This window comes from Lepidochelys kempii, chromosome 3, assembly GCF_965140265.1.
Source record: "Lepidochelys kempii isolate rLepKem1 chromosome 3, rLepKem1.hap2, whole genome shotgun sequence".
NCBI classification, from domain to species: Eukaryota; Metazoa; Chordata; order Testudines; family Cheloniidae; genus Lepidochelys; species Lepidochelys kempii.
Genome location: NC_133258.1, coordinates 200,064,168 through 200,342,392, shown reverse-complemented (window position 1 = coordinate 200,342,392; position 278,225 = coordinate 200,064,168). Strand labels below are relative to the sequence as shown.

Sequence of the window (278,225 nt, the reverse complement as noted above, 5' to 3'; positions counted from 1 at the left end):
TAGCTTCACTGAAGTCAATGGAATGTTATTGATTGATACCAGCTGAGGGTCAGGCCTCATGTTATTAATATGGCTGTATTCATAGAACCCTAGTAACTGTAACATTTGTATAGCCTGGTAGGAATGCCTTTAACAAAGGACTAAATATAGCTAAATATTTACTGACAATGAATATGGTTAAAAATAGGTTTGGCATATTTTTTCCAGGTATTTTTCTTACGGGGAGTCCAATTATTGTTAGCTCTACATGAGTGAACAATTCATTCACATGCCTAAATGGATCTCTGTCAAAACATATAAGAAAGCAAATGCCAGGCTGTGTGTGTTCTTGCAGTTGTTTATTTTTAGTATCTGTTGTTATTCCGTTTGTGCAAATAATTTCCCCCCACTTTCTGTCGATAAAGGGTAAACTTCTGGCAAATATTATTATTATTATGGATCAGACTATGCTAACATTAAAGAGCTATGTCAGACTCAGGGAAATATGCAAAACTATGGGTTTAGATTTCCAAGAATTGGTGTCTAAATTTAGAGTCCTAAATCCACATTTACATGATTTATACCCCATGAAGATCTTGCCCCGCATTCTGATGTTATTAGCACCCTCCTAAATAAGTGACCAAATTGTCAAAACATAAAACCATCACGGATAACGTTTGCAATTGACACAAAAATTGGCGGCGTGGTAAATAATGAAGAGGACAGGTCACTCATGCAGAGCGAACTGGATTGCTTGGTAAGCTGGGTGCAAGCAAACAATATACGTTTTAACATGGGCAAAGGAACAAAGAATTTAAGCCTTACTTACATGCTGAGAGGGGCTCTATCTTGGAAAGCAGTGACTCTGAAGAGTTCATGATGGATAAAAAGCTGAACGCGAGCTCCCGGTGCAACACTTTGGCCAAAAGGACTTACTGCGATCCTTGGATGCATAAACAAAGGAATCTCAAATAGAAGTAGAGAGGTCATTTTACCTCTGTATTTGGCACTGGTGCAACCACTGCTGGAATAGTGTGTCTAGTTCTGGTGCCCACAATTCAAGAAGGATGATAATAAACTGGAAGAGTTAGGAGACGAGCCACCCGAGTGATTAAAGGATTGGAAAACATGCCTCATAGTGGTAGGCTCAAGGAGCTCAATCTATTTATCTTAACAAAGAGATGGGTAAGGGATGACTTGCTCACAGTCTGTACGTACCTACATGGGGAACAAATATTTAACAATGGGCACTTCAGCCTAGCAAACAAAAGTATAGCAAGATGCAACGGCTGGGGGTTGAGTTTTCAACCTGTTTTCATTTGTGGATCCCTAAAATTTTTCATATAGAAGTGCAGACCCCTTTGGAAATCTTAGACATAGTCTGTGGACCCCCCAAAGGTGGGCAGACTACAGGTTGAAAACCACTGATCTAAACAAAATCAGACTGGAAATAAGGTGTAAATATTTAACAGTGAGAAGAATAATAACTTACCAAAATAATGGATTCTCCATTACAGGCAATTTTAAAATCAAGATTGACTGTTTTTTCTAAAAGATCTGCTGTAGTTCAAACAGGAATTATTTTGGAGACATTCACTGGCCTGTGTTATGAAGGAGGCCAGACCAGATGATCACAGTGCTTCCTTCTGGCCTTGGAATCTCGACACACATGTAAATGCTGAGACGCACGCTCCAGTCACGAATCCCTAAAGGCAAATCTTCACGCAGAGCCTGAGTCCTGCCTCAGCTGAAACTAACCCCTGGTGAGGAGGTCAGTACAAGGCCCTACAGAGGGACATATGGGGGGGAATGTTAGCTGAGTAAACAGCCAGGCAGCGTTTTCTGCACACCACCCTCATGTTGTAGAAATGTTCTCTGTACCGGCACCACGTAGAAAGTTACCCTTTGGGGAAAGGATCTTTTGGTGATCAGCAAGTAGGCCGGGGTTAATGGAATATAGCTTACATTTTACAGCTGACGCACACATTCACTGACAGTTTGTATACAGCCTATAGGGCCAAATCCTGATAATGATGCGGTTCTGACGTGGAGTTGGTATGGAGCCGACCAGAGCTTTGGTGGGTTCCAGAGATGACTGGGGTGTCCAGCCTCCTCATCTGAAATCTTGACCCAAAACTCAGATCTAACCAAACATTCGTTGAGCTCTGTAAAAGCACGGCTGACGAGTTCCTCTAAAATGATGAGTCATTTGTAACCCGCATATTCCAGGTCCCTCTCTGTATTGAACCCTGGAGGATATGAGCTGTGACAGCTCCCAGTTACAGAGACCTGGCTTGTTAGCTCAAGCAGCTTGTGCTTTTAGCTCTGGAGATCATTGATTTGGTCCCCAGTGTGTTGGCCAAGATGGAGGCGGTCACACATCCTGGCCACTTCCTACTCTCCGGTGGAAACAGAAATACCAAATGACCATAACAGAGGCTATTCTTGGGGGATCTCTGACCAGGGGGAAATTGAGGACTATGAAAGGTGCTAGGGCAGGGATTCTCTGACATTTTCATAGCATAGGCCACATGTTATTTTGTGGACACCACCCCTTATATGACAGCCTCCCTTGAAAAGTGCAAATTCTCCTGGATACTTAAAAGGATCAGCCCAAAGCAACAGAAGGAACTGGCTATATGGATATACCTAACGCTTCACCTGCATGTTGAATATATTTTTTTAATGGACAAATTGTCCACTGACTCATAACTGTGAGCAACAGGACTATCCCCAGTGAACTTCACACTGACATACATGACGATGGTTACTTTCAACCGCTATAGCAAGACATTATTTTAGTGCTTGATTGCCAGTGCAGTTTCAGCTACATCATTGACCATGATCACTTATGACCTAACCCAGTAAACATTTATACATGCTTAATTACAAACATCATAGATTCCAAGGCCAGAAAGGACCATTGCAATCATCTAGTCTGACCTTGTGTATACCACAGGCCATAGAACTTCCCCCCAAAATAATTCCTAGAGCAGATCGTTAGAAAACCAGCCAACTAAGCATGTGAGCTGTTCCACTGACACCCATGGCATGTGAGTAAAGTAAATCATGTTAGAAAGTGTTTTCAAGCCTCAGGGCCTATCACTTTCTACAGTATTACCTCCACCGCAACTATGTTAAAAGACCATTTAGGTTGCAAAGTTAAATGCTCAAAAGTCAGGAAATGCCACAAGTGAGGTAGCCCTTGAAAAAATAATATATGATCATGTCCAAAGACTATCATGATGCACCCTCGTGAGCAGACCAAATTAAGGTTGCATGGGCAACTTTCATCTTCGCATTTTCTAACTTCTGAGTACTTGACTTTGCAACTTTAACATTCTTCTAACATAGCTTACTTTGGATGTAATTACCTAATCTTTAAAAAAAAAAAAAAGGGAAAAAAACAAAAATTCCATCATGTGGCACCTCTACACGAGTTATCCGCAGGGTTTAGAGCTTTAGCTTCACAGCACAGACCTCTGCCACTTGAACAGAGTAAATAGTAGCAGCAGTAGGCTATCATCTTCCAGGGGGACCCATCTCTAGAGGGGAGATGGGGGACACATTTTTGGGGGCGGGCTTTGCGGCTATTTGCAGATAGCAGAGGAAAGTAGAGACTTGGAACGCCCGGGTTCGATTCCAGAATCTGTAGGAGAGTGTTCTGTGATGAGTAAAACAGCACATTTTCATCCTTTGAAAGGGCTGAACTGTCTTTGCTGAAACTTGCAACTAAATATATACATTCAGTCTGAGGCAGACACCCAGCATTGGTACTTTTCGCCCAAACGGTTAAAGTTTGGCAAAATTGTAAGCAACTAAAATTGAAGTCTTATAAGTGTCAGGCATCCGTATCTGCAGGTACCTCTCCCACCTATAATACAATTATTTTTCATCTAAGACCCGATCCAAAATCTCCTGGAGTCAATGGAAAGGTTCCTATTAACTTGAGTGTGTTTTGGATTAAGCCCTGATAGCACAAAATTGTAGTTTGCCTTTGACTAAGATTTCTGGGTGTAGATAACAGCAACATGCAAACGTGAACAAAACATTTCTTTTAAAAACAAACCTACCTACTTGGATTTGCTGCATTGACACGAAGAAGATCCTGTTTCTGGCCATATTTCATGAAGTATTTTTGATGCTTGGTAGAAAACCATGAAAGGCTAGATGATCCTTCAGACAGCATATTCAGTCTATATAGACTATAAAAGCATGTGCAGAAAAGTTAATTTGTATGACATTAGCAATTGTGCATGTAATTCAGCCTTAAACCCTTATTTTAAATCACATTTGAAGGCTCTACTGTATATTCCTGTGTCCTAGATAAAATTTGAATATCAGGAAATAAACCAGAAACGTAATATTTAATGAATTGCTGCTCTTCTCAGACTGTACTTACAGCCTGCCCACAGAAGTCAAGCCGCATTTGCTGACCCTTGCCAAGCTTGGAGGTGAAAATATCCCTGTCTCTAAAATAAAATGTAATTAGACGAAAATAAAATCGCAGTAGTTGAGGCTAGTGGTTAGTCAGAGGGCTGGAAAGAAAAAAGGAGGATGGGGTAGAACAAGATGTAGAGGATACGAAAATTAACAGAAAATTAACATACTCTCAGCTTGAACTGAAAAGCACAATGACTTCAGTATGTCTGAGGTCACAGAAAGAGCTGATCCCAGAGCCTCATGACAGGGTTCTTCTGTGAGGTGACCTGATTCGAAGAGATCTCAGGTGAAAGGTCACTAAAGGCTGGAATCTGCAAACCCTTACTTACATGTAGGATTAGATGTGTGAGTAAGGATTTAGCAGATCAAGCCCTAAGATACTGTGGAGTTGGAGACCTGTATGCCATATATGGTGAAATATTACTAAACCAATACAAAGAGGCTGTTATGTTTAGATACATCTCGTATTGTCATGGTTGGAAAAAATTCCCACTAAATCAGCCAAACTGTGGTCATGACCAGCAAAGGGTCTCTACAGAAATATCACATCTTGGTGATCCTTTTTAAAATGTTTGGCATTGATTATATGTGAGAAATTGGGCAGCAGTACACTCTAGAGGCTGAAGAGCTGGAAACTGGGGAAGCCATAGAGAAGCCAATTATAATAGTCAAGGAGATGAAGGCATAATCTACTAATGCTGCACAATGGTGTACTGCCACAAATGACAACCACAATACACAAGACTAGTTAGACTGTAAGCTCTAACTACATTTCTACAGCTCCTAACAGAATGGGGACCCAAGCTCAGTGGAAGCCTCTAAGCGCTGTTAACAAAACGAATTAAGAAGTCTGGTTTCCTTTAAGGAAAACAGTCATTTGCTTCATTGCCTTATATCTCTTCCTGCTTTTGTTCTCTACACTACCATTGGTTTACGTTCATTCTAGTGGCCTAAACAAGAGAGCACATTATTAATCACTTGCCACTTAAGGGCCCAACCCTGCAAAGTGCTGAGCTCGTCCTGGGAGACAATGGGTGTTCTTGACCACCACTGAAATTTTGAGAAGTCCTTTTGGATCTTGCACGATCACATTCTAAATGTACTCAGCTAATGCTCAGTGCAAATACTCTCAATTAAGACAAACCACCAAGCCTCGCAGGACGGGAGGGGATTAATGAATACCATTTCAGACTGATTTCTCTAGGTTAAGAAATATAGAAAGACTTCTGAATACATGTTAAGGGAAAGCCACAGATAAGGGCTACTGGGCTAGAGATGTTATGGTTTACCTGCCATCATGACAAGGTACTTTGAGCAGAACATTTATTCTGCATTATTCTTAGGGCTTTTTCTACTCTGTTCTTTTGAGTTAACATGACAAATTAGCCAATTTCAATAAATAAAAGTCAGAACTGAGCTGCTCAATTCCCTTCTCACTTATATGAGGACGAATTTGGTCCCAATGCTCTGAAGTCAATGACGTTACACTGATATAAAGCCGTCAGTAAGAGGAGACACAGGCCCACAGGGTATGTCTACACGGCATTTGGAAATGAACCTCCCGGCCCAGATCGACAGACTTGGGCCAGCAGGGTTCATGCTAGCACTTTAAAAATAGCCGCATCCACAGCCCTGTGAAGTTGCAGCTTGGGTGGGAGCTGGGGTTCTGAAGCAGTGGGAGAGGTGTGCCACTCTAAAAGACACACTATCTCCTTCATGTGGAACCTCCATTGATATTAATAGCCTCATTAATACTCCCTTGGCTAAAAACGAATCTCATATACCATATGGGGGTGGGAATCACTATATAGTCAGCTGATTATGTCAAAGTACTTGCACATCATAACATGGACCTTGTAAGTTGGAAGCATTAAAAATTGCAGGGATACATATGAGCCACTTAAAAACAGATAAAAGAATCACATGGCATGATGTACACAGATACTGTTGACTCAGAGTGTCGGCAAATCTTACAAATATGGGAAAGGTTAATACCGGAAGCGAAGAGAAAAGTCAAAGGAAGAGAAAGATTTCTGTCTAAACAAACTCCCACTGTTCCCTTGTAAAGAACGAGGTGAGCAAACTTTGGTCTGATTTGTAAGGTAATTTGTCTCATTATATATTATGTCTCAGCCAAAGCAAGCCAGTGAGGTGCCTATGAACCATCCATGTATGAAACATTTTAGGACCAATATTATATTGGCAATTCCAAACCCATAAGTTTTGGGGTGAGGTATGATCTCAGTTTTGGCTTCTCTCTTGTGGAATGAGCTGCAGCCCTGCACAAGGTCTTGCCTGACACTTCTTTGCAGTGTGTTAAAAGAGGAGACCTCTTTCAAAGGCTCTCTGATTAACCATCCAAATCTGTTCTATTTCTGCTAAGGACTACATGGAAGGGAAGCTGCTTCTGCTGCTTCAGGGAAATAATAAAACCAAATTTTAGTGACAATTGATCATTTTCTTGCATTCTGCTTGCATATCATACAAGTAATGTCTTTTGGTTTGCTTAGATGTCTCAATAACGTGTATTGTGTGCAGAGCTGGTCAAAAAATTCCATTGAAACTGTTTTTCAGTGGGAAAATTAGGGTTTTGAGTAAATAAAATTCTTCATCAGCAATGTCTGCTTTCCATGGAAAAGTTTTTATCGAAAAAACAAAGACCCAAAACATTTTGATTTAGAAATGTCACCACACCACCTCATGAAGTCGCAGTTTGATTGCCTCATGCCCCTATTCTCTTTTATGGGGCTGAGCTCCCCGCTGGACTTTATCATCTATGAAGGACCATGCCATGGGACTCGTAGGGGGCACCACCCACGTCACAAAGAGGGAAGACTGTGCATCATGGGAGATGAATGACTAGGAAGTCTGGCGGCGTATCATGGAGAATGGGGGCCTGAGGCACCCAAACGACAACCCCCAGGAAGCACCATGGTGGCATTGACGAATCAAACAACTTGGGGTTTGGTCCAACTATTACAGGTTTCAAGGGAACTGTTTTGATTTTCAACAAGAACATTTAGCTTTTCCATTTTTTGCTGCAGTCAAAATTTTCCTTAGAAAACTTCAATAAAAACTTTTTTTCCCCATTTTCTTCAAAATTTTCTGTTGGGAAAAAACCCCCATTTCCCAACCAGCTCGAGCTGTGTCAAGTAACCGCGTAATAGCTGTGAAGATGCATACTGCACTGTATAACAGGATTGTATTTTTGCAAAAAACAGTGCCTTTGGTGGAGGGCATATTTTACTTTGCAGCTCTAAAAGCAGCAAGAATATGCAGCTGAGGCAAACGACAGCTGTTTAAATCATTCCTCGGTGAAATGATTCTCCCATAGGGAGAAGTCTCAGTGGTGTATTTTTACATGTTGAAATGCCTTGGCTGTTCTTCTGACCAGCTGAGTGTGTGATAGACTGAGACGATGAAGCTAGACTTCCACCACTCCTTTAAGTAAAGAAGGAAGATATAAGGCTAAATTTGACACCGGGGCTGCATGGGTGTTACTGAAAGGTGTATTTAATCCACGTGCTCTCTTTTACTGCTAAATTGCAACCAGGGCACTAGACACATTGCAGATATATGCAGTACAGTATGGTCTATGGCAACATTAAAAAAACCTCTCAGAACTAATCAGTATTAAAATAGATCTTTGCCTACAGGGACGTATGGCTCTGCTGTGACTTTAAGCTACAGGCCTGTGCTGGAAGTTGTGGGAGATCCCTGAGGCACTAGACCTGATTCTAATTTTACCTCCACCAGCTTTACATTGAAATCATTCCTGATTTACACCAGTGGACGAGGAATCAGAATCAGGCCCAGTGTGCGAGACGCACGGCTCTGCTCTCTACCGACGTGAATCCAGAACAACGCCAGTAACTTCAGCAAGGTAACGCCACATTGATACTGGCACAACAGTGTGTGGACTGTGGCTCACTGTGCCCCCAGGTCTGGGGAGCATATGGGGCATGCCAGCCTCGGCCCCCACCCACTTCCCATCCCTTTTGGCCCGGATAGCAGCATTAGCAGCCAGATTTTCAGTTACTCCATTTCAGCACTTGGGGTAGGGACAGTGGCAAGGACACAAATATAACTTGTGCTCCCTGCATTCTGGGGCCCTGCCGAGCCCTGTATGGCTCTCAGTGTAAAATGGAGCAGTGTTAGAGCAGATAAGATATAAAAGCCACAGACTGAAGTCCTGTGGTTTCTGTGAGAGCAAAGCTATCTTCTTCATGAGCGTTAGACAGAGATACAGCCGGCAGTAGTTGGCTCTGGCTGACTTTCTGTCAGATCCTGTGAGGAGCAGAGGTTCAGATGTTCACTGCCATTCAAGTAAGCCTCCAAAAAGCCAGCAAAAAGTCGGCTCTGACCTCAGACACCAGGGGGAAGCATTTCTAGACCGCAGAGGATAGAGGTGGATCTCCCCACCTCCCCCTCCATACCTGATTCTGATTCCTCGTCCACTGGTGTAAATCAGAGGTGGATCTCCCCTCCTCACAGGTACCATGCGCCTGAAGCAGCACCCATTAAAGCCAACGGCAGCTGTATCACTGATTGCAATAAGTGTAACATTAGAGCCTGTATCAAGGGCCCTGTCTCTGAATTCAGGGACACATCCCATACTGGGGTTCGCCCACCCCCAAAAGGCACTCCTGGTTTGTCCTGACATGTGTAAATTCTATGGCATAATGTAGCATGACCGCCGAACAATCCCAGACAGTATGATCATTCGCCGCGACACAGCCTCTGTGGGAAGCAGGCAGTTGAGAAACTGAGCACAGTGACACACGAGCCCGACCATCCCCTCAACAGTCAGACTCCACCCTGACCCGAAGACACCGCTTTCCTCAGGGACGAGAGGAGGTTCGCTCTCTCTGCCCGTGTTGCCCTGACCTCTTTTTAATCACAGGCTGAAAATGCATTGAGTTCTGCATGCTGCCTGGGTGAGGTGGGCCACACTCCAGCAAGACCTGATCTGAAAATACCAACGTAAGGTTTTGTTAATGCAGCTCTTCAAAGAAGTGCTAGATTCGAAGGGATTAGCAGCCAACATCACAGCGCGGCACAGAATGAATAATGTAAAGCCATTTTTGTTGTGCTGTATCTGTTCTGTAACTGCAGACCTGGCTGGGAATAAAACAGGAGCTGATACAGTGTCATCAGCGTGAGCTTTGTCTGGGGAGACCAGAAAACATTGGAAATGTCAGCACCTCTCTGTATTTATTTTAGAAAACACTTTGTTACTCTATGGGCCAGATCCTCCTCTCATTTACATCAGTGTAAACCAGCAGCAACTCCACTCAAGTCATTGGAGTTACAGGAGTGTGAAACTGATAGGAGAGAAAAAAGCAGCCCTGTATTTTCCTATTGATCACAGCAGTGAAATTGATCAGCGTGGATAATGGACTCTAACAAGGAAGAGATGAGAGGTTCGTTCCGCATTTGGTCATTAAAGGTCCCACTGCACTTGAGTCAAGAGTAGGGTTGCAACTGCAGTGCCTTGGATAAATTCCAAGGTGGCTTATTACCCTCTGACTGTATTTCCCTGTGGTTGCAGTGAGACGAAATGGTTCCCTTTTTCTTCTAAAATCTGTTCAGTCATGTTGCTCATTCTGAATGGCCACTCTGTTTCACCCCAATGGCTGCTGCATTTTTCTGTATATGATCCCTCTATTTTCAGTTTGAGAACCGTCTGATGGAAAGACGCTATTTTGTAACAAAATATTTAATATTACTAATCTTTGCTCAAATAAACTGCATTGAAAATACACGGGGCCAAATTCTCTGCTGGTGTAAACTGCTGTCTGTGGCTCCACACCAGAATGGCTGTTTGCCCCCTTGCCTTCCGCTATGCCTGCCGCAGCTTCTTTTGATTTTTACACGGCACTGCTGCGTGTCCCTATCACAGCCTCTCTCCTCCATGCCCTGAGCAAGTTCCTGCAGCTGGAGCAGAGCTGTGTCTGCAGAGCCTCCTCTCCCCACAGACCCACCACCTCCTGTGTACTCCAGGCAGGAGCGTGGAGCCAGCATGCTCAGCTGGGACAATGCGATGTGAGCCGTCCACACTGAGCAAACAAGAAGAGCAAATTCAAAACTTCTTGGGGCTTTAAAAGGGGAGAGACGCACGACTGTGTACCGGGCTGCAGGGCAGCGGAGTTCAAAACAGTGAGCAGAGCGGTCACGGTGGGCATTGTGGGACACCTCCTGGAGGCCACTGAAGGGGGCATAAGCAACGCAGCAGTGTCCATGCTGACACCACGTCGCTCTAACTACATTGCCCTAAGCGCTACGCCTCTCGTCGAGGTGGTTTTATTACGTCGGCGTAGCTGGAGAATTAAACTGGTGGGAGGCGCATTGCAGCGTGTTACGCTTCCTTAGGTCGAGTTAAATGTGTAGTGTAGTCAAGCCCTAACTTGGCCTTGCAGAGAGCGGGGGCAAAGGCATGGCTCAGAGGTACGAGAGGCATGAGGGGTAGGAGATTCCAACCGTGGGGGTCCGCAGAGGCCGTTCACGACAAAGGGAGAGGAGGGAACCTGATAATTTTTTCTCCCATTTAAACAAAAATAACCAAAGTGTACAGACGAACTTTAGGCACCCACCTTTGGAAAATTGTCCTAGAGTAGTTCAAATGAACTCCGCCGCCAATCACAGCTGGCCAGCAACAAGAACAAATGTAAGGATTAATGGGTGGGGAGGAAGGGTTAATGATCCTGATTGCTTTCATGTGTGAAATGAACATATGTGAGCTTGATTTAGTTTGAGGAGCAGTTTACATCTCCTTGAGTTTTCACTCATGAAAGTGCTGATATCTTGAGAAGATGACCCCCCCAGAGCCATAGTATTAGATGTCTCCTATTGTTGGCAAAATGTCACCCCAGCCTGTGTTAATTGATGGTTTTAAAAAAAAGGAGAAATGAGGAATAATTTGAAGTAATTTTATCTGGTGAGTCCCTCTCGGCAAAGGGGCCAGATGCCCAACTTCTGTTTGTCAGTGTATCTCCACTGAAGTCAATGAAAGATAATGTGGCCTAGTGGCCTCCTTCGGGGAAGGAATTTTCCCTTCCCTTCCTGTGGAATGAACTCCCTCAGTGCAAGGCAAACTTCTCTGACCTGCCTTCTCTCACATAAACACAAAGCAGAGTGTACATTAAAAGAAACCTGAACCCTCTGAGGCACACTCAACTCTCCCCTGGGGAGAAGGGGAGAACAAACCATGCATGACAGAGGTAAGTCACATGGCTTAATATGCTACTAGAAGGCACCCAGATACTATGGGGATGAGGGATGGTGTACAAGCTTGGATGGACATGGCAGCGCATTGGCCTGGAACTCGAGACCTGAGTATTATTCCCAGATCTGCCCCTGTCCTGCTGGGTGATCTTTGACCCATCATTTCACAGCTCCATGCCTCAGTTTCCCCTGCTGTAAAGCCCTTTGAGATCTATGAATGAAAAATGCTACATATGAGCTAGGCATTACTATTACTGAAACTACACCATGTTATGCAAGCTAAGGCTCTGGCTCAGCAGTATATTGTTATGTTTTGGAGTCTTGGCAAATTTGAGCCAAGCATCACTACCCAGGTGCGTCAGTCCTGTCAGAGACTTACGGCCTGATCTGGCAAGGTGCCCATTACTAATATCTACTATCAAGAGGCCCCAAGCTGAATTCAGGACCCCATTGTGCAAGGCTCTGTACAGACTCATAGTAGGAGAGATTCCTTGCTCTAAAGAGTTACAATATAAGTAGACAAGCCAGACAAAGAAAGCGAAGGGAAATAGAAGCAAAGAGAGTGATGTGGCTGGCAATAGTCACACCGCAGATAAGTGACAGAGCTAAGAATAGCCATTGGGCCACACAGCCTGTGAAGCCGTAACACTTAAAATCAATAGGAGCAAGAACGCTTAGCAGTTTTCAGGACAAAGTCCCCATTTGTGCTTGTATATGTGACAACAGGTTTCTTGAATTCCTAGTCTAGGCTTTTTTTACTTTGAAAACTCCGGGTTGTGTCTTTGTGGGATTTCTTTTTTTAAATTGTATCTGTACATTTTCAAAAGAAAGTATTTTAATTTCCATGCCAGCATGCTCTCTGTAGAATTGGACAGGAGACAGAGCCTCTCATTGTAGCTGCTTGATTAAGAATGTTTAAAAAATAAACATATTTGTTTGAAGCAGCCTAGAGAGCCGCTCTCAGTAACTTTGCAGCGAACAAATCCAATGGTATGCCAACAGCCCAGAAGTTTGCACTGCAGCATTCCATATATTGCAGCATTCTGAGCTGGCTGTGAGCGTTGTGCTTGTGGGTAATTTTCATTAGAATTCAGCACGCTGCACTGCAGGCAGGGAAACCTGCCAAGTATTTTATTTTTCAGAAGGAACCACGTGACCCATTTATGCCTTCAGCACCCGCAACTTCTCGCTTAAAAATCAATGCAGATTCCAGGACCTGTTCTACGTTTTGCTCTGCTTTCTCCCCAAGAAATCTACATCGGATGAATGACAAGGGTAAGCGGGGGGGGGGGGGGGAGACTGACAGAGGGAAAGCATTGAGCTCTGGCTGTTTTCGCTCCTCAGTTTTTGTCACCTCATCTCCAGAAGAAAAGCCACAGGCCTGACCACCTAGTAATTGAAGGGGTGGGATATTATCTGATGAGACCCCTACATAAGTGGAGGTCTTGTTTGCTCTGCACCAATGTTACAAATCCAGTGGATGTTTTTATAAAGGAAGAACTCTCCCCTGTCCTCATTTCCTGCTAGCCATGTATTTGCTATGTGTGAGTCAATTGGGCTAGTCCTCTTCAGAAAAGTGAATTCTCATGGCACTGTATTTATACACAGCTAGTGTGAAGGCGTGTCCTACTCCTATAAGGGTCAGCCAGGAGCTCATAATCAGAACCCTTTGAGTATAATCAAGGAAACTCCCTGCTCCACCCTAAGACTGGCCTATGGAAACAGGGAGACAAAGTGGCTGAGGTAATATACTTTATTGGACTGACTGCTGTTGGTGAAAACGCTTCATAGAGCTCTTCTTCAGGACTGGGAACAGGAACAGCATGAGAGCTGGGACTCAGAGCTAGCTTGCTGTGGTGGGAAATCTCTTCCCCCAGGTTCCTGAAGAATCAGAACAGACTCAGAGACTTTGTTTGAACAGTTTGTAAACCAGGGGCTTGTGGGAAGGGCTTCTGGAGCTGTTAATATAAATATTCCTTCTGGGATACCTTATTAAAGGGGCCATACTTATTTCTGATTAGGCTTTTGTTGCTCCCTTGGCCCAGATCCCTTTATAGGAGATGTCTAATGCCTGAACTTGAGAACAGCAAGGTGAGGCTCATCTGCGGTGCCAAACCTAGTCACAAGGGGGTGCTCTGAGAGTCTGCCCAGCCCCTATACAACTGTGCAGTAGGGGGAGTGACAAAGCAGCCTCCCATAAGCCTTGCACAGCTCATGTCAAGTCCAGGTAGAATTGCAATCCCTGTACTCAAGCAAACACAGAAATGACTCCCTAATTACTCTGGGGGGAAGACATGGGTGCTCCAAACAGATGCTGGAAGCATGGTGCAAAGGTGGAACTCTGGTGGCCAGCCATGCTTGGAGGGAGTCTTTTTCCCAGTATGAAGAGATGCTGCAGTGTGTATCTGCTCCCTCTGTATATTAGGAACTCCAGGAGGCATTTGCTGCCTCTTTGGGGCAGAATGCTACTATGTGCCCACCGAGGAACCATGGCTCCATCGTGCCCCCATATGCGGCTATGGCATAAACACTACAATCTAGTCCATAGTCTGCAAAGCCCCTATGGCCAGCCCAAGCATTCAAAAAACATGACTCAAGCTCCCAAAATCATGAGATTATTTAAAAAATAATTTAGGATTATTTTTATTTGCCTTCATGTCTTCAAGCTTTTCTCTATGAGCATGATGGCTAGGAATTTCATTTTGTTTAAATGAAAGCTGAGACTCCCATGTGGCCATAGGACTCCAGGAGCTGGGGATTTAAGAAAAAATGCCAAATGTCATGAGATTTGCAGTGAGTTAGCAATCTGTTTCTTTCAAGATAAAACACTTTCACTGCTCATAAAGTATTACTAAGTTGAAGTGTCTCTATTTAATTATTTAAGGCTGCTGCCTGGCAGCTTACTGGTATGAGTAATAATACGGCTGGGTGGAGATTGTAAATCCAGTTACTGTTAGGACATTCAGAGCATCTGTAGAGGTATTTTCTCTCAATGTCAAATCTAAAGGAATACAATATTAGTTATAAGGAAAACTTAAAGCTGGATCAAGTGTGCTCACTAGAAGCCTGATCCTGAACCCAGTCATTGCAATGGGAGAGCTCCCACTGGCATCGATAGAGCAGCATCACGTAATGTAACATAGCCTCAGGCACACAGTAATATGCTAGATAAGAACTACGTGCTTACATAGGGTGAGCTGGCTCTGTAAAGGGCCAAGGCCCTACATTTGGCCTGAGCCTGAATCAGGTGACTTCAGGGTCATGTGACAGCAACCCAGAAGCAATGCCTACAATAAGAGGGGGCAGCCTTTCTCAGTGGGGGAGAGAGACCGTGGAAGGATCTGGGGAAGCTGTTTCTGCAGAGCAGAAGGACAGGTGCCTGGGTCTTCTGGAACAGGGATTCGCAACCTTTTTCTTTCTGAGCCCCCTCCTTCCCCCCCCACAAACATGCTATAAAAATTCCCCAACCCACCTGTGCCACGACATGTTTTTCTGCATATCCAGTAGATTAAAAACCAGGGCTGGCATGAGGGGGTAGCAAGCAGGGCAATTTCCCTGGGCCCCACGCAGCTAAGTTGCTCAGGCTTTCGCTTGAGCCCCAGGTGGCGGGGCTTGGGCTTGGGCTTTCTGCCCTGGGCTCTGGCAAGTCTAACGCCAACCCCGGTCTCTGGTTTATTTGGGCGGACCTCCTGAAACCTGCTTGTGGCCCCTCAGAGGATTGCAGAAACCTGGTTGAGAACTGCTGTTCTAGAGCTGCGTTTCTCAATCTTTTTGATACCAGGGACCAGCTTGCTGCCTTCCTGAATTGTGTCAGGGAGATCTCATGGACTGGTCATTGAGAAACACTGCTCTAGAAGAGGTGAGGGGACAACACTGCACCATGGGGTGGAAAGCCCAAAGCCCCGAAGGGATGGGCTAATGATGGGAACCCTGCTGCCCAGGAGAGCAACTGTTTGTGCCCAGGAGGGAGAACTGGGCTGTTTGTTTGGCATGTCCTACTTTCCCAGCCAATCAAAAGCAACCTTCCTCTAGCATTGATTACAACAGAGAAATTTGCCATGTTAACCACTGTTTGGTCTCTCTAGTGCTCAGTAAGACACCTAATGCCCAACAATGCACAGATCTTGGAACCGCTGTTTGTATTAGCCTTGCTTCAGTCCCCCCTAAGAAGGACTGGCATAACAGTGCAAACAGTCCTTCCACCGCTATTCCACAACTTACTGGTCACTGTTCAGGTGGCATCTTCTGCTTTCTTCTGTAGAGGGGTCCCGGTTGCCAGAAGCCACTTAAGGGTACAAATGGTGCTGTGCAAGGCAGGAAACTCATCTGTGTGCTATTTTGTTCCCCAGCAATCAATTCTTTCAGGAGCAATCTACTCCCTCTGTTGCTATCACATCTCGGAGGAAGCCAGGAGGGTGCTGCCAGCTGATCATAAGCTAATGTGTGGGCGCTGGTGCCTATCTTGAGGTTAGGAGGAAAGCCAGATTGAGCTGACCGGGGTTGCTCAGAATACTTGGATCTATGATGGGGTATCTGATCTAGCTGGAATGGACATCACTTCAAGGAGCAAGCAGAGCCATGGAAAGAGGCAGGGACTTAGGGGCCAGTACAAGGTCTGGGATAATAATAGTAGGCCAGCTGCAGAGATGAAAACTTGTCTGCTCTTTGAAGAGCTGGACTGATGGTTCCCAATTAGCCCTCTTATGCGGTGAGATTTGCTATTGGACAGGCTCCGAGCACAGCTGTGATGATGGATGAAGAGGACACTGGCTTCATGACTTTGGTGGACTTGAGTGACAAGGAGCTGGACTGGAAAGTTACTGAAGGTTTAGTTTCAGAGTAACAGCCGTGTTAGTCTGTATTCGCAAAAAGAAAAGGAGTACTTGTGGCACTTTAGAGACTAACCAATTTAATCCGATGAAGTGAGCTGTAGCTTACGAAAGTTTATGCTCAAATAAATTGGTTAGTCTCTAAGGTGCCACAAGTACTCCTTTTCTTTTTGTGAAGGTTTAGTGAGCTCTCAAACTTCCTTGGGAGGCCCAGAGTGCAGATGCAATATTTGAACCAGCTCAGAAGATAATAAATTGGCAGACGAGGAACCTCCTATGTTGGCTGTATAATTATCTTCAGAGGAGGGTGGAATTACACACCTTTCCTCAGCTTCTCCAGTCCCACTTCTCCTCATCTCCACAGTATGCATCCTCCCCTCTGCAGTCAGCTACAGGGGACACTGGCTGGTTAGAGTGAAAGCACCCAGCTCAGCATGTGCGGGGATTGGCTAAGCCAAACCACATGGCTGGACTTAATGGTGCACAACCAGAGGAAGGCAGTGGTAGAAGCCCCAAAGAAACAGCGTTATGTTGGGTGTGAAAAAGGAGGCCTATGGCATGACATTCAGCAGCAGGGCCAAAGCACTTACAGGGTAATGCTTTGGTGTTTCGGCTGACAGATGCAGGGTATGGAAGCACTGTGCTGCTCTTACAGGCAGAATGAAGTATGTTTGCAAACCTTTCTCATGAAAGCTTGAAATAGTCATTGGCATATCTGGATGTACAGTGAACCCAGATCCTGGAAACTAGTAAAGGAATCTTGCAGCAATACTAAGGAATCTTAGCCACTGTTCTGCCCCAGTTGCTTGGAGTAATATCTACAAAGCTTTTTATGAAGCCAGTGCTATAGCCTTGTAATCTAATTCAAGAAGTGATCTACATTTGCCTGTGCCACGCCCCCCCCCATCTTTCCCCCCCACACAGAAGTTTGAGGTGTTGGTGGATCTCCTCTGCTAGGCTGTTCCTGCCTTCCCAAAGGTGGGAAAAGCTTGGAACTTACCCAGGAGTTGCTCCAACGCACAGACCCATTCAGCGCCTATTATTAGCATAGACAGAACACCACTGTCATTGCAGAAAACAGCCAGTGGGGACATAGCATAAATCCAGGAGGACTAAAAGGAAATATTTCCATGAGTTGCAAACAATTTGATGGCCCCTCCAGTCCTGGTTCTGCAGTCCTGGATTAAGGTACCTCACTCCCTCTGATTTTTACATGCAGGGCAGGGCCATCTGTTCAGGCTGTTCCCGAGGGTTGTCAGCCAGCCCCAAGTTCATACTCTTGGTTGCTATGACCCTGTGTGGCCCCTTCTACAGTGGCATCCCGACCCTCCAATCAGAGGACAGCTGGATACAGGAAGTAGCCAGCCAATCAGCACTCTGGGGTAGTAGACAGACCATGATCCCCTGGCAACCAGGACTCCCAGGACAGGGCCAGCCTTCACTGCACGGCTGCTCTGTGATGGGTGGGCTCCATGCTCTCGCAGCCTCGCCACTCATGGAGTCGGTCCTCCAGTACCATGTATGTGAACAGCTGTGAGCAAATTCATCATTCTGGCCCTCCTAGCTTCTCCAGCTGCATTTCTTTCCCACTGTGTTTTTGAGCTTCCTGTTTGACTCCAGAAACTAAACTTTTCCGTCCAGTTGTACTGACCCCCTACAAATTCCACCTCTGCTCCTCTCTGCTTCATTGCTCCCAAACCAACTATAATTTCCAAGCGGAGTGGGGTGGGGTGGGGGGGAACCCTTCAGTCCCTCTTTGAGAAATAGAGTGGAACCTGGAGAAATACAGTGAAGCTGCTAGGTTGGGGCATGCTGCATTAGGGAGCCCTATCAAAAGGGCAATATGTGAACTTCCAAAGAATAAATCCAGGGAGGTGTCCAACTGTGAGGCTTAAGGAGGGAGTCTGCTATCAGGGCCTGTCCCAGGTTCAGAGGGTAGTGGGGTGAAAGGAGAGTTCTGAAGGGGTCTTGGAGGAGGCCAACCAGCAGGCAGATGGCCTTGGGATTAGATGGGAGCAGAGGAGCCAAGTAGAGGCAAGACTCCAGGGTGGTAACTCTTGAACGTTGGGGTCCTGCAGAAGAACAGAGAGATGGGGAAAACCCAGGCTAGTCTAAAAAGTCAAGCCTGGAGAGATGGCAGAAGTTGCTATTGCTGTAGCTTGTGTTTTGCTTCTGAGTCTGGTTCAAAGTTTTCAGGGAGAAGCCCTGGAATTATTTCTATTCCACTTTTCTGTCATGAGTAGATGAGGCCTAAAGGGGCAGAAGACATTGTGATGTTATACCCCATATTCTTCATAGAAATATGGTTATGATATGAATTTGGCATGACTAAGATATGTTTTATGCAAGAGGGGTCATGTGAGGTATCATTGAAAAGGTTATGATCTATTGAATGTGTTTATTCAATTTGTATGCATGTATCATTTTTGTATCTGAAGCTAGGAATATTGACCATGTATTTGTATTTCAAATGTGCTACTTTGGGTGACACCCACAACTAGCCCTTCAGGTACAACAATGAAAAAGCCAGACAAGGCTGATGGCCCATCAGCAGAGACAAAAGTGGACTGTGAAAGAGCTTAGTCTTCCTGTGGATGCTTCAGACAGCCTGCGAGTAATGGCTGCCACAGCTCTGCAGAGACATGTGACTGAGTCACTCTTGGAATGCCAGTGTTTTTCCACTGGAAGACAAAGGGTTTCTACAATACACAAAAGCTATATAAGGCAGGGGAATGACATCATCGAGGTTCTCCTCTGCCTCCCCACCCAAAGAGACACTGGGAAACACCTGGAAACAAGAACTGAACGGGGCGGAGAAGAGTTGAGCCCAGGCTGGATGGGTGTCTAACCTGTGAGTAATAATACCTGAAGTTTCAAGCTGCAGACCAGTGCAATCTTTGCAATCCATCTGAAACAACATTTAGGGTGAGAAATTACTATTTGTAGCCAATTTCCTGAGTGAATCAAGCTTAGTTTGTGTGTTTTATTTGCTTAGTAATCTGCTTTGTTCTGCTTGCTATCCCGTATAATCACTTAAAATCTGCCTTTTGTAGTTAATAAATTTGTTTTGTTTATGATTAAACCCAGTTTGTGCAATTTCTAACTGGGGGGTAAGAAGTTGTGCATATCTCTTTCCACACTGAGGGAGTGGGCTAGTTTTTATGAGCTTGTGCTGTGCAGATTTTTCTATACAGCACAAGATAATATACCTTTGGGTCTGCACTCCAAGGGAGGTGGGCACCTGAGTGCTGGGGCAAGTCCCTTAAACTGAGTCTTCCCAGAGCTGATCTCAGTGTCTGTGTCTTTCTGCAGCTGGGTGTGGCCCTGCCTATGTGCATGCTAGAGGAGGCTTAAGAGCCCAGCTAAGCAAGACAGGTTAAAGGGGGCCCAGGATGGCAGAACAGGCAGGCGCAGTGGTATCTCATTACATCAGGTGGCACCTTGAAGGGGGGCAACCCATCACAGACATCACTGATGACAAGCAGCGTGGGTTGATTTTAATCAAGGCTATTTAAATCACCAAGTAGAAAGCCTTGATTAACAATAATTTATTTTAAGCAACTTTACCATTTGTGTTTATTACCTTCTAAAGAAAGGTACATTCTCTCACGGATTGATATACCTATTAAAACACGTTGATTTACAACTAAATAGAGCCTTTATGCTAGATTGGTACATCCTTTTGGTACGTGGGAGGGTACACTATAACCATATTCATTTATTTAAGCAATTATATAGCTTACTATTTTCAGTAGTATTTTAGAAAATGCTGAAGGACATATTGCTTAGTTAGCAGATGATTAACTTTTTGTTCCTGTTGTGTGTCAAGGTGCATTAGGATGGTAACTGAAATTTAATTAAACACACCACAGCATATAAAATTTGTTTTTATTAAACTAAACAAGCCCTTAATACAATACATGACCTATTGTGCCATGTTTACAAAGCTTGACCACAAAAGTTAAATGTTTTTTCTTTGATTCCCTTTAACTCAGTTTTTAATAGTGACTCATAGATTCAGCATATTTGTAATTTATATTTTTAGAAGATTATAATTTTTGGCCTTAATTTATTTTTTATTAAAATCAAATTTGCTTTTAAATAGGCTCATTTAAAAAAAGTTAAATAATAATAATAATAAAAAACAAGATTAATAAAAACTCATCAATTTTTATTCCCCCAGATGGCTAGTGTTGTGAGGGACACTGTCTGTGTGGAACAGTGATACCCTGAAAGGGAGAGATTTTTAAAGTGACCTTGCCAGAGGGTTGAGTCACAAGAAGAGAGACCACCGCAGGGACTGGTGCAGCTGTTGGAAGAGGGTTGCAGGATCAGGATGATGAAAGAGCTGCTATCCCCAGCCAGGAGGGGGTGCTCTAACAATGAGTCCATTGTGTAGATGCAGATAATATTAAAGTAAAGGAGTATACAGCCACAAAAGTTCTCAGACTCTTTCAAATGGGGGGGATAAGTTGTGGATTATTTGATGGGTTTGAGGGAATTTATTTTTTCCAGGATGTGCTCTAGTAACTGCAAAATACAAATACCTGTTGTATGCTACATATCACTCCAGAAATCGATGAAGTTCTGTTCCAATTATTATATTGGTCTTCAAAGGGGAGATGATCCAAGAAGCTGTATTAATCTTCTATGGGTGATGACAATGGTGCATTTCTGGTTGACTCAGATGCCAATAATAAATTAAGGATACAAGCCAGATGCTTCCTGATATGACAAACCACATCTGTTTGATAAGTTGGCTCTTCGGGGTGAATTCCTGCTTCCCTGCAGAATATAGGAAGGAACCAGATGGGTTAACAAGAAGAAGGGTGTCTAGGATTCTCTTCCCTGCAAGGTCAGTACATCGGTGAAGAATGATGGCTCCCCATAGGTGATTCCACAATATGTATTTGAGAGTAAAGTAGCTGGGGCATTTTCAGGCCTGGTACAGTATGTGGCTGCCTTGTTAAGGTGAGCAAGTATAAGGTTTTAATCTTACCTAGATTAATAGTAGCTCTGGGAATCAGTCATAGCCAGATAAGAAGAGTCTGATGATCTGGGTATAAGGTGCTTTATTTGCTGCATGGGAAAATATTGCCATCAATTAGATAAGTTTTATATCTATAATGGGCAACATGTAGACCTAGTGAGATCGTACCTGAAATGCACAAGCTGTGGGCCAGCTCAGCTGACGAAAAAGGCTATATGAAAATCCAAGTAATCCCTTACATGATGTCCCAAGCTCTCCCTCCGTCACCTTGTGTGGGTTCTTTATAACTATAAATACTTGTCCCAGGGAGAAGGTGAGTGAGTGGAAGAGTAGTCCACTGACAAAGGCACTAGCCTAAGACTTGGGAAACTCTGGTCTCTGTTCTCTGCCACAGACTTCCTGTGTGACCTTGGGCAGTCATAGTCTCTCTCTGTGCTTCTAGTCCCCCTTTTATCAATGGGGAATAATAGTACTTCCCTGCCTAACAGGGGGGTGAGGATAAATATATATCCTATTATATATTGGAGATTGTGAGGCACTCAGATACTATGGTAATGGGGGACAGATAATACCATAGATACAGGTATTGCTATGATTATTATAAAATGTTTTATGCAGCCCTACTTCACACTGGGTACATCCTGAGTGTGCTTTGGACCAACCATTATTTAAGGCCAAACTTCTCTATCTAGGTACTTATACAATCCTCTTCACCATCATACTTCAACACCCCACAATCTGGGAACAGTGGTGTACTCTGAGATAAACTGATGACCCAATCTGGTCAGTGCAAAACCCCTGCTTTGGATGCTCAGGGGCGGAGGATGGGAGAGGTGGGTACCTGATGGTCCCCCACTTCTCCCCTGTCTGTTGCTGCCAGAAGCGAGAGAGGAGGCTATAGTGAGCTGTGGCAGAGTTCTGCCTTTCTTTGCTCTGTTTGGCTGCTCCATGCAGAAATCTTCTGACCCAGGCTGAGCAGATCGAAAGCCAGAACACAGAGTGTGGTTTTTGTCTCCTTGTACGAGGCTTTTGCAATCCTAACACACACCATCATGAAAGCATCCTGGTGTGTGTTTGAAAGGATAGTCACATCTCTGGAGCTGAGGGTACTTGGCATCTTACAGGAGCTAGAAACCTTTAATGTTATTATCTTTGGACTATACACTTGAACACCAGTTCCCCACATGGTTATAGATTCGATTTAGCTAAGTGCAAAGGTGTCTGGTGTAAACGTGATCAGAAAATAAATCCCCCATGTTCATTTAAAATGAGTCCTTATTCTACAAACCATAAAGATCCCCCAGATATAAATGAAAAACTTCAGCTTTCTTAAGGGAAGGACGACGCCCTTGCAGTTATGACACTGCATGGGACTCAAGCAACCAGGGTTCAACTCCCAACTCTGCTTCAGGCTTACTATGTGACATAGGGTACTTTAACCCTTGTGACCTCTCTTCCCAATCCTCTACCTGTATGTCCTGTCCATTTAGCTTGTAAGGACTTTTGGGCAGGGATTGCCTCCACTGTGTATGTACAGCACCTAACACAATGGGGAAATGATGTTGAGGGGGGCCTCTCAGCCCTACAGTAATGCAAATAATTCTCTCAGTGCGTTTTTGAGGGGATGTGAGATCGCATCAGAAAACACTGTCAAGATCAGCTCCCTGGGCCTATTAAAAACAAGTTTAATTTAATAATGTGGGAGCCTGCTGTTAGCAGCTGCAGTTACATTATGTATGGATGCTTGTGATACGATCACACTGCCTAGGACCTTCATTAGCAATTCTTCCATCTGACACTACACTTTGCAGTGGAGCTTTTGAAGCAGGATGCTGCTGCTTCGCACATTTACAGCAGCTTCATGCAGCTGCCTATTCGCAGAGACGTGACTGTTCAGGCATCAGCAATCTAAAAGGTCTCTGCTATTTGGATCATTACAGAGCAGTGAGTCACATACGCAGCCCTCTGTAGTGGGTTTCCTGTGAACATTCATTCCCAAGGCGACTTCACAACCTCCCTGCATCTGCCATTCTGTATTCAAATTCTGATAACTGGTAGAGACTGTTGGCTATCAAATATAAAGGGGCATAACCTGGATAATGGTGGGGGGCTCCTTATAGAACTAGGGGTCTATTTAAAAAAGTGCTTTATGGTTCTCTCTCCCTGCTACCATCTGAAAAGCCCCAGTTTGATTTCTAGGCTCAGTCTCCTGCTCAGCCCTTAAGGCAAAGGAGAGCTCATCTGATTCCAAGCTCCAGTGACCCCATGGCCAATCTAGTGGGTGAAAGTCTCTCTGGGGAGTAGAATGTATAGGGGATGACCCAAGGCCTGGAGCGAAGGAAGTCACAATTTATATCTTGATTTGCCTTACAAGTTGTCCCTCTCATCATGGCTGTTTGAATGCTAGTGTGATCCAGAGTGGGTGCAATTGAGCTTAAGCACTGGATTCTTTCATCTGCACTGAATCATTTAATCACCCACTTTGCACATTCCACTTCCATTTTCTAGTGTGAGGGTAAAAGAGGGGCAAGATATAAATGGGTGTGGTCTGAAGAGCCATGAGTTGTGTGTGACTGTAAGTAAGAAAACTAGACGCTTCTCTCATTGGCCTTATTTGGCAGGAGTAACTCACTAGCCACACAGTAGGACCAGGAGCCCTTGAATTCAGTGTCCCATTCATAAATATGTACATCCTGCTCTGCCTAGAACACAGTCCTTCTGCTCTGTGCAGGATCAAGCATCCCCCCAGAGTCACCCTTGGTCCTTCTACGCAGTCGTGATGAACCTAGTGGCACCTTTTGGGTCCCTGTTTCCCAAATGATGGATGTAACATGCCTTGCACGAAAAATGTGTACCCGCTCTGTCACTTTGTCTCCTAAGGATGGGTGACTTTAGAGGAGCTGAGGTATTACTGTCACCATTCAGAAAATTGAAACCATTCCTCATACTGTGGGAATGGCAAGCTGGAGCGGAGGTCTTTTCTCGCTTTGCATGCAACACATGATTGCATTTGAAGCAACCCCCAAACCTGAGGGTCTGATCGCATACTCCCCCAGAACCCCACTGAAGTCAATGGGGCTGTGCTCAGGCCCAGGGGTTTGCCCAAGTTCATCATATTGCAGAATTGGGGCCTGAAACAGCATGGCTTGGGTTAGAGTCAACAGACCTGGATGTAGTTGGCTGGGATGAGCTCGGATGTTTGAATGTGATGGCACAATGTATATCAGTGGGGCTCAAACTTTTGTACTGGTGACCCCTTTCACATAGCAAGCCTCTGAGTGTGACCCCCCCTCCTGCTGATAAATTAAAAACACTTTTTTATATATTTAAACACCATTATAAATGCTGGAGGCAAAGCAGGGTTTGGGGTGGAGGCTGACAGCTTGTGACCCCCCATGTAATAACCTCGTGACCCCCTGTGGGGTCCTGACCCCCAGTTTGAGAACCCCTGATATATGTACCAGGCGAAAAGCAAACTAATGCACATCTGCCGTTGTGTTCCTAAGCCACCACCAATTAACAATGTGACCGGTATCTTATACCAGCAGCATAGCAATCATAGATGCTACGGCTGAGATACATGCTCGCAACAAACCAGAAACTGTTAATACCTGCCAAGATTTGGCTGAAGACTTCATTATGAAGCTACAGGGAAAATGCTGGATGTGTGACGAAGTCCACCTTGCATTTGGCATCTATGCAGAGAAAGCAATGAAAAATACTACCAGGAAGACGAGACTCCATGGTATTACACCTGTCCAATACAAAATAAAAAAAGCTCTGTCTTCATCCAGTTCTTCTGCTTCAACCAGCCAAAAGTTTGTATATACTAGTGGGGGGAGGGGGAGAAGGCATTTCCAAAGTGTACAGCCCCCTCAAAAATAATTCCTAGCCTTTATCCATAAGGACTTATTACATCCTGCCTCACGGACACTGTCTTTCTTCTCCTCTCCCCATTCCTATTTACTCAGATACTCTAGTAATGATGACTGTATATCTCTCAATCTGTAGTGTAGTGATCTTACCACCACCTGCGTAAGGTAGGGAAGTACTGTTATCCCTATTTCACAGATGGGTAATTGCAGAACAGAGATGAAGTGACTTGTCCAAAGTCACTCAGGAAGCCTGCTACAGAGCAATGAATTGAATGTCAGGCTAATGCCCTGGCTGCTGGACTATTCTTGTCCAGCCAGCTAGCACTGATCTCTCAATATTTTCATAAATTCTGCTGCTCTTGGTGCAAGATCCTTCTCCTCTGCAGCATTCCTGCAGCATTCGAAGCAGCATTTCTGAATCTCTCTGCTATGCATTCCAAAGTTGAAATCTTATCTGTCTTTGCTTGCCTACCTCTAACCAATTTTTTGTAATATTGTAAGAAAAACAGACAAAGGACAAATTGTGGCATTTAGCTAATGGCTAGAGTAAGGCTGCAGAGCTTCGCCAGCGTATGGGGAGTTCATGGAAGCGCACGTTCTCTCAAGGGCCCAGTGTATAGGGGACCATGAAAGTTGCACTCTTCATTTATCATATGGTTCAGCCTGCTTATTCCCAGGCTGTGGGTGTATGTTTTCCAGTGGGGGAAGAGGTAGCTCTGTACTCACTACAATTTTGTGAGCCATGGGACTGCAAACGCTCTCCATTTAAAACACAGCTGCAAAAATTATTTTCCTAGATCCTCATTTTGATCATATCCCTCCTCTCTTTTTATCCTCCACTGTATCGCAAACAGACCACTTGCCTTCACTTTCATCACCTATCCCCACCTTATCGATCATCACTTATATACTATCATGATGTCAGTGCCGGACTCCACTCTGCCAGTGATACCAGTCTTTGTCGCCCACTTGTCACACTTTCAAACAAGCACCTTAGTGCTTTCTCCCATGCTGCCCCTCATGCATGGGCAGATCTCCCCATAAACTTCCATAAAGCCACCTCAGCACCATGCCTAACCTTTTCGGTGCCTAGGAAATCACTGGTATTCACAAAGCCTGAGTTAGGGGCGTAGATTCCTATACAACAAGAGATAGGAACTTCAGAACAGGATTCACAAAACCCAGCATACTCAGGGGCTCCTTGCCTAAACTAGCCAATGGAAGATTCCAAGATGAGAGACGTGTGCTAAACCCCGCCCCCTCTCAGAGATATGTGCCTAAACTGGGCTACTTGGGATTTTTGGTTCCCTCTCTTGGCATTAGGCACTAATGCTATTTTAGCAAGGATGTTGGGGTGGGGAGGAGGCCCTCCCTTGTAACTTTTAGCTCAGTGTTAGGGTACTCATCTGGGATGTGAGAGACCCCTGGTTCAAGTCCGCCACCTCTACCTGAAGGGAGAAGGAATTTGAATCTGCTGTGTCTCAGGTCAGTGCTCATGCTTGTCTGCTCTCTCTGGCCCAATGCTGAAGCTCCCACTGTGGATAAATACAAAATCTTTTGGATTTGGCCCATGCAATTTAAGGCCTGAAGGGACCATTGTGGTCATCTAGTCTGACCTCGAGCATACCACAACCCATAGAATTTCACCCAGTGATCCCAGCATCTAACGTGTATCTCTGGTTCAACAAAACCATCTCATCTAGAAAGACTTCCAGTCTTCATCGGAAGATTTCAAGTGATAGTGGATTCTCCATGTCCCTAGATAAATTTGTCACAGATAGGATCATCGGTCATACTCAGACAATACGGAACTGCTTAAAACTACTACTTCTAACTCAGCTCATCAGGTGAGAAATTTTCTCTTTTGTGCTAAAAGAAAGAGTTACTCACCTTGTGAGGTAACTGTGAACCTTTGAGATGTGTCCCCCTATGGGTGCTCCAATGTAGTGTATCCACATCCCTGTGCCTCCGATCGGAAATTTTAGGTAGCATTGTCAATTCAGCCTGCACTCTCCCTGTCTCATGCCTGCCCTCAAGGATATCTAGCACTGCATGGGTGGACTGCCCTCAATTCCTTTTTTACCGCAGAGCCCCTTATTAAGAACTCTGAAGTAGAGGGGAGGAGAGTGGGTCGTGGAGCACCCATAAGGACACACATCTCGAAGAACCACCGTTACTGTGCAAGGTGAGTAACCCTTTCTTCTTCTTCGAGTATTGTCCCTATGAGTGCTCCACAGTCAGTGATTCTACAGTACTTACCCCCGAGGCTTTGGAGTTGAGTCTAATATTGATGGTGATATGGCAGAGCCAAACATGGCATCAGATGCAGAGTCATCTATCTGGAAAGTCTTTGTTTTGAGACTGAGGTTTCTTGAGACCTTGCTGCAATCAAAAGGAATAGTTTAGGAGATTTCCTGAAGCTTTTTGTTCTATCCAAATAGAATGCCAAAGCTCTTTTGACATCAAGTGTATGTAATATTGCTTCTCTCTTGTCATGGTGAGGCTTTGGGGGAAAGATTGGAGGGTATAGGATACTGGCAGGAGTTACTTTGTGTGTGGTCTCAGTGTGACCTTATCCCTAAAAAGAAAATTGTGAAGAGTGGGATGGCTACTAAGAAGGCTGTTTTCATGGACAGATGTGTAAGCAAGCATGTGGACATGGGTTCAAAATGAGGCTTTTTAAGGCATTTGAGGGCCAGGGTAAGGTCCCATGTTGGTATAGGACATCTGATTTGTGGGAAGAGGTTGCCCATACCCTTGAAGAATCTTTTTGTTGTAGGACGAGTGAAAACAGAGTAGCTATCTATCTTATGATGAAAGGTGGTTATGGCTTTACTGAATTTGGAGATAATCCTAATCTGTAGAATGGATGTGGGGGTAACATGTTTTGAGTCTCACCAGATTTGGAATCTTTTCCATTTCTGCATATATATGTGACGAGTTGTTGTTTTTCTTCTGTGTAATAGCACTTCTTTCACATCCTCTGAACAGGACATCTCTGCTTTTGAACCATCGAGGAGCCATGCCTTGAGTCAAAGAACCTGTAAATTGGGATGGTGGGTCTGTCCAGCATTCTGAGAGAGATGGTGAGGAAGGGACTGCAGAGTGATTGGCGGGCATATCGCTAACGTGTTTGTCTTGGCCACGTGGGAGCTAAGCGAATAACTTTTGTTCTTTTTTTTCTTTTTCTTGAGCAGGACCTTCAATATGAGAGGAAATGGAGGAAAGACATAAAGGAGACCTGTGTTCCAGTGACAGAGGAAGGCATCTCCTGGCAAATGATGCCCAGGTCAGGCTCTGAAGCAGTACTGGGAGCATTTCTTGTTTTTGGTTGTGGTAAATAAGTCAATTTTTGGGACTCGCCAATGTTGAAATATGTTGTGAAGAACAACCATTTCCCATTCCTGTTCCTGTGAAAATGTCCTGCCGAGGGTGTCCGCTGTGGTATTCTGCACACTGTGCTTTGTTTGAATTGTTTGCTGTAGGTTACCTAACAGGTTTATCGGTCTTCAATTTAAAGCCATAAGAATAATGCAGAATCCCAAAGCACACAATGTCTGACCGTGTCAGTTATTTCATGGATACCAACCCCCTTGCCTTTTTGTAGGAGGGGCGAATGTTACCCTGTTATGTCACCTGTTACTATTTCAAAAAAGGAATGCCTCCTGTTCCATCCCCTGCCAGCCACCCCTTCCCACCCGCCACAAATGGAGGAAGTCCAGAAACAGAAAATTTTTCCGGAATACAAACTAATGAAAAATTGAACACCTTACCCATCCTCCCCAATGCTTTATGTGTTTCTCAACAAAGAGTATATTAATGGAGATAATTTTTTTAAAATAAATTTTATCTCGAGGATGAGCAAACATACTCCCCACTACACTACTGTATCTACCGGAAGACTGGAGTGACATCTGCTGTTTACCATGCAGATCTAGGAACACTTTTTATTTTTCACTTAGCAGCCATTTTGATTGAACAGATTTTTATGGAACTGTAATTTTTTAACTCTTTTTAATCTGGACTCAGATGTTGCTGGTCCTCCTCCCAGAGTACTGGTGTGTGTGTGTTCTGTTTTTTTAAATAACAATGTGAAGCATTTGTTGAAAGACTTGGTTTCGCTCTTGATTACAAAAATGTGTGTATGGTTTTCGTAATGGAATTGTTGAATAGGCTAAAGGATCTCGGTGCTGAGAGGACCAGTTTGCAGTCTATGTTTCACTGAGGAAAATGTAGAGTACATTTTCTGCCATCAAGCTTTAGGCTTGAACAAATTCTTTTGGGAAGATAAAGCGTGTGATCCTCAGAGCATGTCCACATTTATTCTTTTTAAATGTCTGTATTGGTCTGGGGTTTGAACAGCCCACTCGTTGGCATTTACTGTTCTTGGTGCTGGAAAATTTTTTAATAGGCTTACAAGTCATAGGATTCTAAAGTTATTAATTTTGTAAAGATAAAGGTTATAGGAACATCCTGTATTTCTTCCTCTGTCCTTCTTCCTCATCCTCTGTCCTCCATCTGTCTGTTACAGTATTCACTGCTATCAAGCACAAACAAACAGAGGCAAATCCACCCCCTGCCTCTATGCTGGCAAAGGGTCCCCAGGCAGTGGAACCTCTTACTGTACTTGACTGTAAGGGTGCAGGGCAGCATGTATTGTGGTAATCCCATTCAGGGATTAGCACACATTGTGCTAGGCACTCTACCCCAAAGAGTTTACAACCTTAAATATATGGTGAGAGACAACAAACAGGGAGATCGTGCTTACTGTCCTAAGCAGTGATGACAGCACACCAACTGCTGTTTCTTAAATATTTATATGATTTATTATTATGATTGTACCCATAGGTTCCAATCAGGTTGGGAGCACCATTGTGTTGGTTCCTGGATGCATGCAAAACAAGACCATCTCTGACCATCTAAATCCACAGAGGAAGGTCAGGGGATGGGGATATACCATAAGAGCAAATGAATCTGATGAAAAATTGTCCCAGCTTTGTTAGTTACCTGCATTGTAGGTTTTTGTTTTGGAGGGGGTTGGGGTGGAGGGGGGCAGGGTGGAGGGAGATAATAAAGGTGGTGAGGGAAGAACAGTCACAGCTTGTCACCTGCTTAGTCATGATCATCAGGTTAGATTTTTGTAGGCATTGTGGCAGAGTCTTAAGGAGAGGCTTAAGGAAGTGGCTGTTCAGATTTTATCTTCTTTTACCAGGGAGTTCCCCCATTCCTACCTTTAGTATCTTTGCTTCTTCCTCTACAGAAGAGTAAACGGCCGCTCAGGAAGAGTTAGACTGTCACAGCTGATGCCCATCATTGACTCCCATGGACAGACGCTGAAAATGCATGAAATGTTCTTTTCATTGCCAAACAATACAATAAACACTTCCGTTCCACATTAAACTGTTCAGAGCCAACAATCATGCACTGATTTGTGAGAAATGCCAATGCTAAATTAGAAATAGAGGGACAATAACGCACAATGAAATTAAAGCAGCCATCAAAGGCCTCAAATAGGGGCACGCTCTTGGGGCTGAAAGAACTCATGGGGAGGATGGGTGGAGAGAGAGGAAAGGCTGGATTTTACAGAGGGTAGCTAAGAAAATGCAGCACGATTTAGAAAGAGCACTCCAGACTACTTATCACTAGGATCACTCTATGCAAGGCTATGGATTTAATCACGTATGGCGTGTTTTTGTTTTTAGCTCGTGGGTATGAGATTAAGACCAGTGTGTCACTGCCTATAAGGTTATTTTCTGGTACTGAAAAGCTCCTATTTGCTGATGAGAAAACAGAAATAATTTGTGTAAGTGGTGGTTAAAGTCGTGAAATTAGTAAATATATTTTAGAATTCAGCTGCTATTACAGACTTGGTCTCAGTAGTAAAATGGAAATGAAATTTGTGTTTTTCTTTCAGGTGCTTCCTGTGACATTGTCTGACTTTTATAGGTGGATATTGATTTTTCTGAGATTGAAAAACAACAGTGCAGTTGCACTTGATGTAGCACTGTTTGCAATGTGGCAGAGGCTAAACTCTGCCCTTCAGCACAGCAAATTAAGGACACAAGCAATCCTTTAAAGTTGAATTTGGGACTTTTCTGGTTCGCACACATTCCCCTGTGTTTGTAATACACTTAGTCCTGGTCATTTTAGCTCTATACCTAAACAAGCAGGAAAATGTTCAAACTGCTTCTTAGCTGAAAAACAAGAACAAAGCAAAGCAAAACCTTCTGAGTAACTATTGGCCTACTGACATAATTAGGCCAGATTCCCAGCTGGTATAAACCAACATAGCTGAATTGACTTCAAGGAACTATGCCAGTTTACACCAGCTAAGGATTTGGCCCATAACATATTTATGCAGAGCATTGACTCGCTGAAAGTGACGTGCAGTGCAGTCAGGATCAATGATATTTCCCATTCCACTTACGTTTTTAAAGCAAAGTCCAATCATGAATCCACAGGGCAGTTAGGATGCACTTTTCTAGATGTGCACTGAGCATCTAATGCACTGAAGTAAATGTTAATAGTGCCGATCTGGACAAAGTGTTCACTAATGGACTGTTGCTGCAGTTTCAACAGGGCAAACCGAAAATATGAATATTTAGTAAAATACAAAACCATTGGCTTCAAAGATCAAGTATACCTGCTGAAAGACTAGTAAATTTAAAGAACAATGACAACTTCACCTTCATGTTTTATCCGTAGGGCCCTACCAAAATTCATTTTGGCTAATGTCATGGTCATAGGATTTTAAAAATTGTGAATTTAATGATTTCAGCTCTTTAAATCTGAAATTTCAGTGTTGTAATAGGGGTCCTGACCCAAAAGGGAGTTGGGGGGAGGGGTGTCGGGGTACTGCTACATTTACTTCTGCGCTGCTGCTGGCAGGGTGCTGCCTTCAGAGCTGGACACCTGGCCAACAGCGGCTGCTCTCCGGCTGCCCATCTCTGAAGTCTGTGCAGAAGTAAGGGTGGCAATACCTCAGCCCCCTAAAATAATCTTGTGACCCCCCCTTCAACTCCCTTTTGGGTCAGGACCCCCAATTTGAGAAACACTGCTCTCCCCCATGAAATCTGTATAGTATAGGGTAAAAGCACACACAAGACCAGATTTCATGGTCCATGACGCATTTTTCATGGCCATGAATTTGGTAGGGCCCTATCTATCTGACTAGAAAACAGTTTCTACTATCAGATTAGTTCAATCTGAGCCTACCTTAAAAATATAAATTCTGTCAAAATCCCATAAGCCAAATGACCATTTTACTTCAAAAATCCCAATGGGCAATTTTTGTTGCTGTGGGCCTAAAATGACAGCAAGTTCTTAACACTTAATGTAGTGCTTTTCATCCACAGAGATCAGTGTTGCTTAAAGAAGAATATCATTGGTCCAATTTTACAGATGGACAATCTGAGGGGCAGAGAGACAAAATGACTTGCTGGAGATCACACAGCAGCTCAGTGGCAGAACCAGGAAGAGAGATAAGGTAGCCTGAGTCCCAGTCCAAAGCTAAAAGAAACAATTACTTGCTGTAACTGTGGTTCTTTGAGATGCAGGTGTATATTCCAACTTAAGTGTGTGCACATCCAGTGTGCCGGAGCCAGAGATTTTGCCAAGCAGTAACCGTAGAGAGGTACTGCTCATGCCTCGTGGCTATGGTCCTTCCCTTGGCTGTATGAATCGGTTCCACCCTGACCCCTTTCAGTGCCTTCACCCCAAATGCCCATGACAGGCGACTCCTATACAGAGGGGATAAAGGGTGGGTCATGGAATATACGTCTACATCACATCTCGAAGACCTACAGTTACAGTAAATAACCATTTCTTCTTCGGGTAGATGAGATGTGTATTCCACTTAGGTCACTCACAAGCAGTACGCCAGGATCAAACTAGGGATTGCAACACCACCCTTCTGAAGCCTGTGTCTCAAAGATATGGTAATAGCATAATGACCCATAAATGGATGGATGGATGGCCACATGGCCGCCCTGGAAATGTCACTGAGGAACACTATCGACATCGCTTGTGCTTCTGTCGAATGAGCTCGTATCTACTGAAGAGAGTTCACAGAAGCTATCACCATATGTTATCTTGATACAGGATATTATCCAGCTAGAGATAGTCTGTGTAGAAACTGCTTGCCCCTTCCTGCGGTCCGCATATGACATGAAGAGGTGAGGCGAAGCATGAAACAGTTCAGTCCTATCCATATAAAAGGTTAGCCATCGCCTGACATCCGAAGTATGGAGGCACTGTTCCTCTGGGATGAATGTAACTTAGGAAAAAACACGGGTAAATACACTGCCTGGTTCAAATGAAACTGAAACCACTTTAGACAAAAATTTTAGGTGCGGTGATTAAGGTATCTTGTCTTTGGAGAACTGTGTGTAAGGACACTCAGCCATCAGGGCTTGCAACTTACACACCCTCATTGCAAATGTAATGGCTATCAGGAATGCAGGTTTCTGAGACAAGAGGAGCAGTGGATAGGATGCAAGGGGCTAGGACGGAGGGCCCATTAGAGCCCCAGTACTGTGTTTAGGTCCCACATGGGGACTGGCTCTCAGACCGCAGAATGTAAACAGAAGTCCTCTTGGAAATCTCATCACCATGGTATTGGAAAAAAAATGATTTTTCCTTGAACAGGGAGGTGAAAAGTTGATGCACTCTCAAGTGAGCGTGAGGCCTGATTTCTGAAAATGTCCTGGATAGACGTCCCCATGGGGGAGCATGGGGTGTGGTGTTGAGAAGCAGCATGTTTAATCAGAGGGGCTATCGATGGTGCAGCCCTGGAAAAGTCTTAGGCCAGCAGTGAGGTCGGGACTGAAAGGCAAAGGAGGTCTGTGGTTGCCTGGCATGCCAACCCTGTAGAAACAGTCAGTACTGGCATTGCCCTCATCAGTCCCAGACTCAATGGACACCCAGAGGCCAGAACCGGCATTGATGGTACAGGGTTTTTGCTCTCCCTACTTGGTACTGGGGAAGGGGCAGAAGTACCCACGCTATCCCATGTTCCAGCACTGGCTCTGTGCCAGTCCACACTTTTTCTGGGAGAGGCAGAGAGTCACCCCGAGACTTGGAGCAGTCTCGATTGGTCTTCTGAGACCTTTCCCTTGGTGCCGGGAAAGAACAGGAGGCTGCAGCCCTCTCAGAGCCCGAGGGCCATCTTCAGCCTGATCCAGTACTGAGGCCTTCACGGCCTGTTCAAGCAGGTGCTGCCTGAGGCAAAGGTCCCCAGCTACCTGAGTCCTTTTCTTGAATTTCTGAAGATCGAACAATGCGCCACCTGATCTAGCCAAGGGAGGAGGCACAGCCACAGGCATGAGTACTGCTCCTCTTCAGGTACTGCTAGGCAAAATCTCCTGCTCCAGCCTGCTGGGCGTGCACACACCTAAGTGGAATACACGCCTGCCTCTACTGGAAGCAGAATGGTTATTAGTGGTGGGTCTACTGAAAATAGAAATATAATAATAGAAATGCTGAAGGACCCTGTGCTGCTCCATTGTCGGGACTTATTCAAGAATCCTTTGAACTCGGTCTGAAGTCTTATGTCTCGTCTACATTTAAAGCTTAGGCTGACACAGTTATGGCTTGCAGGGGTCTGAAAAAATCTACACTGACCTTACCACTGGTGTAGATACACAGGTAGGTCAACGGAAGAATGCTTCTGTCAACCTAGCTGCTGTCACTTAGGTGGAGTTCCTATAGCAATGAAAAAGCCTTAAGCTGCAGTCCTGCTCTGAAGAGTGACTGAGAAAATAACACCTTACTCAACAGACTTGCTGCTTGTGTATATTCAGAGCCAGAGCTGCTGACATGAGGGATAAAAATAAGCTTGTGCAGCTTTTTATTCCTGTTAGCCCTGCAGCACCAACACAGCTGCAAAGGAGAGCTGGATTTTATTCCTTCGTATGTGCCATCAACAGGATTGTTTACTAAGCTTCAATTAAATTCCCTGAGCAAATCTACTGAAGGCAATAGAGGATCGCTGTGGGCATGGCTTGAAGACAATGGGGTTGCACAGGTGTCACTAATTTGGCCTCCAGAAGCTTTATAATAGATGATGAAGTGCAAGAAGGAAAAAAACCTCTGACCAAATGATTCTTAAGTATTTATCCAGTGTAGAACAGTCACTGGATCAGAGAAAGGACTCTGTAGTCTAGTGGTTAAGCATCCAGCTGCAAAACCTCTCTTCAAATCCCCCCCACCTGGGGTATCCCACGTCCAAGATGACTGCTCTAGTTATTGGGCTAAAAGTTAAAGGTGGGCACCACCTTCTTTCCCCCCCCCTCTGTTTTGTGTTGAGTGATGCAGGCACTTAACTCACTCCTGCAAGAACAACTTAAGTCCCTAATTGGCATGACTACAGGCAGCAGGTTCCCATTTGTGGATTGCTGAACAGAGATAGGGGCTCCCCTGCAGCCCAGATTTAGGTGCCTAACTCTGTGAGGCCATAGCAAACACTTGTCATCTGCACCTCCCATTGACTATCTTAGGCAGCACCTGGACTGGCATGCTGGCTTCTGTGGATTGCATTCTAAGGTGCCTCTCTTTCCCCATTCATTGGCTAGGAAGCCTGGGTGCCTAACTCAGGCATTGTGGATTGCATTGTTGTTCCCATGACTTTTTCTAGGCACCTAAAAATTAGGCATTGTGAGAGTGTTGCAAGTGAAGAGCCTAAGGTTACACAAGAACTCTGGGGCAGAATAGGGAATTGACCAGGCCCCAGACTAGTGCCCTAACCACTGGCCATCCTTCTCAATCAAGCACTGGCATATTAACCTGTGGTGTCATTAACAGATTACTATTCATACATGAAATAGACTTTTAAAATGCTTGTAGCTAGATCAAATCAAAGTCAGTTTGCACCAGGTCACGAGAAAGTACCTCCAATCTCATTATCTTCCAACACCAAAAACGTTCTCTTGCCTCTTGCTGAGACACTGGAGATGTTCCTAGAAAATCTTTAGCAATCATATCTCTCGATTTTTTTTGCAAAAAAAATCGAGAGATATGATTGCGTGTCTAGATGCAATTGAATTACATCTGATCTCTATATATCAGATGTAATTCAATTGTTTTACAGTGCCTTTAAGTAGATTTTTTTTAGCAAAATAAACAAAGACACAAGCAACAGTTTCTACTTTACTGAAAATTAAAGCAACTGTCATTTTAACAGTACAGGCAGTCCTCGACTTTATGACATTCGATGTATGAGGAACGGCACTTACGATGTTTCTGAATTGACACCCTGATTTGACTTACAATCTTTGTTTCGACTTTACGATGCTCGGTCCTGCAATGGAGTGGATTGCGGTTCCGACATTTTGACTTATGGCGCAATTTTCAGGAACCAATTGTGTCGTAAGCCCGAGGACTGCCTGTATTCATTACATTTCCAATTCTTGCATTGGATGGTAAGCTGCTACTAAAAATACATATAGTATTCATGGTACTAGATGTTACACATTCTTCATTAACTGAAGTATTACCAGCAGTCTTTCTATGTCTTAAGATACACTCCATCATTTGGCTTAATTATTCCTGATGTTTTCATAGCTTGCCTCATATAGTGTAGGATCAAGAGCTGAAAATCTTGGTACAAAAATAACTTAACACAGCCTGTCTCTTAACCCAAACAGCTTATGCTTTACACATTTTCAATTGATGTTTTATAATAGTGTAATAATTACTTCAAGTTAAATGTAAGACACTTTAATAGGTTTCTCTATGCATCATTCCTTGTTTATGAAAAGAATAACTAGATTACTTATGCTCAGAGTGAATAAAAATTGTGTGCTGGTAAAATTTTTTTTTTTTTTTCAAAACTGAGTTACACAAAGTAGATTGTCAGCATTTTTATCCAATATACATGTATATTCATTTGAAATACAAAATGAAAAGACCAGAAGACAGACATTAGGCAGATTTGGCCACATGAGTAATTCAGAGCTAATTTATGCCAAAACCAGCTTGTCCCATGTGACCAGAAAACTGCGGGGGGGGGGGGGAGGAAGAGGGGAGAGAAAATGAATCTTGAGCAAGAACTGTAACTCCCTGTTTGATCTTGGCCGCAAGCTATAAACGAGCAAAGAAAAAGAGGTTTCTATCATTCAGGCTTAAGTTCAAAACAAGGCAGCATAGTTTAAAGCTTTATTTAATCTAAAGATGGCATGTGCAGTCAAGGAATGAATTGAATAGTAAGTGGGACACTTATCTGCATCTTTGCTTAAGATGGTGTTAGAAACTTTATTATTTATAAACTGTCTTGTTTTCTGCAGAACAGTCAGGTGCAACCATACAAAAGACCTCCTATTTCCTAAGTTAGTCTGTGATTCCTTTTCAAGTCTTCCCTTAATAAGTCCAGGTTGGTTTTTTAAGCATTTGCTATATGAACTAGTTCTATGCATTGAAAATTCGCTTGCAGCAATTTAAAGTCAGATAGCGTGGACAGTATATGGCAAAAAGATCTTCTGAACAAAATATGAAAGTAAGAAGTGGGTCAACAAGTCTTTTTTTTAAGTCTGAAGTTAAAAATGAGTAATTCAGTAGTTTATTTGACTGTGTAAAGCATATAGTGAAGGTGCAGAAATTCTATTTGATATGTATGCTCCTTGTTGAATAACTCAATTTAATTTCCCCTACTAATCTGAAGGGAGCTATCAAACATTCTACCTTTACATGGTACATGGGGGTACATCAGACAATATCATTTAACTTCAGTTTTTACATATATTTAAAGGCACCTTCAAGCTTACTGGAAGGACATGACTTTACTCTTCCTATTTTGCAATGTAATTTTTTCACCTACAAAAGATTTGGGTAAGGTACATGAGACCTGCCTTCTATAGTGGGCTCTGCAACAGGCTTCATAAGTCACTTGGGCAAGTCACAGTCTTTCTATGCCTCAGTCTTTTTCTATAATATGAGGATTACATTTCCGCCTCACTGGAGTACTGCGAGGATAAACTCACTGTTTCTAAAGGATTTTGAAAAGTTTGGCTAGAAGGCACACAATGGATACACACTCTAAGGTGCCACAAGGACTCCTCGTTGTTTTTGCTAATACAGACTAACACAGCTACCCCTCTGAAACCTGACAAGCAAAATAGTAGTCTTTCTTTCAAATGAACTTTTTTTTAAAAAAATTATGTATTTCCATGAGAACAAAATGGCAGCAGAGCAGCCTTATTGAACCTATACAGCAAAATAGCTTGATTCAAGGTTGTGAGAACTGAATGAGGTCGTTTGAGTGCCTGGATTAGGCCCATAAAGAGTTGGCTTCCTTTGTCTCCATGTTACTTTCAGTTTTGAGGAATGATGTTAAAATTGCAGTTGCTAGGAAAGTTTTGTGCTGGTTGTAACAACACGGTATATAGCAGCACTTTAAAAAAATAAAGAGGGTGGGTCGGTGTTGGAAGGCAGTTGGAAGGTAGTGTCAGCATGAGATATTCTAGAAAAATAGATTCTGGGTGTGATGGGTTCCCCCTGGGGTGCCAACTGGAACGGGGGTACTACTGAGCCACACTGACCGACCAGCCTGGGCTCCCTTCACACTGCCAAGCCCTCTCCCAGACGTAATCAGCTCTGCATGGGGAGGCTACAGTGAAGGAACTGCCCAGCTACTCAAGTGCACACCCCCCTCTGGAGTATAAACCCAAAATTATACCGTCTTGCACTGCACAGAGATTTGTACAGCGTAAGCTCATGAAATTTTCCCCCTCCCTCAATGTGGTGAGGGATATGCAATAGCTTTCTGCCCCAAGTTATGATTCTCAAACACTGGTTTCAGACAAAGCAAAAACCAGTTTATTAACCACAACAGATAGATTTTAAGTGATTATAAGGAATAGCAAACAGATCAAAGCAGATTACCTAGCAAACAAACAAAACACGCAAACAAAGCTTAATATACAAAAGAGATTGGATATGAGTAGCAAATTCTCACCCTAAATGATGATTCAAGCAGCCTGCAGAGATTCTTAAGGGGCCATCTGCATTTGCTTACAGCTTAAAAACCCCAGGTATTCCTTTCACAGGCTAAAAATCCCTTTAGCCTGGGTCCAGCACTTCCCCCCAGTTCAGTCCTTGTTCGTCAGGTGTTTTCAAGAGTCTCTTTAGGGCAGGGAGTCAGTGAAGAATCATGATGATGTCACTCCCCTTCCTTAAATAGCTTTTGTATATGGCGGGAACCCTTTGTCTCAAAACTTGATTCCTACGCCAGTCAGTGGAAAAACACTGGTATTCCAAGATGGAATGGAACACCAGGTGAACTGGTTACATGTCCCTGTAGTGCCACAGCAGCCATTGCTCAGAGGCCATTTGTAGCATCCTCAGGAAGACCCCCAGGGGGGAAATAAGCTCCTTCTAAGACTTATTGTTTTCTCCCTAATGGTTCATTAACTTGAATGGGCCCTTCCCAGCCAGCCATCTAGACTGACAGCCTTTTGCCTAGTGAGCGTTTCCCAGGTGTAAACACATTTGTGATACAGATACATTGTCAATATTCCTAACTTCAGATACAAAATGACACATGCATACAAACAGGATAATCATACTCATAAATCATAACCTTTCCAATGATAGCTCACATGATCCATCTTACATAAAATACATCAGAAGTATGCCATAATTTAAATTTTTTAGAGTGTTTAGCAGGATCATTTGGCTCCAGGCTGCTTCCAGAGGGAATCTCTTTTGCAAGGGACAGGTAAATGTTTTTTTTTTAGATATTTCAGAATTCCTTAAACAGAACAAGGCCAATTTCTCCACATGAATAAAGCAAAGTTATTTTATGGTACTGTATTAACTTCTTGTACAGATCTCCTCCTCCCTAACAAAGGATAGCCTTCACAGAAGTAACTGCAGAAGGGGGAGGAATTAAAAAATTAAAAACCACACAGGATTATGTTTCTCTAGTTCAGCCATCCTGGGTGAGAGGGGGTTTGGGATGCTGTAGAGGTGTGAACAGTGGTCTGTAGAGATAGAATATCAGGGAGAATTAATCCCTAATACTGTAGATCTCCAAACGCAACTTTTGTGTTTTGCTAGTACTTCCCTCCCCATTGGCTGACCAACTTCTGAGCCATGCTCCCATTGCCTCTTCACTGTAGCTGCATATTCTGACATCTCCTGTGGAGCAACATTACCATGAAGTTGGGGTTTAATCTCAGAGTGAAGGATTAGAAGAAACTCAGTGGGGGGAGTGGAGGGGGGGAGGAGAGATCCTTAGGTATTGCAAACTGTCATAGCTTTCTGGAGTTCTGACTGTTTACATCAGCTGAGGATCTGCCCCATGATGTGGAACTGCTATTACCCATTTCCATGTGTACCTGCTAATTTCTATGCACCTTTCTACCTTCCATCCATATAAACAGAGATAAATATGTACCTCAGTCTTTAAATTAGTTCAATGAACAAATGAACTGGAATTTGCTGGTCCAGGATCACCATGTTCCCAGATTATACTAGAATGCTACTTTAACCAACAAGACTTTTTCTAGAAAGTATTGAATGGACAAGATTTCTCATCTAAAACTCCAGAACAGTCATCTGTTTTTGAAGATAATAAAACTACTAAAAGAGTCCTGAAAACAAGTTATGGTGAAAGTCAGAAACTCCAAAATCATGTTTATGATGACAAAAGAAATATTTATGAAAATAAATGAGAAGATGGCATATGATTAAAGAACATATTGAAAGAGCTGCACTAAATCCTAACCGCGTGAATCCCATTATTATTAAGAGCTGCACAGCTAAAACCTTCAACAACTTTGAAAGTTTACTGATGGGGTAGAACAAATAAATACAATAATCAGGGTTCCAAGTATTAACTTTTACATAGGAAATCAAAATGATACAATGGATTGTTATATTGGTGACCTACCTGTCTATATATCATATATAGCACACTTAATAAACAGAAGCAAAGTACAGTATTTTTTATTCCATATTCATAACATTTTTCTATAACAGATATTGCTCACTGCACCAAACCAATTGTACAACATAGGTGTAATAGAGTTTTTCACTGGATTATAATAATGACTCTGCTAGGTAACAAGTACGAAGGCAAACTTTTGTTCATTATCTAACGGAAAGAAAATAATAGACACTTACTATCACAGAACAATCAAACTTTGTGCCACTAATTGTGGTTGAAAATATCTGGCATCTATGCAATCCCAGCACATGTGCCTAAAAGTACCAACTCCTGAGTTAGTCAGCTGTGATGTTTTAATATTTTCTCTTTTGTATAATCTTTTATGTATTATATAAATCTATTGGTGTTTTTTTGCAGGGGGCAAAAGATGAGCAGGGTGGTCAAACAGGTGGAGGCAGAGTAAGGAAGGGCAGATAGGCAAAATCAGGGATAGAGGATAGGAGCTGGGGTTAAAAAAGGAATAGAGGCACTGCTAGAGAGTGATGGAAGGGGACTACTGCAGATTATAGAGAGGTAGAGAATATAAAATGGAGTGAGCAATCTGCAGTGTTTGCAGAAATAGGATGTAGGTGACAGAAGGGCTCCTCCCCCTCTCCCCACAAGCTGAACAGCACATCTCAGCACCCACTTCTCAGGTCCAGCAGGGAGGGTAAGGAGGGGGGTGGGGGAGACATGGGGTAGTCAGGGCTATAAACTCCACTGAAAACTATATTTTTGTTAGTTCTCAGTAGAGTGTGTAGCCTGCTCAGTAAAAAGAAAATGAAGCAGGGGTCCCATACAACATTCCCTCTACATTTGTTACAGAAATTGAAATATACGGAGTGAATGAGGTGGGAAGAAAAGGGATAGCCTCATGATCAAGGCAGTTGAAAGCTGCCCTTGGGCACTGGATTCTATCCCTGCCTCAGCCACAAGAGTTTCTACATGATGTTGGGCAAATCACTTAAAGCAAGCTTTTCAAAGATGGTCACAAACTGTGTATTTTCTTGGTGCTTAATTTGAGACCCTGTAGTCTGATTTGCAAAAACACTCTCAGCTGCAAGTGAAGTTAATGGAAGCTGTGCTTTTAACATATAAAGTGCTACACAATGCTAAGTATTTTGAAAAATCAGGTCTTAAGCAGCTCAAATTGGACAACCAAAATTATTGCAAACCTTTTACCTTAATCTTCCTGTGCCTGGGTTCCTACTCTATAAAATGGGGATACTAGCTCCTCATCTCACAAGAGTATTACGAGAATAATTTAATGTTTGTGAAGCATGCAGATACTACAGAGAAGAGAGCCATACAAAAGCTCATGAAGAAACTAATAATTCTGTCTTCAGAGCATGGTTTGAATAGCATGAAGTAAATAAGACATGGAGTCACATGAGGATATAACAAAATATTAAATAGCTGCTCACTCAGTCAGCACTGGTCATTCGGTGGACTGAATGAGTCAGGGGTCTTGTGGAAAAAGTACAATGTGATTAGATAATTAAAGACTGAATCATACCACATACACACAAGGAGGCTGTATTAAGGTTGCACAGGCAACCTTAATGCTGGCACTTCCTAAATTTTGAATGCTTCACTTTGCAACCTTCATCTTCCCTTAATGTAGTTTTTTGTGTGTGTAATAACACATATTTGCATATATAGTTTGAATGTATAGAATACAGTATAGTCTGAATTCTCAATCATGTGTTGCTAAAATTTGGCTATGTCTGAGTGCACACTAGACTATTAATGTTTAGTTTTTCTAACAAAATGGTAAATATAATTGCAAATGTTTATAACTGGAGTAGGAATCAAACAAGTAGCTTAATGAGCAACTATGCTTGACATTAAAATTCTGTTTATAGACTCTGATCCTGCATAGTAGTCTCTTAATATATTATTTATGCTGCTTTGGAACCTTTTCAAATAAATATGAAGTTCAAAACAATGCAGATGAAAACTAAACTAATTTTGATCTTCAACTATATATGACAAATCCAAAATCAGATTGGCTGTCTCCACTGCCACTTGCAGACCACTACATTTTGCAGTAAAACAGTCCAGTACAAGATCGTCAGTGGAGTTTATAGAAGGCTCATTAGAGCAGATTTGTGGAGTAAAAGGGATACATTGGCTTCGTAAAACTGTCCAGTTGAGATTCTGCTGGTTATTGTAAATCCCACAACCACACTTCAAAACTAAATCTGACCAGTTACAGTCAGAGGGAAAACCTGATTGAACAGACCAAAAATGTCCATAAACCATGTCAGTAAGAATTTCACCATCATCGTGCTCCAGGCAGCAAGCTACACACTCCAGCGAGTGGCAAAAGGCATCAGCAACCAACTGGTATTGTGTCCGAGAACAATCTATGGCTTTCAAAACACTAGTAGGAAGGGTAAAACTCTAAAAAGATAAAATAATACAAATAATTAGACAACTGTAAATATGTGTACTTTGCACAAACAGGAAAACAAACTAGTAAACAGCTTATTTATTACTGAGCACACACAAAATAGTCTCCTACCAAACTACGGGATAATAGCTTTGCTGTTTTTAATAAAAGCAATTTTCCCTCTCTTGGTATTAACACCTCCTCATCAATTATTGGGAGTGGACGACATCCACCCTGACCCGAAATTGGTCTTCAACATTGGTTCTCCGCTTGTAAGGTAACTCCCTTCTCTTCATGTGCCAATATATATTTATGCCTGTATTTGTAATTTTCACTCAATGCATCTGAAGAAGTGGGTTTTTTATCCATGAAAGCTTATGCCCAAATAAATTTGTTAGTCTTTAAGGTGCCACCGGACTCCTCGTTGTTTTTGTTTTTAACAAGCAGTCCAAGTTAACATTTTTAACTGAGGAAAAAATTGTTAATGTGATGGCACAATTCAAATATAAAAGGTTTCCCACAAGTAAAATCAAAGCCAAAAAAGTCTTATCCTTATTAGCATTCAAGACAAAATAATTCTGTACACTCTTGTTTTCAATTAAATATTATAGGAATAAAATGAATGAACTTTTGCTACGGTAAATGGAAATCTGAAGACCTGTTAAAGAATAAAAATACAGTATTTCTTACGTAATAAGTCCTGAGGCAGTATTTATCAGCACATTAAAATCTCATACGATTTCATTTTATATTAGTCATTCTTTGGAAAATAAAATGCAACACTCAATGTCAACTGAATCTGCTAAAGACAAGTGAGATGCTTCAACTCTGTTCGTAATCCCATATAAACTAAATTCCTTGTCATCTTAAGTGAATTAAGCAGTTTTAAATATCCTCTCAAGGCCTTACATACCTTGTGTCTTATGTATGAGGCCAAATGAGTTTCTGTGCAGCCACCTCCTAACAGTGCCAATGGTTGCTTGATTGTTAGTTGTAAGACATGTTCTGCAGTTTGACATGCAAGCTGAAGAGCAAGAAAAAATTGTCATTGCATATATCACTAAAGCAGGAAAAAAATCTTGTTTTAAAAAGGTTTAAAAATTTTGTTTTTTAGGATATACTTTTAAAGTGCAGTTCTTCTCTAAGACATGTAAATGTACAGATGGCACTTGCTTACTCACAGATCTGCTCTGCGTGATTTCAGTATCATAGCTGCTTACATAGTGAACAAACAAGCTTTTGGTATTCACGCTGCTTAACATTGCAGATCACAGCCAAGAGTGCTGCATTCTGTTCCTCATTTTGCATAATCAAAATTACAGTACTTACTAAGTTTCAATCAGTTACAAACATGGAGCCCCATGTCAGCATAGAACCACACTTTAACTATCTAAATTACTCAAGTGTGAGTGTTTCCAAGTGAAGTGTCAGCAGTGACCCTGAAGCTTTCCTCACACAACGGAGAAAAAGTGAAATAACATCCTCCATTTCTTTCCAAAGTGGTGGCCTCTGAAAAGGGGAAGAAATAACTATGTGCAAAATGGTGTGGAAAAAATTCTTTGTTTCTGCTGTATTCATTGAGATGGGCTGGTGATCAAGGAAAAGTCTTCTGGTTATAGTGACTGAAACTGTTAATAAACCTTTCGTCACACAATGCTCTCCCAACCTTCTCCCTTCAGAAGAATATACATTTTTATTAGATATTTTGAAAAACTTTGCCTACCTTCAGCTCATCCCATGCCATTTCATTTCTGTTACAGAGTATCAAGCTGCAGACAAGTGTGTCATTGGGAATTAGATGCAAGAAATGTTTTGAAACAAAACTCTCAGTGCTCAAGTCCTTCAGACTGCCATAACAAGCAGGAGATACAGAATGTAGGGCAGCAATGGGCTGTGAACCTGTACAATTAAGAAAAAGCAAAGAACAGCATCTATTATCTTATCAGAATAGCTGTCTACTGTGTATTGTAGAACATGGACTGAAAGGTTGTTTTGCTTATATTTTAAAGTTACAAATGCTTTTCAAGACATATTCATGTAAATTTTCAAACAATGATGGAAGTCATGCAGACACAAACCAGTACAGTGATTTGAAAATATAGGTTCTGGTACTAGTTAATTATAAAAGTAGGAATTTTATTATTTAGATTAGGCAATTTAAAAAGGCTGCATCTGTAAGCAATGTTTACCATGGGACTCTAGCCTGGAGTGCTGTAAGCAGCATCCATGCGTCAGCTTTAGAGCTGGCCAGAAAAAGTTCTCATTAATGTTTGAAAAATCTGGTTTCTAACCAGCTGTGGCCATATTCTGCTAGTCTCACTGGTGACATGTCTTGCTCAGATTGGAAAGGTAGATTGAAAAGACTGGAGAAAAAGAATTTCTGCTGCACAGAATGGCAAGCAAAGAGATTTAAAATTATAACACTGAACTTCTTAGTTTTCAAGCTTTTAATTAAAACTTTATAAATATTGTATTTAAGGAGAAAAAATAATTACCCTTAACTTGACTTTACCAAAGTTGCCTGGGAATATAATTTTCTGAACCTTCACTTCCCACCTTTTTTTTTTCTTCTTCTTCCCCAAATAGAAATAATTTTAAATCTGTTTTCTCATTAAAGGTTTCATCTTTATGATAGTCATATATTTCATTCTCTTAAAAGATCCAGTGACTTGCCCTCTTGAGGGTTTTGTATGTTGGTAAGTTAAAGCAAAATAGCTGAACCAATTTCAATGAAAGACTCGAGAATTGCCAAGATGCAATCTGGCTGCAGCAGAGATTAAAAGAAAACAGGAACTCAAGTTACAACATATGAACATGAACTAAGACTTCAGCTGGGCTAGTAGTTTAAAATGTGTTGGACCTATTAAATAGGTATAAACTTTTTTGTAAAACAAATGACATTTGATTTAAAATAATGAAAGCATTACTGTAAGCATTTTCCCATTGTAACTTTGTACCTCCTGCCTCACCATTACCAGATTATGGCTTTTCATAACAGTATCCCTATTTATTTCTTTATGAACAGTGGCACACAAATAGTGGACCCAAATTGGACCTAGCCTAAAGTTGTTATAAGTTAGTGAAGGAAGCTTCTAAACTGATGCCGATACTTGAGATGAGTGTATTACAAGTACCTAGATGTTTAAACTGATGGGGAAAGCCACCATGTTGTATAACATCAAAAACATCTGTTCAGTAGCACCAGGTAACCACTATGCTTGGTATGCAAACTTTTGGCATTTTGATTAACTAAAAACAGAGGGGGAAATGTTTGATGGTTACAAAAAATGTGAAGATTTTATTTTCAATCTTGACAGTGTAGTAGTGGAGTGTATTTGGCAATGCTATTTTTATATTAATTAAAGTCTTTATCTCCTGAGACTGTTCTATTTTTAGCCAGGAAAACAGCTACTGGTTCATAAAGGTAAAGGAACACCAGAAATCTTAAAAGTTAATGAGAAATAAGAGCACAGCTCTTACAGTATCTAGCAACACAGAAAGAATTTGGTTTCTGTCTGTAACTTTTCCCAATCGTTCAGGACTAAAGTACTTTGAAAGTTAACTAATCCTGAAAAAGTCTGAATTGTTTCAAAGCTTTTCTAAGGATGGCAAGTCCTGACATATTAGACCCTAATCATATAATTCTTATGTTTCTCTTTCCCCACCCTTGAACACACAGACTCCAATTCTACTCACAACTCTGACATTATAGCAGCTGAATTTAATGTTTTACCATCTGAAGCTAGGTCCTACATTTTCAAATAGTACTGTATAAATGTACAGCAGTGTTTTCTACCTATAACTGTTGTCACAGCTATCATGACACTAAAATTTTTGAACCTGAAGTGGAGAGGAAAGGAAAATAGTAATTGGAATGTCATTTTGTGATTTGAAATCAACACCACAAATGACTAGGAGCAATTTCTATACATATATTTAGAAAGATGAGATTCTTCTTACTTTTCACTAGCAAATCTCACCATTTTTAGTCTTGGTATTTCACAAAACATACTTAACTATTGTAACCATCTAGCCGTGCTTTTTTAGTACTGGTTCAGGAATGATAGCACATCTTGGCTCATGAGCAGTACAACTTTTATTTCCTTGATAACAACATTACTTGCCAGTGGAATTTTTTTTTAAAGGGTCTCTATTTTACAGTATATGAGCTATACATCGAGTGTTTATACCAAATAATTAAATCTTCCATTATTGTTTAATGTTATATAAAACACAGGGTTTAGACCTTGATTCTATCTGCTCTAGGTAACAGAGTGGGTAATTGTCTTGTAAATATCATTTATTGTGCTTCTGTAGACACATGCAGTAATGACTTTTACGAAACAACTTATAGGATATGGCCACATATGTGAAGGCAGGATCAAGCTCTCTTTGCCAAAGAGTTTGAAATAAAGATGTATATCATGAGATTCTAGTTTGTTGGATTTCAAACAGTACACTATTCAATCTTAGCAAATTGATGATACATAAGATACATCCATCTCAGATACAGGAAAGATGGATTACCATCTTACTTTATGACATTTCTATGTTTCCTTTGAGACCAATGTTATGGATGCCATGTACAAAGTTCATTTATTACCTGTCATTTGACTCAGGGGCTCCATCATAGATACTCCAATTCTGTCTATAGTGATGACATGGTGCTCTTTCAGGTATTGTTTCAAAGATGGGTGGATAACTTTCTGGCACACTACAAGGCCTACTCGGTCATTAACCAACTGCTTTCCTAAATTAAGCAACTGATCCAATACTGCTACTTCTAGAGAAATTCCATGATGGACAATTACAGTTCCTTCTCCAATATTGGAAAGGTCTCCTGACAAAGAGATACAGAAGAGTGCCATCTTGATAGTGCTTGAAGAAACTCTTTTGACAGGAAACGTTCTTGCCAATTGAAATTCTGGTACTTCTATTAGTAGTCCAGGTAATACAGTAGAATCCATAACTCTTTTTTCCTTCACAGGAACAATTACACACTTTCCTAAAACAACATTAGTTTCAATGGTATGCGGAATTGTAACCAAAAAAGCCTTTAAAACCAATGTGCTGAGGTGATTGGCTTCTGTTTTGTTAAGCATGCAGGCAGGTTTGCTTGCTAATATGCTACGTACCAAAGAAAGAAGAGTCTTAATACTGTCAAAATCCACCGATATTCGGCAACCACAGGCCTCAGACTTGAGATAGTCAGTACATAAGCTCAAAAGATGTCTACTTATTTTAGTGACAGTACAGGGCGCAAAGTTTATTCTTTGAAAATTTTCAACCAAGCTACAGCAAAGAATGGCTGTAAATAAGCCACAGTCGCTGAAGCGTGATATATGATTCTGTACAGAGGCTGTCAGAACCTTTAATACTGGATGGGTGATAGAAAGGCCACCAAGCAAGGCAGAAGATTGTGAAGTTGTGCGAACATAGCCTCCCATACCATTGTGGAGCTGTTTGAGTCTACCAGTAGGGCCATAGCAAGACTTTACTATTCCACTTAACACAGACAGAGAGAAACTAACTCTCTCTTTAGTTAGAGGTTCATTAGTACACAATGAAGGCTTTTTAGCTTCAATGCGAGACATCCTCAAGAAAAGATTTTCATTCTGACCAACAAAATTTCAAGTTTATTCCATTTTCCTTGAATCCATAAATTATGGATGTTTTAATCTACAGAAGTATATTTTTACTCTTTGTAACCAAGCACATTATAAAAGAGAAACCTTGCATACAGAATGACAACTATGTCCATGTAGCTGTTCATAGTTTAATATTTAACAAATTATACAACTATAAGTGATAAGTTAATATGTGATGATTGCAGAAAATTACTTCATTCTCCAAGATCCTTTTGTTTAATTTCCAAGGCTGATTTAGCAGAGTTCTTTGCAGCTCTTTGTATAAAATAGGTACCAAGATGAACACCCAGAAATGAAAGCCCTGCCACAAGCAGCCAGTTCTTTTTAATCCAGCTAGTTTTTCTCATTTTTTCTTTTGATGGTAAGATTGCAGATGCAAACTTTCAAGGTTAATTATACCTACAATAAAGAAATAACAGGATATTAGTATAACCTTTTATACAATATATTGTATAGTGACTACAACTGTCTCTTATGAGAAATCAGATTGTATCTATGTTAATAATCAATAACTGAGCAAATCAGCATTGATTTAAGGCAAGACCACTAATTTGGCACCTTTATTCTTCCCCAAACACAGTGTGCATGCATGCACACGCAAACACTTAACTGTACTACGTTTTAATAGGGCTGTCAACATCTGCTGGGTCATCATCCAAGACTGCTATAACATGAAATATATGGCACAATGCGGGTAAAACAGAGCAGGGGACACACAATTCTCCTCCAATTTAATTAATACATTATTTTTGTAATAAGTGTCATCAACATGGAAGCATGTCCTCTGCAATGGTGGCCGAAGCATGAAGGGGCATATGAATATTTAGCATATCTGGCATGTAAATACCTTGCAATGCCAGATCTCACTTTCTGGTGACACTGTAAATACAAAGACGGCAGCATTATCTCCTGTAAATGTAAACAAACTTGTTTGTCTTAGAGATTGGCTGAACAAGAAGTAGGACTGAGTGGACTTGTAGGCTCTGAAGTTTTACATTGTTTTGTTTTTGAGTGCAGTTATGTAACAAAAAAAATCTACCTTTGTAAGGTGCACTTTCACGACAAAGAGACTGCTCTACAGTACTTGTACGAGGTGAATTAAAAATATTATTTTTTGTTTATGATGTTTACAGTGCAAATATTTATAATAATAATATACACTTTGATTTCAGTTACAACACAGAACACAATATATATGAAAATGCAGAAAAACATCCAAAATATTTAATAAATTTCAACTGGTATTCTATTGTTTAACTGTGCAATTAAAACGGCGATTAATTTTTTTGAGTTAATCGCATGAGTTAATGTCAATTAATCGAAAGCCCTACTTTTTAACTGAGATGAGAAAACCTGCTACAGTTAAATATAGTGCAGGAAGGCACTGCTCAAACACTTATGCATTTCTGCCAGTTAACCTCTTCAATGATGACTTGTAATATCCATCCCATTTTACCCCAGTCTTCAAAGAGCAGGCCCTTACCAACTGTAACAGATTGTGCTAAAATATGAGTCTATATTGATTTTGATAACCTCATTTTACTTTAGATCTATACAGGTAAGAAGCTAGTACATTAATACCAACCTCCCTAAATGTGCAATCACTTCAAAACAAAATGTTTTCTTGTGTTCAGAAGTCTAGGAACTCATTCCCTTTTTTATGGGGGTCGGGGGCATAGAATGGCCCTTTAACTTGTAGCCTGTGACACCTTGACATGTTTAAATTTACACACTTTTCTCCGCTCACTTCTAAATACTTCAAAATTTAAAGGTGTTATTTTTAAATTTAAAATTAATATTCTTTGAGCTATTGTAATCATCCACCATTTTATCACTCAGTGGCTTACACTTCCGAAACCTTGTTCAAGACATGTTTAAATCCTTAAATCACATCAAACTGGTGGAAAACAAAATACCAAGCTAGTAATAAAAATAATTCAGACTAAAATTATGTAATTAAATTGTTGCACAAGATGTTAAATATAAGGATTTTAAATATACTGTGCTGTGAATTGAGATTAAGTGATACATTCATTTGAAAACATTTAATTATCCCTAAGCTAACAACACTGATAATGTTATTTCTTTAATAGTATATCTCACTTATTCCTACTTAGTAAGAATTTAAATACTATTCTGGAGTGGGAAAGGACTGATTCTCTGAGTGGGGAATCCTGGCCTCATTGTAGTCAATCGGAGTTTTACGATTAACTTCATTTAAACCAGAATTTTACCCTATGTATCTAGGTTTATAGTTAGTGACTTACATAGTTTTTCAAAAACAATGAAGTGCTTTAGTTATGTGCCAAAAGTCCTTAAAAACAATAGTATCTATACCTACCTATGCATTTATATAACATAACTATATTATCTAGACATCTCCTGCACAAGTTTTTCTAAACATATTTGTTTGGTTTTCATTTTCCTCCAAAGTACTAATGGCTAGCTCTATTCTACTGTAACTTGCAGAACACATTATTTTATGAAGCTACAACTGTCACTGAGCCATGTTTGTTGGTAGAGTTGACCCTCTTGGACTTGCACACGTTTATTAGATGGACTTTAAAAGCCTTTTAAAGATAATAATAAAATAACTTGAAGCCATATAATAAAAGTCACTTAGCTGAACACTTATAGGCTAATTCCATAGTCTAGCAGGATTTACCTGCAGTTTTGAAAACACAGACTGATGGATTTTCGAGTGTAATAGCAGAATGGGAGCTATACACAAGGAAAAGAGTAATTTATGTACTGAATTGCCTTCTAACTCCTGCTATGTGGTGTATTCAGTACTTAACGGTAGGGTTAACTCACTTTCTGAAATATTAAACAGAAAGAAAAGGCTAGAAGGTAATCTATAACAAGATTATAATTGTTAGAAATTTGATTATCATATGAATTATATACTACATTAAATATTTCAGTCTGGCTAGGTAGGGAACTTACCTTTTATATATAGTACTACTGTTATTTTCCTTTTTTTTGACTTTCATGTTGCATCACATATGTCACAATGCCAGGTTCTGGTGCATAGTCCTCTCTTTTTGTTTGGAAAATAGAATTGGACTTGATGTTAAACCACCCCCAGTGTATCAGCCCAAGGCTAGCTCCCATAACAATCAAAACTTTGTAGTTCTTCCAGATGGTTTTAAGGCCCATACTGGCATCTACCTATGTAAAGACAGTTGATCATTTTATTTTAAACATGTTCCAATAAATATTTCTCCCCAACCACTACAATAGCACAGTACAGCCAAACCTGAATGTTAACATTTTTAATTATATTGCAGCATGCCAAATGATTAAGAACAAAAAGTGACAGAAGGAAGCCTTGCTTAGTGAACTTTAAAATTGTCTTTAAAAATAACCTCAGTTCAGATACCTAAAAAGAAATGCTAATTGCTGTACTCGTTTCCCATGCAGTTATAAGCTATACTGGATAATTACTTCCATTTTGTTGGGGTTGTGCTGCTTTAACTATACCAATTTTGTGTGTAAAACTTTTTTCTTTTTCAAAGACGACTGAAAGGGTATACAACAGTATAAGATCTGCAAGGATTATAAGACTTTGCACTTATCATTCATAAATCTCAAAGCGCTTTTCAAAGGTTTTACAAAGGAAGAAACTGAGGCACATCAGCCCCAATTCTGCAAACACATACACACCCATGTGAGTGTTGCAAGATCATGGTAACAGATACTAAAGGTATGTCTACACTATAAAAAAAACAAAACAAAACAAAAATCTCAAACCCAACAGCATTCACTCTCAGAGGCTGGGTCAACTGACTTGGGCTCATGCTATGTGGGTACAAAATAGTTGTGTACACATTCCCGCTTGGGCTCTGAAACCTGGTGAAGGGGATGGGTCTCAGGGCCTCGGTGGGAATGTCTACATAGCTATTTTTACCTCCATAGTGTGAACCCAAATCACTTGATTCACACTCCAGGACTGGCTGCTATGGGTTTTGGGTTTTCTTTGCAGTGAAGACACATCCTAAGTGACTTCCCGCAAGTGTCACTGCACCTCAGTGGCAGTTGGAAATAAAATCCAGGTCTCCCGAACCCAGATTTTAAGCTCTTAGTCGGGGTCTCATTATTTTTCAGTAATAAGCTTCTTGTGCTACATTTACTTCTGGGGGAATTCTGCACCACTGCAGACACACAGAATTCATGTGTCACGCAGAATTTTTTCCCCGCAAAAAATACATTCTGTCAGAAAGGTGCTGAAGTTACTCCTTTCACGCATCAGGGGCCGCTGTTGCACCAGAACAGAGCAGCCACTCCCAGCACAAGTAGCCCCAGCTGAGGACAGGAAAGAGAAAGAGGCTGCATTCCTCACAGCGCCCTGCCTATGGGGCCAGGTCAGGAGGCATGGGATATGGGGGACGGGCACATGGGGCTGCTGTGGGGTCACAGACTGGGGTTCAAAAGGTCTGGGGGGGACTGATTGGGGCAGGGGCTGAATGGGAGTGGGGGTGCAAGGACACAGAGGAAGGAAGGTGCAGGGGCACATGGGGAGGGTGTGGCTGAGTGAGGGTGCAAGGACTCATAGGGATGGGGGAAGGGTTGCAGGGCCACAGGGGAACAAGGGCAGATATGCCAGACTGAATGAGAGCACGCTAGGGTGTGCATGGTGGAGGCTCCCTAGCAATCCCTTCTCACCCCCAAAAAGCCTGTTTCATACTTCTCCCACCCACACCCAACAACTCTCCAAGTTCATACCAGGCTCCTTCCCAGCAATTACTCCCCTCTCCCCCAGCTCCTCGGTTACTCCTAACTCCCCCAAACCTTTGCACTGCTTCTGAGGGGTGTGGGAAATAAGTTTCTGTATTGTAGTTTAAATGAATTATTACTCAGAGTTCAGTATTAATATGTCTAGTAAGGAATTTATTCATCAAAAAACATTTCCTGAATCTTTTTTGTTGTCTTTATTGTTACAGATATAGTTGCCAAGAGGTATTTTGAAATAAATTACCAAAATAATTGAAACTGGCATGATTATATTGTTATTTTGACAAATAAAATATGCAGAATTTTAAAATATTGTGCACAGAATTTTTAATTTTTTTGGCACAGAATTCCCCCAGGAATATATATTGTACAAGATAATGGATTATTATTAGACAGGAACCTGAAAACAAAAATTATAGGGGCTCTGGTGTTTTTACTTTTTAACCCACTTTTCTGGGTGTGTTTTTTTTTGGGGGGGGGTTGAGTGGAGGGTAGAAAGAAAGTAGGGGGAGAGGTAAGCAGCAACTCTTCTGGAGTAGAAAGAGGTTTGATGGGTTGTTGTAAAATAAGCCTGACCCCTAGAACTAGTCAGATCTTTCCCCCACAATGTCCTAATATTTTCAAATACCTTGAAACACTCCAAGGCCAGATCTGCATTTGAAAAGGTCTGCTGGAATTGCTGCAAACCCTCCTTGGGTAGATGCAGGAAAGAAGTACTTTGCCAATACAGTTTATACAATTTGGCAAGCTATACAGACCTAAGGCACTTTTATGCTGCTATAACTGCATCTACTGCAGGACTTTTGCAACTACAGAAATGTCACACACACTAAAATACACCCCTAATCAACATTGCTATATAGGCAAAAGTTTTATAGTGTAGAGCTGTTCTAAGACACAGATTGCATTATGACGGGCTCTGAGAATTGCTCAGGTATATAGTTAGTCTTCCTAACACTATACGTATGTCTATGTGGTAGAAGGATCTGGTGCTGATAAACACCTCCTCTGTAAAACACTTTGAAATCTATACACGACAAGCACCACATGAGAGCTAAACATTACCATCACCATGACTAGAACTGATTAAAAATAATCCAACAATTTCTCAATTCCCCCTCCTCCATAACATTTCAAAACATGATAAAAATCAGCCAGGTCTACTAATGTGGGAAATGCTGCTGTAAACTCAAAAAGACAGGGAGTGGAAGGAAGGGCAGTGTTTCTAAATCTGTGCAGTTTAGCAACCCTTCTTGACTGTGTGTTTTGGCAGCTTGCCACAGACTACTTGACACTAGTGGGCATATGAGTGGTGGCGTGCATGCAAGATTTTCTTTGCTTTAGATTGTAATAAAACTTTCTGTGCCTAGTGACCCGATTGCCTTTTTTTGAATCCCAAGGGAGGTTACAATCTAGTGGTTTGCAAAAGGCATTGGACTGGGATTCAGGAGACCTGGGTTGGATTTTGGCCTCAGGCACACGGGTCCTCTGTAACCCACTGTCTAGGGACTGCAGCTCAGGTGTGGGAAAGGAAACAAAAAAAAAACCCTGATAGGATATTGAACATACTGCAGTAATAGAGGCCATACAGTCCTACAGGTGGGTGGCTCCTAGGACTGGGACATCACTGGGGCTCTGAGGGGGCTCCAGGTTTTCTCTCATTCCCAAGTGCTTGCCTGGCTGGCTCTTGCTGACCGGCTCAGGATCAACTATGAGGGTCAGAAAGGAATCCCCGCCCCCCCCCCAGGTCAGATTGGCAGGGACCTTGGGGCTTTTCTGCCTTTCTCTGCAGCACATGTAGGTCACTTGCCAGTATCATCTGTGCACGTGACTGAATCAGTTCCCTGCCATGGGGGCGGGGGTGTTGGGACACTGGTGAGCCCTGTCCCTCCTATTCTCTGCCCATGGCCCCTAATGGCCTAGTCCCGTGTCAGGTTCAGCGGGCGGCCCGTGACACACGGGGGGGTCAGAGCAGAGGCGCTGGTGACCCCCCCCCCCGCTTGGGGCCCGCTCCCATTGACTTCACAGGGGCAGGATGTGACCCCAGAGAACAATCACTGCCCGCCCCCTACGAACAAATCAAGGCGGGGGGCCGGGGCGAGGAAGAGAACCAGCCGCCCCGCTGTAACCCTCAGCCGGGTTCCCTCTACCCACTCCCAGGAGGCATCAGCCCCACTCGGCCCCCCCGCCCCGCATCCTCCTCACCTCCACTCGCACACCACCCGCCAACTCCCCCTCACGGGGCGACCAACCGGCAGCAGCCAACGCCTGCCGCGCGCGCGCGCGAGAAACACAGGGTCACGGACCGTCCGAGAAGCCGGTGCAGGCCCTGTGCTAGGGAGAGGTGGTAGCCTGGCCAAACGCCTGTCTGACCACCCGGAGCCACTCTCCTCCCGGAAATAGCCTAACGGGCATTTCAAAATTATTCCTACTCAGGAAAATGCCCGGACAACGGGAACTGTTTAAAACATGTCGTCAGATCCCTCAGGCATCTGCATAGGCACCTATGTAATCCAAACCCTAACGGTCGGAAAAAGGCCAATTACATACGCTTTTTGTAATTCGTTTCTCCCGTGAGGGGGAATAATCGTCCCAAAGCCTCCCCATCCCTTTCCAATCGATTTAATTGGGTTAATTCGAATCTCCTCGCTTCCGTTGGACGTCCCCGGGGCATGTGACACCGGAGGGACACTCCGGGAAATACCCGGATGTCTGTGCGCCGTTGCCATTCCAAGTGTAATAAAGGCATGGGGTTCTTTGGTCACCATTTTGGATTGAGGCCAGGAGACGCCATATTGGATTGGGGCAGAGAGGCTCCATCGAGCGGCCATTTTGGATAGGGGCAGAGAAGCCGGTGGAGGCGACCGAGAGCGACACGCGCGGTGTGGGGTGGGGCTGGAGCGTGAGTATCTCCCCCCCCTTCCCCCGGAACCCGTTTAGCTCGGGCGGGTATGGCCCTGTTTCTATGGCAATATAATCTACTCCCCCAATAAACACCCCTCCCCCGCGCACCGCCAGGGGCCCCAGCCCCCGATGACCCCCCCCACGCCTCTAGCTCTCGTCCATTCTGCGCACCCAGCCGTTGCCACTGCTTGGCTCAGTCCTGCCGCCTGCAGTGAATGGCCAATCCCTCACCTCTGGGCGCCGAGCCCTTTGCATTCACCCCCCCTCCCCCGTGCTGTCTGTCCCCTTGGCATTCACCCTGCAAACTGCCCCCACTGCTAGGGCTGCTTGCCTCCGTCGCATCCACCCCCCAAACCTGTCTCTGCTCCCTTTGCATTCACCCCCAAACCAGCCCACTGCTAGTGTTGCCTGTCCCCTTTGTATTCCCCCACCCGCAAGCTTCCCTGCCTCCTTTGCATTCAGCCCCAAACCAGCCCACTGCTAGTGTTGCCTGTCCCCTTTGTATTCCCCCACCCGCAAACTTCCCTGCCTCCTTTGCATTCACCCCCAAACCAGCCCACTGCTAGTGTTGCCTGTTTCCTTTGTATTCCCCCACCCGCAAACTTCCCTGCCTCCTTTGCATTCACCCCCAAACCAGCCCACTGCTAGTGTTGCCTGTTTCCTTTGTATTCCCCCACCCGCAAACTTCCCAGCTCCCTTTGCATTCACCCCCAAACCAGCCCACTGCTAGTGTTGCCTGTCCCCTTTGTATTCCCCCACCCGCAAACTTCCCTGCTCCCTTTGCATTCAGCCCCAAACCAGCCCACTGCTAGTGTTGCCTGTCCCCTTTGTATTCCCCCACCCGCAAGCTTCCCTGCCTCCTTTGCATTCACCCCCAAACCAGCCCACTGCTAGTGTTGCCTATCCCCTTTGTATTCCCCCACCCGCAAACTTCCCTGCCTCCTTTGCATTCACCCCCAAACCAACCCACTGCTAGTGTTGCCTGTCCCCTTTGTATTCCCCCACCCGCAAGCTTCCCTGCCTCCTTTGCATTCACCCCCAAACCAGCCCACTGCTAGTGTTGCCTGTCCCCTTTGTATTCCCCCACCCGCAAACTTCCCTGCTCCCTTTGCATTCAGCCCCAAACCAGCCCACTGCTAGTGTTGCCTGTCCCCTTTGTATTCCCCCACCCGCAAGCTTCCCTGCCTCCTTTGCATTCACCCCCAAACCAGCCCACTGCTAGTGTTGCCTGTCCCCTTTGTATTCCCCCACCCGCAAACTTCCCTGCTCCCTTTGCATTCAGCCCCAAACCAGCCCACTGCTAGTGTTGCCTGTCCCCTTTGTATTCCCCCACCCGCAAACTTCCCTGCTCCCTTTGCATTCAGCCCCAAACCAGCCCACTGCTAGTGTTGCCTGTCCCCTTTGTATTCCCCCACCCGCAAACTTCCCTGCTCCCTTTGCATTCAGCCCCAAACCAGCCCACTGCTAGTGTTGCCTGTCCCCTTTGTATTCCCCCACCCGCAAGCTTCCCTGCCTCCTTTGCATTCACCCCCAAACCAACCCACTGCTATTGTTGCCTGTCCCCTTTGTATTCCCCCACCCGCAAACTTCCCTGCTCCCTTTGCATTCAGCCCCAAACCAGCCCACTGCTAGTGTTGCCTGTCCCCTTTGTATTCCCCCACCCGCAAGCTTCCCTGCTCCCTTTGCATTCAGCCCCAAACCAGCCCACTGCTAGTGTTGCCTGTCCCCTTTGTATTCCCCCACCCGCAAACTTCCCTGCCTCCTTTGCATTCACCCCCAAACCAACCCACTGCTAGTGTTGCCTGTCCCCTTTGTATTCCCCCACCCGCAAGCTTCCCTGCCTCCTTTGCATTCACCCCCAAACCAGCCCACTGCTAGTGTTGCCTGTCCCCTTTGTATTCCCCCACCCGCAAACTTCCCTGCTCCCTTTGCATTCAGCCCCAAACCAGCCCACTGCTAGTGTTGCCTGTCCCCTTTGTATTCCCCCACCCGCAAGCTTCCCTGCCTCCTTTGCATTCACCCCCAAACCAGCCCACTGCTAGTGTTGCCTGTCCCCTTTGTATTCCCCCACCCGCAAACTTCCCTGCTCCCTTTGCATTCAGCCCCAAACCAGCCCACTGCTAGTGTTGCCTGTCCCCTTTGTATTCCCCCACCCGCAAACTTCCCTGCTCCCTTTGCATTCACCCCCAAACCAGCCCACTGCTAGTGTTGCCTGTCCCCTTTGTATTCCCCCACCCGCAAACTTCCCTGCTCCCTTTGCATTCAGCCCCAAACCAGCCCACTGCTAGTGTTGCCTGTCCCCTTTGTATTCCCCCACCCGCAAGCTTCCCTGCCTCCTTTGCATTCACCCCCAAACCAGCCCACTGCTAGTGTTGCCTATTTCCTTTGTATTCCCCCACCCGCAAGCTTCCCTGCCTCCTTTGCATTCACCCCCAAACCAGCCCACTGCTAGTGTTGCCTGTCCCCTTTGTATTCCCCCACCCGCAAGCTTCCCTGCCTCCTTTGCATTCACCCCCAAACCAGCCCACTGCTAGTGTTGCCTGTCCCCTTTGTATTCCCCCACCCGCAAACTTCCCTGCTCCCTTTGCATTCACCCCCAAACCAACCCACTGCTAGTGTTGCCTGTCCCCTTTGTATTCCCCCACCCGCAAACTTCCCTGCTCCCTTTGCATTCAGCCCCAAACCAGCCCACTGCTAGTGTTGCCTGTCCCCTTTGTATTCCCCCACCCGCAAGCTTCCCTGCTCCCTTTGCATTCAGCCCCAAACCAGCCCACTGCTAGTGTTGCCTGTCCCCTTTGTATTCCCCCACCCGCAAACTTCCCTGCCTCCTTTGCATTCACCCCCAAACCAACCCACTGCTAGTGTTGCCTGTCCCCTTTGTATTCCCCCACCCGCAAACTTCCCTGCCTCCTTTGCATTCACCCCCAAACCAGCCCACTGCTAGTGTTGCCTGTCCCCTTTGTATTCCCCCACCCGCAAGCTTCCCTGCCTCCTTTGCATTCACCCCCAAACCAGCCCACTGCTAGTGTTGCCTGTCCCCTTTGTATTCCCCCACCCGCAAACTTCCCTGCTCCCTTTGCATTCACCCCCAAACCAGCCCACTGCTAGTGTTGCCTGTCCCCTTTGTATTCCCCCACCCGCAAGCTTCCCTGCCTCCTTTGCATTCACCCCCAAACCAACCCACTGCTAGTGTTGCCTGTCCCCTTTGTATTCCCCCACCCGCAAGCTTCCCTGCCTCCTTTGCATTCACCCCCAAACCAGCCCACTGCTAGTGTTGCCTGTCCCCTTTGTATTCCCCCACCCGCAAACTTCCCTGCTCCCTTTGCATTCAGCCCCAAACCAGCCCACTGCTAGTGTTGCCTGTCCCCTTTGTATTCCCCCACCCGCAAGCTTCCCTGCTCCCTTTGCATTCACCCCCAAACCAGCCCACTGCTAGTGTTGCCTGTCCCCTTTGTATTCCCCCACCCGCAAGCTTCCCTGCCTCCTTTGCATTCACCCCCAAACCAACCCACTGCTAGTGTTGCCTGTCCCCTTTGTATTCCCCCACCCGCAAGCTTCCCTGCTCCCTTTGCATTCACCCCCAAACCAGCCCACTGCTAGTGTTGCCTGTCCCCTTTGTATTCCCCCACCCGCAAACTTCCCTGCTCCCTTTGCATTCAGCCCCAAACCAGCCCACTGCTAGTGTAGCCTGTCCCCTTTGTATTCCCCCACCCGCAAACTTCCCTGCTCCCTTTGCATTCAGCCCCAAACCAGCCCACTGCTAGTGTTGCCTATCCCCTTTGTATTCCCCCACCCGCAAGCTTCCCTGCTCCCTTTGCATTCACCCCCAAACCAACCCACTGCTAGTGTTGCCTATTTCCTATGTATTCCCCCACCCGCAAGCTTCCCTGCTCCCTTTGCATTCACCCCCAAACCAGCCCACTGCTAGTGTTGCCTGTCCCCTTTGTATTCCCCCACCCGCAAGCTTCCCTGCCTCCTTTGCATTCACCCCCAAACCAACCCACTGCTAGTGTTGCCTGTCCCCTTTGTATTCCCCCACCCGCAAGCTTCCCTGCCTCCTTTGCATTCACCCCCAAACCAGCCCACTGCTAGTGTTGCCTGTCCCCTTTGTATTCCCCCACCCGCAAACTTCCCTGCTCCCTTTGCATTCAGCCCCAAACCAGCCCACTGCTAGTGTTGCCTGTCCCCTTTGTATTCCCCCACCCGCAAGCTTCCCTGCTCCCTTTGCATTCACCCCCAAACCAGCCCACTGCTAGTGTTGCCTATCCCCTTTGTATTCCCCCACCCTCAAGCTTCCCTGCTCCCTTTGCATTCACCCCCAAACCAGCCCACTGCTAGTGTTGCCTGTCCCCTTTGTATTCCCCCACCCGCAAGCTTCCCTGCCTCCTTTGCATTCACCCCCAAACCAGCCCACTGCTAGTGTTGCCTGTCCCCTTTGTATTCCCCCACCCGTAAGCTTCCCTGCTCCCTTTGCATTCACCCCCAAACCAACCCACCCCCAGTGCTGTCTGAATTACAATGATCAGACGCATAGATGAACACGATTTGTTGGGGGAAGAGTCAACATGGCTTTTGTAAAGAGGGCCTTCCCAATCTATCAGAATTCTGTGAGGGGGATTAACAAAGGTGGACAAGGGGGATCTAGTGGATATTATGTACTTGGACTTTCAGAAAGCCTTTGACAAGCAGGGCAGGCTCTAGGTTTTTTGCCGCCCCAAGCTCCAAGAGTGCAACTGCCCAAGGAAAAAAAAGGATGGCTGGAATGCTGCCCCTGGAATTGTGCCGCCCCGAGCACATGCTTGCTTTGCTGATGCCTTGAGCGAGTCCTGTTAACAAGGTCCCTCACCAAAGGTTTGGATGCAAAGCAAACAGTCATGGGCTAAGAGGGGGGCCTTCTCATGGATTGGTAACTGGTTAAAAGACAGGCAACAAAGGGTACGAGTAAATAGTCGGTTTTCACAGTGCAGAGAGAGGTAAATAGCAAGGTCCCCCAGGGATCTGTGCTGGGGCCAGTGCTGTTCAACATATTCATAAATGATCAGGAAAAAGTGGTAAACACTAAGGTGGCAAGATTTCCAGACAATATCAGGATAGTTAAGTCCAAAGCAGACTGTGAGGAGTTACAAAGGGGTCTCACAAAACTGGGAGACTAGGCAACAAAATGGCAGATAATTCAATGTTGATAAATGCAAAGTAATGCACATTGGAAAACATAATCCTAACTGTCCATACAAAATGATGGGTTCTGAATTAGCTGGTTTCAGAGTAGCAGCCGTGTTAGTCTGTATCCGCAAAAAGAAGTCCGATGAAGTGAGCTGTAGCTCACGAAAGCTTATGCTCAAATAAATTTGTTAATCTCTAAGGTGCCACAAGTCCTCCTTTTCTTTTTTTCTAAATTAGCTGTTAGCACTCAAGAAAGAGACCTTGCAGTCATTGTGGATAGTTCTGTGGAAACATCCGCTCAATGTGCAGTGGGAAAAAGCTAACAATGTTAGGAACCATTAGGAAAGGGATAGATAATAAGACAGTAAATATCACAGTGCCACTTTATAAATCCATGGCTTGCCCTCAGATGGAGTACTGCGTTCAGTTCTGGTTGTCCCATCTCAAAAAAGATATATTAAAATTGGAAAAGGTACCGAGAAGGGCAATAAAAATGATTAAGGGTATGGAACAGCTTCCATGAATCAAGATTAAAAACACTAGGACTTTTCAGCTTGGAAAAGAGATGATGGGGAGGCAGGAGGGTTATAAAGGGCTGTAAAATCATGAATGGTGTGAAGAACGTGAATAAGGAAGTCTTGTTCCTTCATATAACACAAGAACCAGGGGTCAGCCAATTAAATTAATAGTAGAAGGTTTAAAACAAAAGGAAGTACTTCTTCTCACAGTGCATAGACAACCTGTGGAACTCATTACCAGGGGATGTTGAGAAGGCCAAAACTATTAACTGGGTTCAAAAAAGAATTAGATAAATTCTTGGAGAATAGGTCCATCAATGGCTATAAGCTAAGATTTCGGGGATGCAACCCCATGGTCTGGGTGCCCCTAGCTTCAGATTGCCAGAAGTTTGGACTGAACAACAGGGAGTGGATCACTAGATAATTGCCTATTCTGTTCATTTCTTCATAAGCACCTGGTATTGGTGACTGTCTGAAGACAGGATACTGGTGACCGAGTATGGCCATTCTTATGTTCTTATGCCTGTGCCCTTTGCATTCACCCCCTCCATCATCCCTTCCGCCTTTGCATTCACCTTCCCTCCCCCAACTTCTCCACCCTCCTAGTGTCTGCCCCCTTTTCATTCATTCCAAATCTCCATGCCCCCTTTGCATTCACCCCCAAACTGCCCCGTGCCTAGTGCTGCCTCCCCCTTTTCCTTCATCCCAAATCTCCACATCCCTTTTGTATTCACCCCATCAACTGCCCCACCCCCAGTGCTGTCTGTTCCCTTTGCATTCACTCTCCCAAACCGCCCCACCCCCAGTGCTACCTGCCTGCCACCATTGCATTCACCCCAAACCAGTCCTCATTGCTGGTGCTCACCATGCTCTTTGCATTCACTCCCCAAACCTCACCACTCCCAGTGCTGCCAGCCGCCCCTTTGCATTCACTCCAAAATTTGCCACCCCTCGTGCTGCCTTGCCCACTTCGCATTTTCCCCAACTCTCACCACCCCCGCTGCTGCCTGCCCCATTGGCATTTACCCTCCAAACTGCGTTGTTCCCACTTTACACAGTTAACATTTAATAACACATCAAAATATAAGTTTAACTGACACCCACACTATAACATGTTTACTCTAGGTTCTTTTTCAGACCAGTAATTCCCAGCAGTTGTAACTCCATTAGTAGTAGCTGTAATATGGACAAGACTTTAGCATTTTTATCACTGTGTTTAATCCTGGTCAGAGTGGATTGGAAGCTATGGTTTTGAAAAATCCAGAGCCTGGGTAGATGACAAGAAGGTGAGCCCTTCTAAAATGAGTCTACGCTAGTGTCCACAGGCAGAGCTGAACAGTCAACAGTGTGAAAAAAGTAACTTGCAAAAAAAGCAAACATCATTCTGGGATGTATTAGTTGGAGTGTTGTAAGCAAGACATGAGAAGTAATTCTTCCTCTCTACTCCACACTGATTAGGCCTCAGTTGGAGTATTGTGTCCAGTCTGGGTGCCACATTTCAGGAAAGGTGTGGACAAATTGGAGAAAGTCCAGAGAAAAGCAAGAAAAATGATTAAAGGTCTAGAAAACATGACCTATGAGGGAAGATTGAAAAAATTGGGTTTGTTTAGTCTGAAGAAGAGAAGATTGAGAGAGGACATACAGTTTTCAAATACATAAAAGGTTGTTACAAGGAGGAGGGAGAAAAATTATTCTCCTTAACCTCTTAGAATAGGACAAGAAGCAATGGGCTTAAATTGCAGCAAGGGCGGTATAGGTGGGACATTAGGAAAGACTTCCTAACTGTCAGGGTAGTTAAGCACTGGAATAAATTGCCTAGGGAGGTTGTGGAATCTCCATCATTGGAGATTTGTAAGAGCAGGTTAGGCAAACATCTGTTAGGAATGGTCTAGATAATACTTAGTCATGCCATGGGTGCAGGGGACAGGACTAGATGACTTCTCGAGGTCACTTCCAGTCCTATGATTCTATGAATCTGGGAATAATTGGTTTACAAGGTCCTAGATTGGACAAGCTAGAAGCATCTGATATGACCTATCAGAGCTAAATACTTTATTGAATACAAACGTTTTCAGGAGTAGTAAACTTTTCCAAGGCACTGCTGGACCAGTGATTTAAAAAAGAGAATTTCAATGCCTGTATTACACTGAGGGCCTGATTCAAAGCCACTGAAGTCAATGGGAGCCTTCACTGATTTCATTGGGCTTTGATCAAGCTCTAGGTCAGTGGTTCTCAAACTAGGGCCGCTGCTTGTTCAGGAAAAGCCCCTGGTGGGCTGGGACAGTTTATTTAACTGCCACGACCGCAGGTTCGGCCGATCGCGGCTCCCACTGGTCGCAGTTCGCTGCTCCAGGCCAATGGGGGCTGCAGGAAGGGCGGCCAGCACATCCCTCGGCCCGTGCCACTTCCCGCGGCCCCCATTGGCCTGAAGCAGCAAACTGCGGCCAGTGAGAGCCTCGATCGCCCGAACCTGCGGCTGTGGCAGTTAAATAAACCGGCCCGGCCCACCAGGGGCTTTCCCTCTACAAGCAGCAGCCCTAGTTTGAGAAACACTGCTCTAGGTCATCTGATGCAGATAGGTGCCTACTGGGATTTTCAGAAGTGCCTAGGTGCCTAATTCCCTTGGGATGAAGATCTTTAGGCACCTAAATACCTTTGAGAATCTGGCCCCATGGTCCTCTTCCATATTACATCCTTGTAGTGTGAATACATAGATGACAAATTTAATTTCAAGTACTGTGTGGCTAATTTGCTCCTTATATATTTTTCTGCATTCCACATGTTCATCTAACTTTGATTCTTCTTTTGGAACAGTGTTTGACAGCTTGTCTGTAACAGGTGGGTGGGCTATTGAGATTAACTCAATTATTAATCTTGGTGGATTTTGCCCTAACTGTACCTCTCTCAGGCCATGTCTACACTACGAAAGTACTCTGACTTTACAGAAGTTGATTTTTGGGAACAGACTGTATACAGTTGAGTGCATGCGCCCACACTAAGCACATTAAATCGGCGGTGTGCGTTCACAGTACCATGGCAAGTGTCGACATTCCAACACAGCGGTGCACTGTGGGTAGCTATCCCACAGTTTCTGCAGTCCCCGCTGCCCATTGGAATTCTGGGCTGAGCTCCCAGTGTCTGATGGGGCCAAAAATTTGTCGCAGGTGGTTATGGGTAAATGTCATCAGTCAACCCTCCCTCCCTCTGTGAAAGCAACAGCAGACAATCATTTCACGCCCTTTTCCCTGGATTGCCCGAGCAGACGCCATAGCACGGCAAGCATGGAGCCCGTTCAGCTCACCGCAGCAGTTATGACCATTGTAAACACCTCGCGCATTATTGTGCAGTTTATGCAGACTCAGCACCTGAAAAACCAGGCGAGGAGGCGACGGCAGTGTGGTGATGAGGATATGAACACAGATTTCTCTAAAACCATAGTCCCCAGCAATTTGGAGATCATGGTGTTACTGGGGCAGGCTCATGCCATGGAACGCCAATTCTGGGCCCGGGAAACAAGCACAGAGTGGTGGGACTGCATAGTGTTGCAGGTTTGTGTCAGGTGCTGTCAATTGATTTTGATGCCCAAGTCTTTCTATTTACAGTTTCTAAAGCTCTTATCCAGTTAACCTCCAGGTAAAGAGTTTTAGTGGTAAAGAACCTGTCTCACTGTATGTTTCAGATGGACTTTTTTGCTAGAATTGGATAAATATTTCCAAAAAGTTCTTCAAATATCCACTTGAATGAAAACCTCATGTTTGTTTCACTGGTATTCCTGTTCCTCTTTATTTACAAGTCTGGTATTTACAATAATGTTTGCAAAAAGGAAAAGCATGGCAAATGTTTGAATTAATACATATTTGTATGCAAATACCAATGCATGTATGTACACATGAGTACTTGCACTGATTGTGTCCACTCTGTAGGTTTGGGAGTCAAACAGCCAAGTAACATAGACAATAGTATGTGAATTTAGTGACCAGACTCATGACACAAATATATTAATTGTAAATATATGAAGCAAAGTTGTAGTTTGTGCAAGTAATCCTTTTACACAGATTTGTAAAAAAAGAAGTATGTGTGGATAATTAATGAACAAATAAGCTATCATTTGTTTTACAGTACAAAGGCTCCAAATGACACTGGGGCAACATTGTGCTAAGCACTTTACATATACATAGTAAGAGGCAGTCCCTATTGTGAAGATCTTATAATCTAAAAAGACAGACAGATGGCAGGAGGAGAAACAGAGGTCTGAAGTGACATGCCCATGGTCACACAGTAGGGCATTGGCATAATGGAATCCAGGTCTCCTGATTCCCTGTCTAAGGCCCTATTTGCTGGACCACATTAGCTTAAAATAGCCAGATTGTTTGCTGGAAATAGACCAGCTCTCCTTTTCACTCTGCATGTCATCATGTGTGAAGGAGGCTCTTCTGCTCCTGAAACTTTCTTTGCTTCTAACAGTTCTGTTTCAGTTGAGTTGGAGGCCTAACTATGTCACCCTCAGTAGTTATACAAAACTGATCCCTTTTCTTTTTTTTAAAATGTACTTCTATAAATAAAAGTGGGCTTTTTTGTGAGGGAGCGAGGGATTGGTTTTCTAATCACCTGAATAATATCTACAGGCTTTTATTTATGCACATAGATGAGTTTATGGTCTAGACATGTTAGGGTGACCAGACAGCCAGCGTGAAAAATCGGGACAGTGTGGGGGGTAATTGGAGCCTATATAAAACAAAGCCCTGAATATCAGGACTGTCCCTATAAAATCGGGACATCTGGTCACCCTAAGACAGGCTGGTGGCATGTCATGTACACTCTTTCCCGGAAGCACACTTTTCACTCTAAAGGGTACCAGTTGTACTAGATCCCACCCTCTTGTGTTTTATTTAGCCTGGGAACTCCCAAAGCTATGTGTCTTAAGTATTGCTGGCCCCTTTCCGCCTATACTGGGTGGAACAATTCACCACTGCTGGGTAAGGTAGCTCAGCATCCTCTCATATTTCAGTTGTTGATTCCTTTTTTGCCCTGACAGATGAGTGGCTGTTTCTGACTGCTCATGCAGAAGTAATATTTTTAATCTTTTAGCTGATTTATTTTTTTCTAAGTTCTCCTTCGGAGTCATTTATGTTAGTTCTGTCTTCAAACTCTCTTCTATCTGTCTGAGCAGGAAGAGAGTGGGATTTTGTACAAATTAGGGCATCCTTGAACCTCAACGCACGTGATTGTAAATTAATTTGCTGGATGTCTTATGAATTTTCTCGCATTTCTTTTTCAATCCACTGATGTATTTTGCATGCTATGAGAGAATTTGTCTCTGTGGTAATGTTCTGTGTGAAACGCTGTGAGACTAATGCGGCTTTCTGACACCAGAATATTTTTGGATGATAGAAGGCACACCTCCAATCTTTTTGTAGCAGGGCCTGATAGCTGCAGCCTCTATGCACCTGACCTCTCATGCAAGCATCACCACCAAGATGCAGCCTGGGGGAGTCAGATAAGAGTCTGCCTCTCTCTGATTCTTGGGATGTCTGTAATGCAATGAGCGTTTGATGGAAAGATGCTCTGCCATATTTTGTAGTAGTTCCCACCTCTTCCTAGGCAGCTGTACATTAGGAAGTAATATTGAAGCATCAGCTCTCCAAATACAGAGCTGCTCCTCCAGTTCACCCAACTGTAGCACCATGGGTGGTCTTTTAAGCCTCAGTGCTTTTGAGAGTAGAGGCGCTTAGAAGCACCATATTTGCTGAGCAGCATTGAACACACTTCTTGGCATGCCTATGTTCCCAGCCTTATGCTTTGTGTGTCCAGGGGTACTGGTCACCCAAAGTAATCCACAGGTTTGCTAAGTAATCCACATAGCTAAGAGGACTCTTGATGGTGCCTTTCAGAGTAGCGGAAGTGACCCTATAAGCCCATGTTCCCCTATGCTGCATGGGGATTTTAGTGATTAAGCAATCTTTAGTCATGATTCAAGCTGTTTGGATAACCCCTGCTGTGACAGTCTATCTTGTGACGTTGAACTCTTACCTATTGTTCCCCCCCTACTGTCGTTCCTATTTTATTTTTTAATTGGTGGATCATTAAACAAGCTCTTGCTGATGACCCTTTATTAGAGAATGTTTACATGTCTCAGACTCAGACTCACAAGAGCCTTATGGTGAAAAACAAAGATCTAAAATAATATAATGTATGCCCAGGGTTATATTGGCCATGGTTTGTGGGATGCTGAAAGTGTCCTGGCCTTTCTGTTACTTGGCCTGTATTTTTTGCTGGTCTGAAGAGCTTTTTAAAGTACGGTGTCCTGTGAGTCCCAGAGATATACACTAACAGTATGCAAAATTTGAAAGCTGGGTTTCTGACTTGTTTCTCATGTCAGTGCCTTTTTCCTTCACCTTCAATTCTGACCTAGATTAGCAGCTGCTGTTTCAAGAACTGTTAGTCAGAACCACATTTTATATCATTTAAATAGTTGTCAGTAAAGGCTCAGTGGTTTCTAAATCTGGCTCTGGATACCACCAAAAAGACAGCTAGATTCTATTATCCTTACTTATGCCGAGTAGCGCTTTACTTCATGATTGACTCCATTGTAGGGGGGTACTTAGTGGGAGTAACATGCTACTTGCTGGAAGGGTAGCAGAACCTCCTCCCCAGTTCGTGGTGTGGGAAATCTGCTGAACCCCACCAATGATTTGGATAGGATGAACTCTGCCAGAAAAGCAGAAATGTTATGAGAGTGGCGATTTTATGTGAGGATGTGTGTCTACCCACATTATGGAGAAAGCATGACCACTGTGGCCCTTTCTTGTAACACAGCATCATGACCTGCATCTTGCTTTTCTGTCTGTGAATAGATTTTTATTAAAGAATTTTGTCTGCTTGCTCGCTAGTGAAACACCCAGCTATATACAGATAGAATACAGTACAAGAGCCCCATCACTCCAATAGTCCATTCTTCCACTTCTAAGTATAATGCAAGTGTTGGTTTTGTTGGTAGTTACATTTAATTTTCAACAGTTACTTTTAAAGGGGCTCTCAATTTAAATTATCCTTACCTAAGTAAAACAAACAATATTGAAAACCTAATTTACTTTTCACTATTTACGATCCTTTGTTTACTGTTAGAATTTCTTTCAGCTTGAACAATTAAATTCATTTATGGGCCTAATTCTGTTTTCATTGTGCAAGAAAATCACTGATGTGTCAATAAGAAATTTCCTTGGGCAAGAATATTGAATTGTTGACCCAGTCACTTTTGCTTTTGAATATTGTCATTTGCAATTGCAGATGCAGAGGTGCAATGTTTGGGGTGCAAATACTGCGTGCAAGAGTCTGGTTATTTCAAATGGTTGCTATTGGAATTTAGCATCATAATTTAAGTCTTTCTTTTGGCCTTCAGAGTTTGTAAAAGCGTGTGATTTTTGTTCTTGTTACAAAATTTAATTTGAGGGCAAAATTTGAGTTGGCAGTGTCCTTTTAAATCAGAACATTTTAGTATTTTTGACTTCTCAGTATTACCTTTTGGAGCTAATTTTGTAAATTTCAGGATCTGAGACTTACTATGGGCACAGTTAAGGCAAAAGTTACTTTTGTGACCATTGGAACAAGTATAATCAAACCTTCCAGGCCCTGCAACTGCACAGGATCTGAATGAAAAGTTAGGTATTCTTTTATGTCATTGTTGAGGGGCAAAATTTTAGCTTTGATACAAACATCTTCAGGTGTGAATGGCTTCTGAAAGTGAGCAGTGACCATTTTATTTTCAGAGGTCTGAGTCTTCCAGCATACCTTTACCCAGGACACTAGCTAAAGAGACTGTAAAATCTGTTTGACCTGCTGTCAGACCATAGTGCCAAAGAGTTCAAATAAGATAAAGGGAAAATGTGTTCAGCTTCTAACACGGGGGTGAATTCTTCCTAAACTGATAAATAGAGAGACAAGGTGGGTGAGGTAATATCTTCTATTGGACCAGTTTCTGTTGGTGAGAGAGACAAATTTTCCAGCTTATACAGAGTTCTTCAGGTCTGCAAACCAACTCGGAGTATCACAGTGAAATACACCTTGTCTCTCTAATATCCTGTGACTGACACAGCTACAACAACACTGCAAACAACAATAAACTAATGAATGTCTCTCAGCTAGTATATAATTGGACAGAGGTTATAATCCAAATTCATACGGATCTGTGAGCAGGGCCAGAGTCCATGCAGCTGGACAGAACCTCAGCAGGGCTCCCAAATTAAGCAGCAGAACCCATTTTAGGGTTTCAGGTTTATTTACAATTTTTTCTGTAGACCAATCAAAATAATGCTCGCCGGCAATATCTTTGGCCACTTTCCCTAAATCCATTTTAATAGTCTAAAATCTAAACAAAACAATATAGACAAGGCAGCTTTTTTGTCAATTAGAGCTTCCAGTCCTGGCTTTTGGTCAGCAAACACTTGTCAGTTCTTTCCTGAAAAGAACTCTACCCCATTTTAAATTTCTGATCCTAACTAACCTCCTATGCACCTGATTGACTCAAGTGCAGGTACAAAACTAGGATTTATTTCCCAGAATCCCATACCATGGTGTAGTTCTGAAGGGACCCAGTTAGGACATCACTGCAATGGGATGTGTCATCACTACAAGAGACTCCTCGCACATGGAGCACAATAGGAGATATACAAGCTGTCATAGGGTCCCTCTGACTGGCAGGAATGGAGTTATCATCCAGGTAGAGGAGAAAGGGACTTACTGGGCCACGGACTCCTTTTTAATGAAAGGTTGTGAGGGGAGAGAGGAAAAGATATCCAAAACCATCATCTGACCATGACACAGGGTTGAGGAGACAACTCATTAGAGCAGGTGATATCCTCTCTCCTCTTCAGTTTATATTTCTCTTTTTGAAGAAAACTAGTTTGCTGTGCAAAGGAATTTCTCCTGTAGGATGTGTCCTTGGATAGGGCTATGTTTCTGGGATTTTCACTAGAGCACTCAGGAAGTGAGAATTGTGAATCACTGAAGGTCTCCTAAACTGCTTCACCAGGGTTTTCTGTAGAGAGAAAGGCCAACATTTCGATTTTCATAGAACAGGTGGTGGTGATGGATGTAATTTTTAGGGTGTGAGTACTAAAGGAATAAGAATTGCTGGTAGAGAAAAGAAGCTGGTAGGGCAGGCCTAAGGAAAAAGAAAAGGGTCGGGGGGAGGTTGGGTGGGTCTGGGGACGGTCCAGTGGTAGCACTTGCCCAAGATTTGGGAGGCCTGGCTTCCATGTCCTGTTCCACAAGAATTTCCTGTGTGACTATAGACTGGTCTATCTATGCCTCTTTCCCATTTGTAAAATCAGGATGGATAGTATTGCCTTACTCACAGAGGTGTTGTGATGATAAATACATTAAACATAGTGAGATATTATGGTAGCGGGGGCCATAAAAGTACCAAAGGTAGGTAGCTAGATTGATATTGTTAAAGTAGAGTAAGAGTTTTTCCTTTGATTTCAATGGGAGGAGAGTCTACAATATGTAAAGCAACATGAGCGTGGAATAAACCCATAGTGGACCTAAAATTGTTTGTATAAAGATCTGGTATTCTTTTTTTCTAGTGCAGATCTTTATTTGTAACTTCTTTTTGATATTTTAGGGGCTCTGTTTGAACTGATAATCATGGCATCCAGCAAGTTTGTTATTAAGGTAAGCAGAGCTTCAAATCTTTCATAATAACCAATATTACCACGGTAATCTTTAATATATGGCTACACTATATATATCTGTATTTAAGTTAATGATAAAGTATCAGGCCAGCATAGCACATTTTGTCCCTGGGTATTCGCACTTACAAAATGGAGACTATATTCATGACAATAAAAATGCAATTGGTATACCATGTACACCACTGGACCTTGGCAGAGTACCTCTGTTGGAGGTTTTGTCCTTTCAAATGAAATTTAAAAAACTATGCTTGTGTAATTTAAAGCTAGTCACTTTATAGTTCATAGTTAGTGAGTCAGAAAACTGCATGAATTGCAGGTGTAATAGTCTTAACTATCTGGATTAAAAATAGGAATCACTTCTCTCTGACTAATATTGAAAATTAACCAAGTAACTCCCTCATCAGATCATCTAAGACTTTTGTTGTTTTTTTGCAGGTAATCATATTGTTAAACTTTCTTTGTGGTCAGTCACTGCTTCTTGTTTTTTTTTTCCACAATTCCTATTTTTTTCCTCTTCTTCTGTAGCTCTTTCCAGGTGTTAATTGTTTTTATTACCACACTGTAAAATATTAACTGTAAAATAAATCACAAGAGCATATATGTATGCTTTTTTATTTATTTATTTATGTGTTTATTTATATATGTATATATATAGTTTGTTTATATATGGTTTCATTATATAATATCTAAATATTTAAAGATTAGCGCTGTCTTTATTGAGGTACCATGTAAACTAGCATTGTATAGTTCTGCCCACCTGCAAACTATTTCAACTCAAAGTAATGGGTATGTAAAAAAATCACTCGATCTGATTATCTGCTTCTGCTTCCAGACCTTCTTCTCCGTTATCCTAAATGGAGAAATGCAAACAGTAATTTAGACTTTGCCTATAATTTCATGTGATTAGAACAGCGTGTTGATCTTGGGTGGGGTGTTCTCCAAGATTTTTCTTCGTAGGAGAACTTATGTTTGTCCTTTGTGGATAGGTAGCTTTACTTTTTGGAGGGTTGTTAGAAAATATTCATGATCATCCAGATATGGCAGTCATCTAAGCTGCCATATCCTGGTTTCATGGCAAGCTAACCTATTTAACAAAGAGACCAGCTGGTTAGTCCTCCATGGTATGTAGTCAAGGCTGTACCACAAGGGAAAGAGAATCATAAGTCATGCAATGAGCTTTTTAGCATTTTCCTCCTCATATCATCTCTAACTTGACTGTACATACAGTCCCATGTCTTGGTCAAGGACAACTATATATGCCAGAAATTTGCATCTTCTTCTCCATCATTACAAGGGAAGATAGGATTAATATTTCACATTTATAGCACTCTGTGGCTGAGATCCTGAGTATACATCACTGGTACTCTACTGGTAGAAAAATAGCAACAGGAGCCCTACGGGAATCCTGTTATTTGATCGGCTGAGTCCTGGTGTCATCAACATTAGTGCCATTGCCAAGGTAATCGGCTGGGTTGAGTTGGCGTGTTTGTGCTGGATAGAGTCTTGAGATCTTTGGTCTCTAATCAGCAATGCGGTGTGGATTGCCTATCTAGCACAGACACTGCACCTCTATCCAGCCGTTTACTTTGGCAATCACACTATTGTCAATGACATCATGAGAGCTCAGCTGAGCAAACTGATGGTTTCTCATACAGGTGTTTCATATTGCTACTGTATGAGTCAGGTACCAGTCACATCAGCCACAGAATGCTATAGGTTTGGGATACTTACTTCTATTTCTCTTTGTAATGTTGGAGAAGCAAAGGCAAATTTCTGGTGTATACAGAATGCTTAATAGGAATATAAATTAGTTTAATATTTTTTGTGTCCATGAAGTTTTTCCAGGTTGATAGCTGTAGAAGCAATTTCCTATTAATTGAAACCTGAAAGATCACTTTGTCAGGCTTATTTATTTACTGGGCGTAGATTTCCATTTATGGGTTTTTGCTTACCAAAAGATATGTTCTCCAGTGAATATAAATATGATTGCTCCCTCTCTCCTTTATATTCCACTTTCTGGAGAAGGTTTTTCTTCAAAAGGCTCCCCATTAAGGACCAGAAATTGCTTCTGCTCCACTACACGGAGAGGCAATATAAGATAGCATGTTCTTACTCTGTTGAGGCTTGTAATACAATTTAAAGTAATAAATAATAGAAATATTGTGCCACTATTGCAATAAATATTGCATACAATTGAAATATACATATTTGGGCTTGTCTTCCCATGAGTAGTATGTAGAAATGGGAGGAAAACACCTCAACATTATAAGTGGTGGTCAGAATCTGGAATATACAGCTTATTATCCCATCTTTCATTTTTGTCTTAATAGTTTCAAATGTGTTTTAAAAAGAGAAAACACCTACAATATATTCAATAGCTTTACTTTATATGAAGATACATGTATTCTACCAGAGGGCTCTCATAGGATCTTTTAACATCTTTCTGCTGTGTAATGTTAGATTATTTTCAGCAGAGGGAGTAGTTGGTCCACATTTGAAAGAAGAGCATAAGCCTTTTTGTGGGAGATTCTTAAAAGCAAATGAAATGAAGTTAATTGATGCAGTAAAATCGCTTTTATACGTTTATTACAAAAACTACAGTTAAGTCCTAAATGCACATATTTCAGTTGCCAATTGGCTGGAAATCATAGTATATTGTGATATGCGACAGCTAACATTTAATGAATAGTAATTTGAGCAGATATTTTCAGTTTTAAGCAATACTGATACCTCCTTGCTTCATGGTGTGCTATATGGTAGAATCAAAAAAACTAAAAAATGAGGCATATGAACTTAATTAGGATAAAGTCTGTGTGTGTCTATGCTGCTAAAATATATTAGTGCTATTATAAGTAAGCAAATCTTAACCTTAATTGGGCAGGCTTAAAGCAAAATCATGAACTGTATATAGATTTGAGAAAAAATACCACTGGGCTTTTGTTTAAAGTTGATGAAATGTTAAAAAGGAGAATTCTCCTGAAATTATGTAATTTGCATCTACCCATGCCAAACTACTCAACTAAATATAGTAAGCCATGTAGCCATAATATAAATCAACCTCATATACTATTTATAATATGTTGATCTGTTATGCCTTTCAAAAAGAGTACATCTGAGTTGGTAACTCTTAAGCTTTAGTGAAAATATGCTAAAATAATAAATCTCTTCTCTGAGATGTTTTTTTTTCACTTTGGACTTCCTTGCATTTACACACTAAGGGCTCTGTTCTAACTCAGATTTGTGGACCTTTACTGCCACATATCTGAGATTAGAATAATTGCTGTTAAAATGTTCCACTGGTCAGCCAGGACATTTTGGGCTAGATTTTCAGAAGTGGTCAGCTCCCCACATTTCTCATTGTTGTCACTGAGAGCTGTTGAGGGCTAAGGTCTATAGGTTGCAAACTCCTTGAGGCAGGGAACATGTCTTACCTCTGTTTTGTATGGGACCAAACACACAGCCATTGCTTAATAAATAAATGCAGAGAGAACCCTTGGTATCTTTTAGTTTAAATATAACCATCAAACATTGTTAAAAGTTTTCCTGTTGAACATTTTTACACTTCTTAAAGCATTCCATTAAGGGAAATATACTAAAAAGTTTTAATCTTTTTATCAGGGTGGAAAAGGACTGAATAGATATACTGAGAGAAATGTTTTTTTTTTGTCAGACTGTATACTAGTATTGACCTATACCATAATAACAATAGCATGTGATTTTAGAACAAAATTCTGCCCCCAGATATGTGCGAGTTGCCAATGAGATCGGGTTGGGCCTGAGAATACAGAATTGGACACTTTATTTTGGTGTGGATTCATTGTGGTTTCATTTGCAATATTGGGGCAGGGTAACTTACTTTTAGAAAACCATTAATAAAATTAATATTTCCTTTTTATGTGTCTCTCCTCATTTCTTTGCTCTCTGATTGCTTAGCTGCCATAGACCTTTTCCAGGGTATTGACAATAACTTGTGTATTGAGTGATGAGCCTGTGGCTGACTCTTAAAGCTGATTGTCTTGCTTACTTGGATAGCTACTGAAGTTAATGATTTTGTAAGTTTCACTGGCCTGAGGTAGCCGATCAGTACTATCCTTGTAGCGGAAAACAAGGCTTGACCTATCTTTTCCAGTAAATAGTTCGGTTTAAAATATAAAGTATAGTTAGATTTTTAATCTGTTGTTGATAGGATAGTGGCTAGGTCTTTGTTTTAGGACCATGGGGAATGGGCTGTGCATTTTACTACTCTTCTGAGTAGTTAAATCCATATGTATATGAATGTACTGTTTGTAAGGTGTAGGGAGAGCAAGGGTAAAAAATACTTTATGTAAAAGATTGCTATTTTCCAAGATACTGCTTTTATAGAGTAAACAAAAGAGATTTTCATAAAAATCTGTCATGACAGATCAACGGTTTTGTATCGGGTTCTTGCAGCTGAATGTTTTTCCTACATTATATATTGTGCATATCTTTTGACATATCACTTAGCTTGGAAAACCAGCTCTCTAGAGGGATGGCTTACCTTAAATAATTATAGTGAATGTATTTTTCTGCTTCTTCTTAGTATGACTATAAAGGCTATTTTATATGTGAAATCAAATAGGTTATATTAGTAGGGATACTCTGGCAAAACATTTTCAAAAGAATTAAACTATTTTTTAATATTAAAAAACAGTATGTAAGAATTCAATTTAATCTTAAAAGTAAGATGCCAGAGTTCTGTGAATTGTTTTTAGAGGCTGCTGAATGAATTTTCCTGATATAGAAGGAGGCCCGATAATTTAGTATGTTTTTTGACCCACTTACTTTAAGGGCTATACTACCCACTCAAAATGCTGGGTTCCCAGGGATGGAATTCTTTTCATAAGGGCCATGTAAGTACCTAAAGTAAATAGTATTTGAACTGACACAGGGAAGAAAGGTAAGCAGCAGGATACGGACCCTGGACTTCAGGAAAGCAGACTTCGACTCCCTCAGGAAACGGATGGGTAGGATCCCCTGGGGGACTAACATGAAGGGGAAAGGAGTCCAGGAGAGCTGGCTGTATTTCAAGGAATCCTTGTTGAGGTTACAGGGACAAACCATCCCGATGAGTCGAAAGAATAGTAAATATGGCAGGCGACCAGCTTGGCTTAACGGTGAAATCCCAGCGGATCTTAAACATAAAAAAGAAGCTCACAAGAAGTGGAAGGTTGGACATATGACCAGGGAAGAGTATAAAAATATTGCTCGGGCATGTAGGAATGAAATCAGGAGGGCCAAATCGCACCTGGAGCTGCAGCTAGCAAGAGATGTCAAGAGTAACAAGAAGGGTTTCTTCAGGTATGTTGGCAACAAGAAGAAAGCCAAGGAAAGTGTGGGCCCCTTACTGAATGAGGGAGGCAACCTAGTGACAGAGGATGTGGAAAAAGCTAATGTGCTCAATGCTTTTTTTGCCTCTGTCTTCACGAACAAGGTCAGCTCCCAGACTGCTGCGCTGGGCATCACAAAATGGGGAAGAGATGGCCAGCCCTCTGTGGAGATAGAGGTGGTTAGGGACTATTTAGAAAAGCTGGACGTGCACAAGTCCATGGGGCCGGACGAGTTGCATCCGAGAGTGCTGAAGGAATTGGCGGCTGTGATTGCAGAGCCATTGGCCATTATCTTTGAAAACTCGTGGCGAACCGGGGAAGTCCCGGATGACTGGAAAAAGGCTAATGTAGTGCCAATCTTTAAAAAAGGGAAGAAGGAGGATCCTGGGAACTACAGGCCAGTCAGCCTCACCTCAGTCCCTGGAAAAATCATGGAGCAGGTCCTCAAGGAATCAATCCTGAAGCACTTGCATGAGAGGAAAGTGATCAGGAACAGCCAGCATGGATTCACCAAGGGAAGGTCATGCCTGACTAATCTAATCGCCTTTTATGATGAGATTACTGGTTCTGTGGATGAAGGGAAAGCAGTGGATGTATTGTTTCTTGACTTTAGCAAAGCTTTTGACACGGTCTCCCACAGTATTCTTGTCAGCAAGTTAAAGAAGTATGGGCTGGATGAATGCACTATAAGGTGGGTAGAAAGTTGGCTAGATTGTCGGGCTCAACGGGTAGTGATCAATGGCTCCATGTCTAGTTGGCAGCCGGTGTCAAGTGGAGTGCCCCAGGGGTCGGTCCTGGGGCCGGTTTTGTTCAATATCTTCATTAATGATCTGGAGGATGGTGTGGATTGCACTCTCAGCAAATTTGCGGATGATACTAAACTGGGAGGAGTGGTTGATACCCTGGAGGGCAGGGATAGGATACAGAGGGACCTAGACAAATTGGAGGATTGGGCCAAAAGAAATCTGATGAGGTTCAATAAGAATAAGTGCAGGGTCCTGCACTTAGGACGGAAGAACCCAATGCACCGCTACAGACTAGGGACCGAATGGCTACGCAGCAGTTCTGCGGAAAAGGACCTAGGGGTGACAGTGGACGAGAAGCTGGATATGGGTCAGCAGTGTGCCCTTGTTGCCAAGAAGGCCAATGGCATTTTGGGATGTATAAGTAGGGGCATAGCGAGCAGATCGAGGAACGTGATCGTCCCCCTCTATTCGACATTGGTGAGGCCTCATCTGGAGTACTGTGTCCAGTTTTGGGCCCCACACTACAAGAAGGATGTGGATAAATTGGAGAGAGTCCAGCGAAGGGCAACAAAAATGATTAGGGGTCTGGAACACATGACTTATGAGGAGAGGCTGAGGGAACTGGGATTGTTTAGTCTGCAGAAGAGAAGAATGAGAGGGGATTTGATAGCTGCTTTCAACTACTTTAGAGGTGGTTCCAGAGAGGATGGTTCTAGACTGTTCTCAGTGGTAGAAGAGGACAGGACAAGGAGTAATGGTCTCAAGTTGCAGTGGGGGAGGTTTAGGTTGGATATTAGGAAAAACTTCTTCACTAGGAGGGTGGTGAAACACTGGAATGCGTTACCTAGGGAGGTGGTAGAATCTCCTTCCTTAGAAGTTTTTAAGGTCAGGCTTGACAAAGCCCTGGCTGGGATGATTTAATTGGGGATTGGTCCTGCTTTGAGCAGGGGGTTGGACTAGATGACCTCCTTAGGTCCTTTCAAACTCTGATATTCTATGATTCTATGATATGTCTATTTCAACTGCATTATACAAAACAAGTACAATGTACAGCTTTGGGTGGTGGTGGTCTAATAATAATAATGCTAATTAGTATCACAGCAATACTGCCATCAGGATTGAAGCCCCATTTTGCTTGACACTATGTAAACATAGTAAAATGTGTTTTTTTCCTTCATCTGTCACCTGGTTTTTTAGATTTTAAACAGCGTGAAGGGTTGGAGAAATGGAAACAACATAAAAACAAAGTTATCAGGGGTGATGGGCACATTTATTAATTGCTTTTATTGTTTTTTTTTCTTACTGTGCAATTTCTCTTTCATATTTATGGGGGAAGGAGTGGCAGTATATGGAATGGCAAAAGAGGTGAGTAAATAAGGGAATGGGAAAAAGAATAGAAGAAGAACATTAATCAGGAAAGGAGTGAATGGATAGCCTGATCCCAACCCCTCTGAAATCTCTGGGAAGATCTCCTCAGACTTGAAAAAGCTATGGATCAGGCCTGGGGAAAGGAGGGAGGAATGATGGAGATCAATGAGATTAAGGGTGATAACAGAGGAACCTTGAGGGAAAAGGGTAGGAAGAAGCTGGGGTACATGCCAGTAATATGAGAGAACTTTCCTGGCAGTCACTTGATGTGGTACAGAGTAAAGGGCTGCTGGTACAACTCGTTTAGCCTTCTGTTTTCAGTAATTTAAATAATTAAATTTACTTTTATACCTAGAAAGTGAGGTTTCTGAATTATGTTTTCCTCTCCCATCATGTGCTATGTAAATTGATTCTGGTGGGTGAAGATTCAGTATTATCCCTGTTGTCTGAGTGTTCAGTGTGTTGGGACATTATGATAGAAGGAGAGTGAAATGAGGAAGAGATGTGACAAAAGAGTGTATGCAGGATAAACTAAAAGACAAAATTCAGTAGTCCACAATTTCCTTAAAATTGTTCTATTCTTTTAAGCTGTGCGGACAAAAAATAGGTTATTCAATTTCAGTTCTCCAATAAAAAGTGAGTGTCTGATGCATACTACAATATTTACCAGTCAGCTGTGACTCTGCAAATATTCTTTTTGACTGAGCATGCTAACGTTTCCTTAAATAACAGTAGAGCAGAAAAAGTCAACATTGTGTATTTTCTGCATTCATTGTAATCCATGATGTTTGATGATTCTTGACTATTGTGAAAACCCTTCTAACCTGCTGATAAAATGATGACTAATGGCCAGCTGATGAAAATAGATGCATTGCCATGGCTTCAGAAACTTTAGTGTTCATATAAATGTTTCATTTTCCACAGTTGCTCTTACTCGGTCCGGGATGATGCTGCACTTATTCTTTAACAGTTGACAGCTGCTCAATCAAGCCACAACAGTGTGATTGGCAAAAACTATAACTTCCAGTTAAAGTTTTAAAAGTAGTTTAAGGAACTAAAAATGTGAAACTTGAAGAAATCAGATTTGTAGCCTTTTCAGATTAAGTAATACTTTTGAGCTGAGTGATGATAATGAAACATAATGGCTCTTTCTGTGGACCTGACCCAACCCCATTGTAATCAATGAGTTTGGGATCAGGGCCTGTAAGAGTATATTGGCAATAGAATATAGCCTAACTCTAAGGATTTATAAAATTGTTCTGTCACCAGCCTTATTCAGTTTGGCTTGTTAGCCTTAGTTATTTTTGAGGTTTTTTTTATTATTAAGGTAAGTTCAAGGTCTGTCAGTGTTCGCGCTCCCTATCCCTCTCTAGGACAGGTACCTCCAAATCAGTTATAAACAAGATTTAACTTTCATATGGAAACCAAAGGCAGATTCTAGGGGAGGAACTCCAAAGCACTATAATCTTGTTTGTCATCTGATTCACCCACATTTTACCCTGGTGTCACTCTTTTGACTACAGTTACTTCTGACTTGCTGTGAGGCCCACTATGCTTCCAGTAGAAGTTCTTGAAGCAAAGCAAAGTATCACTGCATGGTTCAAAATACATAATATCAAAACTCATATTTTGATGACTGAACTGATACCACTGATATATATATCAGGAATATGAAGATAGAAGGCCAAATGCATTGGATTTGAATGCAGTAAAATTCACATGCAGACTAACCGGTGAGCTTCAGAAGTCTTTTCTTCACAATCCATTTTCTTTAAATTATTTTGTTATTTGTTCTAGGCAGTATCACGTATTTTCCTGTTGCTGAACTTAAAACTTAGATGATAGACTTGAGCTGCTCTTCCTAGCACTGTGCTGCAGTCGCTGGAATTGAGCTGCAACAGGAGTTTAGTAATACTAACTAAAACTGCTGACTGAGGGGTTTTTCATACAAAGTAAAATAGACAAGCTAATTGTGGAATGGAGAGACTGAGGATTTTGGAGGAGAGATGAATTGATCCGCTGTTCCAGGAAGAGGATACTTGATATTCTGTTACTTGAAACACAAGGGGTGATCTGATTAGAACTGAATTTGCATTTCAGATACCAAGGGGAAAAAAAATCTGGTACAAGATAAATTTGTTAGCAGGTTTGTATCATATAGAGAAGACATTACCAAGTACTGACAGCAGCATGGCAATAAATAAATACTGTATGAAAGAAGAAGATTATATTTTTTTGACTTTGAATACATTAGAAGTCATCTCCAGTTTCTCCCATCGCTCTGCGTTCCAGAAAATTGTCCAGCCTGTATTTAAAACCTATGGTAGGAAAGATCCATACAGCTACACTGGGTTTCAGTTCCATTCAATAATAAATTGCAGTGATGGTACCAATAATAATAATAATAAAATATATAAAATTGAAGAAAATTGAAGAACAGAGGACTATGCAATAAAGAAAACACACACAGAATATGAGCTGGTATCCTAACCCAATTAAAAAGCAATTGTTGGTTCCAGACAGTAAATGCTGCTTAAGTGTTTCAGTCTGTGTACTGATGAGCAGTTAGTTCTTCTCACTTGTGAGGGAGAACTGAGGGAAAGACTAGAGATAGTCTGAATGGTAACTGGATGCTGTACAAGAGTATTTTGCACACATGGAGACTCTTTTCTGTCTCAAGTATCACTCTCCTACACAACTGTATCACATGTATTGTGCAATTAGACATTTACCATCAGAATTTTCTTTTGCTGCAATATTCTTTATACTTTGAATGGGAAATACCCTGGGTGGTAACTGTCCATTTTTAATGGTGCCTACTTGTAATGACTGATAAATGTATATGCAGCTGTATCAGCTTGTTACTATTTCCATCTCTGCTTGGTTTTTTTTGAAAGATGTTAGCATAAGGATTGTGCAGTACTCTGATAAACAATGTGCTTGGTTATGAATCTGAAAAATTAACTATATACTGTTTGTCCTTTGATACAGAAATGGAATATTCTAATTGTGTAGCTTAAATTAGGGAGTTTTCAACGATTGTCAAAGTTTGCCTAAGGGATCTAGTAAGTAGGTGCAAGGAGTCTGGTGTATCAGACATTGCTGAAATGAATAAACAGCAGTTTATATGACATACAAATAATTATTGTTCTTCAAGCCTAAACCAGCGTACTCTTCATTTAAACTCAGGGACTTCACAAGGCAATGTCTTTCTTCTCTGTTCCTTGAATGTAACAGTGATTTAATAAAGGACATGGCTATGGATTATTGCTAAGGACATGGCTAAGGACATGGTTATGGATTATTCTGTTTTATATCATCTAGATAAAAACACTGCAAACCGTATAAATGGTGAATGTAAAATATCTGCTGAACTGGAGACTTAGGAAAAGCTAAATTTTAGGCCATTAGTAGGAGGATCTGTTCAGTACCAAAATCCTAGACTTTGGCAGTTAGCAGGGCATGCCATGCATAACTTGCTCTTCTCTATTTTTTTCAGTTCCTAATATTCAAGAGATAAAACTCATTCCAACAGTAGTAAAATAGAATAGAAACTAATCTGCACAACACTACCATACTAACAAGGCAATGTTCATTAACTGAGACCAAGTTTATTGTGAACAGGTGTGTTGTACTCTTATTTATTCATACTGGAGTAGCACCTAGAGGCTCCTGTCAAGAAAACGTTTGCATTATGCTAGTAGCTGTACAGTCACATAGTGACAGGCTGCGTCTCAAAGAGGTTATAGTCTAAACTGAGAAGTGTGGCAACAAATGAGTGTGTCCTACCATAGGAGGACTACAGTGAGAGAAATAAGATCATCCAATTAAATAGGTCACTATTGCACAACGTGTTTCTTTTTAATTTTAAATAAATTGGCTATCTCTGCCAGACATGCATCAAGCCCTTATTGGTTGGCTGTGGCAGGTGTCACAGCAGAGGTTGACCTTGAGGAGAGGGTAGTGAATTTATAGATTTGTGTGGAGCAGGTGTTTCATGAATATGAGATGTTTTCTGTTGCCAGTTCACGAAGTTTAATTGTATCCTTCCCAGAGTTAAATCCATGTGCTTTGGAAAGTTACAGAAGTGAAAAGCTGGTCTTGAAAGACTCCAGAAATTCAAAGGGAAGGTTTCTCTCATCTACTTGTCCCCAATTTCTGGCAGCTGAACAAAATGTTTTGGTTTGGCCTTGAAAATATGTTGATACTATATCTCTCTCAGACAATTAGGACATAGATAAGCATGGCCATTAATTATATTAGGACTGTGATTACAAATCCCTAATCCAAAGAAGTAATTTTACAAATGTTTTGCAATTACCATGGGCATTACAGAATTTACTCTCCTCATTTAGTGTTATTTGCAGAAACTGAATAGTGATACAGACTAGAAAAGGTCTATCTGCAAAGCCCAGTCTATTATAAAACAACGATTCCCCCCTCCCCATACAGCAAAACCGTCACTAATTTGCATGTACTTCAGGGCTTTATGAATTATTCATAAGATTATAAGGTTACAAGGGACCATTGTCATCATCTTCTAGACCACAGGTTTTCAAGCTGTGGTATGTTTATCACTGGTAGTGCATGAGCTTGATGTTCCATCAGTCACTTCCCAGTAATTTTTTATGAAGGTGGTATGTGAACCAGTAACATTTGGGAGCTGCTGCTCTAGACTATGTCCATTAATAGTCGGCATAGCTGACAGCAGAGGATTCTTATTCCTGCTGAAAACCCCAGATTCAGTAACCTTCAGGATATTTCTCTGAACCTGAATATTGCTGCGAATGTTGGAGCACTTCAGCTATAATAAAATACACATATACAATATTGCTAATACAGTGATATTTGGCAGTTGAATGTGTGTGAATGTTCCTTTTTCTATCCTTATTTTAGTGACAGAGACTCACACAGGTGCAACAGTTGGAACAAGTGTTTTAATGAGCTTTCCTTCCAACCCCATTAAGTTTCACCCTGGTCACTATGTTTACCATGAAGTTGGGTCTTGGTCTTGTTCTGGGAGTGGACTGGTGGTAAACTTGATGAAAATAGCAGGAATTCTGCAGTTGAAGGATAGGAACACACACTCTTTAATCAAACATTGTTTTAAAGCCTACTTATTTATCTTGTTGTTATAGCAACAGAACAATATCTCATTTCCAAGCAATGGATAATTCTGTACTACATAACTGCAGGAAGCTTTCCCAGCTGAAAACATGCCATTCCTCATTCCATTTATTGACTAGCTGAGAATTACATTGTGTAAATTTGTCCATGGAACGGGAAATGTTATTACATGTGGCAACATGAATCTAAAAGTAAATGTTTTTTAAGAAACAATGTGCAGAAAACTTAAATTATGAGAGCTGTTGGTTCTGATTGAACCTGGAGAGACTGGGAGTTTAGTAAAATGAAAAATATGAATCGTTTTTATCATTTCTACATATACCTACACTTAGTGGTCAAACAATGGAAAGGTCCCTGGAATAATGTTCCTTGAGTATTGCTGCTCCATGTGTGAGCGGATTAAATCAGATATCTGCAATTCTTCATCACTGGCAATTTTTAATACAAGATTGTATTTTTTAAAAATATGTGATCTGGTTCAAAAGGAATTATTTTAATTCTGTGGCCTGTGGTATTCAGGTGGTCAGAATAGATGATCACACTAGTCCATTCACCATGATCACAGTCTATAAATACCATATTCTGCCTGGACTTGGATAGAAGATCAGTGACTTGAAACTAATGTAAATGATGCTCTGAGATGATCCAGCACCCTGGAGCCCAAGAATCAAATCCCAGTTAATTTGAGAGCAACCTCTAAAGTCATTGTCCAAACTGAGAACTCTGTGCTGCTCTGTAGCGTTGGTCATACTACTGTTACGAACTGAATTGTTTCTTCTGTTCTGTTTGGAGTATCACATTAATTAACTAGAGAGACCTTGGTTGGCAATAATATCATACTCAGGTTAGGTAAATTGACCATCCGTAGTTTAATTGCAAACAGACTTTCATTTAAGATTTACAATTCTTGTTAGTATTTAAAATGGTTGGGGCCAGTGTGCAAGAAACTTTATTTTGTATAATGGTTGCCAAGGTATATTGTGGGTAGTCCATTCCCCTTGTGAAAATCAGACAGGTGGCAACCAGTAGTAGCACAGAATTTTGGTGTCAATTTCTCCCTTTTCCTCAGAGGTCCACTTTGCTTCCTCTTCAAAGAAAGGTCAGAAGGAGAGTGACTCTGATCTTTCTACTTCCAGGATCACTTACTGTTTATTCTGCGAGTGGAGTCCTTTAAGAAAGAGTGATATTGCTTCTTTTCTCCAATACCTATCTTGATTATTTTCCTGATATAGGGAGGACAGTATGTTTGGGGATATGGTCACTTTCTAAAATGCTTATGAGTCACATGATATTTTATAAAGTTTAAATGGCACAGAAGGGATAATCCTGCTGGTGCTCTGCAGTCAGATCAGTGTTGACTGCTCATAAAGAGCTTATGAAGCGTGGGCCTGGAATCTGTGTTTTGTTAGGTTTTTAAGAACAGTGGAAGAATTACTCTGATACAATTGAAAGCCAAAACAGTGTCATGGGGTAGTAAAAGTTTCAAGTATATATCCATAATCTGAAAGAAGAAAATAAAAGGAACTTGAAAATAAAAAAAAATACATTGGAGAGCCAAAATATTAATCTGTTAAAATTTAAAAAACAAACAACACACACACATACGGAGATAGAGTGGGGAAAGTACACAGAAACTTCTGCATCTGTAACCTCTTCCACCCACATTCATGAACTAATCTTATCCCCACACACCTCTCATCTATAACTTTAACAACAGGACCCACATACCATTACTACATGCTGCATACTACCATGCTATAAATTTACTAATGTACATATCACCTCCTACATGTACAATGTATTCTATTCAGGTTCTTATACTGTGCCCATTGCTGTGGAATCTGGGTACCTTCCAGGGGTGCATTAGGGATTCTCAGCCTACCGGGAACAAATAGGTGTCAGGAGGTCATGACACCCATCACCTTCTTTTTTGCTTAGGGGGTGGGGAGTCCCAGCAAGACTGGAGGGAAGTCATGGGGGATCGGTATGGAAAAGGGCAAGGACTTTTGTATTTATTAATCCCCTTCACTGACACAACAGCCACAGCAATATGTACATTTTACAGTTTATAAACACCACAGGCTTTATCCAGCTTCCTCTCATCTTCCCCTTACCGTTCACCAGCCATGTATGCCAGCCATTTCACAACTATGTCAACTGTAACTCTCCACAAAAGCTGGTCTCCCTGTGTTGCAGACCTCTTACATCTTCTGTTCCCACATGGTTTGGCTACTTAATACCTGACTCTGTAAACCATGGGGGGACATTGGGAAAGATGTTCATAGTCTCGAGCTCACTTTTTTTTTTGAAGTTTTGTTGGAGAACCACCAAAGTATATGAGGTTTAAGATGTTCAGAGCCACTGAGGTTCCTAGCCAAACCAACAATATACACAGAATTTAAGTTCTCAGTTATTGTAGATGTGATATTATACTTGTCATCGATGAGACAAAACTTGTAGACAAGTATCTACTTTACATGGAAGAGTGGTAGGAATATGGGATCAAAGTTAAGGAAGTTACAGAACACCTTCATGCTTTCCACACTGCTTCTGTTTTAACTGTATCTAAATTTAAAAGTTCCGGACTTTCTAGTTTTTCTTTTTTTTAAACTTCAGAGGAAAAAATCCTTCAAAGTAACGTAAGTTACTGATATGTTCTAACAGCCTTGACTACCTTGACAAACATTTTTGTGAATGATTTTATTTAAAAAGGTGTTCTGTGTGAATGATTATTTTTAATTTAAAAAGATAGGGGTGTGTGTGTGTGTGTGTGTGTGTGTTTAATGCCCGTTTTGAGGAATTTGTATCTCAACATTTAATATTCAGAGTCTGGCCTTAGTTGTAAGTGTAATAGCTTGTTTCATGCTCTGTATATTCACAGTTATGATACTGAAATGTTAAGACCACACACAGACAGCAAAGTCTCTAGCCACTTAAGCATGTAAATAGTCTGGCTTTTTACAAAGTGGAAAAATATTTCTGGTGCACTATTTTAAAAAGATCAGCATATTAAAGTGCGGTGTGCAACTGTGTCAACATTTTTTTGGCCATAACCATTAATTCTGTAGCCTCTTGATAATATGTAAAATGTGAAACTGGTTTGTTTACTGCTGGGATTGGTGCAGCAATTACTGTCTGCAGTTTCAAATAGATAATAGATCAAAGAATTACTTTGCGCGATCATTCTGCTGTTTAAAACAACTAAGGTTTTGGGTTAGTGTGTGTGTGTGTATGTTTTTTGGGTTTTTTTACAGATTGCTTTGGGCTCTTGGAAGGGACATTGGATCAATGGGTATCATAAATATTTTACTATAAATACATTTTCATTTTAACAGGCAAGGACAGTTTATTTCAAATAAGACTCTGCTCTTGCCTTTTCACACAGGAATTTGAGCTTTCTGATTGGCCACAGACACAGCAACATATATTTCTTTCTTCACAAACCTAGTTTTCTTGAAACCTGACATGACATGAAGTCTTTCAGATTTTTTTTTATTAATGCACTTTCTCAGCATAGTTAGTTACTGCAGTGATAACCAAAATGCAGACGCACATAGATGTACAGTATGGCTTGAGGACACCCTCATCTTCAGTATAAAGGATTGCAGAGATTACAAGTCCCATCATGCAATGCTCTACCTTGATCTGGCTGCTAGGCTGGTAGGATTAAGATGGAGGATTCGTATAAACAGCCCTGATCCTTATGAGCTGAAACTCTATTAAAATAATAATTATTCTTGTATATAGCGCCTTCCATTTGAGCTCCCACAGCACATATGAATATTAATGAATTTAGTTTCACAACGCCTCTATGAGATAGGGAAGTTATTAACAAGGGAGGGTGACTTGGCTCTAAGAGCCCTGACAAGTTGCCAATATGTTCTTCATTTGGGAAAAATTTGAACACCCCTGCATTACTGCAATAAAAGTTCTAACACACAAATATAATGGTTCTTATTCAACTCCTTTTACAGTTTAATATTTTAAAAATATGGTTGGCTATTCTACATCTCCTGTGCTGTATCATAGTAATAATATTGTGAAAGAAAGTTAGAATAGGAGCACTCTGAGCCAGGGACTCTTTGAGTTGTTTGCACACGGTCTAGCACAAAGGGGCAATAATTCCTGAGTTCTTCAGACATTACTGTAGTTAATAATAACGATAATGTTCTAAAAGATAGATGGTCAGTTCAGTCATAGTGCAGAGTATGCTTAGAAAAATAAAATGTAACTAGTGATAGCATCATGATAAAAATGTGAGGTTTCCTTTAAAGTGTTGTTTAAAATAAAAAGTCTGTGTATTCCATGTATGTAAATATCGTCTTTCACCTTCCTTTCACTGCCAAGAAGGGTTATTTAGTCAAGTGTGGGGGATGAGCAACACAAGTGGCTACAGTGGAGAGGATTTTTATTCCAGCAGTAGCTTTAAAGATGGAGCTGGGTAGGAGCAAATGTGCTTTAACTGTACAAATGTGCATGAAGTCACCCTTCTTTCATGAGGATAAATTTGACCTGTTCAAAATATTTAGGCCAGCTCTACAGTACAAACTTACATATATGTATAACTATGTCACTCGGGGGTGTGAAAAATCCACACCCCTAAGCAATGCAGTTATACTGACCTAGCCTCCGATGTAGACAATGCTATGTCAATGGGAGAGGTTCTTCTCTCAACATAGCTCCTGCCTCTCATGGAGGTGGATTCTACAGCTCGTGGACAGGTTTTTAAGTGTAGACTTGCCTTTAATCTGGTGTTGCCAGTTTGGCACCTAGCCACTGTGGTGATTGGCCCAGTGTTAGAATATGTATATCCCACACACATTTATGTGTATGCTGTATCATGGCATTCTGAATATCACACTTTTTTTCTGAAATATAATATGTTTGTATTCCTTAATTACTTCCAAGAAAATCCATTTTGATAATTTAAGATGTATATGTTGATAGTTGTGCATCTTTAGCTAATTGCTGGTCTCATAGACACAGCCCTGCAAATCCATGGATATCCACAGACAATTTTTGCAGCTGGGATGCGGATACAAATTTTGTATCCGCACAAGGCACTAGTGATCTCCCCAAAGAAATCAGGGTGAGGCAGGAATGGATGGGATGGAGGCAAGACAGACGCTCTGGTCCCAACAGCAGAAGTTGTAAGGAGCCCAGGAGGTGGGTAGGATAGGGGTGGAGGAGGTGGGGATGGAGCTCTGACTGCAGGACACACCCAAATGGGGCGGCTGTTACCCGGCCCTCAGGCTCCACTTTGGCTCTCTGAATCATGCAGCAGCAGGCTGTGATATGTGACTGTAGCCCACTGGGCATTCTGGGAATTGTAGTCCCTAGATTGCTTGGACAGAGGAGGTAAACTACAATTCCCAGAAGAGAGCGCTACCATGTGCTCCTGTGTAGGGAGCCAAGTGCCATTTTGAAAGAGGTGTCCATTGTACTTTAAACTAGCGGGTGGCAACGGTGGGCACTGTGAGGAGAGTATTTGTCGCCGTAGTCTGTCCTGGTTCAGTCTGCATGTGCTAGAGCGGCCGCGGCTGTGTAGGGTGTCCGAGCCCCCACTAGGAAGTTGACGCTGCAGGCGAGGGCCCAGGATTGTAGCCTCTCTGCCCGGAGCGGGGAAGGAAGTGTGGCAGGGACGGAGCGGGTGATGGTGCAGGAAGTCTCTGGGGAAAAGTGGGGGGTGACTGGGGGTTGGGGGCTTGACACAGTCCTGTGTCACTGGTGACCTGTGGAGCTGCTAATAGAGCCCTGCAAATTTGTGGATATCCACTTAATATCTGCAGATATTTGCATCCATGGATGCTGATATCCGTGGACCATTTTTGTGGATCTCGGATGCGGATACAAATTTTGTATCTGCACAGGGCTTTACTCATAGATTTTAAAGTCAGAAGGGACTATCCTGATCATCTAGTTTGACCTCCTGCACATTTCAGGCCACAGAACCTACTCCTGTAATAGACCACTAACCTCTGGGTAAGTTACTGAAGTCCTCAAATCATGGGTTAAAGACTTCAAGTTACACAGAATTCACTATTTACACTAGTTTAAACCTGCAAGTGACCCGTGACCCATGCTGCAGAGGAAGGCGAAAAACCCTTAGGATACTTAATTTTTATCATGTACTTATTTTTTGTTAGTATTTAATATCCCTTATTTTCACTTGTCCTTATACTCAGTATTCTGTTGTAACATGGTGAAATTAATCACTACATTATATTTACAATTCTTCTGTCCTGCTCTGCACAGAGGAAAACATTTAGTGGGTGATGGAGAAAGATTATTTTTACCAGCAGCTGGAAATTTATGCAGTGATTAAAGTAATATCCCTGGCATGTATACCTATTTCTGCACTGCACGTGTACATATGTAATAGATCTCATTATTCAGAACCAAGATTCCTTTTCTCAAACCTAAAAAGCTCTCTCTCACTCTCACTCATGCACACTCCTTAAGGATAAAATGTGTCCTTTTTTTACCTTTCATGTATAAGAAGTGGGGTGTAGATGTGGGCATCTGGTAAATTTTGCTTTGGGCCCAGATCTTAAAAAATGCTCAGCACCCAGCTGTCCTCTCCTTTTAGGAGCCTAAAAGGGAAATGAGTTCTCTTGAGAATCTGATACTTACTTTTTTTACCCTGGAAATATCAAGAATATCCAGTCTTGCCTTTCCTGTTTTTGCTAGGGGAATCATTGAAAAACTAGAAAATTGGAAATAGGGGCTTTTGTGATCCTCAATTGGAGGGACAAGTATTGAATGTTTCATAAAGAACTTTTCTCTCATTTTCCCCCTAGACATTTGAGTGCTAACAAAAACAAACACAATCAAAGTTTTAAACAGACTGATCAGACTTCCTCTCTCAATTGTGCAGGTTTCACTTTCTGGTTATTTTTCATGGTTTTATTAGTTCTTCTACCATCCTTAGTATCTGCCTCGCAAAACTGAGTCAACAATATCTGATGTTCCCAACTCTTGTAGTTTCACTAAAACATCAGCTTGTGCAGTCAAGTGATTGTGGGAGCATCTTGGTTGTCATTTAAAAAAAAGTTTCTAGCCCGCATGGTTACAGAGAAAAGCTTGAAAGTATGATCCAAGTGCACCCTGAAGGGCTCAAATGCCAGAAGGCAAATAAAAAGAATCCCAACATTTATTTATTTTTTAAATCTCATGATTTGAGGGTCAGATTCATCATTTTTGAACACTTTGTGTTAGCAATACTGTTCAAATAAAAACAATCAGGAAAAAGAGAACCTATTCCCTTCCCTGCCCCCAACCCTGCAATGTCTCAAGCTTTTTTGATACATATACTAAAAAGGACACAAACACCATTTTTTGCTTTGCAGATAATCTTTAAAAGTAAAGACAGTTTCCTTTGTCTTTGTTTTAAAAATTGAACATGGCTAGTAATAGCTACAATATTGTAGTAAGGGGATCTTTCCCGTTACTCAAAAACAGAATGTTGTCATTAAATAATAAAATGGCAGTACTAATGAAAAACCTGCTGTTAGCCGCATAAACCCCAGGGCACTTGGTCTAAATATCTAATTGAGCTTTTCCTAATTAAAAAAAAGTAGTAATAAATCGGTCACATTTTTCTCTACAAAGTACAAAGAGGAAAGAATATCAGCATTAAAATGAATACACATAAATACACGCAGTGTGGAATACTGTCATTTCGCAGCTTGAAATCATACAAAGGTAAAACAATCATAGTAAGTACAAACAGAAAGAAATATGTTGATTCATGGAAATCCAGCTGTGTAGAATAACCATTGATCTGGAACCCTTCAGGATTCATACAAATTTATAAAGTCTTCCATAGATGCATAACAGTTAATACAAGACTTTAATAGAGCTTTCTCTTTGCACATCAATGTCTTTCTATGTATATGTCTTTTCTTTTGATAGCTAAACACTCAATTTGCCCCTTAAATCTTTTAAACATTTATTTATTTCACTCAGTACAGGTAATTTGCAATTACCATAACTAACATATAACCCACACCCCATCCCATATGACATGCCGGGTATAACCTAAGCAAGGAGAATCTGTGTATATCACCATTCTTATTAAGCAGTATGTGGTCCCAAGTTAATTTCCTGTGGTGGCAAAATTATAAACGTAAATTTATAAATTACAGCATGGAGCAGTAAATGGCTGCTACCCACAGCTTAAAAGCCCTGTACACAACACTGGTTTTCTTTGCCATTGTTTTAGACGTAATCAAAATTCTGAACGTACAACAAAGAAGAGGGGCTTTTTAGAGTAGTAATCAGAAAAGGTGTTTTTTTGTAGCACTGAAATATTTGTTCATAATGAAGGGACGCAGCCAAAACATTATTTCTAAACCTTTTCTTTTCCAGCTACCGGTGATAACATAGTTACCCCTTGAGAAGATGAATACACAATTCACTGTGTAATGTAAGGGCTTGTCAGGCAGGCTGGGTCTACACTTAAAAGTAAGGTTGACATAGCAACGATGGTCAGGGGTGTAAAAAATCCACACTTGTGATTGACATAGTTATGCAAACCTAACCCCCAGCGTAGCCACAGCTATGTTGATGTTCCTACATCAAGAGAAAAACCCCTTCCATCAGTGTAGGCTGCATCTACACTATGGGGTTATGCTGGCATAGCTACGCCAATATAGCTAATCAAAAATTAATTTGAGTTCAGTTAGGGTGTGAATTTAAAGCAGAATAGCTATTCCTGATTAATACCCTGCATAGATGTTCTTATTCTGAATTAGTTTAATTCACTTTGGAAGTTAATTGGGAATAGCTATTCCAGAATAACTCCCACATAGATAAGACCTGACTCCAGTAGAAAGAGGTTGGCCTTACTTACTGTTTATTCATAAAAGAAGTTAATTTTTGGGCATAGCTGACAGTGATGAAGCTATGTCCTGTGCTTCTTTGACCATAGTGCTGTGCTTCCAAATCTTAAAGGAATGTCACTTTTTGTAAAAAGAAAAGGAGTACTTGTGGCACCTTAGAGACTAACCAATTTATTTGAGTATAAGCATCCAATGAAGTGAGCTGTAGCTCACGAAAGCTTATATTCAAATAAATTGGTTAGTCTCTAAGGTGCCACAAGTACTCCTTTTCTTTTTGCGAATACAGACTAACACGGCTGCTACTCTGAAACCTGTCACTTTTTGTAGGCAGGCCTGGTAGCACTGCCTCTTGTTTAGGCTGTCTGACACTTCCCATTATAAGACCCTGTTTTCAGTTGCTTGTAACATTGCCAAACTAACCATTTGGATTGAAATTTTTGCAGTGGATGTCTATCTCAGACCGAACATTTTTTGGAAACCTTCAGCTAAAACGGTTGAGGTCTTTCTGAGAAGTATGTTGTTCCTACAATGAAACCAGCAAAGAGGAAATACTATGTCCCTTTTACAGGTTTCGAACACCTCTGCTCTCACCTGCCCCCAGACTTTTTTGTTGGTGGCAGCAGCTAATGAGCGTGAGAGGCAGGGGCTCCAAGCATAGACATCAAAGGGCAAGGAATCAAAGAGACTGGATTTGTGTGGTCGTAAACCTTATTTGATGTGCAGGCTGCAACTTAGAATTGCTAAGCAGCAAGCTCTCCTATGTCACCTTGACTTCAATCTGTGGGAAACCATCGTGAAGTTTAAAGACAGGCTACCATAGGACTCCAGGCAGGAGTTCACTCTGGTGGTAGAGGAGGGCAAGTTGATGTCAAGGACAGCTCTCCAGGACAGCTTGGATACTGTGAACTCAGCAGCTCAGTCCATGGTGTCTGCCATATCTATGAGGAGATGTTCATGGCTGCAGTCTTCCAATCTCCTTCCTGAAGTACAGCAGACCCTCTAAGATCTGCCCTCCAAGACATGTTACATCCATAGGTGCAAGAACCTGTTGCCCCATGGAATCTCAACCTGGTGCTAACAACATTAATGGGACCACCCTTTGAACCTCTTGCAACTTGCTCCGTCTCTGTGAAAGTGTCATTTCTGATTGCGATAACATCAGCAAGGAGACTGGGTGAATTGAGAGTCTTGGTCTCAGAGCCTCCTTGTATAGTTTTCCATAAGGATAAAGTTTACCTCCACCCTCACACAAAATTCCTGAGAAAGGTGGTTTTCCAATTTCCATGTTAGCCAGGCAAGTCCTGAAGTCTCACATGCAAACAGATGAGCAGAAACTTCATTTGTTGGGTATGAGGGGAGCTTTAGCTTTCTACTTGGACTGTACCAGGTCCTTTAGATCCGCCGTGCAATTATTTGTCGCAATTGCAGACAGACTGAAAGTTAAACTGGTTTCCACTTATAGGATTTCCTCCTGGATTTCCTATTGTATTTGTTTGTGCTACCAATTAGCTAATGTCATGCCACTTCCTAGAGTGTTGGCTCATTCAACTAGAGCTCAAACGGCTTCAGCAGCTTGCCTGCTGCAAATACCCATTCGAGACATTCGCAAAGTGGTGACCTGGTCATCATTTCACACCTTTGCTGCTCATTATGCTATTTCTGATTAGTCCAGGAACAGTGCCAGTTTGCATGGGTTGTTCTACCATCACAGTTCAGGTAGACTCCAAGCCCAAATGCAGGTTAATCTGCTTGTGAATGAACTACAGTGGAATGGACATGTAAAATCACTCAAAGAAAAAAACGGTTACCTGCCTTTTCATAACTGTCGTTCTTCAACATGTGTTGCACATGTCTATTCTATGACCTCCCCTCTTTCTGCTCTCTATTGGAGTCTATCTGGTAAGAAGGAACTGAAGGGGGTCAGGGGCAGTGGCTCTATCCTCTGGTACCAGCAAGCAGTGGTGTGTGATGGCATTGGGTGATTGATTTACCCCAAGGTGTATTGCTGTGGGAAAATGTTCTCTGACAACTGTGCTCGAGGTGCTCACATACCTACAGTGGATTGGACAGATGCAACACATCTCGAAGAACAACAGTTATGGAAAGTTAGATAACTGTTTTTTTCTTTTCTGCTTTATTCAGTCCACAGGATGATGGAACAGCTACTCAATATTTTGTTTTCTCCTCATTGTTCAGTGCGTGGCCCCAGGCTTTATTTACTTCATACTATACGAACTTGCTCGAAAATTTATATTTATTATTCTACCTCTTCTCTTATTCTACCTCTTCTCTGCTTCCTACTGTGGAACATAGTTTAACTTATTTTTTTAAAAAGTGTATTGAGAGCAGAATATTTTCCTGGTTTACTTCCTTTACATCCACTAGGGTGACCAGATGTCCTATTTTTAAAGGGGCAGTCCCATATTTAAGCCCTCCTGCAGGTATCCCGACTTTTTCTTAAACACGGACAAATTGTTCCATATTTTCTGTCTCTCCCTCATCAGTACTGGTGAGTCCTGCTGCTGGCCGGATCCTGGCTCGCCAGGCAACTGGTCACTAGGGGTGAGTGGGTGGGGGTCCAGTGGCCGACGATGGGGGTGGGTATGCGAGGCTGGTGGCCGCTCCCCATGCTGGTCCGTTATCACAGCCCCCTCACCCCTTCCCATTTCCAGCCAGCACTGGCTGCGCGCTGCAAGCTGTGGTGGCTGGTGTGTGCGGGCAGGCGCCAGGCAGCAGTCAGTTACATGTTGCCTCTGCTGCCCACCCATCGGCCCTTTCCGTGCTCCCCTTCTCACTGTCCTCTCCCTGCTTTGCCCCTTCCCCCGCCAGCCACGCTGCTCCTCCATATCCCGCACTGGTGGGGCGCGTCCCACTCACAGCGCTCAGAGAACCATCCCCTGGTCGGAGCGCTCAGCTCATCAACTGCCTGGCCTGCAGGCTCCTTCATTTCTCCACTGCCTCTGGCTGGGCCAGTGCCCCAGGAAAGCCCAAGACCCTCCAGCCCAGGGTGCTGGCCAGGAGGAGCCAAGACCTGCAAAGCACTGGCACGGGGAAGCATCTCTGCCCCTCAGCTAAGCTCTGGAGTGGGGGGGGAGGGCACCGGAATGATTTCCAGCTTCTTCACGCACCAAACCTGCAGGCTCCACAGCAGCCCCCCGGGCAGGGGCTTAGCATCCTCTTTACCCGCCCCACCCCTGTCCTGAGTCCTGCCCCTAGGGAGCGCGGGGCTGCTCTGTCCCCTAGGCAGCCTCCCCTGCTGAGCCACCTCTCTGGTCAGGTTCTCGGAAGCCCCTGCAGTCAGGTTCCCTGGGCCCTGATGCACAATGCATCCTTAGGGGTTAACCCCTTCCTGCCCACGCTGTAGCTGGGGGACAGGAGGCAGCTGGGTTATGTTGGTGGCCAGCAGCAGCCTGGAGGTGTTAGCTACCTTTCAACCCTGTGTGGCCCGGAAGGAACAAGTTGCTTCTAGCCACGGGGGGAGGAGGGAGACAATAAGAGATGAGCTCTGCAAAGACACAGGCCAGGTCATCCCTTCCTCCACTCCTCCTGCCCTGCGGCTGGAAGCAGCTCCTGTCCCTTTCCTCCAGCACAGTGCTGAAAGGCTGCTGCTGACCACATTCTGGTGTGAACCCTGCCTGAAATCTGGGGAGGGGGGGCATGTGACCCTGCATGCCCCTCCCCCCCCATGTGTTTCCTTGGGAAGACACGGTGCCAGGTACCAGGAGAGGCAGGTCCGTCCCAGGGGCCCAACCAGGCATGGGGTGCGGAGAGCACCAGGCAGGGAGGGTCAGGTCGGTTGGTCACCCCACCATGTGAGAAAGGTGTACGAGAATGTGTGTGTGTCACATCTTCCCATGTGTGGAGAGGGGTAAAGGTGTGTATGTCTCCCCTCCTTGTGTGAACCCAAAAACCTTAAAGATCAGAAGGTAAATAAAAAGAATACAGCTATGCCGTATTTCTTTTTAACAGGGGTTCAGTCCACTTGATGTTAATTTGAACATTTGTACTGCACAGTTCTTATTGATTGCCATTGAACTTGCTTGAATATGAGTAATTTTACCAAGTGTCCTGTATTCAGCATAGGGAAATATGGTCACCCTAACTAGGGCTGAAGATTTGGTTTTCTACTTCTGTTGGGCATGTGAGTGTCCTTTACTTATGGACTGACGTGCGCTAAATGCTTCATTTTCAAATACCAGAAAATGTTTATTTTGCGACTTTTGTGATGTGTTCTTAGGTTAGGAGTTATTTCTTTGAAAAAACAAAATCATCTTCACAGCCTAGACTAGAAGTCCAACCATCAAGACTCATCAAATCTCATTTCCCTGAGGTCTGAATTGCCTATGGCAGAGCAAAGAAATTAAGAAATAGTGACACTTTCACTTACTTTATTTTACATTCTAGTCTGATCTGGGTGAAGTTTTGGGGTCTTTTTTATAAATGTGGTGGGTGTTTTGTTTGTTTTAAAGGTTGGTCTACATTGTAATGGACATGGCTTGGTTGACTTAGTCAATATTGAACCATAGAATTGTAGGACTGGAAGGGACCTCGAGAGGTCATCTAGTCCAAGCCCCTGCACTCATGGCAGGACTAAGTATTATCTAGATCTATATATAGTATATTGACTGGAATGCGTTACCTAGGGAGGTGGTGGAATCTCCTTCCTTAGATATTTTTAAGGTCAGGCTTGACAAAGCCCTGGCTGGGATGATTTAGTTGGGGATTGGTCCTGCTTTGAGCAGGGGGTTGGACTAGCTGACCTCCTGAGGTCCCTTCCAACCATGATATTCTATGATTCTATGACATGGTAATGCAGTTTTAAAAATAGGGAGCTCTAAACCCCTTATTTCCTTTCATCCTCAAAGACAGACCTTTTAATTTGTATTGACCACCTTTCCAAGTTATTGAGTGATGAGAGATTTAACTTCTTAAAGAAGTTGATAGGTAATGTGATATGAAGCATATTAGCAGGATAGATAAAACCGAGAAGGGTATCTTTCTTGTTTACAAACATTCCCCGAGCCATCTAGCAGATCATTCAACTGCTCATACTCACTTTTCATGTCTTAAGAAAAGGGAGGTAAATTGCAGAAAATAGGAAGGTACAAGATGAAGGAATATGAATCTCTAAAACTAGTTCCAAGTTGGTTTAATGGTTCCAGTATAAGGAACAAGAGAACCGATATGTAAGACAATTTGTGTGTGGATGCAAGGCAGTTTCTGCTGAAAAAGTAAAGTTTACACTAATGTAACTTTCATATGTAGACAGGGCTACACTATTTCAAGCTATCCGAACTATGGAGAAAGGCAAAGCTATGCAATTTCATTTTCTTTTTCCCAACAGTCCATTGTGGAAGATTTTAGTATACTAAGTGAAAATAAGATTCATATTGCTTTTGAACACTTATCTGCTAGAGCCACTTTGGTCTAGTGTGGATGGACTTCTGAATGAAATTTGCCTGGATAACTTCAGTTAGTGAGATAAATTTGTTTAAATGATTTGCTGTGTATTTTTGCATTGTTATTCAAGGAGAGCATTTTTCTGAACATTCCAGAAATAGTGACCATTGCCAAGCTCAGATTGATCGTGCCTTTAAAGATCTCCAAAATAGCCATTTGGGGCTAGATATCAGCATAATCTAAGGGGATGTAAGACCTGATTCAAAGCCCATTAAAGTCAATCAGGTCCTTTGTCACATGACGCTTGTTACTACTAATGAGAGTCAAATGGCTGTTTCCCTATGCTGTAATGTGCTCTTTGACGTTTATTACATGCAGTAGGTTTTTAGATCTCTCTTGGCATAGCGTCAGGTAGATCATCTAAATTCCTTTTGGCAGTATGACAAGTAAAGGAATGTTTCCTCTTTGTCTGATACATTCCCTCAGCAACATCTTGGTCTATTTCAGTTGGTTATTGGAATATGTAGTTTTGCTATGTATGCTATTTGACAGTGTGTGTGTTGGTGTAGCTATAAATCTGTATCTTTGTATATGTTCTTACACTAAATTACCCTGAGGTATATAAGTATATAGAAGGTGTATATTTGCTAGTGAGAGTCAAACTCACAGTAAGGTATCATTCTAGCTTTTTTCGTAATCTTCCTTAATGTAACACAGAGATTTTGCCTCAGATAAGAGAGAAAATGTTCACACTTTTTCTTCTCTCCACATTTCTGGACACCCTTGTTCATCTCTGCTTTTTATCTCTCCTTCCTTTTAACAGTGTCAGTTAAACCAATGGTGAGAGCAGCCTACCACATAATTCTTTTTCTTCTTTAAAAGTGAGCTGTTGGATGAAGGTACTGCTTTCAGTAGGGTTTTGCCATCAGTTACCCCAGATTTAATTTTTCCTTCTTATTTAAATAATTCTAAAGAGAGATTTTAGACCTTTTTATTTAATTTAAGAAAAACAACCCATACTCTGGGCCTTTTTTAAAAAATGCAGCCGCAAGAATGTTTTATAAAGCTTCAGCTACACCATCACTTGGAGAGTGGGAGGGAATTGAAGAATTTGCTATGAAAGTCAAGTTTTGCAGATCTGAGGAGAAATTTTTATTCAGTTTAAATTGAGGATCTGTCCCATGGTGTCGCTCCCAGGAATTGAAAGCTTGCAGTCATATGAGAGCTGTGGCTTAATTTGTAATACTGATGTGCCATTATATTAAAATTCAGCATATTTGAGGCTCTTCGTTGTTAACATTTTACCAATTATATTCTGCTAAAAAATTCCTGGGTTTTGGAAAAAGCTAGTATTCACTGATTTTTCATCCAAATTTTGTCTTATTTCCGGACCTGGACATTTTTTGGAAGGAAAGCAGATGGAGCTGTGCTAAAGGGCCAGGATCAGGAGGGAGCTCTGGCTAGCAGGGTGGTCAGTACACACTCATCCTGACCCCAGACCTTTGGCATGGCTCTGTTCGTTTCCTCTGCATAGTCGGGGAACAAGATGGGTGGAGAAGACAGGTCCTGGAAGCTGAGACTTGCCCAACTGCTGCAGGGAACACAAAGCTTCCTCAACTGCTGCATGGTCAGTAGCACCCCCGGCACACCATGACTACTGGGCATCTCTCCCTCCCTTTGGCCTACTGCCCTTCATTTTTGGTTTTTACTGATTTTTTTTCCCATTTTAAAATTGTTGATAAAAGCCAGAAAAACAAACAAAAAATACCTGAAAACAAGGTGCATTAGTTATTATATATTAGTTATTTTATACTTTCTACTAAAGTCCTGAGTATTTGCAAAATATTATTTCTAATTCTAATGAAAACATCCTTCCATGGACAGATGGCATTCTAGCTTATCTGCCTGGTTTTTTTTAACTTTGTGGTTTCCAGTAACATGGGTACAGGTGAATATTGTAACAACACAGAAAAGGAACTTTCCGACCTGCAATATGATCTCTTGATTGGAAGAATGCTTCATAGATCCATTTAGCCACTTTACTGCCCACCGAGAGTTTGGTTTAGGGTAAAGTCTTTACACAGCAGGCTGCTATTAAGTTGCATTTTTCTTCTCCTTGATAGGAATTGTTTCCCCAAAAACATGGCCCCCAAAAAAACTTTGCTGAATACCTTACTTTATTAAAATTCCATGCAATATATTTATGTCCTGAAAGGTCATTGCAAAAAATTACTATGTTTGGGTTACATCTGACTTCATATCCATTCTGCTAGTTTGACAAATAAAATTATATTTTTCTAACTTTCAGCTCTACAAACTTAACTTTGGATCTGAACATTAAACTGGCTCCATTCTCTCTTGCATGTCAGCAAGCCCTAAAGATTTTATCCTCCAAAACACCCCCATTGTCTTTAAATGCGTAACTCCACTATCCAAAAAATCTGTTTTAGTTACACTTGTGCAATCCCATTGTCTTCAAATTGCACCCTCAGTTAGAGCTGTGCCGTAGGGGTCTAATGGAAGAATTTGTCTCTGCACTGGAAACTTAGTTAACAGTTTTGTTGATGATGTCAGATTTTTAATATGTGCTAGGTCTCACTTTGACTCACTCATAGCTGAGATGGATCTACAGTGATAACGGTAGTAAAAGCAGTAGAAAACTTACTTTTCATTACAGCAAGCAGCTATAAATATGAACTTCATAAGTTGTTAAATAAGGTGTTATTTTCACAGTCACCTTTTGAGCATAAAGCGGCAGTCTAAAGTATATAGGGGCTTCAGCTGCTAAGCCTCTTCTAGTATATGCCAAACAAATGATCAAACTGATTATATATGCACAAAAGGTGTGTGTTTGGCAGAGGGGGTTCAGATACATGGATTTCTGGGGATTTTTTTTTTCAGATAATTCCAATTAAAGTAATGGGCCCATGTTTTCCTGTGATAATAGACCATACAGAATAGTTGGATCATACAGAATAGTTGTTCTGGCTGGGTCCTTAGATTTTAGTGGGAATGGATGTACAAAGCTGAAAATCAGAAGTTTCATTTTTTCCAGAGCTAATTATTAATGTTTCCATTTTAAATAAAATAAAACAGGAGGAAGAGTCTCGCATGTTAACCTCACAATAGACAGTCTGGTTTGTGTTTCTTTTATGCTTTCACTTCATCTTTAAAATATAACTTCTCCAGATTGTCATTGCACTTTACTGAAAGTGGCCAGTAATTTTATATAAGCATTTAAGTTCACAGCCCTAGTTGGAATTCCTTATTTGGCTGTAGGATTCTTCACAGAGGTTTTTCCCTCTTCTACTGCTATCTTTGAACCATTAAATGAATGCAATTTAAAGGCAAGATTATCTTTAGGTCACAGTGAAATTTAAAACATGAGGGATAGAGTGCATTTAGTGCAGTTGGAATTGGAAATAAACACATAAAGAAATGTATATGGCCATGCTGATAGTTATAAATTAAGTGTCAAGGTCTCAAATCTGGGAAAGCATCATCAGAATTTATAAAGTTCTATTTAAGCAGTCCATTCTCCTCACTTTAAACATCTGTTACTGGTTATTGTTTGAGTGACCACCATGTACATTATACAAAAAGGAACGTGTTTTTTGTAAGATCTCTGCTAATGTGGCAGATAAAATCCCAATGTTTGATAGCAATGCCAAAGGGCAAAGAGGTGCTGAGCAATACTCCTCATCTTTACCATTGCTTTCCTTCCTGGAAAAACAGGCTTTGACAGTGGGAAAACTAAGAAAGTGATAAGGAGAGGTGGAAAGATGCTTGGGAACTGAGACTGATGTAGACCAGAGCTGTATTTCATCAAGCAGGAAGAAAAAGCCTTCTCTTACATGCACCAATGCACCAATAACTATTTGTTCACTGATTAGAAATAAAAATAGAAATTCTAGTTTATATAATCTTGTTGTGGTAATAAATTAAAAGTTAAGAAACAACATTGTTTTTGTTGGCGCATGACACAAACTGGGTCTGGTTTTTGCAGTTCGATTTCCCTGACAACCCATTTTTGACCTGTTTTTTTTTTTAAAATCGAATTTCTTATTGACTATCTTCAAATACTGTGTGTTCTGCTCAGAGTAAATGTTTTTAAACTGATGCACTATAAGGATGAAGAACAATTTCCTGTGGGGATAGAGTCTGAACTGTTGGAAATTGTCCACACCTTTGAGGTATGTCTACACAGCATTTTGGAGTGAGCAGGAGCAAGCCTCAGCTTGGTCTCGGAAGCCCACACCTCTTCCCTACAATGCTATGTACACATACCCTGACTCTTTTCTGACACTGCTGGATTTGTTGTTGTTTTGAAAGTTTTTTGTGGTAGGGTAGAGAGTGACACTTGTTGCATATAAAACACTTAAATGTCTTTCTTTCCCGTTACATATCTGAAGTGTTGAGGATCGATTGCAGAAAATTAGCAGCAATGAGTACACATAGGACTAAGAGTGAATTACTTAAATACTGCTTGCTAGAGATGAATGAAACAATTCAGATGCCCTTTTTTTTTTCTTCCTCTGATCTAGCCTGTCTTCTTGTACAAAGAAGGAAAACTTGCTTCATGCACTGACAGACTCTCTGCATGTTAAGGGCCTGTCCACACTGAAGAAATATTTCAACAGGTTAAGCTAAATCAATCTAAAGCCGTTTACAACCATAAAGTGAAATCCTGCCCTATGGAAGTCACTGGGAGTTTTGGCATTGATTTTAATGGGGCTAAGATTTAATCCATAGAGTAGATCCAGTTTTAGGTGGATTGTCCTGTGTTACTGAACTAGGCTCTTGATTAAACTGATCATATACTTCATGTCTCCTAACGATAAGGTTGAAGGAGTCTTGGCCTAGATAGGCACAAAGAGCTAACTGAATGATGATTTAGAACTGTGAAGAAAATCAGGAAGTGCGAGGAGCCTGAGTAGACATCTGTAATGAAATATGTAGTGACAAACCATCAGATAAAGGACAGAATATGGAAATGATCGTAGAGCAGTTTTTAAACTAAGGGCTGGGAGAAAGCTGACAGATGTGAAGGAGCACGTGGTTCGGACAGAGACATCCCATAGGGGAGGATCTATTAATGGAGATCCTCTATGTCCTAGTAAGGAGGAGAGCATGGAAGATGATAAAATATGGGTAGGATCTGATGAGAAACAGTCAGATGAAAAAGAGTCCCATTCAATTACATCATGTACTGGCAGACAGCTAAAAAGTGACAAGTTTTTAAAGTGCTTATATACAAATACTAGAAGTCTAAATACTAAAATGGGTGAACTAGAGTGCCCAATATTAAATGAGGATATTGATATAATAGGCATAACAGAAACTTGGTGGAATGAGTATAATCAACAGGACGCAGTAATACCAGGGTACAAAATATATTGGAAGAACAGAACAGGTCATGCTTGTGGGAATTGGCACTATATGTGAAAGAAAGCATAGAATCAAATGAAGTAAAAATCTTAAATGAACCAAACTGTACTATAGAATCTCTATGGACAGTAATTCCATGCGCGAATAATAAGAATATAGCAGTAGGGATATATTACTGACCCACCTGACCAGGATGGTGATAGTGACTATGAAACGCTCAGGGAGATTAGAGAGGCTCTGAAAATAAAAAACTCAATAATAATGAGGGATTTCAACTATCCCCATATTGACTGGGTACATGTCACCTCAGGATGGGATGCAGAGATAAAGTTTCTTGACACCTTAAATGACTGCTTCTTGGAGCAGCTAGTCCTGGAACCCATAAGAGGAGAGGCAATTCTTGATTTAGTCCTAAGTGAAGCACAGGATCTGGTCCAAGACATGAATGTAGCTGGACCGCTTGGTAATAGTGACCATAATATAATTAAATTTAACATCCCTGTGGTGGGAAAAATACCACAGCAGCCCAACACTATAGTATTTAATTTCAGAAAGGGGGACTACACAAAAATGAGGAAATTAGTTAAACCGAAATTAAAGGTATAGTGCCAAAAGTGAAATCCCTGCAAACTGCAGGAAAACTTTTTAAGGACACCATAATAGAGACTCAACTTAAATGTATACCCCAAATTGAAAAACATAGAAAGAGAACCAAAAAAAGTGCCATTGTGGCTAAACAACAAAGTAAAAGAAGCAGTGAGAGACAAAAAGGCATCCTTTAAAAAGTGGAAGTTAAATCCTATTGAGGTAAATAGAAAGGAGCATAAACTCTGGCAAATGAAGGGTAAAAATATAATTAGGAAGGCCAAAAAAGAATTTGAAGACCAGCTAGCCAAAGACTCAAAAAGAAATAGCAAAATTTTTTTAAAGTACATCAGAAGCAGGGTAGTCTCTAAACAACCAGTGGGGCCCCTGGACGATCAAGATGCTAAAGGAGCACTCAAGGATGATAAGGCCATTGCGGAGAAACTAAATGAATTCTTTGCATTGGTCTTCATGGCTGAGGATGTGAGGGAGATTTCCCAAACCTGAGCCGTTCTTTTTAGGTGACAAATCTAAGGAACTGTCCCAGATTGAGGTGCCATTAGAGGATGTTTTGAAACAATTGATAAACTAAACAGTAATAAGTCACCAGGACTAGATGGTGTTCACCCAAGAGTTCTGAAGGAACTCAAATGTGAAATTGCAAAACTACTAACTTTAGTTTGTAACCTATCATTTAAATCAGCTTCTGTACAAAATTACTGGAGTGTAGCTTATGTGACGATTTTAAAAAAGGGCTTCAGAGGTGATCCTAGCAATTACAGGCTGGTAAGCCTGACTTCAGTATCGGGCAAACTGGTTGAAACTATAGTAAAGAGCAAAATTGTCAGATACATAGATAAACATAATTTGTTGGGGAAGAATCAGCATGGTTTTTGTAAAAGGAAATCACGCCTCACCAATCCACTAGAATTCTTTGAGGGGGTCAACAAGCATGTGGACAAGGGGGATCCAGTGGATATAGTGTACTAAGTGGCTAAGTCATTATGCAAGGTAGCCTGTTTCCTCTTGTTTTTTCCTACCCCCCCCCCCCCAGATGTTCTGGTTTAACTTGGATTTAAACTTGGAGAGTGGTCAGTTTGGATGAGCTATTACCAGCAGGAGAGTGAGTTTGTGTGTGTATGGGGGTGGGGGGGATGTGAGAAAACCTGGATTTGTGCAGGAAATAGCCCAACTTGATTATCATGCACATTGTGTAAAGAGTTGTCACTTTGGATGGGCTATCACCAGCAGGAGAGTGAATTTGTGTGGGGGGGTGGAGGGTGAGAAAACCTGGATTTGTGCTGGAAATGGCCCACCTGATGATCACTTTAGATAAGCTATTACCAGCAGGACAGTGGGGTGGGAGGAGGTATTGTTTCATATTCTCTGTGTATATATAAAGTCTGCTGCAGTTTCCACAGTATGCATCCGATGAAGCGAGCTGTAGCTCACGAAAGCTCATGCTCAAATAAATTGGTTAGTCTCTAAGGTGCCACAAGTACTCCTTTTCTTATAGTGTACTTAGATTTTCAGAAAGCCATTGACAAGGTCCCTCACCTAAGGCTCTTAAGCAAAATAAGCTGTCATGGGATAAGAGGGAAGGTCCTCTCATGGATTGGTAATTGGTTAAAATATAGGAAACAGAATGGAGAGAGGTAAATAGTGGAGTCCCCCAGGGGTCTGTACTGGGACCAGTCCCTTCAACATATTCATAAATGATCTTGAAAAAGGGTAAACAGTGAGGTGGCAAAACTACTCAAGATAGTTGAGTCCCAAGCAGACTGCGAAGAGCTACAAAAGGATCTCACAAAACTGGGTGACTGGGCAACAAAATGGCAGATGAAATTCAATATTGATGAATGCAAATTAATGCACATTGCAAAACATAATCCCAACTATACATATTAAATGATGGGGTCTAAATTAGTTGTTACCACTCAAGAAAGAGATCTTGGAGTCATTGTGGATAGTTCTCCGAAAACATCCACTCAGTGGCCATCAAAAAAGCTAACAGAATGTTGGGAATCATTAGGAAAGGGATAGTAAATAAGACAGAAAATATATTGCCTCTATATAAATCCATGGTACGTCCACTTTTTGAATACTGTGTGCAGACTGTGGTCACCCCATCTCAAAAAAGATAGATTGGAAAAGGTTCAGAAAAGGGAAACAAAAACGATTAAGGGTATGGAACGGTTTCCATATGAGGAGAGATTAATAAGACTGGGACTTTTCAGCTTGGAAAAGAAACGACTAAGGGGGGATATGATAGAGGTCTATAAAATCATGACTGGCGTGGAGAAAGTAAATAAGGAAGTGTTATTTACTTCTCATAACACAAAAACTAGGGGTCAGCAAATGAAATTAATAGGCAGCAGGTTTAAAACAAACAGAAGGAAGTATTTTTTCACACAACATACAGTCAACCTGAGGAACTCCTTGCCGGAGGATGTTGTGAAAGCCAAGACTATAACAAGATTCAAAAAAGAACTAGATAATTTCATGGAGAATAGGTCCATCAATGGCTATTAGCCAGGATGGGCAGGGATGGTGTCCCCAGCCTCTGTTTTCCAGAAGCTGGGAATGGGCGACAGAGGTTGGATCACTTGATGATTACCTGTTCCGTTCATTCCCTCTGGGGCACCTGGCATTGGCGCTGATGGAAGACAGGATACTGGGCTATATGGACCTTTGGTCTGATCCCGTATGTCCGTTCTTATATTCTTATTATTACAAATTGGATATGATACAAAAAATCTACATATTCTGTCATTTATTGTTATCAGACATGGTGGATCTAACTGATTTAATAAGACTGCACTTCTGTAGCATCCTTCATCTGAGTCTCTTAAAACAGTCAGTAAACACCAATTTTAGCCCCACAACATCCTAGGTAGGGAGGCAAATACATTAACTGAGGTGATGAGAAGGTTTGTCCAAGGTCACACAGAAAATCAGTAGTAGAGCCAAGAATAGAATTCCAGAGACCTGGCTCATTCACTTGCTCTAGTGGATATCACATACTTAGAACCAAAGCCCTCTGATTTCTTAAAAATCTTGCTTGTGAAAAAGTGCTACAGGATAGCAGTCCATGTGAACAAAGCTGGTGGCACTGAATCTTCCTGTTGCAGGTGAGCGGAACAGGTTTCTAAAAGCAGCGGTAGCAATAACAGAGCCAGATGTTTAATGCCAGAGGAATAAAAATCTCGTTCACCAATCTGAGGTCAGTCACATAAATCAAGAGTAAAAATCTAAGTATTCTGGGAAAATCTTTTTTTAAATATTGAAATGAATAAACAACCTGATGCCATGGTCTTGAACCCAAAGAAGACATCACCTGGGATACAGAATTGGGTGACAGGGTAGAGTTTTGTCGTACTGGTAGAAAAGACTTTGTCATGGCACTGGAGGGAAACAGAAGGTGGGGTATCTGAGATATGCAGACTATTCTGGAATGCCGTATTGATGGGATTTTGTAGGAGAGCAAGAAGATGGAAAACTATTAAGGACTGAAGGGTGGGAGGCAGAAATATAGTGAGTGGTGCATAAAAATCGAAGCCTGAATAAAACTAGGAACACACATTCCCGTGCTTTTATTAATTTATTAAAATTACCGTGCATTAAATAACAAATTCATTTGCACCTCTGGATTCAAAGCAGCTGGTCAGATCTAGCAAATACTATTACTCTTGGGTAATATGAATGAAAGAGTCTGTGTAGGCTTCCAAGACGATGTATGAGCATGAAGATCTTACCATGTTGGGGCATGTGTATAGCAAGTACTAGGATACATGCCCAAACTGCCTCAATTTTTCCAAAAGTTAACATAGAAAAGCTGCAGAACTGAAGACACATGCAAATTAACTTTGAAAATAAATTAACTTTTAGATTTTGTGATGTTATTAGCTACAAGAGTAAAATAACAAATTATTTTTTTAAAAAAAATGGTTTTAAAGTATCTATTAGTGTCTTTGAAATAAGTGCAATAACAGCCAAATTTTAGGATATGTGTTTAATATAGAAAATATAATCATAAAACAGATTTTATAGCTCTGCAGATTACTTTCATGTGAATTCAGTTCTGGCCACTTTAAAATTGATGCTGTTTATCATTTTAAATCAATTTAATGTTTTTCAGGCATTTCATGATAGTTTTCTTGATTACTGCCAGTTACCCCAGCCACTTGACTTTTACAAACATAATTGTGGGAAATGTTTTCCAGTTAGTAACTCAATACCCTGGAAAATTAAAAAGTTGTCTTTAAAGCTTTAAACTTTTAAAACAGGTTTGGTAATGTTGTTTTTTTCAAATAATCAGCTGATATTTTAGGTGCTTCTAGGCTACCTTTTAATTTTATTTAGCAAAATCAATTTCCCTTTCCCCTTAAAACCAAATCCTGTTTTTTTAATCTCTAGAATATAGAGGACTTTGCTCATTAACAAATCAATCTCTCAGTTTTCTTTCTTTTCCTATATTTGATTTCTCTGAATTCCTGAGAGCAAGTTTCCTCCATTGTTCTTGACTGAAGGTGAAGATGAACAACAGGAAAGACATGTTCTGTATATGCTTTATACATATTGTATTCTAAAACCAAAACTTGTTATAAAAGCAGGGTTACTTTTTATTAATGGTTTTTCATTTCTTAACTCACTTACATGTGAATAAAGATGCCTGTCATGCTTAACAAGCAATTAAAGAAGTTTGACAGATGCAACTATAGATTAGCCAATGCCAGTGTAAAATACTGTGGGATTTTTCCTTTCCTGTCACCTTAATATTTATTTTCCTATAAAAAAATTAATAACAATACTTAGTACATATGCGGTTTTTCCTCTTCAAATGGCTTTACAGGCTTTATTAACTAAGTAATCCACATAATACCTCTGTGAGGGAGCCTGCTGGGTAAATATTAGCTCTATTTTAGAAACTGAAACCTGGAAAAGTTCAGGTCAGGTTTTGCAAAAATGTTCACTAGATTTTGAGGTGACCCAATTTTTGAGTGCCCAGCTTGAGAAACACAGGGTCTGATTTCTCAGCATGTTGCAACTCCTCTCAAAGTCAGTGGCACCTCTGAATGTTGAACATTGTCGAAAATCAATCCCTAGGTGCTCAGGATAGATGACAAGCATCGGAGGCATGCAAGATTAGTGGCTGCCTTAAAAAGGTGTAACAAAGTGACTTGTCCCAAGCCATAGAATGGGGCTAAGGATATACGTGGGATTAGTACTCAAGAATTCTGGGCTTCCAGTACTGAACTCAGCATATTAGACCAGGAGTCTCTCTCAAAATCATTCTTAATAGCAACATTTGAAGATCTGACTTTCTGCTTTAATGTTTATAATTTTACCATTCTTTTGTTCTTTTTACTTTTCTGTGACCCACAGCACCCCTACCTTCAGACCCTACACATATTGTAATAATCTTTGTACAACATATGCCTTGTGAGGTATCATTTGAAAACTAATAACTCACTGGTCAGTAATATCATGGTGAAATGTGTGTAGCAACATTGTATGTAAAGTTATGACATAAGCTGAAATTATGACTGACGTGTTTACCAGACAAGTCTGGGGAGGGAGTAAACCTGTTTCTCAAAGACAAAGGACAAGCTGATGCCTCTAGCCGGGTGTCATCAAAGCTGATTGGCAATCACTGGTCAAATGGCCATTCTTTGGCAACGAAGGGGGCAAGAACAGATAGATCTGTATTTTAACAAACTACAACATGGAACCTCTATCACCACAAGACTCCATGTCTCTGTACTCACAGGAGGAAGGAAAATGCATTTCAAAGGGTGACGGACCTATAAAAGTGAGGGGCAAAAACACCCCAGGTATTCTGTCTTTCTGTCTATCTATCGATCTATCGATCTATCGCAAGACAAAGGAACTAGCCCTTTGGGAGGGTTGCTGACCGGGGAATTTAGTCAGCCCTGTTGCTGGGAACATGTGGTAGGGATTTTACTGAACCAAGTCTAGCTTGTTAAGTTTTAGTTACTCTTGTAAACATTTCTGGCTTTAATACCTTATACTTGTACTCACTTAAAATCTGTCTCTTAGTAGTTAAATAAACTTGTTTTATTCTTTAATCAAAACTAATCCAATGTTGTGTTTAAAATGAACTGTTTGGGTAACTTCAGTTAAAGTAGCAAACTGTTGTATATTGACTCCTTACAGGGCCAATGGACCTCTAATATCTGAACTGCCCAGGAGAGGGCTGTACTGTGCAGAAATACACGTTTTGGGGAAAATTTGGGACAGAGAGTGTCTTGGGGTCACCCGACAGATAGTAACCAACTCTGCTGGAAGACAGAGTGTGGCTGGTGTGTTCCTGACATGCTCCTGGGATCGTAGTTGCTGGATCAGGACTGTAGCTATATACAGACACTGCACACAGGGTGTGACCTACATGCTGTTAGGCTGATTGTGAACTACCCAAGTCGGGAGTTACAACAGCAAACCATTGTGAGGCACCAAGGTTGCAGGGCAAGTGGTGATGCAACCCCTCTGGATTGCACTCTGGAATATGATAGTTACATAGGTGTTTTTTTTAAACCTCACTGAGGTGCTATTCAGTATCTGTATGAGAGCAATTTGCTCCCAGTATTTCAGCCTTTTTACTCTAGATAATGTTTTCTAAGAGCTGTTAGGGAAGTTAGCATAAAACTCAGTTTTTTTTAAAGTGGGTGATGTCACTTAAACCAAGGGTTGCCAGGAATCTGGTTTTCGACCGGAATGCTTGGTCAAAAAGGGACCCTGGCGGCTCTTGTCAGCAATGCTGACCGGGCTGCTAAAAGTCCAGTCGGTGGTGCAGCGGGGATCAGGCAGGCTCCCTGCCTGCCCTGGCTCTGCGTGGCTCTCAGAAGCGGCCAGCAAGTCCAGCTCCTAGGTGCAGGGGCAGCCATGGGGGCTCCATGTGCTGCCCCTGCCCCGAGTTCCGGTACTGCAGCTCCCATTGCCTGGGAAGTGCGGCCAATGGGAGCTGCGGGGGCGGCGCTGGGGCAGGGCAGAGCCCACTGCCCCCTCCGTATAAGGGCTGCAGGGACATGCTGGTCGCTTCCAGGAGCTGCGAGGAGCCAAGGCAGACTGGGAGCCTGCCTTAAAGCTCCGCTGCACCGCCGACCAGTAACCGCCTAAGGTAAGCACCGCCCGGCTGGAACCCACACCTTGAATCCCCTCCAACACCTCAGCCCCCTGTTGCAGCCTAGAGTCCCCTCCTGTACCCAAACTCCCTCCCACAGCACTCATCCCACACCCCTCCCACATCCTAACCCCCTGCCCCAGCCCTGAGCCCCCTCCCAGAGCTCGCACCCCAACCCCCTGCCTCACCCCTGAGCCCCCTCTCGCACCCAAACTTCCTCCCGGAGCCTGCACCCCCCTCCCACACTCCAACCTCCTGTCTCAGCCCTGAACCCCCTCCTATGCCTGAAACCCCTCATCCCTGGTCTCACCCGAGAGCCCACACCCCGTCCCTCACCCTAACCCCCTACCCCAGCTCAATGAAAGTGAGTGAGGGTGGGGGAGAGCGAGCGACGGACAGAGGGACAATGGAGTGAGTGGGGGAAGGGGCCTCGGAGAAGAGATGGGGCAGGGGTGGGGCCTTGGAGAAGGGGGGACAGGGGCAGGGCGGGGCAAGGGTATTTGGTTTTGTGCAATTAGAAAGTTGGCAACCCTACTTAAACCCAGCCTGAACCCCCTAATCTTAGCCACCATGAGTCAAAGTGGTAAGCTTAGCATTGTAATAAGATTTTTGTCACTGGTTTTACTGTAGTCTTTATGTTTAAGATGTTTTACAGCTAGTTTACCCTGTCACAACCTCTTAAATACTTGAACAGTTCTTAAATATACATTTGCTCACATAATTTGTATATTTCAAAGTGTTAAAGTTTTAGAAAATCAAATTTTTCTCTCAACTAGGTGCTGCTGTTTTCTTTTTCTTTTTCATTCATTCTTCTTTAGCTGTGCACAAATACTGCTTGTCCAGTTTAATCTAATCCATTTTAAAGCAGACTGAAACAATTTTTCTGGAGTCTCTTCTTAAATGTTCTTTCTCATCTGCTAATTCCAGCCTACTTTTCTAGCTACTAACCATGAACTTTTGCTTATCTCTTCATTCTGAAATGATTTCCCTCACCTAAACTTTGATTCTCCTTTCCCAGTAGCAAGTGCTGTTTTAGCACCCTTTGTTCAGCTAAGATTATAGCTCATGCTGCTCCTTCCACTGATTTTTTTGCAGCTAAAAGCCGTCCTTACTCATGTTGAGTAGTACTTTACTTGTTGAGTAATGTACAGTGCTGCTTAATTTAATAATTTTATTTAAAGTGTATCATTTCTGTAATACGCAATTTTTGAAAGAAAACCACATATTTTGTTCTCTCATAATTTTCTGAAAACTTGCCGGGCTGAAAGATAAATTAAAACAAATTAAAACAGTTCTTCCATTATTAAAATGGAAAGTTTTAAAAAAAATCTTTTTGGTGCTTAAAAAACGTAACAACCCAACCCCCCGCAAAAACTAAAGCAAACAAAAAACCCCAGTAGAACCAAAAAACTGTAAACTTGGCATGATCACAGTGTTCGAGGAGGAAAGTTAACTGAGACAAGTATATAAAACAAAACTAGTATTTTTAAAGTTATAAGGGTTTAAAGTTACAAGTCTGTGCATGTGTAATCAATGTATCTTTAATCTGCTAAATTATTTTGGCATAAGGATTTCACATCTGCAGATACTTTATACTGGAACATGGACTGCATGTGGTGTTTCTTTTTTCATAAAGAATTGCCTTCTGCGGTAGGTAACTTCATAAGACAAGGGGAAGGAAGTGTGTTCTAGGGCAGGTGGGGCATTTCTCACGGTCTAGTTGAGGAGTCAAAGTCTTCCTGAACTAGCTGCATGTCTGGGGACATGGAGCAGTTTGTTTCCTGTGATTCTCTCCCTCCCGTTGTACTGGTGGGGCAGAAGAATAATCTAGCCCAATTCCCTGCAGCTGCTGTGAAATGTGTCCAGGACATATGAGCCTGTGTGCATTACTTGTTTCAGAACTCCTTTTCCTCCTCATTTGAGGGACTGGCTCATTACCTTACCTTACTTTTTGCTTTACCTCATCTTCACCTTAAAAGAACTTTGAAAGTGTCTTTCCCATGATGCCAAGATGTGTAAGATCTATATCCTTTTTCATAACATACATCAAAAGAGATGGTAGCTTTCTACCTAATTTTTAAATATCATTTTTATTGCAGTTAAGCAATTTTGTAGTGATTCTAATTTAGTCTGATGTATTGTAGAATATACCTGGTATATCCACATGATTAGTGTGTGTGTGTGTGTGTGTAAAATAAAAAAGGTTGTGTATTATTAGTAGGCAGTTAGTAAAATACCTTGGGTATGCTTTGCCTTTTACCTTTAGTTTCCTAGGAAATGTTCTAGTAAAATATTAATGCATACCCTGGAAGTCTTGGCTTTTTATTTTTAAAATTTGACTAATTAATATTAAAATGCAATTTGGAAAGTGTTTTATGCAAGTCTATAAAAAATATTTCATGACTACAAATATAAGAGAATGGTATTGAAAAGGCTCAAAAGTATCTTTAACTACTATTTATATCTTCATAAAATTATTATTTTACTTTTTTGTTTCTTTGTTTTTGTTTCCTGGCCCCTTTTTTTCCTTTCAGCTACCTTTTCAACAATGTTCTCTGGCCCAGAGACCACTTTTAATGCTAATTTTGTTGTTTAAAAATTGCTAGGGACTTCAATGAACAATTTTATTCTTGGATGTGAAGCCCTGAATCTGACTCCGGTGCTGGGGAGAGAAGGAAATGTAGAGTTGTTCATGTTTAAAAAATAAATAAATTAGGAGGTCAGTTTAGCTTTAATAATAGAAAACTAGTGGGTTTCACACACATCTTTTGAAATGTCAGCTGGGTTCATGGAAGAAGAAGTGAAAATTGTTAAGGCTCTCAGTTCTACATATCTGGGTATAATGACATCCATTACCATACTATCTGAGACCCTCTCAAACACTTAACTAATTTATCCTTGCACAGCCCTTTTTAGTAGGCATTATTGTTTCCTTTGTTTTACAGATGGGGACTGAAGCACAGAGATTAAGTGACTTTCCAAGGTCACACAGGAAGTCTGTGACAGAACAGAGAGTTGAACTCAGCTCTCCTGAGTCCACTCCAGTGCTGTGACCACAAGACCATCCATCCCTCATCAGTTCGGTTTCTTAAGATGAAAAGTTTATTGCAGATGGTCTGGAGTGGATGCAGGAGAAGGGTTGCTTTTGCCTTTGGATGCCTTTTTCATTAAGAAAAGTACTTATGCCCATTACGTTAAGCATTGAGCTTGAGGAACATGGTAAATGAACATATTTAAACTACTGGTAAATAAAAAACCCAAAAAATTGATTTAGTCTTTGTTGTAAATGTATTAATCACCTAGGGTCTACAAGTTGTGATTGAACATATTTCCAAGAAAAATCCTTCCTTTTTTTTTTTTCTAACAGAGTCATATTAGAAATACCTTTTTCTTGTTTCCAGTAAAAGTAAAATAAAATACATGTGGGAATAGTTTTAGGGTGTTTTATTCATGCCTTTACTCGCCCTTTACTTGTCTGTCCATTCTTTTTGTTATTAAGCCCGTTCGTGAGAATAAAAACAAACCATAGTGAATATGAGTTGCTGAAGAGACTATCGTTTCTGCTCATGCCATTTGTGGCCTGTCATCAGTGGCTTCACAGATTGTCAGAAAGTTAACTGTCGCACTTGAGAAGGAAAGGGTTCATGGAGCTTGTGAGCTCAGGATATCTGTCCCTAATCTGACACAAATGTGATCTTGCAGTTTTTGTTTACGTGGATCCATTTTGACACAGGCAGAGACATCATACATCCTTTACAATGATGAAATTGAACTGATATTTGGAGCCTTTGCCCTGAGGAAGAACTTGTGTTTTGCAATTGCTTGTGCTCCTGCCCTGATGTCTTCTTTCCATTTGTAGGCTACAAAACTGCCTCCTACAGAATTGCATTGGTTGGCAACTGAAATAAACTTGTTCTCTCTAGTGCATTTTTTTGCCACTTTTTCAAGAGTATACCTCACAGGGTGGTTCTTGGGAGACCAGTTCTAAACTTTACATATAGTAGGGATTGTAGGAAGAAAATTAAAAAAAAAAAAGTGGAGTGAGGAGCTTTATATAGAAACATTCTTTCATTGTATTGTGTCGTATGAAAATAGTTGATTTTTGAGCCTGTCAAGTTGTGTGGAGCATTTTAATAGCATTAACAGCTGTGTGTGTCAGCACTGAGTTTGAATTTCTCAATGATGAGATTCTGCTGCTCCATCAGACTTGGAACTTCTGGGTTTCCCCATCCTTTCCAAGTATCAGAGGCATGTAAGAAGTTGTTCATTTTCTCTTTCCTGCTCTCCCACAATCCCTAGTGCTCTCTGCTTGTCAGCACCCTCTACAGGTGTGCCTGGTGATCTGCTGCCACAAGTACTCCTCATTCTTTTTGCTGATACAGACTAACACGGCTACCACTCTGAAACCCGCTGCTCTGATGTCACTCCCCAGTTATTTGCTTCAGTGCTCACAGACAGAGATTTTCTCTGCAGTCTGTTCTGAGAATTTGTGTGGCCCTGTTCTTTCCCTCCACCTTAGTTTCTGTCTAGCAAGGAGAAAGTCTTAGGGGGAGCACTTTAAGGAAGGCTTCATACTGCTAAATCCCCAGATGTTAGTCCCTTCCTCCCTTCATCCCATTCGAAGCACCAAGTATTGGACTCTCATCCCTTTTGGAACCTTTGGAGCAAGAGCTGTACACACCACTGCCAAAAAAGCAAATCATTCTCTTCTGAGGATTTCCCTAGACATAACTTGTATTCACCCCAATCCTGTGCTTATGAAGTGGAATTATCTTCCTGCCCTGAGCTCTTTGAATCAGATGATTCAGGTTGCCTGTATCCTACTGAAATTTTGCAAGTTATGGAGCCTACAACTCCCTTTCAAGATAGCCAAATCAGCAATTCAGTCTCCCCCTACCCAGGAGGTGGTGACGGTAACACACATGACTATATGTATCTTCTTCTCCCTTTTGAGCCTCTTGTGACATCACCAGATTCTCTGCCAAGACTCTTCTCTGCAACACATTTTCGCTCCAAGGAACAATTTGGCTCTAGTCTCCAGATCCAGACACTGCTTCCAGAGGCAACATGGTTCAGGCATTCAAGCACCTTTTGAAAGGATAAGGTTCCTTAGTGAGTCCCTTTTAGAGTTGCCAACTTTTTACTTGCACAAAACCGAACACCCTTACCCCGCCCCTCCTCTGAGGCCCTGGCCATGCCGCGTCCCTTCTAAGAGGCCCGGTCCCTCCCCCTCACTCCATCCCCTCCTTCTTCTGTTGCTCACTCTCCCCACCCTCACTCACTCGCTCATTTTCACTGGGCTGGCTCAGGGGGCTGGGGTGTGGGAGATGGTGAGGGCTACGGCTGGGGGTGCTGGTTCCGGGGTGGGGCCAGAAATGAATTCACAGGGTGGGAGGGGGCTCCAGGCTGAGGCAGTGGATTGGGATGGAAGAGGGGGTGATGGCTCCAGCTGGGGGTGCAGGGTCTGGGGTGGAGCCAGAGATGAGGGGTTTGGGGTGCAGGAGGGGGCTCCAGGCTGGGCGGTGGAACCAAGGTGTTCAGGGTGTGGGAGGGGACTCCAGGCCGAGGCAGGGGGTTGGGGTACGAGGGAGTGAGGGCTCTGGCTAGGAATGCATGCTCTGGGGTGGGACTGGGGATGAGGGGTTTGGCTTTCAGGAGGGTGTTCTGGGATTGAGGGATTCGGAGGGCAGAAGGGGGATCAGAGCTGGGTGGGCCAGGGGGTTGGGGCCCTGGAGGGGGCGGTCAGGGATGCAGGCTGCAGGAGACGCTTAGCTCAAGCAGCTCTTGGAAGCTGCAGCATGTCTCCCCTCCGGCTCCTACATGAAGGTGCGCCAGGAGTCTCTGTGCGCTGCCCATCTGCAGGCGCCATCCCTGCAGCTCCAATTGGGAGCTGCAGGGGCAGCGCTTGGGGCAGAGGCAGCGTGCGGAGCCCCCTGGTTGCCCCTTACCGTAGGAGCCAGAGGGGGGACATGCTGGCTGCTTCCCAGGAGGTGCAGAGACTAGCAGAGAGCCTGCCAGTCTTGCTGTGTGGTGCAGCACCGCCAACCAGACAGTCAACAGCCCAGTCAGCGGTGCTTACTGGAGCTGCCAGGATTCCTTTTCGACCGGGTGTTTGAAAACCAGACACCTGGTCACCCTGGTTCCTTTACAAAAAGCCAACAAAACTAAACAAACGAATAAATAAAATCTCGTACATCTTCGGACTTGAATACGATGATAATCATCCATCCATTGCTAAGATGCTCCAGGAAGCTTCAGGGAACTTTGCTGTGACTTCCAGCCCTACCAAAAGTCTCTTTTGATCCATCAGGGCCAGGAAATTCTAACAGCGGCCAGAAAGCTTCCCCAAATGCAGGTTAAAGACAGTGAAGCTCTGCAGGCCCAAATCCTCCTTCCACTGGAGGAAAGCTCAAGAGTTTCTTTTTGGCTTTATTATGCTTTTAGTGCAAACTGAGTTTATACCTTTGTTGCCCTACAGCTGATTATACATTGTGACATACCTAACCACTACCAGCTTTTTGAGCACCTGTGATATCACCAAGAGGTGATCATCAGGATCTAGTTCTTTGCTCCATACTTCTGACATCATCAGAGAGCGGAATAAAACTGTAACTAGCATTGTCTAGCCCTGGGAAATTGTACATTAAAAGGAAGCTGCACCCACTTGCTGAGCACAGCAGTCTGAAAGCTCACATGTTGCGAAGCACTTCTCACCACATCTAAATTGTGAAATGTATTTCAAAATGGTTTTAATTAAAATTCGTAAGTTGATCATGTTTTTGAAGTCCGCAGGCATCTTCTTGAGAAATGAAATCATCTGTGACGACAGCAGTACAAAAAAGCTAATCTGTTTCCATTCTTCTCTGATTTTGTTTTAACCAAAGATTACAGTGAATTAGTTTGCTGATTTTACCCCACAAAAAATTAAAGCTCTAAGGAATTGGCTGCCAGTGAATGACTGGTGGTGATAAAGCACTTTTGGAGTGGCAAAACTGAACATAAAATCACCATTCCTCTCCTCCATTCACAAGATTATTTTCCTTGATGTTGCCTGTCTATTCAGGCTACTCGAAATGATGAATGGGCAAGGACAGGAACTAGAGTGTGTACACCAGAAACAGGTTATGTGCACATTTGAATTGAGAAATAAACCCTACCGGTCTATTTTAATTTGTGTTCTGATTTTTGGAGTGTTGGATTTAATAGTCTTGCTTGTTTGCCAGGCTGTGCAGAGCCGCTCATCTGAGCTTATCCCTGGCCAATGTTTTAGCAGGCTGTAGGCAAGCGGCATTGCTTGACTGACAAATTCAGACCATATCCTGGTGGTTTCTATTCCGATTCTATTAAAAAAACATTTTTATGCCCCCTCAAGAGAATCCATAACATGATCGATGTATTTTTTCAAGCTGCCTGAGCCCAGAAATTTTGTTATGAATTAATTAAATCTGTTGCTGGACTCTGACACACTGGCAATACCCTGAGATAACTTTAAGCCCTTTGTTTAATAATTAAGTGATGAATGTTAATATATAAATAAAATGTTTCAGGCTGGGGAAAGTAAGGTTACATTGAAGTTCCTAAAATTAAGGCATCATAAAAATTGGATTGCTAGCTATTTAGATATAACAAATAATCACTTTTCAGTAAAGTGTCTTTACTAGTAGTTTTGAAATGCCAATTTTAACTGTATTTTTCAATATGGTGTACAGTTTTAAATGTTATCAGAGCTTTAGATTACAGTATTGCCAATCCCAACCCTTGAAAAATCATGGGTCAGGCTCCCCAAAGTTATGAGATTGGCTTAAAAATAATTTTTTAAAAAAATTATGTGTTCTTTTTATTTATCTTTGATTTTTGAGCATTTAGGGTTCACATTTTAAAGCTTTCCTATGCAACCATAAGGGCTATACACTTACTTTTTTCCTGGAAAAAAGCTGAGATTCTCATGAAATCACGTATTTATTTAGGCATAAGTTTTTGTGGGCTAAAACACACTTCATTAGACGCATGGAGTGAAAAATATAGTAAGCAGTATGTATATCACAGCACATGAAAAAACGGGAGTTGCCTTACCAAATGGGGGGTGGGGGGTGGATCAGTGCTAACAAGGCCAATTCAGTTAAGGTGCAAGTGGCCTATTCCCAACAGTTGGCAAGAAGGGGTGAATATCAAGAGAGGGAAAATTACTTTTGTAGTGCTAACGAGGCCAATGCAATCAAGGTGGACTTGCCCATTTTGTGATGTATATACGGCTTACTGTATTTTTCACTCCATGCATCTGATGAAGTGGGTTTTAGCCCATGAAAGCTTATGGCCAAATAAATTTGTTAATCTCTAAGGTGCCACAAGGACTTCTCATTGTTTTTGCTGATACTGACTAACATGGCTATCATTCTGAAACCTGTCATCGTGAAATCACATGACTCCAAGAGGTTGGGCTTTAAAGACCAAATATTGTGAGACTTGTAATGTAAATGTTAGAGTTAGCAACACTGATATTGTGCTGAGCAATGTAAGTCCCAGGGTTTTTTCTTTAATGTCTTGGATTGGAGTTTAGTCTGTACAGAGAGCTGTTTTCTCTACTGCTGCAGTGGCAGCAGCTATGTTGAGATGCCATTCTGACAGATGCCTAGTGTAGATGCAAGGTATAAAGAAGCTTACACAAGGGCCATTCCTTCTATCATAGGGCAGGGTCTAAGTGTTTGAAGAATTAGCATTCGTGAGACCCAGGACGCCCACTGCTCACATAGCATCTTGTATCTTGGTGATCCCTTTCTGCCTTGTGTCCTTTTATGAATTCATTCTAAATGTATGTGGCATCATTTGCCTCTTTATTCAAATGATTCCAGATGTGGCGCTTAGGGGGAGGATTCCCCAAAGCTACTTTTTGGTTGCGGGTTGGAATTCTGTACTTTTTTGAGGGAGGCTTGTCTGTTTCGGCTATATATCTTAGATGTTTGACTACTTTCTTTTTAGTACATGTATGAAATACATTATAAACTTTTGGTCTGTTTTGTGTATTTTGAGATATTTGGCCCTGAGAATATAGTTCATCGCGCTTGATTGAAACAAATATTAAATTTTGTACATAGACTTCACATGTATAGCAATAAGGCACTGAGATGGCTGTATGGGTCAACATATCTTTAATTAAGTTATCAAATTGCTTCTCTGTGATTGGCAAATTGGGCAACCTTCCCAGAAACAAACAAAAAACATTTGAAAAGCAAATATGACCTCAGGCTTATGTCTTGCAGTCCTAAATATTTATATTTTCTATATTCAGTTCAAAATGGCTTAAGGTAACATTTAGCATTTACTAATCATTTTAAAATTAATCATAACTAATACCTTCAGTATGCCAGGCGTTTGAATGTGTGCAGTGTAATGGCTTTATATTACCTATATTATTATGTACTGTCTGTAACTTTGAAGTTTGCCAGTCAAATCAAAAGTTTGCTGGGACTAATGATTTACTTGAGATTTTTAGAGGTACTTTGTCATCAGTTTGAAAACTTGGAGAGGTTTGGTATTGCAGCCATCTGTTAATTCTTGGATCTCTGGAGGAAAGAGAAGGCCGCCTTTTGAAAAATAGATCAAAGCATTCTGTTCTTTCAGTGAGTGATACCTATACGTAACTTAGAAGCTTTGCAAACTGATTACACAATGCCTGTCTCATCTGGCAGAGTTGTGCATTCTACTTACTGGTACAATGTTGATCATACATTATTTTGTAATTGAGGTTAAGCCATTGTTGACTGCTTCTGGTCAGTAATTACTTCTCCAAAAGTATTAATCTGAAATGCGAAGTAACGGGAGAAATGTCTGATTTACTTAATATAGCATTGCAATTGGTAAAAATCACTATAATGAAATCATGGTACATTTTTTTAGATTTCTGCTCAACATATTTAGCACTCTTTCAGAGTAAGAGACAATCAAGTAGTGTACTTTCTGTAATACCTTGAACATTAGGTCTAGATGTGCCTTTCAGTCTCAAAGATAAAAAAAGTACTTTATTTTATAATTTATCTATTTTGCTGTTACTAGGAATAATTGTTCCTACAATGAAATGCTGGGGTTGAATATGCAGATGTTTAGCAGTGGAAAATCAACACCCTGCAATATTTAGGGACAGGAAGTGAAGCATCGAATATTCATTTGAAACTACAGGAGAATTTTAAGTGGCAGAATGTAAATATCCAAATTGGGATTTGGCTAGGACTCCAGGAATAATGTTTCCTACCTTTGTGAAAAATTCCTGAGTATTGTAATGACCATGTGCAATAGGTCTTTTATAAACAATGTTGCTTGGATATCATCGTGATAGACACCTTAGAAATGCCTGAAACAGTGAGGCAGACAGGCCACAGTACATCCTAACACCATGGGTCATTACTGTCTCAGAGGGCAAACTATTACATACTGAGTTGGCATCTTTGCATTTTGCAACAAGTTACGTTTCTTATAGTCTCCTAGCCAGATATCGCTTTGATGTCACCCTGTGCAGCTTTCAGGATCTGACAAGATAACCACTCAAGGATTGCTTTACCCATGCAGCCTGTTCTGCGCCAGTTGATGTAGGAAGGGTGGCAGTCTCCTCATTTTATCCCTGCTATTGATAAGCAGTTTATTTAAAAAAAAAAAAAAAAAAGCACAGAAACTTTGGGCATCTGTTTCCTACTCTTCCTACAAGAGTCTGATGATACAGTCATATGTGGCAAGGACTGTGACTGTCTAGATTAAGGGTCTGGAACCCCTACTCCATGAACTGAGGCACTTTACAGGAAAAAGGATTTGCCATTCTTCAGTGGCAACAGCTAGCAGTGGAAACTGCAAGGCACAGTTTAAATTGTCGAAAGGGGCTTGTACTTCTTCACAGATTCTCCCAGGAAAAATGCAAAGAATGCAAAGGTGTCCTGATGGCCTGGATGCATCCAGACACTGGGTATGGGTGTCCTAAGGTGTTGATGGTAGGATGATGAGGACAAGTGTCCCATGCATCGAAATTGCACATAAGTGTGGCTGCCTTCATCTGGCTTTCATAATGAGTAACAGGAGAGACTTCCGAACTTGCCATAAGATGAAGTGAACGACTTTGGAAAGAAAGTAGAGGCTAAGAAGAGAGAAGGTTTCCCCTGTGATCTGTGGTTCAGTTCTCTTGCTCCAATAAAGGGCAAGGGAAAAAGAGCTGTGAAGAAGCCAGTTTATATCCTTGAGATTGGTTTCTAAAGTGCCCCATATGAAAAGAGTTAGAGCTGTGCCTTCTCTTCTGAAGCCAAAGGGTTCTAAGCCCCTTTTACAAAAGCAGTGAAAACCCTGGGGCTTTTTAAAGGTTCAAGAACCAGATTCAGTCTTGGTAGATATTTCTATTGGAGGGGAATTAAGGGCTTTCTACCCCCGTAGCCCATGGATACCTCTCACACGTGACCAGTGAACATTATCTAATGGTGCTATTGAATTTGCTTTTTAATAAACTTTTCAAATTATTTCTCTCAAGAATGAAGTCAAGTTCAAATGTATTAGGAAGAGATGCTGCAGCCATTCCCAACCCACTTGGTAAAGAGTGCCAAACCAGAAAGAGCACACTTTCCCAGTTGCCTTTATAGCCGATTTGCACCATAAGAACAGCGTAAAGCAGCCAAACTGTACTGCTGAATTTGGCCCTTAACTTGCTGTTGACTTATTGGGTAAGAGAACTGTTTTAGTGAGACTGATGCCATATGAAAGTCTTTTAAGTCCTAATGTTTTTGCACTTGAAAGGCTCCACTACACTCCTGCCTCATTTGCCTGGCCAGCACTGACTCGGAACACAGTGGAACCCAGCAGTGACAGTTGGGCCAAGTAATCTACCAGTGAAGATTCTTGGTTCATATGTCCAGTCTCCCTCACATCACCGTCTCATTCCAACCACTAGAATTAACTGTAAAGAAAGAATGGTGGCTGGTTGAGCCTCTGATGTCAAAATGGCCCCACTTAAGAGTTATCTGAGTTGTTGAGATGACCCTGGTTGCAGCCTTTATAATCCTAATGATTAGATACAGTCATTAATAATATAATTAATTTCTTCAAATATAGGCTAGACCAAAGATTCCAATTAATGTTAAATATATGGAATGTTTAAAGAGTGTATTATTCTGTTATTAAGATAATGTAGGACAAACAGAAGACTGATACAGTTGCTAATTGTTTTTAAGGGACGCATTTTAAAATTAATTTTAACCTCTAAAATAATTGTAATGTCTCCGAAAATTAATTCAATAGAGTAAGTGCTTCAAATTTGGGGAGGATATACTGTCTTTTTCATAGATAAAGTGAGGAGTCAACGTCTTAGTTATGTGCAAAATGCAACTCAGCCTTAAATATGGATCTGTGACTAGCACATCCTCAAGGATCTGAGTGCTTATACTTGGTACGTCTAACAAGTAGCAATATCTGTTATTTGGTATGTTATAATAAGCAACATGTTATTGTTTCTAGCAGTTTTCCATTATAAATATATGGAATGCCTGTTATAACTGGAAATTCCATATCTAAAAATGAAATGTTTCTTTAAAAAGGTAAAAAAACCTCTCAGACTTTAATTGTGGCTACTGCATCTCTGACTCTGATCACTTGACTGTTTATTTCCTTGTCTGCTGGATATGTGCCTCACAACAACTGCTACTTAACTTTTCTTTCTTTCCTTTGTATTTTCTTTTCCAGTGTGGGAACTTTGCTGTCCTAGTGGATTTTCATATTTTGCCTCAAGGCTCCAGTAGAGACTCCAGCTGGTTTTCAGATCATGAGAAGGAGGTACAACAAAATCACTTCTACTTCAAAAGCATGTAGCTGCAGGGAAAAAGTTGGATTGCATTGAACTGTTCAGATTTTCTTCTCAGTACTGTGATGTATCAGTATTGTGAGTTATACCTAACCCTGAACAACTCCTTTGGGACTACGAGGCCTGTGATGTGTGTTATCTCCCCTCAGGTCACTAAGTGACTGCTTTTAAATATTAAACTTTTTTCTGTGTGCTATTGTGACACTTCTCACTTGGATAATTTTCAGATTTATAAACGTAATGTAAACACGTACTTGTAGTGAGTATGCGTGATTATCTTAAGCTAAGAAAATGATTAATAAAATGAAGATTATGTAAGATGTATACTGTCCTTTTCTACAGTTTCTATCAAATGTCTTTTTATTAATTGTTTATTTTTTTCTTGCTCTCCGAAATATGAGTGTTGCAGCAAGAGTATAACAAGTGCAAGAAACTGTTTTCTTGGTATGCAGGCTATAGTATCAGCAGATCTTTTATCTCTTGTAAAAAGAAAATCCAGCCTTATTCTTCAAAGGTCCATTAGAATTCCAAACAGGAACTAGGTTTAGGACCATAGATGAAATGTTGCAAAATTACTGTAATATGCATCAGTGACCAAGGACATGAAGTTTGTACCTTTCATGACATTTTGTGTGATTTCTAGTAACAATTTACTGGATGAATTTTTTCCTCCATTATAGGCTATTGTGGGAACTTGAGTCTCCTATTAAAATGAATGTGAGACATGTAAGTTGCCTCAAGTGCCAGTCCTTTCCCGCAAGTCTCTGTTATGGTACTTTTCAGCAGACTGCTTTCCTAATAATGACATGATTGACTTGTCATCACGGAACATCCCAATACTTTTCACAAAATATTTTGCTCCAGTAGTGTAAAATCAAAAGGCGTAATAGTTTGTTATTTAGCAGAATATTTAGCAGTATGATTCAACTGATCCGTGCCTTAAAAACCAGAGAGAAGTTTATAGGAAAAGTCTTTAAAATTTGCTTCTGAGTAAATGAATCGTCAAAGCTTCTGTTTGTAACTGATTTTACTGTCCCAGTTTATCTGACTTCCCAATCTTTTAAAAAAGTATTTTGTGTGACTGCCAAAATATAAGATGTGAATTTCAGGAAATTGGATTTAATAATGAGGCACAACAGGGCATTTGATACTTGTCTGTGACCTCACACTTTGAGTAAAGCACAAGGGTCGAGTGTCTTCACCAGCTGAGAAATGTGATTATAATAGCTCAACAGTATATGCCTTAAAAGCCTTATTGAGATTTTGTGTTGATATAATAAGGTGGGAAGGGAAACAATTAATAAGAAACCATAGTCAAAATCATACACCATGTGGAAAAACTTGGTGCAGGGCCTGGGAGCTTTTCAGTTTTCAACCCACACAATTTTCTACTAATCACTTTATTTAAAGGAAGGGTAGGGCTTGCCTGCTAGCCTTTTCCGGACTCTGCAGAACCACGAACGGGGAAGACCCTGTTGTATTAATTTAGATCAGAGGTCTCCAACCTATTTACACACAAGATCACTTTTTGAATTTAAGTGCAACCCAGGCTCTACCCCGCCTCTTCCCCAAGGCCCTGCCCCTTCCCCAAGGCCCCGCCCCACCCACTCAATTCCCCCCTCTCCGTCGCTTGCTCTCCCCCACCCTCACTCACTTTCACTAGGCTGGGGTAGAGGGTTGGGGTTTGGGAAGGGGTGCAGGCTCTGGGCTGGGGCTGAGGGGTTCGGAGTGTGGGAGGGGGCTCCGGGCTGAGCCTGGGGCAGGGGATTTGGGTGCAGGAGGGGGGTGAGGGGTGCAAGCTCTGGGAGGGATTTTGGGTCCAGGAGGGGGCTCCGGGCTGGGGCAGAGTGTTGGACTGCAGGAGGGGGTTGGGGTGCTGGCTCTAGGAGGGGGCTCAGGGCTGGGGCAGCGGCTTGGGGTGCAGGAGGGGGTTCAGGATGCAGGAGGGTGTATGGGGTGCTGGCTCTGGGAGGGGGCTCAGGGCTGGGGGTTGCGGTGCGTGCTTCCCCCAGGGGCACTTACCTTGGGCGGCTCCCAGGCAGCGGTGCAGCGGGGCTAAGGCAGGCTCCCTGGGGGGAACACGTAGGGGGAACACGTGGCTCCGCTCACTGCCCCTCTCTGCAGGCACCACCCCCGTTCCCAGCCAATGGGAGCTTTGTGGGGGCGGTGCTTGCAGGCAGGAGCAGCGTGCGGAGACCCCTCCTGCCCCTGGGTCTGGAGGGGTGTCCTGGCTGCTTCTGGGAGTGGCATGGGGCCGCGACAGGCAGGAAGCCTGCCTTAGCGGCAGCCCCACTACACCACCGCAGCTGGAGATCGCGATCAACTGGGAGAGTCTCCAGGATCAACCAGTCGATCGTGATTGACTGGTTGCTGACCACTGATTTAGGTGGAATAAAAGGCTCAAAAAGTTAAAGGTGTTAACCTGACCCTGCCACTGTCCACCATTAAACAGTGTTAAACAACCGTTTGGTTTGGTTTACAGACACCTCAGCCTGCCTAGTTCCATGGCAAATATATCATTAATAATCCTTTTTTTAACCTTTGATTAAAGATACAAGGGGGGAAAGAAAAGGTTAAAACATTTAAGCATTTGAAATGTAAAATATTAAATAAGGCATTTATTTTAACAACATCCCTTATTCCCTTTCCCAGTTGCTGGAGAGATTTTTTAGAAAGAAACCCCCTTTGTCTGGCAGTCTCCTAGATGGCAGTAAAGATGGCTGTAACTGTCCTTTTGGGGAAAAGACAAGAAGGTAGTTGAGATGGGCTGGGGCTGTCATTTGTTTCTGTTGTTAAAGTCCAGTCCCATTTTCTAGAGGGCAAAACAAGACAAACACACACAGAACGGGAAAGAAAAGAATAGCAAAGATAGAAAAAGCAGCTTCTGTCTCTGTTGTTGACTCTCACTTGCAACCTCAGTGCTAGAAAAACACAGGCATACCACACAGTCTTGTTGGCCACTCTGAGACCTGGAAAACTCATACCAACATCAGGCTGTTTAGGACATTGCTTTTAGCTGCCTTTCTGGTCACATACTTATAGCAGTGTTGCAAAATAAAGACAGTTTTGGCAGACAGTTTTAAGCCAGCCTCTTATTAGGCAGAAGAAAAAAAAAGAAGAGAGATAGGAGAGAGAAGAAATGAGATAGGGAAGGAAAAGAAGACATGGGTGATGGGGGACAAAGGGTCATATCCTAGGTGGTGTTCGGGATTTAGAAGGTGCCAGTGGCAATGATGATGTCATCTGGCTCCCTCTGTCTCTTATCCAGTTTGGTTAGGGCATCTTTCAGGATTAGGATGAAGTAGGTCCAGGGTCCCAGGAGATTGTGAGGGTGGCAGCCATCATGATGGTGAATCTTGCTCCGTCCCCTTCTTTCAGTCAGCCAGCATCACCGGTAGCCAGTCACTTTTTGAGGCCCCCAATAGGGAGTGATGGGAAGAATAGCCCATCCCCTCATTATTTTGTCCACTAATTACGCCTAATTTCTGAAACACCAATTTTTAGTTCATTAATTTCCAGGCCCACACTCTTCTTGTTTACCAGGCATGATCTTTATACATGGTGTTCAATCAGTAGGCATTTTTGTTTGGACTAATTCGGGGGGTGGGGTGGGTCCTTCCTTTTACCTTTTCCCATCAACATTTATTGTTTATAGGTTATTGTGACATCTTATGAACTTTCACTCACTTTTTACAGTTGTGCTCAGTTAGAGTAAATTTGTAGGCCCAGTTATCACAACAGCTCCTCTGTGCTCTAGGGTCTCTGTAGAACTATGAGATGTGCAGGCTACTCCCTGCCCCATAGCAATCCAAGTCTCTGATTGGTTCTCTGATTGCCCCTGGACCACAATCCAGTGAGCTGCTGACAGTTTGGGTTGGGACACTCTGGAAGGCTATTACTTAGGAAATTACGTATGAGTTTGCAGGGGAATGATACTGCATTCCTGGCCCTTTCCTTTTGTAGCTGCTCCTCCGTTGGCACCATGCTGCCTTGGTAGAAGGAGGAGAGAGACTGGTTGCTCCAGCATCTGCTTCACTAACTGAGTCAGTGGAGAGCAGGATGGGCGCTCTAGTGTCCCTGCCTGGGCTGAGGGGAACCTCTAGTAAAAGACATATTTTCAGTTTGTAATCAGATACAAATTTTCTTCTTAACACGATCACATTTGGTGTCCAGTTTAGAGCCTTGAGGACCCCAGGTTGAACACCACTAACACAGAAGTTGTGTGTAGGGTATTCATGGTGGTTGGGGAGGGAGAATGCTGCTGAATTGACTCAGTTGCTCTTCGTTTGATGAATTTGAGTAACTTCATCTGCTTTTCTGCCCTTCTCAACCTCTCCCCAGGGGTAATGGAGTAGAAGATCTGGTTTTATATTTTAACAACAATTTTGTATTCTGATGAGTTTGTTGCATTAGTTTCATTGCTGTGCTATATGTGTGTAGCTATAATGCCTCATTAACAAGATCAGTTGAGTTCACAATTCCATTTTATAAGGGAAAAAGAGGGATATTAATTTTCTTTGATAAAAGCGCCAGTTTACATTTTTAAAAGGTATGTTTATGTTTATTTTAAGTTCTATTCCAGTAATCTCTTCATAAACATAACAGCTAAAAGAAATATTTTGAATATAAATGTAAGGAAGTTTATATTAATCTTTATTATTGCAAAAGGAACCAAATGCATCTGATGTTTCAGCTACTTCCTAGGGGGTTTTTTAATTAAAAATATTTTTTTGATCGGAGAATGTGCAATGAGGTTACTTTGATGAGGTAAACAGCAGAATAGATAGTAAGAATCCACACTTTGTGTGCACTGTCATTAAAATGAAAACTTCATTCTAACATTAAGGAGAAAATAGTGTGCATGGATCATTGATATACATATAGTACATTATTTTGAGACTTAATCATTTATACCTGTGTTTAGATAATCTGTTTTCATGTGTCTATTCTGCATATTTTCTAGATTTGTCATAGCTAACCCCTACATGTGAAGCAAAAGTCTTTAATTTAAAGAGTACTCATTTCATTTTTCATCTGTCTGAACACTGAAAAATTTTAAATGTAAAATTATATCTCAGTGTCCAACAAAACATCAGTTCTTTGACAAGATACTGTGCAATGGAAAATGGGAATATTGAGAGAAAGGCCAAAACGAGTCCATATACAGTCAACTGAGAATTTGTTCAAAGTACTGTTGAGATGAAGTCTTTATTTTATTCAAGTGCTTCCTGTACCTAAGCTTTTGCTCAGGCGCTTTTGAATGGTGTGTGTTTGTATGTATGTGGTATGTGTTTAAATAAGTTTTCAAGGTGTAATCAGTTAAATTTAGGAATAAATTCTAAGTAAATCAGTGAAACTAGTTTTCTGTGACCTACTCAACTTCTAGCCTTCCCTAAAGTATCTCCTGGAACTGAACCAAAATAGTTTGGTCTTGTTTACAAGGATCCTAGAAGAGAAATTAGGACATTACAAATTCCTGGGAGATTCCCCCTACCACACCTCCCTGTTATAATGAATTTTCTCATGGTAGATTCCATTTTAAAATGTATCATTTATTAACTTTGCCTGAATAAAATATTGTAATTTCTATTCAAAAGTATAAGTGATGTTACTTTTTGTGATATTAATGTCATGTTATGTTTATTTCATGTATCTAGTTAATGCGAATTTTCACAGTAAAATTGATTAGGGAAATTACTGAGCCATGCAATTTGTCATAATTGACCATAACCATAATACTGTAATTTAGTGATTTCTTCCTCTTTCATTTTTCAAAATGTATATCTAAAGAGTCTAATTCTTTTTCCAACCCTTGTTGCCGTTTTAATGTTAAAAACATTTATTTATACTTTCAATAATCCTTAAAATATGACAATGCACAATTGCATAGAATGGGTTTCTGCATACATTTTTGAGTGCTTTGATATTAATTTTTAAGGATGTATTGATTTAGACATAAATTTGTAACTGAATTCTATTTCAGGAACTGTGCTTGCTGCTGAAAGACACTATTGATTCAAGAGTCAAGCACTACTTAGAAGCTCGTAAACACCGTGGCCAGTGGAAACACACGGAATGCACACAAGCCATTCCCTTGTTCCTAAAAGGTAGGGTCAAGTACTATAATTTTAAAGATTGTAAATAAAATTTTAAATGGTAGAAATTATTTTTATTATATTTTTGATTACTATAAATGACATAGTCCCTACCAGGAAATCCAGTGAGCCTAGTGTCTAACTTAAGTGATTTTACATGTAAAAATATATATATTGTTTTTCCTATATAAGAATATATATTCTTTATACGTAAAAGTTCTTAAGTGAGACTCTCTCTCTCTCTCTCTGTATACACTCACATACAGATACATGTTATATGATTTCATCTGACGCCAAAATTACAAAGCATAGAGATTTAAATCCTTTTTAAAAAATGTTCTGTATGACAAATAGGTATATTTCACCAACCATGTTTTGTTGTGATTAGAATTGGTCATCATTTAATCGGCGTGTAACCACAGCTTGGTAGCAGGGTTTGTTAAGTTGTGATCCTGTTTAGCTAATCAGGTTTCAGAGTAACAGCCATGTTAGTCTGTATTCGCAAAAAGAAAAGGAGTACTTGTGGCACCTTAGAGACTAACCAATTTATTTGAGCATAAGCTTTCGTGAGCTACAGCTCACTTCATCGGATGCAGTGAGCTGTAGCTCACGAAAGCTTATGCTCAAATAAATTGGTTAGTCTCTAAGGTGCCACAAGTACTCCTTTTCTGTTTAGCTAATCGTATGCAGAAACACAACAAAATAGGAATGCCATTTATTTAAGCTGGATATTGTTGCTAGGTTTTATTGCAGGGGAACAAAAAGGTGAAGTTTTAAAATAACTGTTTTTAGTATCTGAAAATACTTTTTATTCAAGTCTGAGTCTGTAGAACTGTTTTAGGGCATACACTACTTGGTAGTTTCCCTTCCCTTTCTTGATTGCTTAATTATTTGCTCCATTATCTTTCCAGGTACTGAAGTTAAGCTGACTGGTTTGTAATTCCCCGGATTGTCCTTATTACCCTTTTTATAGACTGCTATTATATTTCCCTTTTCCAGTCCTCTGGAATCTCTCCCGTCTTAAATGACTTTTCAAATATAATCATTAATGGCTGACATATCTCCTCAGTCAGCTCCTTGAGTATTCTAGGACGTATTTCATCAGGCCCTGGTAACTTGAAGACATCTAACTTGTCTAAGTAATTTTTAACTTGTTCTTTCCCAATTTTAGCCTCTGATCCTACCTCATTTTCACTGGCATTCACTATGTTAGATGTCCAATCGCTACTAACCTTTTTGGTGAAAACCGGTGAAAAAAAGTCATTTAGCACTCCTGCCATTTTCACATTTTCTGTTACTATTTCCCCCCCCCCCATTGAATAATGGGCCAGCCCTGTCCTTGGTCTTCCTCTTGCTTCTAATGTATTTGTAGAATGTTTTCTTGTTACCCTTTATGTCTCTAGCTACTTTAATCTAGTTTTGTGCCTTGGCCTTTCTAATTTTGTCCATACATGACTGTGTTATTTGTTTATATTCCTCCTTTGTCGTTTGACCTATTTTCCACTTTTTGTAGGACTATTTTTTGAGTTTCAGATCATTGAAGATCTCCTGGTTAAGCCAGGGTGGTCTCTTGCCTTACTTCCTATCTTTCCTACACAGTGGGATAGTTTGCTCTTATGCCCTTAATAATGTCTCTTTGAAAAACTGCCAACTCTCTTGAACTGTTTTTTCTCTTGAACTGTTTTTGACTTGCTTCCTATGGGATCTTACCTACCAACTCCCTGAGTTTGCTGAAGTCTGCCTTCTTGAAATCCATGTCTCTATTGTGCTGTTTTCCCTTCTACCATTCCTTAGAATCATGAACTCTACCATTTTGTGATCACTTCTCACCCAAGCTGCCCTCCACTTTCAAATTCTCAACCAGTTCCTCCCTATTTGCAGTACCAGTGCAATTACTGTTATGAATATTAATATGAACATATATTTTTATTAAGCACAGCAAAGATTAAACACTGTTTTGGTGGCTCATTAGGGCAGCAAATGATTGTAGAAGCCTTATAAAAATATGTTAGGAATACATGGGAACTAGCTTGCTATGACATGACTATTTTTTTCCCACAAGTACAAAATAGAATATGAGTAGAAAGTGCCGGAGGCCAGTAAAGATTTTTTTAAAAGCCTTTCCTGCAAGTTGGGAACCTTAACTTATCCCCCTAAAAGAGTGAACTGTGCAATGTTTATAAAGCATGTGAACTTTTAGATCCTCTTATATTTCTGGTTTTGAGAAAACAAATGGAATTTTCTTATGAAAAAAGAAACGGATACCATTTAAAAAAAAAAATCCTGCTAAGGAATGTCTTTTCCCACTGAGAAACATTTTTTATATATTTTTTTAAAAAGGTTAACTGCCTGAATAAAGTGTATTTAAAGTAATTGTGTGAAAATAAATTTAATTGTTCTCAGATGTGCAGGCAGGTATCTTGTATAATTTGTTAATCTGAGAGTATTTATGAAGCCTGAAAGGCTGACGCATTTGTGAGGTGTTAATATAAAGCAACCTTTTAATTAGAAACTGACACACTGTTCTAGCCCTGGCAAACTGATCATCTATGTGTCTTGTCTACATTTCCCCTGATAACAAACACCCCAAAGGCAAATACATCAAAAGAAGTCATCAGTAACATGAATGACTCCATTCTAAACCTGGAGGCTCTGGATTTTGGATTTGCCAGAACTATCATCCCATTCACCTTGCTGGATTAATTGCCACTAAATTAATGATAGATGGAAAATAAATAAATGTAAAAAAAGAAAATTCCACAGGTTTGCACCATGGAAACTCGACTTGATGTTGAATGTCCTTACCAAGCCATCTTTTTACGCCCTTCTCTGCCTTAAACATTTGAGTTTGGAGCTCTGTCTGTGGCGCCTCCATCTCGCACTTTGTGAAAATGAAGTCCTTTGCTTGAGTCCAGCATTCATATGTTCTTCACTAAGCCAGTACACCTGGGAAAGAAACAAGGTCATGTGTGAATGTTCACGAGGCCAATCAGAACCCATCTCATAAGGAGAGCGCTATTCAGAAGATCCACAGCCCGGTAACTTTTACACTTTACCAGTTACTAGCACTTAAACAAGGCAATAAAAGCTTTAGTTAATAGATGATAAAAATAGTGTATCTTTGGCTTCTTCAGAAAGGAACTGCAGCCCTTCAGAATAAGTCACTGCACACAAGATCCAGGAAATGAATACTTTACAATCTGAACAGTCCTTAGTGTCATAACAGACTGGTTTTGCACATTTATCTGTATATTTTTTATTTCAGGGAAAGTTCATGTTGTGTTGTAATCAGGTTAATAGACGTTCCTAAACAGCTTCTGAAGCTGAAAAATGTTATAATTGGGGATTTCCCCAGAAGTGGGAGCCAAGCTACCTTTCTTTGATTGGCAGTCTGGACCTGCCTCTTAGGGCTACGGAGCAGAGGGGAATCCATTGTTAAAATGGCCACCTTGGATACTTCAAGGAGAAAATCATCAGCTAACAGATTTCTCTGTCTGATATTATGGAGGTTTATATTGCCTTCCCTTTTTGTGGCACATAAGTAAAATATCTGTGCAAGTTACTTGTTAATTTACACAGCTCTTTCATTTACACCCACACAGTAGTGCGCGGTGGGTCGTCTCATTAGGAAATCTGTGGGTGTTACACACAAGAGAAGAAGAAAGAAAAATGGGACAGAGAATGGAAAAATGGGAGAAAGTAGCCAAAACAAGCAAGTTCTTCCTATTCTTCCTTCTGTTTGAACAATTTCTCTGCCCCTCCCAAATGGCCAGTGTAAATTATCTGCCAAAGTAAGCTTTAATTTAGTCTTTAGTCATTGGCTTCAGAGTAAACTCTCTATTTCCTGTGTTTGGTCTAACATCCAAAAGTGTTTGATTTTGGTTTATCTTATTTTTTAAGAGAAAAATGCAGTGTGATAGACTTACAAAGATACAGTCCCTCCCCATTCCTCCGCCCCACCCCCACATCCAGTTTGCATGCCCAGAGATGTGCAAGATGGGCACTGAGCTCATAAACCTCACTAGCATGCCCACATCAGGAGTTTAGTGCATGCAAGTCAGCCACTCACCATTTGGAAAATTTGGCCCATTAAGAACGGGGCTTTCTATAAAAGTATAAGTGGAGTTATTATCTCTTAACTTCAGACCCAGCTTACATAATTTGTGAGGTATTATCACTGTGCTCCGCTTTTACCAATCACTGATAGGGGTGAGGTCCCAGGGGAGCAGTAAGGGGTGGGGGGTCCTGGGTGGGGGCAGTCAGGGGACAAGGAGAAGGCGGGGTTGGAGGGTTGGTGCTTCTCAGGGGGGCAGTCAGGGGGCAGGAAGTGGGAGGGGGCAGATAGGGGACCAGGGCCAAGCTGTTTGGAGAGGCACAGCCTTCCCTACCTGGCCCTCCATACAGTTTCATACCCCGATGTGGCCCTCAGGCCAAAAAGTTTTCCCACCCCTGAACTACAGGTTCAGCAGGTGCAGAATGACAGTTGAATGTGCTTTTGGTAGATTAAAAGGGCAGTGATGTTGTTTACTCACCATATTGGATCTCGGTGTGAGAAATATTCCAATGGTTATAGCTGCCTGTTGTGTCCTGCATATTTGTGTAAAAAAGGGGGGGAAATTGCTGCAAGGGTGGAGGGCAGAGGTGGAGCGGCTTTCTGCTGAGTTTGAACATTCCAACTCAAGGGCGATCAGACAAGCTCAACAAGGAGCTCCATGGCTTAGGGGGGCTTTGAAAGAGCACTCTAACAACGAGCCACCGTGTGCTCAACCTGGCGCTGCAGTTTGGGGGCGTGTTAGGAACTGTGTGGTGCTTGCTGCACATCTGTGCATATATCACTGGCAGTACACCTATAAATGTTGGGGTGCTTACTGTACATTTGTGACAATTACACTGTTTGGCACTGAGCCTGTGGGTTGTGAGTGTACAAGACCACTACTTTCACTGTCATCAGGCATTATGCACCATATGTTGTAAACTAATAAAAATGAATCACTTTCAAAACAAAAGAGTTTTATTTGCTTACAAAAACAGCTCCAAAATAATCTCTGAAGAGCTTAAGTGAAATGCATTTTAACTTAAAACTATTGAGGAATCTTAATAAATAAACAAGAGGAGGGAACATTAATGTCCATTGTAGCTACACGTACATCAACTGTGGTTCCCACAGGTCAGTATATGGGAAGCTATTGTTGTCCAGGCTTTCCCCCAGTGTATAGTGGTAGGGGTAAGCGTGCAGGCCCAGAGGCCATGTTGAATGCTGGGGGAAAAGGGGTGGTGTAGGGAGGTACTGTGCAGCAGTTCTCCACAGACTGCAATGGGAATCAGACCCAGGATTGTTGAATCTGGAGGTTCACAATTGTCTGCAGCAGCTGAGTTTGCTGATGGAGAAGTCCCATTATGTACTCTCATCTACCTCTCCTTTTCCTGTGCCTCTCTCCTCTCCATAGAATCATAGGGTTAGAAGGGACCGCAAGGATCATCTAGTCTGACCCACCTCTGAGTGTGCAATCTGCTTGTGGATGCCAGTATTTCTTCGGCTAGTCCATACCTGTGCTTCAACAGCCTCTTCTCCACACAGGCCCAGGAGATCCAATATCTCCTGTCTCCTCCAGGCAGAAGTGTGTTTGGAGCATTTAGTAGGCATAGTCAGCTGGGCAGCTGTGCACAAGAGGTGTGCTTTCCAAGCTGGACAAGGAAAAGGTATTTGAAAAAGTTGTGGGGGTTTAAAAAGGTAGGGGCTTTCCAGTATGTGTGGCAGGAGAGCAATTCCAAATGCAAGACAACAGGATGTCACATGACACCCAAACTCCTGACTTCATCTTTTATCTCTCCTTCTGTATGAGATCCTACCTCCCCTATTTAACCTCCTGCAAATGCACAGGAAATGTGAAATCAACCAGCATAATAAAGACAAAGGTGCATCCAAAAGATCCTTCCAAAGCATTCTGCTCTCACATCTCAATTTCATCTTTTTTGCTTCTTAAAATCTTTTAGACAGTATCCCTTTTAAATTCCTCTCACTTGCGATCAGTTAAGAGTGTCTGTTGCTACTGTCACCTTCAGCCCCCAACTAAAACCCCTCCAACGCATTATTAAGGATCTACAACCTATCCTAAAGGATGACCCAACACTCTCACAAATCTTGGGAGACAGGCCAGTCCTTGCCTACAGACAGCCCCGCAACCTGAAGCAAATACTCACCAACAACCACATACCACACAACAGAACCACTAACCCAGGAACTTATCCTTGCAACAAAGCCCGTTGCCAATTGTGCCCACATATCTATTCAGGGGACACCATCACAGGGCCTAATAACATCAGCCACACTATCAGAGGCTCGTTCACCTGCACATCCACCAATGTGATATATGCCATCATGTGCCAGCAATGCCCCTCTGCCATGTACATTGGTCAAACTGGACAGTCTCTACGTAAAAGAATAAATGGACACAAATCAGATGTCAAGAATTATAACATTCATAAACCAGTCAGAGAACACTTCAATCTCTCTGGTCACGCAATCACAGACATGAAGGTCGCTATCTTAAAACAAAAAAACTTCAAATCCAGACTCCAGCGAGAAACTGCTGAATTGGAATTCATTTGCAAATTGGATACTATTAATTTAGGCTTAAATAGAGACTGGGAGTGGCTAAGTCATTATGCAAGGTAGCCTGTTTCCTCTTGTTTTTCCCTACCCCCCCCCCCAGATGTTCTGGTTTAACTTGGATTTAAACTTGAAGAGTGGTCAGTTTGGATGAGCTATTACCAGCAGGAGAGTGAGTTTGTGTGTGTATGGGGGTGGGGGGGATGTGAGAAAACCTGGATTTGTGCAGGAAATAGCCCAACTTGATTGTCATGCACATTGTGTAAAGAGTTGTCACTTTGGATGGGCTATCACCAGCAGGAGAGTGAATTTGTGTGGGGGGGTGGAGGGTGAGAAAACCTGGATTTGTGCTGGAAATGGCCCACCTGATGATCACTTTAGATAAGCTATTACCAGCAGGACAGTGGGGTGGGAGGAGGTATTGTTTCATATTCTCTGTGTATATATAAAGCCTGCTGCAGTTTCCACGATATGCATCTGAGGAAGTGAGCTGTAGCTCACGAAAGCTTATGCTCTAATAAATTGGTTAGTCTCTAAGGTGCCACAAGTACTCCTTTTCTTTTTGCGAATACAGACTAACACGGCTGTTACTCTGAAACCTGTTGCTACCACAGGAGGTGAAGTTTGTTTGATACTCGTCTTCACAATGCCTCAACATTTCTCAAACTGTGGGTTTTAGCTGCTTGAGTTTCTTGTTTCTCAGAGGGATAATTGTAGCCCTATTTATCATTTAATGACTTATGGGCCAATCCTGCAGACCTTAATTGACTTTTACTCCTGTTTAAATGCAATATTGTGTGCAGTGACTGTACTTCAAATGATCCTATAGGCCCAGATCCTGTAATCAGATTCATGAGGCTTGATAGACCTCTGCTTCTATGCAGAACCCCACTTAAGTCAAATGGGGCTCCACGTGGACGCAGGGACACCTATGCAGAACTGATTGCAAACTCAAAGCTTTGGTGAGTTTGTTCAGCATTTTGTTGTGCCAATCCATTTAATCTACTTTGCTTCTGTCAGTGGAGATGGCTGCTCCTAGACGTAAGCAATAATTGTTCCCCCTTATGCTAGTGGATTCTTAAAAATATTTTGATGGAGTGGTTTTATTTGTTGTTTATTTCTTAATATTTTATATTTGTTTGTATGTCTGATATATGCATGTTTTCCACTTTGATTTGGATGTCAATTTCTTGTGGTTTTAACTGAAAATCAGGCTAGCAAAGAATTTGAGAGGAATAAATATATCTTGTTTTAGAAAAAATCTTTCTTTTATAATGTCTGAAAAAATCCCAAAATGCAGAAAAACATAGCTGGTATTTCAGGCTCTCTTTCCAGAAGAGGGAAATGTTTCCCGTTTTAATAGTGTGTGGGCTTTTTTCTTTTGGTAATAAATTGAATAAAATTCTCACTCCTGGCCTCCCGCTCCTCATCCTGTGGTTGCTCTTTAAAAGCTGCCAGTTGTCTTTGATCAGTAATTCCCAAACTGTGGTCTGTGGAGAGCTGGCTGGTCACATGACTCCAACCCACTTATGGAACACTTTCCTAATATTACTTTTCCATGTAAGGAATTGCTGTAATTCTCCCAAGATGTTACATGATCACAAATGGAGGTGGTCCAGTGAGTCTTTTCTAGATAATTAAATAGCATTACCTAAGTATTGGCACTATGCAAGATACCAGGATAGGAAATACTGAAAATGTTGAGGTAACCTGAATCTCAGTCAAAATTGGTAAACTTTTAAGGTTGACCACTCTACCTTCCGCAGCCCCCATGAGTAGCATAATTTCCCTGAGCTCATCTGCAAGAACCCTCTTGAAGAGCCCTTAAGTCCCTCTTGAAGAGCCACTTCTTTTATGCTGCTTACTGAGAATCTTGTTGACATATATATTTGAAAGTGGGTTTTTTTAAACGTTGTTTTCTATTCACACTAACTTCAGTCTACTTGTCCGACTGTCCTTAGATTGTGAGCTCATTGGGTCAAGGATCGGTGTTTGCATATGGTTATAGCAATTTGAATAGTGATCAATATCCCCCAACTTCTTCTGAAAGGCACTTCAGAGACTCTACGTTTTCATGTAATAACGATATAAGTTTTAGTAATGTACAGTACATGGGGGAAAAATGAGCCTAAGGGAATTAGACACCCACTGAATTTCTGTGGGGTTTGGGTGCTCAACTTCCTTAGGATCCTTTGAAAATCCTAACCTGAATGTTTGTAATAATTGTGCCACTTTTCCATGTATTCCCTGGATTATATTTCTTAGTAAATATGTCTTAGGTATTGCTTGTACACCAATACCCTTAGTATCTAGGATGTTGCATTGTACTGCATGTTTCTGATTAAAATAAGTGTGTATTTTCACTGAATATGGTTACAGAGTTATAGATAAATAATGAGAAAATCTGTTTACTAATAAAGTCTAAACTGCTGTTGTCCAACTTCAAAATATGATGAAAATTGTATTTAGGCTTTAAAATTATTCAACATTCATTTCTGTATTTCTGAATCTATTCAGATTTTTTTGCAGTTTGCATTTGAACTTTACTCTCCCAAGCTTGTGTGTTCTGGTGCTGGGAATTTAGAGCAACACTTGCTGTACCCCTTGAGATTTATGTATAACAGAAACTTAGCCACTGAACACTAGTAATAGACGTTAAGAAAAATAAAAAAGTTGGAGGCTGGTTACACTCAGACCTGGTTACACTAGAAAATTAGGTCGGCATAACACTGTCGCTCAGGGGTGTAAAAAATCCACACCCCTGATCGGCGCTGTTAAGCTGACCTAAGTCCCCGTGGAGACAGTGCTAGGTTGATAGAAGAATTATGTCTGTCAGTTTTTCTGTCAACCCAACTACCACCTCTTGGGTAGGTGGATTACCTATGCTGGGAATCTCCCATTGGTGTAGGTAGTGTCTACACTGAAGTGCTGTAGCATTTTAAATGTAGCAAAAACTTACTAGTTAGTGATGATGAGTTTTCTTTGGGGTCTTTTTCAACTGATGATCTCACCTGATTTGAGCATTATTGATTCTATGTTTGTGTGTTATAGGGTATAGGTGAGAGTAATTCCTTTTATATAATAATTAAAGACCAGTTGCGCTTGATTTATTCATGGGTGTAGTCCCATCAATTTCATTGGACATACTCCCACGAGTAAGATTAGCAGGATTTGAGCCAGTTTAGGTTTCTGTTCAGTTCTTTGTCATAGCTTTTAAGATTTGCAGTTTTGGGGGCTTATTAAATTAATCTTGTGATTAGTACAGAAACATGGTAGCTATTTTGTTGTTAAGATTGTAACTACCTTTTGATTAGCCTGATTTTTGACACCCATACCCACTCCCACTGACTTCAGAAAACCTGCTTCCCAATTATTTTGTTTTGCGGGAGGTAGGAAGGGAGCAAGGATGATACAAAAGTTATTTTAGAAATATTTACACAACAGAAGAACATAAGAATAACCATACTGGATCAAACATATGGCCCATCTAGCCCACTATTCTGTCTTCTGACAGTTGCCGGTGCCAAATGCTTCAGAGGGAATGAGCAGAACAGGGCAATTTTGAGTGATTCATCCCATCAGCCAGTCCCACCTTCTGGCAGTTGGAAGTTTAGGTATACCCAGAGCATGGAGTTGCGTCCCTGACCATCTTAGCTAATAGCCATTGATGGACCTATCCTTCATTAACTTATCTAATTCTTTTTTGAACACAGTTATATTTTTGGCTTTCACAACTTCCACAGCTTGACTGTGTGTTGTATGAAGAAGTGCTTCCTTTTGTTCATTTAAATCCGCTGCTTTATCAAAATGCAAAAATACCGCAACCTAACCCTCTGTTAGCGAGTAGGCTGGAGTTGTGGGATAATGGCTTGATCTAGAAACTCCAGTGTGTGGTGTTCCATTTTCTTTTATGAGAGCACTGTAGTGGTTTAGAAAGGATAGGGATCTTGATCATGCTTCTAGGGTACTAGAACTCCATTTTACTGTTTACTAAATTGTCTGCCATTGAAAGTTAGGGGTTGACCCCTAAAGAAGAAGCTAGAGGTTCAGTCCCGAGATCCCAAAGATCTGCATTGCCTTGTTTCTTTCCACTACATCAGCTCTTTTGCAGGGCGTTCTCCATCTGCAGGTGACCCTAGAATTTCCCAACCCTAGATGAGGCTTTCATAGCATGAATAGTGGGAGAGGCACATGCTTTGACCCTCTCAGTCTGCTCCTCCCCCATGGAAGGAACTCCTTATCCAGCATAGGGAGAAGAACAGTACATAGAAATTTCTGACCTCCCCTTCAGCACTGGGTTGAGTATTAAGTGCCCCTCTGCACAAGAAGTTTCAGGCACAACTTGGCTCTCTGTGGAATCCCAGTGAAACTCATGAACTTATCCAATTAAACTTTTGTGTATAACATTCACACAGAGAAAAATATATATAATTTGCCCGTTTTGTTGCAAGGATCGATTTGAAAATGTAAATCACTTGCTAGGACCGAACACTTTTCACAGCAGTTCTCACAGGTAATTCATAGTCCTTCCCCAGCCAAGCCCAACCTACCTTCAAATTAGAACTGGCCACCAGAACTGCTACCTTGAGAGATGGGCCAAGATAGAATATTCATCCCCAGACACTGCTTAGCTCTCTGTACAGTTTGTTCCAGCTCCAGTGGTTCCAGTGAGAGAAATCTCACCTATAGCACTTCCCAGAGAAATGGGCTGTTGTGCTTGTCTTTAGCAGCAGAATCCTTCTCTACTTCCATGGCAACAGGGTGTGGATAAGGTGGTGGCAGAATCGTCAGCCTTTCTGCAGTGGAACTGGCAGTATCATCATTTTTATTTGATCCCTTCTCCTTCAGAAGACACTTGGTGATCCCTTCCCCTGACATGGCAGTGGCATTAAATTTGACTGGTGCAAGACACAGGGTTTAGGGGAAAAGATAGAAAACCGCAAAATGGGCCACTTCCTGAGCTCTGTGACCATTTACTTCCTTGTTCACACTTCAACAGGTGTAACTCTGAAGGCCCATCTCCTGCTTCTCCCATTCATGTAGTGTTTGCCAAGTTTGTAATTCTGACTAGCTGAAGCAGTAAAGGAGTGTAGTTCAAAGAGCCTATGAAAGAAATGGAAAAATAACAAAGTGCAGACATTTATTGTTGTGGTTTTTAAATGCTTAAAAAAACTTAAAAATCCCACAACCTAAAGATATTCTCAGATAGGATCTTTCAGATGGTTAATGTTTAAAATAAATATCACTTCATTTAAAAAATACTGTATTGATTTTTTAAAATGAATAAACGTGACAAAGAAAGGTAGTTTGGAGTTAAAGTTCTAAAAACAGCCTTAACGCTGACTATTAAACAATGTCTATCTGCTATCCACCAGAAAACCCTTTCCTTCTATTTACTATGTGTCGTCTCCATTTCCTTTTTTTGCTGTATTTTTAAGATAAGAAAAAAATGAAGATAAAGATAATTACAAGAAAATCTGTGTGTGTGTGTATATATCTTCACACAAACATTAGAAATATTAGCAGCAAAAGATCTCTCTATATAGAAAAAACTAGGTAATATTTCAATACGGATAAGCATAGGTATTTAGAAATAATAATAAGTATCTAGTGTGATCCTGTCTTCTCAGTCATCTATCAGATTTGGCCAGAAGCAATTGGCCAGTTCACTGATCTAAAACTTTCGGAGCCAGACTTTAAAATAGCTCAGCAGCTCCCATTTAGCCGTATAAATGAATGGCTGAATTTTCAGAAGAACTCAGTACCCATTGGTCTAAGTGGGAACTGAGCACATTTGAAAATCTGTCCAAGTTGTGGCTGCTGAGTGATTTTGAATATCTGGCCCTAACATTTCTTATTGACTCTTATGTGGGTTGTATGATTTCTCATTTCAACAGCTGTTGCTCTTCAAAAGATTTTTTTCTGTACTCCGTTTAGATTCTAAAACTCCCGTAATCTCTTGGTATCAGGTATTTTGGTTAGTGAAGAATGTCAGTTCCCAAAACTATATTTAATCTACTTGGTACCTTCTTCCAGACCCGATTAAACATAAGGCACCACAAAATGTGAGTAACAAATCACCATTACAGTATGTTCCACTACAAAGCATTTTAATTCAGTTTGTTCAGTATTACTTCTGCCAGTGTCTTAAATGGAATTTTCTGATGAATAAGTTTGATTTTGAGACCATGTGTGGTTTTATTCATGTTTCAACATCTCTTCTTCCATCCACTAACAACATGGCACTCTGGATCTCTGCTCTAAGCATTCCTCAAATCCTGGGTTCAGCATTTCAAGGATGTTTGAGTACCTTGCATTAGAAAGAATGTCTAAAATGTCAAAGAGGAGGTGGTGGTTCTGAGAGCATGGTATGCTAGACTTTTGTTAATTCATTCTTCAAATGTTTTTCCATGGATTCTGTGACTCTGAGGTGCGGTTTTTAAAAGAACTATCAGGTAACTAGAAGATCTGTGGGTCAAAGTCCCTTTTGGCCAAAATATGGACTGGATTCTGCTCTCACATCAGTGTAAATCTAGGCTACCTCTACACTACAAACCAGTGTTGGCGTAGCTACACCTGGAGTGAAAAGCAGGCTGCATACACACTGTTGTGAAGCTAGCTTCCCAAGTCGATGAAAGCAGCGATGAGAGGCTTCAGCAGCTCCTCACTGCTGGAGCTTTTCACTGTGGCAAAGAAAGGCTCTGGCAGGGAGGAGGCAGTGGGGAAGTCCCCTGCCAGAGCCTTTTCCTGCTGCTGGGGTCTTTCCCTGTGATGGGAGAAGGCTCCAGCAGCAGGGAGCTGCCCAAACCTTTCCCTGTTGCCTTTCTTGTGCCAGAGCTTTTCCCCGTTGCCAGATTCTTCCTGTGATGGGGAAAGACTCCAGCAGCAGGGAGGCAGCGGGATACTGCCCTGCTAAAAAAACAGCAGTGTAGGCAGGAAGCAGTTTGGACGACTAGAGAGCCATGTAGGATATGTACTCGCGTACATATGCACACCCTTCAGGTGTGTCTTTATTTGCCTACGCCATGGCTCACTGGCTACATTGCGACTGTGCTGGGGGGCTGCTATGTGGGTAAATACACTACACGCCACTGAAAGAAGCTTGCAGTGTAGATGTACCCCTAAGAGTAACTTAGTTGAAATCGTTGGTGTTGCACTAAGGTAAAATTATGTAAATGAGACCATAATCAAGTCATGTTTTTTTGTTTGATTACTTGGTTGTCCCAGATCATCACAGTGTTCTGGATGTATGTATTGAAATTCACGTTGTTTTGTAAAGTGATAGCCGTGTGTTCCTGACATGCTTCATGGTTGGGTTGAGTGTATTTCTTGGTACAAAATTTGATATTCAGTATGTCAGTTATGTATTGCAACAGTGACCATAAACCCTTATGTCACATACTGTAAATGATCCACCTACAGTTCACTCAGCCATTGGGGTTGACATACACCAACATCTGAAATAAGTCTGCTGATCACGACTTCTGTGCTGATCCTGAAGAGATGACATTCACATGGATATTGAAGTCATCCAGAGGACAATCAATCTTAGTGACTGTAAGATAATTGTGGTTAATGACACAACTAGTTCACCAAGGATTCTGAGGTTTAATGGAGCAACTACCCACCAATACTAATTTCATTCTAATTTCATCCTAGAATTTTCATGTGAATTAGACACACTTTTGAAATCCCATATTGTCATGAAAAATCTTCTGGCTTGATTGTCAGATGCAACCAGTGTAGCCACACCTCCTTCCTAGTGCCCTGGTAACTGTTGCTGAACCAAATATCAGTCATGGGCAGCTGAGCAATAAAAGTTTTGCCAGAGCTTGATTATACATGCAAAGTCAGGAGCTCAACCATGTCTTCCTTACTCACCCTTTACAACAGTTGTATGTTGACCTATCCCATAGGCAATCCTCTTCTCCCTTTTCTTGCTCTTTCCAGGATGCCACTCAGACTAACAACACAGCCCCAATTTCTTCTTCTTTGCAAAAACTCTCATATAATCCTCCCTTCTTCAGACAAAATTTGACTTAATGTTTGATCATTAAAATGTAAGCAAGTTTGAGACGATAATGCAAGAGAAAATTATGCTCAACAACCTTGAACACAGTTGCAGGTATATTCATCATTCACATATTCAACATTCAATAACAATGCAGGCAGGTTGAGTGCAAGTCTGAATGCACAGCACTGCTAATGCAAAACATTTTTGTTTTTTGGAGTAAAAGCAAAAGTAGTTTATATAAGTCCAAGAAATCTTTTGTTTTGGCAAATTCCACTTGGTTAGCATCTCAGCTCAATAACTTGATAGAAACAAGAGGGAGATTCTGTACTAACCATCTGTTACACTTAACATCAGATAAAATGCTACGTCCCAATTTGAGTTATTTATGATATATAAATAGCTTGTTCATTTTCCCTTTGTTAGCCAAGCAGTTACTAGAAACCATAATTTTATAGTCTTGGTAATTTATCAAATGAAATTATGGCATTTATATTAACTCCATAAATTACTAACTTTAATTTGATCTTAAGAAGTTGTTGCCAAAAGAATTAGGAAACCCTTGTTCCAGCTAAAGCAGTACAACTGAGGCACCTCTAAACTTTTTAGCTACAGTTGTGAATATTCATTTTCTTGAATTTGTGCATCTGTATTGTACGAGGTTTGTGACATAGCGTAATAGTGCTTGTGCAGTGCTGGGTGTTTCTACAATTTGCTAAGTGCCCTCGAGTTCCCTCAACTTCAAAGGGAGTTGAAAACAGCACCTCATATGATCTAACCCTGAATAAATAATGGCCTAAGGAAAAGGAAAAAAAGTTGTTCGGACTTTTTAAAAGATCCTTTTTTTTTCTTTTAAAAGGACACCATCAGTTGGAAAGTAATACTTAAGTCTAAAAACAATGTATCTACTATTGCTACAGGTAGCACCTAGATTACTATTTAAAAAATAAATTAGATAAAACATATTTTTCTATTTTTACAGTTTCATTTTTGTTTTTACTTTTGACAACACACTCACTCCCTTGTATAGTAGGTCAGTTAAGCTCCAGTCCTGCAAACGCTTACACACATGCTTAACTTTAAGGATCTGAGTAGTCTTGCTGGACTACTCACGTGCTTAAACTTAAGCTGTGCATACACAGAGTGTTTGCAAGATTGGGTCCTCAGTCAGTTTCTACTGTTGTTCGAGTGGGTCTTTCACACAGCTGCAAGGGAGAGAAAAACATTTTTTTTTAATAAGAAAAATATGACTGAAATCACAAATACTGCAGGAGGTCAAAAGGGGGAGGTGTGGCTTCTGAGAAAAGCTTTTTAATGTTTGTTTTTAAATAGACTAGATTTCGGTTTAATGGTTTCCCTTTAATAAATTTATCTAATTTTCTTAAATTAGTTCAACTTTAAATGAATGAGACTCAGGTGGAAAAATTGAGAGGGTTTAATTTTTAGATTAAAATGTCATTTCAGGCTCGTATAAAAATCTTCAGATACACAGGTATTCTATATTGCTAAAGAGAGTGAAAGTGCTGTGGTTACAATGTAAGCAAGAAAGCAGGGATTAAAAAAACCTGCAAGAAATATGATTTCCCTAGAAATGCTTGTAGGAATTTTACTTAATTGCAACCAGAAGCTTGACCTGGAAGTGTAATGTTTTGACCCGCTAGCTGTCTGGTTTCCTAAATGTGTTGTTTTTTGCTCTTTAAACTGAGAAAATTTATTTTACACATGTTTAACCCTGTGTGTCCCTAAAAGCACCAGTGTAAAAATGACATCAAACCACCACCACCAGCAGTCCCCTAAAAACCAAACCAAGCAAATTAAATTTACAAGGAAGAAAATTGTTTTAAAAATGCTTGTTCAATGGTGAGGCTCTCGTTACTTTAATTGTCACAAGAGGTGGTTTCAGGCACACTTTTTATTGTTGCAAGACAAGCAGTATCTTTTTATTTTTTAGGTTACTATGATATACAGCAATATTCTGCTTAGTTTTCTCTTCTTCTTAAACAGCATTGCCATATGACAGAGGTAGAGAGAAAATGTAGCATTTTTAGGTTTAAAAAATCCTTTTTCTAATTTATTTTTTTAATTACCCATCATGTAACCTTTATTTTCCTATGCTTAGAAAATTTTGCTGCAGTACTTAACTGAAAGGTTGACTGAGATAGACTAAGAACCTGACCTGGGAAAAATATATGGGCATTTCAGACTTTACTCACATGAGTAGTTCCACTTGCTTTTCATTCATGTGAGTACAGTTATGTATGTTTGTGTTTGCAGGATTGGGCCAGACTTTCCATGTGTCTGTATTTTAGGGGTCTCTTGCTAAGACTTACACATGTGCTTAACTTTATACACTGTGAATATTATTCCTATTGATCTCACAGGGACTTTGTGTAAAGATAAATATATGAGTGTGGTATCCGGGCCTTAATTTGTAAAATACTTATTGAAAAAAGTAAATAATTAAAATTTAGTAAAACTGGTACAAATTTAGACAAAGCTCTTCATCACTTGAAAAGTGAAAAAACAATTTGTGGATCCTTTGTGGACACACTAATAGGATTTAGTAAATTCCAGCAGTGCCATAAAGGCAAATAATAAATGTAATTTCTTTTATCATTTAGAACATTAATTTGAAAGAAATGTCTGGTTTTTTTTTTAATTCACTAAACAAATCCATGCAAAGCAAAGAGATTTAAATTGATAAATCTAGCTTTAGAGGAAAAAGAATGGAAGCTGGCAATCTCATGCTTGTTTATTTGCGGAATATTTTTTTATTATCCTTTTAATTAACAGAAGTATTTATCTTCTATTGCGGAAACCAAAGTCAGGCTCACAACACTAACTCACAGTTTAGAAATCTCTTTTAACAATTAAACTAACGCCAATAACTTAAATGATAAGATACATAAAAAGCGGGTGTATTTTTGTTTGAACTGATGTAATATTGACATTTGTTTGACTTGTTCAGACTTCCAGTTTCTGGATTGGTTATGTCCTCTCTTCTATATCATCTCTGTTTTCCCTCCTTAGATGAGATTGTAAAGAGAAATGCAAAAAGTCACTTTTTGGATAGTATGACAACTCACGCTGGGCCAGATCCTTATCTTGTGTGAATTGATGTCGCTCCATTGAAGTCAATGGAGTTACTCTAATTTCTACCAGCTAAGGATCTGGTCTATTATTTGGAATACACAGGTAAGGAATTTGGGCTTTGTCATATAGTTGAGTTGTAACTGCATTTAAATACTGACAGAAACAAGGTGGGTGAGATAATATCAACACCGACTTCTGTTGATGAAAGAGACAATCTGTCGAGCTCCACAGAACTCTTCTTCAGGTCTAGGAAGGGGAATCAGAGTGTCACAGCTAGATTGTTAAGCATAAAGAGTTAACACATGTTGCAAGAAACCATTCAAATACTGACAACAGTTTGGAAATTCATAGTGGTGGCTAATAAACATACGGGTATTTCCTTCTTTGCATTCAAGGCACTAGAACAATTTTGTAATCGACACACGGTCTCCTCTCAGTTCTTCATCATTATAACAGGTGTGGTTTCTATTTTAATCCCTAATATGTCATCATGTCATATAAACTGGTGTTAAATCACAAATTTTGTAAATTACTTTCACCAGAAAAAAGCATGTTAGAACAGGTTTCAGAGTAACAGCCGTGTTAGTCTGTATTCGCAAAAAGAAAAGGAGTACTTGTGGCACCTTAGAGACTAACCAATTTATTTGAGCATGAGCTTTCGTGAGCTACAGCTGCATCCGATGAAGTGAGCTGTAGCTCACGAAAGCTCATGCTCAAATAAATTGGTTAGTCTCTAAGGTGCCACAAGTCCTCCTTTTCATGTTAGAACAGATTTTTATCCCATTCCCTTAGATCTAGGGTTCCCTTCCTTCCCTCCCCCCACCTCATGCTATGTAGATGAGAAATATGTTAGTCCTAATTTTCTAAATTAGAAGTCATCGTCTTTGGTGGCGGGTGGGGGAGGTGCAATGACTTGAATTCGCAGTTTTCCACCTGCTGGATTAATGCTTTCCCATGCTTTACAGGTGCTAAATAGACTGTTCTTCATTGCAGGCATTAAATTATGCCCACAGAAATGTAGACTTGGTATGGAAATTATACAAAACTAACTTGCTGTTTGTGATTATACTTCAGGTTTAAGTACTTCCACTATGAATCCTGTTTTTTTGAAATTATTTAAACCCTAAACCTTTCCTTGGATTGGAATTTGGAATGCAAGGTCATTCCCTGGGGAAGGTTCTTTAGTAACACAGTTTTTTGGGGTTTTTTTAAGAAAAAATCCATTTGGCTCTTTTAAGCTGTTTCAGTGAAAAAGAAATTTTCTTCTGGTTTAAAGGATGCAGTGTCAAGTTAAAATGTTCTATCTATAATTGTATATATACATTTTTAAAGCAAATGTGTTACTAATAATCCAATAATTTAATTGTAATTTACTGTTCACAGTTTATTCTTTTAGCCTATTTGTGACACTTCACTCAGCCTGGACAATGAAAACAGAATGTTCAGTCTCAGCTTTGGTTTTAGTCCATTTCTAATCAGTTTCATTTTGTTTTTCATTAGCTCTGTTGCATGGATTGCACATGCTTCAGTGGAATGTTCTTAATAGACAACATAAATCTGGAAACCGCTTCTGTCTTCTCTCTTTTCCATGCCTTTTGTTACAAGTAATCCTAAAGATAACTATTAGTGAAAGAGATTTTAGGAGAAAATATTTTTTTCATCTTTTTTACTTTGTGGTTTTGACAGCATTTTGTGTTTCGTCATTTTCAGTGAGACTGCTCACTCAAGTAAAACTACACATTGCTGAATTGGGCTCTAAGCTGACATGAGGTGTACAAAAGTTGAGGGAGACAATCATTGACATACATATTCCCGTTAATTATACAAATACTGACTTTCCCCACCTGGTCCACAGCCTCTAACCAGTGACACATTGTCTGATTTATTTTAGTGGAAGTGGATCTTGAGAAGGCATTTGAAGGGGAGAAGGTAGTAGCCTAATGGAGCAGTTCAGGGAGATTGCTTCATGTGTAATGGGTGGCAGTAGGGGTAGGCAGTGAGAGGAGTATGCAAGTAGGCATCTGAGGCTCGCATTGCTGGCAAATGGAGGCAGTAAGGGAGAGAGTCTGAGTTGTAAAGTGCCTTTAAGGTCAGGAAGGAAGGTAGAACTTGATTTGGAGGGAGAAGGGAAGCCAGTGGCGGCTGCAGTGGTCAAAGTGATAGACAAAAAAGATAACCTTGGCTGTTGCATTTTTCATGGATAAGAAGGAGGAGATGGTGTGGATGTTCAAAGAGGCCAGAGAAGAGGAGTGCAATAATCAAGGGGGGGGATTATGGAGTTTTAGTTGTTTGAGCAACCCAAAGTTTGCCTTTTTGGAAATTATATAAAGGAAAACATGGCAAGATTTGGTTGTGGCCTGGATGCACAGGAGAAAATTTAACTGACAGGAAGGATGGTACTATTCTTAACAATAACAAAGAAAGAGGGGAGTGAGGAGAAAAAGAACACGAGTTACATTTTGACCATATTTTGTTTAGGCTTGACAGAATCCAATTTTTATAATTTTGACATTTTGACATATCGATGTTTATTTTTAAAACATTTTTAGAGTTATATCAATATATATTTTCACAGTTGTGCAAAATTACGGGTCTAAAACTTTTTTATTGTTTATATATTTAAATTTTCACAGTTGTGGGAAATTATGGGGGAAAACAGGCAATGGGGAAAGAAAACATTGAGAGTCAAAAAGTTAAAGTTTTATAACTGTTAAAACACAAATGGTCAACATCACATATCAAAATATACAAAATAAATATCCTTAAATCAGAGACATTTGGGTGGAGTATCGATTTGTACTATATAAGAATATACATCTTCTTACATTAAACAATTCTCGGTGTGTGTTGGAGAGGAGGGTGGGACAGCCAAGAAAATTAAGTGCAAAATGCTACATTAATGCAATGTAATGGGTAAGATTTTCTGTCTACAAAAGTAAGAAAATTCCTTAATATGTTTTTCCTAGTGACTGTAACTCAGCCGTAATGCACATATATAGGATCTGATGCTGCAAACACTTCCGCATGTGAAGAACTTCACTCAATGCAAGTAGTCCCCATCTCCTTGTTCATGATCTATTGTCAACTTAAACGTAATTAGTCTTGAAAGGATTTGATTTTTTGAATAAATGTTGGCAAACATCAATTACATGGTACACACACAAATTGACGAAAAAATAGGTTCAGAATGAGCATGGCTCTTCAGTTTACATACGTTCACTAATGTGATGGTATAATACCGAATGAAGAAGTATAGTTGCTAAGAAGTTAGACCTCATTGCTTTTCAGTATATTAACTTAATGTATGTAGAACACTTTGAAGATGAAAAACCCTATCTGCTGTAAATGTTATTAGCTTAATCTCTATAAATTAATATACAGCATATTGAAAATTCAGGCTTTATATTTAGGATTTAATCTGTGCAACAATGTAATGTTCTGAATTTATAGATTCTACACATCACTTTTCCTTTCCAATTTAATATAACAAGTTCACATTTTTTATATTTCATGGACTAAACTATTTTAAATATAAAAGTTGTATTTTCAAATCAAAGGGGCAATTTTAATCCAAAACAATATGTCAGAAATTTAAAATGGCTGAGCCGTGAGAAAAAATTAGATATTTTGGAAAACAGCAAGAAAAGCTGTACAATCAGAAATGTAGGAGTGTCAGGTATGAAAATGTTTTGAGTGCATTCGGCCTTCTTAGGCCTGTCTTGTGGTTTTGGAGAAGACTTTGCACAATTCAGTAGCAGAGCCAAGCAGGTGCCAGATTTTCCTGGGAAGTGAACACCTGCCAGGCTATTCCAGATAACTCAGCAGCTCAGAGGCATTTTCCCAGGCTCCCAGATGAATGGTCTCTAATAGCCGTGAGAGAGGGCTTTCCACTGTTATACACTGTACCACAGGCTCTTCTTGGCAGCCTTGTAGGAAGCTCAAGTCAACTTGGCTGTAATTCCTTTGGAAAACAAGTGTTGCTGGATAGTTTTACAGTATAAACTCAGTGTCTGATATTTCCTCTCAGTGTCCTGGGACTGTGAAATATATCAGGCAGGGCAAATTACCACTCCCTTAAAATGCATTACTCACTGGAGCACATTGTTTCTTAAACTAAACTGCATCCTTGCTAGGACTGTATTTATTCGGTCATGTTTTGGTTTCCAGTGTCTCAGGACTTTTTTTGGAACTCTGATATCATGACTTAGACGTAAAGTTTCAAAATCAGAATATCCTCCTCCTCCCAATAGAAGTCTCATTTCTGCATTATTTACTGTAAACATGAAAATATTTTTCCGATTTCTGTGTTAGTAACCTACATGTAGGAGGTTGCAACGTGCACAGGCTCTTCAGATAGGAAAAAGAAGGCATTTCTCTAGTATCTTCATTTCTTGATCTTGTGAAGAGAATAGGTAATTTGCAGATATTTTTCCTTGGAAGAAGCAGAAAGAACTCTACAGTGTTAGTAGCATTGCAGCGCTGTTGTATTATCAGTTGACATTGGCACAGCTGTAGTTTTGCTAAAACAAACTGATGTTACTGGATGGAGCAGTTCAGAAGTTCCAAAAACATTAATGCACTAGCAAGAGGTTTTTCAAAAATATTTGTTAAAAATGGAATATAATGTTCTTTTAACATATATTACACCCCAATTCCTGGCATGCAGCTATCCACATCTTAAAACACAGACCACAATTAGCAATAACAGGCACCCTTACTAGCATTCTCAGCAAAGAGTGGAAGAATGGATGGGTATGAAGACTGAACTTCTCTCTTACTATTAGTGAGAGTTCTTCCAGTTCTGAGTTGATGCACTCTTGTGAAGCAGTGTGGCAAAGCTTGATCAGCCATGGCTGATGCTGTTCCTTCTCTTTTATCCACAGGGGTTATGAACATGATAAATGGAGGACTTTGGTCTCTAGAGCTGTCAACAGTAGTTTTTACGCATTGGTTTCACTTTAAAAAGAAGTGTACTTACTGCTAGAACTGACTACACAATGTCTACATTGTAATTTCTTTTCACTGCACGATCATACATTAAATACTCAAATATTGATACAACTGTGAAGAAAACAATTTATTAGGCGGGTTTGATGAACACAAGTTTTAGATCATTGCATGTAAATATTTTTCACCTCCTAAAAGAAATAGTGAAGAAAATTATTCCTGAGGTGCAGCAATTGTACCAGTTGATGCAAACAGACACAGACTGCATTAATCATTTAAGTGATAAACCTTGGCTGCTGGAGCTGCTATACTGATATGGTATCCCCAACTGACTGATCAGCAGAATGGTATTTAATTGAGCTTCCATTAGAGCCTCATGACAATATATCTTTCCTGCTGGTAGAAAGGTTCCACAAAGGATGAATCAATGAAGGGGGGAAAATTAAAGAGACATATTTAACAATATCTCAAATTACATTTTGGACATATCATGTATGACTCTGTCACCAACAGAAGTCAACTTGAAATCATGCACTAACAAGGGGCAACTGAACTGAAAATACCATAGAGCTGCGGGGGTTTTGTCTTACTCCCAAGAGCAGACATATTGTAAATCAGAGGTCGTTAAGATCAATTTGAAACTCTGCTCAGGTTGTTAGTTGGTCAGATATGATTAAAGACTTACTTCTTACAGGACACCAGAACAGCAGGAAAACTAAACAGATAGATCTGTCACTCCCATTCTTAGAAGAATCTCGGGCATGAAGCATTGTGTTTTAGAGTGTGGTGGGAAATGTAAAATATTATCACCTTTTGTTTGATGTTTTAATAAAAAAATACGATGAAAGTGAAGTGCTTGTTCAGTGTTGTGAGGTACATTCAGGCGGAGAGGATTTCCTCATTTAGTTATCCATTTTCCTCATTTAGAGACTGGTTGGTAAATATGTGTTTTTACTAGAGATGGTCAAGATTTTTTTAGAAGGAAGAATTTTTAATCTGAAAATACCGATCCATCAAAATAGAAACTGTTTGTGGAAATGTCAGTTTAGATCAAAGTTTTGTTGGAAAGGTTTATCCGGGTGTGGGGGGAGAGTGTGTGTGTGTGTGAGAGAGAGAGACACCCCCCCTGCACCCGAGAAGAGCCACTAGCCCAATGGTTAGGGCACTCATCTGGAATAAGAGACCCAGGTTCAAGTCCCTCTTCTGAATTGGACAGATTCAGACTGTTGGCTGTTGCAGAGGGTCGCTCTTGTGTGCTTTTTGTGAAAAGTTTTAAGAGGTCTAGTTTCGGATGTGGAACAAAAACAAACTTTGAAACCTTGAAATTTTTCACAAAATAGAATTCTTGTTTTTTTGCCAGCTCTAGTTTTTACAGACATCTCTCTGTTGCACTGTTCTTGAGATCACAGTGGAAGGCATTGTACTGTCACACTTACACTTTGTCTACAGAAAGCGCAAAGTCTTGTCGTCTTTGATTTGGCTAACCCCACTGACAATGTGTCAAAAGGATAGTGGGTGCCAAACTGGAAATACCTAACAACAATTTTCTTTAATCATGTGCTGTAAATATGCAACTAATAAAGGTGATGGACTGCATCCAAAGTGTTCCTTCTCTTTAAAGGGTGGCTTAACTTGATACATCTTGACTCGATCTTTAAAGGGAGTCAAGTATTCAGTTGTCTTCCGAATGGAAAAAGATAGCTGATAAATTATTTAGGGACTGATTATGGTAAATAGGCACGGTATTGCATGAAGGATGGTGTGGTGGAACACCACTGCAGGGGTTGCTCCCAGAGGCACTGTGCCAGCTGGGAAGCTCTGGAGCACGCAGGAGGGAATGAAGCTGCATTGTCATCCTTGTGCTGTGGTCAACATCCGGACCTTCTGCTCCTGGTTAGCTCTCCTGGCTGGAATCGGGATGGGGTTATGTGGTCCTGTGTCTTCCCTTGCCTTCTTTCTAGAGTTGAGAATGGCAATATTTATTTATAAGCTTTTCTGTGGCACTTGTCACCGAGGTATCTGAGTACCTTGTGACATCCCTGTGAGGTAGGGAAGAATTATTATCCCTACTTTACAGACTGAACTGAGGCACAGAGAAACTAAGTGACTTGCCCAAGGTCCCACAGGAAGTTGATGGCAAAGCAGAGAATAGAATAGAACACAATTTTTTTGGAGTTGCAATCCAGTGCACAAGATCATCTTTCTAGCCTTCAGAACCTTTATAGCACAAGGATTCTAAGTGTGGTCAGCTGCTGGGAACGAGGCTCCTTTACACCCTATACCTCCCTGTTGGCGCACCCATGCTGAGGCTGGGCACAATTATTGATCACCACGTAGTATATATCACTGTGATTAAATGTAGCCTGATCTTGAATGGTGCTGCTTTTCTTGTTGAACTGAATGGGATTGGCAGATGATTAGCATCATTCAGAATCTGCTCATAGCTGGCATCTCCATACCAAACTTTTAAAAACTTTACATAACTCAAGGTCTTTCTCTAAAAAGCAATTAGTTAAGAACATTTTCAGTTGCTTTCTTGATTTGTGTGGGTGCAACGGGGTCACAATGAACAGGGTCTTAGTCTGCAGAGCTGTTCGTCTGGCACCTTTTGTGGGCAATTAATTTATTGAAATTAATTTCTGTGATTGGATAGCAGAACCGATCAATTTTAAAATCCAGTGGTTTTTTTTTTTTTTTTACTCTGCTGCACATTAGTTAGTTTATTCTTGACTCTAAGAAGTTTTTATTAAAAATACTGCTTTTGGAGAGATGCACATTTTGTAAGTGAGAGCTATGCCTTCCTTTCCCCAAACAGTCAGGAGATCTTTATAGGAGATGTGTAGCACACTGTGAGAACAGAATGCCCTTACACTTATTACATCACTCTGTTTAATGTTTCAGGTGGCAATTTTCACATTACAGCCTACTTCATGAAGAGATGGGTCAATCTCCGTTGTGTGGTGGGGAAGCAGTATCGCGGTAAGCAGGCAGTTTCTTATTCCGTTACTTAACATTTAGCACAATTGGGAGAAGGGAGTAAATCATAAACACAGCGTTTCTATTAGAATTTTGATTCAGTTCATTAATTTCTGTTATTGTTGTGGGATTTTTTTTAATCAAAAATATTTCCAAACAGTTGTTTGTGTGTTTTATTTAACTTTAAAGTTGCTTTCTGCCTGCTCCAGAATAATCAGCTCAGTCATACCAGATTTGATATTTGTGATGAGGCTTAGCATTTTACTGAGTCTCCACAGGGTGAATCGACCAGAGGTTGCACTCCGATGAGTCATATCATATCATTTATGGCATCAACTGTATGGTACAAGTGTATGCAAGCAAATGCTTTCATTGGGCCCACTGCTGTAAAACCCCTACATAGGTGATGTCATTGGGCCAGATATTTTTCTTCTTCATGTTTTTCCAAGCCAAGATGCTCTGTAAGGAAGTGATATCAATCCTGTTGCTTCAACAACAATAAAAAGGAACCATAACAATGACTGCCCTTTCAGTTGATCTTTTAAATTTAAAAGAAAAATAAAGTAAATCAACTAAGCGGCCTTAAAATCTTTTAACTGCTTGAATAACAATCTTAGTAATGTCTCTTACATTTTATAGGGTTTTATTTACCATGTTTATGGACATTTGTTAAGTCTCTTCTGTTTCAATTAACTACTAATTTTGTCTAACTTCATACTGAGTGCAGAGATTAGAGTGCTGATTTTAAGTATTTCAGCAAAGTTGTACATTTTCATGGCTGTTTTGGAATATTAGATTATACTGTAATAATGTCTTTTACATCAAAACTGTATTTGTTTTGGATCTAAGCTTTATTGGAATTTTACAGGAAGTATTGTAGTCTAGTGACAGATTTGTTTTGTTAACCAGCAAGAGACTATCTGGCAAAATGTAACAGTTAAAACAGCCAAACTAAAATGTATTTGATCTACCAATACTATCAGAAAAAATTCTAAGGCCACGATCCTGTAACGAGCGCCACATGAATAGAGCCCCCTGCTCCCACACAGAGGTCGTTGAAAGACAGTGGCCAAAATTTGTTGTTGTTTCTTTGTCATTAATAATAATTTTTATTTATTAATAAAAGCTGCTGCTGCACTCTAATAAGTATATTTCCTGAGCTAATAAACACTTCGGCCTCAGCAGTTCTTTTAGTCAGGATACATGTAATACCGCAATCAAAAAGAACACATTGATTATCATCTAAGTAGAATTCTGTATTTTAAAATTGAAACTCGTGTTGCATTGGTTCATTTTACAGTCAAAGCTGAAATAACACCCTGTCAGAATGCTTAATATCTGAGGCTAGGAGCAACCCTCCTGCATATGCATCTTTTCCTTCCTGTGCAGAAAGTGGGGATTACTGCCCCCACGCCCCATCCCAGCACCACTCCTTATTTCCTCTGGAGCCTTTCTGCTTTGGAGCTCTGCAGGGCTTGTGGGTGAGACCAGAAGAATAGGGATCTGACTACAAGCCACTGCACCAACCCACAGATCTAGTAGTAATTAATACAGCATTAACTCTTGTAAAGTTACCTTCATGGCTCCTGCTTAGCAGCCATAGGAGGACTTGGCAAATGGCTGCACAGAGCATGCTGTCAATGAAACAACACAGTCTTGTGGAGAAGCAGCCGTCCATGCAGATAGCTCCATATTCCTCCCCTGTTTGCTGCCCTTTGATGGGATGTTCTGAGGGAAACTGTGGTCAGCCTCATTGTTTTCCTGCCTATCTTACCTCTTCCCCCTCCCATAAGACAGGATGTTCTGGCCCATTGTTATAAAAGTCTGACAATTTCACATATAAATCCTAAATAAAAATATGCCATTTTAATGGATGTGGACATAATTTCAGATTGCTAAAACAGAACACCCTCTCTGTCTCTGTCTGTCTGTCTGTCTCTCTCTCTCTCTAGTATTTTTGTTACTAAATTGAGTGATGCTTGATGTACTCTGTTCTTATAAGTGGTTCAGAATTGTTGTTACTGGATCCTCTTCCCTCTAGTAATCTCAGATGATTAAGAAGTTTTGTTGTTATGTGTTAACTCTGGGAACTGTGTTTTAGGAGTAGGATATGTGAGATCGTGATGGTAAATGGTAATAAATCGTTTAAACACTTTAAAATCACCTTAGTCATAGTTTGAAAGATGTTTTCCATATGCCATGTTATGTCCAATTTTCATGCTATACATTATACTGATGTTATAAACATGACAACATTTTTGAGATGAAAAGATGAATCATCAGACTAGCACAAAGGAAATCATGCTGAATGACTTGCCTGTGGGTTCCATGTGATACATTTGTCCGGGGCTCAGGTGGACTAATTTGCAGCCTAGTCTTTTCTCTGGAGAACTGAGCTTACTCTGCCCTATTGAGAAATGAATGATTTACTCCCCCACCCAAAAAAACCCCCAAAAAACAAAAACAAAACAAGTGAAGTGGGAGGAGAGAGTGGGGAATTGCAAAAAGTGAGGAGGGAGAAAAGAATTATTGTGCATTTTAAAATGTCGGCTGCTTTGATTTACAAAATGTAGTACACGTATACGTTGCCCTTATTAAAAACTATATTATATACTGAAAGATACATGTAATCTTTTTGGGGTTTGTTGTTTTGCACAGAGCTGCGTGTATTTCCAGACAAATTTGTGGTTTGTGTCACTAGACTTGAATCTAATCCCAGTCTTTGGACAAGCAAAAATGGAGCATTGGTATGTATGGAGGAGTACTAGAATAGTCTGATTTATTGTTCAGTGGTGAGACATGTTTCTGTGTAGACTTAGTCATTCAAATGCTAATCTGATATTTTCTAGGGATGGAAAAGATCATCTAAACAATTGGGCCAAGATGTTCAAAATGGGAACCTAAAGTTAGTCTCCTAAATGCATATTTTGTCACCTAAGTGGTCTGATTATCAAATGGACTGAACACCCAGCACCTCCCACTGAAGATAGTAGGAATTGCTAGAAGCTCAGCACTTTGGAAAATCAGGCCACTTATTTAGAAACCTAACTTTAGGTGTCCATTTTTGACTACTTGGTCTTGAAACCTTTTGTGTTACCAAATATTAAGATTTATAAGGTCCACTGTATTATTTGTTTTGCATATTTTTTTTGGCATCTCTGTTCTATAAGACAACTCATAAAGGTCAGCGGTGGCACTGCTGGAACAAAATATGCTCCCCTAATAAATTTATGGGGAAAAAGGTATTGCTCGGTAGTTCATTACCAGTAAAAATTATTACTTATATATTTCATCTAGAAGGCTCTATCAGGGTCAACAGCTTATGAATCTTATACTGCAGTTAACCACTGGTTGTCTCATGAGTGCTAACATTGACCCAGGTGGCCTGTTTTATAACAGGCAGTTTCTTTTGCACTCATGATGAATGTCATAAATACACATTAAGGTCTGTGCATGTATTGTTGGAGTGATTAATGGAAATATTAATTTTAAACATTAAATTTAATTGAAGTCCCTTTGTAACAGGAAAGTTTCTTTCTAACATCAGCTGCGAGGGCTTTGTTATCTTGGTCCCAAGATTGATAAACACCACAGGATAAGTAACCCAGCAAAAAAAGATGTTTAGGTTGCTCAAAAGAAAATCTAGTAAACTGCTTTTGAAAATATTTTTGTTGCCAACCTGAACAAAAAAACACTACTCTCACAACATGTGTTTTAAAAGCCACTCAGATTCCTTAAATTGGGACTATTTAACATGCATTTTGGCTGGAAGAAAAACCCTGTGATTGGGAAGTGAATTATTATATTTTTCTTTTTAAAGTTTCTTGTAAAACTCTCTTTCCAATTTGAGAGAGTTAATTTCTCCAAAAAGCAACAAATAAGAATTCCCCTCCTTAGTTTCCCTTTCATATGATTCCTATTAGAAGAGGAAAGGCAAGTGAATAATGTACTCCTGTCAAGAATATTTTGATTGTTTCACATAAATATTACAATATTGATTTTAAATTGTGGTAACTTAAAACTTAAATTCATCTGTACAAATCCCTAATTATTTAAAAAGTGAACTTAACATTTCAAGGGCTTGTTCTATGGGGCTATTCATGTGAGTAAAGTTACTCAGGTGCCTAATTCTTTGCAGGATCAGACCCTAAATCAGAGAGCTCTCCCATCAACATAATAAAACCACCTCAATGAGCGGCGGTAGCTGTGTCAGTGGGATTTCAGATCCCTTTGTGCTGTTCTAGCAGCAGCGTCTGCTGCTACAGTCTGCCCCACTATGTATATGAAATCCTACAGCACGTGCTATCGTAGTACTAATGTGTTTGCTATGCAGTTTAACAGGAAGTATGCCTGGATTCTGTACTAGACTGCAGAAGCCTCCCCCCAAATTCTCTTCTATGGCATGTTCTGTGATTTAGGTGCTTATTATGACTCTATAGCTAAGATGTTCTGAATTGGGCTTAAAATAGGGCATGCATTTCTCTACACATAGATGGTCTTGAAGTATAAAACATCATCCAGTGTGACTTTATATGCCCTTTGAATTTTGTATGTAGTATTTGGTTGGTTTTGTATAATAAATTTGCAATAGGAAGTGTTTGAAATTTGTCTCTGGGTTGTTTAGGGGTTCTCATGTTTTATTGCTGACATGCATCTTTAAAACCAATATTGTCAGGCAGCTGAACCTTGAGGAGATCTAGTGCAACAGGTAGTTTTTGAGAACAAATCTTTAGGATTAAGGGTAGTTTTTCACTTTTAATCTTTATAACCGAGAGTTTATTCTTCAGTGACTGGTGCATTTCTTTTTCAGAGAAACTAACAAAGTTAAAAATGGCTACCATCTCCCATTATCCTCAGTGGGAAAGAGGCCATAGGTTTCCCTCATTTAAAATGGCTACCATTTCCTTAGACCTGCTGCAGGAGGAAGTTTTTAGGTTGTACTTAGCAGAGATGGCCACTATCTCCTATTGTCCTATCGAGGGTGAAGCCACGTTGTCCTCAGGGAAGAGGTTCCCTTATGCTGTCATGGGGCAGAAATAAGAACTGTGAGGAGCAGGTGAATTTTCAGGCTTTTGGAATACAAGGGAAAGGGAGGGAAAGTATGTATTTGGGGGAAGAAAGTGGGGAAGGGGAATATGGAGGACAGGGAGGAAATCTGGGGTGTATGGAGCAGGGAGAGAAATAAGGGCCGGTGTGTTGGAGTGGGTTCACTAAAGGAATTTCTGCATGAGAACAGAGTTAAGGTTATGGTGTATGGGCTCAGGTGTATGGTAATTTTAGTAGACATAAGGTGTGTGCCTTTGGGTTGGGCAATAGAGGATACTGTTCATGTGGATCGCATGCTAGCTGTTCATGTGTAATCTTTGAATAGCAGTGTCTGATGAGTTGTAGTCTGCACAGTGCATGTCCTTGTGTGCCCCTCACCCAAGGGCACATGCAACTGTCCCTCACTTCCCTCCAATGTGGGATCTCACTATTGTTCTTACAAGTGTCATAGAGCCCCTTCTTTGAGTCTCCCTCTGAATGCTCTCACCTTGCTCTCAAGGTGGCCTTTCTGATCACCATTACATCAGCCAGAAGAGTCAGCAAACTCTAAGCTTTCAGGATCCCAACAAGGGGAAGTCAGGGCCAAGGGTCAAAGCAGGGGCAAACCTGAGGCTAGGAGTAGCTAAGGAGTTTGTAGTCAGTTCCAGGTCAGGGTTAGAGTCCAACTGAGGTTTCAGGGTCCGAGTCAGGAGATGAAGTCCAAAACAAGCCGAGGTCAAGCCAGGAGCTCAAGAGCATAGAACAGGAACAGTCATGGCAGCTACAAGAGATCCGCGCTGTTTCCTGGACACTTCCTGAAATGACCCTGGGGTTTATATAGGACAGGGAGCCATTCAGAAGTGCTGGGGCTGCTTCCTGTCAAACCCTTAAGGCGGAACTTCCCGTGGTTGGTGTCCACAGTGAATCATGGTAAGTGGAGCGCCGGTTGGTTACAGCTGCCACTTAGTGGCAGCCTGGAGATGTTAACTGTGCGATAGCTCTGCAGGCCTGTGTTCTAGACCTGTGAGGTCTTACACAAGCTCTTCCTGCTAACCCACCTTGCACAATATTCCACAGGGATAAGGTGGTGTTGAGTCTTCATCCCAAATTTTTCCCAAAATTGTGTCAGACTTCCATTTAAATCTGTTAATCTTCTCATTTTCTTTCCAAATACCTGATTCCTCTCCAGGGAATGAGAAACCTCACAACTTGGATGTTTCTAGTGCCTTGTTGTATTAATAGAACGAAGCCCTTTAGGCAGGCTCCTCTTCTCTTTGTTTCCATAAGTAGCTCTTTTAAGGGGCGGGCCATTTCTTCCCAGAGAATATGTCACTGGATTACCCCATGTTATTTCAATCTGTTTATCATATGGCTGGTACGCCTCTCCCTCCAAACGTCAGAAGCACAGGATGCCTCCTTTGCAGTTTTTAGAACGTCCTCATATCGGAGATCTGCAAGGCAGCAATATGGTGTAATTCCCTTACTTTTGTTAAATACCACGCCCTTGACTTGGCTACAAGATCAGGTGCCAGATTTGATAGGATTGCGTTACAATCACTATTAGAGCTGGTCACAAAATTTTCATCTAAATGGTTTTCTGACCAAAAAAAAAATATGCTTTTTTTTGCAAAAGCAGAATTTTCCATGAAAGAACTTCAGTTTTGCTGAAAGATTTTGATTTTCTGTTGGGAAAATTGAAATGAGGGCTCCCTGGCTGCCTGCTTGGAAGCGTCTTGTCAATTTCACTTTCAACAAATTTTCTGGAGACAGAGAGCAGGAACACTCAACCTCCCCTGCAGCTCTGGGAGCTGGAGAGGTGCAGCTACCGGACCCAGAGAGGCACAGAGCCCAGCTTCTCTTCCTCCACACCTTCCACTAGCTCTGGGAGCTGGTGAGAGAGAGAGAGCTCCACTTTGTAGACTGCCCAGTGACCAGGCAACCCCGGGCTTCCATAGTCTGTGGCTCTGGGCCAGCCTTGTCATGCAAGGGATTCCAGGATCCCTGCCATGGAGTTGGGAGCTTGATAGACTTGGGAGCCCTGACTCTAACCAGAGCTTAGATCCTGACTTCATGGCAGGGAGCCTGGAAACCTGAGAATCTCAGCTCTAGCCACAGCTTCCAAGCTCCCTGTTGTGGACCCAGGAGCTTGAGTGTCTTGGGATCAGCTCCCAGGGTCTGTAGCTCTGGGGCAGCCCTTCCAGGTGGACTACTCAGAGTCAAGGGACCCCAAACTTCCAGACTTCTGGGCTAGCTTGCATCCCAGGGAGCCAGATGGCCTGTGTGTATGGAGGCCCTAGGGTTCCTGGCCCAAGGCAGTCCTCATGGTGGGGCTATCCCAGACCTGAAGAATTTGAGAGCTTTAGTAGCTGCAGAGTGAAACTGATACTTCTTCTTCGAATGATGTCCCTTTCGGTGCTCCACTTCAGGTGTCGGTGTGTCCCGGTGATGTCAATCAGAGATTTATGGCACCAGCGTCCATGTGGGTCATGCATATGCAGCAGGCATCTCATGGTACCACGTCTAGCATGCGCATGACCCAAGTCCTCCAGTTCCTTCTCAACCATCCTCGGTTGAAGATGGAGCTCTGGGGCAGTGTTCGTACTCTCGCCAAACCTTTAAAAAAGATAGCAGTTTAAATAGTCTTTTAAAAGTTATAGTTAATGTTACTTCCCCTGTTTACCCTCCCCGCACTGGGGATCAGTTAAGTGTCAGAGATGCCTGGCACCCCAGGCTTTAAGCGATGTGGCTTTTGCCACGAAGCAATGCCCATTTCAGATGGACACTTTTTGTGTGTCCGATGTCATGCGGAGATGCATATCCTGCAAAAATGCACCCATTGCAATAATCTGAAAGCGAGAGCCCAGCGTGACTGAGATCTCCGCTTGAAAATTATACTGATGGAGAAATCTCTCCAACCAGAGCCAGACCAATGGACCTCCTTTCCGGGTACTCCCTCTGCAGGGACAGGAGACATGCCTTCCTCTAAAGGACTGTGGAAGAGGGCGCAGACGTGTCCTCAGAGAGCACCACAGAAACATAAGTGGTCTCCTGCCAGGTCACTACCCCCGATACCAACATATGTTCAGGTGAGCACCTATGATACTCTGGGCACCTCTGGCACTACCGAGTCCCAAGCAAAGCAGACAGAGTCGAGGCACAGATGGCAACATGCCTCCTCCATGGTACTGAATTCACCCAAAAGGGACCCGGTGCTGAGTGACTCCTCAGGCACCATGCCTCCGCCCTCAGCACCAACATCATAGTTGGCACTGGTTGAAAAAACCAAGTCGGCACCAACCGCACCCACTAAATTCTTCACCAGGCAGTTTTGGTCGAGGGTTTGGACAACCTCCTTCACCAGGCAGCGCTGTCACCTGATCTGTCCCCATGCTTTTGACACCACCTTCGCCCATTCTGCCACATCTGGAAGTCAATAATAATGGACCAGTGGGTGTTAGAGATCATACGATCAGGATATACCATCCCCTTTACCTCCCGACCACCTACCCTACCCACCTCTCCGTCCCTCTTCAGGGACCCTTCTCATGAGCACCTGATACAACAAGAAATCGATCATCTTTTACAACTAGGTGCCATGGAACAAGTACCTTCGCAATATATGGGGAAGGGGTTCTACTCCCACTTCTCCTTGACACAGAAGAAGAATGGGGGATGGAGACCTATTTTGGATCTCAGGAAACTCAACATGTTCGTATGCACTCCAAAGTTCAAAACGCACTCACTGGGCACGATACTTCCAGTGCTGCAAAAGGGGGACTGGTTTTCACCCCTCAACCTCCAAGATGCTTATTTTCATATTACTATACACCCCACTCACAGGAAATTTCTGCCTTTAACAGTAGGACACAAATGCTTCCAGTACAGAGTGCTACCGTTCGGCCTATCCACTGCACCAAGAGTTTTCTCCAAAACCCTAGTGGTAGTAACGGCACATCTGCGCAAACAGGGAATAACGATTTTCCCTTACCTGGACGATTGCCTTCTCAAAGGCCCAACTTAACAAGAAGCATTGGACTCAGTCCAGACAATGATCACATATTCAGGGATCTAGGACTACAGATAAATGAATGAAAATCCACTCTAATCCCTGTCCAGCAACTGGACTTTATCAGGGCACATCTTGATGCCGTAGAAGCCAAGGCATCCCTGCCCCTGAATGTGTTCACAACTCTGACAGACCTTATCTCAGAGGTAAGAGTCAGCCCCCAAATACCAGCTCATACTGTCTTGCAACTGCTAGGGCACATGGCAGCCACAGCGTTCATGGTACGACACACAAGACTACATATGCACTGTCTACAGGACTGGCTGAGCTTGGAGTACATACCGAGCCTTCACAAACCATACTGTACCACCCTGTGTCCTGGATTCTCTACACTGGTGGACAAGATCAGAAAATGTATGCATGGGCATCCCTTTTCAACAGGAACCCCCATCAATTGTTATCACAACAGGCACCTCGCTGATAGGCTGGGGCGCCCATATGCACCTGCGCATGGTTCAAGGCAAATGGTCTCCTGCAGAGACTCAGTTACACATCAATCTATTAGAACTATGTGTGGTCCGCAATGCCTGCAGACACTTCCTACCGCACTTAAAGAACGAATTCATTCGCATCATGACTGACAACATTGCATGTATGTTTTTCATCATTTGACAAGGGGGTGCTCGATCTCACTTGCTGTGCACTGAAGACATGAAACTGTGGAACTGGTATATACACCACAACATAAACATTTCAGCCTCCTACCTTCCTGGCTGTCAGAACACAACGGCGGACACGCTAAGCAGGTACTTCTCTTGAGACCAGGAATGGGAAATGAATAGGAGAGTTTTGCTCCCCATTTTCCACCGGTGGAGCACTCCCCCAATCGACTTGTTCACATCCCCAACGAACAGCAAATGCGCAATGTTCTGCTTGAGAGTGGGGATGGGACCTCGGTCACTCGGGTTCGCCTTTCTCATCACATGGGTTGCATAACTCATGTACGCTTTCCCACTGATTCCAATGATATCGCATATGGTACACAAAATTTGAACAGACAAGGCCAAGGTTATCCTCATAGTCCCAACATGGCCCAAAAAAGCATTTTCCCCTTACCTGATGTGCATGTTGATATGCGCTCCTCAAACTGTTCCTTATCGTCTAGACCTGCTGTCTCAGAATAACGGTCATACTCTTCACCTGAATCTGGAGAAACTCCACCTACAAGTGTGGTTCCTACATGGTTCCATCCTGGCGAACTAGTCAGCTTGGAACAAGTTAAACATGTGTTACTAAACAGCAGGAAAGTGACCAGGAGGAATACTTACTTTCAAAAATGGAAGAGATTCTCCTCCTGGTGTCCCGTAAAACACTTGACGGCCTCCACAGCACCACTACCATTAGTGTTGGAATACCTAATGGAGCTGAAATAATTGGGTTTAGCAACAAGCTCGATCAAAGTCCATTTTGCAGGCATTACTGCGTTCCAGCATGAGATTGACGGGAACTTGATTTTCATGCACCCAATTACTAAATGCTTCCTCACAGGCCTCCAGAACATTTATCCAGAAGTTTGCCAACCTACCCCTGCCTAGGACCTCAATCTGGTGTTGAAATGCCTCATCAGACCACCATTCGAAGCCTTAGCCGCCAATTAGTTCCCTGCTGCATTTATTCATGAAAGTGGCCTTTCTGGTCACCATTACTTCTGCCAGACAGGTGAGTGAGATCGGGGCGCTCATGGCCGATCCTCCCTACACAATATTCTTCAAAGACAAAGTCCTGCTACATCCGCACACAAAATTTCTACCGAAAGTAACATCAACCTTTCATATGAACAAACCAATCCATCTGTTCTGTTTGTTCCCTCTGAAGCACCTGGCATGAGCCACTGTCAGGGCTGAATGGACCATTGGTCTGACCCAGTATGGCCGTTCTTATGGTCCCAAAAATATAGTATACAGTTGCTATATCTGTCACAGAAAATATATTGGTTAAATCAGTAATTTAAAAATTGCATTATAAAACACTAGATGAAAAATTATGATAGATACAAACCATCATGGATTCTACAAAGATTGTGCCACTTGAATCAACCAGAATTCTTGAAGTTGTCAACGACAGAACAGATATAGGAAAATTGCTTTTTTTTTTTTTAGAGTCAGCCCCCAAGCTTTTGACAAAGTCCCTTGCAAGAAACTGTTAAAAAAACTAAGTCGTCGCACACTAAAAGATGTAGTTTTCCTATGGTTTGGAAATTGGCTGGTCCATTTTCAGCATGGCAAAGGGTAACAATTGTGTACCCCAAGCATCCATACAAGGAATGCTGATGTTTAGTATATTAATTATCTGGAGAAGTGGATGAGCAGTGACATGGCATGATTTGCATATTACACACAATTATTTACCATTCCCAAGACAAGACAAGATAAGACTGTGGAGAACTTCAGAGAGACCTAGCAGAGCTGCATAGATGGGCAGCATGATGACAGATTAAATTCATTGTTGCCAAATTCAAAGTAATAGGGTTCTGTGTTAACTGTAACAAAAAGGGCCTGGGTGTCATAGATAATTCAGTGTATTGTGTTCAGTAATTTCAGTCGTCAAAATGCAAGCAAAATGTTAGATGCATACAGAATTAAATAGAAAATACTGAACATATCATAATGCCAATATATAACTCAGTAGCATCCACCCATTGGAGTACGGTATGCAGCTTGGGTCATGCAAGCCCCAGCAAGATATAGCAGAAATAGAAGGGGTCCAGTGGCGGCAATACAAAAGATTAGGTACATGAAAAGACTTCCTTTTGACATGGTGTTGAAATAATAGGGACGCATTCCTGCAATCCTTTACTGAGGTGAGTAATCCTTTCTCATGGGTACTTCATTTGACTTAAATCTAACTACTTGCTTAAGGGCTGTGCATCTGTGAAAAGTTTTGTGGGATCATATAACTCTTTTTCAATACCTAAATAACTTTACATTTTAATGGAACACTCATGACTGCATTCTTGCTGTCCCAAGGGCCTCCAGCAGATAACCAGCAGGATTGTTTTGTAGAGCAAACCATCCTCTTACCTTCAGCAGAAAACTCCATAGCAATTAATAAGAAATAAATTCTATATCTTGACTTCAAAATAAACTGAAATAAATATAGTATAAAGAGACCAAATGTCATGAAGGGATTTTGGGCAGTCTCTAATTTCTACAGTTCAGTGCTATCACTTACATTCAGCCCTTACACAAACACACTGCTGTCAGACTGTGCTCACCACTATCTCTACCCTTCCCCATTCTTCTGTTCACATGGAATAAATCAGTGGTTTTCAAACTGTGGGTCACGATCCAGTCCTGGGTCGCGGAATGTAAGGCACTGGGTCATGGTCATCACCACTGACAGAGCCGTTAAAAGTCCTGTTGGCGGTGCTGCCTGGCTAAGGCAGACTAGTCCCTACCTGTTCTGACACTGCCCTGCGCCACGGGGCTCCACATACTGCACCCCCCACCCACCACCAGCTCTGTACTCCCATTGGCCAGTTCCCAGCCAATGGGAGCTGGGCGGGCGGTGCCTGCAGGCAAGAGCTGCACGGAGCTGTTGCGTACCTCCACCTAGGAGCCGGACCTGCTGCTGGCCACTTCCAGGGCGCAGTGCGGTCTGCGGTGCCAGGACAGGCAGAAAGCCTGCCTTAGCACCCCGCCGCACCACTGACTGGGAGCCGCCCGAGGTAAGCCCGCACCCCAACCCCCTGCCCCAGCCCTGTACCCCATCCTGCACCCCAAACCCCTCATCCCCAGCCCCACCCTAGAGGCCTGTACCCCCAGCCCAGAGCCCTGACCCACTCCCACACCCCATTTCTCTGCCCCAGCCCTGAGCCACCCCTCCAACCCAGAGCCCCCTCCTGTATCCCAAGCCCCTCATCCCCAGCCCCACCCCAGAGCCTGCACCCCCAGCCCAGATCCCTGACCCACTCCCGCTCTCCAACCCTCTGCCCCAGCCCAGAGCCCCTCCCACACGCCAACCCCCCTCATCCCCAGCTCTGCTGGGCTGGAGGCTTCAACAATTTTCTGGGTCGCCAGAAAAGAAGTTTGAAAACCACTGGAATAGATAATGGTTATAAACTGACAGAGATTGAGTTTGAGGATATCTATTAAATTAGTGAGAGCTCTACTACTTTTCACTTTATTTCTTCCCCAATTTATATAATCTAATCCATACTAAAATAAAATGAAAAAGAATCTAAAAGTAAAAAGTCTGTCCTTGGTAGTAATATTTCCAGAGCTTGATTGTGCCATTATGATACCAGGCTAAGACCTGCTGGTACTGCCTGTTTTATATGCCTTGCCTAGATATAAGTGGCAAGATCAAGGATATTACTGTTAACCTTTCTAAGGTCTCCTACAGTCATTTCACATGGTATCATAGTTATATAAACAATGCCATTCTTTTACCTGTTGGTGTATTGTTTTTTCTAAGTTTAAGTCTTATCCTTTTATACTAAAAGCTTATTTTTCCTGGCAAAACCAGATTTTTTTTTTTTTATAAATGAAACACAGTACTGTGTAACTCATGTTCTTTAATCAATAGTTTGTTCTGTTGTTACCCAGCATATAAATCCAGAGCAAAGGGAGTAACTGTTGTCTATATAGAAAAATGAACATAAAGGGTATCTAACTGTTTACACTATATGTAGTGGATGCTTCAGTGGATGATTTAGTTGGGGATTGGCCTGCTTTGAGCAGGGGGGTTGGACTAGATGACCTCCTGAGGTCCCTTCCAACCCTGATATTCTATGATTCTATAACATTTAGACTTATCAGACAGGTGAGAGTACCCTATTTTCAGCTGACTCAAAGCTACAATACAGGATTGCATTACTTTTTCAGGAATCCATGTAACATTTTGCTGTTAGTCAAGAAGTTCCTTTGTCTTGAAATGTGTAATAAAATAACTGATTTTTTGCTTTTATTTTATAAAAAGTCATTTAGAGGAGAACTTTTACAAAGTCCTTTTGCATACCTTTTGGGGGAGGAAACTTACAATTGAGGGAAAATTGGTTGATGGTACAGGTGTCAGAAAAATACTGCTCTTTTATTAATACAAAAAAATCGGGTCTAGGTATGTTTTAAATCTGCCTTAAATTTCATTAAGAGAAGTTCTCAGATTGACTGAAAAACAACTGCCTTTTTCTCCGTTCTCTTATCATTGGACACACTCACCACGAAGATGCTATCTGTGAATCCACAGTTCTGAGTCATGTTTTTCATAAAGCACCATCCCTTGAACTCAACTCTATTCTGAGAGAACCTCGCTTTCTCTCAAAAGGAAAGTAAGTATGTGGCCTTCATGGTCCTGGAAAAAAGCTCAAAAATGTGTCCCAAATGCACCTTAAAGGCTCAGAAGGCAAATAAAAAACCTATTTTTTACTTTTTATAAATATCATGATTTTTAAGCCAGTCTCCTGGTTTTTGGGGACCTGACTCCTGATTTTTGAGCATGCAGGGTTGGCAATACTTGGTTTCTCAAGTTAGGTACCTAAATTCACCAGTCATTTTTTTGAAAATGTGAGTCTTATGTTTCTGAAAAGAGCTTTACTGGGATGGGCCTAATCTTGCCCTAGACAGTACAAAACAACATAGGAAGTTTGGCAAGTAAAGTATTCAGTTATGGAGACAAGTGAGGGTGGATTTTGATACTTGGTAGTGAAGACTTCTCAGATGGCTTCCAGAAGTTGTGCATAGCTTCCTGTGTCTTGCATTGTGCAGGTCAATAGGCCTACCTACCCTAGAAGAGAAACTGTCCAAGGCCCATGCTTAACAGCAACAATTTTTTGAGTTCATCAGGTTGTTAATCCAATTTCAGTCTGGCCAAAAGGTTGTATTATCAAATCCCTCAACATTTCCTAAACATTTGCAATCCGAACTGGGAAACAGTTCCCATTGGCAAGAGTTAGGGGATGTGATCCTTTTAGAATGTTTAGCAGCGCATCAGTGGCCTGGAGATTAGGACCATCCAGACTTTTTAAAACTTGGCATAAAACAAAATTGTGTAACTTCAGCCAAGGAATGGTGTAGCTTCAAATTAGCCAGCAAGTAGAAAGAATGTTACTCCTTTGGTACTTGAAAGCCCTCGAGATTTGGTGTCCGGTGAAAGCTTCCTATTACTTGTCTTTCAGGGAAGAAAGCTTATGTGCACCTGCTTAGGGTATGCTGGACTCTCATAAATAGAATCCAGGGCACAAGAGCGTCCCTATACTGGGGGAAATGGGATATGGAGACATGAAAATGATACATTTTGTGAGGGCCTCTCTCAGGGTAGGGAGAAAAGAACAGCAGGACAGGGGCAGTGTCCCACACTTTCTTCATGAATAGGGCGTTCAGTTGCCCTAACTTGTGGATCTTGGGATCGGCCAGAGGCTAGGACCATCTTGCAGTAAGAGGCCACAAACCTGTTGAGGCTCTTTGACTGGCTGGGAGCTGCCTGTTTTGAGCTACAATTCTACACTGCTCTCACCTAGGACTTTCAATCTCCTGATAAGTCAAGCTTGGACCATCTTTGAGAGCTTATACCTGGTCTGGGATATTCTCCATCTGGCACGTAGGGATGGTCCGTCACTCATCCTTTTGTCCCTTGACTAGAAGGAGGCATTTGATAGGATGGATCGTGGGCACTGTCCAGGTAGTCAGCTTCAGCGTTCTGTTTTCTAGGGTTCCTCCAGGTGCTATATGCCTCTGCAGTTTCTGGTCAAACTCAAATGGGCCCTGACAGAACCTGTCATCTTTGGTCAAGGAGTGCATCAGTGTGCCCCCAGTCTGGCCTTTGTCATTAAGCCCTTCCTCTGTCTCCTCCATCAGGGGTTGGTGCTCCAGGAGCTGTACTTGCAAGTCCTGCCAGCATACTGGGACATTTGCCTCATGGGCCAGAACCTGTGATATCTGGTGTGAGTGGAGACTTGCCAGTACATCTCTTCGGCAGCCTCCCCATCCAAGTCAGTTGGGTCAAGAGCTCTGGCCCAATGGTTGGAACTGGGTGTCAGGTAGGCTTGCTCTCACCTGTGCTCTGTGTCATCCAGTAGGGCATGGGTTTGCTGCTCTATCTTGGCATCTGTGTCTCTACTATCAAGTCGTCCCTGCTGGTTAACTGAACCGATTTGGAGGCCCATGTGTCTGACCGGCTGAAGGCATGGACAGGGTTTTTCCAGTGCCTTTCCCATTGATGCAGGTCTCTGGTCATCGAATAGCTGGTCCTCTCCATGCTCTAACCCCATCCCTCATTACCCTGGCCAGTTTCCAGAGAATGGTCCTGGAGATCTTCTGTCCAGAGAAACAGTGAGCCTTTGCATATGTCCTGAGCCTCTCCCTAAAAGAGGACGGTCAGGACGTGATCTGTGTCAGGAGCCAGGTTCATATATTCCAATTCCAGGCCTTGTAGATGCTCCTTTATAGTGCTCATAGTCCAGCCTGGAGCCTGCTGGTGTACACTGACCTCTGCCACCGCTAAGGGCTCCAATAGGACTAGCAGCTCTTTTACATCAGCCTGCAAAGTCTCCCCAAAGATCTGTCTGAGTAGCCAGTCTTTTATTAGGATCTCCAAAGGACCTGAAAGCATTCTGTGAGAGCAGGTCTGTAGTGGTTGCTGGAGAGAAGACCTTCTCCTAGAGCTCCTGCTGCACAATCCCCATCCTTATTCACAAGTGGTGGAGACCCCTTCGGTGTGCTGGAGGTTGATCCTGGCTGGTATCACCTGAATCAGAGACCTCCTGGACCATGGCCGGTGGGTCTGGGTGGACTTCAGGGTGCTCACCCAGCGCATGCAGTTGATAACCCCTTGTCTCCCCCTCTGTGTGCTCCAGGAGGTAAAGGCCACCCTGCTCTCCAATTCTCTTGCATATCTTATGCGGGTCATGCAGGATGTGCACCCTGTCTTCCTGGCCCTCCAGAGCATGATGCCAGGATCCCTGCCCTGTGAAGCCTTCAGCCACCTCCAGCACACTATCTAGTATCCAGCCAGTTTGCATCCCAGTTGCACTCAGGGAACTTATCTATGCACTCATGTTGCACACTGTGCATTTCCTTGCTGTTGTTTCTTGCCCTGATAGCAAACAGCAGGACATCCTTCCACCTAGCGAGTGTGAAGACCCCCAGTGGGCCAGCCTCTATTCAGCTCTATTCCCACAGCTCACTAGGGATATTAGTTGGTGGCTCTTGCATGAGATTATGAGCATGGGCTTGGATACATCGAACACCTGCCCTTCTGCAACAAGCGGGAGACCCTGGCACGTGCCTACCTAGTGTGCCAGGTTGCAGCCCCATTTCCACCTCCTCTAGAATCCCCTCCTGAGGTTCTGGCTACACTTCTCCCCCACGTCTGTTCCTATACACATATCATCCAGGCCTCCACAAAGTTGCAGGACCCCCTCATCAGCCTCCACCTGGAACTAGCCAAACTGGCCATCGGTCCAGGAGGAGGCAGCTTGACAGCGAGGTTCTCTGTGCCTGTGGGGCCTACTTCCATTTCTTGGTTATCTCGTGGATCCATGCAGAGTTCCTTTGGGTGGCATCCACCTACTCCTTGGACTCCTTTGCGGAGCCTTGAGCTCTGGGATTTTCTGCTCAGTGCCCCCTGCCAGTTCCCTCATTTTGACCCTTTGACTTAGACACCCATTCCTGTTTGATCATGTGTTGTCCCATGGAATCACTTGTTTTGTTGGGCTCTGTGGCCCCTCCCTCCACTGAGGTGGGGATGGATATTTTTATCCTGGGTGGGGTTTGGCACACCTTCCCAGAATTGAGATAGGCTGCAGATATATGCTCTTGACTGTGTATCTATGGTTAGGACCTCTCTAGGAAGGGTTTCTGTGGTTAGAGTCCTCCAGCGGGGTGGAGACCAGAGCTTAGTTCTCCAATCCACACATGGCCAAAAGCTTGGTGCTATCGGTAGAGTGACTCTGGACAGTGCTCTTAGCCATCTCTCCATGGGCATATGTGGCTGGGAGCAGCAATCAGTGAAGAGCAGCCAGAGGCTTTGGAACAGTATCATAGGAACAACACCAGAGTCTCTTAGGTATCTCTGTACAGCGCCGGGCACAAGCTCAGAAGGGGGTCCATAGCACTCGCTTCCTCCCCTCTCGCAGCACTGCAGAAGCGGAGGGTCTGAGAGCGAGCGGAGCAGCAGGGATCCAGCATGGGAACTGAGAACCCAAGGGACCCTGGGAACTGTAGTTCCTTGTCCAGCTCCCTGCCTAGAGAGCCAGCCCTGGAGCAGGGACGGAACTACATTTCTCAGCATTCCCTTGGCCACTATCAACAGGAAAGGGAGAGGGAAAGAGTGGGGAAGCTGTGAGACCCCATGTGCTCCAGCTTGCTGTGAATGGGGAGCTGGCTGCTAGAAGGGGGTGGCGCTGTGAATGGGGAACAAGTATGCCCAAGGAGTAAAAGGCTTTGGCCCAGATACCACCCTTAGAAGACTTCCCCAGACTGGCTTAGGGATGCTGGTGTGACTTCGCCTGGCAGTCCCCAAAGAAGGAACTGGGTGGAATGAATGGACAGTGCCCCTCTCTGGCTGAAACCTAGCAGGGGAGGTATGTGGACCCCAGCAGGAGAAGTTAAACTGAAAAGTAAGGGAGGAGAGGCTCTATTAGAGGACGTGGGCAGCTTTAGGTACAGTACCAGGCACACAGGAGGATTTCCACTTCTGAGCCATGGAAGCAGAAATTGACTTTTCCTTTCCAGATTTATCCAATATTCAGCAAGGGAATCTAGCACCTGCCTTCCAGATTTGAACACCCTCAAAATTCAGGAGTGCTTAAGCTCAATTTGGGAAGCTGTTACTTCATTTCTCCCAAATCAAATATACTGATCCACGGTAATTTGCTGTAGAAAAATTAGGATAAAATTGAGCAACAAATGCTGGGGTCTTCCCAGTGCTAACTAGGACTTGAATTGCTATTTTCAATAGCCATTGCCATTTTTTTTAGTTTTGTTTATTTAAAAAGAAGACAGTGATATTGCATTGGCAAATTCCCCACAGAAATGAAGAGTGGAAGAAAAGAATAACAAAGGCACCTCAACTTTTCCGCATTTATGTAGGACAGTCTTACAGTATGGATCAGATATCCTCCAATCACACAAGCTGAAAATTGTTCCACTTGTCTGCAGTTCTGTAACCATGCAGGAACCAGTCCTGTCTGTGCACATCCAAAATTCCGGCTGAATTCAGAAGGTCCTTGCTTTTGTAACCATACTACGTGATATTTTCAGCCCTGGTAAGCTAAACAGGAGGCCTCTCAGAAAAAGTTAGGAGCCGTAGGAAGTGTTGCTTATTCACTAGGTAATGTGAGACCATCCTGTTACAATAGTAAACCAGTGCAGCACAGAATGCATCTTGCTCGTGGAGTCTAGAATGGGGTCCTTTGCTTCTATATGCAGCCCATTAAAGACAATGAAAAGACTCTCACTTCAACAGAAGTTATACCCAGGGTAACTCCCATTTACTGCAACAGAACTGGTTATACACAGGGTAACTCCACTGTCTTCACAGGGTCCTGGTCCCACAGCAGAGGGGTGGCCATGTGAGCTTGTTGCAGAGCTGCTGCTCGGGGATGGGAACCTCCTGGCACTCCAGCCTCCAAAATAATTCAGGCTGCACTTTCTGCACGACTATGTGCTAGCTGAGAGGTGTGCGGGAATTGGTGGCCTCTGCTGCAGGTGATGGGCATCTCAGGTACTTAAAGTCATGGCCTGGAGGAGGGAAGCGCCTAACTCCAGCGCCTAGGGCCAGCGCTGAGAATTTAGAACCCCTAGTGCTGCCATTGCAAGGTTCAAGCGTGCTCAGCCTTGGAGTTGCCAGCCCTCCCTTGCTAGCAGCTGCAGCTATCTAAGGCTGGCCTCTGACAATTGACCCCATGGCTGTAGCCAGAGAAGCTGCAGGTGGCTCTGTGACTATTGGGGCCATTAAGCTAGGAGCGGATAAAGAAACCGGAGTTAACCTCAAGGAACAGAGGCCACCAGTAGGAAAGGAATGTCAAGGGGAGCAGGAAAAGAGGAAGCAGATCAGGCTTGCAGGGGGAGAATAGGCCCAGCTGGCTAGGGAGCATGTCCAAGGTAGAAGAGAAACAAGCATAGGGAGAGGTGGTGGTGAGCAGGCAGTAGACTAGCATGTAGATGGGAGCAGAGGGAGAAAGGCTGGTGACTTCAGGTTCCCAGGGGCTAAGTCTTCACTTTGGGGAAATGGTGTTTGCAAGTGGCTTGCTCAAATGGCAGGATGAGCGCTGAGGGAGGGATTTGTCAGAATTGATCAGGTATCTGCTGGCTGTGAAACTTTATTGAGCTGAGACCAGAACCACATACAGTGACTGGTGACATAGGGTGGTACTGGAGACATGGCTACAGAACATCTGAATGAGGAAGGAGATAAATCTGTGAGGAGTTTCCCCTGATCATTGTGAAATTACTGCTCACTGTGGACACTGGTAAACCCACATGGATATATACAGCTTAATGAGAAAACCTGGGGGCTGAGGGAGCTGTGTACGGCAATGCAGATAGTCATGCAGAGGTGTGTGATCAAAATGAAAAATGTCCCCGAGATTCAGTACCGGGTACACTATGGCACCAATGGCACTGCTACACCAGGCCCACACTCGGAGCCCACGACGACTACATGGGGGCCCACAAAAGGTTAATCCGGCCCTGGCTGGCTCCCACTCACCGCTCTGACAGTGCATGCCGCCTGGGTGCCATGGCATAGGCAGCCCCAAGGAGGGAGAGGTGGAAGAGGGTAGAGTGGGGACCAAGCAGCTGCCTTGCAGGGAGGGGGAGCAGCCAGGGTGTTGTGGGATCATCCCGCCCCCATCGGTGCTGCCATTCCGCATCCCTGCTAGGCAGCTGCTTGGTCCTTGCTCTGCTCTCTGGCTTCCCCCCTTGGGGCTGCATGTGCAAGGGCATCTGGGCAGTGTTCATCAAAATCTGGCTGTGCTCATGTGACCAGGAAGCAGCTCTCTTTGCAAAAAGCTTCTTCTGATCCGTCTCCATTGAAAACCCTGCAGGCTCTCTGATATCGTGATTGCAGACCGCTGTTCAGCAAGCAATGGGTTAATGCTGATCTGAGCTGTTGCCCTTTGTAAAGGCAGATGGGGCTTCTGTTTGCAATAGAGTGCAATAGACTGCCCCACAGATTGCTGGCATAGAGAGGACTAAGGAAGTTGCCCCAAGAAACTCTGGGATACATCTGGAGGATTTCTTGAACCCAAGAACATCAAGCCAAACATCAAGCTGGGGCTGCATGCACACAGGAAAGCAATAGGGCTCAGCCCCTGGGTCCCAACTTAGTACAGGCTCAGGGTCTTGCTCACATGCTCAGGGTCTAACTGATCATCATATTTGGGGTCAGGAAGGAATTTTCCCCCAGGTCAGATTAGCTGAGACCTTGGGGTTTTTTGCTTTCCTCTGCAGCATGGGGCACAGGTCACTTGCAGGTTTAAATTAGTGTAAATGGTGAATTCTCTGTAACTTGAAGGCTTTAACCCATGATTTGAGGACTTAAGTAACTCAGCCAGAGGTCTGAGATCTATTACAGGAGTGGGTGAGGTTCTGTGGCCTGCATTATGCAGGAGATCAGACTAGATGATCATGATGGTCCCTTCTGACCATCTATCGAGGAACACAGGCTCAGACCCTCCAGTCCTGCAGGGGCCTGGGACTATAGGTTTGAGCCCAAGGTTAACACAATTGGTGTGTGGACACAAGGGGGGTTAAGCTCAAGCTACATTGCTGTGTAGACTTAGTTACCAAATAAGGACCTGTCACACGAATGCATGTTCACCAAATATGCAAATTAAGGCAACAATTTCTTTTGCATCAATTCCAGCTTTTTGGATTTTCAGCCTTAGTGGTGAAGAGGCCTTGGCCTCTGCACCTCCCTTCTGGCTCTCTTCATCCTGCTCCAACTTCTTGGCAGTGCTGCTCTAGAGAACCTGTACTGCTAGGAACTCCCCTGCTTGCAACAAGCTATGGAATCCATGGAGATGGAAGAGGAGGAGAAGGAGAAGAATGAATTTCCGCAGTATTGAGGAGCCTGATCTGGGCCCAAATATAAAGTCAAAGAACTTTATCTTTCATGACCTCTTCCTTTCTGTTCTTCCAGTGCACAGGCACATACAGAATGTGAAGGGAAAAGCATTCTCTCCAATAAATGTTAATGTCCAAGGTACTAACAATATCCAGGTTAGTTCTCTCTTTTAATAGAGATGGCTGTAGCTGATCCCACCAGATTGTGGATTTTGTCAGACCTGATTATCCAAATCAAGGGCACTCTCTCCCCCATTCACATGAAAGGGATTCTCCAACTCATGTGGAGCCAGATAAATCTTGTCTGAGTACCTTTAATATGAATTAGGTTGGCCCTCAGAGAAAGTCATGTTTTTACAATTGTAGCACTTCATTAAACCACAAGGAATAACTATTTCTGCTAGTTTATCTTAGTTCAGTTTATCTAGCTGTGTGGTATTCAGTCTTTCTCTTACTATTTCCCCCCTCCCCCCCCCATTTCATGTCCATCCTAGAGGAGCATCATTTCAAAAGGAGAGAGCTCTGTAAATCTAAACAAAATTACATGCAGCATCTTTCTTTGTTCTCGCCTTATGAGAATATTCTGGCTCGGCTTGCTCATCAAGTGACAGCTTGATAGAGACTATTAAGAGAAAATATAAGACAGTAAGTCCCAAACTACAATTTCAGCGGAGTGGCTGAAAATGAATGCAAATTACATCTGTACTCAGTAATAGAGATACAGGGCCAAATTCTTCTCTCAGTTACACCAGAGTAAATCAAGTTACGGCCATGAACTTAGTCTCAAGTGACCTGTGTTTAATTGCAGGCTCTATCCTAGGCTGACCCCTTGCGTGACCTAGTTCCATATCTGTAATATGGGGATAACAGTACTTCCTTACTCTCAACTTTTGTCAGTCTTTTCTGTTGAGATTGTAGGATCTTCAGGGCATATGTTATCTCTGATAGAGCCCAGTATAATGGAGCCCTGAGCTCCCATCTGGGACTGCTTGGCACTACTCTACTACAAATAATAACGATTAACTGACTTCATAGATATTTTCTATTAAGTTTGTCACTTGATGAGCAGGTCAAGACAAACGGATAAAAATCTGTAAGTGCAGTTCAAAACCAATAAATTTCCTCCACCAGAGATAGAATGTAATTATCCAGAAATCCATTGTTTTACTGTAACGTAACCAGGCTGAACATAGAAACAGGCTGAGACAAGCTAGAAAGAGACTGAAACCAAACCAGGGAAGTGGGGAAGAGTTGTTCGCTCAGGAAACAAACCTTCCTTTCAATGCAACATCCCAAATCTTTGACGCAAGAAAGTTCAATGTCTGTATGAGCTGTATTGTCAGGTCTATTCCTAAGTGCCCAACCCTTTCTATCTTCTTTGGGATAATTAGCTGTGGGGATATTTTCACAAGTGTGGCTCCAGAAATAGTTCCTTTAGCAAACCAATGTTAAATGTCTGTAAACTAGACTCTTCTGTAATTAGTTGTAAATGGTAATCACTTTGCTTCCTGGCTTTTGCCAGCTGTTTCACTCTAAATTAGGGTTACATGGAAAAGAATTGATGGTTAGACTATCCTTGAAGCACTCATGATGCATCCCCAATAGTTTTGCCTATGTGCAAAAGTCTTAATTAAATAGAGCTGCGTATTGCCTGCTGAAGTGAGGTGGTAGAAGCCATGTATGTGGCTACGAGTAGAATACATGTACATAATACTAACTTCAGAGAACTCTGCTTGTAAGTAGTAACTTTTCTTTCTCTGTAAGCCTGATTTCTGAAGGCTCTCACATGCAGAGATTTAGTGACAAAAAGGAGTGAGCTGACCCTAGAATTTTAAGAACACAAGATTTCTAATGGGTCTTGACAGTTCAAGGGCTAAAGAAGCATTTTAATCTTTTGTGCCCACCCAGTCTCCATACAAATGTAAATATCTTTCTTTAACTATTTGCCAAGAAATCTGGTTTTAATTTGTTAGCAGCAACCCCCATTTCCCGCAGCTTTTTCAGAGTCATGTCACAAGTTTGGCGGCACTTTGACGTTTTTCTCTGTCACTGTGTCATTGTTTATATGATGTCTGTTTCTTCAGTCCTCCTTTTTATGCCTGGAATATTTTTCTTTAATTATTTCACTGGCCAAAAGGAATTTGGGATTACTAGACAGGATGAGAATAGATTAGCCTTTTTTCTTTCCTCAACAAGCGTTGAAGTTCCCATAGGAAATAAATAATATTCCCAAAACATACAGCGTTTTTTATTTTTTTTTAATTAACTAAAATGATTAGGCCTAATAGAGAACATAAAGGAAATATCACCAATAATAGTTGAGTATCTTATTGGTATATATAGTGCCCGCTATTGTTATTTATGACCTTTTCTGCCTTCTAGTGTGGACTTATTCCAGCCTTAGGGAGTTTACTTTACTCCTAATAGCAAAAGGCTCTCTAGTTCCCACAGAGTCATTCAGAGACTGACTCATACTCCTTATGTTAATTGTTCAGCTCTCAAAATACAGCACTTACAGGGTGTGGCTCCAAGGGGAACATCCACTGTACTTATAGGGCATGTTCAGAAGTGTTTCACATATAAATCATTTTGGTTTTTATTTTTGATGCCTTAACTCTTTTCTATCACAGTTTATGGGAGAAGCATTTGAAAACAAAATAGAAAGGTCTCAGGTAGCATTATAATCTCTCAGGATTTCACCTCTGAACTATTCATTTCAAACCAGGCTCAGGTCACAAGCGAAATGATATTTGTTGTCTCAGTGTTTGTCTGGGACCTTTTATCCTCATTCCAAAACCACCACACAGTCCAGGCAGGTAGGGTTCTCTGTATAGGTGAGAGCTGAGGTTCATTGGCTGACATATTGAGTATGGGCAGCACCTGTGTACAGTCTTCCTTTGTCTACTTTGTATTCTCGGGTTTCTAAGTGCTACTTTTCACCAACCATTTACTCTTCTCCCCAACCCCCCCTCCCCAAAAAGCACCTAATGGACAAGTGGTCACATCTCAATTGACCCCCTCTTTGGCAATCTCAGCAGAGTGAATGAGATTTGACACTGTGCTACCTCAACAGCCTTAGGGTTAATCCCTACAGGGCAGAGTGGAAGCATATTGGTGGGGCAGCATAGGGGAAACACTGCTGCTACCCAGTCTCTAATTGTTCTTTGGCTAAATAGGACTTCACTCTCCAGGACTATCATCCAGAAATTATTGGGTGAGGTTCTCTGGGCTGTATTGTGCAGGAGGGCAGACTAGATGATTGTAAAAGTCATTCCTTGCCATAAAATCTATGAATCTGTGAAATTCACTTTCCAATTAAAAAATAAAAACCAAACCAGCTCGCCCTCACACACACCCCCTTACAGGGCTCCCCTCCCGGATAATGCACAACCTTATGGGAATGCATTATATAAAATGGGGGAGAGAGTTGGGGCAGGTATTTATGATTCATGTTAAAATAATTGGGGTTTGATTTTGAGATTGAAATTATATGTGTATTTGCCTGCACTTACTTTGTGTGCGCATTACTACAAACGTGCATGGAGAATAGGTGCCCATGTCTGGCTCCAGATGGCTTTGTGAAACTATTAATGCACGCACAATTGTTCATAGAATTTACATGTGAAAATCAGGCTCATAACATCTGTACTTTTTTTTAATTAACTACCCAAATGGCCAGATTTCTTCCCCCACCCTTCCTCTCCTCTCCACTCACAAAGCAGGAAACTGTTTCCACTGAGTCATTTCACTGGGGAGAGAGGTGAGGTTTGGCCCCCTCCCAAAGAACAAACAGGGCTAGTCCCCCAGAGCCATCAGGTTCCCAAGTTATGTCACAGGCACTGGTCATGTACACATTTGCTTTGTGCCTCCACAGTCCCTCTTGGCTTTCCTCGGCTCTTGCTGGCTGCCTAGCAGCATAACTGTCCCTTCTAGACCCACAGTCCAGTTCAGGGGGCATAGTAAGACCGCAGTCTCCCCATCTGCAGAGGCTGGCCCCAATGGAGTTCTTTAACTAGATTGGAGAGGAACAATTCTGCAAGAGAGACAATTCCCACCCACCCCAATGCCATTTCTCCTTTTCCCCGCCACATTACTCTGCCAAGTTCTTATCCCTTCTGTACACAGCCTCAAAAGATTACACTGATGTAAAGTGTCCGGGAGTTAGCAGTGAGGTCAGCAAACAGCCTAACTCTGTGTAAAATTGGTTCATTGTGAAAGGAAATGCTCACAGCTTGAGGAGAAGAGCATTTCCCTTTCTTTTTCCCCATCTCCAAATTATATAAAACCATGGTACTGCTGTTAGTTGAGACCAGAAAGAATCCCCCTGTGGTCTGAGAGTGGCCAACCACATCAAGCCCTGATCATCAAAATGTCAGTATTAAAAGTTTAACCCTTGCCTTCTTAAATTGAGTAAGTAATACTCTGCATATTTTTAGTAAATATGGAAAGTTATGGGAATTCTTCAGAGAATAAGGGTATAGACCACTGCGCCACTCAGTCTCTTCAGAAAAAAAACTGACAAACACACTGTCTGCAACAGAGATTCCTGGCATTTGTCACAGTTTGAGCCACAAAGATGTCAGATATTTGCCAATGGTTTCCTCAGATGGATTGGAATCTACATCCTTTACATTACATTCTTGTTTGTTTGTGGTATATCTTAACATACAAAATATGTGTAGTGGGAGCCTGAGAGGGGAGCAAACTGACCAAGGTGTCCCAAATATTATAAAATTAAAAAGAATTTTATTCTGAGCTGCTTCTCTAGGCTGTTCAGATTAAAAATAATAAAGAACATCTGTAAGTCATGGCTTTAGCAGCGGAGTTTTATTTTCAGTAATAGAAGCTTAATGGCTCACATTTTAAACCTGTGTTTTCTTTTGGAGCAGAAAGAAAAGCTTTCTAGTGGGACCTCTGAATATTTTGCTGAATCTACTGAAAACAAAAAGTGTAAAATTCCTCCGACTCGACAGATAAAGCAAGACATCTTGCAAAAGATGTACGTCTACCTCTTCTTTTTTTCCTATTTGTAAGATGTCAAATATATGATTTGACAATGAGTAATGCAGTCTGGCATACATAGTGAAATGTTAAGTAATGTGCACCCTTTTCTGTATATATAGGATTACTGTAGGCTAGTAAACATAGACAGGCAACTGACTATGAATAAGCATATAAAAACACCCATTCTCATTTTATAGAATACCAGATAGAGCCCTTACAACCCACTTGTGTCCCTCGTAGCAACAGGCAGAGCCAACATGCTTCCTCTAAAGAAAATTTGAGCCAAAACAAATACATGTGATGTTTGAATCTGGTGGAAAACATTTTTTAAAAAGATTCACAACCCCACCCCTCCTTGTGTGTATGAGTCTGCAATATACAGATGGGAAAGAGGGTCGGGGCAAAAGTTTTTTTAAGCCTGCTTTGTGCTCCCCCATTCCTGGGCCAGCTGTGTGTCAGACTGGTCCTCTGGTGCAAGTTAGAGAATCCAGTGGCCCTAAAGGGTTATTACAGCACCTGGGGATCAATGGATTGCAGTGAGTCCTGGCAACACCCCTTTAGCCCTAGTCACATCCCCTGTGCTGGCTACAGAGAGGGGATTAGGATGGGAGCCGCTATGCTGGCTCTACATCACTGGAAGGTTCCCCATTTCTGAACTGATCCTCCCAGGGCAGGATATACTAGCTTTAGAGCTGTTTTGCATCAGCAGAACAGCAGAAAGCAGTTTCAGCAAGGGAGAAGCTGTGCTGAGATCTTAGACTTTAAATCCTACGTATGCAGCTGCTGTACTTCTGCATCATGTTAATCTTCCAACCTGTGTGAAGTTTAGATTTGTGTGTAACCTGTGCAATTGAACAGTGTTTATGTACTGACACTCCATCAGGTCTCTTGTAATTCCATTTTCCTTTAATATCTTTTGGAATATCATCCACTTATTTTACCGAAGTCGTCCTCCAGATGAACAGGCTTGATATCAGCGGGGTAGTGGTTAAATTTTAGTAATACTTTGAAATGTACCAGGAGAAATTCCAGAGAAACATTCTAAATTAGATTAGAAACTAACTCTCCCTCTTTCTCTGCATGTTGTACATATGTATGTATGTGTATGGTTTGAAACCATATAGTCACATTTTGAAGCACTTCTTTATCTAGCCAGTTTGGGAAGGAATTCAATACACTTATGCAGTATTGACCCCTAACATCTGTAATAAATCTAAAGTTCTGCCTGTTAGAATAAAATTTGAACTCCTTCACAGCTTAGTCATTAATAATTAGGATTCCCCTAGTGCAGTGGAAAATCAGATGGATAGTGCTTGATACTATCCACACTAGACAAACATTATTGTCAAGATGATACACAGACCAGCTTTTTCCAAATTCAGAATGGGGTTGCCCTAGCAGTCTTTCAGAATTTGTAAAAAGGGCTGTAAAAATCAGTAACAATTCTTTATTAAACAAAACAAAATACTTTTTTATTACAGTGTGAAAAGGACAGAAACAAGGAACAGTGACATGAGCAAACCTCAAACCAGCAAGGACACAATGCAAGTGTATCTTGGCTCAGGGGACTCGGAGATAGGGAGCAGGAAGAAGGAACATCAAGCTCCTTCCGATCCTCAGTCTGAAGTAAAATGTAGGAGTATAGGACAACCAAAGGATTGCATGAATACAGCTGAGAGCAACTCGGAGCTTCCTGCCTTAGAACTGGAAAATCATGTTAATCAGACACAGCCAGATGATGCTAGCAGCCAGCAAACACTTCACTCCGCAGAGTGGTTAAAGATGAGACTTCTAAGCAGTAACCCTCCATGTAGCTGTGAGTCAGCACTGCCAGGTCCAAAAGAAAGTCAAAGAATGACTAAAACACAGAATCAACAAAAGAGTTGTGGTTCAGAGGAAGGGTTAGACCATTGCAAGAAAGTATCTTCTGAACAGGGTCATTTAATCCCCAGAGACGTAGAAAGGAAAAAGAGCAACTCTGATTGTTTAGAACCATCTTCGGAGGAAAAGTCCCTACTGAATCCCAAGTTGTTTTCTAAGCAAGACTTGGCAAAAGCCATGTCTGATGAAGAGTCACTTACTTTGGGAAAAATTCCCCCAAGACCTGTTTTCATAAAAAATAATATACCAGTAATACAGACAAACCAAAATGAGCCAGCCGCAACCACTGAAGAATTATCCCTGATGCCGCTATCCTCTTATTTAAAATTTAACTTCAAACCTTCAGAGAAACTTATCCAAAAAAGAAAGCAAGAGGGAGAAGATGGGCCCAGAAAGTTAAAACTACGGAGACTTAAGAAGTAATGATGTATTAAATATTACCAAGGTGAAATCAGTTGTGCAACCAAACTTGTATTCAATGGACCGACATATATGGTGAGTTTTTAGGAAGCAGTTCTAAATAAAGAGAAGTGATCAAAATACTGAATGTTAAACATAGTGTCCATGTTGCTAAACTTTCTAACAATAAAATGTTAATATTTAAAGCTAGACATTCTATAGGGACGTGTTTTGATTCTACTAATAAATCAGCATCTGGACATCTGATGACAAAAAATGCTATAGTAACTTCCACTATAGTCAGTTAACTGGTACAGATTCTCCATTTTTCTGCAGACTACTAAACTCACCATTTTATTCATTGGTACAAGCTCATCATTTAGTCTTTTGGGGGGAAAATACTTGGTTAATTCATTTGGTCTTTGGAACCTTGTCAAGCAAATAAATACTCACGAAAAAGTACCCTAGTATAGGGCTCTCATCTAAAATATTTTCAAGTAAGACCGTAGCCAGATTAAAAACTGATATGTGCAACAGTCATTTAGGGCCTGGTTTTTCAGCAGGGACTCAACATAAATGCACACACTTTTCTCGTGCTAGCTATGCACACGGGTGGTAGAATTTTCACATGCATACTTCATTGAGAGAAATGAAGTTTGTATGTGCAAAGCCCATCACCTTCAGGTGCAGGAGTTATTGTTGGGGTAAGTGCATGCACACACATTAAAAATCAAACATTATCTGTACTTGAGGGCCACTTACTAAAGCTTCCTTTTGTGTATTTGGGTTTAAGCTAAATCTGTAGTATTTGACTATTACCAATATGGCATTGGAGTTAGTTCCTAATGTCACATCTTTTCTAATATTGCTTTTATGACTTGTGTACTTCATTTTGTGTACCAATTAACTCATTATTTGTAGTTTTCTTCCTAAAATGGATACAATAAAATGGCAAGAAATTTCATTTTTGGTCAGTCTTAAAATCAATATGGCCACTGAAACTACAGTATATGGAGTCAGTCTCACAAACTCCTACTACTTGGCACAGAGCTTACTAATAGGAGTGCCACCATGTACTTCAGTTTGAATATATGTGGCTTCAAGTGTTGCACTTAGTAATCTAAGTGTTGGCAGGTTGGGCCTTAGATGATAGCAGTCATCTTAACAGTTGAGAGTAGGACACTGTCAACTTGAACGGCACTTTTGTACCCACAGTTAGAGCCCTGCGTGGATACAATTTTATAACCACGGATACAGATATGTGCGGATATAAATCGGTATCCGCAGAACCGCAGCGCTGTCCTGGGAACTGCAGTGGTGAAAGGAGCAGAACGTGTGGGGCCACTGCTCCCAGGAGCCAGCGCCCTGCCGATGGTAGTTCCTCCATGCAGCTGTACTGCCCGCAACCCCGCCCCCAGCCCTGACCCCAGCCCTTCCACACAGCTGTCTGCGTCTCCTGTCTGGGAGCATGCGCACTGCTTGAACACAAGAGCATGACCAGGGACAGCTGCTGGTAAGCCTGATGCCCGCCACAGTGGGTGGGGCTGCGGGCGGTACAGCCGTGCCAGAGGAGCTGTTGGTGTGGGGCACTGGCTCCTGGGAGCGGCAGCCCCACGTTCTGCTCCTTTCACCACTGCGGTTCCCAGGAGAGCCCTGCGGTTCCGCAGATACCGATTTATATCCGCGGTTATCCACATCCGCGGATATAAATTTGTATCCACACAGGGCTCTACCCACAGTTGTTACAAGTAACCCCTCTGATTACTATGAATGTGAAAGAGATTAAAGAAAGAGACATTTTCTTCATTTTTTTTTTCAGTTTGGTGACTTTGACAGCACTTTTGTATAGTCCGTTTCACAGCATGCCTGTTGATGCTCACCCATCCCCAGTCTATGCAAGAGGACATTTACGAGTAACAGGAGCAGCAAAGCTGACAGTGAAGAGGTATCAGGCAGAAGTGTAGATGGAGGAAGGGTGGACATGTTTAGTGCCATCCCACAAGATCATTTTAGATATCAGGAGGGAAACAGAAATCATTTGCATATTTATTAAGTGATTTAAATGAAGTATTGGGGCATTATTTAAAAGGTGCTCTGTCAGAAAACTGATTTAAAAATATAAAAAATATTCCATTATCAGTGTCATATTAAAGTATCAATACAAATATTTTAGACATTTAGTATATTGCTGCGTGCATGGTCTATGTGAAATAGTTGAGTAGTATAGAGACTGAGACAAGGAAAGGTTATAAGCACGTGTTCCACCTGAGTTCTCAATTTCCATTATTTCCAATTTGCTTGTGCCTGGATCCCTTTTGCTGTGAGCTTTCCAATACATTCTAGGTTGTAGCACAATTAGGGTGTTAACAACAGGAGAAGTTCAGATGATAATCCGTTAACATGCATTGACTTGAGTATGGAAAATCACTTGAATTTCTTCTTTCCTGTTTATCCCTTTCTGCCTATTAAGAAATCCTATGCATGGTTCATCAAGACTGGCAAACTCATTGATTACAGCTGTAATAAACACTAACATGTTTGAGCAAGCAGGGCTCAAATTTCCCATTGTTATATTTTCTTAAATGCTTTAAAGCCTTTTTTCACAAAGGGGGGAAAAAGCATAAAGTCAATTAATTCAAGAAGTTCTGGAAAGCAAAATCTGATGGCATACAGTGTGTATCATCATGTATTATTATTAGTCGGTATTACAGTTCAAAGTTATGGTTACATTTTCAGTTGAAACACTCCCTTTAATTTAGTTTTCATCTTAATTGAATAAGATAGAATGCATATACTTTTAAAGCAGTTATTCAGGCAAGAAATTATCCAGTGGTGAGACTTTCCAAAGCACCTTGCTACAGCATAATCCTCAATTACTCCTGGAGCCTCAGCTGGCACTGCTGTGCATAATCACCATTTTTCATCTGTGTAAGGTAAGACTACCATGAATGATTCACTCAGGTGTGGGCAGCTCTTGCTGAAGTTTTTCATGCCTCTATAACCATCTGTTGCCATACACTCTTGCTACCTTTGTCCTTCTGATCTTGGCTGTCCTGAATCTTTAGGTTTTTCTGATGCACTCTCCAACCACATACAGCTCATTGAGAAAAGGTTATGATCCAGGATCATGCTGGTCAATGGTGTTGAGTGATATCCTGAGCTAGGCTTAGGAACAGAAAAATGTAAGAAATGTTTTTCGTGGTAAACAGATTATGAGCTAGCAGCGTGGATTCTTGGGACCCTAATTTTCCAGAAAATTTGCTTCAGAACATGTTTAGTATACTTCCAGGTAAAGGTAATATTAAGGACTCAGTTGTATTCTGCAGTGATGATGAACCACTTTGCATGAAATAATAAATACTTTCTGTGATATGGGGGCATACCCTCTTTTTTAAAGTGGGACTTCAAATCACTGTGAGAACTGAAAAAATTGAAGGGCATAATTTGCTAGAAATTTCTACTGCCAGCACAGCTGGCAGAGATCTGTCAAGAGAGGTCCAGGGAAAGGTTAAGGCTGTGAGAAACTGACTGGCCAACCCCAGGAAATGCAAAAATCATGCTTAAAAAATATGTATTTGTTGTAAAGAATGAGACCTCCTTGCCCTAAAAATGTATCATCCAGGAAACTTTTAACTGCTGTGATTTCTTGAATACACACATAATAAAGCAGTTCTTTCAAAGTTTGGTAATCTGTAATGTCTGAAAACTATCCTTTTTGTGTTTTTAACATTAAAGCTGTTCAAATTTTAAACTTAGTAAATGTCTTAGATCAAAGGCTGGCTTGGCCTTTACAAGTTTTATGTATGAAGAGAAAGCTGCTAAAATAAGTTCACTTTTGGTCAATGGTAGTCTGCAGGAATATTATACAGCTATCAGAGGTCTTATCATAGGAGTAATAAATCATGTGCTAGTTCTGGTTAGTCTACATGTCAGAAGTCACATTTCTGTATATCAAGGATCAGACTAACTATGTATTTGTGTGTGTTTGTAATTGTACAGCACCCATTTCAGTTGTTTTTCTTGGCTCATAGTAACTGCAAGAAAATCATTTATTTTGTTTCCACCAAAAGAACAGAATCGGCAGAAAACTCCACTTGTCACTATCTGTGGCTCTGCTAAAGGAAACTTGTGCTCAAGTGAGCTGTGCAAAGTAAACTGCCCAATAAGACTGACTCCTCAAGTAAGTTGCCTTCCCAGTAAGAAATCTGCATGTCGATTATATGAGTTGAGTACTAGCAGATTTTTGATGTTTACATCTCATGGGCTTTTGAATGGCATATGACACATCCCGCTGAATAGGACAAAGGTGTTGGGATGGGTTGATTGTTTTTTGTGTTTCTAGGGGAAGTCAAAAAGGAACTAGATAAATTCATGGAGGATAGGTCCATCAATGGCTATTAGCCAGGATGGGCAGGGATGGTGTCCTTAGCCTCTGATTGCAAAAGCTGGGAACAGGCGGCAGGGGATGGATCACTTGGCAATTACCTGTTCTGTTCATACCCTCTAGGGCACCTGGCATTGGCCACTGTCAGAAGAGAGGATACTGGGCTAGATGGACCTTTGGTCTGACCCAGTATGGCCGTTCTAAGATGGGCTGAAGTAAAAATAGTATGTAAAAGGATAGATTTTTTTTTTTTGTGTTGATCAGAAAGCACTTTACAGAGGAGGACAAAGATCAGTTTTTCCATTGAATACAGGAGCAAAGTGACTTGCCCAAAGTGACAGAGCAATTCAGTGTTAGAAGTGGGAGCAGAATCCAATCCAGTGCACTTTCCAGTGGACCCTGCATTCTGGCAAGTGCCTTTAAGCCTTTAACAGCTTGACACATTTATTTGATGGACCTCCAGCATTCTGGGTGAGGCCACTCAGAATCTGTGATTTTTCCCCAGGGAAAAGACGAACACCTTGTTGGGACTTTTTTTTTTTCCCCTTTCCCCTTCTGTTAGGGAATTGCTTTTTGGGACTGATGGCTTTGTCCACCTCCTAATTTGGAAAATTCTGTAGAGGGGAGATTGACATGGACCTTCCTCGTTATGATCTAAGTCTCCCCTGACCTAGATGAGAGGTTGAGGAGGAAGAGATTCTGCCCCCATCCCCAGCAATGACAGGGAACCCTGGAATATCATCAGTCTATGTTTGGGAGGATCCTGCTCCTCATTTTAGGGGGAGGAGCCAATATGGCCTGTTCCATCTTCACAGGGAGAAAGGGGTGGATGTGGAAGAGCCTTGTTCACAGGATGGGGTGGAGACCAGTCCTCATTCATCTGTATGAGAATTCCCAGGCTTCATGGCATAAATAAAAGCTTTAGGCTGTGCCCCTGACCTGGTCCCACAGGGCTTCCTGTGGTACAAGACTAAAGCAGGGGCTCTGCCTGTGAGGCTAGGTGCGCAGCATAGCAGGGCTCCAGAGCGGTGGTCTGTAGGAGGAAAGAGCAGCTGCCAGCTTCCCTCTGAGGCTGCAGTGAGAGGAGAAGCACCTTTCCATGATGGAAAGAGAGAGCCATGCTAACCACACCTGCCATTGTGAAACACTGGCTGCCTGAGCAGAGGTGGCAGTGAACAGTGTCCACCTAAGCCACACTGACAAGCCAGCTGGGGGAAAGCCCTTGGCCACTGTTGCAGAGAGTTCTTGATACCTTGTCAGAAGTCCAGGGAGCTGTCGCCAGCTAGTGGAGTGGGCTGCAGCTTTACCTCACCCTTTACCATTGGGGCCCTAATGCTTAGAGTGGCTAACTAGCATCAAAGGCACCCAGCCAACACCAAGAGGGCTCAACTGGGTGACAGGTGAGAAGCTGCATGATGCTACCTCTAAGGAGAAGTGGGCAGAGTTACCCTGTAGTGGCAGGGAGCTGCTTCATGAGCAAATACTAGCTCTTGCCATGCACATGCTTCAGTAAGTACAAGAGCAAGTGCTGTTGGTATGCCATCTAATGAAGGAAGATACGCATCACCCCACTGAAGGTGTTTGCAAGCTGCCATTGAGCCTGCTTATTCACTTTAGAGTTGCTAGACAATGGTATTGCTATAAGTTTACAACATCAAGTGCAATTTGCATACATTAACAGTGGGGAAATAATTGCTCACAGAAGAAAGTACCTTTCCCCACCCCTTGGAGACAAGAATCTTAGAATTAAAGGTTATTTAATACATTGAATGGTTTTAGAAATGCCTGCCTCTATATAAGCTGGACAGTATTTTCCGTATTAAGGGGCAGTGACTTTGCTGTATTCAGTGCAAGTGTAAACAAACCAGTTTATAGGTTCATCTGGTTGCAGCTACAGCTCCACTGATGCAGAGCAATGGAGAATAATTTGTTTTATAAAGTTTGTATTTTTAATAGTTGTATTTTTAAAAACTAACTCAGGCAGCAGACTTGTTTCAATGCTGAGCTGAATAAGCATAAACATACTCCAGCAGCAGGAGGCTGCTCCTGACCAAAACTGTGTATTTGCCCAGCCCAATACACTGGCAAAGTAACTTCCACAAAAAAAATAAATAAATGTGGGCTTTACTTTTGCCATGTGAAAAAAGCTTCTGCGTCCCTATTTATTTTTACAATAGAAGAGACCAGCTCCCCCCCTCCTGGCTGTATCATGTTCTGAATTCACCACTGTAAATTGTGTTGCTACCACTTAGTCACAATGAGCATATAGTGCAAGGTTTCTCTATGGCAACCTCCCATAATTTGATTATCTGGTTATGAATAAGAAGCATCCTCTGCTCAGAGATGGTATTACAGATACATGAAGTCCAGTCTTTTATATTAGACTGAAAAATGGGCCCTTTGTTTAGCAAATGTCCCACCTAGACCGTATAAAACTTTCCCTCTTTAGTTACATGGTAGGTTTCGTACAAAACACTTGACTGACACTCATTAAGCCTAGAAACTTTCATTATGTTGCATTTAGATTTTGCTCAGCCTAGATCTTAAAAAAGAACTTGTTACCTCTTGTGAAATAGTTTGAACCTGTAGACATGGCCATTAAATGGATGTTATTTGAGACAAGCAGAGGCAGAACCTAATGCAAAGTGCTAACCCAGTTTTTGGTTTAAAAAGGAGAAAGTGGGATTAAAACTGCTATTCTTAGTCACACTGGGAGTCTACTGGCCTACTCACAGGAGGCAAACATTTAATTGTAGTTGTTAAATTAGTAAAGGCAAGTTCCTGGCTTACCTTAGGTCCAAAATCTTCAGTGGCGCTGCTTTGCGGTAAGATGGCTAACCCCATTAAACATACAGATGTTAACTGAAAAAACCAATCCTAGCTCAAAGTACTTAGTTACTCAACTTCAGATTGCTGTGCAAGAGGGCTGCCAGTTCCCTTTAAGCAGTTTTAAAAAGAGCTCTGTTTGTGGAAGTGGATGTGGCCTAGACAAATGAATTGCACTAAATATTCTGGTTTTTTAGTGCTGCTGGGAACTCACCACAAGCTTTGCAGAGGTGGTGGCAGGCTGCTCCATAGCTCATCTTATTGACTTCCATTCGGTAAGTAGCAAATTGACAATTCTCTGGTGTTGCAATGAGTCAGTAATGTGACATGTGATTGTGAAGACTAGAGCACTTTCAAGTTGGTTATACAGTGACAAGCTAGAAAGTTTACTTTGTGAATGGAAAAAAGTTGTACTTTAAATGATCTAAGGCAGAAAGTTAAGTTTTGAGTGTTGCCAGTGTTTCTAGATATTTTTTGTTTCAATGAGATCCTATTAGAAATTCCTTGCGTAATACTAGAATTTTACAGTTTATATTGAGTTCTCTTTCAGATAAGAAATCCCTCTGACATTGTAAGATAATGAGCCTGGTCCTGCAGTGTCTGCACTTTACACTAGTGCAGTCTAGGTCTAACACTAGCAGAATGAGGGTTGCAGTGTCTTACACCTTTGCTCTGAGTGTGATTACACTAGGCCAGGGCAAATCAGGCTCAACATTACCACAAGGTTTCCATGGTAAATATCAGAAAAAAATAGGTCCTCTCAGCTACCCCTCTAACCACTACACCAGCATAAAAACTCAAGTAACTACTGATTTTGGTAGAATTCATCCCGTTTTATGCCATCAGCAATGGAGCCAGTCAAACAAGAGTAATGCAAATAGGGCTGCTGCCTTTATGGACACTCACTGCCCAACACCACATGTAAGCAAGTGTAATTCCTTATGGAGTACTTGTTGCTTCAAAAACAGCGGTTGTGCTTTCTGGAAACGAAGGAGCAAGATGAGAATTTTTGCGGCGCTTTACCTGCCCAGGTTTGAATCTGGCTGAGCTGTTCCATGGCCCATGTGAAGTGAACTTGTGGTGCAAGCCCAACTGCTTACATCACAGCCCGCCATTGCCGACGCCGAAGAGAGCCCAAGGCTATGATGGGCACGCCTCTCTTCACCCCCTTCAGGGAGTCTCACAACTGCAGTGCATGAAAGCTTACAACACAGTAGACTTAAGCAGCCTAGGCCTGATTTAAAGCCCACTGAAAACCAGTGGGAGTCTTTCTATAGATTTCAGTAGTGTTTGGATCAGGCCCTTGAGTACATAGCTCATCTATCCTCTCTCTCACTAGCTTATCACTGGCCATCACTATTGACTAATAAACCTTTGGGGTGACAAAGCTAGCGGGAAGTGCCTCACTGAAGCTTAATAACCGCCACGCTGTTTCATGTTTTCATACAAAAAGTTTAATAAATATTACTTTTTACGATTTATTGCCAGGAACAAAAACACATCAAAGATGCATTTTCATGTTCATATAACACTAATATCACAAGGTATCTTCATGATCTCACTGGTTAACCAATGAGACTACTAGGTTTATAAGCCTTTTTGATCTTAACATTGTAATAGCACTTCGATTTCCTCACTTGTTAAGGCGGGCAGTGTAATCTATGGCAAATCTACACAGTGATCTTACTGGACATTCTACTGTTCAAGTATTCAACAACTAGCTTATTAGAATACTCCCTAAATGCAGTAGATTACAAAAAAAATCAAATCTACAAGTGGTTCAGTATTACAATATTCATGGTGAAAAAAATCAGAATTTACAAAATGAGATTGCTGTGCTTCCAACTTCACACGCTAATTTGATATTTTAATTAATTACATGCAACCACTCACATTTCATCTACATAAGAGTTATAGCTCATTTTTGTTCCCTTAAACTGCTTTGTAGCAGATTATCTGCCTGTCACTCTTTTTCAAGTCTAAAGCAGCAAAAAAAATAAAAAAATTAAAAAAAATATTGTTCTAATCTAAACTGCCTCAGTCAGTACTTACAAATAGTCTTAAAGTGATACTATGGAAGGTGTTTGAAACATTTGACATTGTACAAAAAACAAAACCGTATCAAGGCATGAAAGCCTGTCCTATTGTTAAAAATAAACTATTTTTAGAACACCTTAATTTTGGCATATAGGCAACATGTAACAAGAAAATAAATTCAAAATAAAGAAGCCACAAGCTTACAATGCTATCAAAAACCTTCAACTCTAAACATACATATAAATAAAAAGGAATGATATTTAAGGCTCTTGATTATTAAGTTAATAAATCAAATATACACAGTGATTAATAAAAAAGAATTATTTACATATCTATACAAACTTCTACTTTTAACACATTTCCCTCTTTAAATTCTTCATTTACCAGCAACTGCTGACATCAAGTCCCCTCCCACCCCAACAAAAATACAATAAAAAAATAAATAAACTTATTTTTTGATAGTTGCTGTGGTTCTGAGCTGCAAAGGCACTTTCAAATACAGAACTAGTTGTACGTCACCATAAAACCAATATACAAAAAACTCAGATTCAATAAATAAATAAAATGTATTTTCTATAAATGTATAAATCAGGACACATCTGGCAAAAAGAAAGTTGACACTAAAGAGGACCTAATAAGGCTATGCAATACCTTATGAAACATTTCCATGATGTATCAGCTACAGCTGAATTTACATTAGGGCACTTTTGACTAGTTTTGCATAGATGTGAAATGCAGCACTTGGTATTCCAGCCAACCACAGCAACTATCATTGCCAGTGTAAGCCAGCTTGTCAAAACTTAAATTAACACAGGGATTCTAAGTAAATAATAGCCTTAGACTCAAATATTACACAACAGTTTAAGAACTACAAGCTCTGAGTGCCTTATAATGATATTGAAAGGCCCTGCATGGCAGCACCCGCTGTCTGCTATACAATGTACTCCATCCTATTTAAACTTTGTGCACTTTCCAAGTCTCTGTTGTCTTGTTTGTTTGTCCAGTTCGGGTGTTTTGTCGGAGTGCTATTGGGGGGCTTTTCATCTCTGTCTACCAGCGTATACGCTGGCTGTTTGGCAAAGCGGCTCTTCGGCTGGTGCTTGTCCATGTCGTCTTCCTCCACCTCCGAGTTGTGTGTCCTTATTTTGGCGATTTTGGAGTTCTTGTTTTCATAGTCTTTGATGGGGACCGTGTTCGCGCCGTGTTTCTCAATGGGGTTCTTGATCTGATTCAGCTGCTCCCGCACGTTGTTTGTGGTGTTGTCATCAGATGCCGTATGAGTGTGGCTGCTCTGCTTTCTGCGTTTCCGAATGCACCAGAAGAAGGCAGTTACCAGGCAACAGATCCAAGCTACTGTTAAAACAGAGCTCAATAATGGCACCAAGAAATCTGGAAGACAGACGTGAGACCAATTAACCTCACCTCAACATTTCAGTTGAGACTCTCCCCCACAAAAATACCCTCTATACATAAGCCTTCTTTATAGAAAGAGGGTGGCTGGAGACAATCTCTTCTTAAACAAGAAACTAAGTTCTTAGTGAGTGCTAAATTCACTTGAGTGCTGCTGACAAATAGCCCAGATCACAGTGGTAATGCAAGCTTCCCTGCACTGCCCTGCCAAAGACCCTAGCCTGGATGGAACATCTCTTGGCCTGAGGGTAATTTGCTCCATACTCATTGAAATCCTTGGTCTCTCTGCTTAAGGCTGTCAACAAGAATGCCAAATTTCTGAAGGGTTTGTCATGGAGCAGGACTGTCCACTAGGATCTTGACTGAGACTACCCAATTCATTCCGTGTGGGGACAGTAACAGCCATCACATAGCAATACTTGTCACTATCAAAAGCCAGCAAATGGCACCTGGGTATTTTTTCCTTCCTTCTCCATGGTGCAGGCCATTTGGGAAAAAGAGGGTAAAAAGGTGACAAGGGGATGACTTTAATGGCACTATTTTAGAGGAAAAGTCAAATCTCTTTTAGGACAGTTTGGCAGAAACTTCAAGGCCAAGATTCAAGATTAGAAAGTTAAATAGTTTGAAACATTTGGCCCACTAAAACCAGTGCAAGTTGTATTGTAAGATGAAGCTGCCTCTTTACAAGAGATGAATTTTTGGAGTCTCAATTTAAAACTTACCTGTTTTATTTTTAACTGGTCGCCGCTGTACCCGGACTTCTGCAACGGCAGCAATTAGTGTGTTGTTTCCATCACGCTTACTAACAAGGTCAACAATTTTATCTGTGATTTCTTTGACAGGGTTTTCATCCTTTCCTATATCTTCAGCACTCTAAGACAAAAGGAGTCTAGTTAATATTGGATACCAAAACTATATCATCCATAACCAACCATCGCAAGCAAGCCTCTGCAATCAGTTGAGAGTTTTCCAGAAGGCAAAAGAAAAAGATTCAAAACAAGCTCATCTAGAGGCAGAGATCAATCAGGAAATAGAAGACATGAAGGGATGACTTCTAATTCTAACTGTTTTGCTACCTTAAACTATCAGATGTTAAACTTTCAGGCACATTATGTTACATCTAAAAGTAGGATACCCCTACCACTCTTGGAAGAAACTGCACTTGAAGCCATGGGAAGTGCTGATAAAGCCTAGAATTATGGTTTTCATTAAATCCATGTGTTACACATATCCACAACCTGTTTTTTTGTTTGGTTGTGTTTTTATTTTTATTTATTTATTTATTTTTTTTAAAGAGGGTATCAGAAGTATACTTACAATAGCAACATGGATTTCATTGTGTGCTAGGTGTGAAGGCTCACAGGTAATGTAGATAGAATATTCAACAGAAACATTCTTCAAAATATTCAGATTCCTCAAGTCACTGCAAATGTGCTCAGTGGTAAGACCCTGAAAATACAAAACACACCAAAAAACCAAACACACAAGTGAGAATTTGGACTGGAGGGGCTTCAAGTAGCATCTTCTGAAAAAGCACTGTATCCAAAAAGCAGGAATTAGTAGATACCTAGATATGGCAGAGCTGAAAATCTGTGTATTGGCGACAGGGCAGGGATCAGGATCAATACTGCAGATTTCCATTGAAAGAAGTTAGAAGCTCTCCACAACATTTGACTTGCACAAATGAAATCATTTGTTTTGTGCAATACCACATGGCAGCTTGCTTTCAGTAGTCTGAACAACATTTATATTACTATGTTACTTACTGAGACCATCAGCTCTTTGTTGAAGGTAAAAGTGATGTTGGCACAATTGTCCTGATAGTAAGAGTCCGAATTACATTTGGTCTTTATCGGTTGTTGATTTGAAGGCCAGCATACACCCACTCCAGAACAGGGATGTGTAAAGCAGTGGTCATCCTTAATAGGGACACAGGTGTGGCCAGCTGGGCACTCATGACCTTTGGCAGATATCAAGCAAGGTCTAGGACCACACCAAACCTAGAAAAGAATGAATTTTTATAGCACCGCTGTTTGCGATATAGCTGAAAACAATGCAACCCAGATACAGTAAAAAGCGTACCTTAGAGCATGCGACCTTTCCATTCCAACACTGACAGCTATTGCAGTCATCATCCCATTTAGCGCCATCAGGCATCACTCGCCCACTGTTAATACAAGGCCTTCCTGTAACTGAGAACAGAGATCAAATACAGTTAAGTGTTTTTAAAAACCCAAGAACTTGTCCTGTTGGATTTCTAATCCCTGTGCCCAACTAGTATTTATGAACTTTCACATTCTTAAACATGCTCCTCCTACTAAAAGTTGCTAATATGCAAGTAAACTGGATCTGATACTGTTGCTAGTCACATGCTGCCTGGAATACCTTCTTGGCATCTTGAGCCACTGCGACCAGGTGGGCAGATGCAACGATACCCATTAATTTCATCCACACACGTAGCTCCAAAGGCACAGGGTGATGACTGGCATTCGTTGATATCTGTGGTGGAGGAGAAGTTATATATAGTTATAAACAGTATTCTACATAAACAGGTGTGTGAGAGACACAATCAGCTGTATTGAACGTCTTTGTTTTTCCACAGTTCCCAGGGAGCTAGATTCTGATCTCCATTACCCCAGTTCAGTTCTGAAATAACTCCTAAAGTCACTGGCATTACACTAGATTTACACTATTCTAATGAAGATCAGAACCTGGCACTGCATGGCTATTTTAAGCTCTTTAAGGGGAAGGACACATTCTTTGTTACATAAACAAACCTGCTCACTTTTTCCTCTGACACAGTGCAGGTTAGCCCACATACTAAATACTTTGGCTGATGACCACTTTAAACCCCTTCCAGTTTTATTATTGCTATGAATAAGTCCATTTCCATGGCTATGTTATTAAGATAGGTCAGTGTCCTCTTACCTGTAATTATTAAATTACAGGAAAGTACTTATACCACCACAGGATCTGTAAGTGGATTATTAATTTGCAAGTATTTTAATGAGCATGCTTCCTCCTCAAACAGAAAACTCTGCAGCATAAACATGTTCTAACTGGGAAGATTACGCTGAAGGACAGTCTAACCCCTCTGCTGAACCAAGACACATCCTTGGAAGTATTAGGCATATACTTAACCCAAATGGTTTTCAAGGGAATTTTCTCCTGCCCCCCACAATCTAGAGATCACAAATAGAGTCCTGCGCAGATACAAAATTTGTATCTGCATCCAAGCCGCAAAAATGGTCCACAGATATCTGTGGATTTGCAGGGCTCTAATCATAAATGCCAGATATGGACAAGTGTTGCAGCTGAACTGATTTGCAGAGCAGAGTTAAAACTTTTGATTGTGCAGCACATTTTAAATAAGCATTTGTCAGATCAACAAGAATCATAAAACACTTACTTATCCTGCAGTCTGGACCGGCAAAGCCTGGAGCACATTCACAGCGGTACCAGTTGTCTCCATCAACACAAGTTCCACTGTTGTAACTAAAAAAGGGTCAGACAGGAGAGCTCAGTTCACCAATATGCAAATCACTAGGAGTAATACAAAAAAACAGTTTAACGCAAAAAGATGACGTGAAAAGACACCCAGCTCACATAACTTACCAAGGATGAGGACTGCAATCATTTGTATCTGCAAAGAGAAAGACAGACATGAATATAAAAGCTATGGGCTAGTACAGCACTGCCGTCAGTGAAGATGTGCTGAATTTCCACAGTTCCTGAGCTACATATAGTTAGTTAAACTTTTAAAAAAATATGCTGAAATTCTCTGCTAAATTGATTCCAGGCTCCCACCACAAAATTTGTTAGCTACGCTGGGGAACACATGTACACAGGAAGAAATCCTTGTAAAGAATCTAACAGGAAGAAATGAGTGGAAGCAGACAGGGCTGCTGGTAGAAAAAGAATGTAGGAGAAAACAAGCCGACATCTGTCTCCACTTAGCTCATTTGCAACTTTCTCATGCCCAGGTCAAGGCTCTATCATAGAATGTCATTAAAAACAAAGATTCAGGTGATGCTAAAGCCTACATCAAACAGTTCTCCCTTCTGGTTTCCATCTCAAATCTCAGAGGGCAACAGGATGAGCTAATGTTCTCATCAGGCAACACTTTGGAAGAGCTCAAGCAGAGAGACTTACTCTGAGTGCAAGTAGGTCCTTCCCAGCCCTCTTTGCAGACACAAGTAAAAGAATCTCCACTGACGACACAGGTACCACCATTATGACAGGGATTTGGCAAGCAGCTGCTGTTTCTCGCTGCAACAGAAACAAGAGTTGATAAGGATTTGAAAGCCATCAACTTAAGTGCAGAGGGAGGGAGGGCTTAGCCCCAGATTGAGAGCGTCATCTGCTCCCTGGAGGTTACAAAGCACACTTACCTATATTACAAGTGGCTCCTTCCCATCCGGCAGGGCACATGCACTTGAAAGTGTCCCCCTCATCGTAGCACGTTCCTCCATTATTGCATGTAGCCTCATCGCACTGGCTATCACCTAGGAAGACCAAACCAGCCTTAGTTCCAGTGCTCTCGCAATGCAGGACAGCAAGTGGATGAAGACTTGTTAGATGCTAAGACTTACGGGAGTGGCAAGTTTTTCCTTTCCATCCATTTTTACATTCACAAAAGAAGTCGTTGACCAAATCTCTGCATGTCCCTCCATTGTGGCAAGGGTTTTTACTGCAGTCATTAATATCTGAAAGTATTGAGAGAGAAAATGAGCAAGAAGTGCACAGCATCTTTGGAGACACTTCATGCTTGACAGCGGCACGTTCTAGCCCTGGATTTGGCCCCAAATCTCTGTTGGGGGGATTATCTGCTTGCAGCTCTTAATCTGCGATCACTGATTTATTATGCTTATTCTGTATTGTGTCCCCACAGCTCATTTTGTTTCATGTCAGTAAACCTTTCTCTAGTCCCCCAGCATAAAAGCCACCAGGAACGAGGCCTAATTACACTGTTTGGGTGTCAGTCAAAGGCTAGCAGTTCTTTAGCAGGCTCTCCCCCCGTCTGCTGCCAAGACATGCAAAACACAAGCGCCACATGCAGATAACGAACACAGTTTTGCTACTCTAGCAAGTACATTAATGCTTTCTGCTGGAGACTGTCTACAGGGTTAGACCACCAGAGCCAACTTCTAGTTCCCACTCTGCTGCTAACTTGGGCAAGCCCTTTGTGACTCAGCCCTACCCTCATCCCCAATTGTACTTACCTACCTAGCAAGTGTGTAATGAAGCTCTAACTCCCCAAGCATTAACGGCCCCAGCCCAAAACTCAAAAGATTTCCATTGACTTTAGGGGGCTTTGAATCATGCCTCAAGACTACAGGTGGTCACTGCACATTATAAAGACTGTACATTCAAAGTTTCTCCTCCCCAACGCTGCTTCAGGATCTCTAGTCTTCATGGGAGTCGAGGGTTTAACTTACTTGTTTCACAATAAATTCCTTCCCATCCATCACTACAAATACATTTGTAGGAGTTGATGCCATCAATGCAAGTACCACCATTTTTACATGGATTGCTTTCACAGTCATTGATATCTGTGAACAGATTGAAGAAACTAGCTAAATACAATTACTGGAGACTGTATAATTAAGCTTTGCCAGAAGGAACACCCCCCCAACACACACACTTTCTAGAAACACCATTTGCGGATAAGGATTACAAGAAATAGCTGAAACAGACTAAAACTGAAAAGCCAGCACGAGTTGCCCCAGTAATATTTTTCTAAAAGATACACACACCTTAACAGAGCTTTTAAAGGCAGCCCATAAACTCTGAGGTGAAATCCGGTATTAAACACTTCAGACCTTGTAAGCCTACATTTCAAGGCTAGAGGGTTTGTTGTAACACTTCCCCATAGGCCGAGGGAATTCCTGGCTGCCTCACCCAAGAGCAATATGCAAAGTTCCAGGGTTTGCGGTGGCAGAGCAAACCCTTTAGTGGTCTCACAGGCTGGGATTTGCGAAAGGCAGATTCAGGATCAGAGAACAAAAACATTGTTAGTTCTTACTTTCATGGCAGTAGGTGCCAGTGAAGCCTTTGTTGCATTCGCAGGTGAATTTTCCACCTGCTTGGCTCTTGCACTTCCCATGGGGACCGCAGACATTTGAAGAAATATAACGAACTCCTTCGGGTGTGCTGTTAGAAGCCACAGCCACTGTACAGCTATCAATTACTGCAGAAAAACAGAACGGGAAGTGATCTAGTCACATCTATCAAGTTACCAAGCAAGCTGGCTTCTCATCTCCTCCAAGTTACTACCCACGTTTTACTTCCAGAGCCTAACTGAACTTCACAGCAGGTTTTAAAGAATGTATCTTACATCCAAGCATTGACCCTGTGCCAAATTCAGCTCTGGTGTACAAGAAACACAGCTTCATTGAGTTCAGTGGAGCTACAAACATTTATTCCAAGGCTGAATTTGGCCTGCTGAGCCTTATTTTGGGAGAAGAGTTGAAAATGTTTTTGGGCACACATGCACGTGCACAACAGCCCCCCCCGCGTGTGTACGTAACACATACCTTCACAAGGAGTAGTGCGACAGTGATCTTTCAGGTGGGAGCAGTTCTTTCCCTCGTAATCTTCAGGACAGTTACAGAAGTAATCTGTGTTCAGATTGAAGCACTGGGCTCCGTTCTGACAAGGGTTGGGCTCACAATAATCTATGTCCAACTGTAAACGACGGGGAAGGGGGGCAGGGAGAAAGTGAGCAAAACAAAGATTTGATTATTACTCTGGTCAGAGCTACAAGCAGCAGACCCTGTGGAATCTGACCCTTTTATCTGCTCCCACTATTAACAGTGCATAATACAGAGTACAGTTATACATGCAGTGATTTCAACAGACAGCACTCGGATACTTAACAGCCACTGAAGGTTAACAGTGAGCATGCAACAAAACTTGACACGCGAACGCTTGCAATCTGTTTAACTAAAAAACTTCAGCAGCCATGAATTTTTCACAAGCATTTCCTTGGCAGGCAGCTATACAACTACAGTATGGTTCACTGGATACAAGGTATTCAGTGTGTGCAGACCTAGAAAGGGCTGATAGGAACTCCCGTAATCTGGGGCTTGCATTTCAGCCAGGCTCACCTGACAGAGGTTTCCTGAGAAACCAGCAGGACACAGACACTGGAATCCATTGATTTCATCCTGACAGTGACCCCCATTCAAGCAAGGGTTGCTGGCACATTCATTGATGTCTTTCTCACAGTGATCTCCTGCGTAGCCAGGCAGACAGATACATCGATAACCATTAACCAAGTCCTGCAAAGGAATATTCAAGTTTAAAAAAATTTTTAAAAAGGCCTAAACTATATCACCCCTAACATGCCACCACTGTCTCAAAAACCTTAGTGCAAATTAAACATGGCAAGAGCATGTTTCTCAGGATGACACATTAAGCCAAAATTTAAAACAAGACACATTTACTGTGCATGTATTATAATACTGTGTCTGTTTATTGCAAAGATTGTCACTGGTGGTGAAGATGTGTCGTTTATTACACAGTTCTACAGTCCCCCTGCCCTGCTCCCCTAAAAAGGACACCTCTCCTCTGCCCCCCCGGCCCCCCCACTATAAGGAGCCGAATCCTCAACTAGTGTAATATGACCTAGCTCCCGTGACTTCTGTGGAGACATGCTGATTTACATCTGATGTGTATTTGCCCCATGTATTTTTCCTACATCTTTGGTATTCAGACTCAACTGCTTTGGTTTCAACATTTAATAACCATCTAAAATATGATCAACTCACCCGGCAGGATCCTCCATTCTGACATTGTCCAAGACAGTCATTAATATCTGCAATAAAATTAGGACACATTTAGAGACAACTCACATTTACTCTAGACACTACTAGTTCAAGCGTCTCGAAAACTCTGGCTACATAAACCTTTTGTCAAATTTCCTGCATGCCTTCCTTGTGATAAGGTTATTATAATGGGTGGGGATCTTCAGCAATTCTTCTAGTACAGTTTGTGAAACTTCACACCATTGTTTTAGTCACCTTATCAGAACATAGCCACATTAAAAGACTAATGAGTTTGATAAAACTGTATTTTCATTCCAGACAAGCTACTCCCTTTCTGAAAAGATCACTGGCTATAAGGGCTGCTTGCTTGAAGTTGAAAGTGGTGCTCAATTCAGTGGACTGTATAGTAACTTTCAGCTTTTAGCAGATCAAGGAGCTCGACACAGAATGCCCCCAGATACTTACTTATATCACAATTCTGGCCAGACCAACCAGCAATGCAGTCACAATAGTAGCTGCCAATCAGGTTCCTGCAGGAGTTGGCATTGACACAAGGTTTGCCTTCACATTCATTCGCATCTGAAAGACAATTTGAACAGCAAAATGTTGAGCTGCAGATACAGTGGGGGGGGGGGAAGGGGGGAGGAAATCTACATCTTGTTTTCATAGCAATAATCAGGAATTCATTCAAAGTTAAAAAGAGCCTCTAACCACCAGAGTGGAATAAAAGGCAATCAAACATTAGTCTCTGAAGTACCTTTTGATTTCTCTCTAATTACAGCATACTGGCTACACTAATTAATTGCTAGTTACCCAGCCACTCATTAAGAAAAAACTTAAAAAAAAAAAAAAGAAAAGAAAAAAAGACAATGGAGACTCAATCAAGCATTTCGGAGGAGCACTGCAGCTTGGTCACTGGGATTAGTATGTTGCATAAAGAATGCAGACAGCTCATTCTTCATGAGATCACCCACATTTTGGAACCCAGCTGTGAACTCCTTGGTCTGGAGGAGTTGACATGGCTGAAGAGATACAGCAACTTTCCCACAAGGCCAAAGGGAGGAGAAGGAGTGGGGCAGAAACTCTCTAAAAAAAACAAACCCTGGTTCATCTGCAGTTTAAATACCTACCTAAGGCTTTGTTCGCTTAGTTGTGATAATTAGGCGTTTTCTGCAATAACTAGTGTGTATCGATAGTAAAATGAACCAAGGAAGCCATTCTGAGTTTAGTTTAGGCCTCAGTTCTGCAAACATCTCTACACAAGCTGAACTTTAAGCACCTGAATAAGCTCGTTGACTTCAATGGAGGGACCTGGGCCTATAGTCAAACGTGCTTAAGTGTTTGCAGGATCAGAGCTGCTAGTTGCGCAGTTTCTCTGGTAGCAGTTTTGTCGAAAAGCGTGAAATACAGCAAGTCAATATTTACCTAGCTGGCACGTTTTCCCAGTCCACTGAGGTGGGCAAATACACTTGAACCCATCAACGAGATCCTGGCAGGTGCCTCCATGACCACAGGGATTTGGAGAACAATCATCGATATCTGCAAATGAAGGGCAGGAATGGGAGGGAGAAACTTAGATTTGTTACAAGATACCAAAGCTCTGGCACCCCACTGATAGAATTAGTCTGCAGCAGCCACCACTATGATCTGTCCATGAGGGAGAAGAGTAGGCTTTCCTTGAGCTTTCTGGCCTTATTCTCATTTAGATGAAGATGCTTTTAATTTACATCGGAGCAGCATGAAGGGGCGTAGTGTAAATGAAAGCTAGGCCTGCTCTCTTGAATTTATCGTAGGCTCTAGAAGCAAAGTTTTGGCAAGCTGTTAAAATAGGAGTTAGTGGTCTTGAGAGACAAAGCATTGAGTTTAAGACACAGTTTGTTCTAATTAATTTTCCTGAGTGTATTAATAACCCCACTAATAGCAGTACATCATCAGAAGAAATGACTTAAAACCAATGCAAAAATTGCAAGAGGTATTCGCAAGCTTCCTGGAAGCACAAGTTTGCTTCCTGGACAAATGCAGTGGTTACAAGTAAGTTTTGTAATCTTTAGGAAGAAATAGCCTCTTACTACAATATGTGGTTTCGTTGTTTTTTTTTTAAATTCCTAAAGAATCACTTACTAAGAGTGCACGTTGGTCCAGCCCAGCCAGGCATGCACACACACTCAAATCCGGTAGAGGTTTCTAAGCAGCTTCCTCCATTGTGACAAGGATCAGAAAGGCAGGCGTGTTCCGCTGCACCAAACACACAACCACATCAGTTTTGGGACAGCCCAAGGGTACTACCAGTAACCACACTACCACCCCCTCTGCAGATTTCCACGCCTGGACCACCACACAAGACACCACTATCTTATTCTCATTAGCACCCTTTGGTTTTACACAGTATCAAGCAGGCAGGAAATCATCTTTCATGCTAAGCTGACCTGATCAGCATACCGTGACTTACATCTGCTTGGGGTAGAGCCAATTTAGCTCTCCTACCAACTCCAGCACTCCTTAACAAGAGAGCTACAGAAGTCATCAAAAGTTAGACGGAGTCTGATTAAGGAGATACCAGTCATTCACCATGGAACAACTGTGAGCTCCTCAGATATCCTTTGCCAACATTAGTAACAGTATTAAAAATGCCAGCTTCCCAGACAAGGTGTGCAAAATAGCCACGAAATGCTAGATTGCAATTCGCAGCTGTGCCAAAGCACTTACCGATTTCACAGTTCTGTCCTGAGTAGCCCTCTGGGCAGGAACACTGATATTTGTCAGGCCCAGTGTTGCTGCAGGTACCACCATTCAAACAAGGCGGGTGAGTCCCACAGTAGTTAAGATCTGTAAGAAGAGGAGCACCAGAATACACGGCTTGAACAACGAGGGGTTTGTGCTGTTACGTTCTATAAAGTATCTAGAGTATCTACACACAAAAGCGGGCGAGGACAGAGGAAAGATAAGTGTGTATGCTAACAACCAATGCATGGCAGAAACAAAAAGGACAAAAAAACCCACCACGTTTCTGGATGCTTTCTCTCAATACTAAGTCCAACAGCATTAAAATTCAAGTTTTACACTTGGCTATCTACAAGATTAGCATACCTTTATCACAGAGCTGACCACCCCAGTTGGTTTCACAGAGGCATTGCCATGGTTCAATGCAAGTGCCATGGACACATCCTGGGTGCGGAATGCACTTATCACAGTACTGGCCTTGCCATCCGTACTGACACCTTAATAAAAACAGAACAGGGAAACAAAACTTGGAATTACTTCCAGAGAGTACAAGGGACTGCAGAACTCCAAGGTTTTAAGATAGATGGGGGGGGAGGTGGAGGGGCAGGGGGGGAGGGGAGGAGGAAACCATTCAAGGTTTGTTTCATGGTTTCTTGTAAACAAACATTTTAGCCGTTTTGCCAAGGTCTCTAAAGCCGGCCTGCTCACAAAAGAATAACTGTTCTGAGAGAAGCAGCATGGGGCCATTCATCACAATAATACTCTATTCTGAGGCTCATACAAACGAGGCAAAGAGGGTGGGTGCGTGCAACAAATCAATCTCTGGACTTTGACAGAATGGATTATACATTTAAAAAATGTCAGGGGAAACAATGGTTATCTGGAAAGCCTCATGAATGCAAGGTTCCAGGCATTTGAGCCATACGGTGTGTGCAGGAAGACAAACAAACCAAGCCATAAACACCAACTCAGAGCCCATTGCAAGGCAAGTCATAAAGCACTAAGCAAGTCATCTCAATCTTAGAGAAAGTTACCTTTAGTTTCTGCTAGATTCTGGTAGAAGCCTTTATATAAAGTTATATAACATGCATGATAATGGAATTTTTAAAAAGGCTCCCATAATTTGGTGTTTGGTCAAAAAACCCTCTCTTTCCCTGTACTTCAGAGCTAGTGTTTACACTTGGTGGGGGGAGAATATCTAGTCACTTCGCATTCAGGTCTAAACTAGTTTTATCTACTGTCTAGAGTATGGATTTTAAAATATAAGCATTACTAATCTTCAAACTACAGAGATTCGTTTGATTTTAAAAAGGGTAGGAAGAAGAAATATTTACTGTGCAAAAGTAAGACATTTTCTTCAATGTGAGTGCACTTCAGACTTTCAACAGTTCTATTTTTCACAGGAATTAAAATATATTGGGAATTGAGGGGTTTAAGTGTGAAGTCAAGGGTCTAACTAAAGTAATGTATTTCATTAATGGGGCCTGGCGGTAAGTGATCAGCAGCAATTATTCACTAAGCCATCACTAAATTATGAAAATAAACCTTGTGAGGCCATCAGGTAGGCTTTCAGTTTTCAAAAAAGCTGTTCTCTGACCAGTAAATCCATCTCATGGGAAAAGCTAGAGGGCTCTATGTGATGGCTCATCACCCACAGCTAGTGGTAAGTTTAACTCCCCTTTCTAAAAATCCTCCTAATTAATTTTTTCCATAGCTATTTCAACAGCAGCCTGTTCAAAGCCCATGTGAAACACGATGTTCCTATGTGTCCAACTTGCAGAAGTTTCTTTGTGAGCAAAGGACACCAAAAACTGGAAAGGGGAGGGGGGGGGGGGAAAGAGAGACAGTCTTTTCCCAACAACTCATGGAAAAGTCTTTCCATTTACAGGAAGTGAGAAGGATGCAAAAAGACCAAATTTAGGATCTGAACCTGCAAAATTCCATTGAATCCAGTGCTACTACTCATATGCATGCAACTTTATTTCCAAGTATGTGCAAGAGAACACCTTAGTTTTATAAACATTTGCATCCCTTACACACTTCCACTCCCTGCTAGGAAATTGAGGCAAAGCATTGAAAATCTTTACTCTTACTTTAGTTAAACAAAAGCTACAGCAACAAACTTTTTAAAGAGGCTAGAGATCTGACTTCCATTTTGAAGGACAGGCCCAAAGCCAACAAAGAAGAGCAACAGGAATCTTCTATTAATTCCAAGACAGAAATCCATTAAGTTATTTTCATTTAATAACAGGCATGGAGCAGTTTCTCATGAGAAATGTGAAGTGCCTTTGCTTGTATAATGATTCATGAGTAAGTTTGGTTTTGTTGGCAGCTCTGTGTTGAAAAGATTGACTCTCAAAGGGGGAAAGATATTTTAAGTATGTTTGCAAGTCATCTGTTACACCAGCCCCCAGAGAAGCCTCTGCTGGGACATTTTTAAGTTCGGTTGCATTTACAACACAGCCTATATGACTCATCAAAACTTCAGAGGAAAAAAAAATCAAATCTTATTTCTGTGTTCACTTGAAAAGATACGAGTCTCTCTTGGCAAGCAGAAGTTATCTGAGAGCGCCAGAAGGACAGCATTGTTTTAAGACTGTGCAAATGAAGTGTGGGAAAGTTGCACCTTAAGTAAATAAGAGCACTAGTGCATGTCTGGGCAGTGAGCAGGAGGTGAGACTTAAAGAGAAAGACCTTAAAAACAAAAAATCTGGAAACAATGCCGCTTCTGGTGAGGAGACAGCAGCCCTCACACAGCCTGCTTACTCTAATGACAGCAGCACAAATCCTTGGTGTCCATCAGCTGAGGCTGCCTCAAGCATCTGGCCCACTTCTAAAGGACCAATACTTCTGATCAGATTCACTCCAACAGGCGCCTCAATTAAAAATCTTGGTTTGGTGTTTTGGAGCTGGACCAGCTGACACCAATGCTGTTAAACATCAGACCCACTGGAGTCATGTCTTTTGCCTCACTCTAGCGCCCCCCCAAAGCCAGACAAGGGAAAAGCAACAGTGTCAGGTAGCATTGTTTTGTTTCCTACATGCAGTTTCTGAACTTTCCTTTAGGAAGGGATGAAAACTGCTCTCAGTTCCTTTTAACATCTTCTGTCTTTTGCCAATCTTCCTCATTCTTAGCCGTGGCCATAGAGGATGTATGTAACATGCTGTCACTGGACCAAATGACTTCATACATAAGACCACAGCTCCTTATTCCCTGCTAGATGGGCACCATCAGTGGTTAAACAAAATTTCTAAGCACAGTTCGACTCTAAGTAGTGTCAATGTTAAAATATCCAATACTCTGCATTGATCAGGGAATAAACCTCCCCTATTGTAAATACCAATACAAAAAAATAATTCAAAACATTCCAAAAATTTAATTGTTAAATGGTTCAGTTAGGTCTAAGCTCTGCTTTTCATTTTCTCCTGCCCAGACCGGAATCAACTTCAAAGCACAGCAACAAAATTCTGCATTCATCAGTGTCTGCTGACAAGATTCCATCCCTGCTATTAACCTCTCAGCACTCAGAGCCTGGCTCAGAAAAGCAAAAGAACCAAGAGATTTTACTAATCCCATTCTAAAGAATGCTTGACTTCTGCCTATTGATGGGAAAAGCTGGGCAGGGGGTGGGAGAGTAAGGAAGAAAAGCAATGCTGTATTTAGAACTGCTGGCAGAAAAGCCCCCAGTCAGCAGTCCATTTTAAAAGACAAGTTGCACCAATTTATACAATTAGTTACTGCTCATTAGGAAGCATTCACCATAATTTGTTTTTGTCCCATTCAATTCATAAATGCTGCCATTTAAGTTTTTTCCCTTTAAGTCTCAGATGCATTTATAGCTTATCCAGTGCAACTGGCATGAAAAAAGATGCCCTTGCCTGAAATAGCTGGACAGCTCGATTTTTTCCCTTGTCCAGCATTCACAGCATGAGTTGTTACAAATTTGTTAGCAAAATCATTTTGTTTACCTGCACTCTCCTGGAATCTTGCAAGAACCATGCTTGGGACTACAACCCTGACGGCAAATAGCTGGGGGGGGGAAAAAAAGCAAGCATCAATAAGTATGCTGTCCATTTCCCACATCCTCACACTCGTGGGAATGTTTTAATCTCTCGCTAGCACTGTAATCCTACCAAAGCCAAGGTTCAACAGGTCTCTTATATCAACTCTACTGGAAACAGTTGTAGGGTGTGCCTTACGACAGCAAATCCATCCAGGCAGCTAACTAAATTGGGATCCCACATGATGCTGTTTTAAGAACCTGTGTCAACCCAAGAGAAGCCATTGTGCCTAATAAACTTGCACACCATAATGTTCTACAAGAATTTCTCTTTCTGCATCTGAAAGAGAGAGAAGCCCTTCCCTCACCTTACAAAAAATGCAGTGCTAGTTGGCCTGGTAATAGCTAGATGTTTTTCCCCAGACCTGTGTGCACACACCATTTCAATGAGTCTAGACTGAAACTGCACATATATTTTATAAACACATTTTGCTGACAATCCATTCTTCCAGTTCAGGGTTCTGCATTTCTGCTGCTAAAGTTCACGCTGTTAAGGGATTGAGAACACGCTCCCCAACGTCCACTCATGTAGGAGACCGCCTGGAACTCTGCGGCTGAAAGGCTTATTGTTTGCCCATTGAGCTTCACGACACATCTCATCTTCCTGCTCGCTTTGAAGCACCACAGAAGACGTTCTGCCCCACGAGGGAAATCCTGGCCCCATTAAAGTCAGTGGCAAAAACCCCCACTGGCTTCAAATGAGGCCAGATTTCACTCCCAGGCTATGATGTGGGTAATCAATGTTACTCAATTGAAGAGAACACCTGCTAATATTCCAGTGCTTCTTGAATTGATATGGGGCTCAAAAGAGATGCTGGGTAAAGTTTAAACAAGTCATTAGGCACTTTTGAAAATTCTACCCATTAAATAGAAAGCCCCATAGAATAAAATCCATTATCTATATAATCGATACACGGGCAGCAGTGGTATACTGCCCAGCCAGTCTACCTTAACCCTGAACTGGATAGAACAGTCCTTGCCCAATCAATCCTTGGCCTCTCTGCCAAGGCTACCAACAAAGGCACCAGTGAGGGGTTACGATGGGCTGGATGGTTATCCTCTAGGAATCGGGCTGACATGAGCAGGCAACAGAATAGCAACCTCAAGGTTAAGTGCTCCATGTCCACTGAACTATCCAAAATTATTATCAATACATCCTTCAAAATTAGTTACAAACCTTTGCTGCATTCTGGCCCCATCCAGCCTTCCAGACAAGTCTTGTTGCCGTTCTGATCACAGGTATGATGGCCGAAGAAGTCGTCTCTTGGTCGACAAAACTTGTTGCAGCCAAAGCCATAGTAATGCTCATCACAAGTCACGCGGATCTGGTACTCAAAATGGGCAATGCCTGCATTTTGTTTCAAAGTCTGCCACTGACGGCTCGGATTGATCATGCCGGAATGGGATGCCTTTTCGATAATGCTATCAGGGTCTAGAAGTCAGAAGTAAAGGGGAGGTTAATGCTTTGTTGGTCATCTGAACTGGATGGAAGTCCATCTCACAAACAGGATTTTGAGAGACTGCTGTATGCTGCCTTTATTTAACTGTGTGTCCAAAACGAAGAAAAAGTTGCCCCAAAGCCTATATGCCATTAACAGAAATGCACATACTGTGTGTACTGGATCAGAAACCAGACTGAAATCAGTGAGAACAGTTAGACCAATGCTGACCACCCCTTTTGAACAGCTCATCCTTATGACTCCCAATAAGAATCAAAGTTAGCAAATAGAGGGGGGAAAAAAACAAAACTGCATTTACTCCTACCTTTTACAGGGATAGGAATCTAAGCTTGGTGCATCATGCATTTTGCTCCACTTGGTCAATTAGTATTGTATTTGTCTGTATTCAGCATTTGTGAAAACCTCCAGCCATAATATTATAGTCTAATAAGGTAACCTTTCAAATTGGACAGACACATGCAAAAGGCTTGCAGGCTTCTGGAAGCCAGGTATAAAGAGTTTTCTAGAGGAGAAATCTAGTGACATTTGGCATAAGTGATCTCACTCGGTTTTGGCCAGGAAATACTGTGAAAATTAGCTCTTTAGATGTTAGCAGACACGAGCCTAACAGAGATCTGTGCAAACTCAAATTGCTTTATACATGTAGTATAGATTTCCCCTTCTCTCCTTAAAAAGCACTTCTCAAAGAGTTTAAACTTTGTACTTGACATTTAGTTCCAGCAAAATTTTCTGGCTTTTAGAAACCTACAACTGTCTAAATTACAGCCTGAAATAATAATATTTCACATGAGCATGGAACATTGTATATGTCTGTGGTATTTCACTTTGTAGTCCAGGTCTTGTGACTTAAAATGATCTGACACTGCCTTACGACCTGCTGCTAGCAGCACCTGCCTGCAGAGTGAAAGTTTATCATAAAATAGCCAAAATACCCTTGCAAACCCAGTGCAAAAACAAAAATAAAGTACCAGGCCAGACTTCTGTATATGGGAGCATAATCCACAGTCAGAAATATTCTAGATAGAAGGGCCCTTTGCCAGTAATGTGTTAGAATGCTCTATCTGAAGGACTACCACATTTAAGAATTAAAATGAATCAAAACATTTACTTGTTCTTTCAACACTTACAGTTTGGGACTTTACATAAGGCAGACTTGAAGTTGAATAAAACTTTTGCAAAGCTGATGAAGACACATGGGCTATTTTCTTTCTAAATTTCTTTAAATGTGTTCATGAGAGCCCATTTTTAACTTTCAGAAGGAACTTCCAAAAAAGACTACTTACTCAGAGCAGTAACAATTCATCTCTAGCTGAAGAGAACCAAATAAATCAAAGTATTTGCTATCCCACTAGAGAAGCATGTTGATCTGTTTCAGAGTAGCAGCCGTGGTAGTCTGTATCCGCAAAAAGAAAAGGAGGACTTGTGGCACCTTAGACCAACAAATTTATTTGAGCATAAGCCTTCATGAGCTACAGCTCACTTAATCGGATGCAATGTAGCTCACAAAAGCTTATGCTCAAATAAATTTGTTAGTCTCTAAGGTGCCACAAGTACTCCTTTTCTTTTTATGTTGATCTGTGTTTAAACTGTCATGGTATTCATGGGTTCAGGAGTCCAGCGTCTATTGCATTTTTACAGTTCAGAGTTAATGGCACCAGCTTCTTATTTACTTTAGGTTTTAAAAGGTTCTCTTTCCAACTCATTTTTCAGATCTATGATTAATTTGTAATATAGATTCTTCCCATTATGAGCAGACATGAGGTAAAGTGCACTTAAGTGACTCAGAAGCCTAAATCCCATTTTCAAGAGTGATTTAGGTACCTAAGGACTTTTTGACACTGTTTTTGTACGGCTTTAACTTTACTGATTTCAACTAGTATAATTGCATCAGTACAACACTGTAGCTTGAATGCAATTCTGTTGGGATAAAGGAATATCTTGTGAGCTTATTTCTATAAAATTAGGGTCTCCAGTTCAGCAAGGTACTTAAGCATATGCATATCTGTTATTCTTCAGTGGGACTACTCAAAGGATAAAGATACACACCCATTTCACTCTATGGCACCAGAAAGCCATGTTTCCCTCAAAAAAAAAAAAAAAAAAAAGGCACAAAGCTCCTCTTCTTGCCTCCATGCAGCCACCCCTCCCTCCATATCATTTGGGAGCATGTATTTCTTGCATAGATAGGTAGCTCTGCCATGTTTCATTCAAGCTGCTTAGACCTTTAGGGCCGTAGCCACAGCCTGCTGAAACCAATGGCAACGCTCCCATGAATACAATGGGTTTTGGATCAGATCTTTAGTGCACTGAATTTTACCATGAAATAAAGGTGACCGGAGTTGGTCTTTTTTGGTTATCATTAAAGTATCTTTCTTGGATACAGGTCACAGTAATATCACTGCATACGTAATTCCTGGTGAGAGCTCATGTAGACATACATGACCCTGGTCAACACCTGCCATTAGTCATCACTCAGAGCAAAGGCATTTTCATCATCAAGTATGCGATGTTCTCTTGTATTCTTTCCACACCCTCCCCCCAGTCCCACCTGGCAGGACAGGAGGGGACACCACAGCCCTTCGACGCCCAGTCCACATCAAAAACTGTTTAAGGTTAATAATAGGCACACAGTGTAAAGAACGAAGCCAGCCAGCCAGCCTAGAGACAGTGATCTTGGTCATTCCCTTGACGACATCAGACTTGGGATCTCAAGCTTTGATAAAGAGGTTAGAGGAAACATTAACCAATTGGAAAGTGATGAGGTGGAAGAGAGAAGCCCTCTGAAGATATTAAAACTTGTACTGTGCTCTACACCACAGAGCTGGTAGGGTTCAGGCAGTGTTTGGCTCAGCTGCAGAGCTATAAATGTTTCTTTTTGATTTGGGGTGGTGCAGCTAAAGTTAAAAAAAAAATTCAAGTGTGACCAGCAATGTTGGGTACCCCACTTGATATGCCTTGTAGGGGCCTGATTTTCAGAAACTGCTGAGCACCCACCCTCAGAAAAGTTAGGCACCATAAGCTGTCCGTGGACACCCAAATTGATTGGTTGCTTTTTAAGATCTTGGCCGCCAAACATCTTCCAGCTATGGTTTAATTCACATTATGCTGAAGCCTCTTATGCTTGATTTGAATTCATGTGCAACTGATACAAGTAAGCTATAATCGCACTTGGGCATACCCTTTGTCAGCGCTGTTTATTTTATTGATGAAGCAACAGACAGTAGTAGTGAGCTGGAACCTAATCCAGGACAAAGCTAATAACAACTCTGGGTTAAATCCTGGCCTCAGGGAAGTCAAACTCCCTTGGACCTCAATGGGTCTACACTGCAATTAAAAACCCACAGCTGGCCCATGCCAGCTGACTCGGACTTGCAGAGATCAGGCTGTTTAGCTGCAGTGTAGACATACTGGGACTCTCCCACCTCACAAGGTCCTAGAGCCCAGGCTCCAGGCCAAGCATGAACATCTACACCACAATTAAACAGCCCCAAGGCCAGTGAGCCTGAGTCAGCTGGTAGGGGCCAGCTGGGGTGGGGGGGGGGGGTTTACTTGCAGCATAGACATCCCTAATGGAGCCAAGGTTTCACCTTAAGTGCTACAGGGGATACAGCAGAACGGCTGGTGGGGGAAGACAAAGATACAGAGAAGGGAAGGTCAAGTCTAGATTTATTTTTAAATGACCAAATTTCCATCAGGTCCGTTATATGCCATTAAAACAATGAACCCTGCCAGAGCAGTGTCCAGGACACAATGATACTATGCCCTACTTTTTCCAACAGCCCTAAAGAAAAAAAGGTCCAGTAGAATTTTATGGAATTCAACTATTAGGGTTTCATAGGAAATGCTATAGAAGCCTACAGAACTTCAACCATTTAAAAATTTTATTGAAAGCTTAGCATTCCCTGTTAAAAATTCTATGGAGATCTCCTTTAAAGTTGGCCAAATCTACTGTCAGCAAGGTGGTGACACCCCAGGAAGGAGGAAGCGTTTGTGCAGTAGGGTCACTTAGATGACCCAATTAAAAATATACAATGGTGAAGCTATTGAGAAAGTTTAATCAGGAACATATGCAAGAACAAGTCTGCACTGGGTCAAACATGCTGTTTGGGCGGGGGGGGGGGGGGGAGAAACCATGAGGCAGTTTTCTCTGAAGACAATTTTGCTTCCAGAAGATTAGAGCAAAGAAAGGCTTCATTGTGAAGCTTTGGAAAGTCTGTTTCATGAAAAAAAGATGAGCTCAAATAATAGTAGAGATGGCAGAGATCCAGGCTGAAAAAAAATTGCAATCTTACTGTAAACAAGACCTTCATTTTAAATGCAGACCTCTTCCATTTATAATTGGACACTGCCAGCATAGCAGCACCTTTAGATATTTTCCCCCTTGAATGAAGTTTGTGCAACCGAGGCAGAATGGTTCCCTGATCAGTGGTCCTGGACCTCAAATCATGCATGCTGCTCTTTCACAGTGTCATTAGTCACAGCTGACAGGAAGGGACAGCATGGGTGTCACTTATTGGCAGTTTTCATGAGTTTTGTTACGTGAGAACTTCTTAACTTGTGGAACTAGTGGGACTTCTTAGAAAGTTAAGGCCGTTCCTGAATTCTGATCCGTGCAGAGGGATCCCTGTGCCCAGCCACTGCCTCTGTGGGGTCCACACAGGCACAGGGGTTTGCCCCTACAGATTGAACTGAAAGAGTAGGCTTTAACACTTCACACACATCTGTGGATCCCTCTACCATGCTGCGTCTGGAGTCCATTCCAGTCCCAAGCTGTGGATGATTTAAGTAGTTTGTCTTCACAGTTCAAGTGGGGCTCATTGCATTTTGGGGGTGGGAGGGAAGGGGACACAGACGTCAGGATGGCGAACAGAAGGTCTAGTATTTTCTTTGCAACATTTGGCAGAGCATTTCCAACTCCTGGTCAGAAGCAAAACTGCTTATTGTGTTAACAGCAGCATGGGAGTCTTAGGGACCCAGAGAAGGAACCACAATAGAGGCACAAGGCTGAACTCCTAAATTTAGTGGTAGTTTTATACAGTGAATATTAACATTATAGGTATACACACCCCAGTGACAGCTGGATATCAGCAGCACAGCTCACAAGCCATTGGCGTTTATAGCTTCCTCTGACTAGTATGTAAAGCTGAAACTGACCACACAAGGACAAAGAAATTGACCAAACAAAGACATTCCAGGGGAAGATCTTCCCCCTCAAGCATCCCCCATGTTTCAGCCAACTTTATCAGGTGGTGTCTGCTACATATTTTCAGTTCCTGAATACAAATCCCTAGATAGAGAACCTATTCTCCCCCCCGCCCAAGAAAAACAAGTACTACCACCAGTTTCTCATCCTTCATCATTCCAAAATAGTTTGGATAATGACTACGTTAAGTCTCACTGTGGCTTTTATAAAAGTGATGCATAGCCTAGAAAAAGCTTTCAAGGGTGCTTAAGTGACCAACACTTAAATCTCATTGACAGTCAAGAGGATTTAGGTTCCTGGTACTCAAGTAGTTTTTTAAAAAAGGGGACTTAAGGGGTACAATTTTTAAATGTGCTTATTGCCACTTGGATTTTTCCCCTCCCTGGGGACTGATGTAGGCCGTACCAACACATGTCCTCGCTTATCAGACCCAGACCCTGCAATCTGCGCCGCAGATCCCTGCATTGTGTGACTTCCCTACTTCCTGCAAGGTGCTTTAGAACCACATGCAAAGCTCCAGCAGAAGCCCCACCCTCAATTTGTGAGAGAATACAGTCACAAACTAGCCCCGTTCACATAAAAGCCTTTCAGCAGAGAGCTGATTGAGGAGTTTTGAATGAGTAAACCAAAGAATGAATACTTACTAGAAGTGTCATTGCTGTAATCCCATGCCTCAACAAGCAACGTATAGGATCGCTACAAAACAAAATGTATATATATATATTAGTACCTCAAACAGACAGCACCTTTAAAAAAAGCAAACATTTTTAATATGCATCTGATGGGAAAAAATAAAAATCAAATCTCCATCTCTCTCGAGACTGTATCCACTGAAAACATAAATAGGCAACAGATTATACTTGAGACAAACATGATCCTCTTGTAACCTCTTAAGTCACCTTATCCACTCTGACTTGAGACCTTTCACCTTGGATTGCTCATCTTTGTCATCACTAATGCATCTTATGTACTTAACCTGGAAGTACAGCTTTTGACACTAGGCTGTAAGTTAGAATTTAGCAAGTTTGGCAAAAATGCACAGTTGGAGGGGGGAAGAGGAGAGAATAATCAACTGCTTGAAGAGAGTTTTAGTTACGAAATTTCTGCTTTGTATTTAATTTTAGATCCCGACATTTTTTCCATCCTGAAAGCTGGGGTGTTGCAAAGATTATTCAGCTTGCCTCAGCAGTGCAGTCTCTAGAGGGCTTTGCTTTTCAGCACCCCTTTGAAAGCTTTGTCTGCACTAGGCCATCACTGCTCCCACAAGTATCAGGTAACTAAGGCAAAAACTGATGAATCTCCGAAGGGGGCAGGGAGGGAGAGGCTCTGTAAAACAAAGCCTCAGATCACACTATTTGGAAGAATTAGGGAAGCAAGAGAAGCAGTACACACCTGTGTGTCACATTTACAGACAGACTAATCTGCCAATCAGGTCTCTAGCATTCCCATCATCATAATAGTAAATAATCAGCAGCAGCTCCAATAACCAAAGAGACTGCTTCAGGCTGGAAGTATGCCAGGTACTACAGCTAAGCTCCCTTTATCTTCAAACCTGACTCAGGAACAAAAGTCATTAGAACTATCCCCACCTTTATTTGGCTATGTTCTAGCCCGATCCTGTGTTCCCCCCCTCCCACCAATACTGTCATGCTACCAAAAATGTCTAGGCTTACATACAGATTTTTAAAAAGTCAAAAGGTTAAGAATTTAGAAAAAAAGGGAAACAGAGGTGATGGGTTTAATTTAGTCAGATGTCAGTCTAACCTTTTGCAAGGAGGGTGTGTGAAAAAATTATTCACAAGCTAGAATCTTGTGCAAGAGAAGTTGAGATTAGTGAGGTTTATTTTTCACACTCACTTATATTCTTGCCAGCACTAAGTATCAGTCCATTTGTAAAGAGAGTCGCATGTAGCAATTAAATACTATGTTACCGGACACAAAACCACGTTTATAAGAGACTATAGCTGCAAGGTGTAAGCATCAGGCAGACTTCAAAACCCCTCCTGACTTCCCCTCCCCCCAAAAAGTCAAAGCCAACTAATTTCTCACCACTGGACACAGCATGCAGCCTTTGAAGGGGGGGGGGGGGGGAGAGAATCTAGTTTGTGATGGACACTAGCTTGGAATCTAGCCTAAATACGTTTCATATTCAAAGCAGACTCAGATTCCATTTCGTCCACTGATAACTGTGGGAAAATGCTTCGAAAAAAGCAAGCAAAGCTGGGCAAGCCAAGACATGTGCCCAACCTTCCAAGCAAAGTATAGATCGGCCCTAACCATTTTTGGTTAATATTTCATCAATAAAGTTACACATTATTTGTTACTATTCTGGGAAAAGGCTTGCAACTTGGAGAAAATGCTCTGAAACAGCTTTAGAAGGCTTTCCCACACAAGTCAGAGGTAAAAATTCCTGAGACATAATTAAATGTACATTTCATTTCACTTGTGGCATGGCTACCGTCACCTCTCCTCCTCCGTTTAATTACAACACTGCCAAACCCAAAACAGAGAGCATGACATGTTACAGCAAGCTTGCAAAAATATTATGCTACAACTGAGAAATTATGACAACAACTTGCACCATTTCAATAAAGTTAAGGATGTTTTCCTTTTGGCCTTGCATAATTGTTTTGGAAGATGTTCCGTCTAAACTCATAGCAACAGTCCCTGCTTAGTCCTTAGGCTTGTTTACCAACACAATCCACCCTCGAGGAAAGGAAAGGCAGGATCCCTGCTTTAAGAGCTACTGTTGCCACATACCTGTGTAACCAATTTTCAACAAACCACAGGGCTTCACTTAAACCAACACCGAACAGGGCAACCTCCCCAAGCCAGTCCCAAAAAAAAACCAACAACCTAACTTTGCAAGTATTTTTACAGAAAAAAATTTAGCTAAAGAAAGCCACATTTTCTGATTTGGGAGAGAACTGTCATTTCATCCAGTTGGTTGTGCCCTCCCTGACAAAGTGAAAAATTTGTGCTTAAGGAAGTTTATCAATGAGATACTTGTTTTTTGAAACTTAAAAAAAGCTAGTAAACCCCCTAAGATGCAATCAGGTGACTGCATTAATCTGACCAACCCATGATAAGGAATTTCTCTGCAAAGACTACACAGTGTTGAGATGTTAGCCTATTTTAAAAGGTGCCCATCATTCCCACTTTACAGATCAACAGTTAAGATATCTCAGGAATGACTACTTACAGCATGGAGGTTTAATTTTTCCCATGCCCACAACTGACCTCTGCACATCTTTGAATAAATATACATCCAGACACAAGAATTCCATATCATGCACCTTATTCCATCAAAGCAAGGTACCAGGCAGCAAATCAGCAGTGAACTATGATGGAGTCACACCCAATTAGCCACTATAAATCTAATCTTGACCAGAAGGCAAAGATTCAAGTCAGCTTTGGTCTCATGCTAGAAAGGAACTTCAAGCCACTAGTCTGCAGAATGTTCACACTTTCACGGTTTAATCAAAACCAAGAACGTGTTACCATCATGGTCACATCTGAATGATTTTACCAAAGCTAGGAGACAGTTAAAAAAGCTGGTCTTATGCGTGGTAGTATTCAGAGCACTAAACACATTTATGGAGGTGGATTAGATAGCGAAGTGAAACCAAAGAGTTTAGAGAACCTTAAAGGCAGTTCTAAGCCAACAATCACCATATTTATTCCTGATCTGTAGATGACAGAACCCATGAACTTTCATGGCCCTTTAAATCGGTCACTGGGAGTCACTTGTGAGGGTGACAGGATAATGCTGCCTCTTTCCAGATTATTCAGAGCTTTAAATCACAGCCAGAATGGATGCATAATCCAGGAGGGGTTTAAAAAGCAGAGAAGTCTTTGGAAGAAATAGGTGTCAATGTTTTCACGGGGGACTAAATTTCAAGGGCCAAAACTGAGACACATTAAAGAGGCCAGATTTTCAGAAAGCAAGTCCAGAGGACTGTCGGCAGTGGGAAGCAAGCTCCTTTAAAGCCCCCTCCCCCCAAAAAAGTCGTTAGACCCTTTGGGATCTTGGCCCCCCACATGTTGAAGAATACTGATCCAACAGGACAGATCAGCAGAGGAATGTCATTGTCGTTTATGAAGGGATATTCCCCCTTTGGGGGTCACGACTCCTGTCCGAGAGGATTAAGCACCCAAGACACCTGCCGATTCAGTGTTTCACACACTTCGTGACGAGCAGCGGGAAGTCCGATCTGACTTGTATATGCCTCTCTTCTGTCAAACAGGGAAATCAGGTTAACCACAGCAATGCTCAACCTGTGCCCTGACAGCCACATGTGGAGACAAGTCTGCCTTGCAGCTCCCCACTCGCTCTGCCTGGGTCTCCGGCAGCGTGCCAATCCCTACGCACTCCAGCCTGGAACAGGAGACCTTGAGCTGAGAGCCACAGCAACTCCGCCCATTAGCTAGAAGGGGGCGTGGCAGGGAAGAAAGGAAGAAATGAGGAACTTTTTAAAACCTCCAGGGGGCGGGGAGAGCGAGACAGACAGCCCAGAACAGATTTACAGCTAGCCACAATACCACTTCCTCAGATTGCTCAGCAAGGTTCTCACTGCAGTGCCACATCATCACATGACGACAGAGTCAAGACGACACCACACGAACGCCCGATCACATCAGGGCCATCCCGTTGGCTTCCACTCCATCTGCTGTCAGAGCTGAAGACGACTGGTTTGCTATATTTCACTGGATGGCCCCTTCGGCAGGAGAAGGAAGAGGAGAGAGACACTCATCTCCTTCGCTGAGCACAAGGTAGCTTGCAAGTTTCTCACTGGGCCTCCCTATGTAAAACATAACCCTACAAGTTTTACTCTATATACCCAAGATGACATTGCACACCACTCAGGTTTTGTTTATGCAGGCAGTAACCTCACCTCCCATAGGCCCTGGCTTTCAAGAATTTCAAAGGTTATATTAACACCCTTCGCATGCAGGGCAGGGTATCTGAGGACCAATCACAATGTGCCCATGGGATAACACACTCAGCTTTTGACAGAGCAACTTTTTGCACCATCTCGGCTCTGCTGAGCGAGGTAAAACACTTTATTGCCACATTAAGAATGGGCCATACAAACAAATGTAACTACATTAGCAGCTGCCAGGAGCCTCTCTCTTTGACAGCACAAGCCAAACTGGTCAAGAACTTCTCTGTGATACAGCTGTCCTCCTCCTGCCAAACGATGAAGGACACAAAATTACCGCTATCCAAACTATGTGTGCTGCATCCAATAAACCAGGCTGATCTCTGATCTGGCAAGCCTGCTGGAATAATGAGTATCCTGTGAATACATAATGTGCTGAAGTTGCCATTGTGTGAAGTCAGTCCATGGTTTGTCTGGGAGCCGAACTCTGCTGAGTCTACTGCTGCTTCCTGTTGCTTGTCCTGTATTAGCATTATTTTTGGATAGGCCCCATTATGTCCTGTAATCCTCACTGCAGTCAGTATGGCCACGCTATTGTTCTTGGTTAATATTAGCAGTCAATGCCTCCGTCTGGGTGGCCGGACTACAATGTATTCTAATCACAGCACTAGAATGCACTAACCAAACAATGCGCCAGAAAAAGATCTTTAAAAAACTATGGCATCTCAATTTTAACAGACTTCTGTTTGGGGGGCAGCAGGGGGGGGAATCTCAGCAGCAGGGTGCAGAATATTACAATAGCATTTTAATCAGTGCCTTATCTGATTACAAGGTTATTTCTTCACAAAGCTCTCACTTGTCACCAAAAAGACCCAGTAAGTAGGCCAAGATGTCAATGGTCACTTTAAACCCTCTCCAATAAGATTACCCACTATTCTAGTCCTTCTCCCTACCTGTTTAAAGCATCCCAGTGATAATTAAATGCACCAGTTACAAAAGGGTGGCAAGGTTAATAGAGAAAATACCTAGTAACCAGCCAAGCAAAACAGTCAGGTTCACACAGAGCAAGCCTGAACAAGAGGCCTTTCTACTTATTACCCAAGTGCATAAAACCTGGGCTGAGCTGGGAAAGGAATCAATGTTTGACTATTTACAAACCACTTTAACTGCCTCTATCCACATTTTACAGTTTCTTCGGAACACAACAACAGTAATGAGTGTAATTGATGCTGTAGAGCAGGGACCATAGAATCACCAGTTCCATGCAGTCACACCACTCAGTTTTCTTTTGACATCTTTCCCCATCTATAAGATGCATGTAGGTTACTGGCATTTACTAAAAGACCCTCAATGCTAGTGATTCTACACTAAGTGTGAATTCAGGGTTTTTAAGAACAATCCTGTTCCCAGTTTGTTTTTAAAAGTGTATTAAAGAACTGTAGGTGAAATCCACAGGTGCCATATGACTTTTAAATTACTGGACTGAGCCTGGGAAAACAGCACCTAGTTTTTATTAAAAAATCTCTAGTCTAGAGACGAAATAGCATCTCATGTAATGAACTGCATCATCAGTTTTAACAGCAATAAGAATTAGTGTGCTTGCACTCTAATCTCAGTTCATAATGAAATAAAGGGACATAAGGTTCTAATTAACCTGAGGAAAGCTAACGCAAAAGGTATCAAGTCTTATGCAATACAAAGTCAGATATTCAGCTACATAGGTTATGAGATGACAGTGCCAAATTTTATATATATATGGAAGCTTCTTTAGATATATATATATATATAGATAGATAGATAGATATATATATATAGATATATATATATATATATATATATATCTGTGTGTGTGAGATATCTAAAGAAGCTTCTATATATATATATATATATATATATATATATATATACACACACACACACACACGCTTTAAGGAGGGCTACCCTGGGCCCATTCAGCTCCCACCGAAGTCAGATAGAGCAAGCCTTTATTTAATCAAGAACAAACTAAAAGTACCTACATACAAAAAAGAGTTAGTGGGACTGATTTACTTATGGACGGACTACAGCTATAAGCACTGTAATAAAATGGATTCACACTGAAGGTGAAATCCAAACTGGACTGGAACATAAGCGTCCCTAAAAAAGTGATAGATTAGGAGTGGAAGAGGTACCTTTTAAAAACACATCACTCCTCTACATTCCTAGGAAAGAGTTTGAATGTGGATGCCAGTTATTTTCCAGAATGTCATTTAATATACACACTCCATTTTGGATAATACCGCCCATTCAAACCATGGCACTCAGATGGGGAAAAATACTGTTTACCAATAATTAAAGTGGTAAACGTGTTCCAATGTTGATATATTCTTCTTCCTTGGACAGGGGCACTACCTAAAATTAGGGATGTTGATATTACACACGTCTGTTAAAACCTATAACCAGCAACAAACAAAAAAAAAGTCTTTATATTTCTGGCTAGCGTCTACTAGAAGAAAATATGTAATGCCAGTTCAGAGTGTTTCTTTCACATCTTCAGGAACAGGCATAAATTTTGTTGATAAAAAGGACAGACAGCTAGTGTTTTCTTAGCCAAAGGGTGAAATCCAAAACTTTTCTTTAAGTTTTACAGTGAAGCAGTTTAGAGGTTTTTGCACCTCAGATTCTTGGTGCCCTGACACAATTTGCCAATTAAATGATTACAAGGATCACAAATTTTTTTGAAATCTGATCTATGGACACCATAGAGGCTGCCAACTTTGACCTGCCTCATGGTTACAGCCTCAATGAAGCCGAAGGTAACTCTTTGCATAAACACAACATTAATGCTGAACTTTGTTTGCTGAATGAACGCAGGGCTCCTTTAAAGCATGAGAAGCCATGAGATTTTGCAGTCCATTTTGGAAAATGCCATTCTTATAACTGATTCTAAATTAATCCTTTTGGATTTTGACTGACCATTTATGACAGCAGAATTATGCTCAATAACCTGCAAAGACAAACTTCAATGTAAGGAACAAGGAAGATTTTGGTTTGAAACATCCCTATAGGTTTCATGGATGTACAAAGTTCTGAAGAAAGTTCCTGGTGCCTTAAAATGAACTGTTGTATTTAGCTAAAGTATAGTTGTATTTTTAAAGAAGAACTGCAATTTGCACATTCTTTGGCTTAGGGCTGCAGGTGCAGCTTTCTGGATGTACTCTTTATTTCCTTCATGCTGGTCCACTGCCCTGTTGCCTAGCAACTTATTCAAGCCTCCAATCACTTAAATGAATTTACAGCTCACTATCTCCACTCCCATTACTCACAAGGGTACATATCAAAACCTACACAACAGCAAATCATGCAATGTTCTTAGAAGGCGAGTTCCAGCTCTTCAGATCTACATTCGTTTTAGGAACTGAATCTAAGAATTAAAGTGATCAGCGCAAACTTGGATTTTTGTTGTTTTGTTTGTTATTTTTAAAAACACCCTGCCTGGTGCATAAAAATCTTTACAGATCTAAAAACATCTTAACTATTTTCAACACAAGACACAGAGAAGCAGTTTGGCATAGGAAAAAAAGATGTCAAAAAAAGTGTAGTCAAGGCAACAAGGCTTCCTGATGTTACTCACTAAAGCAGGAATGTCCAAGAAAAGCCCTTCCTCAAACAGAAAGATAACAGAACTGATGCATATTCAGAGGCTACTACGAATTGCCAACTGGCAATATGATTAACACTTAGCTCTGCCTTCTGTTAACCTTCAATGGAATTCTCACTTTGGTGTATACAAGTCAAATCTGTATCTGACAAATCGTTACAAGACAAACTTTTGTCCTCACGCTTAAGATAGGGAGAAAATAGCATTTTAAAGTAATCATAAACGTGGTAATTGAATGGAGTAGGACCAAAGTTTCCATTTCAGAGTTACATTAGTACCACATTATAAGGGATTCAATATTCTCTTCGTATCTTTAAAAAAAGATTAGGGTCTCTTGAAATGTTTGGACTAAAATTAGAGATGCAAACTAAGAGCTTTGCCACATTAAGTATTCCTTTGTTCAATTGCTTTAAGAACCACAGTGGCTAGTAGTAAACACCATTTCCCCATGGAAGCGAAAGCAGGTTCGATAAATGAACAAATAGGTGATCAATCTTAGAACAGCTTGTTTTCTTTGTGGGGCATGAAACAGTTACAGAGTTCTAGCATAGGAGTCAGCACTTCTAACTTTACACCACCCAAAAGACTTTTGAGAGGTGATGGTGCAAAGATGGGGTTCTACTATCCTGGGATTCCCTGGCTTGATTAGATCCAACTAACAGGACAATGGAAGCAAGTCTTTCACTAAGTGGAGACCAGCTTAATACATGTAGCCAGGGTTGTGGTTGTTTTTTTTTAAATGCCTTCAACTTTTGCACATCTGTGAATAAGTTACCAAAAAACTGAACACACTTGAGAGTGTTTTTAAAAAAAACATGCAAGATAAAAACCAGCCTAGATCAACCCAGCCTCTGTGAAAACGTCAGAGCCCAGAGCAGAAGCACCACAGCCCCTGGCAGTACTTAAAATACCACCGATTTTTACAAAACCCTTGATCCCTTCGATGGGATATTTGAAAGGAGATAAAACTTATAAATTTTTTTTTTAAAATAGGGCTTACACTTCCAAACAGTTGTGCAAACTATACTATCGTACTTTGTAACGCTTCAGAACATGGGCTTGGGTTTATCCCTGCAGCCTTCAGTTCCCGGGGGGGGGGGGGGGGACACACGACAAAAAGCCCCAACCTGACACTCACTAAAAGCAGGTAGGAGGCAGCACAGGGCTGGCTGCCTGCTTCGAGATTATGGAGTCCGTGCCCGCACGACAACCGGAGGGAGCGGGCGGGACCGTGATGGTGATCCAGGGACTCCTTGGGTTCTTATCCCATGCGGGTGGGCCAAGCTTGGGAGAGGGTGAGAAGCGGACATAGGCTTCAGTCTCACCAGCAAGGGTAGCGGTTGGGGCTGGGAACTGACACGCCCTCCTCTCCCAGCATGCAGTTAAGAGCACTTTACTTTCTTTCCTTGCAAGGAAGCCCAGGTGCCCAAGGTCAGACTCCTAAAACCATATTAAGGCACCTAGGTTAGAACGGCCTGACCTTCAACAATGCTGAGCACTCAGATGGCCCAGTGAAGCTATGTTTGCTCAGCACCGGGGGGGGGGGGGGGTTAAAGGCATCTAAGCTTTTGGGGGGGGGGGTGCTAAGTTTAGGCACCTAGCTTTGAAAAGCTTAGCCAGTTTAGGAGACCCTAACAGAACTGGAGTATACACATTACAGGTATACAGCAAGAGGAGGGGTGTTGTATAGACAGCTGATGTACTCCAAGCAGTGGTTTCATGACCCATTTGAAAAACGGACTATATTCAGGGCTTAAATTCAGCCACAGCTGTCAGGAGCTCCAGTAGATATTCTCAACCCCCCAGAGTTTTCAGAATCACAGCATGTGTGTGTGTGTGGGGGGGGGGGAGTTCATGGGGGGCTCCGGGAAACACTCTTGAGAATTTAAGCCCGGATCCTATTAAAGCTTCCCAGTAAGAGCTAACAGCAGTTCTAGCAAAGCACATGGCCCTGGGCCCCACCTCCTTGTGGTCTCTGCCCTGCCACTGAGTTTGCAAACACAGCTGTTGGGGGAGGGAGGGGTGCTGGGAACCCAGGAACATGGAGCCAACTATCCAGCGGTGCGGGGGGGGGGGGGGAGTCCAATGTACCAAGGTGGAAAGTTAAGCCGGGCTCTTTTCTTTATTTAGCTTCTGGAGTCTGCAAGTGCCTCCAAGCCGGTAACAAGATTCCCTGGGAAGTTGGCAGCTAGTTTGCAAATAGCAGCAGCAGCAGCTTCCATCAACACCAAGGCCTGCAATGAGATGCCCCTTGGGGAAAGCAGGCAGCTTCCCCAAACACTCCCAGGGAAGGGAGCCAGGCATGACACACACTGTTCACATGGGATCGCTGGACAGCCCGCCACTCTTTTGGCCGCTGCACAAGCCTTAACTGGCAAAGGGGGGGAGTGAACTTCTGACCTTACAACTCTTAAGAGCCTTATTGGTGCTGTAAAGTGCAGCGATCCTGGGTTCGCTCCTCTGACCCACTGAGAGCAGGAGCTGATTTGAAAGGCACTAACAGGGTTTGCTTAGGGGGTTCCCTTCCCTCTTTGTAAAGAGAGGATCCACTCCCCTCCCCCCCCCCGGGCCCCACACTGACTTCACAAGCCCCCCACGCCCATATTACAACTCAGAGAAAGGCTTCCATGCACAGCACCTGGGAGCACCCCCTCCCCCGCGCAGCACGATATTGACTCACCGGCCAGGCAAAGCTGAACGGGAGAACAATCCGGTTCCTTTCGTTATTCCGGCTGTACTTTAAATTAAAGGTATTTCCTCCGATGACAGGCGTAGATCCGGAGCCGAAGCTGCAAGGGCCGCCTGCAGAGACCCGGGATTGATACTCCTTCAGGCAAACTTTAAAATACGTATCACACTCGTCTCTGGTACACTTTCTATCTCCTGGGTTTCGGGGGCCATCGCAACAATTCCCATTTTGCAATTCGCCATTGACGTTTTGCATGGATAAGATCTCCAGTTCGAACTGTCCGGACGCTCGAGTCACCTGTTCGCCCCAAGACAGGGAGGGAGAGAAAGGGATCACTGGGCTGTTTGGCTGCTTTAAGCGGCTGCAACCAGAGCGCGAAGGCCGGGGGAATTCAGTCCCAAACGGAGGGGTTTTGAAAGCGAGTTACGCACACCGCCAAGCGCCAAACTTGCAGCTCCCGGATCATCGGGAGGGCAGGAGACCAGAGTCTCCTCTCCACCGCCTGCCAGGAGCGCTGCAAAGGAGACCCCCTCCCCGCCCCCGGGGAACCGGGACCCCGGCTTTCAAAGCCTTAAATTGGGTGTGCGTATCAGATCGGTCCAACAGGGACATCACAACCCGGGGCCACCTCTTGGGTAAACCGCGGAGGTTTTTAAAACGCCTCCAAAATTGATCCGCACGGAAGTCTCGAGGGAAGAGTGCCCTGAGCCTGGTTAATAAAAAAAAGAATTGGTCAGGAGCGACTTGCACCAATTAAGGGGCTTTTGAAAATCAAAGTAGGGAACCGTGCAGCAATTGCATCTTGCTGAAGGACGGACCCACCCACCCCCCAAGCTAGGCTTAAATCTCACTAAATGAGTCCAAAAACACCTTGCCTGCAACTCTTGCGCGTCGTTTAAGGATTGATTTTTTTTTTGCGGGGGGGGGGTGGGGGGTTGCACATAAGGGGCCCCTGCAGAAAGGGCGACGCGGGGACCGCCGGAGGACGCTCCCCTGCCCGGGCCAAAGCGCAGCGACGCCCGGCTGCCGCGCAAGGAAGCGGGGGCTGGCCCGTGCCGCCGCAGCCCCCCAGCGCGCGGGCGCTCACGCACCTTTCCCCGCAGGCAGAGCAGGGCGAGGAGCAGAGGGGCGAGGGCGGGTCGCCTGGGTCGGGGCATGCCGCCTCCCTGCGCGCCGCCGCCGGCGCCGAGACCGCCGCCGCTCCGGACTCGCGTAGACTCCGCCGCGGGGAGCATGCACGGGGGGCAAACGCCGCCGCCGCCGCCGCCGCTTGTCACCGGCTCCTCAACAGCGCCCCGCTCGAGCCCGGCAGCCTCTTATCCTCCCGCGGCCGCCCTCGCCTTTTCTTCTCTTGCCCTCGCCTTTTCTTCTCTTTTCTATGGCGATTATTCGGAGCCTTTTCTTCCTTTCAAAGCACCGGCCGCCGCCGCCGCGCGGCTCAGGGCAGCACAATGCGGCCGCCCCCCCCGGGAGACACATGCGACGCGCCCAGAGAGAGGGAGCTGGAAGCCCGTCTGGGAGCCCCGCCGCCGCCGGCCCGCTTCATCTATCCCGCGGCCGCGGGAGGGGAAGCCGCAGCCGGCGCATGCGTCTCTATTAATATGCATGAGGGGGTGGGGGGGTGTGGGGGGGGGGGGGGAGTGGCACCGCCTGGTTCCCTGGAGGGAGCGGGGGAGGGGAGAGCGATAGCAGCAGGGGTGGGGCGGGAGCTGCGCGGCAGGTGAGAGCAATGGCCGCCAGGTATGGGGGGGGACGGGGGGGGGATAAGGATGAGCTGGCCACAACGAATAGCCTGACGCAGCGGGCCAGCGTGGACGGGGCTTGCAGCAAGCCAAGGTGTCTCTTGCAGGAGGGGGGCGATCAACGCCCCAGGGGCTGCTGCCTGCAGCCGGGACCGGGGGGGGGGGGTGTTAACCCTTTGGGGTGCAGCCCAGGGGGCTAAGTCCCATCCCGCCCCCCCAGCCAATGCAAAGCGCAGGCAGGGTGCGGAGCCCCGCCGGGAGGAAGAGGGCTCGGAAAGCCCGCTCCCTGCTGAAGCCAGGTAGCGGATCCACCGCTGGCCTTAGCAGCAGCCCCTAGGCAGCGGCAGGGAAGTGATTTCAGGCGAGCCCCCCCCCCCGGGAAAGGATCCAGCCCAGACTGAGGGAGGAAGGGGCAGTAGCGACGCCCACGTGTGTCTGCAACAGGAGCACCCTCCAAAAGATTGCAAAGCCTCTGGGGGCTTGTCTAGCAACACCACCAATAACCGCCCCCCCCCCTTTTTACACTCTGCGATCGCAGCGCGGGGGGCACCGGCGTGCACACGAGGGGGGGAACCCCCCAAGTGATCTGGCAGCCCCTGGGCCGCGGTGAGGGGCGAGCCTGCCCTGGAGAGAACCTGCTGCTAGCCACGTGGGCAGGGCAGCGAACCCGTCGCCCTCTACAGCCCAGGCGCTCCGGGTGCGCCCGCTTTGGGTTCACACGGCTTCCCCCGGGCGTCTCTGGAGCCGCCTGCTAGTGGCTGGGGAGGGGCTGGCAGCGCTTGAATCCCCTTGGGGTGCGGGAAGGACTCTGCCGTCTGCTGCCTTGCGAGTGGAAGCTGCGCTGGGGGCCCTGCACCTGTAGGCGGCTCCCAGCCGTGCCCGGCGGGGAGCGGAGTTGGGGGGAGAGGTCTGCCGGGGGTGGCTGTAGGGGAAATGGGCTGGCACCGCTCCTAGCAACGTGGGCCTTCCAGCTCTTGTATGGGCTACATTTCCTTCCCTTATTGGGAAGGCAAGAGACAAGGAGGGATTCCCTAGTCACACAGCCCAAGGCTGGATTAAAGCAGCCAGGGACCCCCACTCCCCCCAGGCATTATGGGATCCCCTCCTCTCCCAGAGAGGCAAAAGCAGTGGTATGTGAACCCTTCCCTGATCCTCCATGAGGAGCCCCAGAAAAGCAGGGGGTACCCAGTGCTTACCCCCCTTATCAGAGAGTATTTGTGCATGTGATTGCAGCAGGCTGCTTCTCCTGCCAAACACACAGTCCTCTGCTGGGGGGGGGGGTCCAGTAGGGCTTCCCAGAGCAGTGGGTCTTGGAGTTAACAACCCCTGCAGTTGCACAAGGTAGTTCACTCAGTTGTTGTCTCAGGCTGTCTGCAGACTCAGGCAGGCCCCACTGTATGGCTAACATATACTCGGCCACACTTCCATGCTTTTCTTTGCAATCATGAGGGCTAGAAACTTTTCTCTTTTTTTAGAGGAATGCTGAGATTCTGACACAAGCACATGGTTCCAGGCGCTGGGAGGCGGGAAATACCTCCCACCTTCTAACTGAACCCTGATTTAAGAGGCTGTACTGTTCATCCAGCAATGCAAAAGCCAACCTCAGAACCAACATTCTTTTCCTTGTTTTCAGTTCTATGGCAAAAGTGAATTACATATTTGGGAATAATACCTGTGTGACGTTATTACACAGGTACATCACCCTCTTCGAAAATAAACCTGGTATGATGAGAAGTTCTGTGCATCTACAACTGGTGGTTCGGGGAGGTTCAATCTCATTAGATAAACACTGTTAGTTCCCAGTCCTGCAAGCATGAGTTGTACCATTGATTTCATTGGGGCTGCTTATATGTATATAGAGCTAAGCATATGCCCAAGTGTTTGTAGGATCAGTGTTTGCTTAGAACTTGTTCATGTTAACATGGCTACTTAGACTAGCCTTTCAAAACAGTGTGAATGGACTAGGACCATTTCTATTTCAGTCCATGTTTTAGCATTCCAGTTTGCAGGAGGCTATACAATAATATCCAACATTATTTTGCAAAACTACCTCTACAGAGGGACCTCGCTGACCGCCACAGCTGAGTGGAGGCTACTCCATGCTCATGAAGACCTAGTCCACAATGAGATCTCACTTGAAGAGATAGTCATTTCCAAAAGACTCTTGGGTCCAGAAAGAGGCAAATGTAAAATTAGTTTCCTTCTTATCTTTGCTGTTTGGAATCTTCAGCACAGGACACAACAAATGCCACATTTTAAGTATGCATAGGCCCTGATCCTGCAAACACTGAGCATGTACTTAGCTTTACAGATGTGAGTAGTCTTACTGAAGTCAATGGAACTACTCACATATGTAATGTTAAGTATGGGCTTAAAGTTAGGCACATGCTTAAGTGTTTGTAGGATTAGTTTCACACAGATCACCTTTAATTAACTTGTGAGCTCAAGTACAAGAGTTTGATACTATAGTAGCAATATTATCACAGCTACCAAGGATTTGAACGCTAAAGATTTGCTAATGTATTACTCTTCACCGTGTTCCTGGGGGTGGTGAACACTTGTGTTTTATCCATGAAGTGGCTGCATTTTGGTGGAGGATGAACTGACTTCTGTGCTTATTTGAATGTGTGCTCCTTAGACTGCACATTCAATTCCAACGTTATTCACCCAGTGTTACTCTGGGGCTTTAACTATCCTGTTGCCTGCTAGCATGCACTGTGCCTTAAGGGCAGGTCCGGGGCTGGGCTTTAAGTGAAAGGTTACTCAACCTGATGAGTACTTCCCAGTACTCAGGAAATGTAAAGTTATGGTTCCCACACTATCCATGACTCAGTCACCTGGCACATTAACTGCATTTATAGAAAACTGCTTATCTAAGCAACTCAGAGTGTTTTGCAAACATTAATGAATTAAACCTCTCAACATCAGTATTAGAATACACATTTTACAGATGGGTAAATCAAGGTACAGAGAGATTAAGTGACTTGGGCAAAGTCATGCAGTGTGTCAGTGGTAGAGGTGGATAGAAAGAAGGGGTGACGTTCTGGCCCCGCATAAATCAATGGGAAAATTTCCATTAATTTAGTGAATTCAGAATTTTACCCCAGAAGTCCTAATTTTCAGTCCCCACCTCTGATCACTAGACTCACAGGTCCAGCTCCTCAATTGGTGTAAATCAGCATAACTCCACTGAAGTCAAGAGCACTAAGCCAATTTACACCAGCCCATGACCTGTTTCTGTGACATACATTGATCAGCATATGCAGTAATATACAAATATTACATGTGCCCAAGGGAGCTGAATTGTGGTTGCTTTGGGAGCCATAACAGTGCATTTAAAATCTCAGTCATAATGTCACATTAGCTTAGGGCCAAATCCTAAAAGGTATGGACCCAGCACAACTTCCCTGGAGGTCAGTGGGAGATATGGGAGCCTACCAGGTTCTCGGAACCTTTCACGATTTGGCTCGGAGCTTTTTGCATTGTGCGAAGTTACTTTCTGCTAATCTTCCCATTCTGACATAATTAGGTTACAGCCACGTTCGCAGCTATAAATATGTGGCAGGCTCTGGGCCAGTGTTACATGTAATGTTGCACTTCAGCTCTGAATCAGTTTCCTAATCTAGCATCTGGATCCTGCTCACATTGAAGTCACTGCGACTATGCCCAGGTCTTTGGTAGGACCAGAATCATGGCCTTTAGAAAGAGTGTCTGGGTTGCAAGGATCTGGTGTCATGAAATCAATTCTTTTGTGCATTAGGGAAGTTGTAATTTCCTTTTAAAGGTCTATGACTCACTGGATTACAGCTAAAAACAATCCCACAGGATTGCTTTAAATCACGCAATATAAGGGCAAACTAAGAACAGCACTTTTCAAAATTCTTCAGACAGGAGTTTGATTCTGCTCCCACTGAAGTCACTGGCAAAACTCCTGTTGATGTCTGGTGCAGATCGGGGCCATACGGCGAAATTCATGCAGGATCGTGGGGGCTGAGTTCTGTGCCGGCTCTGCATAGGCCACTATAGACTGGCGTTCAGGAGAGGGGCTAACCAGTGGGTCAACAATTACATGGATAGAGTGGTCATGAAACCTCCCGTGGTAGCGTGTGAAGGGAGGTTCGCAGCTGTAGAGGGGCTACAGAATAGTACCAAGCCCCGCCCGCACGCTCGGAGGCGGTTTCCTTCCTCCAACCTTCTCCTGTCCAAACCTCATTTACACCCACTGTTGGGTGGGTTTGAAGGGTAAGTGTCACCCACTAGGTAATTCTTTATCTTGGGGTTGCATTCCCTTTGCAAAATGCAGCCTTTTGCAAGAATACGCGCCATTTCACTGAGTCACAGGTGCCTTCCAGTTAAAGTCATGTCCATAAATGCCCCCGGAACACTTTCTTTCCCTCCTATTATCCTGAAATTGACCCTTCCGGTTGGGCAAGCATGGCAGTGACAGATACAGTGATTGTGGCTGTGCCACTTCATGGCTGGCTGACACACATTTCAGAGCAACACATTCCACCCGATGAACCCATTTGCACAGTTGAGTGATCTAAACTTAGAAAGTTAATTTCTCTAATTACAAAGTGAGACTGAACTCCTTTAAAGCTTGTCATCACCTGAATGGAATGGGAATTACACTTCCATAATCATTTAACAGTCGGAAACTAATGGGAAATATTTAATGTGGAGGCCACTCCCCTAATTACATTCTATTTAACAAATGGAATAGAGGGGAAAACAGCCATATTTTAGAAGTTGGGCTAGCTGCTGAGGTTTTAGAGAGATTCAGCTCACCAACTGGCCAAGCAATCCTTTTAAATAACATGCTTATTTCCAGGAAGGCTGCAATTCTTCAGACCCAGCAGAGTTTTAAACCTATAGCCCTAGGCCAAGATTTTCAAAAGTGACTAATGATTTTGTGACTTTGAAAATCTATCCATTGAGTCTCTGTGTGCCTCAGTTCCCCGTCTGTACCTCACAGGGTGTTGTGAGGAAAGCTGTATTAAAAACTACCTTAAAACTTTATCCAGTTGTAATGAACTATTATTCCGAACGGTTATTTCCCCAAGAAAAATAATACAATTTCTCCCTTACCTTTATGTATTTGTGTGTGTAAAAATGACTTTTATGGCTGTTACGTGCTAATCCTTTAAGCATGGGAAGCCTCCACATTGACCTGTGAAATAATTTCTTTGTCACGTTATTCTTCACCCGCAATTGAATTCTTTCACATCAGTGATCGGATCACAGATCTCTGTGTTCTAAAAACAAAGAGATGAGGCGTAAGTCTGAACTCTGGTTAGGGGTACATCTTATCAAATCAGACCAGCCTACAGGAGGTGCAAGGACCATGACACTGAGCAGTACTGGCATCTCTATCAGGGACAAGATGACGCTTGCATTTGATAAACTGTAACCTCAGCTATTCTTGGTCCATTGCAAATGTGACTGCAGTGAAACCTGCGCTAAAGACTATCTCCAATAAGCAGCGCCCTGGTTTAAGACACCTCCTGCTTTCCAGTTTTCTAATTATCCGTTGTTATTTGACGATCACTTCAATTAGCCAATCCTACTAGGTCTTTGACTAGTTGTTGAGGTCCAGTTTCATTGTATTTGTAACTGAAGCATGAAAATGTTCCAGTGTTTTCACATTTTCACTCTCTCTCTGATGTTGAATTTTTGTTTGATTGCGGCGTTTTGGTATATTTGTTATGTGCTCTCTTCATCTCGGAATATCCTGAGAGCAGTTCACCTGAACCATATTGGAGTGCTTCCTAACACTGAGGGAGTGAGCCTAAAGAATAGGGTTGTAGGGGTTGCAATTTGAAATTTACATGCACAGTATTTGTCCTATTGCTTACGCTCTTTTGCCCAGGATATTTCTACCCGCGGCTGCTACAAAATTACACGCACTGGTGACATTTATTCCTCATGAATGATGTACGTGGAGTTACCCCAGGGATGCATTTAGAACAATATGACCACAAAGGCCCTGATGCCACAAAGTACAAAAGCAAGTGCCTATATTTAAGCACAAGAGTAAACCCAGTTAAAGTTAGGCATGTGCTTAAGTAATTCAGGCCCAGATCCCGAAACGCACTTGCCAAAAAACACCCTGGCCGAGCTGCGTGGAAAATGTTTCCCCAGGAAATTAAAAATGTACACAGTGGCATGATAGCATATGCTTACCTAGTCCTTTGGCATTGGCTGCACGCAGCTGGCTAGTAGAAGCTACTTTTTGGGTAAGGTAAGTGTTTTGAACAAAGCCTTGGCCCCAAAGGGTATGTAGCATCCATAGTGGCATGGCTGGCACTTGACTGTTGGGCAAAGAGTTGAAAAATGGCATGCCACAGCTGTAGGCCAGACTTTGTTCTGAGTGTCATACTCAGCTAAAGCCCGTCATCGCAAAGGGAATAATTTAAAAGTGGGCGGTACCATTTCCAATGTGCACTGAAGCTCCAAGGTGAGTGGAGTATGTGAGTGGTCTCAGCCTCAGGTGTAATGATACTTAGACCACCTGGAGCTACTGGCCAAACCCCATCAGAGTTGGCCTCAGTCGTTTTTCCTTCCCAGGTAGATAATTTGAGTTCTATGCAGCTTACTCTATGTGGATCCTTCAAACGGGAGCTTAAAACCACAGATTGTGTCAATTCTGAATGGATATTAAAAGTGCCATAGATATGGATTGATGTCAGGGTCTCACAACAGGAGGGCTTTGCTGGGTGTCCTTAGTTAACATTTCCCTTCCCCCACCTCCATTGATAGGCAGTATGCTGTGTCCTAGTTGCCTGGTGCACTCCATCCTAGAGCCAGCTGCATTCAGTAGGGCCTCATCCTGTTCTCGTGGAACTCACTGGGAGTTTTGCCATTGAATTTGATGGGAGCAGCTCCAGAATTTGTAAAGCATAGTTTGTAAAGGATGCCCAGTGTAATCTGTTATTCACCTTTTCTCACCCTGCTTTGGAGGCTGCTGGGATCAAAGTGTCTGGGGATGCGCATGAATGCTAGTGGGAGAGCTGAGATGACTGAGGGGAAATGGAGAAGGGGAGAAAGGACTGGTAGCACCAGGGGAAGGACTTCACCTCTGAATTGGGAGGGTTGGGTGAGATGACAAAACAGTGCCACCCAATCTGTTTGTTTGACAGTCCTCAATTGATCTTCCTGCAACACCTTGAGCCTTTTGTGTTCATTCCTCCCTGTCTGCTGTTTTATCTTTATAAACACATGGGAGCAGATTCTCCCCTCGCTTAGCCCAGGGCTGCGAGTTAGGAAAGCATTTAAACCCTGATTAAATCCACCCCTATTCAAGACAGACTGCTGTTCTGAATAGTGATGGACTGCTGAATCAGGGCTTACATCAGAAGTAACTTCATTGAAGACAGTGGGGTTACATAGATGTACATGAGATTAGAATCAGGGTCCAGGACTCAAACGTCAAGCCCCCAAATCTCCCAGCTCTCTAATCTGTGTGTTGCTTTTATTTGATAACCATAATGATGATTTTTATTTACTGTGGCAGAGGGGAACAAATGGGTCTCTTGCTGATTTGCATAGGAGCAATTCCACACCTGCCCCTTTAAAAATGAGTTTTCGGTTGGCTGCCTTTTATTGTCCCTTCTCCTCCCTGGGGAGAGAGGAGGTGGGGTGGATGCGTGGGTGGGAAGGCTTTATCAGCCTAGCAGACAACCCTCTCTTATTGCAACTCAAGTCTGTGGTTCCCCCCAGGATATTTATTGGGAGCACATGCTAAGGAATCTGTGAGCACAAGGCGGGGTTGGGGACCAGATGCAATGGGAGGCAACTTGTTTCCTAATCAGGGAGCCTCAAGACCCATCTGTTGAGTCTCGCAGGCCCACAATGCTGCAAGTTGCACAAGGCAACAGAGACTTTCTTTTGTTGATGCTTTTAGTCCTCAACAAGTGCAATCCTGTATAGAGCAGCTCGTCGTCTTTGTTGTTACTACTAGCTAATGTGACTTTGAAAAGAACGTCCCCCCTGCCCCAGCTCAAAGGAGGATAACCTCCTCCTCCTCCTCTCTCCACCCCCCCACCTCCCGCTCGGATCAATAGCAGGTCCCTAGGCACAAAGCCTGCATTCTTTTATTCTCCAATTAGAACAGCTGCAGCGGCAGCAGTCCTGCGGCTCATTGGAAACCTATTAGCGTTTGAAAGACTTAATCCAGTTTGCAAACGCTAGTGTTTCTGAATCCTTCACACGCTCGCATCCGTCAGCGGCCATGTTCCGAGGCAGCCCTGCGGGTGGGCTGGGTTTGTTATTACAGTCACCTGCACCTCCCTCCGTATCCCGAAGGCGCAACAAAGGAGGCAAAATGTCAATTTCCCAACCTCATGTGGTAGAAGACCCTAGGGATTGCTCTTGCTCTGCCCCATCAGGCCCCGTCGCCGGGCTGTGCAGTCTGATATCCTGCCTTCAGCAGTGACCGATACCTCACGGTTCCCTCTTCGGTTTCATAGATTGATGGATGTCAGATCCATGAGGGTGGATGTCAAGTCCATGATGTTATAATCATCTAGTTTCACATTGCTCGACATAGGCTGTAGCCGTTCATCCCAGATATCTTCTGTGTGCATCACGGGTCACGTAAAAGCTGGTGGCAGCTTGACTCCTTGTTACCATGGCACTGAAGCACAGAGTCAGCACTTTCATTGTGGAAGATACATTTTACTAAGTGAATTTAGTGCGCTTGAATGGGGCTGGATGGACAGCCTTGGAGAGGGGTATCCCACATGCAGTCACAGAACATACCGCCCCCATGCTGACCTGGTGCTGCACTTCTAGGGCCAAGAGGAGAGTTATCTCGGATACTTATGTGGCCTCCATCACTGCACTACCTGAGCATCTTACCATCTTAAAGGAATCTATGCTCCCAACACCCCATTGAGGGAGGGAAGTGCAATTTCCCCATTTGACAGATAATGAGGAATTGAGGCATCAAGAAGATAAGTGACGTCTCAGACAGGAAGTCTGTGGTAGACCAAGGAATCAAACCCATGTTTCCCAAATCCCAGGCTAGCATTGGGTCATCCTTCTGCAAGTCATTCAGTTTCAACACCCATTCACTCCTGAGCCTCTTTAGTAAGTGGGGCTAGCTACTGCCAGTTTTAGGGGCCCGGACACTTTGTCCAGTAGGAACTGGAGTAAGACCACCAACTTATGGCATAAAGGCCAACAAACAGCAACAGCTTTTGATCTCTCCTGACCTGGGGTCGTATTCATTCTGGTCACCTAGAGCTGACGGGCTCAGTATTCCATTACTAATCCCCTGAGCTAGCCAATTCCTTCTGCCAAGCCAAGATGTTCTAAAGTGTTAACTCTCTTCCCCTCCTCGTCCTCCGTCGCTCGCCTTGGATCAGCCTAATCACTGAAGTGGATCAGTTTTAATGATTCAAGCTGTGGTACTGAGAGTGCAGAAGATGGGAGGTGCGGCCTGGGTAGAAGATACTGCTCTTTCTGTATGTGGCCCACTGTGTTTCATGCTGTCAGCTTCCTTATCTTAGAGATCTTTCCTTCTCCTCTTTGTTTGTTTTTTTAATTCAAGAGATCTTAACTCTTGCCCAGAGATGAGAAATTTCCCCTGATCATATAAGATGGCTCTTTGGGGCAATGACTGTTCTGTGTTTGTACAGTGCTGAGCACAATGGGACCCTGATTCAGGACTGGGGCCACTGAGAACTACCGCAATACAGATAATAATAATAAAATCCATGAAGGAGGTGTAATTGTTCATTTGCAGAGCTCCCAGAGTGAAACAGGGCAGCCCCTTTATGGGGGAATAACACGACTTAGGGCAGTAGCTCTCAACCTTTCCAGACTGCTGTCCCCCTTCCAGGAGTCTGATTTGTCTTGCGTACCCCCAAGTTCCACCTCACTCAAAAACTACTTGCTTACAAAATCAGACATAAAAATACAAAAGTGTCACAGCTCACTGTTACTGAAGAATAGCTTATTTTCTCATTTTTAGCATATAATTATAAATCAATTGGAATATAAATATTGTACTTCCATTTCAGTATATAGTATATAGAACAGTATAAACAAGTCATTGTGTGAAATTTTAGGTTCTTCTGACTGCACTGGTGCTTCTTCTGTAGCCTGTTGTAAAACGAGGCAAATATCTAGATGAGTTGATGTACCCCCTGGAAGACCTCTGAGTACCCCAAGGCGTACACGTATCTCTGGTTGAGAACCACTGGCTCAGAGAGGCCAGGGCAGGGGGCACCGATCATATGCATTTGCAGGATCCCCACAGTGCCCTCAGCTTCCTAGACTATTGATCTTCAGGGCATGGACTATGGCTCCCAATGTGTTTATACAACGCCTACGACAATGAGGCTCTGATCCTGATGAGGGCCTCAGTGGGTGACTGCAACATAAATAATAATAATTAATATTACCAAATGAGAGCAACTGAAAACACTGTTGAAATGTTCCTTTCCAAGGGTTCTCCTCTACCTTGTCTGTGGAGGATTCTAGTTGTCAGGTGCTAGGTCTTGACTGGTGATAATGAAGTAACACACATGAGGAGAGACTGGATGCTTGTCCCCTTCCACTGCTGGTCCATAGAAAAAGATAGGAGATGATAGTTGCTGTCAGTAAATGGAGTTATCTCCTCTTTTAGCTCAAGTGGCAGTTTCCTGGATTTAATATTAAAGGTCCCAGGTTTGAACCCCACTGTAGGCCCATATGGGGTCAACTCTACTGGCTGGCCTTTTTTTATCCCCCAAAGAACTCCAAGGCCTACACAGAGTGTATTTGTAGGCCTGAGGGGGCATGATAGACACTGGAGACTGAGGGGATCTTCAAGGAGGGGAAAGCATGAGAGAGACTGAAGAGTGTGAGCTGATGCAACTAATTAGGGTGTGACTGTGCGGGGGAATGTGTGGGGTAGAAGACTGGGAGAGGAAAGGGAGAGAAAACATGGTGGGGACCTGTGAATGTGGGGGAGCAAGAAGGAAGAGTGTGAGCAAGGCAGAAGACTGGATGGGAAAGGGAGAGAGAAAGGAGAGAGGATGATTTTGTATGAGAGTCACTGTGATCCAGTAGTAGGCCACTGACTTGCTGTGAATCACTTTAACTTTGCTTCCCCTCACACCCTTTGTCTGTGTTGTCTATTTAGATTGCAAGCTTTTTGGAACAGTGATTGTCTTTGACCATATGTAGGTATAGTGCCAAGCACAATGGGACCTGGACCTTATCTGGAGCCTCTAGGTGCTATTATAATACTAATACTAACAATTGATTTTAAAAGTCCAGATGAAAGATCTGAAATGAACAGCTCCCTCTGCTTCAGTCCACGAAATCTGATGATCCTTGAATTTGAAGTATCCAGCTCCTTGTCATGGGTAAGTTCATCACAGTGACTCACCTGGGATTTGGACATGCTATGTTTCGAAAACTCCACATGTTTTTTGATAAATAAATGCACCTTCTCAGTAGAACATCTGAGAACAGCTCTAAATTATTTATAACGACACTGAAGCTTGCTGGACTGACCATCCATAAAGTGGGGCCTGAAGCTGCGGGCATGATCCAGGGAGACCAATTTGTTCACGATATTGGGACTTTCATAAATGCTTTGGGGTTAACTGGCAAAGCTCAGGGGTCAGTTTTCAGAGCTCTTTTTTGCCCCCAGCAGTTTTCAATAAGTTTGCAGGAGATATGAGAACCTCCTCACAGCCTATCCTCCTCCAGCATGCAGGAGATGGGGGCCCTTTCATCTCCCATCAGCTTGTCCTCCACAGGGTCTTTATGAAGCAAGGTATGGTTCCACCTAAGCCTTGGTTAGTGGTTACTGTAAGAGGATTGTCTCTTATTCTGGCAAAACAAATTTCAATGGGCCAAATAAAGATCTTGTTTTGATATGGAGCAGTATCCAGAGGCATGGATGTGACAGATGGTATCTGATTACAGTACCACCATTGTGTTTAAAACCTTCTTGCTCCTCTGTATTACTATAGTTTATTATTTATATCACCATAGTGCCTAGTACTCCAGTCCTGGGTGAAAATCGGTTGACCTGAATGTTATACAAACGTAGCACAAAAAGACGGTTCCTGCCCCAAAGAGCTTACAATCCAAGTCTCCAGGCCTGTGCTTTCCAATGGCATATATCATGTAGATATGAGAAAGAATGACAGCTCTGGCAGAAATGGAGGAGTTTTATCAGCATTCTTTGCCTGACAACACCAAAACCTTTTGCCACTTCGCAAAACCAATTGGTAGACTACCAGTAAGTTTGTGGGCAGTTGTAACAACTCTTCAGGGCGGAACAAGTCATGTCAGTACATACAAGATGGTGCTTTAACTAATGGAAATATGTTTGGATTTTAAATATGTCTGTATCATAGCATGTTTTGCATAGAACATCATCAGTATTTTTATATATATATATATATATATATTCTTTATTAAGTTTATTGTTAAGATATAGTTAAATACATGTTAGAAGAGTAAGTACAGAAAAACACAAGTTATCATATATCAGTATCTGCAACAATCGGATCCATAGCCCCTAAGAGTCAAATTCCGTGACTTCAGTGGGCTTTTGATCAGGCACAGAATGAGTGGGTGAGGTAATATCTCTTCCTGGACCAACTTCTGTTGGTGAGAGAGGCAAGCCTTCAAGCTACATAGAGCTCTTCTTCTGCTCTGGGAAACGCACTCAGAGTATCACAGCTAAATACAAGGTGGGACAGATTGCTTAGCATAAGTAGTTTAACACATATTCTAAGACCTGAAGAAGAGCTCTGCGTAAGTTCAAAAGCTTGTCTCTCCCACCAGGAGAAGTTGGTTCAATAGAAGATATTACCTTGCCCCCAACTTCCCTCTCACATATTCTAAGAGACCATTCAAGGCGAAGTGGCCTGATCATACCACCTGTCATAGGACCAAAAAGGGGGGCTAGTGAGTTACAGATTGTTGTAATAAGCCATAAATCCAGTGTCTTTATTAAGACCGTGATTTTTAGTGTCTAGTAAAGATTTGCTCCCAGGCTCATTTTTTGAAGGTGTTGTTCAGGTTTCCTTGGAGAACGAGAACTGAGAGGCCGGAGATAGAGTGATCGTTTTGTGAAAAATGTTCATAATGGAACAGCTCAGGATTGGGCCCTACTTATGCATCATCACCCTCTGGCAAGCAAAGCTACTTGGCAATGAAAATAGCCCTTTGTGGATATGAACGCATTTCTCAGTATATTTACTTCTGTTTTACTTTGCCCTGTTTATCCTTGCGAGAAGGGGAGCTATTCTTACACAGAACTTATCATTTCAGGTACTGATCCATGAGAACCTGTGTTTTTCTCTATTTACTCTTCTGAAGTGTACTAAGCTATATTTTAGTAGCAATGGGTCTTCAGTGGGAGTTTAGCCTGCGTGGTCAGCCACTCTGCTTTGCCTTCTTTTGTTTGGAAAGTTTCTGACAAAGACATTTTGCCAGAAGGGTTATTGTTTCCCCGTGGAAAATAGGACCAACATTTCCTCCTCATAAAATATGAATACGTTTCCGGGAAGAAATTTATTTTAAATGAGGAACACCGCCCTCTTTGGTTGCGGGTTGACAAGGATACACTTTTGTCATCCTGACCCTTGTAACAAGAAGAATAGATAGCTTTTCATTAAAGGATAGCCCCCCAGGATCTGGGCTCGCCTGGGGTAAAATAGATCAGCTGCAGGGGTGTGTGTGTGGAAATGTCCAGGGTTTTGGTCACTTTCTCTGAAGGGAGCATGTTTCGAAAGGATGTTCTGGCTGAGAATATTGGGAGAGGTCGGAGAGACTCTCATCAGAGGGGTTGCTCCTGAGCTGCAACTGTCTCGTCATGTTGCCTGATGTTTATGTGCAACTTCCAACAAAGTTCCTGCAGCAAAGCTCAACCTAAAGTCAGGATTCTGTTAAAGCCACAGAGGCAATTTTTTACCATCCTTCCTCTCTCTAGCGTTTTGTTTGTCTAACCAGTTTCCCCAGCTGACTCCTTCTGCCTAACCCATAGAGAAGAAGGTCTAATTTCTTGCTTTCCCCAGAGGCCATTGTCCAGCACGGTCCTTATAGAACATATCCTGTTTCCCAGTCACAGAATCACTCCAAGGATGTGCCCTGCCGTCTAGTCTCATTTGAAGATTGTTTACCTGTTATTTATGAACTATGTTTTGTCTATGGACTATTTCTAGTTTGTTGATAACATGCAATACTTGTTAGAAAAGAAGTAAGGATTACAATGGCTCAGGCTTTTATATTCACCGCTGCATATTGTAGCCGAGGGCTTTATTGATCAGATTGCAAAAAATATAGGGCCTATAATATAGGGCCTTCCTCCTATTTGAGTTCATAAGAATTTTGCTATTGTCTTCAATGGGAACAGGATCAGGCCTACAACAGAGAAATGCTGAGAGAACGGTTATTTGCCTATTTTGCTGGTGTTTTAGTGCAATAAACTACACGCACGTTGTAATGTTTCATATCTGGAATGAAATCCTGACTTTTCAGGATTGTGCTTAAATAAAAACCACGTGTCAAATTCTCTACTGGTGTAAGACGGCAAACCTCAATCAAAGTCAGTGGAGTTGCTCCCGTTTACACCAGCTGAGAATCTAGCCCCACCATTCATAGATGTCTGAAGAGGCCTCTCATTATTTCAAAGTGGGCTTCCCTCAGGGGAAGGCAGCCGGTGATGGAGAGTGGCAAACATTGAGCTTTGCTCGTTTATAGGTATTTGGGGCCAGCAGAGCTTCAAAATAAGCAAATTTTCAAACCAAACAGTTTTCCTTTTGGTAGCCGAAAAGGAAACCACACATCCAGGAGGAATGTAGATCAAAGCAAACTCTGCAAATGATGCAGAAACACATAAAATAACAAACAAGGCTGGTGGGAAGTGCAGAGCTTTTGTAAATGGATAGGTCTGTTCATATTACACTCACGCTGAATGCAAGAGTGCTAAAGAAGATACATGAGAGGGGTATATGAGGCTAGAGGTTCTTTTAGTCATTGTTTTTTGCATGCCTCTTTTATATTTACAGGTTTCAGAGTAGCAGCCGTGTTAGTCTGTATCCGCAAAAAGAAAAGGAGGACTTGTGGCACCTTAGAGACTAACCAATTTATTTGAGCATAAGCTTTCCATGTATCCGATGAAGTGAGCTGTAGCTCGCAAAAGCTTATGCTCAAATAAATGTGTTAGTCTCTAAGGTGCCACAAGTCCTCCTTTTATATTTATAAAGTGACATACAAAGGGATCTCTCTAATACTTTCCCATCCTTTTGCAATTTACTTCTTATTTTCCTTCCTCCTTTTACTGCCTGATGCTGCAAACTCCCATTGACCTCATGGTGCAGGATCAAGGCCAGGATCAAAATTTTAAATATTTTGAAATATGTATGTATATATAGTGCTATAATAATAGCCTATGTATTCAACACTAAGATATATAATGCTTATATTATATAATAGTATATAATAATTAGAATATATCTCAATTCTATTAAAATATTATTGGAGTAGATTTACACTCGTTAGCCTAATGAAAACTTAATCAAGAGCTTTATGTCCTATCCCACAAACAAACCCATGAGCAGGGAGGGATTAACATAGATAAAGGGTTCCTGCACTGTGATGAGTTTCACTTCCCAGAAGTCTAGGTATAAGGGAGAGGTCTTTGTAGGGGGTAGGACCGCAGCCCAGGAGCCATTTAAGATTCTGCTGGGCTATCCAGGTTCTGTCCTGTGGATCTCAGAGCCTCATTTTGCTCTGTCTCCCCTGCTCTGATGGAGCATGGCTGTTGGAACTTTCCCCAGAATGCAGGGACAACTGCAGAGCCATGTGCCTTCAACACCCATTGACTTTAATAGGAACTGGGGATGCTTTGCCCCTTGCAGCAGGTGGCTTGGCTCCTTGCAGCATCGGCCTCCCAATCCCACAGAGGCACACACGTGAAGTCAACACTTCTTTGAGCAGCGCTAATTTATGTACAGCCCTCGGGGAGTGTGCAGAGAAGAGCGACTGGTCTCTTCTTCTTCCTGTGCCTTCGGAGCCCCACTGGAGTCAGTGCAGAATGAGTTTCCCAGGATCTTGGACCGGTAGGTTGGGGGGCATGTGTTGTGTTGACTCCACTCCCCCCGGCTGCTGTGGTTGGGGATATTCTGCCCCATTTTGCTTTGTCTTGCAGTGGAAAGGTGAATAAAGGCCAGTCCTGCAGTCCTTACTCAGGCCCAGTTCCCATTGTTTTCCATGGCAATCTCATCTCAAAAATGGCTGGCCCACATAGTTCCTGGGGTCACTTTTCAGCCAGGCATCTGCCCAGCCTTCCATTGGCTGTGCACAAAATTACACATGCCCATAGTTTTGTCTGCACTTTGCCAAGGACAGCTGAACATAGAAATGAAATTAAAACAAGGAGTAAGGCTGGCTAGTGCTGTCAGCTGTATACACAAACTGGGCAAGATCCTCAGCTGGTGTAAATCAGTCCAACTCCATTGACTTCAATGGACTGGCCCCCATGCATTCCATTTGCCTCACCGGAGCCACACCTGTTTACACCAGCTGAGGATCTGGCCCAGTGTGTGCCGTTTGCACAAAACCCAAGAATGAAATGCTGCATGTCCTCATTTTCCACTGGATGTGATCCTCCAAGGAGCTGCTCGCCATCAAAACCCAGTGAGAATGCAGGGTAACTGGTAGCTCTTGGGAGATGCTCAGCACCTCCCAGACTCAATCTGCAAATGAACTGCTTGGAGTTATCCTTTGCCTCAGAGACCTTGATCCTGCTTCCATGGAAGTCAATAGGAGTTTCGTCATCGACTTCCATAGCACTAGAACTGGGTTTTTTCATGACCTTGTTGTGTTTTTAAAAAAAAAAAACTGCACCCGGAGGGCAGATCCTCAGCTGGTGTAAATCAGCATCACTTCATCCATGTCTTTCATTGGAATACAGCATACAATGGGCCAGAAATTTAGCTGGTGCAAATCGGTATAGCTCCCTTTAATCATGGTAGGCCGATTTGCACCAGCTGAGGAGGCGGCCCTTTGATTTTTAATTTCTCCAGTATGTTGGATGGGGTTAGATTTCTTTTACAAAGCAGTTACTAGCTCTTTAGCATGAATGGAGCCCAGTGAAAGTTTGATTTCTGTATCTGGAGAAGATCATCTCTGCGTGAGCAGTAGACCAGTCAATAGACTCTGTATATCAGATTGCTAGACAAAAGAGCAGCCTCCAGCAAATGAGATGTTTGTGCTGGGGCCAAAGTAGGCTTCCTTAAAAATAATAGCCAAGAATAGACACTATCAACTGACAAGTTAGATGCCTGTAAAAAAAAAAAAAAGTTAGACCATCTAACTAAAACATTAAGAAAGGAAATCAGTGTTGACAGTTCTCCTATACTGTGATTCTAAGCATGATGTTTCATTTAGAAACAGTGTTTAAGATGTTTTGTAGGCATTGTGAATGCATTGGAGGCATTAGTGGGAAGGGATTGGAGAGATTAGTAGCCAGAGGAAAGTGGTACACAGCATGGTTTTAGGTTGTTTCAAACTATCTGCGTCCAACATAGCAATGTCTCTCTCCAACAAAAGGCCATAACTAGCAAGATAAAGTGGATGCATATAAATGTGTGTGTGTGTACAATGTTTTCTTTGTTGAAGGACGATTCCCCGACAGTCCAAGCTAGCTTTGCTAAGGAAAACTCACCACAAGAGAAGGATTTTTGCACGTCTCTTTATTCTCAGAGTAATACCTTCCAGTACAGGAGAAAATTACATATATAACCAGCCATCTTTACTGTCACTAGACCCATGGGCAGCCGGACATTTTACATTAGGGGGAGGAAAGGGGACTTTCCACAAGCAAAACTATCGAAGGGGACATCTAGATTATATTTTGGGGATAAGAGCTATGTGCTATCCTTTAGAGGGGCAAATATCCTTTCCTCCTCAAAAACAGGAGCCCTGTGTTTCAGATCTGTTCCTAGAGAGGTGCAGCATAACTGCGGTCTGTTTCCAAATAGGTAAGGAGGGGGAAGCACTTATGATCAAAGACCTTTGGGAAAGAGGGGTACCCCACATAGGCTCCCCGCTTAGACATGGGGTCAGCAGGATAGTGGAAACAGCATGCACGGGGAGGGGGCCTGGCCTGAATGCACAGAGTTGAAAGATTCATGAGGAAATCAGATCTCCATTCTGCCCAGTTTCCTCTCTAGGTCTCCTCACTGCCTCCTTACAGTCTATTTCTTCTGTTACCCCCCATCTTGTTGTGCAAATAGGGGAATGTTATCCTCTCCGCCTCTACAGTCTCCTCTTCCTTTTCCGTTGGTGTCCAGTTCTGTTTTCTTCATCTCTTCTCTCCAATTCTCTTTTCCTTCTGCTCTCTTTCAGGTTTCTCTTCCTCACTCTTCCTCCCAAGTTCTGTTTTATTTCCCAGCAAAGTCTCCACTTCATATTTTTCCTTCTACCTGCTGAGATCAGGTCACTGAACCTGGTGGGTCAGAGGTAGGCCCAAAGCACCTTCTACTAGGTCAGAACAGGCTGAAAAATCCTTGAGTGGTGGGATTTAACTCCCATCACCTTTGAAGCTAGCAAATACACCCAACTAGTAATGCTTGGATCTGGGGAGGAAAGTAGCTAATTGGCTCCTGACCAGATGGGGCAGACCTAAGCCATAATAAATAAACTGAATGAGCTTGTTTGGGAGAGAGAAAGAGCTCTTTCTAGCTGAGCAAAGCACAGGGTTAGGGTATGTAGACAGACAAGTAGGCAGAATGCTACAGGGATAATATAGGTTCCTGCTAGGGAAGCCTTGAGATAGGGTTTGTAAGTAGAGAAGACAAGACTTCAGTGGGTTAAGAGGATAGGAGAACTATCTAATTTTATCTGGACTTGTTTATGGTATCCTGGAAGGGGTCTGAACTTAGGTGACTTAGCTAGAGGCCTGAATCACAGAAGGCCAGAGGCAGGCTGCTGGCAGGAGGTGCTGGAGTTGAAGATCGTGACAACATCTTGCCTCAATGCAAAGGGGTGATCGGCGGGTGTGAGCCCTACAACAGATAGGAACAGTGTTGCTGCCTTAGGGCTTTCCAGATGTCTCCTCTGCTCAGCTGAACAGTGGCTGGTGAAAGGATGGAGCTGTGGGTTTTGCAGGAGTGGAAATCAATGCCATGCTGGTTTCAGTACAGGGCTGTGCTATGAAGGGTCCCTCCACACCTATGGAGATTGTTCTGGGCTTGTATTGTAGAATTGCGTGGGACCCTAGGACAGATACTCAGAGTTGGGACAATCCCAGTGTGATCAGGGTGTTTGGTGTCACAAACTGTGTGATGCTTAGGTCTGGATCCCAGAATCTACTCCTAGCCAGAAGCCCAGCAGAGGCTATATGAGTTGCTCAATGAGGACAGAGCAATGAGCATTCCCTGAAGGGGGAGGCACATCCAGCTCTCTTATTAGAGAGAAGGTCCCTGTGATGCAGGGCTTGGGAAGGAAGGTCGGTGAAGGGGGAAAGCAAAGTGGGGAGAGATTCTGAAGGGCGAACTTGCCTGGGATCAGCCATTTCTGATCACAGGGAGTACAGGGTTCTTTATAATTGGGGCTTCTGGCAAGGTTAATTTCATTGGAGGGGGGGAGATGTTGTTTTTTAGCAATTTTTGAGTTCTATGTAAATGTCCAAAAATGGGGCTTTCTCTTTGTAAAAACACACAGTTACACTTTCAAGCAGTACAATGTTCAAGGTACTGGGGAGCCTTTAGTGCACATCACTGGTGTCTACACAGCCCAGTTAGTGCACCGCACCTTAGTGCACTTGAGAAATCACCCCCACCCCATAGCCTGAATTACTGCTCTGGGTACACATGCCTTTTAAATACAAGCCAGAGAACAGGGGTTCTGCCTGTATAAACAAACTGTTCTCAGGAAGGGGTGACATCGGGGAGGGATCACAGGCCTCAAACCCGGGCCCATGGGTAGCGCTCAGGCCACAACTGCCCCTCAGCAGCTCACTAGGGAAGGGCTAGCTCGCAGAGGCCCTTGCTTCCTCCCTCCGTTGGTTAAGGAGTGCTATATAAACCAGCCAGTAACGACAGGAAGTTGTCTGAGTAACTAGAGGAATCCTTGGCTGGGTGTGATTATGGACCCCTCCTGAGCCCTGCTTCCTGGTGGTTCCTGTTCTCTTCTCCCAGACCCCCGTCTTCTCCCAGTTCCTGCTGTCCTGCCCTATTCCAGGTCCCTGCTCCTCCACCTTACCCTGACACTGGCTCTGGGCTGGCACCTGATTCATCTTTGGGTTAGACCCCCTGCCCAGGCCCCAGTCCTTGCACCATCAACACAAACCAAGTAACCATTTCTGGTGTTCATTGGATAAACATGGCTTACTCTCTCTTTTTGGTCTCGGGGTTGTTGTATTGCTTGTAACAGTTAAAACTTAGACTCAGAAGCCCTACTTGTGTTCCCTAGACAGACTCCTCTTACGTGTGGTGGTGTTATCTATGATGGCTAGATACACGCATGATGTTGCAGGTGTACACAGGCCTTTGCAGACCAAACCTGGTGGCCTTACATTAAAAGGGCTTTGTCACAGGGTGAGTTGAACCTTTTTAAGAGGGTTGGGGCTCAGCTGCACCTCTGCCATGTTTAGCAGGGGGAAGAGATGATGTCGTGACCAAACCATGCCTGCTGGGGGTGAGCTTGTGGGAAGCTTAGCTGAGAGAAACTCTAGGGTGAACTGTAGCTCCATAAAAAATGCAGCCAGGAGGGCTGGGTAATAAAGAAAAAGGTCCTGGGAAGAAGTGGGGTAAATCTGAGGCTATGAAGGTAGCAAGCTGAGTTGTTTAGGACTCTCAAGACCAGGAACCCAGACAAGATGGTGGGTGTGAGGTTCTCCCTATGGCTGCTACCCTGTGAGGGGGGCAGTGACCCCTGCTATTGAGCAGAGGACTGAATAGGTGTTTTACTGCTACCTACTGACACGTTGCAATGAGTCTTTGAACAAGGGCAGGACTCATCAGAGCCGAGGAGGGGCTGGAGCTGAGCCCAGAGGAAGGCCAATGTTGGAAGTGTGCAGTGGAAGAGGGCGGGCCCTCAGGAAGGAAAGGCAGTGCCTAGCTTAATACTGGCATGAAAGACTCCTGTGTGTATTGGACTCTGATACTTGGAAGGGGTGGACTTTTATGTGACTTAGCCACAGGGCCGGGTCACCTTGGCAACCAAGCCATGCCGAAGGCGAGAGAAACAGTGGAGATGAGTGCAAACTGAGGTGGCCGGTGGCCCTGAGCCAGTCAAGGAAGTCCCTGTTACACACCTTATGCAAAGCGTGTCAAATACCGTGGTACATTTTCCACTGACTTCATGGGCTTTGGTGCAGGCCTGTCGTGCTACTGACTTCAGCTGGCCTTGGACACTGAGGACTTTGGAGAGGGGGTCAAATATGAGTGGGATTAGTTGTGCAAGGGAGGCAAACGCTTTGGGTCAAAGTGTCTGAAACACTTTTTTTCTTTTCACTTTTCAAAGGAAGTGTAAAACGCACGTCTCTGTAAAATGCCCCATTATTATTATTCCAGAAGCACTGAGAGGTTTCAGCTGAGACTAGGGTCCCATTGTGCTAAAAGCTGTGCAGATACATAGTAAGACAGTCCCTGCCTCAAAGATTTTATATTTTAGCTGGTCAGGACAGGAAAAGAGGCCTTATTATCATTTTACACATAGGGCACTGAGGCACAGAGAGACTAAATGACTTGCCCAAAGTTGTACAGGAAGTCTGTGTCAGAGCAGGCAATTGAACCCTGACTCAGTCCAGGAGGTGCTTAAGCACATGCCCAACTTTAAGCTATACTTCCTTCAGTGACACTGCTCATGTGCTTAAAATTAGGCACGTGCTTAAGTAGCTTGCTGACTCCATGCCCTTTTGCTTTAATCACAAGACCAATCTTTCACTCTAGTGACCCGGTTATGGTTGCTAATTTTTAATATCAACTTTGGAGTTATGTCTAAGTTGTGATTTTCAGTTGACAACTGTGTCCTAACAGAGGCATCTCTCTCAAATAATGAAATGTTTGGTGACTTCGTAATGTGGGCCACAGTTAAAATGATCAGCTCATAATGCGAGCTTTCTAAAAATATCTAGAAGCTTTTAATCCTCTCACAAAGATCTTTAAACATTAAAACCAGCTGCTTTCGCATAGTTATTCCTTTTATTACACTGTAGTTGCTTTGCAGTGTCTGGTTACGCTTACAGATGTTAGCAGAATCATATACTCGCTCAAAATAGCCCTTGGATTTTTGTCAATATATTATTATGCAGAATAATTTTATATAAGTAGCACTTTCACAGTACTAGCTTTGTGTTGAAGGTTTTTTGATAATTTTTGAATTGAAAATAGTGACAGTACCTAAAAAGGAGAATGCTATTTGTATAAACAGGTAGTGTATTCATGATAAAGAACTTGTCAATATAGGAACATAAACATTGCCATACCATATCAGACCAGTAGTCCCTCCAGCCCAATATTTTGTCTCCAGCAGTGGTCAATACCATCTGCTTCAGATGAAGGGACGAAAAATCCCTGAGTGAACAATTATTAATTCCCAGCCTACACAGGAAGGTTTTTCCTGACTCCTTTCGTTAGTCATTTGTGCCTGGGAGCATGTGGGTTTGTATCCTTGATTTTGTTTCATCCTGTCTAATCTAGCGACTGATATTAACATTAGCCATATAAATGCTAATACTTTGGGGAATCCACTGGTTGATATGCACTGTGTAAAAAGCCTTTCTTTTTATCCGTTTTAAATTTACCTCTCCATTTCACTGGCAGTCTCTTTGTTTTCATACGGTGAGAGGATAAACAGAAGAACCTGGTTCACCTTCTCTAAACCATTCAATGTTTTATAAGCCTCTGTCACGTCCCCTAACTTGTCTTTAGACTAGACTCTCCCAAACTTTCCCACTTTGCCTAATACAGAAACCTTTGCAGGCCTCTAAATATATCTGGAGCCCTTCTGGTTCTGTTTTTTGTTGTTTTTTTTTTGAGGGGGGAGACAGGGAGGCCTGAAGTGAACTCCCTATTTCCAGTGAGGGATTTATGATGACATTAGTACAATAGGAAAGTAATAAAATTTTACTTTTCTTTATAATATACCTATATTAGGTTAGAGTCTAGGCCTCAGTTACATTTCATATTCAAGGCTATTTTTAGCTTTTAGTGTGTCTGAGTGAAGAAATGCATTTAAATTACATGAGAACTGTAGCATTTCAACCTGACAGAAACCATGGTATATCAGACTTGCTGCTATAGGTAAACTGAAAGTGACTTATAGCATGGGGGTGCTGAATTTCCTTTGATTCAGGACCTGTGGTCTTCCTAGATGATCCCATTGTGTTTGTAATGTTGCCTGGAGGGGGCCTGTTGAGTTGGATATCTTTTAATTCTGCAGCACGTGTCTTAGGATGGCTTGCCCCCTCCTTATTTTAGGGTGCCTTGCTGCTGGCATGGATGATAGCTGGAGTAAATGGCTCATTTCAGATGAACTTGGTCGGTGGTGAAAAGAACAGCACATGCAGAACAACGGGCTTTTGTTTACTGAGTCAGTGCTGAAAAACTAAAAGGGCCATGAAAGCAAAAGTTGAAATCAAGGGAAATAGAACTACTGGAGTGGGGAGGCAGGGGAAAGATGAACACTTATGGGATCTTCCCCAGGAAAGAGCCACAGCTTTCCCCCATTTCCAAGACTCGGGTGAGTCACTGACTAGAAACCTGGCCTGACCCTCTGACCCTCTTTATTTGGATCTGTAGGTCTTGGCTGTTAAGATCCGATTCCTTCATGCAAGTTTACTGACGCCCTCCCTCTGAACTTTCAGCCTGCTTCATGAGAGCCAAAAACTAACCCTACATGGATGATTAATAAATTCCTAGATCACTAGCTGGGGTTATGGTTCCATCTGTAAGATGCAGGAAAGGCTTTTTAAATTTTATTCCTTCTTAAAAAGTTCACGATATCTCTGCCAGGGTCCTCCTGCTCCCATTGAAACGCACTACGTCTTCAATAAATCTTTCTTCTTTTAAAGTATTTTAAAGCAGATACTCTTAAACTTCATGGCTTTGGGGCATCTGGCTTGTGACCAATCAGTCCTTTCAGAGCCTAACTCTTCTGTCATGCCATCAAGCTCCGAGCATGCTCACTGGAGTCTCTGGAAGCCATGTGCCTTATATGTCCATTGCAACAAACCAGGGGTCCAGGAGGGGGAAGCCAAAGGATTTGTGCAAATGGTGGAGCTGAGCAGAGGGGCAGAGATGGCATTTTGTGGCCATGGGAAAGAGACAATTCCTTTTCCTGAATCAGGATTAGTTGCTGTCTGTGCTGAGTCTCAAAGAATGACAGAGCTTCCATGACTGGCATCCAGGGATCTTATATTTGTGGTGAATGGAGCGACAAAAGCACATAATTTAATCCACCAGAAGATCATTGTTGAAATAAATCACTCTTGTTTTAAAAAGACTTCTGTAGGTTTCAAGAGGGCAAAATGCTGCTGACTTTAATCAGCACGCCACGTAGAATCGCCTACAGCACTGAGATTGCTGAAACAGCAGTGACCTCTGTGTTAAATTCAAGTCTGGCTTGAGTGCTCAGCGTTCTGATAGAGCGCTTTTGGGAGTCTTGATTGAACAGAATGGGTAGGGGAGGCCTAGTGAGTAATGAAGTCTGCGTCCTTTTCCTGCCACTGAACTCCTGATTGCCTTGGGCAAGTCACTTCCCCTCCCAGTGCCTCAGTTTCCCCACCTGTAAAATGAGCTAATGATACTGACCTCCTTTGTAAAGTGCTCTGAGATCCATGGAAGAAAAGTGCTCTAGAAGAGCTGAATATTTGTCGTATTCTATTCTATGTACGTTTTTTATACCACGCTCCTCTCAGTAGTATCTGAGCACCTCCCAGTGGTGCATCAAGCAATGTTTATTCTCCCATCCTCTCCCCAGAGTTTGTACAAATGTGTTCTTTATTAAATAAATATACCTCGTCCTGTGAGTTTTAGAGAAGACAAGATCAAAGAAATGTGCCTTATACCTGGAACAGAAAGTGGTGAGGTTGGTGATGGTCCTTAGTTACTGGGGAATTGATTGCAGTCTCGGACTACCCCTGGAGAAGGTTCTGTTTCCTGTAAGGATGAACTATACTCTTATTATTAATTCCATTGTGCCAGAGGAGTGAAGTTGTCAAACCAAGTCTTTGTCCCAGAGCTTTAGATGGCCTTTTAGGTATCCTGGGCCCAAGCTATAGAGAGCTTTGAAGATAAGGGCTGAGATCTTGAACTCTCTGGGAGGCCAGTGTAGAGAGCAGAGGATGGGTTCTTTCTTGCTGTTGATGGCTCTTGCTGGAATATTGGTTGGGTATGACAGGAAATGTACTGAAGTGTTTCAAACCATACCTTGGAGAGCAATTCCAGTCGATAGTGGGTAACTATTATCTAACCACTCTCCGATCACACATGGCTCTCTCCAGAGATCTGCTCTCTGGCTCCAGTGACTTTCATGATGTATGGTATGTGCTGCTTTGTTGTAGAGATTTGTCAAAGGTCTGGCTTCTCAACCCCGGATTCACAAGGGGACTTTTGGGGTGCGAAAGAATGGTTGCAGAGATCAGACTGGCTAAGATGAATACTAGCAAATGCAAATTATGCTGGTTGGTTTTGGTCTGGAGGTGCATGGAGAGCAGTAGTGTGTCCTCAGATCTTGTCTTTGAGAGGGGGTTGTGCTTTAGTAGACCAATTCAGTACGGAGCCAGGGCGTGGGCTTTAATCAGCAGCTGATTTAAGTCGGGTGCCAGCCGTGATCAAGGTAGGTTTTCGGCATTGTACAAATGTGGATAGACTGGAGCTTCTCTCTAACACTTGGAGATTGGATTGTTGCAATGCACTCCAAAGTTGGTTACCTAAAAGGCAAGCTGTTTAGCTAAGACCTGATCTTTCCATTGACTTAGAGTAGCTTGACGGGGCCCTCACTGCAGAATATGGGAGCCTGTTTATTATTAGGGGTGGCTAGTCAGCAAGTTCTGCCTACTTGACACTTTGCTCCCTGGCTATTGATTGGGTGCCTAGATAGTGTGGACTTTTAATTTGAACGTCCAAAGCCCTTAGGCAAGACCCAGTCTATTATTTTACTGATCTCAGACCCTATTGATGGAGGGCACTGGGCTTTTGATGGGAAGAATGGGGACATTCCCATGTTTTCTATTTCAGTCCCCTATCAGACCCCTTTTTCCTAAATTGACAAGTGCTTGTTGCTCCGTTCAAACTGGGATTAGCCCTTTTTAAATTCCCTGTAGTCTTTGGCACAGGGTCATTTAAATCATTTTAGATACCACATTAGTAATTTTGAAGAATGTCCGTGTGGAAATCTAGCTGTGTTTTACCCTTGTTATGTTTCTCTGTGAGGTGCATAGAATTCTTGCAGCCAATGAATCTGGTCTCGGTGGTACCAGGCTGACTTACCTACCGCAGCAGAGAATCTAGTCCCTGGTATACAGGTGTGGAAGAACTGAGTCTAAGACACCTAAAGGCACAACTATTGCCCCGCTCCCTTTGGCTGTTTTGAAAACCTTTGCCCAGATCAAATGTATTTCAGTTTCTACTGGACATGATGTTTGTTCAGTGTAGGAAACCATGTACTAATGCCGGGTTCATTTAGAAATATCTAAACATTTTAGAATGTGCTTTCATCCAGAAATGTGATCTAAACGCAGAACAATCTCCACATCCTGCTGTTCAAAAAGACAAAAAAAAACTATATACTAGTAACAAGGGGCCAAGATCACTTGCACTGGTGTAAGTCAGGAATGACTCAGCTGAAGTTAGTGGCATTATATTGCTACAAAACTAATGTGAGGAGCAGATCGCTATTGTGTAAGCAATACCCCATGGAAAGGTTACATATATATTATTATAACCCAGAAAGTATGTGCCATAAAAGTACATGCCCAGTAAGAATCATATGTCAAAAGCAGACAATTTTATGGACGATTCCTTTTGTACATAAATCTTCTTTTGCAGAAACAGTTGAAGACAGTGGTCATTGATCAAAGTTTAAATAAACTTGTGAAGTTATTTCTCTTGGCTCCTTTCACAAATAAAGGAAAACCCCAAAACACATTAAATGCAACATTCACAACTATCGTCAGAGAAAGGTCCTGCCTGTGGTATAGTTCAGGTGACAAAATTAATATGATGCTCATGGGCCAGACAAAAAGAGACCCGGCCTTCTGCTGCTGGGAATGAGAGAAGAGTGTAGAAATGTGATTATGGTAATGATCAACAAGTCAGTCTGCTGCTTTTGTTGGCTCTAATTAACTTCTTGGAATGGCACAGTTGCTTTCTCTGTGCTCATCAGATGGTCCTGCCTTTTGTGTCCCTCATCTGTTTTTCCTCCTGCAGGGACCACAACCCTCCAAGTACATTACTAAATTAATTCATTGCTGGAACAAAGATTCAGTGGTAGAATAGCGATTGATATCTTTTGTTGTCAGACATTCAATACCATATAGCAATCCAATTACTTAAGCTGTTTCTATCAGTCTTATTACTGCTCACTATTGAGGCATGCTCTAAAGCTGGATAATTCTCTTGCAAGAATGTAGTGGAACAGATTAGGGCTTTAATGAGAAGGTTTTCTGTAGGCTGGGACTCTTCTATTGTATATATTGGGATCTAGCAATCATACCTAGGCAAAGGCCTGGATTCATTGTTGCAAAGAATGATCAAAGGAGGCTTGAAATCTGCTTGAAGAAATTTTATGGGTTATAAAAAAAAAATTGGCAAGTGTCTGTTATTGGCTATCTGATGAGAATCTACGGTGGACTGGGAAAAGGAAATTGCTTATTGGCATTCGTACTGTCGGATAGATATCTCAACTTGTGTTTGAACTTCTCTTCCACTGTGCTACAGGTCAAATTCTGTGCTTAGCTGTAACATTTCAGGAATGCTGGCTGCACAAAATCAACATAAGACTTATTCTGTATACTGCTACCCAGAACAAATATTTGGAGAAGAAGGTTTCTAACATGGGGAGGGGGTGGGGAATACGCTTTGATAATAATACAAAAGACAATTGCACACAGGAGAGGAGTAACTGGATAAACTCCAGGGCTATATCAGCCTTCAGCATCCACACATTCTCCCCCATGTTATCTGAGGAAAAACACAGGTGTAAAGTGAGCAGGGGATTGGGGCCCAATAACATTTTTTTCTCTCTCTTTCTCTCTCTCTCACACTCTCTCTCTCTCTCTCACACACACACACAATATTAAGGTTGAAAAGTTAAGCACTCAAAAGTTAGGAGATGTCAGAATTAAGGTTGCCAATGTAACCTTAATGTGGACCCTTGTGCATATGCATTATGGAACAGTCTTTAATGACATGATCACATGCCTCACCCAACCAGTCTTTTCATACCTCCCAGCCTGATCTAAAGCTCATTGGCATCAGCAATGATGTTGGTATCAGCAGGATGAGATATGGCTCGTCTGGGTGCTGTGAGTCTGTGGGATATGACTAGTAATGATATAGAAAGTGGTTGGGATGAGGTAACTGGGAATATACATTTTATATTCCATATAGGTATGTGTGTGTGTATATAGTCTGATGTATGCAGTGTAGTTGTAGCCATGTCGGTCCCAGGATTTTAGTGAGACAAGGTGGGTGAAGTCATATATTTTACTGGCCCAACTGCTGTTGGTGAGAGAGACAAGCTTTTGAGCCTCACAGAGCCCTTCTTCAGGTCTGGGAAAGGTACTATGAATGCCACAGCTAAATACAAGATCAAACAGATACAATTTGTCATTCAGGTAAAAGTTAAATATGTATTCATCAAACATATAAATCAAGATATTCTATGATTTACATAAACACTCCAGATTGCCATTAGCCTTACCAGCTATAGATGTCCTACAGTACATTTTACTGTCCATGTAACACATACACTGGGCTAGATCCTCAACTGGTGTAAATCAACATAACTCTATGATTTCCACTGGGTGACAGTGATTTACACCAGCTGAGAATCTGGCCCTTTATTCTTAACAGGTATAAATAAATGCATAAGTTCATCCCTCCAATCCCCCCCCTCCACCTTCCCCCTTACATACTAATTTTATTGTCTTGATTTTAATATCTAAACTTCTCTTAAAGGATACTCTTACATGAAAAATGCTCGCGACAAGGTGGATGAGGTAATATCTCTTATTGGACCAACTTCTGTTGGTGAGAGAGAGAGAGAGACGCTTTCGAGCTTCCATAGAGCTCTTCTTTGGGTCTGGGAAAGGTACTGAGTGTCACAGCTAAATGCAATATCAAACAAGCTCCCGGGCTCATCTTTTGAAAGTGTTGTGCAGGTTTCCTTTCAGGATGAGAACTGATAGGTCAGCTGTAGAGTGATGGCTCTCTGAAAAGAAAAGGAGGACTTGTGGCACCTTAGAGACTAACACATTTATTTGAGCATGAGCTTTCGTGAGCTACATTGCATCCAGTGAAGTGAGCTGTAGCTCACGAAAGCTTACGCTCAAATAAATGTGTTAATCTCTAAGGTGCCATAAATTCTTCTTTTCTTTTTGCGGATACAGACTAACACGGCTGCTACTCTGAAACCTTTCTGAAAAGTGTTCACCCACAGGTGATGGGGTGTTTTTGTTTTATCATTTTCCTGTGCAAGTCCATTAGAGGGCGCAGTGATTGTCTGGTTTCACCCATATAATTTTGGCAGGGGCATTCAGCTCACTGGATGAGGTACACCACATGTTGTGATAGGCATGTGTAGGACCCATGGATCTTGAATGGTGTGTTCTGGTGGGTGCTGATCATTGTAGCAGTGGAGAGATGTTTGTATGCTCTGGCAGGGTCTGGTGCTGCTTTGAGTTGCTGCCCTGGTCTGTGGGGAGCTTGTTTCTCATGATGAGCTTAGGGAAAGTTGTTTGAAAGCCAGAAGAGGGGGTTTGGGAAAGTGAAACCTGCATAGCGCTTTCAAAAGGCAAGTCTAGGAGCTTAAATTCACAACTTTGCTAGAAACTAAAAATCATGGTCTTAATAAAGACACTGGATTTATGGCTCATTACAACAATCTGTAATCCACTAACTCCCCTTTTTGTCCTGTGACTTTGGGGATGTTAATGGGCCCCTTCACTTGGAATGGTCCCTCAGAATATGTGCTAACTACTTATGCTACCGTATCTGTTTGATCTTGTATTTAGCTGTGACGCCCTTAGTACCTTTACCAGACCTAAGGAGCTCTATGGAGCTTGAAAGCATGTCTCTCACCAACCGAGTTGATCCAATAAAACATATTACCTCACCCATCTTGTGTCTCTAATAGCCTCGGACTGACAGGGCTAAAACAAAACTGCATACGTGAAAAATGTTGTCATACATTTACTGGCTGGCTGGAATTTTTTTTTTTTGAAAGAATTTGTAACTGTTTCTTGTAATTGTGTATGTTCAGTAGGAAAATGTATATTGTAAATACAAATGTGTCTGGACCTACCTTTGAGATCTATCCATCTGTGCAAGTATAACGTTTGTGCTCATATCTTGAGAATACTGAAAGCAGTATTTGTAATTAAGGTGTGACCCTCAGAAGACCTGGGAAGAGGCTGAACTTTATTTTATGGCTCCAACTGCCTATCATAACTTAGGGTTGAAAGTGTTAATAGCCCTGTCGCAAGACATGGGATGAGACCCAGTTACTCCGGCAGCTTCTAGAGCATTAATTTTTGTGTGGGATGAAATATGCATTTCTTTAAATTTTTAAAGAGCCCGTTGATTTATATGTGAGTAATGCAAGATTTAGGATGCCCTTAACTATTCACTGCCTTGTTTTTCAGTACTTGTAAATGCTGTCATAAGTAACTATAACAGCTATTTAGTAACCGTAACTGGCTTTTGAAATGAAGCTTTTTTGTTTCTTGGAATTTCCCAAGGTAATTTTTTACATATCTAACTTTTTCTTTTGCATACGTAAATGAAGATTACAGAGCAGATCCTTAGCTGGTGTCAATCATCGTAGCTGCATTGATGTCAATGGAGTTGTGTTCGGTGAAGATCTGACTCTCTGACTTTTAAAATCTGATATACAGTACACTTCTGTTTATCCATGCTCTGAAGTGTCCCTAGCATCTGTTTGCCAGAAACTGGGAATGGGCGACAGGATGGATCACTTGATGATTACCTGTTCTGTTCGTTCCCTCTGGGGCACCTGGCATTGGCCACTGTCGGAAGACAGGATACTGGGCTAGATGGACCATTAGTCTGACCCAATATGGCCGTTCTTATCCAAATGACCTGGGGGACAGCCAAAACTTTTGGATAACCATTGTTTGAATAAATGGAAGTGCTATTTTGAGCTTCAATTTCATTGATTGAGAAATATGGGGAAGAAAGGGAATAATGCTGATGTTCGCTTGAATGCTTTGTGTTTTATTAAAGTTATTTTTTAACTTTATTAAAACACCAAAATTGTACTAACCACTGTGGACACAACTGCATTCTGAAATATTTGTCTGTTAAACTGACTAATCATAGTTGCTAAGATGCTAACTGAGAAGTATTAGTGGTTGGTTAACGTAGGACTACGTGGGTGACACACACTGGATTCAAGTAACTACGTATTTTGGATAGAGGTCATTTGGCCAAACGGCAGTGTATTGTAAATGGATGACAAATTACTGGATTACATCAAAGGAGTGAGTGGAGCCCTACCTCATTAATTGCACACTTGACAGCTAAGCACAGGTCTGCACATTTTGACCAAGGATTACCCCAATGGAAAAATATATATATTAAAAAGAGCAGAAATAGCATCTAGCTATGTCCTTCCTCCTCCCAGTAAAACCATGGACCCAAACACAGCCACCTAACCACTTCCAGTCTGATCTCTATGGAACTGGTTGGTCAGCGTACCTCCCTCTTCCACAGAAACTGGGATAGTGGGGCAATGGTTAAAACAGGAAACCTAGATTATAATCCCCAACAGATTTGTTTCCCCTCTGGATGTGACTACCTTCCTCATCCAATAAGGACTCAAGCCCCTCCTTGTTTCTGCCATGCTTCTCTCCTTAGCCAACCCTTTTAACACTTTCATGTGTCCTAACTCATGAGAACACAAAACATTCCAAGTCCATCACTCCTCTCCAACCCCAGTTACGGTAGTTCTCTCTCCACTGTCCCCATTGGGTTAGGGGCATTCTCCCATGGAGTCTAGATGGAGGGAAGCAACCCTGACACAGGGACCGTTCCACTCTCCTGTTAGAGGGGGGCAGCAGTTTTAAAGGATAAAAGGACAAGATCAGTGGCAAGGCATAGGCTAGGTTTCAGGCATTGTAAATTGTACTCATTACATTTCACCAGTGCAGTCACTGCAACTACTCACATGTCTGGTGTGAGGAACATGCTTAAGTGCTTTGATGGACCAAGTCTTTATTAAATTGAAGTAAACAAAATAAAGCACCCATAAAAATCAACTAGTCCTTCCAATATGGCTGAGAGGAAGGTGAGTAGGCCGCAATTTCACACAAGAGGAAAAGGAGGCAGAGAAATCAAGCAAATAATCCAGAGGCAGGGAGTGAGTAGCAAATCGGAAACAAAACCAAGTCTCTGACTCTGTGCTCGGACTACTACACGGCGTGTTTCTATGTTTTTGAAGTAAAAGTGCCACATCTTGTGTTACATACATGTAGTCTGGGCATTTTTATGATCGGCCTGGTGAGCAATTTAAAAGAGAGAAGCAAAATCCAGAGCGGAGACATTTTTCTCACGCTCTCACAACCGATCTTGGGACAATGCTGATGCAATGGTAGGGACACAGTAATAAATACATCCAGGTCTTGTCAAATGCAAATCTTTCCTTTGCGAGGAAAATAGCTGAATACATTCATAGATTTGAAAAGGCCAGAAGGAACCGGTAGACCGTCTATCTGATCTCACGTATAACACAGGCCACAGAATTTTACCTAGCTTATTCTGTTACATTATTTCCCACAGCCTGGTGGGCCAGGTCCTCAGCTCCTGTAAATTGAGCTAGCTAAATTGATCTCAGTGGAGCTACACTAATTTATATCAACTGAGGGCCTTGCCCAGAATTGTCTAATTACTTCATACAATAAAACCCCAAGAGGCAAATCATTAAGAATTCTGTTTTTTTCACTGTGAAATGTAAAGCACCTGACGCATGTTGTTTCTCTTGTAATAACACAATCTGAACGGTCGCTGAAGACCTGACTGAAGGGAGGCACAGGCAAATCAATGTTTAACTTAGAAATATTTGTCAGTTAATCATCACTTAGTAGGCACCAGAAAGCAGGCAATCCTAGCACGTGAGCAAGCTTGAACCAGGTACCTGTGACACACTTTGAATAACCCCTCCCAAAGCAACCCTTTTGAGCTTCAGTGTCATTCCCCTGTGTGTTAAATGGAGAAAAAAAACCCCAAGAATCGAAATATAACTGCACACCACTAGTTAGAGCAAACCTTTACAATGTACCTTCTGTAAAGTGAACAAACTCAAGCTCTGCCTCTGACCACCACTTAACCCTGTGCTTAAGTCCATCCCTTTTCAGGACACCACAGAAACATCTGCTTAATTTTCAGCATTTACGTAAGCACCCTCCCTGAAGACAGATGCTTTCCTGAATCATGGCCACAGACTATATTTTAGCTATTTTATTAGTAGAGGCAATCCGTTTGTTTTTTTAGCGACTAGTTTGCCTCTTTCTCCTTCAAAAATCCTTCTGTTTTTGTATATTTTCCTGAATATACAGGTGTGTTCCTGGGTGCACTCACCTGTTAATTTTCAAGGGATATTTGGAGGTCTGTGGGTGTGCTATATATATTATCTACCTCCAAATTAGTAGAGTCCACTTTCTAAGGGCTCTGTCCTGCCAAGGCAGTTAAGTAGGTTGGTCCTGCAGAGCAAAGAGTTCTTTCGAGTATGTTTGCCTCGTTGATTAATCCTGCAAACTGCTGAACACCTCTTGTGAGAGGCACTGAGCAACCTTGGATTGGTGAAGTTCAAGGGACCTGTGGATGCTCAATGCCAAAGCTATTGTAAATGCAGTAAGTGTTGATGAGCAAAGCAGCTGTCCTCATGGCTGGATTACATGCCCAGAAAATGAACAACTCAGTAGATGGTGATGATAATACTACTAATAATTAATTTGAAAAATGAACCAACTGCTGCAAGGAGCACACTGACTGAAGTGAGAGTGCTCAAATGGGTGACACAATTGTCATGTGGTGTGTGCTGGTTCCCCAGCTATGATTTCATTTTGGCTCAGGGTGTCCAAAAAAGCATTACTTAGACCACTTGTTCATTTATTAATATGTTGGAAGTAATGCTTTGTGGGTGGAGTGCTTAACTCATTATTAAAAATACGGCCTGTCCATGAATGAACATGTGACTGAGTTCCTGCAAGAAACTCACTTATAACAAATAAAGAACAGGAGGACTTGTGGCACCTTAGAGACTTACAAATTTATTTGAAAATAAGCTTTCGTGAGCTACAGCTCACTTCATCGGATGCAAGCTTATGCTCAAATAAATTTGTTAGTCTCTAAGGTGCCACAAGTACTCCTTTTCTTTTTGTGAATACAGACTAACATGGCTGCTACTCTGAAACAAATAAAGAATGGACGAATAAGCCTTTTGAATATGACAGTCTCCAGACATCCTTTATCTCTAGTGTAAAAGCAGTCTCAGATAACAGGGAGAGAAAAAGCTCCCTGTCCCAAAGGTGTAAAGTGATGAAGTCCTTGGATGAACATTTAATGTATTGAACGGATGAATCTGGTTATTGAAGGATTTGATGTCAGTTTGGTGTAAAATCTATATGTAATGAAACCGTCCCTAAACAGTTTTCAGAGGAGTAGCCGTGTTAGTCTGAATTAGCAAAAACAACGAGGAGTCCTTGTGGCACCTTAGAGACTAACACATTTATTTGGGCATAAGCTTTCGTGGGCTAAAACCCACTTCATCAGATGCATGGAGTGAAAAATACAGTAAGCAGTATATATATATATATATATATATATATATATATATATATATATATTACAGCACATGAAAAGATGGGAGTTGCCTTATCGAGTGGGGGATCAGTGCTAACGAGGCCAATTCAGTCAAGGTGGAAGTGGCTTATACTCAACAGTTGACAAGAAGGGGTGAATATCAACAACGGAAAAATTACTTTAGTTAGCACTATGAAAAGTAATTTTCCCTCTGTTGATATTCACCCCTTCTTGTCAACTGTTGAAAATAGGCTACTTCCACCTTGACTGAATTGGCCTCATTAGCACTGACCCCCCCACTCGGTAAGGCAACTCCCATCTTTTCATGTGCTGTAATATATATACTGCTTACTGCATTTTTCACTCCATGCATCTGATGAAGTGGGTTTTAGCCCACAAAACCTTATGCCCAAATAAATTTTTTAGTCCCTAAGGTGCCACAAGGACTCATTGTTTTTGCATCTCTAAACAGTGTAAGTGCTTGATCAAATTTGATCTGCAAGGGAATTTCTTGATTGCACACAAGTGTTACACATCATCATGCAGTTAAGCATTTCTTTCCACAGCTGCTGTAGTTACCTGGCTATTTGATTTTGTTCATGGTCTGTAAACTGGTTGGAGAATATTGGTTCATTCTGCTTATGGTTTCACTTGCACACAAATGTATTCAATTTAGGAAAAATCACTTCAAGTCCAAAAGCAAAAATGTAAGGTGCTCTTCAAGAACAGGGGGGTAATGTGGTAGAAAATATCAGCACAGCTTCAGGACTGGCTGTAGGATCTGCTGTTTTGCCTTCCCACTTGCTTGCATTTGATAGATCTCCAGGTGTGACTGCCTCTGACAGCATTGTAATGCAGCCTGGGAGCAGAGAGGAGGCAGAAAAGGGTGAGATGTAGAGGCCAATGGACTACTGGAAGTTGCTCAGATAGGATGGTGATGAGAGTTATATAAGAATAGCTGAAGAATCATGCTTAGAGCTGCTAAACTTAAAGGAAGGCCTCCTGTGGCCTTATGGGGATGCTTTAGTTTATGTATGCACTTAGAAAACACATGCTGTAGCCAAAATACTAGACTTGGTCTGCAAAGAGCCAGGCGTGGCAGCTGGAAGAGCTGGGGGTGCCACTCCAGTGAAAACCAATAAAACCTTCCATTTGTTTTTACAGTTGTTTCATATGAGTGCAACAGGACCACACAATGAATGGTGCAGACACCTTACTGGTGTCCCGAGTGGGTAAAGAACTACAAAGGACCGTTATCTCAAACACATGGCTGTTTGAAGCTGGTGGGTATACTTGGTTAATTTGATTTCTTGACTTACATACACCCACGCTGACTAATGTAAATTAAGAATATTGTCAGAGGTATAAATCCTTCTGCTTCAAGGCTTAAACCAACTACTAACTAACGGAGATTAGGAAGACACATTCCCTATGGGTAGGTTATTCCACAATTGCTTACTCTAAAATCTCTTGAACTTGGTACTGGCCACTGTACAAACCAGGTTACTGGTTCTTTTTCCTCTTCTTCCCCTCCTTTTCAATGTCCTCCTTCCCTTCCTTTGTGTCTCTTTGGATAAGCCCTCCCATCAAACTCACCCAAGCAAACAACTCCTAGAATTAGCATGACATTTGCAAGCCATCCCATTGTCCTTTCTGCCTGTGCATTATATCCTTTCCCCCAACCCTTTCACATCCTGTTTGTTTAGATTGCAAACTCATCAGGCCAGGACTGTTTCTTAATCTGTTTTTGGAGTGCTTAGCACAACGGGGCCCTGACGTTGATCGGGGTCCCTCAACGCTGCTGAAAGACACATAAATGTAAGCTGCACCGCTGGTCCAAACTAGAATGGCAATCACCTTGCTCCATCATGGCAGAAAGTATTATTGTTGAAATCAGCAGTTCCACAAGTGGTATAACATTTTGATTTGGTCTCATTTTAAACTATATCCAGAGAGTCTCCATGGAAGGGGAAAAGCAGATAAAAATTAGCTACCAGGGGCCTGATTTTCGGAGGTGTTGAGGGTAGCTAATGTCAATGGGAGAAGATGCTCAAAATGCAAACCTCATTGCCATGACACTCCTGCCCTACGCATCTTACTTGTTTGTATGACAAAACACCGCACTGAGCAATCACTCCTCCAGATGGCTAGGTCATATGCCCCATGCTGGATGGCGAGTCAATAGACTGCTTCCACAAGACACTTGTTCGCTGAGGGTGACAAGAGAATTAATTAAGGTGGATTTAATTTTAGGGGCCAAGGCTGAGAGAACAAACCTCACATGACAGATGTTACGCATGTTGCTTAATGCACTACTGGAAGATGCTCAGTTACTATGGTAACAAGGGCGGTATAAGAACCAATATAGGAGAGAATAACATAGCCTGTGTACTACCATTCCTGTGAGGTTTATGAAGGAATTGTTTTGAGCCAGTACTACTGTTTCGAATTTGCCTATCAAAATGCCTGTGGGACAGAAGATTCCCTCACTGGCATAGAGGGAGGGTGGGGGACGGGTGAGAAGTGGTCTCGGGAAAGCCCTTTGCATGAGTGTGTTGGAATCTAGCATTAGTCTGGATTCCCAGTTAGCTTTCTAGTCACATTAATTTTCCATTTTCCAGCAGTATGTTTTCCACTCTGGTTAAACAAGTCTCCTTTCTCCAGTTTACTGCAGATTTGGGATTATAGCTACGTTTATTTTAAGTGTTCTCATTCCAATACCTAATGGATTTCTTCAACATTCCTATCTAAGACGAATACTTAGGCTTCAGTCAGACTTTGCTCTGAAAACTTACTTATCAGTGCATTAATGAATTGATCTCTGTACAATACCATTTCAGACAAGCGAGACAAATTTTGCTCTCCCTTACACCTATTTACCCAGCTGAAATATCAGGGCAGACTCTAGCCTTACGCCACATACCCTTCTGTGCATCAACTGAAAATGCACCTAATGGTATATTCTTGAATGATTATGAGCCTAATCTAAAACCCATTAAAGTCAATAGAAAGACTCCCATTGGGGTGGGATTTAGCAAGTTTATTTAGCAAAGGACAATCCAGTTAAGTAAGATATATGGGCTAAAATAGGAAGAGAGCTTTTTTTCTGTTCCAGGAGAAAATAACTATTTTTCTTCTAACTTCTTTTTTGTTCATAGAACAGAAAATTATATATCTGTCATGTCACATTGTATGCGGTTGCTGAGCATCTATATTACCATTCCTGTATTTCAATCTAATCTAAAGGGTTACTGGAAGATTTCTAAAATACTGCTTTGGAACTTTGATGACTTGCTTTCATGTCTCTCATGAGGTATATGAACTGTAAAAGTTGAAGAAGAAAAGTACTGTACAATAAACTTCTGGGTGATAGCGAGAAAGCTAATGGAATAAATTAAACCTTCCATGTGGCCTATATATAGCAAAGTTTCTCAGCATGAGGCAGTTCCAGTTTCAAACCTTAGGTCATTAGTTTATCTTCCGTAACAACTGAAAAGTGGTGAGAGCTGTCAGAAGAAGATGAATGAATTTGTCTCTTTGCAGTAAGGGAGTACAAAGTACTTCCATTTTCCTCATAGAATCCTTTGGAAAGACTGTAAAATTTTAAAGGACAAGAAGTAAACCGGGTGGGGTAAAGAAAATAACCCACTCTACAGAACAAAAAGGTCTTCATTTTTAAAATGAAACGGTATGAAAATAAGATGGGTTCATTAATGCAAATTCAGCAATCCTCAAGATTTTCCTTAGTTTAAAAAAATCAAATAATTCCTTCCATATGATAATGACTGATGCAATTATTTGACAATTTCTTATTACAGTGTACAGTAGTTGTAGTAGCAATAGGATCAGATCAACAAATGTTTAAATAAATATGGTTTCAGATGACCCTTCCTTCACAATCTATTCCTTTAATCCATTCGGCTAAAGATCTTAAATATGGAATGGCGACTTGATAATATTTAATATACCACTCTTTAATACATATCGCTATTCATAGTTGCATAGATTATAGGGCCAGAAGGGACTACTGTGATCATCTAGTCTGACCTCCTGTATAACACCGGTCATAGGACTTCTCTGAATGAATTAATGCATATCTTTTAGCAAAAACATCCAATCTTGTTTGAAAAGTTTCCAGCATTGAAGACTTCACCACAACCCTAGGTAATTTGTTCCAATGGTTAATTACCTTCATTGTTAAAAATATTCGCCTTAGTTCTAATCTGAATTTGTCTAGCCTCAACTTCCAGCCACTGGGTCTTGTTATACTTTTGTCTGCTGGACTGAAGAGCCTTCTATTATCTGTAGAATATTCAAATTATTTTAAAATCCCTCAAATGATTTATTGCCATGTTTATAGTGAGCTACAAAGAGTATTTTTCAGACCATTTATCCAAACAGGTGAACAATGTGTCTGTCTGAAAAAGGAGGGAGAGAGGATTTGGGGGGGGGAAATTTCCCCCTTTTTTTTTTCAAAATACAAAAATTTGAAAAATTTCTACCAACTCTAGAGCTGGTTGAAAAATAAGGGAATCATTTTGAAAATATTTCATCAAATTGTTTCCCGTTTTAAAAAATAATGTGTGGATATGTAATTGAAACGCCAACATTTGAAAACATAAATGAACGTTTAGCTCTAATTAATATGGCCATTGCAACTATGGGCCTGATTCAGTGTGGTCCTTCCTGTTGTTTTGGCAGCATTCCAGTTTGGTAGTGTTTTGTCCCCACTTTGCAATGGTGTAAGGGCTCAACTGTGCGAGATTGGGAGCACTCTAGCCCAGTCTCGTGAAACGCTTCAGCACCCACGTAACTAATATACCTATACGTAAAAAGTATATTAACTGGAAATTCATTCCTGTATTCGCAATTCTACTTTTCCCACGCCTCTTTTAGTGGCAGTTGGGAAAAGACATTAATTCTGAAAAACCTGAGGCATTGCTACCCTGAGAGCTAGCGCATCACTTACAAGAAAGATATTGCTGATAAAAATCAGTGCAGTTTCTGCGTGCTGGGACTTATTTGGAAGAAAGTTAATAAAATCTGCATGGAAACACGAACCTCACAGCTATTTTGGGGGTTTTTAATTCCTCAAGGAAAGTCTGCTGGCCCAATGCGAAAAGCGTCCATTTCCCAGCAGGATGCTGGCTGTTCCCCAAAGTGCCTGGGCAGTTTACAGAGGCCCAAATATCTCCTGGCCTTAACTGAAGGATCTGTAGAGAAAGTATCCTGCAGGGTAGAGGCCTGCTGCCTTTGAATAGGGGGCAGCCAGCAAGACTACAGGCCACAGCAAGAGATGCCACGACACCATCAGGAAACTCTGATTTCTTATCTGAGCCATTCACCATCTATCTGCATATAGAGTTCAGAGAAGCCATTTCCTTCATGTGAAACGGAGACCGCCCCATTATGTCCCTCTTATTGCTGCAAGCATGAAAAATTGCTCCAGCTGAGAAAGTTGGGCTTTCAGGTCTCTGGTTGCTATGCCTGAATTTATAGGAATATTTAGGAGCGACTCTGTGAGTAGGTTTTTTGTTTGTTTTTGTTTTTTAACCTATAAACTCCAGCCATTTTCACAGGTTTTTGCTAATTAATGCCACTTCTGTGGAAATGAGTGCAGTTCTGCAAACAAGCTGCGACAAATGGGATTTTTATTGCTAGTGGACGAGTCTAGGGAGTAATTAGCAGGTCCACAGAGATCTCTTGATTACAGGCATCTGGGTTAGTAATGGTCAGACCCAAAGATCACCAGGGGAAATGTTTAGGGATTTTCACCTGAGGGCACATTTATGTTGTCAGCTACAACCTTCAACCCGCAGTTGGACAAATGTGGGAAAACGTTTTGTGAGATGTGAAACAAACGAACCCGATGTTGGATTAGGAAAACTGGCTCTCCTTTGCTAAGGACTGTCCGGCTGCCAAGACTTGCAGATGTAATATTCTGATATCTCATTAAACTTGATTTCACAGAGATACTTCTGCCTCAGCGCTGCGTTCTAGTTGCAGTGACTGCTTAAGATGCACGCACAGTTGTAGCTTCTGCAATGAATAGGAAGAGGAAACAACAAGACCTAATATTAAAAAATAGGAAACCAAAACCCCCTCACTCGACGTCTCTTTTGAAATGGAATGTGGGAAAAAGAATTCTAGTAACAAAGGATTTATTCGTGCAGGCTGAAAAGTAACTTGGGGGCCTTTGCTGCTATTGCTAATATCATTCAGAAGTAAATCATGGCTCTCCCTAGAGACACGATCATGCTTTTTCAAACTACAGGCTTTTTAAAGATCATCTGAAACCTTTGGTTTCAGTTTTAACCCAATGGGGTTAAAAAAGTTATTACGTATCGATGCTGCGGAAGTGCACAGGAGCCCCAGTCATTGGCTGGGACCCTGGTGTGATAGACACTGTACAAACACAGAACAAAAAGACAGTGCCTACCCTAAGAGTTCCACTCTGTAAAAGAGCAAGCAAATTGATGTGGACACAGTGGCAAAATGAGGACAGACACATGTATGGAATTAAGTGGCAGGCTGCGACTTCTATTAAACTTTATTAAACTTTACCTGCGCATCACCCATACTCTCCTATACCAGACGGTTAATTGGTTCCAGTGTCAGGGTTACAGGGCTCCTTCCCATATAATCCATAATGCAATGTAGGGTCTCCACAGCTTACCCCCCTCAGGATTCAGCTCTCTGAGTCCTTGCACCTTCCCCTCTCCCCTCGCATCCTGTGAGGGGGACAGAATGTGCAGCAGAATGGGGACCTTGACCTGTGAAGACTACAAGGTCTCACCTTATCCTATGAGCCCAAGGTCCATCACCAAAATCCCAGGCCTTTTACCTCTTGGAACTGTTCATTTTATTCTCTTAACCACACTGGAAACTGGCCGCAAGTTGTGGTGAATAAACAACTCCAGCCCAGTCAGGTACCGTAGGCGTTCCTACTTAGCTCACTGTGGCTTGCGGGTGCTGCGAGAAAGGCAAAAACTCCCTGGTCTTCTGTCAATTGGCCCACGAGAGAAAAAATTCCTTCCTGACTAGAAGGCTAGACCTGCAGCATCTGCCAGGCTGGGTTCCCATTCCTAGTTCGAATGGGTAGGGTGGGGCTCCTGGAATGGAGTTGAAAAAGGGTCCACAGGGCCCCTGTGCTGGGCTAAATCCTTGGAGCTGGGTAATGCTGGCCAATCAGCGCCTCTCTCCCCAGCTGGCCAATGCCCCAGAGACTCCTAAGGGGAGGAGTTACCTAGTGTTCCTTGGCAAGTGTCTCCCTCCTTTGCTGCTGGGACTGTCCCCCTTCTCCGCCAGCCCCATCAAGCTCCCCCACTCATTGAGGCAGGGGGGTGGTACGTCTCAAAGTGTGCGCATGGCCAAGCATTTAAAATGCAAAGTTATCCTGTGGACACAATAGGTGTCTTATGTGGGGCTTCCCTCTGCCGGGATCTCCAATCTAATAGGGCAGGGTTCTTCACTGCAAGGCCCACGAGCCACTGGCGGCTCCCATGGACCCTAAGTGCAGCTCCCTGTCGATTGCGCTCTCCAGCGGCAGGGGGACTGCAGCTGAGGCAGGCTCCCTGCCTGCCCTGGCCCCATGCCGCTCCCAGATGCGTCCAGCACACCCCTGTGGCCCCCAGCGGCTGGGGAAGAGCAGAGGTCTCCGCACACTGCTCCTGCCTGCAAGCGCCGCCCCTGCAGCTCCCATTGGCCGGGAACGGGGAACTGTGGCCAATGGGATTTGTGGGGCACGTTGGCCCCTTCTGGGAGCGGCCTGTGGCTAGGGCTGCCCGAAGTAAGTGCCGGCCCTTCAATGGGCAGGTTCTGACTAGCTCTGCAGCATAAATACCAGGAGTAGCATGTAAGACCAGGAGTAGCTGTGCTGGACCAGCATTTCTCTTCCACCACCCAACCTGCAGTCTCCTGGGGACAGGACCCCATACTCTCTCCTGCACCCCAAGTCCCTGCCCCAGCTGTGAGTCCCTCCCAGAGCCAGCCAAAAAAAGAGAAAGATACGTGGTTTAGAAGATGAAAACCGAACGTTTCAAGAAAGTTGCACTGATGAGTTTTTCTTTGTGCTTAATGAAACATGCATGAAGCCAGTTTGTTTAATTGGTCAGCGGACGTGTTCTGCTTTTAAGCGCAGCAATGTAGAATGCCAATACACAACAGTGCATGCAAATGTCAGTGAAAATTACCCACCTGGAAATCTAAGTAATCTAAGGAAAAGTAACATTGAACAACTTGCTGCTTCACTATAAGGCCAGCAAAAAATAATACAGAGATCGAGGTCCGTTGCAGAATGTTTGACAGAGGCATCTTTCGAAATTGCATGGATTTTAGCAAGACATAAAAAGGCATTTACTGACGCAGAGATCGTTAAAGAGTGTTTTCTGGCTTCTGCAGACATCTTGTATGCTGATTTCAATAACAAAAATGCAACCCTAAAGCAAATAAAAGGGCTGCAACTGTCTGACACAACCATAATGAGAAGGGTGGAGGAAATCAGAAAAGAAATCCAACAACAGTTAACTGCAGATATTTTGGCAGTACCGTGTTTTAGTATAGGATGAAAGTACAGATATATGTGCATCTCACAATTGTGTGTCTGGGTTTGTTTCCCCAAAGAAGAATTATTCCGGGAAGAACTGCTGTGTTGAATACCTCTGAAAGGTCAAACAACAGGGGAAAAACATTTTGACTGTCCTACTCAATTTTTTTTTGCTGAGAATAACTTGGACTGGACAAAGCTAACTTCTGTGTGTACAGACAGTGCACCAAATGTGCGAGGGAAGGAGAATGGATTGATTGGCCTGATGAGGAAATGAAAGGAAATACCCAAATTCGCCATCTTTCATTGCATTATACACCAAGAAGCACGAGACAGAATATGGCGACCTAGTGATGCACAATGAAGTGAGGTGGTTATCTCGTGGCAGGGTCCTTGACAGATTTTTGGGTCTCCTTCCTCAGATTTGTGAATTCCTTGAAAGCAAGGGGAAGAAGGAGAAAGACTTAGAAAATCCAGAGTGGATAATTAAGCTGGCATTTTTGACTGACATCATTTACCATTTGAATGCCCTAAATCTGTAGTTGCAAGGGAAACAGAAACGTCCTAGTAACATGTTGCATGCTGTAACTGCTTTTCAAAACAAGATTACAACATTCTTCATACCCAACATGCAGTTTGTTCACTTTCCAAAATTAAGCGCAGTCACCTCAGAAAATCCCAAGCTTTTGAAACACTTCAATTACAATTCATTTGTACAAATGCTGGGAGAATTGAGGGTGGAGTTCGAGTCTCGATTCAAAGACGTAATGGAGTACAAGGAGTTTTAAAATTTAATTGAGAACCCCTTCCACGTGTCAGTAACATCTCTGTCACCAGTTATCACAGACATTTGTTCTGACTGTGCTAAACTGGAGAGAGAAATTGTGGAACTTCAGACAAATGACATCATGAAGTCTGAACTTAAGACAGGTGTTTATCATTTCTGGAACATGGTCCCTGGTACACAATACCCATCTCTGAAACATTGTGTGCAAATAGTGCTGTCATTTTTTGTCAGCACGTATACCTGCAAATCCACATTTTCAGCAATGAATATTGTGAAAAGAAAACAGAGGTACAAATTGACCAATGAACATTTGGACTGCCTTAGTAGGATTGCGATGACAGATTACGAACACTGCATGAAGAAAGTCAAGGAGGAACAGGCACACTTTCCCTCATCCAGTTTTTAAAGCAAGTTTTGCATTATTCTGCTCTTAAAAAGTTTACTTGCATAGGGTGCCTTTTTGATTCCATATATTATCCTGGGTATTATTTTATAAAAGGAGTATCGTTTTATTGTACCAGTAGACTTTGCTTTAGTTACACGAGTGGCTCTGTAACATTACATCATTAAGGAGTAGTAAGCAACGTGTTAATTTAGTAGTTGATGTGGCTCTCACAGTGAAGGTTTTTTGCCAAAGTGGCCCCCACTTCAAAAGTAGTGAAGAGCACTGTAATAGGTCTTGCATTGGAAATGCACTTAAGTGTGTACTTAAATCCACCCCTCTCAGGAAAGCACTTAAGCAAATGCTTAACACTAAGAAATGTGTTTAAGTCCTATTTGCTTTGTTTTCCTTATTCACTGCCCAGCCAGATGCTCATGGCCTAATAAACTGGTGGCCAGCCCCAGCTCTAAGGCTGTTCCTCAGTTCAAAACATTACTTCTGGCTTTCAAGTCTGCCCATATCCAGGTCGCTGGGCTTGTCTACATGGTGGGTTACTGCACGCCAAGCCAGGGTTTGCATCTGCAGGACACCAGCTTTCCGTGCAGCAACTTACCACGTGGGCACTGCAGTGACGGTCTTGGAGTGCTGTGTGGAAATGTAATACACCCATCCACGCTCCGGGTTTTTCACTACACTGTAGCAGCGACCGTGTGGGAAGTTACAGTGTTAGAAGTGGGTGTGATGTAGATTCATGCTCTGGCTTGTCATGCAGTAACTCGTCACAGAGACAAGGCCACACCCAGCAAAACACCCAAGAACACCAATAGTTCCATTGGCTAGTGAAGCCATTAGTCAACTGTACTCCTCGTTGTGCTCAAGTTCTGCGCTGGATCAGATGTTTACCCAGGCGTTTGTTACGTCTAGGATGTGGAATACGACTAGTAATTAAGCTTGTGAATACAAGTTCCGTGGCTCATCGAAGTCCCATTACCATTTTTCAAAGTATAGGCTCAGACCCAATATTCCCACTGATCCCCCCTTCAGCTGGGATTCTTACTTCTCGGGGCAGAGGACTGATTGTTAATCAGAGGAACTGAACCATAGGAAAGGAGAATTCAGAATCACTGAGGAGAATTCTTGTTCTCAAATATATATTCCTGAAGCACCTAGTGCCAGATCCTGGCTGCCACAGACATACCTGTCTGCCTTTACATCATCTGACATAGGCACGTGTTAGAAACCTTGCAGGTGGATGGGTAGCTCAAGATGGAGGGTTTTATACCCTGATTCTAGCCTCTCGTGAAAGCTCTTCACAGCAGATGGCTCCCCAGCATGTTTATACTCGTGTAGCCCCCTAAGTAGTCAGAGGGAGTGATTTACTACGTCCCATAGATTATATGTTTCAGAGTAACAGCTGTGTTAGTCTGTATTCGCAAAAAGAAAAGGAGTACTCCTTTTCTTTTTGCCATAGATTATATGTGTCCCTAAAATCCCAACAGACGGGCCCTCAGAATAGGCCCTGGTGGCCTGAATGTGAGCACACAATAATGCTTGTTAACATGAATCCTACGGAGGGATTGAGGGAAATAGTTCATCTCATAAAAGTTTGTTGCAAACTAAGAGGTACAAATGGTATGTTTAGTGCTTGAGTGTGTTACCATGAAGTCTCTCAGATCCCAGACTATTTAGATTTATAATCCAGTTGTTTGTGAGCTCAATCTTTAAAGATTCCATAATTTTCCTTAACTGTTTTGTGTGGTTAAAAGCATGAATGTGAAGCATGTAAATCTGTTCAGAAATACGACATAAATTCCAGTAAATAAGGTACTTAAATATAAATGTTTGACTATTTTCTAATGAGTTGCATTCACAGGCCCTGCAGGGCTAATTAGGTTCATAGATCTTATCTTGCCTCTATTTCACTAAAGCCAAGAGCCTCTCAGGAACTGAATCTACTCAAAAAGAGCAAATGAACTACTTCTAAATGGTCACAAACTGACCAAGCTTTTCTGCCTCAGCTCACTGTCTGCCTTCAAACCAGAGGGATTTAAAAGCTCTGAGATTGCAGGACTTTAAAAACACACATTTGCATGTGGCCAGATGCAAAATTTAAGATTTAGAGTAAGCCACAAAAGGAATGGTTAACTTAAGTACTCAGGCACACGCTGAATTAATGACACAGCAGCCCCAGCAGAAACACAAGGAAAACATGTAAACCTTCATCTATTATTAGTTGCTGTGGCCCCCACTCCAGAGCCCAAGGACACACGGTCATTAAAGTCTGTTCTTTTCCACTAGATCTTTTAATTGCCACATATACTAGAGCGGTACGAGCTCTGAACTGTAGCAAGTTTATATGCAAGACCCCCTGTTTGGAATGTTCTTCCTTTGGTTGGTTGAATGATTAATAAAACAAACCAAAGAAGGATCTATCTATTGCAAGCGACCACATCATATAATCCCATTAATTAATTTACA

The 278,225-nt window shown here is 42.4% G+C and overlaps 5 protein-coding genes and 1 long non-coding RNA gene across 13 annotated transcripts; 2 read left to right on the top strand and 4 right to left on the bottom strand.

The window, feature by feature from the left end:
- Positions 1-21,102: 21,102 nt before the first annotated feature.
- LOC140908351 (uncharacterized) lies at positions 21,103-28,647 on the top strand. Of its 2 annotated transcripts, none has more exons than XR_012157843.1 (3): positions 21,103-21,330; positions 28,307-28,426; positions 28,538-28,647. It is a non-coding gene; the product is annotated as an uncharacterized lncRNA (long non-coding RNA). The 2 variants fall into 2 exon arrangements; XR_012157842.1 differs by lacking the exon at positions 21,103-21,330 and adding an exon at positions 27,036-27,525 and having other exon boundaries at positions 28,332-28,426.
- A 10,479-nt stretch (positions 28,648-39,126) lies between these two features.
- MKKS (MKKS centrosomal shuttling protein) lies at positions 39,127-49,332 on the bottom strand. Its single transcript, XM_073339613.1, has 4 exons — positions 48,261-49,332; positions 45,381-45,556; positions 44,571-44,681; positions 39,127-43,668 (listed from the first exon to the last, which is right to left on the bottom strand). Exons 1-4 carry the CDS (start codon positions 49,249-49,251, stop codon positions 43,228-43,230), a joined length of 1,719 nt encoding a protein of 572 aa, XP_073195714.1. The 5' UTR covers positions 49,252-49,332; the 3' UTR covers positions 39,127-43,227.
- LOC140909697 (uncharacterized) lies at positions 45,476-49,652 on the bottom strand. Of its 2 annotated transcripts, XR_012158329.1 has the most exons (3): positions 49,499-49,652; positions 46,153-46,421; positions 45,482-45,556 (listed from the first exon to the last, which is right to left on the bottom strand). XR_012158329.1 is itself a non-coding variant. In XM_073339616.1 (2 exons), the coding sequence occupies exon 1, from the start codon at positions 49,650-49,652 to the stop codon at positions 49,500-49,502; it is 153 nt and encodes a 50-aa protein (XP_073195717.1). In that variant the 3' UTR covers positions 45,476-45,556; position 49,499. The 2 variants fall into 2 exon arrangements, 1 of the variants encoding a protein (XP_073195717.1); XM_073339616.1 differs by lacking the exon at positions 46,153-46,421 and having other exon boundaries at positions 45,476-45,556.
- A 2,620-nt stretch (positions 49,653-52,272) lies between these two features.
- LOC140909696 (uncharacterized) lies at positions 52,273-56,672 on the bottom strand. Its single transcript, XM_073339615.1, has 2 exons — positions 56,590-56,672; positions 52,273-52,476 (listed from the first exon to the last, which is right to left on the bottom strand). Exons 1-2 carry the CDS (start codon positions 56,644-56,646, stop codon positions 52,273-52,275), a joined length of 261 nt encoding a protein of 86 aa, XP_073195716.1. The 5' UTR covers positions 56,647-56,672.
- Positions 56,673-56,864: 192 nt separating this feature from the next.
- Positions 56,865-187,446, top strand: SLX4IP (SLX4 interacting protein). Of its 5 annotated transcripts, XM_073339610.1 has the most exons (10): positions 56,874-56,941; positions 65,972-66,172; positions 72,247-72,296; positions 115,208-115,481; positions 124,968-125,057; positions 131,069-131,192; positions 156,743-156,820; positions 159,476-159,564; positions 183,805-183,914; positions 185,401-187,446. In XM_073339610.1, the coding sequence occupies exons 4-10, from the start codon at positions 115,479-115,481 to the stop codon at positions 186,221-186,223; spliced, it is 1,317 nt and encodes a 438-aa protein (XP_073195711.1). In that variant the 5' UTR covers positions 56,874-56,941; positions 65,972-66,172; positions 72,247-72,296; positions 115,208-115,478; the 3' UTR covers positions 186,224-187,446. The 5 variants fall into 5 exon arrangements, with proteins under 5 accessions (XP_073195709.1, XP_073195711.1, XP_073195710.1 ...); XM_073339609.1 differs by lacking the exon at positions 115,208-115,481; XM_073339611.1 differs by lacking the exon at positions 65,972-66,172 and having other exon boundaries at positions 56,903-56,941.
- A 7,260-nt stretch (positions 187,447-194,706) lies between these two features.
- JAG1 (jagged canonical Notch ligand 1) lies at positions 194,707-230,840 on the bottom strand. 2 transcript variants are annotated; one of them, XM_073339606.1, is made up of 26 exons: positions 230,374-230,840; positions 229,274-229,579; positions 218,715-218,766; positions 212,585-212,839; positions 211,316-211,376; positions 207,713-207,843; positions 207,332-207,451; positions 206,747-206,860; positions 206,051-206,164; positions 205,091-205,204; positions 204,629-204,675; positions 203,966-204,139; positions 203,393-203,543; positions 202,882-203,046; positions 202,295-202,408; positions 201,449-201,562; positions 201,248-201,361; positions 201,009-201,125; positions 200,472-200,499; positions 200,266-200,351; positions 199,242-199,355; positions 198,939-199,048; positions 198,623-198,856; positions 198,174-198,305; positions 197,579-197,729; positions 194,708-196,835 (listed from the first exon to the last, which is right to left on the bottom strand). In XM_073339606.1, exons 1-26 carry the CDS (start codon positions 230,515-230,517, stop codon positions 196,378-196,380), a joined length of 3,720 nt encoding a protein of 1,239 aa, XP_073195707.1. In that variant the 5' UTR covers positions 230,518-230,840; the 3' UTR covers positions 194,708-196,377. The 2 variants fall into 2 exon arrangements, with proteins under 2 accessions (XP_073195708.1, XP_073195707.1); XM_073339607.1 differs by lacking the exon at positions 206,747-206,860 and having other exon boundaries at positions 194,707-196,835.
- Positions 230,841-278,225: the final 47,385 nt, after the last annotated feature.

What these genes read in the sequence shown, in the direction of transcription:
- SLX4IP (XM_073339608.1), top strand. Translation starts at nt 72,270, where the DNA reads ATGGCATCCAGCAAGTTTGTTATTAAG. An exon ending in CCAGCAAGTTTGTTATTAAG is followed by an intron (nt 72,297 to 124,967) that starts GTAAGCAGAGCT and finishes TTTCTTTTCCAG; the next exon opens with TGTGGGAACTTTGCTGTCCT. An exon ending in CAAGACATCTTGCAAAAGAT is followed by an intron (nt 183,915 to 185,400) that starts GTACGTCTACCT and finishes TTTTTATTACAG; the next exon opens with TGTGAAAAGGACAGAAACAA.
- MKKS (XM_073339613.1), bottom strand. Translation starts at nt 49,251, where the DNA reads ATGTCTCGCATTGAAGCTAAAAAGCCTTCATTGTGTACTAATGAACCT. An exon ending in GCCCCTGAGTCAAATGACAG is followed by an intron (nt 45,557 to 48,260) that starts GTAATAAATGAA and finishes TTAATTGTACAG; the next exon opens with GTTCACAGCCCATTGCTGCC. An exon ending in TGGCATGGGATGAGCTGAAG is followed by an intron (nt 44,682 to 45,380) that starts GTAGGCAAAGTT and finishes CTTGCTCTTCAG; the next exon opens with CTTGCATGTCAAACTGCAGA.
- LOC140909696 (XM_073339615.1), bottom strand. Translation starts at nt 56,646, where the DNA reads ATGGGGAGGCTTTGGGACGATTATTCCCCCTCACGGGAGAAACGAATT. An exon ending in AGAAACGAATTACAAAAAGC is followed by an intron (nt 52,477 to 56,589) that starts GTATGTAATTGG and finishes GTCTTTACATAG; the next exon opens with GTAGATGCCAGTATGGGCCT.
- JAG1 (XM_073339606.1), bottom strand. Translation starts at nt 230,517, where the DNA reads ATGCTCCCCGCGGCGGAGTCTACGCGAGTCCGGAGCGGCGGCGGTCTC. An exon ending in TGGCCAGAATTGTGATATAA is followed by an intron (nt 204,676 to 205,090) that starts GTAAGTATCTGG and finishes ATTTTATTGCAG; the next exon opens with ATATTAATGACTGTCTTGGA. An exon ending in AGGACCTACTTGCACTCAGA is followed by an intron (nt 200,500 to 201,008) that starts GTAAGTCTCTCT and finishes TTCTCTTTGCAG; the next exon opens with ATACAAATGATTGCAGTCCT.
- LOC140909697 (XM_073339616.1), bottom strand. Translation starts at nt 49,652, where the DNA reads ATGAGAAAAACTAGCTGGATTAAAAAGAACTGGCTGCTTGTGGCAGGG.